Source organism: Trichosurus vulpecula, chromosome 6, assembly GCF_011100635.1.
Source record: "Trichosurus vulpecula isolate mTriVul1 chromosome 6, mTriVul1.pri, whole genome shotgun sequence".
Classification (NCBI taxonomy): Eukaryota; Metazoa; Chordata; class Mammalia; order Diprotodontia; family Phalangeridae; genus Trichosurus; species Trichosurus vulpecula.
The window spans coordinates 132,890,911-133,099,269 of NC_050578.1; the positions used below are offsets into that span (position 1 = coordinate 132,890,911).

Below are 208,359 nucleotides of genomic sequence, written 5' to 3' on the forward strand. Positions count from 1 at the left end.
TGTTATAAACAACTGTGTGCATTGTTTTCTCGCCTCTGCCACCTTCATTCTACATCAGTTCATGTAGATCTTTCCATGCTCTGTATGTGCCAAGTTCATCATTTCTTATTGCACAGTAACATTCCATTACACTCATGTACTACTACTACTACTACAACTTGTTTAGCTATTCTCCAATTGGTGGGCATCCACTTAGTTTCCAGTTCTTTGTTCACAAAAAGTATTGCTCTAAATATTTTGGCGTATATGGAGACTTTCTTCTTATTGTGAGAAACATGGTTTTGGGGATCACTGGACTTCCTAGTCAGGGCCAAAGCCCTGAGGAAGAACCCTATGAACCCTTAGGGAAGGCTGTACAGACCACAGGACTCCCAGAGGAAGACCAAGTGGTAGCCATCCCTTAATCTGTGGGGATCACAGGACACCCCAAGACAAGATCCAGGAGTAAGCCCAGCGAGCTTCCACTGCCTGTTGCTTCCCTTCACTTGACCATAGGAAAATCCATGTGATTTGCCCATTCTCACCCAAGAGAACTCAAGACCAGAGTGGGCAGAGGAAAGCATTTTATTATGCTCCTCAAGAGAGCAGGTGTAGTGTTCAAGGGAACACTCACACTCATACAGCTTCAGGAGCAGGGGTAACCATTCCCTCCACTCCTGCTAGAGTCATGGTTAGTTTACAGTCTTTGTTTTTTTACATAGTTTTCCTAGGTTATACAGTTTATATAAATAGGATAATAAGGATACAGAAGCAAAAGTGAAGTTAATTAGATTTTCCTTGTCTTAGTTTAGGATTAAACTATAATTCTTTAACTTCCCCTACTTTCCCTCTTTAACATATGAAAATTATGCAAATCAGTAGGCCTGGATTCTTGACCAGGACCAGACCCTAGATAAGCTTGAACAGGTTCAAGTGGGTTTGGCCTCTCTAATTCCCTAGACTGCCTTCTCAAAAAGTATGCACATGTGTACAAGCCTCTGACCTCTCACCTGACCTACGTTGAGGGCCTGGTCTCTGCTAAAGCTGGGGTGGGGGAGGGCGGGGAAGCACACCTTTAGTTCTGTGGAAACAAAACTCCTCCTCCCATTTCTTACATTATCAATGGCCATCTTACAATATAAGTCCAGTAACTGAATCTTGAAAGGGTATGTACATTTTCGTCCCTTCATTTCATTCCAAACTACTTTCCAAAATGGCTGTACCATTTTGCAGCTCCACAAACAATGTATTCGTATGCCTATCATTCCACAACCCCACCAACACTGACTATTGTAATTTTTTTTTATCATTTTTGCCAATTTGGGTATGGGGTAAAACAGTATTGTTGTGTTTTTTATTCCTCTCACTAGTGATTTGGAGCATTCTTTCATGTGGTTGTGAATACTTTGCAATTCTTCATTTGAGAACCATCTGTTCATATTCTTTGACCACTTATTTATTGGGAGCATGAGTGTATATGTGTATTTGTCAATTGTTTATATAGTCTGGGTGCCAAACACTTACAAAAATTTGATGCAAAGATTTTTTTTCCCATTTGACTGCTTCCCTTCTTATCCTAGATGTACTAATATTGTCCGTGCAGAAACTTCAGTTTCAAATAGTCAAAGTTATTTATTTTATCCATTGCAATTGCCTCTATGTGGGAAGCAAGGTGTCATAGTGAATAGAGTACCAGGCCTGGAGTCAGGGAGTCTCTCCTTCCTGAGTTCAAATCTAGCCTCAGTCTAACTGTGTGACCCTGGGAAGTCACTTAACCCTGTTTGCCTCAGTTTCCTTATCTGTAAAACAAACTGGAAAAGGAAATAGCAAGCCACTGCAGTATCTTTGCCAAGAAAACCCCAAATGGGGTCACAAAGAGTTGGACACGACTAAAACAACCGAAGAACAACAAACGTTGCCTCTGTTCCCTCGTTTGGTTAAGAATAAATCTACCAAATTGAATAGTAGGGGTGATAACGGACATCTTGTTTCACCCCTGATCTTACTGGGAATGCATCTAGCTTATCCCCATTACAAATAATGCTTGTTGATGGTTTTAGGTAGATGCTATTTATAATTTTAAGGAAGGTTCCTTTTATTTCTATGCTTTCTAGTGTTTTTAATAGGAATGAGTGTTGTATTTTGTCAAAGGCTTTTTCTGCATCTATTGAGATGATCATATGGTTTCTGCTAGTTTTGTTGTTGATATGGTCAATTATGCTAATAGTTTTCCTAATATTGAACCAGCCTTGCATTCCTGGAATAAATCCTACCTGGTCATAGTGTATTATTCTCGTGATAAGTTGCTGCAATCTTTTTGCTAATATTTTATTTAAAATTTTTGCATCAATATTCATTAGAGAAATTGGTCTATAATTTTCTTTCTCTGTTTTGACTCTACCTGGCTTGGGTATTAGTACTATATTTGTGTCATAAAAAGAATTTGGTAGGACTCCTTCTTCACCTATTTTCCCAAATAGTCTGCAAAGTATTGGAATTCGTTGTTCTTTAAATGTTTGATAGAATTCACATGTAAAACCATCTGGCCCTGGAGATTTTTTCCTAGGGAGTTCATTGATGGCATGCTCAATTTCTTTTTCTGAGATGGGGTTATTTAGAAATTTTACTTCCTTTTCTGTTAACCTGGGCAGTTTATGTTTTTGTAGATATTCATCCATGTCTCTAAGGTTGTCAAATTTATGGGCATACAATTGGGCAAAATAATTCCTAATTATTGTTTTGATTTCCTCTTCATTAGAGGTGAACTCACCCTTTTTATTTTTGACACTGGTAATTTGATTTTCTTCTTTCTTTTTTTTAATCAAATTGACCAAAGGTTTATCAATTTTATTGGTTTTTTCACAAAACCAGCTCTTTGTTTTATTTATTAATTCGATAGTTTTCTTGGTTTCAATTTTATTAATCTCTCCTTTGATTTTCAGTATTTCTAATTTGGTATTTAATTGGGGATTTTCAATTTGCTCTTTTTCTAGTTTTTTCAGCTGTATGCCCAGATCATTGATCTCCTTTTTCCCTAATTTATTCATGTAAGCATTTAGGGATATAAAACTTCCCCTAAGAACTGCTTTTGCTGCATCCCATAAGTTTTGATATGTTGTTTCATTATTGTCATTCTCTTGAATGAAGTTATTAATTGTTTCTCTGATTTGGTACCAGAAATGTTAGCTGTAGCAATAAGAGAAGAAAAAGAAATTGAAGGAATTAGAATAGGAAAAGAAGAAACTAAATTATCACTTTTTGTAGATGATATGATGATTTATTTAGAGAATCCTAGAGAATCAAGTAAAAAGCTACTTGAAATAATAAACAACTTTAGCAAAGTGGCAGGATATAAAATAAACCCACATAAATCCTCAGCATTCCTATACATTACTGACAAAGCCCAACAGCAAGAGATAGAAAGAGAAATTCCATTCAAAGTTACTGTAGACACTATAAAATATTTGGGAGTCTACTTGCCAAGACAAACCCAGGGCCTATATGAACATAACTATGAAACACTTTTCATGCAAATAAAGTCAGATCTAAATAAATGGAAAAATATCAGTTGCTCATGGTTAGGCTGAGCTAATATAATAAAAACGACAATTTTACCTCAATTAATCTATCTATTCAGTGCCATACCAATCGAACTATCAAAAAATTGTTTCACTGAGCTGGACAGAATAATAACAAAATTCATCTGGAAAAACAAGAGGTCTAGAATATCTAGGGTATTAATGAAAAGAAATGCTAGAGAAGGTGGCCTAGCCATACCAGATATTAAACTGTACTACAGAGCAGCAGTCATCAAAACTACCTGGTACTGGCTAAGAAACAGAGGTGTGGATCAGTGGAATAGGATAGGAATACAAGATGGAGAAGTCAACAACTATAGCAATGTACTCTTTGATAAACCCAAAGAGGCCAGCTTCTGGGCTAATAATTCACTATTTCACAAAAACTGTTGGGAAAATTGGAAAATGGTAGGGCAGAAACTGGGCATAGACCAATATCTTACACCATATACCAAAATAAAGTCAAAATGGTTCATGATTTAGGAGTAAAGGCTGATTCTATAAGTAATTTGGGAGAGCAAGGAATAGTTTACTTATCAGATTTATGGAAAAGAAAAGAATTCATGACCCAAAAAGAGATAGAGAGCATTACAAAATGAAAAATGGATAATTTTGATTATGTTAAATTGAAATGTTTTTGTACAAAAAAAGCCAATGCAACAAAAATTAGGAGGGAAGCAGAAAATTGGGAGAAAATCTTTGCAACTAGTATCTCTGATAAAGTCCTCATTTCTGAAATATACAGGGAACTGAGCCAAATATATAGGAATACAAGCCATTCCCCAATTGAGAAATGGTCAAAGGATATGAACAGGCAGTTTTCAGAGGAAGAAATTAAAGCTATCTGTAGGCATATGAAAAAATGCTCTGGATCACTGCTGATTAGAGAAATGCAAATCAAAACAACCCTTATTTACCACATCTCTCCTGTCAGATTGGCTAAAATAACAAAACAGGAGGATGATAAATGCTGGAAAGGATGTGGGAAAACTGGAACATTGTTACATTGCTGGTGGAGTTGTGAGATGATCCAGCCGTTTTGGAGAGTAATTTGGAACTACGCCCAAAGGATCACAGGAATGTTCATACCCTTTGACCCAGCAATACCACTTCTAGGGTTGTATCCCAAAGAAATCACACAAGAGGGAAAGGGACCCATATGTACAAAAATATTTATAGCAGCTCTTTTTGTGGTAGCTAAGAATTGGAAATCAAAGGGACGCCCATCAATTGGGGAATGGCTGAACAAGCTGTGGCATATGAAGGTAATGGAATGCTATTGTGCCATAAGAAATGGGGATGATACGGACTTCGTAACAACCTGGAAAAACCTACACGACATAATGCTGAGTGAGCGGAGCAGAGCCAGGAGAACATTATACACAACCACAGATATATGGATTCCATGAGGCCCAACCCTGACATACTTCGCTCTTCTCAGCAACACAAGGTGCAAGGACAACTCCAAGGGACTCACGATGGAGAATGCTATCTACATCCAGAGAAAGAACCATGAAGTTTGAATGCAGATTGAGGCACACTTCATGTTCGCCTTTTTTTCTTCTCTTTTATTTTTGTTTTTGGGTTTGTTTTTTTTTTGGTTCTGTCTCTTCTTTCTCATGATTCATTCCATTGGTCATAATTCTTTTCCACAACTTGACTAGCGTATAAATTAATTTAATGTGAAGTTATACGTGGTAGTTACATGAGATTCCATGCCGTCTTGGGGAGGGAGGGGGGAGGGAGGGGAGAAAATCTGGAACTCAAAATTATGTAGAACCATGTGTTGTAAACTAAAAATAAAAAAAAAATACTATGGGAAAAAAAAAAGAATAAATCTACCTATGGCTGTAAGAAGTAAACCATCTGATTCTCTTTTAATTTTTTTATATTCACATTTTATATTTTTATGTAATATATTTACCTTTTATGTTAAGGTCACATGTTTATTTAGAAAGTATTGTGGAATACATTCTAAGGTGTTAGTCTAAACCTGATTTCTGTCCAATTGTTTTACAGCTTTCCCCATAGTTTTTGTCAATTAGGGAGATCTTTCCTAAGTAATTTATGTTTTCTATTTCATTGAACTTTGGATTATTGAGCACCATTGTTTCTGGTCCCTTTAGTCCATTTCGCTGTTCTATGTTTTAAACCAGTTCCAGATGGTTTTGATGACTGCTGCTTTACAATATACTTTTAAGATCTGGAAGTACTATTCCTCCTTCATCTCTGCCTCTTTTCATGCTTTCCCTTGATGTTCTAGAGCCCTTGTTTTTCCAAATGAATTTTATTATTATTGTATCAAGGTCTATAAGGAATCTTTCTGATAATTTCATTAGAAAAGCTTTAGAAGTACAAACCAACTTTGGTAGTAGCCATTTTTATTATATTGCTATGGCCCAGTCACAAGCACTGAATATACCTCCAGTTACGTAAATTGTTCTTTAAGGAATGTGTTGTAATTACATCTATACATGTCTTTTATGTGCTTTGGTAGATTGATACTTTATGCATTTTGTAATTACTTGGAATTGATTTCCCTTTCTATTAATCAGTCTATTTATTTACTTATTCATTATGTAGAAATGCAGTTGATTTTTGAAGTCTGCAGTTTTGCTGATGATATTGTCTCAATTAGTATCTTTGCCAATTTCCTAGGATTTTCTAAGGATATACCATCAAATTATCAGCAAACTGGGAAAATTATATCTTATCTTTACCCATCTTTATTCCTTTAATTTCTTTTTCATTTTACTTCCATTGATAACATTTCCCGAATTATATCAAATAACAGTGGGAAGAATGAGCATCCTTGTTCAATTCTATATTTTCCCTTTTGTTATCTTTCTATAAATTTGTCCAAAACTGAGCGAGGAGCACTTTCCTTATGAGGTCAGTCTTTTTTTTTTTTTTTTTTAGACAAAGCTCTTTATTTTTCACATCCCTTAGCAGTCTTTCCAAGACCCGCAGCCTGGGGGCCTCCACCAGTCCTGTCTCACCTCAGCCTTCGGGCCTCATGTTCCCACTCCAGCAGGGTGAGCATGTCCCCCTCCCGCACTGGGCCCTTCACGCTGTGGATGATGGACCGGCTCATGTGGTCCATAAACTCCACACGCATCTGGGTGCACTGGCCCTGAGAACTGGTTCTGCCCAGTATCTTGGTGACCTGAGCCAGCTTGATGGGCTGCATGCAGGCCGGTGTCCATGATGGCAGTGGCGACAGGAGAAATGAGGTCAGTCTTTATGTTTAAATCACATACCCATTTTAAGATTACGTTGGTCTACTTGCCAGACTACTTTCTATTTTTCCCAACGTTATTTGACAAAATAGTGAGTTCTTGCCCTAAGAGCTGGGATCTTTGGGTTTATCCAATATGAGGTTAGCGTGCTTCAATATTATTTCTATATATTGGTATAACAACAAGGCTACTTGCCACTGCTGTGGCTGTGTAAGGCCAATGACACCAGCACACAGGAAGGCTGCTAGCACAGGTTCTTTGATCTGCTTTTCTAAGGAAAGCAACTTTGAAGGGTTCATAATCTTGCTTTAATCAAACAAACATATATCATTCACTTAGTTCAAGGGAAAAAGTCAGCACCCTGAATTTCAGAGCAAACACAAACAGAAATTATATAAACAGAGCAAAATAACACTAACCAACAAACAGGCTTCTAGCTGTCCAAGACATTAGATACATAGTTACCAGAGAGAGAAACACCAACATCTGGGTTTTTCAAGGCCTGGAGGGCTCCTTGATGCTACCCAGGGTCTCATCTGGTCAAATCACAGGATGCTCTTCCAGAGAGTGAGCCACAAGCAAAATCTAACCTGTGAGTATATATACCCTTTTTCAGGGCCCGAGGGCTTCACACCTCTTTGTGACCTAATTAGCGAAAGGGTGTGGGCCTTCCTACAAACAAAGGCAAGACTCAGTCAAAGGCTCTTAATTGCCTCAGTGCTGAGAAGCACTCCAGAAGAAAAGACAGCAAGAGGTTCCACTTTGCCCTTACAACTGGGTGCCTAATTTGTTCCGCTGATCAACTTTTCTATTTTTTATCCTGTATAAAATTGTTTCAATGACTATAGATTTGCAGTATAGCTTGAGATGGGCGCTGCGAGGCCCCTCTCCTTCCCATTTTTTTCATTGATTCCCTGGATAGTTTGACCTTTTGTCCCTCCAGATGAATTGTTATTATTCTTTTGACCTCTATAAAGTAATCCTTTCGCAGTTTGATCCATATGGCACTAAATTAACAAATTAATTTAGATAGTATTGCCACTTTTATTATACTGGTTTGGCCTACCCACAAGCAGTTAATATTTGTCCAGTAATTTAGATCTATCTTTATTTCTACAAAGAGTGGTTCCTGTGTGTGACTTGGTAGACTCTCAGATATTTTATGGTCTCTATAGTTATCTTAAATAGAATTTCTCCTTCCATATCTTCCTGCTAGATTTTGTGGGTCATATACAGAAATGCTGACAATTTTTTGGGGGGGGGGTTTGGCAGGGCAATTGGGGTTAAGTGACTTGCCCAAGGTCACACAGCTAGTAAGTGTGTCAAGTGTCTGAGGCCGGATTTGAACTCAGGTCCTCCTGACTCCAGGGCTGATGCTCTACCCACTGTGCCACCTAGCTGCCCCATGCCGACAATTTCTGCAGGTTCATTTTATGTTCTGAAACTATGCTGAAGTTGTTAGTTGTTTTGATTAGTTTTTTAATTGACTCTCGAGGAGTCTGTGGGTAAACTATTGTATCAGTGGCAAATAGTGGCAGTTTTGTTTGCTCTTTTTCATGTGCTTATTCCTTCAATTTCTTTTCATCTTACTACTTTTACCAAGCATTTCTAGTACAATATTGAATGGCAATGATGGATATTGTTTCATTCCTGATCTTGGAAAAACATCTAGCTTGTTCCCAGTCCAGATAATGTTGACTTTTGGTTTTAGGTACATACTACTTATCGTTTTAAAGAAAGGGCCATTAATTTTTATGCTTTCTAGTATTTTTAATAGAAATAAGTGTTGTATTTTATCAAAAGATTTTTATGCATTGATTGAAATCATATGATTTCTGTTGCTTTTCTTCTTAATATGCTCAATTATGTTCATATTTTTCCAATAGTGAACCAGTCCTGCATTTCTAGTTGAAATCTAGCCAGATCATAGTATGTGATCCTTGTTATTTATTGCTGTAGTCTCCTTGCTATTGTTTTATTTAAAATTCTTGCCTCGGTATTAATTAGGAAAATTGGTCTATGGTTTTCTTCCTCCGTTTTGCCTCCCTCTGGCTTAGCTGAGTCTGCTTGGTAGTACACAGGTAGTACACTTCCCTTTTTAATCACGATATAGTTGGCATGATGGTGGATATCACCATCCCGCAAATAGGACTGTTACTATACTACCTGCTCAGCCGTCCTTGGAGATAACAATTGAACCCATGTTACTTTCTAGCTTTCCAACTTAGGGCAAGGGAACAGAATAATTACATATCACTGTCACTGAATTCTAGCAAAGATAGAAGGCTTCAGGGCAGGGAGATCCCCAAATGGTCATGAATTATGGAGTCAGCCTTCTGTTATGAATCCACAGAGCATAATGCCCTTGATTTGAAATGACTCATTCTTTGGAAACTGCCCTTCACCTCCACTGACACCCACAACTAAGAGAGCTAGGAATGCAGATGACACTGTTTTCATAGATTTGTTGTTTTTTTGCCTTCTGTTCCTCTAGAGGAATTCTGTTATTAATTTTTTTTTTAATTTTTATAGAGTAGTCCTTTGGTAATTTGATATGGCACTGCATAAGTAAGTTAACTTAGGTAGTATTGTCATTTTTATTATACTGGCTCAGCTTACTCATAAGCAAAGAATATTTCTCCTGTAATTGAGATCTGTCTTTATACAAAAAGTGTTTTCTAGTTGTATTCGTGTAGTTCCTGTGTGTGACTTGGCAGGTAGATTCTCACAGGTGGTTTATATACTCTGTACTTATTTTAAATGGAATTTCTCTTTCTATCTCTTCCTTCTGTATTTTTTTGGTCACAGAGGGAGATGCTGATGATTTTTTTTAAATTAATTTTTTAATTTTTAGTTTACAACACTAGGTTCCACATAATTTAGAGTTCCAGATTTTCCTTCCTCCCTCCCCAAGACAGCGTGGAATCCCATATATCTTCCATGTATAACTTTGCATTGAACTAATCTACACACTAGTCCATTGTGGACAGGAACCATGACCAATGGAATGAATCATGAGAAAGAAGAAACAGAACCAAAAAAACCAAACCAACCCAAAAACAAAAAGAGAGGGAAAAAAAAGGGGAGGAAAAAAGGTGAGCATGAAGCGTGCCTCAATCTGCATTCACACTCCATAGTTCTTTCTCTGGATGTGGATAGCGTTCTCCATCGTGAGTCCTTTGGAGTTGTCTTTGTACCTTGTGTTGCTGAGAAGAGCAAAGTATGTCAGGGTTGGGCCTCATGGAATCCATATATCTGTGGTTGTGTATAATGTTCTCCTGGCTCTGCTCCGCTCACTCAGCATTATGTCGTGTAGGTTTTTCCAGGTTGTTATGAAGTCTGTATCATCCCCATTTCTTATGGCACAATAGTATTCTATTACCTTCATATACCACAGCTTGTTCAGCCATTCCCCAATTGATGGGCATCCCTTTGATTTCCAATTCTTAGCTACCACAAAAAGAACCGCTGTAAATATTTTTGTACATATGGGTCCTTTTCCCACTTGTGTGATCTCTTTGGCACACAACCCTAGAAGTGGTATTGCTGGGTCAAAGAGTATGAACATTTTTATAGCCCTTTGGGCATAGTTCCAAATTGCTCTCCAAAATGGCTGGATCATCTCACAACTCCACCAGCAATGTAACAATGTTCCAATTTTCCCACATCCTCTCCAGCATTTATCATTTTCCTGTTTTGTCATGTTAGCCAATCTGACAGGAGAGATGTGATACCTAAGAGTTGTTTTGATTTGCATTTCTCTAATCAGTAGTGATTTATTTTATATCCTACAACTTTCCTGAAGTTGTTCATTGTTTAATTAACTAAATAATTAAACTCACTCTTAGAGGGTTTAAGGGGCACCTTGAATTGACTTGATTAGAAGTTGATTAGATTAGATTAGAAGGCTTCAAGACATAGGTCTTTTGGGGTCTTTCTCTTGACCTCATGCTTCTTCCTCCAGGGTGGGCAGAGAACTTTTTGGCATGACCTCCTCAGTTCTGCTTCTCCTTTTCTGAGTAGTAGAGAGCATAGTAGTTGCTCAGCTCTGGGACAAAGATAGATAGAAGGCTCCTCTTCTGATGGGCAAGGAAACAACCAGAAATCTTTTGATCTTTTTCTTTCACTTTCTATTCTTCCATTTTTGTTGTTGCTCAGAGTTGGGAAGTTTTATATGGCTTTGTGTAAAGACAAAACAAACTGGGCCTTAGAAATATGATAGCCTGCTATATATTGTTTAATCCTCACACCCCTGTGACAGTATGTGTTTGTGTTGTTCAATCATTCCGTTGTGTTCTGCTGTCTTTGACCCAGTGGACCTTAGGATACCAATGCTGTCTATGGGGTTTTCTTGGCAAAGATACGGTGCGGTTTGCCATTTCCCTCTCCGGGGGATTAAGGCAAACAGAGGTTAAATGACTTGCCCAGGATCACATAACTTATAGGTATCTGAGTCTGGATTTGAACCCAGGTCTTCCTGACTCCAGGCCCAGCTCTCTATCCACAGAGCCACCTAGCTGCCTCCATGAGATATGTATTACAGGTATTGTCTGTATTTTACCAATAGGAAAATGCACTCATCTATCAGAGGGCGAAGGGTACGGGGTGAGTCTGCCTCAAAAGAATTCAACCATTCAAGCCTTCTTTCAGTCAAAGTAGTGAGGTTTATTATGACACCAGTAGGGCAGGCAGAATTCTTAGGGAATTTGTTAATTTGATGAGGATGGGACTGATACTTATATACAAAAAAGGGAGAAAGGGTCAGTGAAAAGATCTGGATGGGATTAAGGAATGGTAAGTAGCCTTGGGTGGGGCCGGGGCAAACAATGAAAAGGTCTAGATGAATTAAGGCGTGGTAAATGGCCTGGGGTGGGCCAGGTGTGCAGACAGTGAAAGGAGTTAAGTGGTTGAGAGCCACAGTGACAGGGATGTTATGGGATTATTGAGTATCTAGGTGGGCTGGCCTGGGTTGGGGGAGGGGGACGGGGCCAGGTCCCATCAGCCCATCAGGAGTACAGCATGCATACCAGCAGCTGTCATTGAGATTTCAAAAGCTGTAACTAGATGGGGAAATCTTAGGGTAGAAGAATGGCTCCCATTAGTTTTACATACATTCACATGCGGAACAGAATTTACAATTGTCAACAAGCTCAGGTTGTCCCCCTTGTTGCTTGCCAACACTTCCCTGAGTGAGTAGAACCAGATTAAAATGCAATTGAGAACTGTTAAACAAAACAAATAAAAGACAAATCGTGTTGATTTGTGGTTTTCTAAGGCAGCCGTGCAGCCCAAAGGGATCGTTTCCAAGTTTGACATCATGGTCTACAATTTCACTTTCTGGGTTGAGCCCTCCCAGTACTGGTGAAATCTCCATTTATGACCAGGAACCACCCGTTTCTGAGACCATTTGGCCAGAGCTTCCTTCCCCGCTTCATGTCATGTAACTCAGATGCCTCACTGCACTATTTCCTCCCTCACAGTCTCACATGAAGAGGTGACCCTATTCCTTGCCATGTACACGATCCCATTCCATCCCATCTTCTCCAGCAGACTTCCCTTCTAAATCATCTCCACTTTTTCACTTGGCTTCTGTCTCCCAGTCCCTGGCTACTTTGCTGCCTGTAAGCATGCCCATGTTACTCCCATACGCCTCCTCCACACCTTACTTAATTTGTCCATGCCTGTCATCCTACATCTCCCCTCCCTTTCAGGGCTGAACTCCCTGAGAAGGCCATCTACAATCCTTGAATCTATTTAGCTCTCCCTCTCTTAACTCTGCAGTCTGGCTTCCAGCCTCATCATTCAATAGAAACCACCCTCCAAAATTACCAGTGATCTAACCGCCAAGTCTAAAGACCTTTTCAAACCTTCATCTCTCTGTAGCCTTTGACAGTTTCCTCTTCTCTTTAGTTTTTCATGAGAATGTCTCCTCCTCCAAGGTCATCTGAGCCCAGTCGCAACACATAGGTCAGGACAGCTGGAGATTACCCCAGATGCAGTGACAGACCTTGGCCTTTTTAAGCTAAGGTCCTTCCCGGTCTGTTTGTCTGAGGCAACACCCATTCAGCTAGGTAAGAGATGAGGCAAAAGATGGTCTAGTTTACAGACTCAAAAAAAAAATTTATCAAACTGGGAGGGAAAGACCCTCAGGGTTTCTGGCCAGAACAAAAACAATTGCTATGGACACTCACTCTGAGCCATCAAAATCCAAACAATGACCAAACAAGGTTCGGGCTGGGACCTATCATTGGTCAATCAGTGAGATCCAGAGTGATTTGGGTTTAAGGCATGGTCAAGTAACTCCATTGAATCCCAATGGGCAAGAAATCAAAAATGAAACTACATGGGGAATTATATGCTTACATGTAGCTGCTCTGCCCAAAGGAATATAAATTTTCATCACTGAAACTTTGCTATCTTGAGGTTTGGGGCCTAGATTTTTTTCTCTTCCCTATTCTATCATTTTCTAAAAAACTGGGACATTTAACTCTTGTCCCACGTAGTTTGATTTAGGATTTTGTGAAATAGAGCTCTGAAAAATCAGACTTTGATAAAGCCTATTAGGATTCAATGGAGTTACTTGACCATGCCTTAAACCCAAATCACTCTGGCTCTCACTGATTGGCCAATAATGGGTCCCAGCCCCAACCTCATTTGGTCACTGTTGAGTTTTGATGGCTCTGAGTGAGTGTAAATAGCAATTGTTTCTGTTCAGGCCAGAAACTGAGTCTTTCCCTCCCAGTTTTCCTGGCTCTGGGCCTCCTATGCCATTTCACTTGATCTCATCAGATTCCATGGATTCAACTATCATCTAGATGATTAAGATTCTGATTTGTCAAACCCTAATCTCTCTTCTGACCTCCAGTATTATCTTGAACCACCTATAGGATGCTTAGAACTGTCTTATAAACATCTTCAGCTCAAAATGTCCCAAAACTGAACTTGTTTTTTCCTTTAAACCTTCCCCTTTTCCTCACTTCCCTATTACTGTTGAGGGTACTACCATTCTGCCAAGTCACCGAGGCTCACAATCCTCCCCCTCCCACCACCCCCACAATGGTAATCAACAGCCAAATCCTCTGGTTCTACCATCATATTATCTCTTGTATATGACTCTGCTCTTAGGACTCTGTCACCTATTGGAGAAGGCTTCTGGTTGTGCAAATCTTTCCCCACCACTGCCCATCTTCCAAGCTAACTGATCTTTCTAAAGCACCTCTCTGGCCATCACACTCCCCCACACCCCAATTCAATAAACACCAGTGGCTTGAAATTATACCCAGGATTAAATATGAAATCCTGTTTGGCTCTTTTTATAACTTACTACTTTGCACATAGTCTACACAATTCAATGACGCTGACCTCCCTACTGTTCCATTCTACAACTCCCAAATCACTGGAACCCTCTCCCTCCTCCTGCTTCCTAATTTCCGTCTTTAGCTAATTGCCACCTCCTGCAAGAGGCCTTCCTGATTCCCCTGAATCTTAGTGCCTTCCATGAGATTACCTCCAATTTATCCTGCATCTTCTCTGTACATGATTGCATTCACCTGGGTGCTCTGGAGAGCAGAGGCTGGTTTTTTGTTTTGTGGCCTTTCTTTGCATCCTGAGTGCTTAGCATATAACTGCTTATTGACTTGACTTGTTCAAACTACTCTCCTTACAGTTTAGTTGCTCAAACCTTGACTCAGTGGCTTCCCTCAACTCATCCTACTCCTTTAATAATTAGTTCTAAAAGTTTCCTAAATGTTTTTTTCTTTAAAAGACCAAATTTCTTTTGACTTTAACTCCCTTGAAGAGGGGGAAATCTGTTTATATTTCCAAGTCTCATTGTTTTCTCTGTATACACTGGCACTGTTAAACTTTCTAAACCCTAGCACAGGTATACAGGGGAAAGTTGTTTTTCAGGGGTGGCAGTGGTGATGGTGGTGGTGGTGGGAGGGACTGTAGGGGCACTTCTAGTTTTCCTAGATGGAGTCTCTGATTACTGCCCCCTCTTTACTAAGCGTTCAATGCAACACTTGATTTTAATAAGTAGAACACCACAAAGAAACAAAACCACACTTTTAAAAAGGATTTTATTATACAGTATAAACAGGAAAATCATTATCAATTTGAAAGTTACAGAATTCCATACCCCAAATAAGAAAGCACCACATTTAAAAATTACATGAATAAGAAATAATTGAAAACTGAATACATTAAAATGGTCTATTCACTAGTAGATAATCATGAAATTCCAAAGCCTTTACTAAAGGTCTAAATGTGAATTTCTAGTACTATAATATTTACAAAGATGATCATCATGGCAGACAGGGATAAAATGGCATGGCAGCAGAAAAAGACAAGGTGGGACTTCCTTGCTGAAGTAATACATAAAGGTTAACACTGGTTTCTTTGCATTCATCTGTCTAGTTATAAATATGGGAATATTTTTGTAACTTCAGTTTAACATTTTTTCAAGTAAAAAAAAAATCCCATTAACACCGTTCTAAAAAAGTAATGTCTTTATAACTCCTGGAAAGAACTTTTTTTTTTAGAGATTATTTAATTACATGGAAAATCTGTTCATGTGAGTAATAAAAATACGCACTTTTACTTTTCATGCAAAATCCACTAGCAGAGAAATAAGTGAGCACAGGAAAAAACATTTACGGCTGGAGAATAAATTTTATATCTTAAGTGAATTAAATGAGGAAATGAAGCACAATCATTTTACCAATCATAAAGTATACATTTTTAAAAGCTGTTGAATAAAAATCCTTTAACTCACATTTCACTAAAGCCAATCTTCCAAAAGAACTCAATTACTGAATAACACTACATATGAAAATGAGATACATAATGCTAACCACTGGATAGTAAGTGTCACATTGGCTCCAAAAGATATTTCTGTAGAACACATCTCTGTAGTAGGGTAAACTTCTTCAGTTTTTTTTTCTCTCTAAAAACTGACTGCTAATTAAGCTTTCCAAGTAATTTTGTGGTACTTATTTACTGGCATTTTGCAGAATTCAAAATGAAAATATTTTTAAATTGTAAAGGCACATAGTCCATCAAATATTCTCGCAAGGCTGAGAATTCCTGTTTTAATTTACACTCAGTAGTGCTCTAGGTATATTTCAAAACAAAGACAACCCCTAGGAATTAGTAAGTTTCCTAAATATCCCTGACACTAAGTAATATTTCTTGGAAGCTTCTCTATTCTAGCTTTTTTCTGTTTAAGATAAGTGTAACCACCAAAACTATGCACACCAAGCAGCCATTTCTCCTCCAGCTTAAAAAGTTACTAATTTGATCACACTGATCTGTACAAAACTACACTAAAATTCAAACTCTGAGCTTGACAAATTTCCTAATTTGGCATTTTCTATAAAAGAAGTCATCAAAATAAAACCTCATGGGACCATTAAAAAGTGAAATAACAAAATAAAATCACCATGTTAAAATACAAGTCTTGGCTTAAATTATAGGCATAGAACAAACAGAAATCAAGTACATTTCAGTAATTACATACCATTCGAATTTATGTAAAGTTATTCTTAAATAAAATGTGTTAAAATATTTGGCAACAACTAAAAAATCATTCTCAGGAAAAGAAAATACTGATAACATAACACTTAAGTATAAAATACATATACTGTGCCAAATTTCCTATTATCTTCCTAAGTTTTGGATTAGGGAAAGGTTTAATAATCATCATTATTATCAAGGTGACATCTGGGGAAAAAACACTTGGTTGAGATGCATGTAGACATTATCTGGCCCCCCACCCCCCACTGGCATAAGTTTCTGATTATTAAAGCAGTATTAACTGAATCAGTTTCTTATGGAATCTGAAGATGTTTTTTGACAAATCACAGGTGTAGTTCAAAGTTAACAATCCTAAAAATGAGGTTACTAATTTCAACATGGGGACAAAGGGTGAATCCAAATGTTTTTGAAAATTCATACAATATAAGCAGGAGTATTAAATTGAGAAATTAAATTTCATTGGTTCTTTTTATACCATTATTGGATGTTCTATGAACTAATTCATTTAATTAGAATTAAACTTAAATAAACAGTACAGAAAACTATCTGTATTTGTTAACATTTTAGCAAGTTTCCTGTTAAAAATGATTCAAATATATTAAAAACATGTAGCTGGTTGATCTTCAAAACTGAAATGCTGCCTAAGTTCATAATTTCCAGACACTGTAGTTTCCTTGTTCTTCACACAAGAATACTGGATGAAAATGCCTGGTATAAGAACCTTCAACACGGTAATCATCCTGGTTACACTCAATAAGCATATTTATGGAGAAAACGTTCAAATGCATCATAGATGGCTTGCCTAAAATAAATGTAAAAACAAGCAATCAACACAAAATTAAGCTGTACAGGCACTGTGCTTATAAACAAAAAAGCTCAACTGGTTCCCAAATAAGGCAAGGTTCATCAACCCAGAACTCCCTCCTATACAGTGAGTCACTCCAGAGCCAGGACGAGCGCAGGGGTAGGACCCTGGAAACGAGTCACTGTTGCAAGAAAACTCAAAAAAATAGCATCGCAATAGATTATGTAGCAGCAACACTGTTAAGTCATGCCAGGAGATGAATTAGTTCTGTTATTTTAGCTTGGAACACTCTTCTGAGGCTGTGCCCAAACGACAATCATGATCGTGATGTTGTGTGTCCTCTACAAAGTGATCAAAGTTGATCTCATACATTAAAAAATAGTTAGCTCCCTTGGTTACTAGAAATACAAATTCCTAGCAACCTAAAAGCAAAAGGTCATCTATACTGGGAAATTATTTCAATTCTGTAGAATTCTAGGAAAAACATGTTCAAATTTATTTGTGGTGCATACATAAACGTGTGTGCATGTGTGTCTGTGTGCTACACTCTTAAATGCTGAGAGTCTGAAGATGTGTTTCCTAAGGGGATGCTCAACCAATGGAGAATGGCTCTGAATAAGTTACGGTATCTGAATATGATTAAATACTACTGTGCTACGTGTTAATTCTAAGAAAGATGAAAGGGATAGCTCCAGAGAAACACAGAGAACTTTTATGAACCAGTGCCAAGTAAAATGAGCAGAATCACGAGAACAATTTACACAGTAACGTCAATATTGTAATGATAATCATCTAATACCACACTGATCAACATGATGACCCACAACAATCCCAAAGGACTCACACAACTGAGTCACTCATGGTGCATACAGAAATGCTTTTCCTCTCTCTCTGAACATGGCTAATGTGGAAATTTGTTTTGCATGACTTCATAGTAACGGGTTTTGGATTTCTTGTCTTTTCAATGGGTAACGGAGGGAAAGAATTCGGAACTGACAACAAATGAACAAAAAAGATTTGTTTCCTGATTATATATGTTTGACTACCTGTCTTTGCTGACTTTTTAAGAAAAAAAAAATACAAATATGCTAACCTAATTCCTTTTCCATACCACTCCTTAGCCGGTTCTTTCACCAACACCTTTAGCATGCCATGGCGGCAATGCATTGGCTGTAAGCTCCCTCTACATACCCCTGGGAAAGCAGACTTGTGTCCTTCTTCATTCCAGTCTCTGAGTAAAAGGCAGCTATTCTTTCCAAGGCCAATGTTTTCATGTCCTGCCCTTCTCCAGGGACACTTACTCTAGAACGTAAGCTCCTTAAGGCAGGGGCTGCTCCATTATTCCCCTTCGATGCCCAGTGCCTGCTTTCGCTCTTCTCAACATGTGTCACAAAATCTCCCATTACACTTCAATTATGCATTTGCCATTTAGGGTTTTAGGCCATTCATTCCACTGTGAATATCCTCAAATGGCATTATGAGTTTTTTTAAAAAAAGAGCAAAAAATCCAGTAATGCTTAGGCAAAATCATGAAAATCCATACAATGTACTCAAATCTTTCTAAAGTGGGTCCATACCACCTCGGCATTTTGCTGCCTCCAATTCCCTGTTCTGTTCATGCCAGGTTGCCTGTCTAAATGTCACATAAACATCATTTTTGCCAAATTTACTCCTACAGCAGTTTACAAATGGACAAATCTGCCATCTATTGGTGCAAGGATGGAAATGGAGATTCCAGGCACTGGCAATGGATAAAAAAATAAGAAAGCTGGCATTTTTAGTAGAGAAAGACAACAAAGATGAAGGGAGATGGAGCTAGATTGGGCAGAGAGCCATGCCAGGGCACATGGGCCTGGGGAGGGGGACTCAGCTCCACTCCTTCTTCCATGACTGACTTCTCCCTCTGAAAAAGATTTCTGGCCAAGGCCACCTTTGCCACTCTCAGGGATGCGTCTCTGCTCACAACTCCACTCTCAGGGATCTCTTTGCCACCTGCCTCTGCCCCACAAGCAGGGACCCTTCCCACTCCTGTCCCACCCAGCTGCTTTCCCACTTTCTTTTGTGGACTGTCTTTCCCAGGAGAACATAAGCTCCCTGAAGATGAGGATGATCTTGCACACAGCCTGGCACATCCTAATCTGTCCTGATTCTACCCACTCTGTTACTTTCAGGAACATAGCCCATTAGTCACTGTGCCTTCCCTCTCCTTCCTATCCCCAGGGTTACCTACTGCCTACAAACCAGTCTACCCCCTTCTTAAAAATCCCTTTACTTCCCCCTCTTCCCTTCTGCTTCCCTGCTTCTAGAATGAATTGTCTACACTTGCTACGCACCTTCACTTCCTCACAGTACACTCACTTCTCCATCTGTTACAACCTGGCTTAGACCCTGGTCTTTCCAAGGTTCTGAATGATGCCTTCTCATCTCTTCTTCCTTTCAGGGATCTATGTGGCTTTCATTCTTTAACCCTGCTCCCCAACCCCCCAACAGACAGGATCTCCTCTGGGCTTCCATGACTCCTCTCTTGGCTTTCTGTCTGTCCTTCTGCAGGTGTTTCATCTCCATCAACCATCAACCAACAAACATTTATGAAAAGTATCTACTATGTGCCAGGCAAAGGTACAAAATGAAACATTTTAAATCCTTCTTATACTTGCTATCAACATAACTGTTTAGACCCGGGATAAACTTTTATTTTTAAATACTTTGATAATTTAACTGTATTTTAGTATAACTGATTTCCTTTGAATTCCTAAGCATTTTATTTTAGGTATTCAGACATGATTCTGAGGAGGGGTCTACAAGGTATCACCAGATCTGTCTGTAGGCAGTGGACAAAACACTTAACCCTTATTTGCTTCAGTTCCTCATCTGTGAAATGGGGGACACATGGAAGAAGGAAATGGCAAACCACTGCAGTATATTGGCCAAGAAAACCCCAGGGACAAAAGTCTATGGGGTCACATAAAGTTGGACATGACTGAACAATTTCTGCTTATTTGTGACTTGTGTTCACAGATCCCGGCTCTCTGGAATCACAAAAATACCACACCACCACTTGCAGTATTTAAAATTAAAAATAAAATCTGAGAACTCCAGCACAGCACTGAAGGGCCTTTACAATCAATCTAGCTGCAAACTACCTTTCCAGTGCCATCTATCACTACTCTCCTTCAAAGTCAATATTCTATTCCAGCCAACAGTAAAGCTATTCTCCACTCTTGTCCCAAACTTCCTTGTTCTATGAATTCATACATGTCTTCAGCCCTTTATAAAATATACTCCCTCAACTCTGCCTGCGGAAATTCTCATCCTCCAAGGCCGTTGCTGTCCATCCTTCGTTTCTGAAGAGGACCAACGGCACCACAGGGCATCTTGACTTAACGTGAATGGGATTTAATTGAGGCAGGGCTACACAAGGCGTTGCTCTTTTTCACTCTCTCCCAGAGTCACTGAAGTCCAGTAGCAGGCAAAAGTCAGTACTGGTGATGGAATGGGATGCAGCGGATGACCTTGGCATTTTCTCTCTCTGACCAGCTCTAACAGCTCCACAGCCCGTTTCAGCTGCCTTCACGGTCACTGGAACAAACTGTTCTCACCTGCCCATTTTGCTGGGGGAAATCTTCACAGGTTTGGGGCTGACATCCCCCTACACCGATGGGTTTGAGGCCCATTCGATACCATCTGCTGAGATCGTTTTATTAGGGTGTGGCCACTGCATTACTACAGCTTCTTGGAGCTCCAGGTGAGAGCTGGGTGAAGGTGGCCACCAAAGGTAGATGAGCAGCCCTGAATAAGGCTTGGCAGCCCTCATGCCAGAGGTGCTAGTCCCTCCTTGACACCCCATCCATCCTCCAATGTTAATCTCAGGTGCTAACCCCGCTTCCTCAAGTTTCTCTTGTTCCTCTTCTTTTCCTTCATTATGCTCACAATCATACATTAGATTTATCTGTGCCACATCCCTCTGAGGGGGCTGTAAAGTGCCTGATGGCAGGACTGTGCCGTCTTGTGAAGATTTCCCTTCCCTGGGCCAACAAACCCTCTTTTTTCTTAAATGTTGCCCATGACAATTTCCAGCCCTTTCCTAGTGACTGGCCACTGGATATTCTCTAGTTCAGAGACTTTTTTTTTTCTAGTTCACAGACTCAAACTTTTCTGTGTCCCAGACCCCTACTGCAGCCCAGTGAAGTCTATGAATAATATTCTCAGAATAATACGCAGATTACAAAGGAAACTGATTACATAATAGAGTTGTAAAGAATATTGAAAAAGGAAGTTCATGGATCCCATAGTAAGAATTCTTACTCCTTACAACATAGAGAAAGCGACTTTCCCTATCAGGACCTCAAAATCTTCAACATTAACATGAGGACACTGGGCTAGCTGATCTCAGAGTTGCCTCCTAAGGAAAACTCTATAATTCTTTATTGATTTAGCCTCATTGTAACTACTAAAGGTACTCCTTATAAGACTCACTCACTCGGATGGTAAAAATAGCTTGAGTGATACAGGTAAGAGTGTGCTGTACTGGGAGTCTGAGAATCTGGGTTCAAATCTTGGCTATTTGAACTTGGGCAAATCACTATTTCCCTGGTCTTCACTTTCCATTGCTGTAAAGTGAGGGGACTCTACTTTGATGACCTCAGAGGTCACTGTCGCCTCTAAATCTATGGTCAGACAATTCTAGTCTTGTCTATTGGGTACCTGAAATGTTCCTAATTACCATAGTGTCTTTACGCTGCCTACAATCTGAATTCTGCTTGAGGCTTCTAACTAGCTTCTGTTCAAACCTCTCACTCTTCTCCCTTATTATTACTCTTAAGTAACAATGATGGTGATGTTGATAATAGATGACTTTCAAATAATGCCTGTAACAATGGTTCTTAAACCTTTTGTGTGTGTCATACCTACTGCTGTCTGGTGAAACCTATGTCACACCAATTTATGTCTGATGAAATCTATAGATCCCTTCTTGGAATAATTTTATCAAAAGAACAAAATAAAGTACATAAAGTTACAAAAGTACATTAAAAAAAAGAATTCTTACTCCTGCTGATGCTAGAAGCAAACTGGGAGAGCAAAGATTAGTTTATCTGTTAGATTTATGGAGAATGGAGGAATTTATGACCAAACGAGATAGAGAACATTATGAAATGCAAAATGGATAATTTTGATTACATTAAATTGAAAAGTTTTTGTACAAAGCCAATGCAATCAAGATTAGGAGGGGAGCAGAAAACTGGTTAAGAATTTTTACAACCAATGTCTCTGATAAAGGCCTCATCTCTGAAATGTATAGAGACCTGAGTCAAATTTATAAGAATATAAATCATTCCCTAATTGACAAACGATGAAAGGATATGAACAGGCAGTTTTCTGAGGAAGAAATGAAGATATCTAAGGTCATATGAAAAAATGCTCTAAATCACTACTGATTAGAGAAATACAAATCAAAACAACTATGAGGTACCACATCACACCTATCAGAGGACAAAACAGGAAAATTATAAACACTGGAGATGTAGGAAAATTGGAACACTAATTCATTGTTGGTGGAGTTGTGAGCTGATCCAACCATTCTGGAGAGCAATTTGAACTGTGCCCAAAGGGCTACAAAAATGTGCATACCCTTTGACCCAGAAATATCACTTCTAAGGTTATATCCCAAAGCGATCATACAAATGGGAAAATGACCCACATGTACAAAAATACTTATAGCAGCTCTTTTTGTGGTGGCCAAGAACTGGAAATTGAGGGGGATGCCCATCAATTGTGGAATGGCTGAACAATTTGTGGCATATGAACGCAATGGAATACTATTGTACTATAAGAAATAATGAACAGGCTGAATTCAGAAAAACTTGGACATATATGAACTGATGCTAAGTGAAGTGAGCAGAACCAGGAGAAGACTGTACATTGTAACAGTGTACAATGTCAGACTTTGATAGACTTAGCTCTTCTCAGCAATGCAGGGACCTAAAACAATTCCAAAACACGCATGATGGAAAATGCCATCCACATCTAGAAAAAGAAATATGGAGTCTGAATGCTGATCGAAGCAGACTATTTTCTCTTTTTGTTTTATGTTTTTCTTTCTCATGGTTACTCCCATTCATTCTAATTCTTCTATAGGATTTGACTAATGTGAAAATATTTTCAATAGGAATGTATATGTAGAGCCTATATTGGACTGCATGCTGTCTTGTGGAGAGAGACAAAATTTGAAACTTATGGAAGTGAATGTTGAAAACTAAAAATAAACTTATTGAAAAAAAAAACAGAAAAAGAAATAATGAGCAGTTGAACTTCAGAAAAACCTGGAAAGACTTAAATGGACTGATGCTGAGTGAGGGGAGCAGAAACAGAAGAACACTGTACACAGTTACAGCCACATTGTGCGATGACTAACTTTGAAATACTTGGCTCTTATCAGCAATGCAAGGTTCTAAGAAAATGCCATCCACATTCAGAAAAAGAAACATGGAGTCTGAATGCAGATCGAAGCAAACTATCTATTCTTTTTCTTGTTCTGTTTCTTCTTTCTCATGGCTCATTTCATTGGTTTTAATTCTTCTTTGCAACATGACTAAAGTGAGAATGCTTAATGTGAATGTATATGTGGAGCCTGTATCATCTTGCATGCTGTCTTGGGGAGGGGTGAGGGAAGGAAGAGGGAGAATATTTAAAACTCAAAAGCTTGTAGAACTGAATGTTGCAAACAAAAAATAAATAAATTAAAAAAAATAATTCTTACTCTAGTTTCTTGAAGTTAACTACTGCAATGGAGTGCTGGACCTGATTACATACACCAGGTTGGTCCGACCAGCAAGCACGGAGTATAGATGAGCTGGTACCTCCTTTGTTCTGGACAGCTTACATATCACAATAGACTTTCAATCACCTAAACCCCCTCAGTCTTTTTTATAAAAACTACTATGTAAAATGATAAAACATACTCACACCTTTATAGCTGAATTACTGAATCTAAGTGCAAGGAATTAAAGAAAATCCTAATTATGTGTGATTTCATAATCTTTGACCCAAACTTCTAGCCTGATAATCTTTTGTATTATTATTCATCCTCACTAGCTTCTGTCCTATGCCTCTCCTTTACAGCCCAAATCTGCAGATTTTCTATACTAGGTGCTTCTACTTGCTTTCCTCTCATTGCAATGTGTCTTCTGACCTCCTCATCTCAACTGAAGCTGCTCTTGGCAGAGACACCTTATTCCTTAACTGGCAAATCTGGTTCTTTCTTCTCTATCCTCAATCCTCCAGCTGCCCTCTATAGTTTCTGACACTGCTGATCACTCCCTTCCCCTTTCCAGGTTCCTCTCCTAGCTGTCTGACTGCTCTTCCTACAGGTCACGCCCCACAAATGTGGCTGCCACCCCCAAGGCTCTTTCCTGGGTCCTGCTCTAGGCTCTTTCACTTATCTCTTCATCTCTTCCATGGCCCCTTGTCATGTCTGTGCAAATCATTCTCACATCTACACATACAACTCAAACCTCTCCCCTCAGCCAGAGACAAGGACCACTCGCCTTTTAGACATTTTAAACTGAATGCCTTCTAAATGTCTCAAACTCAATATGTCTAATACAGAATCATTATCTTTATCCCCAACCCTTGCACCTTTCTATTTTTATTACTGTTAAGGGCATCAACCAAGCTTGAACTTTGCACCCCCTGGGCCCCTCCTCCCTTACACTCCTATTTATCCAATCTGTGCTTGAGTCTTGTCATTCCTACTTTCCAGGATCCCTCTTATCCATATATATGCCCCTTCATCATTCTCATTAAGCTGCCCCCTGCTGCTGCAGGCCCCCATCAGCTCCCAATAAGACTCTGCAGTAGCCTTCAGCTGTTCAGCTTGGTCTCCCAAAGTCTTAAAGTGCAGGTCTGACCTTGTCAGCAGTGAATCCCTAGTGCTTCCAAGGCCAAACATAGAAATGCCCTGGACTTGCTGGCCCCTCCCTGGCTCTCCAACCTTTTCTCCCCAGGCTCCTGTGGGTGACTCTGCAAGCGTGGCCACCCCTGCTGGTCCTGCAACATGACAGTCCATCTCTTCCCTCAGGATACAGAGCATCCACAGCTGATGATAGCCACCCTCTTCATCTTGACCTTCTGGTTTCCCTGTCCTCTTTCGACCCCTGGAGCCAAACCCTCTGCCTCCAAGTGGCTTTTTCCAGGCCCTAGTGCAGAGGCCTTCCCTCTGGTCTAGTCTATGTGCCCACAGGCCTTTACAGATCATCTCCCCATTAGAATCTGAGCCATCTGAGGGTAGGGTCTTGTGTTTTTGCTTCTCTTTCAATCTCTAGCACTTAACACAGTGTCTGACACACAGAAATAGGAAGTGCTATTTTTTTCATCCAATGTATCTGTTTCTTCCATTGACATCTGATTTGCATATTTGACAAGTATGCTATTTTATGTCTTCATTTAAATCACTGAAAAACCGTGGGGAAAAAATGAAGTCTGAAGACAAGGTCTCAGAGGTTTGCCACTAGAAACCTCATCTTCCAAAAGTGAAAGGAAAATGAAAGGAAAAGGAGGGACAAAAAGAACAGGAATGAATAGGCCCCACAAAGTCACAATAAAAAAAGAGTGTTTTTATTTCTACTGGTTAAGGAAGGAAAAAAACCTATTTAGCCTAAGAACCTCACCTGAAGAGTCCCTGTTTGAAAAGGTAAGCACTAATATGCCCCCCTTCTAGGTATCGAATTTCACATCCAGGCCAAATTTCTTGAAGGCTTCGGACTCCTGTTCGTGGAATATAGGCATCTTCTTTGGCTTGAACCACTATAATCAGACTTGGATCGACTGGAACTATGTATAGGATAAAAACAATGCAAAAGTATGTTTATTCAAGAGTGTGAACATAAGAATTTAATAAAGACTATGTGAATGGTCTGAAAAATTAAAATACCTTAATGTTGTGAAACTGTTTCAAATTCAAATGATAAAAAGATAATTTTAACTCCATGAAATGGAAAAGCTCCTCAAAAGCCAAATCAATGCAAAGATGGGAAGGGAGACAATCAAACTGGGAAAAAATCTTTCCTTCAAATACCTTTGTTAAGAGTCAGATACACAAGCAACTACCAGAAGTCATTCCCCAACAGAAATGTAGTCAACTGATAAAAAGAAACAGTTCTCAAAAGAAGAATGACAAACTTTTCACGATGGCATGAAAAATTGCTCCATATCACTAACAGGAAGAATGTAAATCAAAAGAAACCCTGAAGTTTCACTGGTGGATTAAGAAAAGAAGACAAAAGTCAACACTCAAAGGGTTGTATAAAGAGAAGGGCACACAAATGCTAGGGGACCTGGATTCTAGGATACGATTTGGAATTATGTGAAGAATGTGACTCAACTGTCCGTCTTGCGACCCTGAAATTCCAGGTGCCCAGGTATGTAGAGGAGTCTAAGGAGCACAGTGGGTCATAGCCTGGACTTGGAGTTTAGAAGACCCAAGTGTGAATCCAGGTTGGCTGTGTGATCCTGGGCAAGTCCCTCCACCTCGCTCAGTCTCAGCTTTTCCGTCTATAAAATGGGGATAACATCTACCTCCCAGAGATGTTGTAAGGAACAAATGAGATACATGCAGTACTTTGTAAACCTTAAAGCCCTATAGACAGCCATTTTCTTCACTGTCATCATCTCCAAGGAGGTATAAGAAAAAAGGCTCTAAATATATACCAAAATATTTAAAGCAGCAACAAGCTGGATCCTGCTTCCTCAGGAAGGCCTTCAAATACTTGGAGAGTTTCATCTTCCCTTGCCAACCCCCCCGTTAAATACCATTTAATGTATTATTACATACATGCTTACCAGATTCTAATATTTTCATAAACAAATATTTCCCAAACTACTTGATCTAAATTACAGAATGTTTGGAGAGTTTTGATGAGTAAAGTATGTTATATAGCCTTTAAAATGCATAGTATACTCGCACACTGGAAAAACCCAGATTTCCTTGAGAAAATGAGTACCTGAGAAATTGGCAACATGAGTACACTCATCCATGACTCCTTTCATAAACATTAAAGATTCCTTCTGTACAGTGCTCCTTCTTTTTTCTTCATTGAACTGCTGGTCTGATCGACTTACAGAGCTCCCATCACTGTTTTTCTTGGTGGACAGTGTTTGACTCAGGGACTGAATCTTAGAGACATCTTCCAACACAAGGCCTTCAGATCCGGCATTGAGAGAGGCTTTACCAGTGTTTTGACACTGAGTAGATTTCATGCATAATGATTCACCAATGTCTAGGTTCAAAGTTCTGGGAGCCAGATCAAAATTGGCCAAGTTGTCCACACTTTTAGGGAAATGTCTCACAAAGTCTCGTCCCATTTTAAAAGAATCTGTCTGAAGAGTTGAAAGGGGGAGAGAAAATAGGAGAAATGAGAACATATCCTTAAGGAAGACAGACACCTTTATTAAAATGTCTTATTTATCAACTGCTTAAAAAAAGTTATGAGGCTGTAAGAGTTAACTAAAATCAAACAACTTCCAAATGATGCCACTGAGAACAAGGATTGATATTTTTAGTCAAAAAAGCTTCATTCACCTATCTTGGGGAGAGGGGAGGGAGGGGGAAAAATTTAGAACTCAAAATCTTATAGAAAGTGAAGGGTGAAAGCTAAAAATAAATTAAAAAAAAAAAAGGAAAAAAGTTGCATTCACTTACACTAGCCTTACTGCTGGAGTTTAAAAAAAAGAGACAGAAACACCTTAATCATCCTCCTAGACCCAAATGCAACCCAGGTTATATGGCTATTTCTGCCACAAATACTTCTATATACATTACTCTTAAGGCACTTTCACAAGTTGAAATACCTTAGGTAGAGTTGACAACAGGTTTTTTTTAAATGAAGTAAGTTTTTCAAGTATGATTAATACTTATGGATCTGGAAATATCAAAGTTTGAAAATATTTGTATTTTCAGCAAGAAAGAGGCAACTAAAATTACAACAATAATGGCTACAGAGACATGGTGAATGGCTCCTCTGTGGTGACCTTTTGAGAGGACTTGAATAAGATATGAACAGAAAAGTTAGACACAGATAAGGCTGCAACCTGCACAGTTAGTGCGAATTTACCAGTCAATAAGATCATAGATCTTTTGAAGTATTTTTAGACTTAAAAATTTTTCCCCATCATAAATTATCAGAAAAATGTTAATAATGACAACGATGAGAATAACAATGAAAGCATTTATGTAGTATCTACTGTGTATCAGGTGCTATGCTAAGCACTTTACAAATAATCTACACAACAACTCTGGGTGGAGGTGATATTACCATCTCCATTTTAAAGCCAGGGAAACTGGGGGCGGAGTCAAGATGGCAGCTGGAAAGCAGGGACTCGGTTAAGCTCCCCCCAGGTCCCTCCAAACACCTGTAAAAAATGGCTCTGAACAAGTTCTAGAGCTGTAGAACCCAAGAAATAGCAAAGGGAAGCAGGGCTCCAGCCCAGGAAAACCTGGGGGGCCACTGGGAAGGGTCTATCACAACCTCCTGGGAGTGGAGCAGAGCCCGGCAGAGCCCAGCGTGGGCGGCACCAGGAACAACCAGACCTGGAGCCGGGTGGAACAGGCCCTAGCATCCTGAATCGGTGAGCTGTGGCAGTTACCAGACTTCTCAACCCACAAACACCAAAGACAACAGAGAAGGTTAGTGGGAAAAGCTGCTGGGACAGAGTGAAAGGAGCTCATGGTGGGCCACCGCCCCAGGGGCCGTGGAGGTGGTGCAGCTCTGAGGCTGCTTACAGACCTACAGCTGCAGTTGCCTCAGGCCCCAGGCCCACCTGGTGGGAGGAATTAAGTGTCAGATTAGAAGGGGAGTGCAAAGCCTGCTTTGCCCTGCCTGGATCTGGGCCCCAATCCTGGTTCTTGGAGGAGAAGGAGCGCTGGTATAGCAGAGCTTGCTGGGTAGAAATAGCTCTGAAAATAGCAGCGCAGCTCCTCAAGCTTGAGACAAAGTACTCTCTACTCTACAAGCAGTCATACCCCAACAAAAAGCTCAAGGGTCAAGTAGTTGGCTGTGAACATGGCCTGGCAGTGAAAATGGACTCAGATTCAGACTTTGGAATCTTTTTTTGGTGACAAAGAAGACCAAAACATACAGCCAGAAGAAGTCAACAAAGTCAAAGACCCTACATCAAAAGCCTCCAAGAAAAACATGAACTGGTCTCAGGCCATGGAAGAGCTCAAAAAGGATTTGGAAAAGCAAGTTAGAGAAGAAGAGGAAAAACTGGGATGAGAAATGAGAGTGATGCGAGAAAACCATGAAAAACAAGTCAATGACTTGCTAAAGGAGACCCAAAAAAAATACTGAAGAAAATAACACCTTAAAAAACAGACTAACTCAAATGGCAAAAGAGATCCAAAAAGCCAATGAGGAGAAGAATGCCTTGAAAGGCAGAATTAGCCAAATGGAAAAGGAGGTCCAAAAGACCACTGAAGAAAATACTACCTTAAAAATTAGGTTGGAGCAAGTGGAAGCTAATGACTTTATGAGAAATCTAGATATTATAAAACAGAACCAAAGGAATGAAAAAATGAAAGACAATGTAAAATAGCTCACTGGAAAAACCACTGACCTGGAAAACAGATCTAGGAGAGAGACTACCTGAAAGCCATGATCAAAAAAAAGAGCCTAGATATCATCTTTCAAGAAATTATCAAGGAGAACTGCCCTGATATTCTAGAGCCAGAGGGTAAAACAGAAATTGAAAGAATACACTGATCACTTCCTGAAAAAGATCCCAAGAAGAAAACTCCTAGGAATATTGCTGCCAAATTCCAGAGCTCCCAGATCAAGGAGAAAATATTGCAAGCAGCCAGAAAGAAACAATTTGAGTATTGTGGAAACACAATCAGGATAACACAAGATGTAGCAGCTTCTACATTAACGGACCGAAGGGCTTGGAATATGATATTCTGGAGATTAATGGAGCTAGGATTAAAACCAAGAATCACCTACCCAGCAAAACTGAGTATCATGCTCCAAGGCAAAATATGGACTTTCAATAAAATAGAGGACTTTCAAGCTTTCTCAGTGAAAAGACCAGAGCTGAATAGAAAATCTGACTTTCAAACACAAGAATCAAGAGAAGCATGAAAAGGTAAACAAGAAAGAGAAATCATAAGGGGCTTACTAAAGTTGAACAGTTTTGTTTACATTCCTACATGGAAAGATGATGTGTGTAATTCACAAGACCTCAGTATTAGGGTAGCTGAAGGGAATATACATATAATATATAGACAGAGGGTATAGGGTGAGTTGAATATGAAGGGATGATATCTAAAAAAAAATAAAATAAAATTAAGGGATGAGAGAGGAATATATTGAGAGAGGGAGAAAGGGAGAGATAGAATGGGGTAAATTATCCCAAATAAAAGTGGCAAGAAAAAGCAGTTCTGTAGGAAGGGAAGAGGGGGCAGGTGAGGGGGAATGAGTGAATCTTGCTCTCATTGGATTTGACTTGAGAAGGGAATAACATACACACTCAATTGGGTATCTTACCCCACAGGAAAGAAGGAGGAAGGAGATAAAGAAGGGGGCATGATAGAAGGGAGGGCAGATAGGGGGAGGAGGTAATCAAAAGTAAACACTTTCAAAAAGGGACAGGGTCAAGGGAGAAAACTGAATAAAGGGGGACAGGACAGGAGGGAGCAAAATATAGTTAGTCTTTCATAACATGACTATTGTGGAAGTGTTGTGCATATTGATACATATGTGGCCTATGTTGAATTGCTTGCCTTCTTAGGGAGGGTGAGTGGGGAGGCAAGAGGGGAGAGAATTTGGAACTCAAAGTTTTAAAAGCAGATGTTCAAAAAAAAAAGTTGCTTTTGCATGCACCTGGGAAATAAGATATACAGGCAATGGGGCATAGAAATCTATCTTGCCCTATAAGAAAGTAAGGGAAAAGGGGATGGGGGCAAATGGGGTGACAGATGGGAGGGCTGACTGGGGAATGGGGCAATCAGAATATATGCCATCTTGGAGTGGGGCGGGGGGAGGGTAGAAATGGGGAGAAAATTTGTAATTCAAAATCTTGTGGAAATCAATGCTGAAAACAAAAAATAATAAATAAATAAATAAAAAGTTGGGGAAACTGAAGCAAACAGAGGTCAAGTGACTGGCCCTGGGTCACATGGTGAGGAAGTGCCTGAGCCCGACTTTGAACTCTGGCCTTCCGGACACCAGGCCCAGCCCTCCATCCGCTGTTTCATAATGGAGTCTTAAAATTCCAAAACTTTTGATGGGTATTCAACTGTTTTTCTAACTAAAAAATAAGCCTCGTACGCCACAGTTGACTTTACAGGCATAACCTCTCTAATACTCCCAAAGAGTTACTCTTACAATACTACCAAGAGTTACATGCAACAGAGGCAGGTCTAAAAAAAGCTGGATACAACTAAATTCCCATTTCAGTTCATCAAAATTCATGGGCTTCCGCTACAAATTCTTTTGAAGCCTATTCAGTTTGAAGACAGGGCCATAGTTTTGGGGTTGAGACACTATAAGGGTTCCATCATATTGCTGTCCTTGCCCCCTGCTCAGGAAGGGCTCTGGGTGTGGTGGAAGAGAAAAGGCATAAGATTTGGAGGCCAAGGATCTGCGCTGCCAATTCCCAGCTAGGTTATTCCCCAACAAGAGGAATTTATGTGTCTCATTTTTTGTTTAATAGACTTCGTCAATGAGAGCATTTAAAATTTTTTTTTTAAAAATACAAGCCTGTCCCTGAGAAATTAGTACCTAATTACTGTTCCTTGCACAAACCACTCCATCTCCTACCATAGGCGTGTCCACCGCCTGTCCCCCAAGCCAAGACCTCTCCTTCTTCATCCTCATCTCCTGTCTTCCTTAACATTTCAGCTAAAATCCCACCTTCTCAAAGAAATCTTTTCCTGATCTCCCTTAAAGCTGGTGTCTTCTCACTGGTGACTATCCTCAATTTATTCTGTATACATATACCTTTTTTGCAAGTTCCCTCCCTCATTAGCCTAATAACTCCTTAAGAGCAGGGAAGGTTTTCTAAGGCACAGTGCCTGGCATATAGCAATGGCTTAATAGATGCTTGGTGATGTGAGTATGTTATGGTAAGTTTACAGGATACTAATTGAAAATAATATTCATTTACAGTAGTGGAAAAGAAGAAATTCTATATTTCAAATTAAAAATGTACACCAAGTTACCATGTCAACCATGTCTGACAGCTATCTTAAGATTGTCTGTAATTTTGAAACTAAATGTATCCCAAGGAATTTATAGTATTTTTTAGAATATACTATTGTGGAAGAAAAACAGAGGATTCTGTGTTTATTCAGCCAATGTCTCTAAAAGAAGTAATTTATTCATTATCTCCAAGCAACTGACCTGAAGAGAGGGAGAAACTAAGGGTGGAGTTTGGCACTTTCTCTAACCCGAGTAATTTCTATTTACAGTCGATTTAGGCGAGAAGGGAGAACGTGGACATGGCAAGTAAGAGCTGCCCTGGCTCCAGTGAGAGCACAGGCATTTGTCTGGCATTTTTTCATAAGACCTTGGTGGGGGCAGTGAGAAGAAGCATAGAAGGATCAAATATAAATTTACTTGTACAACCTAGGCAAGAAAATGTGATACTTCTTGGTGAGTAAAAGATTATTAGAGATTTTTCCAAAAGATCTTTACAAAGATATTAGTTAGGGAGATTAACTTAACCTATCACCCTACAGTCACAAACCAAGATATGTTCTTAATCCAGTTTCTGGGCTCTCGGGTGGCAGCTGCTCTCAGAGAGTACCTTTCCCTATTTCTAAAACCTTGCCTAAAGTCCCACTCTAAGGCCTGTGCCTCTGTCAGCAGAAAACAAGCTGCGGTGGGCCCTGCCAAGTTCAGGATCAGTGATAAAAGTCTATGTCAGCTCTCTATGGCAGGTCAGCTAAAGTCAGAGGAGAGGCTCATCACCAAGTCAGCACCAGGGGGATGAATTTTCCAGCCACAGAAACTTTGGAAGATGATCTGCTAAGTTAGAAGGCTTCAGTCTAATATATAGATGTCATCAAAATTGCAGACTGACAAATAAAACCTGTGACAGTCACAATTTGGAGACCTGAAGATCAATGAAAAATCAGTAATATACATATTTGTTATATATTTATAGACGCAGCTACATGGTACGGTAGACAGAGCACTGGGCTCCAGCCTGAGATGCTGACTAGCTCTGTGACCCTGGGCAAATGACTTACCTTGTTTCCCTCAGTTTCCTCATCTGTAAAATGGGCTGGAGAAGGAAATGGCAAACCCTCTAGTATCTTTGCTAAGAAAACCCCAAATAGACATGACTGAAAATGGCCAAACACCATTATTACACAGCTCAAAGTGCCTAGCACTGTGCTAATATGCACTATATATACACTATGTATCTAAAGCTACCTAAACACTGCATTTTGTTACCAAAGCAGTAAACTTCCAGCTCAAAGACAAAATATACCAAGTAGCCCAAAAGAAAGAATTCAAGTACCGAGGAGCCAAAGTCAGGATCGTACAAGATCTAGCCGTCACCAGGATAAAGGAATAGTTTGGAATGTTATCTTCCAGAAGGCAAAAGATCTAGGTTTACAATACAATAACAAAACTATGCAGTAGGGAAGTAAGGGATCCAAAAAGGAGGTAAAAAAACTTACCCAGAATAAAAAAAAATGTTTAATGCATTTTCAGAGTTCTATGTCTTGTTTTAAAACACCAGCATGCTTCTTAATTTTGAAAAACAGGGAAGACATCAGGAAAAGACAATTTCTTGCTAAAGAGGGCATTTGTCCTTCCTCCCCACCCCCCACTTCACTGCTTGTTTACATATTATCTTTAGGCCGGATCATAGGATTGAGAGAAGGAAGGGACCTTGGTGATTACCTACTTCAAATTCCTCATACAGTTGGTGTGAGGCCCAGAGAGGTCAAGAGACTTGCTTTACCTGTGTGAACTCAAGGTCATATAAGTAGTAACCAAGCCAAAATTCAAACCCAAATTTAGGGTTATTGCTATTACACTGCCCCTCTCCCCTCTGATAACACAGAGAGCTGATGTCTAACCAAAAAATTCTACATAATCTAGATTCCGGTACTAGGCACAGAGCAGATGCCTAATAAATGATCACTGGGTGACTGATTCTATCAGAAGTAAAAATCAACTTGCATTTTCTCATTAAGAACTTCCTAGTTTGACTAGGCCAAAAGTGAAGATAGTTTACTCTCTGAGCAGAGAAAATTAAATGTACTGATTTTTATTAAAGAGATTTAATGGGAGTGTTTTCAAAACAATAATTAAAAAAAAATCCTGACATCTGAATTTGTCCTTAAATACCAAGTATCTAAGGAATATATGTCAATCATTTTCTACTACCTCACCTTTAAAAATTATGATCATAGAATTTAATGTTAGTGGTATTTTTCATATTTCTAGACAGTAAGAACAGTCAACCATCCTACAAAGAAATCTGTATTTAATCTAATAAGCTCCTGTAACAAAGAAATCTGAACACACTTACCCCACAATATTCAAGCATGTGAAAAATCTCTTCTTCATAAACTGTCTGTGTATAGTATTGCTTCTCCAACTCCCTCCAATTGATTGACTTACTTAGCACACCCTAAAAGAACAGCCAACATTAACACTAAAGGCCGCTTCATTCGTTATCATTTCTACATATTTAAAGCTCATTAAATATTAAATGTAGTAACATTACCGTAGTAAAGACTCCAGAAGCAGTTGACCAAGAAAGACAAGGAATTAGTGGCAAAGGTTTAGGCCAGTTGGTTACAGCTAATGAAGCCATCTGTAATAAGAATTACACAGTTATACAATGCTTTAAATAGGAGATCTTGAATTGAAAAAAGAAAAGTACTGTTTCCAAGAAATACTATTCAGTTCATTTTTATAGTTCACTTTTAGTACTATATTCTCCCAAAAAATTTTCAGTGATTATATACTTGGTTCCTTTGTTCGCTGATTCATTTCACATATTTAATGAGCATCTACAAATTGTACATTACTTTGTTATCTGTTGTGGCAAGATGTAAAAATAAAAGGCCAAAAAGATATTGTGACTTTGAGGAAGGGATAAATTACTGACACCAATAATACAAAGTAGGAAGCAGAAAGAAGTACAGAATGTTACTGGATTTCAAAGGACAGAGAGCAAAGGTCCTTCATGAAGGTAGTTCTCAGACTGGGGCTGGAGGGTGACTAAAGTTTTGAGAAGTGAAGGGAGAGCAGGGAAAGCAGAACAGGTAGAAAAGACATTTCAATTAGATGGAACTGTTTGAAAGACAATTCGACTAGAGACCAGCAGGTGTTAAGAGCCAAGAGGACGTAGGTACAAGTGTTGCTACTGACCCATACTGGCTACATGACCCAGGGCAAGTCACTTGGCCTCTCAGTGGTGTAGGCAATGCTCTAAAACTACAAGCTGCAGAGAAGGTTCCAACTTGCATTGGTAAAGGGAGGTTCCCCATCTGGGAGTTCTCTGTCTGTACCAGGACATCCTAGGTGCAGTCCGAATCTCTAGGCATCTATACTTCCAAATGCCTCTTCAAGGTGTGGAGCTGATCCTGGGTTCCTGGAGTCTGTCACAGTACCTGAGAGCCTGGCTCAATACTTTTCATAGATTATATCTTATCTGATCCTCTCAATGAAGTGACAAAGGTAGGTTAGAGGTCAGAGTGAAAAGGCCAAGCTGAAGTGTGAGGGCTTAATTCAGGAGATAACCAAATCACTGAATATTTCTGAGCAAAGAGAAAGGAAAGCAGAGAAAGAGGTCTATTTTAGAAAGCTGTCAAAAGTACATAAACTGGAATGGAAGGAGGGAGGGGGAGACCTATTAGTAGGCCCCTGCAACAGTCTAAGTGATGTGTCATGGCCTCAAAGGACTGATTCCAAATCTCAGCAGAGAGGCAGTGGACTGCAGGTCCCATATTCGCAGATTTGGCCAATATAATGAATCATCTTGCTTGCCTGTAATCATTTGTTACAAGGGAGGGTTTTATTGGGAGAGGCGAGGAATAGTTATTAAGAAGTGACAGTTACGTTTTAAAAGAATCAGTAAAAAAAATTTTAAACTTCTGGTATATCTCACATTTATCAGATTACTTTGACCCAGCAATACCACTGTTAGGTCTGTTTCCCAAGGTGATCAGCTGCTTATAGCAGCTCTCTTTGAGGTAGCAAAGAACTGAAGACATGAGGGGACACCCATCAACTGGGAAACGGCTAAAGAAGCTGTGCTGTGTGATGGAATGCTGCTGTGCTTTAAGAAACAATGAGCAGGTTGATTTTAGAAAACACATGGAAAGACCTGCATGAAATAATGAAGAGTGAAATGAACAGAACCGAGAGAACACCGTATACAGTAACAGGAGAGTTGGCAGAAGAATAACTGCAAATGACTAAGTTATTCTGAGTATTATAAACGCCCAAATCAACTACAGAGGACCTCTGAAGGAAGGTGCTGGTGCTATCCACCTTCAGAGAAAGAAGTGATGAATAGAAGTAGGCATGGTATGGTTTTATACACACACACACACACACACACACACACACACACACACACCCCTGTGTCAAATGGTGGCCTTCTCTAGTTCGGAGCAGGGAGGGAGGGACACAGTTCAGAACTTAAAATCTAACAATAAATAACTTAATTTTTAAAAAAGTCCAGGTGCAGGGTAAGGACGGAATTAAAACCAGGGTATATACACTGACTAAATAAATAGCAAAGCTTACGTAAAACATTATTTCTCTAGCCCTAATAGTATTCTCCTTTCTAATTTCAATATAAGAGTTGTTCTGTTTGCAATCATTCTAAAGCAGAGTTGTCTCACCAGACTGCCAAAGAGGTGGCCCCAAAAAGGCTGGGAACTTCTATTGTGTTTTTTTAAAAATATTTTCCCCCAATTACATGTAAAAACAATTTATAACGTGTGTGTTTTTTTAAGTTCTCAGTTCCAAATTCTATTCCTCCATCCCTCCCTCCCCCTCTCTGAGACAGTATCTGATATAGGCTATATGTGTACAATCATGAAAAACATTCCATATTAGTCATTTTATGCAAGAAGAAAGAAAGAAAAAGAGTATGTTTCAGTCTGCACTTAGACTCTCTGGAGGTGGATAGCATTTTTCACCATGAATTCTTTGGGACTGTCTTGGATCATCATCTTGCTGAGAATGGCTAAGTCATTCACACTTCTTCATCGTGTAATACTACTGTTACTGTGTACAGTAAGAACCTCTGTTCTACAGGGAACATCTCCAACACATTTTTGACCTTACTAGGAAGATACAGAATTTATATTTTAGATAACTGATTTTTAAGGTCACTTTCAGCTTAAGACGTTAAAGTAGAAATACAAATCAATGAAAATAATTTATATAAGGAGAAAAATTCACAGACTATTTATTTAATAAATGGTGTAAGGGAAAAGGTCAAAAAGTTTACAGTCTATTTCAAGATATCTTCGACCACGCTAACAATAAGGCTTACAGATCTCAGGAATGATGAGAAGGTCAATGGACTGAGTATCTACAAGACCTGGCTTTTCCTAGTCCCTGCACTGCCATGGACTGTGTGACTGAAGCCCATCACTCTATTTTCCTCAATCTCAAGTTTCATCTACAAAATGAGTGGCTTAGTTCAGGTGATTTCTAAGGTCCCTGCTAGCTCTAAAATTCTGTGATAAAGGTCAATTTTCTTGTTCCTCTAAGCATAATCATGCCTCAAATTACAGAGATAGAAGTATACAATATTTGACTTTTTCCAAGTCCAGGACTAGAAAGCTGTTGACATTCTACTGTTTCTACACAATAACAAGTATTTTAGCAGAGAATAAAATGATACAATGAGCATGAAAGCAGTATCAGTGTCCAGAGTGGTTCTATCCATCTGCAATTGCAAACATTTGTCTTAGTGGACAAGCAAATATAAGGTAACAAACAACAGAAGTTTTCTTGTCAAAAACCAGAAACACCAAAGGATCAGTGCATACAAAAAATGTCATGGCATGCTCCAAGGACTGTAAAAATTCAGAAAACATTTATCAATGATTTAAGAGATTTATAATAAACTTTCGACTGCTTCTAAGTTAATACTTTCAATACTCATAAATAGCTTTGGTACTAAATGATAAACACTTATTTCGTCTCCATCATGACAGTGAAAAGATACACGGTGAGTTTTCATTTGCTGACATGAGTTATCAACTGGTAAATAAGTATTAGTTAAAAATGAAACTCTTTGACCTTTAACTTTTTTTCAAATGAGCTTACTATTTCAGAGGGGTAGCTACATGGTGCAGTGGATAGAGCAATGGGCCTGGAGTCAAGGAAGACTCACCTTCCTGAGTTCAAATCTGGCCTCAGACACTTACTAGTTGTGTGGCCCTGGGCAAATCACTTAACCCGGTTTGCCTCAGTTTCCTTATCTGTAAAATGAGCTGCATAAGGAAATGACAAACCACTGCAGTATCTTCACCAAGAAAACCCCAAACAGGGTCACAAAGAATCAGACATGACTGAAATGAAACTGAAAACTATTTCAGAGCATCAATGAAACACATTACCTGCCTCTTGACAGAGAGGTAATGGAAACAGGATGCTGAATGAGACAGTTTTTTTTTGGACTTGCCCAACGCAGGAGTTTGTTTTGCTGGACTATGCATACTTGTTATAAGAATCTGTTTTCCTTTTTTGGGAGAAAGTTATATATTCATCCTTCCAGCTATAGAGAGGTTTTCCTTATAATTTCCATATACTGTGTTAATAAATTACCTCGGCACTGCTACAGCTTTGCTCTAACTGCACAATGGCTGGGGAAGGAGTTTTGCTGTATTATTTTTAAGATACTGCATTACTCTCACTACCCGGATTTGCTATTCTAGATTATACTAATTACCACTAAGAAAAAGATCCCCTTCTGCATCAGGGGCCAATTCCAGTCATCCTGACCTATGTCTTGCCACTGGGCTCCCATGACTCTGGAGGAGAGTGAGGCTGATGACTCTACCACACCTAAATCTAATTCGCTTGTAAGTTAAGACATCACCCTACTGATGTCATCAGTCCTCTTAGCGAACGAAGGACAAACATCAACCCTAACTACCACCAGTAAGATGAAAAGATACCTTGATGTGCTAGATGGCACTGTTTCGCCATCCCTCAGACACAATCATCATAAAGGCCAGAATTTATTTAGTGCTTTACATATATCATCTCATTGGATCCCCACAACTCTGTAAATTAGATGCCATTAACTCTATTTTACAGATGAGGAAACAGAAACAAAGGGACTTGGGGCGGATCACACAGCTACAATAGTAAGGATGTCTCTAAGGAGGGATATAAACGGAGGCCTCCCTGATTCCATGTCCACCACAGTAGCCAAGACACCTCTCCCCCTCAGCCTCCTCACCCCCGCTATAAAGGAATGAGGGGAGGAAAGACAATGGATGTAGGTAACTTTTAAGTTGCTTCATTTTGTATCAAATTTAAATGGATACTATATGCTACTTCTAAATTTCTTTGCTTATTTTTTTCAATGTGTGTTCTTGGCAAAATAGTTTCATAAAATGAGAAAATGCTTGGGGTAAATTATTTTGACTCTTCATGGTTGTCTAATGCTTTATTTGTTCAAAGCATTTCTCCATGTATTATCTCATTTGAGTCCTGCAATAGCCCAGTCACACAGGTGCAACAAGTATTACTAAGGAATCCCCTTTTATAGAAGAGGAAATGAAGTAAGGGAAAGAAGCCAAAAGACTGGCTGCTTTCTCAGAGAGTAGGTGGATGTGTTAGTTCGTGGAAGAGCTAGGTTTTCTGATTCCTAGGCCAGGGTTTTATTAACGTACTCTAATATATGCAGTGCCTCTTAGAAAAAAATTGAAGTGTTCGTTCGTTTCCATTTATCTAACTATCTAACTTCACTACTTAAATGTGGCTATTGACTTTAAAGTACATACCCACTTAAATGCTACCATTTAGAGCTCTAAAAAGATTCAATCATGTTTTAAAGACAATTTTTAAAAATTGTAATCTCAAATTTCATCTATGTGGATACTTCCTCTACCCACGCAAATCATAGCTCCCTATAACTTAATAATCTTTGTAGAAACAATCAGCAAATGTATCAAGAATCATTTAAAAAGAGATTGTCTTTATTAAGTTTAGCAATGTAGTTCAAGATCATTTCCTGATGCTAAAACTTACTTCTCTAGGCAAAATTTGAACTCCCAAACTTTAGCATATGAGGTAAATGTCCCCCTAAGGATTTTAACTTACACATACAAGAAATGTCTGTATTGTAAATTAGTATCGATTTTCCTTTGGGGAATAAGAAGAAACATCAATTCAAAGGGACTTCTTAGTGTAAAGATAAGCCTAGCTTTACTTAATCAATTATAATAATAATTGAATAAGGCCATTAAGTTCATAACATAATAAAACAAATGAAAACAACATAAAGGCTTACATGTCCTCCCATGGATATTCCAGTCATCCCCAGAGGTCCATAACCCTCCCTCTCTAGCCAATGCAAGAGAGCTGCAGACTCTAGAACAAGGGCCCCTCCCATCACAAAGAGGTCAGACACATTTTTCAAGCTTGACCTTCTATTCTCAAAAAGAGAGAGAAAGAGAGAAGAATGGGCTTATTTAACAAAATTACACTTCTAAATATAGCATTTAACTAATTAAATGTTCTTAATCAAATGAGATAATATATGTAAAAGGCTCTGCCGGCCTTCAAGTGCTGTATGTTAGCTATTGCTCTTACTATAGCCTGTATAGTGTAGAGACCTAGCCTTGCAGCCAGAAACACCTGGGTTCAGTTCCCGATTCTGACACTAGCTTGTCTTACAGAACAGCTCTGGTCGCATGGACATGTATGAGGGACTGTCAAATTATAAAGGTCTTTTTTTTTTTTGTTTAAATGTTCACCCTTTCCAATAAGAGAAATCAAACTAAAGAGTTGTTCTTAAATTTTTGTGTTATTTAGAACAGGGACAAAACACCATTATACACAAAACAGTTCTGGCTAGAGTGGCCCAAAAGCTTACATTTTAAATGTTCTCTCGCATGTCCTCTTTTGACCTCATTTATTTTAAAAGTCAAACTTGTAAAAGGAGATACACTGGAGCGCTGACAAGTCATCCTTGGTTCTATGACAATAAAAAAGTGTCTTTCTGGCATATCTATAGCCCAAACTTCATGGACTAAGTCTAGGACAGAATCACAATATACTCCCATGCCAAATTCCCACTCTAGCGAATAAGTTTATAGCATGCTAAGATTCCAGCGTACAAAGGTTTCAACTAATTTACCGATCTGCATTTTCACATTGTTTCAAATCTCACATCCTCTACTGTGCTCCACAGAATACGAATTCTTCAACCTCTAGTGTATTCATTTCCTATTCTCTTTTAATAAAGAAGACTTTTAAATCTGCCCAAATCTGCTCTTAAAATTCATCCCTACAAGAATAATTCATTAAATCACACCCCTTCCTATGACTTATCTGTCCAAAACAATGCTTTCTGGCCACTACTATCTACTTATGCTGTTCTCCCTCATGAAAATATAAGTAAGCTACTTGAGTGCTTATATATGTGCTTCTAGCACATAACAGTGCCTGGCACACAGTATCCTCTTAAGAAATGCTTTTTCATTCACTCATTCATTTATAAATTCTTACTACAGATAAAATGAAATCCAAAAAAAGATTTAAACCTTAAATTCACAAAATAATCTTAAGCAAAACACTTTAACAGGACAGGTAGATTACTGCTTTAATTAGTTTTATAAAGTGAAAAGATTTATTGCAATGTCTCTTTGTCGCTCCATTATATGAAGCATAAGGATTTCAAACCACTCTACTGTTCCTCACTAACTGTAATTTGCTAGTATTTTTCATCATGTGACCTTGTAGAAAGATAGACTTTACAACTGATGAAAATAGACAAAAAACAATAAAACCCAATGTTATACTTACACTTGATCTTTGGGTTTCCTACAGCCATTTAAGAATGTGTGTCAAGGAAAAAGCTCACATACAACTTAAATAAACCCAATGCTCTAAAAAATAGGCCTTAAACAAAGTGGCTTATCTACTAACTACCAAGAATCCATTTCAATCTGGGTGTTATCACTCCCTGGTTGCTATCTAGAAGCTCTGAATTTCTTCAACTCAATTTTATTAAAGTTAAGAGTTGGCCAAACTTCAACTAGATAATTTTTAGAATAAATGCTGATGACAAATGCATCAAGATTATGAAATGCCCATTAAGCTTTTTTTTAAAATATTAAGATAAGTACACTAATAAAAACCAGAGGAGTGAGACTTAAGCACCTCTTTTGCAATAACGTAACACTTTCAGAAATGTGGAAGGACTTTTAGGACATAATGGAAAGCTAAGAAAGCAGAACCAGAAAAACTGGGCACAAGATCATGTAAAAAGAAAACTGAATGGCAATGAAACATGGTGGAGACTTAGGCATGATTAAAAAGTTATGATGTTTTACGTGCTGAAATGACATCTCTTCATTTATTTAAAACGTTAACAAGTGTCAAAAACAACTTCAATGTGTTCTGCTGAAAGTTAATATTAAGTTTCTATTGAATCAATAAAGATTTATAAAAGCATACTTTTAGTTTTTCCATTAATCTTAAAAACCTCTTCAGAACTGAAAACTAATCAAACTGTTTACTTGTTTTAAAGGGACAGGTTATTATGTCCTTTCCATCAGAGAAACCTGAAGAAACAAAAGATTCTTGGTTATTGAAAAAGGATATAATAAGGGTTTTCTAACAACAAGGAAGCCATACGTGCTTCTTTGATCATTGGGCGGGCCATTAGTGTTCTTCGTCTCCAGTAATGCTAGAGAAAGAAAACATGATATAAGAACAAAAATATCACATTCATGAGGCAGGGTGAATTATCACATTACTGAGGGCTTATGGTTTTATTGCCTTACGTGATCTCCCGTTCCAGCAAGATGAATACACACTGGTCTGTATTTGTTGCTCCATTCTTTAGGTACGATGAATTGAAACCTATTTCAAAAATAACTTATAATTAAACTCTCAAGATGCTTCCCAGGAGAACAACATTTGAAATATCTTAAAATAAGAATTTGTAAGTGTAAAAGGCCAAACTTTGGATTCTCAGATACTTCACAAAGCGTCAGAGGTCTTCTAAGTCCAACCATACCTGACAAAGAATCCCCTTAGTGATGGCAGCAGGTTACCCTTCAATCTCTATTGGAAAGCACCCAATGAAGAGACAGCCCGTCTCATTCTTGGAAAGCCTTAATGATTAACAAGTTTTCCTTATATCAAGCTCAAATCTGCCTCGCTGCACATGCCACCCATTCAAATGGTTAAGTGAACCTGTTTGACACAACGCGTAAAACTATTAACAACCTGCTAAAAGAGCACTCAGGTACAGCAATAAGAGAACTAAATTTATATCGATTAGACTGGGGTTCAAATCCAGCTCTGCCACTTACTAAATGTGTGGGACCTCGGGATCTACAGAACAAGGGGATTAGACTGGTTCCAAGTTCCTTTCAATCAATGAATCAGCAAACATTTACACCCTTGGCACCAGGGGTGGAAAAACAGAGATGGGATCCAAGCCTGAACAAGGATTCTAGCTTGAGCATTAGGCCCACCCAGTGGCTCTATCACCTGACATGTGAACAACTAGCTTCCCCTAGAAGACTCCCCTGGGGTGGGGGTGGGGGGTTTGGACTGGGGGAGGATGAAGAGAAGTGTAATTTACCAGTGGCTTAGGCCCTTGGGAGAGTTCTCATTGTTAGGATGTTTTCCCTAAATTTGCCTCCTGGCAACAACATTGCCAACGTCTGTTATTATGGCCCTTTATCAGATGCCTCCCCTTGGCTCCCCACCCCTGATTAGTCTCTTTTTTCTTATTTTCCATCAACTGTCACCTCTCCCTTCTCAGTTTATCCTACCCTCTTCTCTGACTTGGCCTCCTTTCTGTCTTTTCTCTTGCTTTATTCATCAACCCTTTTCTTCCTTCCTACTAGCATAAAACATGTAAATATATTTTTCATTAAATATTCATAGGTTGTATCTAACTTATAACATGGTATACTGCAAAGATTTATGCCCACCTAGAGCATTTAAGTGGCGAAGTGTTTAGAGTGCCCTGGAGTCAGGAAAACTCATCTCTGTGAATTCAAATATGGGCTCAGACACTTACTAGCAGTGTGACCCTAGGCAAGTCACTTAACCCTGTTTGCCTCAGTTTCCTCGTCTGTCAAATGAGCTGGAGAAGGAAATGACAAATCACTCCAGTATCTTTGCCAAGAAAACCCTAAATGGGGTCAGGAAGAGTCAGACATGACTGAAAAATGACAGAACAAAAATAATGCAAAGAACATTGACCTCAGAATGAAAAGACCTAGGCTTTAGGTAACTGTCACCCTCAGCTTCCTCACCTACAAAATAAGTTAGAATAGGTAAACTCAATTCTGTGCAGGGCACCCAGGCTTGTGCCCTCACACACTCTTCAGTTCCTCATTTCCCTCACTCCACATATCTCATCAGCGGCCAAGTCTTGCCATTCTGCCTTCCCAACATCTCACATCCATTCTTCTCTCTCTTCCCCTCCTAGTTCACGTCCTCATCATCTCTCACCTGGGCTACTGCAGAGTCTCCCCACTTTAATATATCCTCCACACAGCTTCCCAATTTCCTTAACTGCAGGTCTCATTCTATTGCCACACCATTTCAGCAAATTCCAGTGATTCTCTATTGTCTCTAGAAGCAAACATAAACTGCATTCCAAGCCATTCACAACCCAGACCCAATGTCCCTGTCCAACAGGAGTCACCTGCCCATCTGCTGCAGTACTGCCCAATGGGCCTCCTTGGTGTCCCCCACATAAACACCACATCTCATCTCTGTGCCTTCACTCAGGTTTTCTCCTCTGTCTGGATTGTACCCCTTCTGTACCTCTGCATCTTAGGACCCCTTGTTTCCTTCACATCAGGAAGGCTCTTGTGATCTCTGCAGAGACTCTAGTTTCTTCAAAAGCCAGGGCTGAATATCCACTCCTTGGATAGAGACTATTTCAATTGGTCTGCTGGGCTCAGCAGTGGCTGACACACGGTGTTTACAAATGCTGCCTCCTGCTTTTCCATTCATTATCTTTCACATTTACTTTTGGAGTTAGTATTTTATTCTGCTCCCCCCAACCCCTCAGAAGTTTGCTGGTAATGACCTCTCTGTGCTTTTATTCTCTTACGTAAAGTAATGAAGCTGGATTAGGGAAGAGTTGACAGCAAATCCCAGGCCTAGGGAGCCGGAGCTGGAAGATCATCTGGTCATATCTGACAAGGGGCATGCTGGGGGCGGGCAGGCAGTCCCCTTCACGTTCAGACAGCTCCTTCTTCCTAGCCCTTGGAGACTGAGACCAAACTAGAGACCTCTACCCCTTACAAAGTCCCAGCTCCTTCAACCTCCCCTTCTCTGACATGCCCTCAAGGCCTCTCATATTTTCTGTAATACTGACTGGGTGAACTCACTGTTGTGAAATACAAGGCTCTTAATCTCATTCCCTTACGAGTGATCAAAGGCTCTCCACTACAAACACCAGGGATTATTCCCTGCTTAATTTCAGACTGAAATTAAAATTACGGACCTCCAACTCCAGGGTGGAGCATTGACCCATTCTTCGGCTTCTGGTACTTCACTCTATTGATAGTGGATTGGTGCTTGTCTTTTGAAATTAAAAAGCTTAGTCTTTCTTTTACATTCTTTGGTTTTAAAAGACACTAAGCAGATACGGATAAAAAATATCTATCGAGATGAATTAAATAGAAACACTGTAAATGCGTTACTGCCTGATTTCCCACCTCCCTTTCCCATCCTAACTTAAAAAAGCTATTTACATCCACTGCCTTTTTGCCACCTTCCATTCACTTAACACTTTGCACTCTGGCTTTTAATCTTAGGATTCAAAAGTAGCTGCTCATTCCAGGTACCAATGATCTCCTCAGTACCAAAACTGAAGGCCTTTTGTGCAATCCTCACTGCAGCAACGAACACCGCTGACCACCTTTCTCATGGGTGTTCTATGATGCTGCTCTCGTGGCTCTCCCTGCATCTGGCTGCACCTTCTCAGTCTCTGGCTCCTCATCTCTATTTCTCACCTTAACAGCAGAGTTCTGTCTCAAGCCCATTGCTTTTCTTCAGTCCTGATCTCATCAACCCCTACATGGTCAACTATCATCTCTAGAGCTAAATATCCAGCCCTAGACTCTCTCTTGACCTCTAGCCCTGAATTGCCCCCTGACTAGTACACACCTCCAACTCACTGTGCCCAAACAGAACTCACCCATCCTTCCAAAACCTGCCTTCTTCATTTCTATCAGTTGAAGGCATTACTCTCCTTCTAGTTACTCTGGTCTGTAACCTTAAGTGACCTTCTACTCCTCCTTCTCCCTCACTCTTCGTATCTAACTCTATGCCACTTCGTGTTGATTCTATCCACATACTTTCCCATTTTGTCTCCTCCTTGCCACCACTCCATCTCAGGTCTTCAGCACCTTTGGTACAGACCAGTTAACAGCCTCACTGGTGTCCTTGCCTCATACCATGATCTTAGCCCACACAGATGTAAAAGGGATATTCCCAAAGCACAGGTTTGAGCCAGTCACTTAACTGCACAAAAAGCTCCAGCGGCTTCCTTCTGCCTCTAAGATTAAACAGAGACTCCTGACTAGCTTTGTTAGGCTTATTCCACATATGCAGCCATCTCTGCCTTGGTCCTCAGCTTCCTTCAAAGCTCCGCACATGGGTCATTTCTTCTAGGAAGCCTTCCTGGATCTCTACAGTATTTAGGACTTCTCCCTCCTAAATTATCACGTATAAATTCATCAGTTTGCATGTGACAGCCTAGTAGAATAAGTTCCTTGAATTCAGGGAATGTTTTGTTTTTTAGCTTTGCAAACTTTAAAGCTCTATGTAAGCCTGAGTTAATTAGTATTAAGCAGGAAGAGAAAAGTTGGTGCCATCCACGTCTTCTGTTTTCATACCTTCCCTTTTCTCATAACCCGGAGACAGTATTTCTTCCCAGAACTTCGGGGTACTATCCTCTCCGTATCATAAACAACCAGTGGGGTCGTATGCCTTTTACCTTATAAACATCTCTAGTACTTATTACTTACTATTCTCTATGCCAATCCCTCTCTTGCCATCATTATGACTTCAGTACAATGAACTAGGTAGAGGAGGAAACAAGAAGTCACAGAAGATAAAGCAAGTAAATATTAGTCATTGGCTAGGTCAGACTATAATGACAGTGCTGATAGAAAGTTGTAGTTTGGGAGAGCCACCTAATTTCTGGACAATTTAATTTCTTCCTCTTTATAGTGAGCTATAGATTAAATAAAGCTTCTTAAAAAGGGCATTAAAAAAGTAAAAGTTTATACTAATTGACCATAATTAAATGGATAGAGGCTATGCTATGCACAAATACATGGTTTTGCATTTTGCTACTTCAAGAACATAAGAGTAAAAAAAAAAACAAAAAACAAACATAAGAGTATTTTATTTAGAGCAAGTTGGAGTGTGAAAGACTCCATTCTGCTAATCGTACAAATAAAACACTTTACAAGAAACAGTAATACCAGAATCAAAATACTGTAAAAAGTAACACTTCCAATTTTGTACTTATTAATTTCAAATAACAAGCCCAACTGAATCAAGTTTTTTTTAATGACCCATAACATATAAAATTCTTAAATATATTTTTAATTTGTTAAGTGTTTCCCAAATTACATGCAAAAAATTTTTTTACATTCATTTTTTAAAATTTTGAGTTCCCAAATCTCTCCCTTTCTCCCACCCTCCCACTGAGAAGCAATTTGATATTGGTTACACATGTGTTTAAAATAATGAGTTCTGTTCTACTAACTTATAAGAGAACAAGAAAATGTGCTGAGATATTATTGTACTACAAGCAGAACATCTTAAGTTTGCCTCCACTTCTATCTCACACCACTTCTTTGGCAAATTCTGCACACTCTCCTGGGCTGCTGAGAGCCTGAGGTGGCTTCTATACGTCAAAAGATCCCACAAGGGAGCATGTAGAAGTTACATTACTCCAAGCTGATAATATGTGAATTATCAAATATGTGCCAAATATTCACTACTTGAAAGACAGTGAAAGATACTTCTTTGCATTCTGTAAAGTTCCTGCAATTAAGACCTCAGAGGGACAAAGGGCCAGCTACCCTTCTCAATTTCTAATGGAAAGGGAGGAAAGCTAGGGCTCAGAGAAACCCTAAGTCTCATACGTAGTAGAATGAAAATGATGCAGAATACAGAAAAACCTCAACTTTAATAGTTCAACAGGCACCATCCTCATCAGACACATCCTAGTGCGTGAAGAACTATGGCTTCTGGAACCTTCCATGCTACCACCAGCTTACTTTCTACCCCTTTGCATCCCTGCTTCCAACAATAGCAGAACCTATGAATCAGAAGGAAAAAATGACATCCTCTCTTTCTCTAGCTCCTCATCAGCTTTCCAGCACATCTGTCCCCTGGTACAGCAACAGTGGGGGCAGTTGGGTGATGCAGTAGATGGAACACCAGGCCTGGGGTCAGGAAGACTCATCTTCCTGAGCTCAAATTTGGCCTCAGATACTTACTAGCTGTGTGACCCTAGGCAAGTCACTTAACCCTGTTTGCCTAAGTTTCCCCATCTGTCAAATGAGCTAGAGAAGGAATGGCAAACCACTTCAGCATCTCTGTCAAGAAAACCCCAAACAGGGTCAACAAAGAGTCGGACACAACTGAAATGACTGAACAACAAATAACATGGCAATAGTAGCAGGAATTATAGAAAGGAGAGATGAGATTTTATGGGTTAAAGATCCAACTGACCTTAGGCATAACTAAATTGTTCTCAGTTGATAACTAAAATACAGAACTTTTTAAACTTTAAAACTGCTATAGAAATATAAGTTCTTTTTAAAAAAATTTTTTATACTTAATTTTTTTATTTTTAGTTTACAACACTCAGTTCCACAGGTTTTTGAGTTCCAAATTTTCTTCTCCTCTCCCCTCCCCCACCAAGATGGCATGAAATCAGATATATGTTCCACATATACCTTCTCAAACATATTTACACAATAGCCAAGTCGTAAAGAAGAACCATGATCAATGGAGTGGATCAAGAGAAAGAAACAAAACCAAAAAAAAACCAACAGAGCAGATAGTTTCCTTCAATCTAAATATAAGTTCTTAATGAGATGGGGCAGCTAGGTGGCATAGTGGATAGAATGCTGGGTCTGAAATTAGGAAGACTCATCTTCCTGAGATCAAATCTAGCCTCAGAAACTCACTGTGTCACCCTAGGCAAGTCACTTAACCCTGTTTGCCCAAGTCTCCTCATCGATAAAAGGAGCTAGATAAGGACATGACAAACCACTCCAGTATCTCTGACAAGAAAACCCTAAATGGGGTCACAAAGAATTGGAGTCTACTGAAATGACTAAATAGCAATGAGACAGGAAAACCTCATTAATGTATTTCATTAAGACAGTGATAATTTCTAATTACATTATGTGAAAAACACAACCAAGCAAATTAATGATAAAGAAGTAGAACGGTAGGAGAGATGAGAATGAAATGTTTTAACTTCTGGCCTTTAGAAAAACTCACTTCAATTGTTATGCTAGTTACAAATTACTCATCCATTTGTGAGAGCAGTTCCCTTAAGGACCTCTACCTGAAAACATGTTAGCCTATTCAAAGTTAATGCATGTACTTAAAAGTAAGAAGACTCCTACTATCTCAGACCAGAAGAAAATGAAAATCTTATGTGAACATCATTAGGCTGCTTCTTTAATATTCTATATTCTCTTACCTGGCAATAACAGATTCAATCGGCATGAGATCAGGAACATAATGAGCCATTGGAGAAACAAAATGTCCTTCAAGAATCTTACAGTCAGTCTCTTCTTCAATCTGTCAGAGAAAGAACGAAGTTGAGATGTGCATGCTGACTTTCTACAAGAAAGCAGTGACCAAAAAGCTCAATTCAATGGGAGCTCTCTATGGCTGTGCAAAGGGCTATGGGTACAAAAGAAACATGACGATCAGCTAAGTGCTAGGTTTTATCTCACTAAGAAGTTTAAAAAAAGGAATTGGGTGGTGAATCCTTTTGTAAGATGTCTCTGCATTACAAATATAAATTCTCGTTTATCAGATTTGATGAAAAGTGAGGTATACCACCCATCTCACTAAGTTCTTTCAGGGTTCTAGGGAAAGGAACTTCCTGGCACATTATTTGAAGTATCTCAATTGTTTCATGGCACTAATAAGCACAAGTTACACAGGTGTTCCAGCTACAACCATGTACCAGCCCATGCCCCAAACGGGCACACAGCAGGTTCATACAATCCCGTTGTGGTGTTTATCTTGATTAGTGCCTTAACAGAGGAAGAGGTGTCCATGAGGAGTGACCTAAGCATACCAGATCACCCGCCACACCACAGTAGAGACTGACCAATTCAAACTGCATGCTCCCTATGCCCATCCCAGAAGCAATGGCTCTCTAGGCCAACAGAGGTGAACTGAATTAAACGAGACTAAGGACTTACAATGTGCCAAACACTGGGGAGATAAATACAAAAGCAAAGACAGTCCTTGCCTTCAATGAGCTTACATTCTAACAGGAAACAACACACACAGGGGAGAGGTGGTCAGGGACTTTCAGACCTTTATATCTAGCCCCAGTCTTTCTTTTGAGCTCTAGACCTATATCACCAGCTGCCTAGGCATTTCCCACTGGATTTAGGCATCTAAATTCAGCATGTCCCAAAACAAAACTCATTATCTTTCCCCTGAAACCTACCCCTCTTCTGAATAGGGACCATCCTTCAAGCTACCCAGGTTCACAACCCTGATATCATGGTTGACTCATCCCCTTCACCCAGTGGTCAGTTGCCAAATTTTGTTTCTGCTTCTCCACCATCTCTTGTACCCATCCCCTCCTGTTGACTCACATAGCCAACACCCTCTTGCAGGCCCTTATACTCTTCTCCTGGACTCACAATAGCCTCCTAGTTGACCTCCTCACCTCCACTATCATTACTTTGCTGTAATCTGTCCTATACATGTTTAGCACAGTAATGAGAAAATGATTATTTTCCTATCATATTAATAACCAATTATTGGTGAGATTTTTTTTTCTCTTATTTCCTGATTCAAAGCCTAGCCCTGGTGAAGGAGAGGGCTGACAATGAGACATTCTCCTCAATCTTGGGCTGGACCCCGCTCAACTGGGAAAGCTTATTTCTGATTAAAGGGTAAAGAAAATCTAATCTAGGTGAATTTTGGCCCATTGTTCACCTATTTAAGCATCTGGGTGGAGATGAATCTCTTTGTCCAAGAGTTCAGCCATGATCAGAGTCAGGTCCCCCAGCCCCTCACTGGAATAAGTCCAATTCTCTTTATAATAGTCATCCTCTCATTGTTAAATGATCAGAATTCATTTTCACCCTCAGTGGTATTTACACATTCAGTGGCCTCCATGCTCTGGTCTTTGGTTCCCCAGAGAACCACCGACCTCAATTTATTATCTGCCAGCCTAATTAATAAATTAATTACCCAGAAATCATGTCTCTTGGACTTTTCATTTGTTTCAGTTATTTTCCTAAAGCACAGATCTGGCCAGGTCATTTCTCTTCTTGATAAATTACACTGGCTCCCTCTTGATTCTAGGATCAAATTTAAATTGCATTTAAAGCTCTTCACAACTTGGCCTTAATCCACTTTTTCAGCCTGATCACAAATAGCTCCATTAGACATTCTCCAGCACAGTAGCCTTCTGACTGTTCCTCAAACCATCTATCGACACTTATCAAACACTGACTATATGCCAGCCACTGTGCTCATTAATAAGCACACTACTTCGTCCCAGCACCATGCTGGGAGCTCCCTCCCTCCTTACCTTGACCTCTTAGAATCAGAATCCCCAGTCTCCTCAAGGTTTCAGCTGAAGGAGCCACTTCCTACATGAGTCTTTTCCTGCTTTCCTAGACCTTGCACAAATCGCTTCACTTACCTGGGCCTCAATTTCCTATCTGCAGAATGAGGAAGGTGGACTGGATGGCCTCCAAGGTCCCTTCCAGCTCATACTCTGTGAAGACCTCAAGCATACCCCCTTCTTTCCTAGAATACAACTTCAAGAAAGCTCACCTTACTGCTCTTCACTCACTGCTCTCTGACACACTCCTTTCACAACCTCCTTGCCAAAGGCCTTGCTGCTGGACGCACGCACCCCACCCCTCTCGCCCCCCATTAGGAACCCTGATCAGATCAGCTCTGCCACTGTACCTGGATTGAGTTGTCAGTCTTCTCTGGCCCCATCCACTATCCCCTAACTTTCAGAACCACCTGAAAGTACTCTATATCAATAAAGTACCTATTCTAAACAGTGCTGTCCCAAATTACTCAAGTGTTGCATTAATCTGGAGGAACAAAAGGTTAAGAATCTTAAGAGAATTTTTAAAAGTAGAAAATAAGAAGGCCTAATAGTACCAACTCTCAAAATGTATAATACAAAGCAGTGATCATCAAAACTATTTGTAATTGGTTAAAAAACCAAACAAACAGAAGACTTGATGAGGTGAACAGATTAGGAACGTAAGCTCTAAAAGCAATGAAACATAGGAGCATGGTGTTCAGTATACCCAAAGACTACACCTGTTGGAAGGATTCACTACTAGATAAAAACTGGAAACAGTCTGTCAGAAATTAGATTTAGATAAACATCTCGCACTACAAATCTCAAGAAATTCCAAACTGATGCACAGCCCTAAATTCCATCATAAATAAAAATCAAGAGAATGAGAGGTGCCATCTTTCAAACTGTGGATGGGAGAAGACATCTTGACCAAATCAGTGACTCAGAAGATCACAGGAGAGAATGTGGACAATTACAAAAATTGAGAATCTTTGCATAACCCAAATCAACACAACTAAAGTCAAAAGGGGAAGTTATTAACTAGGAAAAATTGTTTCAGCTAAGTCCTCTAATAAGGATCTAATATCCAAGATTAATAATAATAGCCAATATTTACATAGAACTCACAATGTGCCAGGTGCTGTGCAACAACCCTGAGAGGTAAGGTTAAGTAAGTGCCTTGCCCAGGATCATACAGCTAGTAAGTGTCTGAGGCTGGTCTTCCTGACTCCCTGGGCTCTATCCACTTCACCATCTAACTGCCCCTAAAAAAAGAGAACTGATTCAAATATGTAAGAACAAGAGGGATCCCAAAATAGATAAATGGACAGGAGATGAACAGGCAGTTCTCAAAACAAACAAACAAACAAACAAACAAACAAAAAAAAACCTCTCAATAACCACATGAAAAAATGTTCCAAATCACTCATTAAAAAAGAAATAAAAGAGATGAAAGTTGTTGGGAGCGGAAGATAGGCGCGCGAATGCACTGCTGGTGAAACTCTTGAATTGGTACAGCCCCTCTGGAAAGCAATATACTCAAAAAGTCACTAAACTCAGCATGCCTTTGACCCATTAATTTCAATGGCAGCCATATAATCCAAACAGCTTTTCTAAAAAAAGGGTAAAAATCCACATGTAGAAGAATATTTAATTTCACTTTTTGTTGTAGTGAACAACAACAAACAAAAGAGTGCCCATCAATTGGACAATGGCTATACAAATCATGGTGCATGAACATAATGGACTATTACTGCTTTATAAAAAACGATGAAAAGGATGGGTTTAAAGACTTGTATGAACTGATGCAGAGTGAAGCGAGTAGAACCTGAAGAACACAGTATCTGATGACCACAATATAGCAAAGAAAAAATAAATATAAAAGACTTGAGACAGAATCGAAGTGTAGAATGAGGCAGACATTTTCCAGTGTGTGGATTTGCTTTGCTTGTGTATGGCCTTTCCTGTTTCCTTCATTCCCCCCATGGTTCCTGCCCCAAGCCCTACATCTGCTGACCATTTCCTTAGACATGTTTTGTATATACTTGTAATTATTCATGTTGTCTCCCCCTTTATGTGAGCTCCTTAAGGGCAGCATCTTTTTCCTTTACCTTTGTATCTCCAGATCACAGCACAGTGCCTGGAAATTTAAAAAAAAACTTCCCTCCAATTATAGGTAAAAAACAATTTTTAACACTTTTTTATTCCCTCCCCACTCCCTGAGACAGTAAGCGATATGATATAGGTTATACATATGTGATCTTATAAAACACATTTCTATATTTGTCATTTTGTGGAAGAAAATATAAAAGGAAGGAAGGAAAGAAAGGAGAGAAAGGAAGAAAGAAAAGTATGCTTCAGTGTGTATATAGACACTATCAGTCCTTTTTCTGGAGGTGGATAGCATTTTTCATCATAAGTCCTTTGGGATTGTCTTTGATCATTGTCTTGCTGAGAACAGCTAAGTCACTCACAGGTAATCATCTTATAATGCAATTACTATGTACAATGTTCTCCTGGTTCTGCTCACTTCACTCTGCATCAGTTCAGGTAGGTCTTTCCAGGTTTTTCTGAAATCTTCATGTTCATCATTTCTAACAGCACAGTAATATTCCATTATCATCTATAAGTCATATACCACAACTTGTTCAGCCATCCCCCTCATTAAGGGGCATGCCCTCAATTTCCAATTCTTGGACCAAAAATAGCTCTCATAAATATTTTTGTACAAAAATCTGTACAATTTAAAAAAAATTTCTTTGGGATATAGATCTAATGGTGGCATTGCTCAGTCAAAAGGTATGTACAGTTGGACTACCTTCTGGGCTTAGTTCCAAATTGCTCTCCAGAATGGGTTATCAGTCATGACTCCCCCAAAGTGCACTGGTTTCTCAATTTTCCCGTTTCTCCAACATTTTTCATTTTCCTTTTCTGTCATATTAGCCAATCTGATAGGCCTGAGGTGGAACCTCAGAGTTGTTTTAATTTGAATTTCTTTATTCAAGAGTGATTTAGAGCATGTTTCATATGACTATAGATAGCTTTGATTTCTTTGCCTGAAAACTGCCTGTTCATATTCTTTGACCATTTCTCAAATGGGAAATGACTTGTATTCTTTTTTTGGGGGGGGGGAGCAGAGGAAGGCTTTTATTACACTCCTCGAGAGAACGAGTATAGTGCTCACTGGGAACACTCACACTGATACAGCTGCAGGAGTGAGGGTAACCATCTCCTCCACTCCTGCTTGAGTTATGGTTAGTTTACATTCTTTACTTTTTACAATTTTCCTAGGTTATACAGTTTATATAGGTAGGATAATAAGGATACAGAAGCAGAAGTGGAGTTAATTAGATTTTCCTTGTCTGAGTTTAGGAGTAATCTACATTCTTTATTTCCCCTACCTTCCCTCTTTAACATATGCAAATTATGCAAATCAGTAGGCCTGAACTCTAGACCAAGACCCTTGATAAGCTTGAACTCGTTTAACCGGTTTGGCCTCTCTAGTTCTCCTGACTGCCTCCTCAAATGTCTAGTTTAAGCATGCGTACAAGCCTCTGACCTTTAACCTGAGGCCTGGTTTCTGCTAAAGCTGGGGTGGGGGGAAGTACGCCTTTAGTTCTGTGGAAACAAAACTCCTCCTCCCATTTCTTACAATTTCCCCCCTCTTCTTTTATTCAAATTTTTGTTTCCACATTTTTAATACTCCCTTACTCTCTTTCTCATCTGAATTTTTCTCCTCAACCATCACCCCTAAAAATATGGAACGCTTCATGAATTTGCATGTCATCCTTGTGCAGGGGCCATGCTAATCTTCTCTGTATTGTTCCAATTTAAGTATATGTGCTGCCAAAGCGAGCACATGACTTGTATTCTTATAAATTTGACTCCATTCTTTATATATTTGAGAAATAAAGTCTATCAGACATACTTGTGGTAAAAAATCGCCACCCTTCCCCTGCCCCATTTCTGCTTCCTTCTAATTTTGGTTGTACTGGTTCTGTTTGAGCAAAACACTTTTAATTTAATATAATTAAAATTATCTATTTTACATCTTTTAATGCTGTTTCTTGTTTGATCCTAAATTCTTCCCTTATCCATAGATCTGACAGGTAAACTATTCCACACTCCCCTATTGTGCTTATGGTATCACCCTTTATGTGTTAATCATGTACCTATTTTGACCTTATGTTAGTATGGGGGTGTGAGATGTTAGTCTATACCTAGTTTCTGTCATACTTTCCATCACTCTGTATCTCAGTCAGTACCAGATTTTTTTGATGATTACCCCTTTACAGCACAGTTTGAGATCTAGCATGGTTAGGCCACCTTCCTTCATGTTTTTTCCATCAATTCCCATGATATTCCTGACCCTTACTTGCTGCAGATCAATCTTGCTACTTTTTTCTAGTTCTATAAAATAATTTTTTGGTAGTTTGATTAATATGGCACTAAGTAGCCTAATTTAGGTGGAATGGTCATTTTTATCGTTTCAGCCTACCTACAAGCAATTACCATCTCTCCAATTGTTTAGCGCTGACTTTGTATGAAAAGTGTTTTGTAATTATGTTCATATATTTCCTGGGTTTGTTTTGGCAGGCAAGTATTTTGTACTGTCTACAGTTATTTTAAATGGAATTTCTCTCTCTCTTCTTTATGGACTCTGTTGGTAATATATAGAAATGTTGATGACTTATGAGGGTTTATTTTTTTTGTCTCACAACTTGCTAAAGTTGTTTATTACTTCAACTAGCTTTTTAGTTGATTCTCTAAGGATTACATAATAAATACCTAAAGACTGATCAACAATAAGTTTCATATGCAAATACTATCGCATGTAATAAAAAGCAGTTTATTCATGTTTTAATACTTATTACGTTTTAACATTCAATCTAACCTCGGCATAGGTTTTCATTAAAATTCTGATAACTACATATTTTTATTTTGAATACCTTGTCAATGTACACTGGATAATCTCTTGAAACCATATTCTGGCATTTTTCTCGGTTACCAATTATCTTTCTGAATTCAAACAGTCTATTATGAAAAAAAGAAAAAAGAAATGATTTCAGTTTTTCATCAATGATAAAAATAATCACATTACAAAATAACTGAAACTTGGTCAAGATGCTTGATTACTAAGATTTTTTTTACCTATTCCAAAAAATCCAGTTTATGGTTCTATTAAGTATTCTTAATTTTTAAGTACGAAATGCTTCCTAATAAACATAATTTACAATTTCATAGTAAAATTTAGGAAAGATAAATAAGAAACTTTTTGATTTGAAGGATAATAACTATTAATATACTATTTTAATGATATGTTACTTGAAAGTGTGTGACAGCAGTCAAGTCACTTGAACTTTGTTTGCTTCAGTGTCTTGGACAGTAAAACAGGGATAATAAACAGCACCTCCCTCCTACTATGGTTGTGAGGATCAAATGAGATTACCTACATAAAGTGCTTTTGCAAACCTAACAGTGGTAAGTACCAGCTTTAAAAGCATTCACAAGTGTAGGCGCTCATCCCCACAAAACACGACCCTTTGTCACTTAGGAGATGATCCTAGAGAGAGCTTTCCTGGCCAAACATATCATCTCTGCAGCCAACCTGAAGGGGAAAGAACTAAATGATCTAAATTAAATATTTACATGGACTAACTTCATGCAAAATGACAATCGCAAGTCTAGTCTAAATGTGCATGGCAAAATGCTCACCGCTTCAGATCTTCAGGCCTTCCCCATCCTCTGATGAAAAGCTTTGTGAGGAGGAGCCGTCGGTAAAAAACATCTAACTTGCTCACACCCATTAGGACACCTAAAAAGCAAACACACACATCACACTGCTCTGAATTGATTTTAATATGCCACTCTTGAACAGGAGAACTTTCTAGCAAGTATAACTTTTGAAGCTTAAATTTTTCCCTTGGGAACAAGGTTGGACAAAATGCCATGAGATGAGGAAAAGGAGAAAAGAAGTTGAAATAAAAGAGGAAAAGTGGCAATGGAAGCAAAATTAACAGAGGCCATCTGTTTTTAAAATATTTCCTTGTGGCTTTCATGGACTTCTGAATACTCTTTACCACTGAACTTTCAACCCACAGACAGTTTTTGGTAGTTGTTGGGGGTAATTCAGATTTTAAGTTTATTTCATTCAGTTAAGGGGAATTTAAAACATACAAAAAAAGAATCTAAACTTGCGATTTTTTTTTTTTGCCCGGGGGAAGGCAGGGCAATTGGGGTTAAGTGACTTGCCCAAGGTTACACAGCTAGTAAGTATGTCAAGTGTCTGAGGCCGGGTTTGAACTCAGGTTCTCCTTACTCCAGGGCAGGTGCTCCACTTACTGTGCCACCTAGCTGCCCCTAAACTTGCATTTCTAACAAAGCATTCTAATAATTAGCGCTCCAGGTGGAGTAGTGGATAGCATTGCTCTGGAGTTAGAAAAGACTTGAGTTCAATTCCAGCCTCAGACACTTATGTGCTGCGTGACCCTGGGCAAGTTAGCTAGCTTCCCTCAACTCATCTATAAAAAATGAGCCCTTCCAGGCTGTTGTGGGAATGAAATGAGATGACAATTGTAAAGCACTTTGCAAATCTTAAAGTGCTATAGAAATGGTAGAGTTTTTCCCCCCTTTCAATTTAACAAGGATTTAAGTAACATGTGTAAGACACTGAGAACACTAAGATGAAAAGTCACATGGTCCTCTCTGTCAATCAATCAATCAATAAAAAATTATTAAGCACCTACTGTGTGGTAGGCCTTGGGCTAAGTGCAAACAGGGGCAAAAGAAGTCCTTTCCCTCAGGTTACAATCTAAAGGGGGAGACAACATGCAAACAAATATATACAACGAAAGCTAGAAGCAGGATAAATAGGAAGGAATTAACAGAGGGAAAGCACTAGAGTTAAGAAGGGTTGGTGAGGCTTCCTGTAAAAGAAGGGATTTTATTTGGGGCTTAAAGGAAGCCAGAGAGATCAGTAGGCAGGGTAAGAGAGGGAGAGCATTCCAGGCATGGGGGGTGGGGCCCAATTCAGCCAGAGGGAATGCCTAGAGCCAGAGATGGAGTGTCCTGTTCATGGAACAGCCAGGTCAGTGTCACTGGATCAAGGAGTATGGGTTACAGGGAGATTGGTATAAGAAGACTGGAAAGGCAGGAGGGGCTAGGTTATGAATGGCTTTGAATGCCAGAGTACTTTGTATCTAACCCTGGCAGCAACAAGGAGCCACTAAAGTTAACTGAGCTGGGGGTGACATGATGAGACCTGCAATTTAGGAAAATCACTTTAGTGGCTGAATAGAAGATGAACTGGAGTGGGGAGAGACTTGAGGCCAGCAGACCCACCAGCAGTTATTGCAATTGTCCAGGCAAGAGGTGATGGGGGCCTACACCAGGGTGGGGGCAGTGTCAGAAGACATTGGGGACTATATTCTTGAGATGTTCTAGAAATAGAAATGACAAGCCTTCGCAACAGCTTAGCTATGTGAGGGGACAGATAATAAGGAATCCAGGATGACTCCTAGGCTGTGAGTCTGAGGCACCAGAAGACTGGTATTGCAGTCTAAAGTAAGAGGGAGGGTAGTAGGAGAGAGGGTTTAAAGGGCAAGATTATGAGTTCTGTTTTGGATATTTGGAGTTTTAAGATGTCTGCTGCATATAAAGTTTGAGATGTATGAAAGGCAGTTACAGACAGGAGATAGGAGGTCAGCAGAGAGATTTGAGAATCACCAGCACTGAGATGGTAATTAAATCCATGGGAACTAAGGAGATCACCAAGTGAGATGGTACAGAGGAAGAAAAAAGTCCAAAACAGGTCCCTGGGGGACAAAATAGTTAGGGGGCTGATCTGGAGTAGGATCCAGCAAAAGAGACAGACAGGGAGAAAACCAGGAAGAGAATCAAGTATCAAAGGGGAAGAGAGTGATCAACAGTGTCAAAGGCTGCAGAAAGATCAAGGAGGAAGAGGTTTGAGAAAAGGCCATGGGCCTTGGCAAATAAGAGATCACTGGTAACTTTGGAGAGAGAAGTTCTGGTGGAATGATAAGGTCAGAAGCCAGACTAGAAGAGGTTACAGAGAGTAAAAGGAGATAAAGTAGAGGTATCTATTAGAGACAGCATGCAGTTAGGATTAGAGTCGGTTTTTTTCAGGACAGAGAAGGCATGGGTACCAACAGAGGGAGAGAGACATAGAAAAGAAGTAAAAGAGTGAGGATCATAGAGGAGGCAATGAGGGGGCAGTGGGGGGGGGGGGGGGGAAAGAAAGGACCGGACAGGATGGAACAGGACTGCTTGCCTTGGAAAGGAGTAAAACCATTTCATTGTGTGAGACATGGGTGAAGGAGGAGAAAGTACCATTAGATTTTTTTAAAAGTGGAATTAATCTCAAAATTGTTTGTTAGACTGGTACATAAATACAGTATTAGTTTTTTTTCTTTCTGACAATTATATGCCTTTGTAGTAGTGACTTTAAGAAGGAGACAGATACACAACTAAGAAATGGGAAAGAAGAAGGCATCTGAATTATATTAGCTTGCGTTTAGAGAGAGGAGGGACAAACAGTCACCTACTTTAGTATGGCCCGAGAGCTAAGAATAGTTTTTACATTTTAAAATAAAGTTTTATGTACAAAACCAGGCAGTGGGGCATATTTGGCTTTGGTCCTCACAACCTGCCTGTTAAAGGTAGCTACAGCTATTGTATACATTTTAAAAGTGAAGAAACTGAGACCCAGAGAATTCCAATGACTTGACCTGGTCACAGAAGTAGTTGGACTGAAATACAGGTGACTCTTGACTCCATAACTATGTGTGTGTAACTGATGGAGATGGAAAGAAAGGGCAGGCCCTGCTCAGCTCCTCAAGCAGAGACAAAGCTGTGAGAGAGTGTTTGTTGGATGCTATCTGTTCTCTCCACCTGGCTGCTTCGGCAGTTAAGAAGGACGACAGAAAGAGGACGAGGCAGCCACTTGTCACAAAAACTCAGAAACAGTGTCCACTCCACCAATTCTCAGACTACTAAGAACCTGAAAAGTGGAAGGAACCCGAAAAACCAAATTTAGTTTCATTTTATAGAACCTTCGAGAAGCTAAGGAGCTTGTCCAAGACCACACTATTCACCAGTGGTAGAACCAGAACTGGAGCTTGATTTCCTAACATCCAGGCCAATCTTTCCACTTTAATATAACACACTGATTCCTTTTTACATCTCTCCCCCCACCCCATTCCCAGATGTACATATTCAGCTTTAGTTTCTTTGCTGAGCTCCAATCACATACCACCAATGACCTCTATACACCTCAAAGGAGCTATCTGGTAGCTATTTCAAACTCAACATGTCTAAAGCAGAACTTACTTCTTTCCTCCAAACCCTCTCCTGTTCCTTACTTTTCTATTAGCATGGAGAGTACCATGACATTATCTTCCCATCACCCAGGCTCTTACCCTCAGTGTCATCTACTCACTCTCACTCACTCTACATATTCAGCTCATTTCCAAATCTCATCACTTCGACCTTTACAACATCTCAATTGATAAGCATTTATTAAAAGCCTACTATGTGCCAGGCTGTGAGGTCAACAGAAAGGCCTCAAGGAGCATACAATCTAATGGGAGAGACAACAAGCAAACAAATACATACAAACTGTATACAGGCCAAACAGGAACAATTAACAAAGGAAAGGCACTAGAATTAAGAGGGTTTGACTGGGAAAGGCTTCCAGCAGAAGATGAAATTTCAGTTGGGACACAAAAGAAGTTAGAGATCTTGGGAGGAAGAGATGATGAGGGATTATAATCCAGGCCTGAGGACAGCTGGAGAAAATGCCTGGAGCTGTGAAATGGAGGGTCTTGTTCACAGAACAGCAAGGAGGTCAGTATCATCGGGTCAGAGTACCTGGGGGGAAGGAGGTGGCTCTCTGTGGTATATTCCCTCTTCTCCTAACTCACCCACCTGTCACCCTAATTCTGGCTCTCATCACCCCTCCCCTGGACTACTTCAAAGGCCTTCTCCAATTAGTCTCCTGCTTCATTCATCTCTCTTACCCTCTATTCTGCTACAAAAGTAATTTTCCTAAAATTTCCAAAATCTGACACCCCATGTCCCTATCAACGCCTTCCATTTCTCCCTTTGTTCCTCCCTCTTTTCCCCCTAACCTCTCTCCCACACATTCAATAAATTTAAGTGGCTACTACTTCCTGGCTCAAACCTACAGCTCTCTAGCATTTCAAACTTTTTACAACCTGGTCCCTTCCTACCAGTCTCCTTACACTGTCGACATACCATATGTGTACCTACTTATTTATATATGTTGTTTCCCTCATTAGAATGTGAGCTGCTTGAGGGCAGGGACTTTTAAAAACATTCTTAACTGTTAGGTACAGCCCTCTTATTCTTAATACATGTTAGCTGAGACACTAAGAAAACAAAGACTGTGACCTGGTAAAATTTAAAATCTAATTGGAAGAGGCAAGTCTCATAAATTTAATGTTACTTTGTATTTTTTAGTGCCAAATATATTCTTTATTATTAAAAATGTATTATTCAAATGAACAGACACCTAAATAAACCCAATTCAGGAGGTCTTTCTCTAAGAGAAAAAAGGACACCCCCCCAAAATCCCAGAAATAACTATTTGCCATAATTTTAATATAGTACAACTTAGAATTTAGGAATTGATAAGTAACACTGTGCTGCTGAGCTGAGCTATAAGGTCACTTCTACGATTCCTTCACACGCTCATTCTAGGATTCAATTACTAGAGTTAGAGATACATTAAGCAGATTTGCTCTTCTAGATTATAGGGTACTCACTGATTTTCACATGGGGTGCAACAATAGATGTTTCTTAAAATTTTATTTTCCATATATTTAAATTTTTCGAAGTTATAAACTACCCATATTGGCCTCTATCATCAAAAATTCAGTTTCCTCTGGGCTTGCAGATAATGTTATAAACCATCAGAGATCAAACAAAACAAAATGCAGTTTGCTACCTGTTCTTCCCAGCCTTGCATCCAGAAAGTCACACCAACAGCTGCAGAGGCACAAAGCCAATACCTGCTCCTCTGTGAATCCTAAGGAAGCAAAGAAAGAAGACAGTGAAGGGATGGGAGAAAGGAAGGAAAGGTAGAGTAATCTCAAGACCCAGAGAATAGGGAGAGGGCCCTAAACTGGATCCTTCTTTGTTGCAAGCAAATATTCTGAATGCCCTGATACTGTGCCTTCAGAAGTTTGAGGACCACAGATCCCAGAGGCAGGAATGTTCATTTACTTAAGGGGATAGAGGAACCCTGAAAGGTCATCTCTGGTTTACCCCCAGATTTCAAAATGCTCTACAGCTGAGCATTCTTTTTTTTTTTTAAATTTTTTTAAAATATCTTTATTTATTTTTAGTTTACCACACACGGTTCTACATAGTTTTGAGTTCCAGATTTTCTCCCCTCCCTCCCCAAGACAGCATGGAATCTCATATAACTGTCATGTATAACTTCGCATTGAATTAATTTATGCACTAGTCAAGTCGTGGAGAAGAATTTTGACCAATGGAATGAATCATGAGAAAGAAGAAACAGAACCAAAAAAAAAACAAACCAACCCAAAAAAACAAAAGAGAAGCAAAAAAAGGCGATCATGTAGTGCGCCTCGATCTGTATTCAAACTTCACAGTTCTTTCTCTGGATGAAGATAGCATTCTCCATCGTGAGTCCCCTGGAGTTGTCCTTGCCCCTTAGGTTGCTGAGAAGAGCGCAGTATGTCAGGGTTGGTCCTCACGGAATCCATATATCTGTGGCTGTGCACAATGTTCTCCTGGCTCTGCTCTGCTCACTCATAAGCATTCTTTTTAAAAATCTGTCTGAGAAGACGACAATTCTTCCACTTTAAAAGAAAAAAGAATTTCTCTTCTTTTTACATCAGTTTCATTTCCCAATATATCCCCTACCTATCCTCTCCCTCATAACAAAAGAACATTTTACAAAAAGGCTGGACAAACCACATGCAGTCTCCTGCACCTCTGCAAAGAAGGAAGATGCAATGTCATCTCTTCTTTGGGGCCAAGCTTGGTCATTGCAATTTCACAGCATTTGAGGTTAATTGTTTTTGGTCCTTTTTCTTGTTCTTCCCATTTACACTGTTGTAATTGTGTACATTATTTTTTTGGTTCTGCTTACTTCATCCTCCCTAATTTCATATATACATAAATTCTTCCCATGTTTCTCTGCATTCTTTGCAGTCACTGTTGTACAGTGCAGTAACATTGCTGTTATAGGATACTAGACTGACACGCCACAGACTGTTTAGCCATTTCCCAGCTAATGGGCACCTATTTCTTTACAATTCTTTGCTACTTCAAAAAGTGCTACTATATTGTGATATATATGGGACCTTTCTACTCTGACCTCATTGGCATATAGGCCTACCCTGAGTCAAACAATCTGGACATATCAGTCACTTTCTTGGCATGATTCCAAATTACCTCCCAGAAGGACAGCTGACAGCTCCACCAAGAGCAATGCTACAGTGACTACTTCCATCTTTGTCAACTGAGAGCAACAAATATTGGGAGTCTATTCCCTGCGAAACAGGTGCTAAATACTTAGTGCCTTGTCTCTCAAACCAATGCTTTACTGCACCCTACTTTTCGAGCAAAATACAGTTCACGCCTTGGGTGGAACCTTCTAGAGAGCAAGAAGGCAGCTAAAACTGATGCCAGGAAAGCTGGAAGAACGCAGGCTGAGGAACAATGCTGTCTCTGTCGTTCCATGACACCATCTGCCCTAATAGAATGTGCTGCCTTAGGGGGACAGTACATCTCCTGACACTGAAGGCCATAACACGGAGGCTGGATGATCACCTATCCTGTTGTTATAGAGGACTGTTAGAAGTTTATGCTTCAGGGAAGGGCTCCACTAGATGATGAGTGAGGTTCCTTTCAAATCTTGGGAGGTCTTCAGCCTCAAGGCCACAGGTTCCCCACCCCTGCTCTTGAGAATAAAAACAAGAGCACAACACCATCCTTCCCCTCAGAGAGTCTACCAGGGTGTGATTAAATTTTGTGCTATAAGATTTATTTTTATTTTTATTTTTTGCTTTTTGGCAGGGCAATTGGGGTTAAGTGACTTGCCCAAGGTCACACAGCTAGGACATGTGTCAAGTGTCTGAGGCCGGATTTGAACTCAGGTCCTCCTGACTCCAGGGCCGGTGCTCTACTGACTGTACCACCTAGCTGCCCCAAGATATTTTTTTTAAAGATAGTTCAGAAGAAGAAGACAAGATCTTATTTAGCAGAATTAACGGTGACATACTGAAACAATTTCTGGGCTAAGAATCAGACTATAAATAACTTACCTTTGTGGCCCACCAACCACTACACAGTTATAATGTGCCAAGACCAATAACAGTCTTAATCTTTATAGAGACAAAGTGATCTTGGGCATGTCATTTGCAAGAACAAACCCCAAATCTGAAATAGTTTTAGAAAGAAATTTATTAGATTGTTTAGTAGTACAGAGTGAGCTGGAAAGTAGGTTTACATCCAGGCTCCAGGAAGTTTACATGTTTGGGTTTTAGACAAATGTGCCTGCACATGAACCTCAGTTAAGCAATTTTTCCAAGAGGGAAACTTGAAAGCAAGGTAGATTGACATGGAGATTGAATAAAATTTGAATGAAGCCCAAACACATGGCAACTCAACACAAGCTTGGATGGTTCCAAAACAAGAATGCTCTGGATGGATCCAGGACCTGAGGGAACCCAAAAATACCCTGTAGTCATCTCCAACATTCCTAGAGAGTTACTGGGGTCAGGAGACATTCTGGGTGCTGACAGGCTTTAATCACACAGGTTTGCATTTAAACAGTATAATAATTTTTGTAAGCAGTATAATAAATCATTTCTCCTACAGGCACAGTTTCTCGTGGACCCCATCAGACCTCTTCTTGAATGTTACTGTGCTCACTTCTGGGCACCATGATTTTAAGGAGGGCAATGATAAGTTGAGAGACTGTCTAGAGTAGGATGGTGGAGACCACTGCACGTCATATGAGAAATTGAAGGAACTATCATATTTGGACATGAGAGCTACATCCATGTATCTGAAGAGCTGTCAGATTGAAGGATTAGATTAATTCTGTTTGGCCAGAGAGGGCAGAACCAGGAGCAATAGGAAGGACGTTGTGAAGAGGAAAATTTGGGCTTGAAGTGAAGAATAACTTCCAACAGTTAGAGCTATCCCAGAGTAGACTGGGGCAACCTTAAAATGCAATGGTATCCCTCTCCTCAGAGGTCTTCAATCAAAAAGCAAAAAGAAAGACTTCCTGTGGGGTATGTTACTTATAGTAGGGACCTCTCTTAAGATATGGAATCTGAACTGGTCCCTTCCAACCATCAAATTCTGTGCATCTTCCTATTTCATCAGAACAAATATATTTTCATCCTATAAACTAGTAGCTCTGGGAATTGTGGACCTTATTTAATACAAACAGTATGTCTTTGGGGGAACAGGAAGAAAAGAGGAAAGAGATACAGCCCAACCCTATAAATTCACGAACACTAAGTCAGAGTGAGCCACAGAACCCATCTATCCTACTCAAAGGAGAAATGAGGTAGTCACGGTAACTTTGAATACATAATTATGTACAAGTAAACAGCTAGATAATTAATTTAGCTAGAAAGTTTCTTCCTGAAGTTTAAGCATTCAATTCAGGCCTTAATCACTAATTTGTTGGGCAACTAGTAAATTTATATGTACATTTATAAATTATCTTAGACCAATGGTGTCAAACTCAAAATTCCTGTGGGTTGTATATTGACTTAGAAAACCACACATTAGTATTACCTACATTTTATTTTTATTTATTTTGTTAAATATTTCCCAATTACATTTTTCATGGTTTTCTCGCATCCTTCTCATTTCTCTTCCCAATTTTTCCTCTACTTCTCTAAATTGCTTTTCCAAATCCTCTTTGAGCTCTTCCATGGCCTGGGACCAGTTCATGTTTTTCTTGGAGGCTTTTGGTGTAGGCTCTTGCACTTTGTTGACTTCTTTAGGCCGCATGTTTTGGTCTTCTTTGTCACCAAAGAAAGAATCCAAAGTCTGAGACTGAATCTGGGTGTGTTTTTGCTGCCTGGCCATGTTCCCAACCAGCTAACTTGACCCTTGAGTTTTTCAGCAAGGTATGACTGCTTGTAGACTAAAGAGTTCTATGTTCCATGCTTTGGTGGGATGCGCCAGCTCTGCCACACCAGCACTCCTCCTTCCCCAAGAACCCCCAACCTGGACTGGGCTTAGATCTTCAGCAGGCTGTGCACTCCTGCTCTGATCTGCCACTTAATTCCTCCCACCAGGTGGGCCTGGGGCCAGAAGCAACAGCAGCTGTAGCTGCCCCACCTCCAACTCCTTCCACTCCCACAGCTTTTCCCACTAACCTTCTCTGCTGTCTTTGGTGTTTGTGGGTTGAGAAGTCTGGTAACTGTTGCAGCTCACTGATTCAGGGTGCTAGGGCCCGCTCCGCCCAGCTCCTGGTCTGGTTGGTCCGAGCAGCTCATGGTGGGCTCTGCTCTGCTCCCAGCTCCGTGTGGGACAGACCTCACCCAGAGACCATCCAGGCTGTCCTGGGCTGGAGCTCTGCTTCCCTCTGCTGATTTGTGGGTTCTGCAGTTCTAGAACTGGTTCAGAGCCATTTTTTATAGGTTTTTGGAGGGACTCGGCGGGGAGCTCACTGCTTTCCAGCCGCCATCTTGGCTCCGCCCCGGGAAGTCCTCCCAATTACATTTTAATCTCGTTTCAGTGGCACTACAGGTGTTATAGGTCCCTGCAACAGCAAGCAAAGTGGGACTTTTTGCTGCTTTTTCTTTTGGAGTTGAGTGTCTGTATTACAATAAGTACTTAATGTAAGGTTAATTTAATTAAGTGCTGACCTCCAAGCTTCTCAGCACTAGGGCAATGAAGTGCCTCTGATTGAATAGACTGGCAAAAGTATACATTGCATTGCTTGGAGAGGGGGAGGGGGGGGGGAGAGGGAGAGAGGGAGAGGGAGAGGGAGAGGGAGGGGGAGAGGGAGGGGGAGAGGGAGAGGGGGAGAGGGAGAGAGAGAGAGAGAGAGAGAGAGAGAGAGAGAGGTGTATGTGTGAGCAGTTAGGGGAACTTGCTTGTGGGAAGGCCTAACAGAATGCTTGCAATACCAGTACTCTGTCTGTTGGTGTATGTTAATTTCTCAGACAGAAGTCCTGTCTGTTAGTCTGTGTTAATTATGGTGCTGGTAATGAGTATAAATACTGTTGTAGCTCTGTTAAGCTTTGCTTTCCCAGAAGCAGAAACTTCAGACAGGAGCAGGAAGAACTTGAAGTGGAGCAGTCCCCATGAGCTGAGACAAGGAACAGGAGCAGAAACCTGCTCGTGTGTGAATCTAGGCATGAGCTAGGAGTGGTCAGCCCTGGGAGAAGGAACCATGGGGATTGGAAGCCAGTCTCGAATCAAGATATAAGAGGACTTTACTTGGACACTCTGTATTGACCGAGGAGATTGTAACTTACTGTAACCTAGAGGTGGATGGTGTTTGTATTTTCTGCTACCCCTTAAGGATGATATGTTGTGTTAGGGAAGACCCTGGCCTGGGACCCTCGGCTTGTGTAAACAAGTATTTTGGGGAATGCTACTGAATGATGTTTTGCTATGAATGTTTTGATTTAGTTCATTGAACAATGTTTAGTTCTGAATGGAGAATTCATTATACTATGCTATTAAGACCCTTAAAGTTATCCTCAGCAGAAGTCCTCAGGTGAGTTGCCGTGATTGACTTTACAGTCCCATGCCCAGGTGTTTCTGACATCTTGGTCTTAGACTAAATCAGTGACATATAAATAAACAGAAGCCACTTCTACCCCTCAACTCCCCTGCCTCAGCTCCCACTTCTCAATCTGGCTTCTAATCCCACTACTCTAGTAAAACTGGTTTTTTCCTAAGGTGAGCATGTCTTTTTTAAAAAAAAATTTAGTTTTCCCCCAATTACATTAAAACCAGTTTTTGAACTTTTTAAGTTTTGAGTTCCAAATTCTTTCTCCTTTCCTCCCCCCCTCCCTGAGATGGTAAGCAATCTGAGATAATTTATACATGTGCAATCATGTAAAACATTTCATATTAGACATTTTGTACAAGACTTGAAAAGAAAGAAAAGAGAAAAACTGGGCATGCATCAGGCTGTATTCAGACAGTATTGGTTCTTGCAATCATTTCTTAGTTGCTAACTCCTAAGGCCTTTTCTTCTATTCTCTTTCTTCTCAACTTCCCAGCTGTTTCTGACACTATTCATGAACTCCCTTTCCAAATACTTCCTCTTTCCTTAACATCCATGCAACTTCTTTCTTTTTTTGGTTTTTGGAGGGGGGAAGGCAAGGCAATTGGGGTTAAGTGACTTGCCCAAAGTCACACAGCTAGTAAGTGTGTCAAGTGTCTGAGGCCACATTTGAACTCAGGTCCTCCTGACTCCAGGGCAGGTGTTCTACTCACTGTGCCACCTAGCTTCGTCCCATGTGACTTTATCTTGTGGGACCATTCTTTCTCAGTCACCATTCATGCATGCCCTATCCCCAAGTGTAGGTGTCCCACACAGTTTCTGTCCTGTACCTTTTTCTTACTTCTTATAACCAGTAACACTCCATTACCATAATTTAACCAACCCCCAATTGACCTGTTACCTTCCAGTTCTTCCCTACAACAAAAAGTGCTGCTATCCATAGCTTTGTACGTTAGGGTCCTTTCCTTGTCTTTGATCTCTTTGGGGCATATACTATATACCTAGTATTGGTATCACTGAAGAACAGGAAGAATCTGGAAAAATCAAGAGGAGAATGCAAGACTCTTCCTTGAACAACTATAACTAGGGGAAGAATTCCTCACTAAATGAGATAGTGATAAAGATATAATATATGTATATACATGTAAATACACACACAATATATAATTGATAGAAATATGAGCAAGAACCATTTCCCAAAAACGAATAGAAAATTTTCCCCAAAGATCCATGCTACAAACAACCACATGAAATAAGCTCCAAAACACTAAGAAAAAAATACAACTTAAAACTGAGGTTTTACCTCATGCTCATCAAATTGGCAAAGCTTAAAATGCTAAGTTTTACGTGGGCTATGGGAACCCAGGCACATTAATAAATTGCTTGTAGAGCTATGAAATGGTCCTACTATTCTGGAAAATGAGTTAGAGTTATTAAAAAAAGGTCAACCAATTGTATATACCCTATGACTGCCTGGTTACCTGATACAACCACTAGGCACATACTCGGGGGGGGGGGGGGGGGGGGGGGGGCGGGCTAGGGAATCTCATATACAATAATACTTATAGCAGCACTTTTTGTGGTAGCCCAAAACTGGAAGGAAACAGTACTCACTGACTGCAGAATGGTCGAATAAGTTATGGTGCATGAATACAATGGAATATTGCCATATAATAAGAAATGAATATGAAGAATTCAGAGAACTTGGGAAGTCTGTGCCATGTATCAACTGCCACCAACATGATGAAGGAAAACAACCCAGAAAGACTTCAGATTTCTTAAGTCTAACAGTGATGACCAATCGTATAACTTCAAAGGACGTTAAGTGTGAACTATCTCTCCCATTCTTCACTGAAGCATAAATTTTCTTCCATCAGGAATCCTCTGATATCCTCTACAAGGCTATAATCATCAGAAGACTGTTTGAATTCTGTCAGGATACAAAACAATAGGGCTCAGGAATCGAATTAAGGAAATCTGCCTCTATAGGCTACAAAGCAAAGTGCCCAGCTTAAAGTCAATACCAGAAAGGTTAGCTCCATCAAAAAAAAAAAGTGCTTCACTGCCAAGGAATGAGCTCTTTTTCCTAGAACTGCATTTCATTAAGCTGAGCTGTGTTACTAAAGTGAAGCAAGTGTCTGCCCATCGAATACAACGATCATGTATCACTGCTCTCTAGACATTTAAGTGTCATGACCTGTGATTTTGTTGCTTTGTACCGATATCCTTCACTCATACGTTTATCCTCAAAAGCAATTACTTAAATTATTTTAAATTTGCAGGGTATAGCCGAGCTATGTTTCTATGTGGCTTTTTGAGACCTCATTTTTAATCCTGTAACTTCATTTTTATTCACTTTTCATTTTTCCTCACTAGGCATAGTCAAAGAGTTTGGGGTTGGCGTCCAAAGTCCTTAATTCTAAGTTGCCCCTAGGACCAAGGGAAGGAGGCCACTAAACCTTTCAGCAGTCTCAACTTCCTCACATGTAAAAATATGGATGGTAATAGACCACCTACCTATTAGATGGGGCGGTTGTAAAAAGAGCACTATGTAAATCTTTTTTGAATGAATGAAAAGGTATTTTATTGAACAATAACGATGTGCAAAGCACTGTACTGAGGATACAAACGGAAAAGCAAAACAAAACCTGCTCTTAAGAAGCTCACATTTGGACAGGAAGATAACACATTGGTGGTTTCAGCTGCAAGACAGCCATGCGGTCCCAGGAGTGCACTACGTAAATCTTAAAAAGTGTTACTGAAATTTGAGTTGTTTTCTTACAGGAAGCTGCAAAAGGGGTAGAGACCCCACCCCCACCCCCCAACAAATCAGAACTTTAAAGTGACTTTTTAAAACCGGGAAGGGCAATCACAAACTCCTTCCGATGCTTCCCTTTACGGAGGGAACTCTTCCCATCAGCTGCGCCTAGGACTCCACAGGGATAAACTCATCACCTGATATTCGACAGCTCGGTTGCCTCTCCCCTCTGATTGGGGGGCCGGAGGGTGGAGCAGTGACCTCCCCTTTAGGGAGGGCTCTGCCTCTACATTTTCCAGCAGCTGCTTGGCCAGGTTTCTTCTCCAGGAACATCATTCTCTCCCTGGTCAGGTCTTTTTTGAGCAGTCTTCCCTAGAGAGCTCTTTTTTGCATTTGTATCCCCCGAGTTTAGCCGCAGAGTTGTTCAGCTGCGGGTTTTTTTATGTTTGTTTTCTTTTGTCCAGTGCATTTTACAGATGAGGAAAATGAGGCAAACAAGCTTGCTCAGTCACAGACGAGCAGGCCAAAGCCAAAGAGGAGCCTGGGTTTTCAGCAAAGTCAGGGTACAGGTTTGTGGCCTCAATATTTAACAGAACCCTTTCTTTTATGCTCTCCTGATTTCCATCGGACATCACAAAAAGTGAAAAAGCATTTACAATCCTTAAACTTTCTAGTCAAATAGCTGAGGGACGGATTAGTTTCAATTTTTTTTTTTGAACCAGACCTATGAGTTCACTCATTCGGAGAACTGGGAAAACTATCAACCCGGCTGGGCAGCAGCAACCTTCGGGTCTCAAGGAGGAGCCTCCGCCGGAGGAAGGCGGCTGCACCTGGCGTATCCTTGAACCCTTGTGGGCAAATTAAAAAAAGGATGCTCCCAAAGCTAAGCCGGAAAATAAAAAGGCACCTTCTAGTCCTAGTCGCTGTGCAAGTGCTAGACTGAACGGCCCAGTTCAGGAGGGCTTCCTGCGGGAACCAGCTCCAGGGGGACTCTGGGCTCCTCACGGAGAAAACCCCAACACTGGCGAGGCCCTCACCCGGCGGGGGTCCCACGCACACGCACACACGCGGAGCCGGAGGCCCTGGATGCAGGGCGGAAGAGGGGCCCGGCCGGAGCTCGGGGAGCGCGGAGCGGCCGCAGGATAGCTCGGGGTGCACGGCCCAGGGGCCCCGTCCAGTTCACGAAGCCGCTGGGACTCGCTAGTGCCCGCGGTCTCTCCCGGCTACAGGCCCGGGGCTCCCTCTCCCCTCCCCTCGTACAGGTGGGGCTCCCGGTAGCGCCCCGCTGGGGGGACCGAGCACAAACGGCGGTGGGGGGAGGGGAAGAGTCCTCAAGGGCGGGCTACGCGGGGGGGGGGTTGAGGAGCTACCCCCCCAAGTAATAAAATAAAGAGGCACCCCAAGAGTAACAGGCGGGAAAAGGTCCGCGACCCCAGCCCGGGATCCGAGCCTCTCCCCCCTCCTTACACAGGAGGAAACTGAGGCCCAGAGAGAAGCGACTTACCCAAGGTCACCTGAGCGGCAGGAAGTGGAGCGCATCGAAGCCCGGGGCCCAGGGGGGACGCCGCGGGGTGCACCAAAAGCCCCTTCCTCTTGCCCGCGGGGGGTTAGTTTCCAGCCTGGTCGGAGGCCTGCGCGCGCCGTCCTGCACGTACCCTCTGCCCTCCAGCCTCGGGCGCGCGCGCGCCTGGAGTGGGGGGAGGGGCAGGGAGAGCGCTCCGCCCCCACCCTCACCCCAGCCTCGCGCCACTCACCCAAGGCCGCCACCCCGGGACCCCCAAACAACTCTTCCGCAGCCCAGGCCCTCCCCGTTCCCAGTCTGAGGCTCCTCCTCTCAGGCCCACCTGCCGCACCCCTCCCCGCGGGGGGAGGAGACTGCGGTCGCGGCCGGGGGAGGGGCGAGCGTCCGTTTGGACCCCGTCGGTCCTCCATCTCCTGTTAGGTGGCGCCGCCATCTGGCGGGCTGCCAGGGAAGGGTCACGGGGCGCGGGGAGGGGGAGGGGCGGGGATGCCTGCGATCTCCAGCCAGTCCCGCCCTCCTACGCACGCGCCCTACGCCCCAGGCCGGGCAAGCGCCGCAGGCTGCTTGCTTCCCTCTCTTGCGCACGCGCTCCGGCGCCGCAGATTAAAAAGCGAAGAGCGCCGGTGCGGCCCGGGGTTGGCGAAGGGCCACAGAGTGTCGCGGAGTCGGTCCCGGCCCCTGCGCGTGCACCGCCTCCTCCCCAGCCTCAGAGTAGGGTCCGAGCGCCGAGGCTGCGGCGGTAGGCTTGTCATGGCCACCCCCGGAACCGCCGAGGAACAGCAGCCTCTGCTGGGAGAGCAGGGCCCAGGGAGCAGGTGAGCTGGGGGCCCGAGGATCCGGGGCCATGGAGGCTTGCGTCCGGAGCTCTGCCCCTTTGACTACGGGGACACAGAGGCAGGGGCTGAAGGGCGGCAGGGCTGGGGGTAAGGTCAAGCCGCTGCCTCCCGTGTTGATAGTTATGTTTTCTCCTCTCACTGCGAGCATGCGCGCTCCGGCAGAGCCGGCCCCCTCCGCCCCGTGGTGGTGTTGGAGCGAGGACGGAGCGCTCAGCACCCGCCGACCACCACGTCCAAGAGGTCAGAGCACGGGCAACTGCCTCCCGATCCTTATCGGTGAAATGGGGGTGCAATAACCATCACAGCCTCTTCCGGGACAGCACAGGAGAGATTGGTCCAGCGCTTTCCAGACCTTAGAGCGCGATGGGGGTGTGTCACATAGATCGCGTATATAGCACGTATGCAGTTTTGTGTATCATATGTACGATAACGTAAACGTGCTGTCCATTACATGACAACGCAGCATGTGCTATGTGCACATACATTAATATCAGTGCTGCGCCTTGGTCGTTGCGTAGACCAGGATTTTTGTCTTTACGATCACGTGTAAGTTGTTCTCCTGGTTCCGTCGGCTCCGCCCCCCCCCCATTTCGTAATCATGCGCCAATGACAGCTCTGCCCCTGGATGGGACCCCTCCCCTCCCTCCCCAGGTCTTTGCCCCCACCCGGAGAGGGGCAGTAAATACTTAGAAACTGCCTCCTTGCTCTCGTTTGCCCGCTCTGACCCCGAAAGCGCAGCTGCCCCGCCCCCAGCGCAGTCCCGGCGGGTTCCAGGGGAAAAGGGGCCGCGTTAAAAGATCCAAACCCACGGTCGCACCTCTCCGCGTTTGGTTCTTCGGAGCCTCAGAGCATTTCAGCGCAGAGGAGAGCTGTCCCCGCTCTGCCCCCGCCCTGCCCCCGCCGGTCAGGGAGCGCACTGTTTTTTCAGTCTTGGCCATCAGATCCCAATTAGCGCATTTAAAACGGCCCAATATATTGACATATATTGATATTGACATAGCAATGCCCCCTTTTGCTCTTTGCTGAATCTCTGGAGGGAGGCCATCTCCCTGGCATTAGTGATTCAGTAGAGATCGGTTTGTAGTTCTGCGTATCACGTTACACCGCTTACTGTTTTCATGTGAGAATGATTTTTTTCCCCTTGGGTTACAGTTATTCCACTTTGAATCCTGTCACACTTAAACTGGTATTCTGTACTTAAAAAATACTGGTCAGTCAACATAATCATGTCCTCTTTGTATATGAAACAAATACAGTGAAGTAACTAAATTGAATTGAAACTTGACCGGCCCCAGAATATCGGACAATCCTATTCCAGATATGGGTGGCACGGTGGATAGAGTGCTAGGCCTGTAAGTCAGGAAGACCTAAAGTTCAAATCCAGCCTCGGGCACTTACTGTTTGTGTGACCCTGGGCAAGTGACTTAACCCTGTTTGACTCAGTTTGCTCATCTGTAAAATGAGCTGGAGAAGGAAATGACAAACCAAGAAATCTCCAAAAGGGGGTCAGGAAGAGCCACACAACTGAAAACCAACTGAACAGTTCTAGATAAGAGTTTCCTGGATAGGTGAAGGCTTCCCTTTGAAGCACTGTATTTTCATTTTTAAAACCATTTTGCCTTAAAATATTTCTAATGCATTCTATACTGCACTGCCTTTTTAAATAGAAGATCCTAACCATTTCACCCTTTCCCCTAATGGCCCTTCCCATCCTTGGTCTTTGCACTCTGCTCTATGTAACGAAATTGTGCCTTCAGGGCTTATTAAGACATTTGCTCTTCAACAAAATAGCTTCAGATTCCTGTAGCATTTGGGTTGAATCTGGTTGTTTTGTTTTGGGGTTGTTGTTTTTTTCTGGTTTCCATCCTTTTCAGCTCTCACCACTGCCCCTGTGTTTGACCAAAGGAACTTTTCACACCTTCCTGATTTTCTTTTTAAATTTTGCCAAGGATGGGAAGACTGAGCCTCACTTCAGATGTTTCCCAGGGTCATTTGAGTTTGTGTTACCACATACACAGGAATGTGCAGCTGGATGTAGTCCGTTGGGCAGTGGGTGTCTCGGGCACCTGCAGTGAGTGACTGTGAACTAGTCAGAGCTGCACAGGGAAGACATAGCAGGCTGGGTTACACTGGAGGATTCCCAGGCTGTCCTCCAAACAGAAACTCATCTTCCTAAGGTCAGTGTTTTCCCACTTCTGCTGTGATTCATTTGCTGGCACCGTTTGGGTTCTTCACAGATTGTCTTGTTAAACGAGGGCAGTGGGAGCCAGGTGTTGGGCACAGATAGGACTTGCATGTGAGAAGTGGAGCAGAGGAAATTGTCAAGGAGATTTGTGGGTCAGGAAAGAAAATGGGCCCCTCATTTAGTGAGAAAGGAAGGCAGGTGGAAAGCACAGGTGTGTCAGTGATACCCACCCTTAGGTTGGGGGTGGGGTGATGTTCTCTGTCCCCCTCCCCTAATGTAGCTCTTCTTTCTAGGAGCTTTCATTCTAATAGAGAAGTGAAACACTTGGGGGGTGGGGGCGGAGAAGAGGGTTCAGGGAGGTGAGGATGAAGACCATTGGTGGGCATCAATAAGCCTGTTCACCAGAAGTGGGCCAGAAGAAGTAAGAAGAGCTGCCATGATTGAGCAGTGCCATAGGTCAACCCTCCCACAGACCAGGCCTTAAGTGGTTTAAAGAACTTGCCCAAGGTCATGTAGGTAATACGTTATGGTTAATACTCATCCTCCAGTCAACAAGCATTTAATAAGCACCTGCTGAGTGCAGAGTAAAATCAAAGAGCCCCAGGCTCAAGGTGCTCATACACGCAAAATATTCACCAAGTAAACTGAATGATCAGAAAAGGCATTGACTACACCAGGTAGCACTTAGGCTGAGCTCAGCTCCGAGGGAAATTAGGCATTCTCCAGGATGGAGATGAGGAGGCCACTCCCTCCAGGCACTGGGCAGAGCCCGTGCTTTGCACAGAATCGGTGATGGGAGTGCACAGGTGAGGAACCTGAAGAAGGCCAATTTGGCTGCACTGCCCAGAGCCTGAAGGGGAGCTTGCAGATGGGGTCAAAGACTTTAAAAGCCGAGCACGAGTTTGGACTTGATCCCAGAGGTAGTTGAGAGCCCCTTGATTTATTGGGAGAGAGAATGTCACAGTCAGAAATTCACTGGCTGTCTATGGGGAGGCCAGATTAGAGGGGAGACACCAGGCCTGGACCCAGCGAGAACATTAGGAAGCTGCTACAGTGGTCCACCTGAGAGGTCAGGAGGTCCTCCATTGTTGTGGTGGGACAGATGGAAGACATAGCGTCCAGGAGGCTCGGCTGCTAGTGTATTGTATTTGTCTCTTTCTCACCTGCTATTTACTTGAAGCTGCTTGATATTAGACCAGAGGTCACCTGTTGAGATCTGGCTTTTCTAATATCCTCACGTTACAGAAAGAGTAACCTTGATTACGGTGAGCCAGATGGGGAGAGGTGAGCCCTGATTCAAACCCAGGTCTTCTGACTCCGGATCTAGGGCTCCTTCAGACTCTGCTGAACGTCAGGACCTCAGAGATCACCTAGTCTATCACATATCTGAGAAGAAATGCTGCAGTGTACCTCCCCTAAAAGTTATCTAGTGTTTATTTTGTATGTGCTTATTTTTAATAAATTGTTTCCCTTAACAGAATCTAAACTATTGTTTCATTTATTTCTTTGTATCTCTAGTGCTTAGTTTAGGGCCCGACACATAGTAGTCATCTAATAAATGGGCTGATTTTTGTAGTGTTGGTCCTTTGCTTCAGACTCCATCCTCTGGCTCCAAACAAATTCCCCTTCTTCCTCCCTCCTCTCATTTTCTCCTCAGGTTTTCTGATTTGTTTGACCATGCCTCCTGCCACAGTTCTGAAACCCCTCACCAGCTCTACTCTGGATGACGACTTCCATTGTGGTGTAGTAGAAGCAGTTAGGAGACTTGGCTTTGAATCTCAGCTCAGATTTGCTCGCAAGTCAGATTTTTCTAGAGGATGCTTTGCCTGGCCTCGGAGACTCTTCAGTTATAGAACAATGATTTGATCTCAATCAATTGGTGGAAGGAGTTTCCTCACTAGAAACCGGACCCCTTCCCCCCTTCCCCCCCTCCCCCCCAACACGCCAGAAGAATAAACTCTCTACTTGCCATCTGGCTTGTTAGGAGAAAAGGCTTTGTAAACTTGATCCCACCCTATAAATAGGAAACTAATTATCCTAAAATGTGGCACCTTAAACTCCAGTATCCTATTCAGGTGTGGTCTAACCAGAGCATAAATTTAGTGTGGCTCTTAAATTCCCTTGTCTTCGATAATGAACACTGGTTGTTGTCAGCCTTGAAACTTCAAAGAGAGGCCTTCAAATTCTGCTGCTGACACATTCTGGCTGTGACCCAGGCCCCTAGGTATCACCATGGGACCATACATTGTTACCTGAGATTTGCTGATCTGCATGGATCTCTCTCTGCAGAACTAATTTTTACATCAGCAGTTGCCTACATTGATGAAATCCTGGGTCCCCTGAAAAGCTTGGTTTTGCTTTGCTGCTTGAAGTGCCACACTCCTGCTTCCCCTCGAGCTCACTGTTCCCTAAGAGGTGTCCCCTAGTTCTTGTATTTGTGCCTTAGAATTTTTGTTCACGTGGTTACATAGAGGACATCACATTTTTCCATATTTAACTTTATCTTACTAGATTTCACTGATAGTTCTATCTTGTCAAAATCTTTTAGAGATATTTCTGAGCTGGGCCCCAGTTTGGTAATGACTTTATGATCTCCCAGTTTTGTGTTTGATAAGCATGCCATCTGTGGGTTCTTCCAAGTCATCAATAAGAGTATGGAACAGCTGTGGCCCCAAAGGAGGAGAGAGATTCACTTTTAAGCAGTACTACAAATAGATGTGTATAAAAGATGCGCAAACAGGATGCTGCGAGCACTACTGTGGTATCCTAAAAAGTATAGAAAACATATCCTTAGCAGCCTTTTAAGTTTGGGTCTGATTTCATGGTTCCTGATGTGGACATTCCTCCCATCAGTTCCTTCTAACTACCATGTTCCAGGAAAGAATTGTGTCTATGGCATTAACTTTGGAATAAGAGCAGATATTTTTCACGTTATATTTGCTGTGCTCTGAAATTACCCCTGGGAACAAGATCAGACTTCCCCTGGAAGCTTCTTATGGTGCCTCTGGCATATAGCCTCAGTGACTCCCAATCGTCCACAGGTTTCAGAGCCCAAACTATTAATTTTCTGCCACCTACCGATTTATGATTTAATCACTTTTATAATATTTAGCTCTTTCTGTTTGACAAAGAATCTTGGTATGTTAATAGTTACAAAACCTTTTCACCTTGAAGAAAGGCAAATTTCTTTAGTTTATGTGAAGACACCAATAGCAAGTTCTATTAGTTATACTTGATATACAGATAAATGTCAGCATTTTTTTGTAACAGTTACTGTGGTAAAATATTAGTGCTTTTCCAAATGTTTCCCGTTAGCAAGACAAATATATACTGCTGTTGTTAATCTGAATTTCAAAAAGTAAGGTTTATTCCTAGAAGGACTTCTAGGATACATCTAAATCAGTGATTTCCTTCTCTCCCTGTGGAGTTAGAATGCTTTTCCTGGGCTCATAGACTTCAGGCCTGCAGGCTATCAGGAACATTTAATCTGCTCCCCGTGGTTGAGAGACACATATTTCCCCATTGTTTCTACTATGTTTAAGTCCCCCTTACATACTGATCTATACTGGCTACTTTATATAAATACTATTTTCTCATTTTTCTACAAATCTAGCCAGTGGGATATCGTAGAAACTGAAGAGCATTATAGGAGCCGGTGGCGTTCCATTCGCATCCTGTATCTCACTATGTTTCTCAGTAGTGTGGGTGAGTATTGGGGGATGGGAAGGAAGGAAAGAAATCAAGACCTGTGACCTTTCTCCGCTATGTCTTGGGTGGTGATTGAATTTTTTTCTCTTACCAAAATATCAATTAGGAGTAATGGCTGTATATAATCATAAGATTAAACATTGTGCATGAAAATGGAAAGGCAGTATCAGGACTGACCACTTTTAAAGGAATGAGGTTTTTTAACCCCATTGTAACCTCTTTGAGTTGACATGTTTAATTCTGATGCCTTCATTTGGGACTGGCTTAGAGAATCAATTGACAAAGCATTTGTTAATCAAATGAGATAACATAAAAAATGCTCTGTAAACCTTAAAATGCTGTATAAGTGCCAGCTGTGATTGTTAAGCCCTTTCTATGTGCTAAGGTCTGGGCTACAAAGACAGAAAGGAAATGGTCTGTGACTTCAAGGAGCTCACTTTTAATGAGGGTGATAATTTATACATACCTAAGTATAGCAGTAATAGACAGAATGAGTGCCTGGCCCTTTTGGCAGAAAAGCCTTAGGGCGGGTGAGACAGAGTCTGGAAAGGCAGCTTCCTGCCAAAGGCAGCACTTGAGTCATGGAGAAAACTGGGGTTCCCCAGAGGCAGCAGTGAGGTGGGAAGGAAGAGCTTCTCAGGGCTGGGGAACCACCAGTGTAAGCTCAATGCTGCCTATTTTTCTGTTCAGGAACAATGAATCCCTTCTTCTGTCTCATTATTCTGTTCTGTGTGTCAAACAGTAATGTGTGAAAATCAGATATCAAATAAAACTAAAAGTGAAGAGAATGCCCAATAATCTAACAAACTTATTTTTACGTTCATTTTGATTGTTTCGTATTTGTTTTTATACTGCCTGAGGGCTTTTCTATTTCTGATAGTTTGTAACTCAAACCCTTTTTAAAGATATTTGACACAGAGTTGTTGGTTTTTTCCAGTTAAGGGCTTCCCTTCTTATCCTAGATGAGTTAATTTTGTCTAGAAGCTTTCCAAATTCATATTATCAAAATGATCTCTTTTATCTTTTGTAACTATTTCTATCCCCTATTTGATTAAGCATTCATCCCCCATCCCATAGCTGTGGAAGACTTTTATGATCAACTTCTCTTCTAATTTTTTAATGCTATGATCTTTAATAATTAAGTCACCTAGCCTTTTTGAATTTGTTGTAAAATATAATTTAAGATGTTGGTTTAAGTCTAACTTCTGTTAGATGTGGTCCAGAAAAATCACCAGCATTTCCATCAGTACATTACACTTGAGTTTTTAAGATCTACATACCAGTGGAGGTATTTCACTCCATTGTTTAGCAGCAGGAGCCAGTGGGGACACCTTTTTTCCCCTTTGTTTCTTTTAAGTCATCTTGCTTGCCATGGGCACAGCTTTTGCGAACCCCTGTTGTTCCCCTCGATGCCCCGATCAGACTTAAGAACAGAAGTTGAATGGAGAAGATTCATGATAATATTTCAAGTCTGTAGTACTGCGTATTGTGTTTGAAGGAAAGTGTTGAAACTAGAACTCTAAAATGACATGGCTTTTGTTCACCTTTCACAGGATTTTCGATTGTAATTATGTCAATATGGCCATACCTCCAGAAGGTTTGTAAGTCTTAACTCTCTTCCTGTTGTTCCATGGATCGTTAGAATGAGCATATCAGTGACTGGAAGAAATTGCTTTTTGTATCCCCAGTGCCTTCCTTGTTCAATGCCTTGCACACAGTTGGCACTTAATAAAGGTGTTGAATTATTCAGTGTTTGTGAAATTGTATAATCACTTATGTAAGGGAAATTCAGTGATCTCATTCCTTAAATTGTTCTATTGATTAACATCCCCTAAGACTCAGGAAGGTCATCCTAATTATGTGACCTGTGCCCCTAAGTTTCTGTTAATTCTTCTGGTTTTGTATAGAACCCCTTCGTATAATGTACTGTGTTGTTGAAGATCACCATTGATTTAAACCCTCAGTCTCTCCTAATCTTCTATCAATACTGTGCTTTTCTTCTCTTACCTTATCAAACTATCCACAGACCCAGACTGTATATGTATGATCTGTAGTAAGGCTTGTAGAGTGAGAAGTTTCTGTATTCCTTAAGTAGCTCACTATAAAGCCTACCTTTTAATCATATAAATTTCTGATAACTGCTTCACTGAAATGACGGCAGTTGCATCAATTCATCCAGAATTCCCTGGTCTTTTTCATTACATGTCTCTCTTATTTAGCTGCTTATGTTGTTTGACGTTATTCTGTGTATCCTAAAAGATAAGGCTTCCCTTCCATTGTTTTTTGGTGCACAGTAAGATGTTGAACAGTGGATCTGATTTTACTCCTGTGGATTTTAGAGCTCCCTGAAGTGAGCATCCTGTTGTTACACAGTGGCCTTTCATTTTTTAAAAATGATTTCATGATCAGAAAATAATAATAGTAATCAACATTTACATAGCACTTTAAGGTTTATAAAGCATTTGTGAACATCATCCCCTTTGCTTTCCACCACCCTGTGAGGTAAGTATGATGGGGATATTGTCCTCATTTGATAGATGGGACGCTCAGCCAGAGAGGGATTAAGTGATTTTCTTAGGGCCATTCATCGAGTCGAGACTTGGACCCAGGCCTTCCTGACTCCTAAGTCCAGTTCGCTCACTACCCTGACACGGTTTAGGTTTTAGACTTGAGTTACAAAAATAATAACTTCTTAATGGGTTGTATTTCTGTTTGCAGATTGATCCCACAGCCGATGCCAGTTTTTTGGGTTGGATTATTGCTTCTTACAGTCTTGGCCAAATGGTAGCTTCACCTATATTTGGCATATGGTCTAATTTTAGGCCAAGGAAAGAACCTCTTGTGATCTCAATCTTCATTTCAGTGGCAGCCAACTGCCTCTACGCCTATGTCCACCTCCCTCTCTCCCACAATAAATACTACATGTTGGCTGCTCGTGGGCTTGTGGGATTTGGAGCAGGTAATGGGCCTGGGCCTATGTCTGTCTTTCTATTTGTCCAGTCTAGACTTACTTTGACTTTCAAGACCCTCCATAATTTGTTTCTGTCTAACCCATCAGACCTTAACTGCTGTGAGTCTTCAGCGCAGAACTTCTCATCCAGCCAAGGCAGTTACCTCCCTGTTTCCCCAACACCACACCCCACTTTCCCCCACCGTTTTTTTTGTTTCAAAATTTATTTTAAACTTAAATACAAAATAAGGAAAAAATTGCCATGTACACAGCAGAACATAAGAGAGGATTCACTATAAAACAGTAAATTTCAATTTCAAGAAAACCTGCGTACTAGATACTACACGTTGTGTTCAGAGCTGCCCAGCTTTTCTTTGCTTCCTTGTGGGTTTCCTTTTGTTCTCTGCTGTGCACTTTTTACTTTATTCCCCGGCCCCTCCCAGAAGGCTACAGTTAAGTTCAGATATGTATAGATATACACGTATGTACAGATACATTTACACATATACATGTATACAGAGATAGACATAGATATCTGTGAGCATGTGCATATATACCCCTATCCACTCACATGTATGTGTAAGGCCATACTATTCTGCTTTCCTCCTGTCATCCGTTTCTCTGGAGGTGGAGAGCACCAAGTCTTTAAATCAACCAGCTCATCACTTCCTATGCCACAGCACTATCCCAACCCAGTCACGTTCTATTGAGAGATTGTCTATGAAAGTTTTTTCCCCAGTTTTCTGCAATCCTTCTATTCTTTCCCTGTTCCCTTAATAGAGGATGGGCCCATGCTGTTCTTTTCTTGGAATTTTCTCTCCACTTTTTCTTCATCTTCCAAGACCCGGCTTCTCAGCCCTTCTCCCACTGCTTTCTGTAGTGCCTGCTGTTTTATATGCAGATCTTTTCTTCCAACTAGCTTATAAGCTTCCTGGGGTTAGAGATTCGGTCTTGTGCTAATTTTGTTTCCCTCACTAGCCCAGTGTTGACGCTTATGGCACACACCCAATCGATGCTCATTGGAATTGTGTTTGTCTTCCTGTTTCTCAGCTTAAAGCTTCTAGAGACAGGATGTGTAGTAGTGACTTGGGTTTGTATATTTGTGTCAGGTTTATGTACTTGGGCATTTGTTGTAAAATTGGTTCTAGGAACTAGTACCTTGCCATTCATACTTTGCTATGCTCAGTAAATATCAGATGAGCAGAATAAGGATTGTTTGGTGTTGGTATAATGGCTTTCAAAAAAAATTTCGTATTAAAATTTTACATCTACGTTACTGAAAGGGAATACAGGGAAGCTCTGAGAATAATAATGTTTTAAAATCTTAACCCGGTTGCTGGGGTAGCCCCTCAGTATGTGCATCGTAAGCAGTTTTTGTGGTCATAAGTAGATAACGTCAGTTATGCCCTTTACCATAACTTCCCTTTGTATAGAACGCTCAGTTAAAATGGATTTTATCAAGTGGAAAATACTTTGTTTTCATTTGGATTCCTTTTTTCTTTTTTAAAGGAAATGTAGCAGTAGTTAGATCTTACATTGCTGGTGCTACTTCCCTTCAAGAAAGAACCGGCGCCATGGCCAACACCAGCGCTGCTCAGGCCTTGGGCTTTATCCTGGGTCCAGGTAGGCATGTGTTCTGTATTAGGAGGGAGGAGAAGAAACAAAGTCTTTGTCTGCCATTAACTTAGGATGACCTCAGTGTCTGTTAGTGGCTTACTGACAAGAAGTTAGATTTGTTCTATGTACCATCTAAAGAAAACAACCATTCAGCATCCCAGCCTTTCACGTTTTCTATTATTTTTATACACTCATTAGAACTTTAATGCCTTGATTATATATAACTAGCCCTTGACTGCTTTCCTTTTGGACCCTGCTTTCTTACCACTTTAGGAAGTGTCTCTAGTCTTCCTTTCTGCTATTCATCTTAATTGATTGAGTAAAATCAGAATACAGAAATAGGCTTGTCCATTTTGATCCTGTCCCTTTTCACGTTACCAGTCTAGCATGCATGAATCATCCATTAGCATCTTTTTTACTGTGCTAAGTTTTTCAGACATGTTTTGCTCTGATTGGAGAGAAGGGCGTGACGTGGCAAGCCATTGATCTCCAGCTGAACATGTACACAGCCCCGGTTCTACTCGGCGCCCTTTTGGGAGTCCTCAATATTGTCTTGATCTTTGCTCTATTAAGGTAATTAAACGGAGATACAGTTTTTCTGGGGATTGTGGTATTGATGCGCTTTGCTGATGGGGCCTGTTCTCAGGTGGCTTTCAACTCCCCCTTGGCCACGGTTCCTTTCTTCTCTTGTGTCTGGCACACGTGCCACTTGCGGCAGCTTCCGTGTATTGGGCACTTTACACGCATTGTCTCATTTGCTTCTTCTTAGGACAGTGCTGTGAGGTTAAGTCGGGTAGTGTTTGTTATGGTAGAAAATGAACTCAGCTTGGAATTGAGACTAGTGCTGCTTCAGGCATGTATTAGTTGTGTGGCTGGGAGCAGGGCACTTTAGTTCTCAGCCTCAGTTTCCTAACCCATATAACTCCTATCTGCCTCATAGAGTCATTGTAAGGCAAGCGTACCCGTGCTACTGTAGAAATGTGAGTGTAATAGCTGCAAGTCTATACATGGGGACCACAGGTTCTGAGAGCTCCTGTGACCCGCCCTCAGTCACACAGCTAGCACGACTGCAGAGTTGGTGTTGCTGATTCTGCACCGGGCCGGGGGTTACCAGGGAGGCGGCTCACACTTAGACCTCACAGCTTCTCTTGGAGCAGTGCAGTCACCAGATTGGAGGGGACCCCAGAGGCCCTGGGTTCCAGCCTGTGAGACACCAAAAGACCCAACATCTTTCTCTGCCTCTTCTACTCATTGTCTGGCTCTGCCTCTGGGGCCGAGCAGCGCGCATTTAGTCTTTTTTCTACATCACATACCTGAAGATGGCTGTCACGTTCCCCCTTCATCTTCTCTTCTCCAAACTTAAGTGTCTGAGGTTCCTAAATCTCATCCACAAGTTACAAGAGATTGAAATGCTTCACTGTCCTGGTCATCCTCCCTGGAATAGTTTCCTGCTTCTCTGTATTTGTCCTAAAATATGGCACCCAGAGCCGACACAGTGTACTGTGTCCGACTACAGCAGAGAATGGCATGGTTCTTCCCTAGCTATTCTTGGACTCTGTGGCTTTCTCAAGGCTTCATCAGATCACATGACCTTTTAGCTAGCATTGCTTGCAATGCACTGAGACCTCCAGGTCATTTTCAGATGAAGTGCTCCTCTATCCTGGAGTTGGAAGGATTTAAATTTTTTTATTTGCAGCATAAAAAAGCAGTATTTCCACGTATACAAGAGAACACTCACAAAAAGAGTTGTACACGAAACCACGAATCTATCTCATACTGCTTGCCTTTTTTTTTTTTTTAAAGTATCTAGATAAATTCCACACATTAATTTCATAACCATCCTACTTATCTGTATTTCTCTCTGTACTTTTTTCTGTGCATTTTTACAAAGTGGACATTTTTTTTATCCCTACTTTAAAACTGTGTTTTTCCCCCATCAAATTTCATTCTTTTAGATTTGATCCAGCCTTCTAGCCTTTCAGGATCTTCTTGGCTCCTGATGCTGATGTCCAGTATGTTTTGTCGTCTGCAAGTATGCCATTAGCTAATTTGTTGATTAAAAAAATGGTAGCCAGCCAAAGCCAAGGACAGAGCCCTTCAGCGCTGGGCTAGAGTTAATGATTCATCCTTGAGTCGCCAGTTCCCAGGACACATAAATCACCAAACTCACATGTCTACATTTAAGATTGCGTGAGAAATTTGTTGGGTGATTTCTTAAACTTGGGTAGAGTGCCTCCACAGCATCCTTGTGGTCGGTCAGTAAGCGGCCTGATGCTCCTGTACTAAAGCCCTACTGACCTACTGTACTTTGGTTGTGTGTGGAATTTTGCCAAGAATCAGCATGAAGCCCCTGGCTCATAGTGTTTGCACTTTTCCTGCTTTGAAATTTGAGACTTTGTTTTCCCTTTGGTTCTGAAGTAGCTCTGCCATAGTAATAATTCTGTTATCTTTTGAAGATTCCTCACGTCCACAGTCACGTCAGCTCCGTTCTGGGCCTGGCAAGTTCAGTTCTTTAAAGGGAACCCAGTTCTCTCGTTATCTCCTTACTTATCTTTTATTTCAGTCCTGCGTTTGCTATTTTTGTTCTCTATGGTCCAGTGATCATTATCTGTAGCAGGGATTACAGAGAGAATAAGAGTCGAATGATTCTGCTTTCTCTCCATCGTTCTGTATCATCGCCCCGTCCAACCTAAGCATTATTCCTATCTCTTGTTTGGTTTTCCCCCAATATAGATGCCTCCAGGACAGCTAGGTGGCACCCTGGGCCTGAGGTCAGGAAGGCTCTTCTTGAGTTCAAATTCAGCCTCAGTTACTAGCTGTGTCATGCTGGGCAAGTCACTTAACCCTCATCTGTAAAATGAGCTGGAAAAGGAAGTGGCAAACCGCTCCCATATCTTTGCCAAGAAAACCCCAAATGGGGTCACGAAGAGTCAGTCACAACTGAAATGAATGAACGACAACGAATAGGATGCTCAAAATGACAACTCTTAGCACTTGGCCCAAAGTAACAGTCTCAGAACTCACCGGCCTCAGTTTATTCTGAATTTTTGCAGACCTGACGTCACTCTTACAGGACAATGACACATTTTTATATTTGACTTCTTATTTCTACTTTCTTCGACATTCTCTATTGACCTTGTAAAAATCTAAATTGGTCAGTGAGGATTCTCTGCATAACATGTAAAATATCTGTATTTTGTATTTATTCATGAATTCTAAAATCATTTAGAGCCTACTTTAAAAGACACCAAAAAAAAAAAAAACTCAGAAGATAATGCTGTTATGTGAATTGAATGTGCTAGGGCTCTTAACCTGGGATCCATGAACTTTGTTTCTTAGCTACATTTCAATATACTTGGTTTCCTTTATAATCATTTAGTATTTTATTCAACACGTTTTGAAAGATTATTTTCACACGAGGTTTATGGGCTTGCCTGGCTGCTAAAGGGATCTATGAGACAAAAAAAGGTTAAGGACCCCTGCAACGTGCTTTATTTTATCATGGGGAAAAATGTGATGTTGAGGGAAAATCAGATTTGTAAGTTATTAGTAATGAAACTTTCATTGACTAGATCTAACCGGTAGTGGTTTACAAACAATTCTATTCACTATCTCTGCAAGCCTACCAGGACGTTGGGCCATTTCCCAACTAAAGTGTTCATGTTGTCATGGTATTCTTTAGAAAATAAATTGTATTTTTTTGTATTACTTATATTTCCTTTACTGATGAAATCATAGGTTAGGATTGTAAAGAAATTTATGTGAGCCACAGCAAGAAACGAATGTAAGTTGATTGTGCTGTACATTCAAATGCTTCATTTTTTTATTTTTAAGGGAACATCGTGTGGATGATTCAGGAAGACAGTGTAAAAGCGTTAATTTTGATGAAGGTATTACTGAATTACAATTGCTAAAATGTTGCTGATGACTCTTGGCTGCCTGGAACTCATTCAGATTTTGCTTCTATTTAAAACACACTGGATCCCTGGGGAAGAACCTTTGGGACGGTGACATGGAATAGTTGTGGTTGATGGTCTCCCATGGCATGTTACCTCGTAGTTGTTTCCAAGTGAAAAGGGCCTTGCAGTCAGGCTGGCCCCCTTCCTCAAGTCCCGAGTCCCTTTAAAGCTCTGGGCCGGCACCACCTTCTACAGGAGACCTTCCTGGTGCTCCTCTGTCAGCTCCTACTGTCATTCCTGACATTTCTTCATGTTCTGTGTGCCTTTTCTATTTTCTCATTTACGTGAATGTTGTTTCCCTTGATCTCCCTGTTAGCTTCTTGCAACAGGAACTGTTTCATTTTGTTTTTGTTAGATTCGTTTGCCCAAATCCACTAGGCCTGTTTTCACAGAGTGAGTTACCCTGATTGGCATTGAAAACTGTTCAGGATGGCTTCATTAGTATATATTTTTTTTTTAAACCAGGCTCACGTCACCATGCTTCAGGCATTTGCTTTCTTAATCACAAGATCAGCTTCTCCTTTTCTTTGCATTCCAACCGTCTATTGTACACTAGGTCCCTTGGTGCATATAAAAGTATAAGTTATAAACTCTGTCCTCAGTGGAAATGCTGCTGGACGTGGAGCAGGGTACTTGGGTTCAAAGCCCAGCTTTGCCACTTGCTGCCCATGTGTGTGACCTTGAGCTGGTCATTTTCTCTAGGTTTAAGTTTTCCTCATCTCTAAAATGACTTGATGATCTTTAAGATCAAAATCTGTGTGATCTTTAGAATCATAATGTTGAAACAAGACTCGTCGATGCTGAAATAGGAAATGTTACCATTTTGCAAAGTACAAAACTTAATAGAGTTAAGTACCATAGTGGATGATGTAGAGGAGCGCTAGGAGGGGAGAAATTGGTGATTATTAGAGTAGGCTTAATAGAAGGGCTGGCCTGAAAGTAGGCCTTGAACGTAATTAGGATGAGACAAGGAGTGGGAAGGGTCTTGGTGTAGGGTGTGAGTCCAGCTGGTATAGGGGCGGGTAAGGCCTTCATATTTTAGGAAGGTTATTTTGGCCCCTGTGCAAAGCGTGGCTTAGAGAAAGTAGAGAAGCTGAAATTAAGGAAACTTAGGCTGTTAGATGCATGGAGATGAGAGTAATCGAGGTCCAACCTAAGCGGGGGAGGGGGCATATGAGATGAAAAAGGCTTGGGATATGCAGCACAAAGGATTGTAAAAGGTTAGAATAGCTTTTAAGAAAAATATGAAGGAGAATCAGACACAAACTTTCCAGGCAAAATATTTCAGAGGGCTTGGGGATTTGTTTCCTCTGAGTGTGGTTTCATTTGAGACTCACTGAGGAAGTTATAAACTAGGTTTCTTTTCCTTTTATTTTTCATGACAGTAAACCACAGAAGTCTCTGTTTTAGAATATTTTAGTTTTTAAAATCCCAGACATGCAAGCTTGATTCATGAATTTAAAACCATTTAATAAAGTATTTTATTTTAGTGCTAGTTATATCTGTCGTACATAATGATAAAAAAAATCCCCAAAGATCAATGGTTAACCTGCTAAAATGTTGACATATACACCCCACCCCTGATCATTTTCAGGTATAATATCTATATAAAATATCTAAATCATCATTTAGTTTTATTAATTTTTCAAAATTAATGTGAAAAGTAAAGTTTCATTAGTTAGCAAGAATACATTTTTTAAAAATGAAAACTGGATTAAAATATGTCCTGTGGAGTTTTAACTGATTTTGATTCGAATCAGATCTACTCTACCGAGAGGGGAGGGTTTGGTGTGCTATGGAACTTTTCACTTTCAGAATTGATTCAGTTCTTTTTGATTGAAAGTGTCACTTTTAGACCCATATGAAGGGGGAAAAATTCACAAGAGAACAGCTTGGCAATGTCCTGTGATTAAATTGCAGGCTCCATGTAGGCTAAGGACAACATCCTTTATTTTTGATTGCATGACACAGAATTAAGCATTGCTTAATAAATACTAATTGAATTAACATTTTTAAATGTACTGGTACATGAATATTTCTTTTCCATTTTCTTTTGCTCATTCTTAGAAGGGGGGCGGGGCTTGCCTCACTCCCTCCATTGTCTTTGCCCACAGTCTCTTTAATAATGGTGCTGATGATGATGACTGACATTTACATAGCACTTTGTTATTTTGATTATTACTTGCCTGGTACAAAATTATTAGTTATATGGGACAAGGTGTTACTCTCAATTATACATACTACCCAGCTCAGTCACATGAAAGAAATGTTGCCATGACCTCTGTGCCACAAAGTTGCAATGCCCTTTTTACTTAAAAAAAATACCTTTAAGCTTTAAAAAATTATTTTGAAAATGTGAATCTCTCCGTGTTCTGTGATCTCTGTGACTCTGCAGTTTGAAAGACTCTGGTAGAGCCAAAGCTATAAGTGTTCGAGTTGGGTCCCAGTGGTGGCCTGTGTGTGTCAGCGGAGTACCAGCCTGGCCAAGCTGAAGGGCTTCGCGACCAGGCTGGCAGCAAGGGCATGGAATTTTAGGCCACATCGAGTCAAAGACAGGTTGCAGTCTGCATTGATGGAGTCATTACCCACACGTCAAGAATCACAGATCTCTCAAGTATTCATGGCAGTTTGGATATTAGTTTGCAGATATTATTAAATTTTAAAGTAAATTTAGTGAGCTTAATGATAGGGAATTTCCATAATCATTATAGTCTTCTTAAAGTCCTTGCATTCTGATCTTTCTGAGCTTAAGGAGTCCTGTGTGATGATAACATTTCAAAGCGTAACAAAACATGGCTATCAAAGATCTTTTCAAAGATACTTGGGGATGGAATTTGATAGGTATGGATTTTCTATTTCTGGTTTCCAGGATATATGGTGTAGATAAACTTAGAAAATGTGGGAACTGTCGGTCATTGAGTTATTCTTGTATCCATATGCAGCAAGCACAGACGAAGTTCAGGACCCCCAGGAGAGCGTTGACCAGATTGCTGTTGTCGCCACCAACATTCTTTTCTTCATTATCCTGTTCATCTTTGCTCTTTTTGAAACGTGAGTTTTATTGCTTCTATCTCATGTTACCTGAACTATCCCATTTTGTTGATTAGCAAAGCATTATGAATGTGCCTGCGTACCTGTGGAAGACAGGTTTCTCTGATTATGGAACCAAAACAAAAATACAGGCACTGAACAGTGGTATTGAGTAAAAGCATGGTTATTCTCTGGCCGCGTTTAGGAGAGCAGGGGCACCTGCCATGGGATATTCTCTACTCATTCTTCTCTTAGTGTCTAATGCTTTGATACTGAGCATTGAGATTAATGGCCTGTAGTTTAGTGCCACAGCTTGGAGGGCACGGTTGTTAGCTCTAATGTAATTGTATCCGTATAGTCAAAGAATAATTTTCCAGCAGTACCAGGAGCATCTGGGCCTCCATCTGAACTGGGAAAGGCCATTGGAGTCTCCTGGGGTAGCTTCCCCAGAGGCTGCTGTAGGTCTCGTAGTGATTAGATAGAAACATTAAGGTGTTAGGCCCTCTGTCGCCTTCACATTGCTTCCACCAGGAGGGATGTTTCCAGCATGGGCATTTGGTGGCTTGGCAGACTTCAGTAAGCATCGACTCTCCCTGTAGCACGCTGATTTCTCAGCTTCTCAGCCTACTCACCTCCCATGAGCTCCTCCTCCACCCAGCCGCAGCCAGAGATATCCTTGATATTGCTGTCACCCACAGAGGCGTCACCTCCATGTTCAAGAATTCTGGAATCCTCTTCCCGGCCACAATTGCTTGGCTTTTCCGCTCTGGGCCTTGCCTTACCAAACCCTGCTTTTCACCTGTACCATGGTCTGATCTCTTGACCCCCCCCCCCCCAATACTCTTGCAGGTCGTCTCCCCTACAGTAGACATTCTTTTCCTGTTTTGACTCCTTGAAGAACCAATTCAATTCTACTCTGTCCTCTCTTGAATTCTTTGCCCCCTTCTCATATTGCCAGCTGTGCCCAGCCAGGCCTTAGTCTCGACCAGATATGGGGAACTTACAGCCTCGAGGCCACGTGTGGCCCTCTGGGTCCTCAAGTGCGGCCCTTCAACTGAATCCAAACTTCACAGAACAAATCCCCTTAGCAAAAGGATTTGTTCTGTAAAACTTGGACTCAGTCCAAAGACTACACCCAAGGACCTAGAAGGCCACAGGTTCCCCACCCCTGGCCTTGACCATGCATCACTTTCTCTCCTACACATGTGCTACTGAGCAAAGGTGGAGAAAATCGCACAACCATTTTGACTGGGCCCGGTACAGATTTATGTTACCCAACCTCCCCTGGGCTCTCACTGCTTCTAGGCATTCCTACCATGCCTCCCTAATCAGCTCTCCCGTCCTCCACAGAGGCTCCTCACATCTTCAGTGGCCCTCCCTCTTCTCACTCTCTCAGCTGAGAATGTCGCCTCCTACTGTACAGAAAAGCCCGAGGATACTTACCGTGACCTCCCTTTTCTCCCCTGTTTCTCATCTCCTACGCCATTATTGTCGTCTTCATTCCTGTCTCATGTGACGAGGTGTCGTAGTTCTTAACAAGACCGACCCCTCATTCAGGCAACCTGATTCCATCCTGTCTCCTTCCACAGATGGCCCCCTCCGTCATCCTACTTTTTCGCTGATTTTCAGTCTCTCGTCTTTACTGGCTCATTCTCTGTTGCCTGCACATATGCCTATCCTGAGTATACCTTCTAGATCCTTCCGTCTCCTTTAAACATGGTCCTTTATCTCCTGTGGCCTTTGTAGTGAAACTCAAAAAGGCTGTAGGTGCCTCTACTCTCCCTCCTTTCTCTTCCCTCAGTCTGGCTTCTGACCTTGTCATTCCGCCAGAATGGCTCTCCAGAGTTACTAGTGATCTCTCCGTTGCCAGATCCAGTGGCCCTTTCTCAGTCCTCGTTCTCCTTAAGCTCTCTGCATGCCGCCTTTGACGCTATGGATCACTTATTCCTCAGGGATACGCTCTTCTGTCTCCTGGTTTCCTCCTCCCTCTCTGACCTCTCCTGCCTCCTTTGCTGGATCCTTCCCCAGTTCATACCCTCTAAGTGTTGTGTCCCACAGGGTTCTTCCTGGGCCCTCTTCTCTTCTCCCTCCATACTACTTCACTTGGTGATCTCATCAGCGCCTATGATTGAATTACCATCTCTAATGCTGATAATTTCCAGATGTTCTTACACTGCCCCAACCTCTGCTGACCTCCATTGCTCACATCTCCCACTGCCTTTCAGACATTTCTTCCTAGATCTTCAATAGACATCTGAAGCTCAGCATGTCCAAAATGGAACTTTCTCTTTCCCCCTTAAGCCTCACTCCCATCACCTTCCCTATTACTGTGGAGGACACAACCACCCTCGGAGTCCCTCAGACATTCCACCCAGAAGTCGTCCTGGAAGTCACAGTCTCTCGTCCCCCATGTCCAGGCTATTGCCGAGGCCCATCAGGTTGACCTCTGCAGCATCTCCTGAACGTGCCCCCTCTTGTCCTCTGCCCCCGCCCCCAGCCTGGTGCAGGCTCTCACCACCTCCCGCCTGGGGCAGGGTGGGGAAGCCCCAAGCTCTGCTGAGAGGGAGGGAGATGTGTTCTGCTGGCTGTTCTCGGGGGCCAGCTGTGGTCACTTCATGTGACTCTTCTTGGGCTTTTCCGTGTCCTTTCTCTTCACGTTTTCTTAGAGTACAATACTGAAATTCTGTTGCATTCACGTACCACAACTTGTCAGGACACCTATTTGTTTACAGCCTTTACTGCTCCAAAAATTGCTGCTACAAATGTTTGGTGACATTGGGGGCTTTTTTTCCTCTTACCCCATTCCGGTGTGTGCTTGGCAGTAGGATCTCTGGGGATGAATATTTGAGTCATTGTCTTTGGAAAATTCCACAGTTTTTCCCAGAAGGATGGGACCAATCCTTTCACAATCACAGCAAGTGTGTCAGGGAACCTGTTGTTTGAAACCTGCCTCTGTCACATCCTCTTTCCTGTTTCCTCAAGCTCTCTACCTCATCTCCCCCAACCTCCTTTTTATTGCCCACATTGTATCATACTTTGCATTGCTCCACACGTTGGATTCGGCCAGGGGAATAGAAGCTGTGTAAGGGAGAGGCCTGCGGGCTTATTTGTCTTGATGTTCTCTGGTCTGTCCCAGTTCCTTGCACGTGGTAGGATTTTAATAGGGATGGTTCTATTCCCACCTTTGCAATCCAAAATACAATACAAGGTGGCAGTAGAAAGGAGGTAGGGGGAGAGGGCTGCTTGTAAACTGACTGAATTTTTAGGGCTTGCTGAGAGACGAATCTAGGAGGTCTGGCACCACCCCGAATTTTCACATCGAGACAGAAAACTATATTTCTCTGTCCTATTATGTCCAGCTAAAGGAAAAGTAAGAAAGAAAAATGAGAAGAGGAAGAAGGAAGAGGGAAAATGGAAGGGGGAGAGAAGAAGAAACCAAGAATTTCCCTGGGGTCTGAGGCAAGCTGGTTTAATAGCAGTGACATTATTCCAAGTTCTAAAGCACTAAAACTCCTCATTGATGCTGTTGGACACGTAAGGAAATGAGAAAGGGGCCGAGGAGGGCCGGACAGATGCTCGAGGGGGTGCTTGTTGCCACTTTAGAGAGCGGAAATTCTTCAAATGTATACTTCCTAATCCACAGCATCGCACTAATGTTAAGTATCTTAATTATTTTCTCTGCTTGCTATAATTTTGTTGTCTTCGTTTGATCTTGGTAGCATTGCGACTCCACTAACAATGGACATGTATGCTTGGACCAGGGAACAAGCTGTTCTGTATAATGGAATAATTCTTGCTGCTCTTGGAGTGGAAGCAGTCATTGTTTTCATGGGAATTAAAGTCCTTTCCAAAAAGTAAGTCATCATCTTTTTGTGTTTTGTTTCCAGTCTAGCCATTAAAATAAAAATACAGAACGATTGAGTCACTTGGTGACTTGGAGGGAATTGGGGGAATGCAAGTTTATGTGGCTGTTTCTGGGGCCTGGTTCCAGTTATCTTAGATCTAAGGTGGGGAGAGTGCTGTCGGGGGTGGTGTTTGTGTTAGCATCAAGTCTGTGAGTTACTGTCCTGGGAACGGTGGGGTGCTACCCATGTTCCCTCTCTTACATTGGTTATTCCCTCCTCACTTGGGGTCAGGCCAAGGCTACTTGGCATCACTTCTCAGCCATTAATTGTAGAACACTGGCCTATATGACAAAAATGGGCAAAAATCTTAGGTGACCCAAACACTGTTGATAACTCCCTCAAGTCGTTTAACTTTGAATTAATGAGTCTGTTTTTTTTCCCAGAACCGGAGAGCGCGTGCTTCTGCTTGGAGGATTCATAATTGTCTTAATCGGATTCTTTATCTTGTTACCTTGGGGAAATCAGTTTCCAAAAATACAGTGGAAAGGTATTCTCTTGATTATAAAAACTTTTTTTTATGTACTTAAGCTACTTTTGTTTTAAAATAACTGTGCTGTGCTTACTTTTTAGATTTACATAATAACTCCATTCCTCATGAGTCATCTGGACAAAGAGTTCTCTATTTTTGGAAGTTATCAACAGGAAATTCCAGTGAAGCTCCAACTGGCTGCCCAATGGAGCAGTCCTGGTGTCTCTCTACCCCAGTGATTCACCTGGCCCAGTTCCTCGTTGCTGCCATACTAATAGGGATGGGCTATCCAGCCTGCAATGTTATGTCCTATACCTTGTACTCAAAAATTTTGGGGCCAAAACCTCAGGTAAGAGAATTACAGAGAGGCTACAATTAAGGTCTTTTAAAACTGGCAGGTTTTGCTACATTATTTCAAAATGGTCTGATTGACAAATTCTTAGATTATTTGACAGTTTAAATCAAGAAAATAGACTTCTGTAAGAGTTCATCTTATGCCGAGGTTTTCCAAAATGTTCCTAGAAACTCTGAGGTCAAAATCTTGTTTCCCTGGCTAGAATGATAGCAAAGCTCCCCGTCCAAAGGTCATTCTTCAGAGTTGATCAGGAAGGGGCTTTGGGCCCTACAGACCTGTGTGTGCACATGACTGTGGAAATGCAGCAAAGCCTTGAAAGTTTTGAGTAACAGTACTACAGAAGGCCACCAGATGGAAACGCTTCTTCATGAATTGGCCTTTTTTTTTGTAAATTGAGACAGTGTTTTTCATGTAGGAGAGCATGATAGTTATGTGCTTTTCACCTATGAAAAGAAAAGACAGTATATGAAGAATAGGCTAGATTTTGGAATTAAAGACAAAAGTTAAGATACCATTTCATAATGAATTTGGGCAGTAGTTATCCTCTTAAAAAAGAAAAGTCTAGAAGGTTATGTATTTCTTAAAGAGCAACATCAGTACAAACTCTCTGAGGCATTTCACAAACACTCAACCAAGTCTCAGAGACTAGGGTTCCATATCTGTTGTTCTTCATTGGTGTCTGACTCTCAGTAACCCCATTGGGGCTTTTCTTGGCAGACACTAGAATGGTTTGCCATTCCTTCTGGAGCTCATTTGACAGGTGAAGAAACTGAGGCAAACAGGGTTAAGTGACTTGCCCAAGATCACACAGTAAGTGTGAGGCTGGATTTGAACTTGGGAAGATGAGTTTGTTGTCTGTTATTTTTGCATGAATTCAAATAAAATGTGAGTAGTAAATATTATTTATATAAACAGTATTAATGATTCATGAAACTGGAGTAATGTTGCTGAACTAAATATAAAGCTAGTCTTTCATTCCAGTGTATACCTGAGGCATCTCTGTAAACCATGTTAAACTGTGTCAAAGGGTGAAAAAAACAATATAGCAGGGAGGAATTCGTTGACTTAATTGAGAGGATCTGAGGAGGAGGAGGAAGACTTGACTTTTAATTGAGCCTTCTGCTGCTGATAGCTTTTTTTCCCTATTTTGTTAACAAAAACTAAAACCTGTGTTTAACTTCTTTCTTCCCCCCAGGGCATCTATATGGGCTGGCTAACAGCTTCTGGAAGTGGAGCCAGGATTCTCGGACCAGTGTTTGTTAGCCAAACGTATACTTACCTAGGGCCGCGATGGTCATTTAGCTTAGTCTGTGGGATGGTTTTATTAACTATCATGCTTTTGGGAGCAGTTTATAAGAGACTTATTGCTTTTTCTATAAGGCATGGAAGGGTCCAAGAGGAAGCTTAGGAGAGTTGAGGTGAAGAGTTACCTGATTTATGGGACCACCTCACCACAGGCCATTTCAAGGTTGCTGGGAGAGTGAGAGCTTGGTTTCCAGAAAACCAGGTGATTTTCCTGAAGGCTCAGTCAATGTTCTGTGTCTTGTGACATGTATTAAACACAGGCTAAATTCTGCCCCCCTTGCTTTGTACCATAGGGCAAACTAACCGTTTTTAGACTATAACCTTCCTCTGTACAAGGTGAAACAAAGGTTCTCTCTCACCTGAACTAGTGAACAGACAGCAATATGTACATGCTTGGCAACTTTCTCCCATTGTGAGCTGCGCCTGCTTTACTAAATCAGCTTTGAATCAGGCTTACGCTTATGTCGGAGAACAAAAATGCAGAGACGATTACAGTGTGAGTCAGATGGGCTATAGCTCCAATTTTCATACCACAAGAAATTCAGAAATGTGTATGCAACAATTATGTTCTTGTCACGCCCAAGTCTTCTTGACCCTGTTTGGGGTTTTCTTGGCAGAGATACTGGAGTAGTCTGCCATTTCCTTCTCCATTTCATTTAACAGATGAGGAAAATGAGGCAAACAGGGTTAAGTGACTTGCCCGGGGTCACACAGCCAGGAAGTGTTTGAGGCCACATTTGAATTCAGGAAGATGAGTCTTCTGGACTCCAGGTCCAGCTCTCTGTGCACTATGGCACCATCTGGTTGCCTGTATTATACATTATACTGTAGGGCCACTCTTGGGTCAAGACCCCCTTGGTTCAAGTCCCATCTCTGGCGAATCCTGGCTGTGTATCTCTGGGCAGGCCTCTTAACTTCCAGTGCCCCAGACAACTCTCCTTGTTAAGAATGACTACGAATGCAGAATAAGTGCCCATCTGCCTTAGCAGAGGAAGTTTCCTCCTTGGTACTTCCTGACACCAGACACTATCTGTCTGTCCCCCTGCCTCCAATAGTACATGTTGTAAACCATCTTACAGATTTACCTGTGTGTCTTTCATCTACCCAGCCCTTCCTCAAAGTCCCAACAGCATGCAAAGTACTATGTCAGGTGCTAAGGGAGGCACAGTTGGTAGGAGCACCCCAGCCTCGAAGCTCTTTCTTAGTAAGAGAGGTGGCACAGACGACCAGGCCCACATAGAGTAAGTGATAGAGAGAAAGCCAGCAAGAGAGCCTGTAAAGAAGGGCTTGTAGGGCCTGTCACTTCTGGACACAGAGAATCAGGGAAGGCTTCATGTAAGAAATGGCGTTTGGGCTCACTTGGAGAGTGGTCAGATTTCAGCTCCAGAGGCAGAAGTGGGGGCACTTATGGAAGAGCAGGGCCCCAAGTGGGCATCAGGAGAGTGTCGGCATTAAGAATATGAGTTTGCTTTCTGACCAGATTGAGAAGGGAGAGAATTTAGAACTGAAAATAAGACAATTGAATTTTTTCTTTTTTTTTTTTAATATTTTTTTATTTTTAGTTTACCACACATGGTTCTGCGTAATTTTGAGATCCAGATTTTCTCCGCTCCCTCTCCCCTCCCTCCCCAAGACGGCATGGAAGCTCATATAACTACCATGTATAACTTTGCATTGAATTAATTTATACACTAGTCAAGTTGTAGAGAATAATAAGAATACTGTAAGGATTTTTTGGAACCAAGTTGTAGAGGGCTGTGACTGCCAGGCCAAGGAGCCTAGAATTTATTTGGTAAACAGGGACCCAAGGTCCCTTTAAAGGCTTCCTTAATTGAAATCCACTCCCAGGCAAAGACAGAAATACCGTTGGATTTCATTTCTTATGAAGTTATTTGTTTCCTTTCATTACTAATGAACAATTTACTTAGTATAGATACACTTATATCTGCACGTACAGAAAAGAAATTTAAGAGAACAAAGTTGTTGACACGATAAAACTCTGATTGAATGCTCTGAGCCTCTATTTAAACCTGAAGGAAGGTTAGTGTTTTAGCACCTGCATCTCTCAGGAGGGGGCAGAGGGAAGAGAACAGTGATCAGGTTATAATTATCATAATTTGGAGCAGAATAATCTTAGTAGATGAGAGACGTTTGGGAGAAGTGCAAAGTCCTCGTGGTTCAGACTCTTAATTCTATTGGTCTGTCTGTGTTTACCCTGCCTGAGCTACACTACCTAAGTAAACATTTCTACCTCCACAGTAAAGAGCCATTTTCAAAGGATCTGAATAGCATGTGTGGGCTTGAGAAGAACACTAGGTGCTGGAAATGAAGGTTCATTGACAGAGTGCAAAAGAACCTTCAAATGATTTTCCTAAGCCAGTTTTCTCCTATGAGCCCTGAGTGTTTTTACTGCTAGTTGTGATGCTATGATTTGCACTTTAACTGTACCGAGTTCAACTTGATTTCTCGTAGCTAATTCTTTCGTGTGATAAGTGAAGTTGTTAATATTGGCTTAGTTTGCAGATTTCTTTACTCGGGGCTGTTTTCACTACCCATTGTGCTTCCCACATCAGGATCTCCCTTCAGCTAGGTAGATAGACCACATTGGGGCCACTCGATTGGGTTCACTCACCCATGCCATCTGGCATGCTGCAGATGCCATAGGCTTCCCCAGCTTGGGCAGTGACTAATTCTAGAAGAAGAATCCACCCCTTAGTGCTTGAAGTGGCCATGGAGAGAACAAGGGAGCTTGAGGAAGAGCAGTGAGTGTAAATGTAAGGATTATACTAGATCTTAGCTGTGACACAAGCCTGTCCAGTACAGGATTTGGAATTGCCCAGTCCTACCTTGCTCCTGCATTGAAGGGCATCACTTTCTCAGAGGGGCTTATTGGACCAGGTGTTTTCAGTAAGCACTAAATAATCATTTACTGTGTACCCCAAACTATGATGCCGCAAGAAACATAGGCTTTGCTCTCCAAAAATTCACATTCTGTTGAGTATCCTCACCAAGTGATAGTTTGGGGGCTGGGGAATAGCTGATAAAGGGTAAACTGCAATGTTTTTTGGACTAAAACAATTGAAATATCTTGTGTTTCAAACTAAAAGTCACACGTAGGCTCATCAGTTAACCACCAGGGCCTCTCTGGTACGTACCTAGCTTTACGTATTGTTGAGTCATTTTTAGTTGCGTCCAACTCTTCAGTGACCCCATTTGGAGTTTTCTTGGCAAAGTACTGGAGTGGTTTGCAGTCTCCCTGTCCAACTTATTTCACAGATGGGGAAACTGAGGCAAACAGGGTTAAGTGACTTGCCCAAGATCACACAGCTAGTGTCTGAGGCCGGATTTGAATCAAATCTTCCTGACTTCTAGACTGGACCTCTATCCACTGAGCAACCTAGCTCCCCAATACTTACCTTATGGCTTGAGTGTAGATAGAAATCAGTTTTAAGATTAAGGGTGAAGATTGAATTTCTGTTATTTTCATAGTATTTGTAACTAAGGGACAAGTTCTGTGATAACTTTTTAAAAAATCTACTAAAGGGGCAGCTAGGTGGCACAGTGAGTAGAGCACCGGCCCTGGAGTCAGGAGGACCTGAGTTCAAATCCGGCCTCAGACACTTGACACATGTACTAGCTGTGTGACCTTGGGCAAGTCACTTAACCCCAATTGCCCTGCCAAAAAGCAAAAAAAAAAAAAAAAAAAAAATCTTCTAAAGATATTTCCCTTTGGCTTTTCAAGGAACACTAACTTACAGAGTTGAGTTTTTAAATCTTATTTACTGACAGTGTAAAAGGTCCAAACAAAAACAGAGAAAAGGAAATGCCAGTGTCCTTAATATTGTAGAATGTTGTGGAGAATCCCATGGTTTTCTTTGGCCAAGGACGTAGTTGACTACCATGATAAGTCTCAAAGGGGGCAGAATTGAAAAAAGATGGTAGGTCCTTATGGTATGTTAAACTATTTCCAAAAGTAAATTAAACTGTTTGAAAGAAAAGAATACATTCAACTCTGAGTGCTTCTGGTAACTACTGTGGAATATTTTGTGATTATGTCTTTTAAATTATGAATTCTCTCTTTTATGATAAATATCTGGTTTATATGTCTCTGTGTGTGCATATTTATATGTTGTGGCTTTTAAATTCAACAGTGATGCCTCTTAAGTACATGCTTCAAATGCACTTCCTTGTTATGGAGCACATTGAGCAGATGTTCTGTTCGCTGAGTGTGTCCATGAGTACCTCTTGGGATTTTACATTTGATCTGGTGAGCTGCTGAAGATTTCTGAGCATGGTGACGTTTGTGTTGTGACAACAGAATGGACTGGAAATTGGTGCCACAGTGAATAAAAAGCATGTTGGATGGAGAGTCTGGGGAGAATGAGTGAAAGCCGTCAGAGCTCTGGCCAGTGTGTACTTCAGAGGACTGGTGGTGAAGGGAGGAAGCCAGCTCTCAGTGCTGTGTTTGACCTGAGGTTGATTTGTTTTGCTTAACTATGCTGTTCAATAAGGGAGCGTCATCGGGAAGTGACAACAATGTAAAGATATCAATAAAACTTAGTTTTTTTCCTAAGGAGACCGTAGTTTGGATCCTACTTGCTAGCTGTGACAATAGGTCACTTAACCTCTTCTGAACTTCTCTTTCCTCATCTCTAAAATAGAAATAATACTGGCAAAGCCTTGCCCAATAGGAGATAAGGTATTTATCCATCTCAGATTGTGTAGAAATGTGAACAATTAATAGGCATTCATTCTCACCTCTGTCCTTACAACTCTTGTGTGCCTTACACCCTCCTCTCCGTGTCCATGTTCTGGTTTCCTGTCCCATTGTGCCCGCTGGGATCTCTGCTTCATCGTTGAAAAATTCCTTTTACTCATATTTCATCTCACATTTTTTCCATCTTCTGGTGCTCGTGGAAAGGCTGGCCACCTGCAGAAGACGTTGATTCTCTGCCAACCACCTTTTATTAGTCCTCAGTAGTCTTTGTATCACTGGACCAAAAGGAGACAGCGTATTATGTGTTGCCTCTCGGTTCATCAGCTTCCTCAACTCCAGCGACCTGCATCATGACCACCTTCAGCCATTCTGGGGTATGGTCACCTCAGAGGTTTTCACCCTCACGCATAACTGTGCGACGTCCATGATCTTGATAAGAAGTTTTGGAATTCTGCTCTATCATCCTGTCCTCCCATTTCCTCGGGCCTCCTAAACCTAGACCTTGTCCTTGTCTCAGCGTTCAGTCCACATCTTCCTCTTCTCCCACTCTTGCTTCAGCCTCACATCTTTGCCCAATGGTTGACATATTTAAGTATACAATGCCCTCTTTCCCCAATCTCAGCTAAGAACATCGCCTCATTTTAGACTTAAGTTCCCTCCTTTCTCTTCATCTCCTATCGTTCAGGTGCCTTTGACCACTCTCCACCCATTTCTCACACGAGGAAGTGGCCTTACACCTTTCAGATGATCCCATTCGATCCTGGCTCTCCCAATACATCACCTTCTCCACCATCCCTGCTCTCTCTTATTTTCTATCTCTCTGTCTACTGGCTCATTCCCTCCTGGATACAAACATGCTTGTGTCCCCCCAAACTGGAGAAAAAAAAACCCTCTCCACCATCCTCTGTCTTCCCGACTGAGCTAAAAGGCCATCTACAGTAAGTGCTTCCACTTTCCCTCCTTACTACCTTCTCCAACTTTATCATCCCACTGAAATTGCCATCTCTAAAATTACTAATGATCTCTTAACTGCCAAATCTAGCAGTCTTTTCTCAGTCCTCATCCTCCCTGACTTCATTCTCTGAAGTCTTTGACGCTTGATCAGTGATACTCTCTCTCCTGGTTTTCCTCCCACTTCTTGGACGGCTCCTTCCCAGTCTCCTTGCCTGGATCCTCCTCCAGATCATACCCTCTAACCATAGGTGTACCTCAGGGTTCTGTCCCAGGCCCTCTTCTTCCATGATCTCATGAGCTCACAGAGATCCCATTACTGTCTGCTGATTCTCACATCTACCTTTACTCCCTCAATCCCTCTGCCCACCTCCATTCTCTCATTTCCAAATGTCCTTCACACATGTCCAACCGGCTGTCAAGTGGACCCCTTAAACTCAGTGTCCAAAATGGAACTCTTCCTTTCCTCTAAACCCACCTTCCCTCTTACCGTTAAGGCAATGACATCCCAGGCCCTCAGGCTCACAATGTAGGAGTCATCCTGGATTGCTCATCTCTTACCCCCCATATCTAAGCTGTTGCCAAGGCCCACCTAGTTTGCTTCGGCAGCATCTCTCCAACATGCCCCCTTCATTCCTCTAATGCTGCCACTCCCTGATGCACTCATCCCTCACACATGGACCATCGCAGTAACTACTGCTGGGTTTGCCTGCCTCAGCTGGCCTCTCTGAACCATCCACCATTCAGCCATCAAAGTTTCCTAAGTCTTGGTCTCATTGTGTCACTTCCTCACTCAGTGAACTCCAAGTGGCTCCCTATGGCCTCCAGGAGCAAATACAAAATGAGTTCTTCATTCCCTGACCCCTCCTACCTTGCCCATCCTGTTGTTGAGGTCAGATTCGGGAGAGTGGTTCAGGTGTGAAAGAATTCACTTAGACTTCTTTTGGCCCTGAGGAGCTTTATTTACATGAAGCACACGGACCTTTAACTGTAGCCACCGGGCTGAGTAAAAGGCGCTGATATTTGGGAGGACCGGGCTTCTATAGACAGAAAGCTATACAGCCTGCAAATGCTCAGGAGGAGGATGTAATTTAAGGGTTTTCTATGGGGGTTGAAGATAATGAAGAATTATATGATCCTGGTGGAGGGAGATAGTTGACAGGAAAACGACAGGACAAGGGAGACAAAAGCAATTCTTTTGTTATGAGGTAAGGAGAAATTTTATGGTATTTCAAAATAAGGGGGAAAGGCCTTCAGGGCACTCAAGTTACAGAGTGAGCCCTCACCAGGTCTCAGATTACAGGCTGTGACCAATCGAATGAAATAAAACCCCCCTTTCTTGGAGAGAAGCAAGTGACCATAAGAGTAAAATGCTGTGTCCTCTGTCAGAAATGGTCCTGTCTTGGTGGGACTTTTTTTTTTGTGGTGAGAGAAGATTCTAAGGGAGGTATATTTAGAAAAAGGCAGTGCTATAGAAACGGCACCGGAAAAAAATTAAACTTCTCCTAAAGGAGTATTTTTGTCCCTGGGGCCTTTAAAAATATTTTAGGGTAAAGTCTTATGGCCTGGTGTGAGGAAGACTCCTATTCAGTTGAAATCTGGCTTTAGACACTTTCTAGCTGTGTGACCCTGGACAAGTCACTTAACACTATTTGCCTCAGTCTCCTTGTCTGGAAAATAAGCTGGAGAAGGAAATGGCAAACCACTCCTCCAGTATTTTTCCCAAGAAACTCCCAAATGGGGACCCAAAGAGTTAGACATGACTGAAAAATGACTAAACAGCAAAGTGGAATTAGTAAAAACTACTACCAACTCTAGGTAGGATTGTGTATTCTCAGATTTATCTCTGAGATGATTACCAGTTTATTGTCCTGTCAAAAATGGACCAGAAGTGCCCGGTTTTCCAACCAATATTCCTACCAAGATTAAATCCTATTCCTTTTTGGAATGCTATGTTTGCCATTCTCATGATTTTCTTTTTTGTTTCGCAGGTTGCATTATCTGAGCATCTTTTCATGTGGTTGCATCTTTCCCCCAAATTTGTTTTTTGTTCACATGCAGTACTCCAGTTTTTGAAATATAGGAAGTTCTGTAATTGGAAAAGGCCTCATTCAATGTAGAGAATCTCTTATAAGTCCCTGCCAAATGTTCCTCCAACCCCTGTGAGCCTCTCCAGGAAAACACTACCTAATGCAGGCCCCATCCTTGCCCTGGAGTGCGCTGTGTGTGCCCAAAGATGAAGGACGATGAGGAGACTAGAAGGAATAAACTCAAGGAGCTTATCTTCTAGTGGGTGGGTGAAGCTAAGCCAACGAGAAGAGTCATCTCAGGTATGACAGCTGCAGAAAACTTCACAGAGAAATTGGGGCTTGAACTGGACACGAGGCAGGTCCAGAGGGCACCTTGGCAAAGGGATGAGTTGTTTCAGGAAAGTGAGGTGAATGTCAGGCAACCAGGAGTAACTGAGAACAATGTTTCTGTACAACATTCAGAATCCAGAACTTTCCAGATCCTGAAAGCTGGAAGCAACTATCTCATTAAACTCTCTTCTTATTGAGTTCCACAAATGACTGAGATGTCAATGAGTAGAAATCGTTACGCCAAAAGAGAAAGTCCAAAGAACAGCACCCAAAACATCTTTTGTTTTTCTATTTTCATGTTAGTTGCAGTCCATAAAATCCTTTAGTTTAAAAAAGAAAACATATACATATATAAAACCATCATTAAAATACACTGCTTTATAGACATGGATTAAAAAAATATGTACAAATTGCTTCACTTTAAATGCTTACAATAAAATTATAATAACCTAGTTATTTTTTCTGACATGTCAAATGAAATGAATCAGGGCTAGAGCACTCATAACACTGCATTTATTTGCATTTTTTTAAAAACAAAAACACTTTTGTAGGAATGTTTCATTAGAAACTTGGTGCTACAAAAATAAAGCTATAAACAAGTATACAATTTTACGTTAGTTATAACGTATATACAAATTATGTACATGTTTAAAAATCTGAACACCACATTTTCCATGATTCCCAACATGCCTGAGAAAACAGTAAAAGCAAAGACGTGTCCCCCACCCCCACCCCCCACATATAGATTATGCACACTTCCACTTCACAACACATACATAAATACACAGATGTAATAGTAGGGACGGCATCAGGGAATTGCGTAAGAAATGGGTCCTTTACCTTCTGACGGCAGCCTAGTTAAAATACAAGCATTGCAGTCATATTAAAATCCTCTTCTAGAAGGGCCGTCTGGAGTGGCTATACTTAGATGAATAAAATCACTTCCTCTCAAGCCAACAAAGTCATTTAGCTAACATAAATCATCCAAAAGAACTCTTTTATTCAGTGGGGACCCAGAGTCGGATTAGCAAACATCAACAGGATGGAAGACACACACTGTAACTTCTCCTTGATGTAGTCCGGTAATTTTTCATTTTCCCCATACCTAGGTAAGGAAGAAAGGTGAAGAAAAGATGATGTCATCATCTCAATTGGATTATCAGAATTATACCATATACTGAAAGCCATCACATCTTCTTCATAATTCTATTACAAAAAATCACTATAGGAAACATAAAGACTAATTGTATGTAGTGGACCTACTGAGGATAGTACAGATCAGTCATGTTTCTGTTCTGTTTGCTTTTTCTATACACCTGATACATTTAAATATCTCAAGGTTCCATTCTTTTCTCAGTGTGGGTCTGTCTTTCACCAACATAGACCACAACCCTTCCTAAAACACAGTCTGGGAATTGTTGTGACCAATCTGTTGGTGAGTCCCTATAAATGTAGTGAGGCTGGTCCTCAGAAGACATGTTCTTACCACTAAGGCCATGTTCAAAGTCTTTCCAGCTTAAAAGGATCTGTTGAAACCTCGTTTGAGAACATGAGATCACTTCCAAATCATGAGGAGGCACTGCAGTAGGATTTTAGTGCTGTTTACAAAGTAAGGGGAAAAGATCTAAAAGAATTTTTACTGTTTCTGAAACAGACTGAAAATCTGGTTTCCTCTACACAATTCGGTAATTCAAATGAGTCAGAGGCTCTTCTTGGAAAGAAAAAAAATTATCATATGTTCTATTAAAATGTTTTTATGCTAAATCTAAGTTTTCCATACTAGCAGGATTTGTGTATTTCACTAAAATCCACTCAAAGTTTCTCAGAAAGAGAAGCTAAGCACAGCACACATGCACACCGAGTACACTCCACACCTGGCCCATTCCATTCTGGAAATGCATCCTCCCTGTCCCTGAGCCGCAGCTCTTACAAGTATGACTCAGCATAAACAAGATGGAATAGGATCAAGCCAACCTCTCCTCAGTGTCATGACCCACCAGGATTCCAGGGGAAACAGTCACCCTCCCCCGCCCAGAAGAGTTCTGTAAAAGGATCATGGAGCACAACAGCCAATGTGCTTTGACTGACTATCCATGTCAGTGATGGGTTGTGTTTTTCTCACGTTCTCAATTGGGATGAGGGTCGAGAGTAGGGACTGCAGGGTAGGGGATAGAGGGTAAGAAGGTGGATCTTGGCTGATCAATTTTTTAAAAACCTACAAGTTTTAGGCCAAGAATGTGATTATGGTACCAGGTAAACACAAGATGCCACACACCTGCCAGTCATCCAGAAAGGCTCTAAATTTCATAGGCTTATGAGATTACCCCTCTCTAGGGATACCAATATCCCCTATATCTACGTCAGGGCTGTCCCAAAACGCAGCCCACAGGCCACTTATGTGGCCTGCGTACAAGCACAGAAATATACATAAATGCTTTAGTAAATGAAGCTGAGCTACTGCAGAGCTCTCACTAAAATGGCAAATCAAAATATATTGTCTACTGCTTCAATAAAAACCTAAGGTTGGACAGCTCTGATGTATGTAATGCACTAATGAGATATTACTCCAAGTCATCATTCAGTAGAGTCTCCTAAATCTTTTCTAGTAACGGTGACTTACAAAGCAGAAATTTGCTCAAAGTTTTGCTTACCACCAAAATGCAATTTTCTTCTAGTTAACAGAGTCTACGACTTGAAAAAAGGAACAGCTGGTTTTCTGCCATTTCTATATTCTTCTCAAACATACTGGGGAGAAGCCCAACATAAAGATGAAAACTTGCAGGCAGTACTTTGATTCACAAAGTCCTTTTAACCATTTCTCTCTTGGAAAAGAGCACATTTATCTAAATCTTCATGCTTGACTGGAGAATTACAACATCAGAAGGCAATCAAGTCAACTTCTGAATCAGAGTCACTATTCTCAAATTTATTTTCAACCTCTCAAGTATAAAATGTTGAACCTGGTCTGTCAATTCTGGAAAACAGGACAATTGAGAAGAATCTAGAGATGAGCAGTACCTTAGTGACTCACCTGGTTGTCTGGCCATTTGGTGAAGTATAACTGATGGAGGGCACTCCAGCCTGAACCACCAACTGGGATCGATCGTTAAACTGAACGCAAACAGCTCCACTGCTTAACTGGGAACAAGTGTTAAATATTATTCAGTACACAAGACCTTGAGGACTACGCTCACATCCCTGACAATGGCGTTTGGCAGTACAGCTGTATGTGAATATAGTAGGGAAACACAGCCCCAAGAAAACCTACAAAGCTATTTAGGTTACTGCTTTAGAACCTCAAGATAGGGGGACTTTAAATTTTAAAAAAGTCAAGGCCAAACACTAATCTATGTCTAGGATCCTTAGAATTCTGGAAGACCGAAAAAGGGTAGGGAAAAGACCTTTTTCACCCTCCGCTCTTTCATTTACACAATATTCAACATGCTAGGTAAAACAGAAAGGATTTTAGGACTGTAGTAGCGGGAATTTGGTATATGTATGAACCACAAACACACTGAACTTCTTAATACTATTTCTAATTTTTTTTAAAAAAAGTACCATTTCTCAAAGAAAATGTCAGAAGGACTTAATCTTAGGGGAAAAGGGCATTTTTCAGTTAAGTATGTCATTATAATGTGAAGCCAAAAAGAAATTTATAATACTGAGAAAGAAATATTTTAAAAATCATTTTCTTGGTCAAATTTTTTTTTGGAGGGGGCAAGGTAGGGCAATTGGGGTTAGGTGACTTGCCCAAGGTCACACAGCTAGTGTGTCAAGTGTCTGAGGCTGGATTTGAGCTCAGGTCCTCCTGACTCCAGGGCCAGTGCTAGCTGCCCCAAAAATCATTTTCTTATTGGCTAACTGCTCACCTGTGTAGCCCAACCAATATTTTTCACAAAAACAGACTTCAGAAGTTTGGCTGATTTTGGAAGATAATCCTCTGGGCTGGTAGAAGACCCTTCTGTTTCAGGCATAGCTGCTGTTAACCCAGAGCCTTCATATGGAACAATCTAGAAACAAGTAACACACTGCTATTACTAGCTTTATAATATAATATTTTTATAATAATATCATATAAAAATGTACAATCTTTAGCCATTATATAGAACTGGTGAGTCTTTATTAACCTAAAGCCACTGCAGCACAATCTTCTAAGGCTACTGGAAACTCAAAACATCAGACAACGTTGCAACCAGCACGGTGTTAATAAGCATGACCATCCAAAGACACTCAAATACTACATTTTTACTTCAGGAAGTATGAGTTCTTCATATTGGTGGTATGTTTTGACATGTCAGGTACACTATTTTGTTCTAGTTAAGTATTTGGTATCAGGGCAAAGTATCTGAATATTTTCAGCGTTCAAAGAATCTATCAGAAGACCTACATTTACAGAACAGAAATGTACCTGATGCTTAAAAGCATAATTATTTGTACATATAAGGCCTCCAACTAACTGAAAACCAAATAACTGGGAAACTGGTAGTTTTAATGTTAATATTTTCTTTCATTTTATACCTAATTATTCAATAAATGTTTAAACAAAATAATAACAAAGTTAAATACTCTTATCTCCTGTTATAAAATAGAAATCTTTTGTAAAAAAGATCATTGTCATTCCATTTTTTTTCTGGCATGGGGGTAAATGCTTAGCTCTCCAGGAAAAAAAAATGTGCACACAACACACTTTTTTAAATTTAATTTGCATTATTTACATGTCCTGTCACTTTTTAAAATGTAAACAATCGGCAGTACAATAAATCAAGCCCTGGTTTGTGCTGCTGATTTCTTAGGTGTATATGCTCACACTGGAAATTTCCCAATCCAGTTTTCATGAGCCAGAATGAGCTGGTCCCAGCACAGCCCCGGCGGGAGCCAACCACTGATTTTTAAAAAGACAATCAGTCACGTTGACTGCATACTGTCGATAAGTCTGTCACGCTTGTTGTTCTCATATTGTACAGTAGAAGAATACTGACTTACTGAAGGGCTAGTGGTAGGTGCCTGGTTTGAAGATGCCGAGGAGCTCACAACCCCCCTATTTAATGATGCCATATCTTTCACTAAAGAAACTGGATCCACAAAAGATGGAGGAGCCACAGCCTGGGGGGAACTCGGGTTGCCTGGCTTTCTGAAGAGAAAAGAAAAGGTTTCCGAGTAAAACATTTTTCCCCCCAAACTTTGCTTGCCTGAAAAATTAAATTGTCAACTACTTTTCTGAGATACAGACATTTTTTTGCTTAGTTAAGTTAAAAGAACATTTTTAGTAAACAGGGGCTCAGCAAGTTGTAAAACTGCATGTACCTTCCAACAACCAGAGGAAAGGAAAGTCTTCCATTTTTTCTTTCTACTGCTGAAACACAAGACTCCAGCTCGAGGCAAAAACGATGTTCCTGTTTAAAAACAAAGAACTTTTGTCAGTACTCGACCAATGCTAAGAATGGGGTTATAAAAGTGTAAACATACGAGGAGATTTGTACCTCATTTGCATGATCTACGTATACTTTTATTTCTTCTTTCAAGCCATCAATGGCAGTTTCTCCTTTCAAAGTGTATGATTTCCCAGATTTTTCAATCACATTAATTAAGTCTTCTGTTTTGTGTATTTTTGCTCCTAAAAGAATAAACTTTTTAAAGCCACTTTACAAAGCATTATAAGATTATTTTCACTGAAAGATCGCATACAATTTTGCCCCCAGGAAGACATCATTTATTTCCTGCTGGTCAGCTCACCATACTCTCCATTTTTTTCCCCAACAGACACCTCCAGTCATATTTGGATGCCCCATGATAGCGTGCGGGTGAACCTGCCAAGCACCAAGAACCATGCCAGCAGAGTCCAAATTCTGCCCAGTCTTACCAAACAGGGAGCCTTTCAGCACAGGTCCACTGAGTACTGTATGCATGTCATCCAGACAAACATTATCCTAGGGAAGTCTGGAGACAGAGACAGGAACTGAACCTGTGATTTCACTGTTATAGGGAATTCCCAGGCGAGAAAACTCCCTCTACTGATGCAGGCTGGCAACTTCATTTTAAAGAGTTATGGTATCCAACTCAAATAGAAACAGATTCCTGCAGGTGACATATTGACTTTCAAAACCATGAATGGACACTATATTGCATTTTTATTTATTTTGTCAAACATTTCTCAATTACATTTTCCTCTGGCTCCCGCCACACTCAGGAGTTCAGCAGGAGCAGGGCAGCTTTGATACCTCTGGTCTACAGAATACACAGAGTTGAAGCACCTTGCCCAGGGCCATGTGGCCATGAAGTGTGGAGACAGTCATGGCCAAAATGGATGCAGGGAGATCCGATTTTTCAGGCCCAGCACCTCTCCCAAACTGTTGATTAGAGGGGCTGCTATCCGCATCATGGGATAAAGTATCCACCACCCATAAAACTGTCTCTCTTCTAAGCACTGCTGTGTATACACAGCTACCTGTTCCTACTCTGTATAAGACAGGGAACCTAACCCCAAATGATGGACTTGGTCTGAAAAGACCATGAGGAGACTTAAATTGAATGAAATGCATACCAAAAAATTCAGGAAAATTTTAAAATGTATTTTAAAAACATTTTACTATGACCACACAATACTTTTTCAGGATCTGACATATTTGTGTTTACAGTTATCCTTTCTGTATCAAGGCGTTTAGGCACATGGCACACCCATGATCTAGAAAATGCACATAACAATTTTTGGCCCTTCCCTTGTCCCAGAGAAAAAGTCTGAATTTTTTTTTAATGGAGTGTTTGGAGCACCTTATTGTAAAATTTGGGTTGATATGATATAATACTATACATATTTTATGCATTTCTGAGTTCCTAAACTTTTTCTGTGCTGTCTAAAGCTTTTGCAAAACTCCCCCAAAATTCCCATTTAATTTCTTATGCCAACCCTTGATACATCAAAACTATGATGGGGAAAATGGTGATGTGGATGTATTTTTAAATCAAAGTAAAAAACGGCCTTCATTTGCCTCTCATTTCAAGTGTCAATAGATACTACCACACACACGACTTGGCACATGTTTGATGTGCTGTATGTCCAATAACAAATTGCATCACAAACAGGGTTCTGCTGGATTTCATAACATAATAAACAGGGATATTCCCAGAAGGAAACAGTACGATTACTGTTAAGTGAGCGCTTACCATCATAAAACCAAACTTCAAAATCAGCGTGAGGAGCATTCTCCATCAAAATGCATTTAGCGTATTTTGAAAAATAAGTGATTTTGGGTGTTTTAGATCTCACAAGCTGCACAAATCTGGAAGCATATTGATACTTTCTCCAGTATTTTTCTGTAGGGACAACGGGAGAAGAAACACTGATGACTGGAAGACATATCAGCGGAATGAAAACTAGCACCTGCAAGTCTTGCAACTGCACAATAGCTCCTGCTAGTCTTTAAACATCTGAGTTCACGGGTTAGTCCATGTGTCACATCAACACAGATTTTCTGTTAAACAAAACATTCCTAAGTCCACTTCTATGAAACAAGGTGAAATACCACACGGCACAATAAAGTTCCAAAGCAGCTGATGAATTGGCAGTCTTTGGAGTGTCAAAGGTAATACGGAGTCTGTATTATAAAATTCTACTATTTTTAAAGAATACATCCTTAAATCAAATGAGTCTCCTTGAAGCCCTCCAAGGACCAGCACATCTTACTAACAGCAAGGCAACACCCCCCTCCCCAATCTGAGAGAGCTCTAATTATTAGGAAATTCCTCCTCTGGGTTGACACAGCTCCCTGTAACTTCCTCCCCCCCTTAATCTCAGTTCTGCTCTCTGGGGCCAAGGAAAATAGACCTAAGTCCTCATCAAAAGATAGCAAACTCATGTCCTCAAGTCTTTTCTTTTTGAGGCTAAACATTCCCTAGTTGCCACAATGGATCTTTATGTGGCAGCTTCCAGTCTTTTCAATAAATCTATTTCTCAATTTTAAGAAGTCAACCTTTTCTGATAAAATCTGACTCTTGAGCACTGAAAAGGAACATTATTCAAACTCTGAAATTGAGAGCCTATTATTAGCTAATATTTAAGTGATCTTCATATAACAGACAAATATTGAATATCAGAAACATGGCATGAAGCAACTTGACCTGGTTATGATAAAAATTAGCCACAGACACATAGCATGACAATGTGTATGTGTGTATAACCACTGTAAATGTAAAACTCATTTTTAAATATATGTGTGTATATGCACATACCCATTTTAAAAATAAGTTTGGCTGAGAGCTTTTTTTAATGGATGTCATTTTCAGATATACTATATTCCAGTAATGAATCCAACTTTATAGCAAAGAAAAAGTTAAGCATAATCAACCAATCCCATGATCCTGGTTGACAGTGAGTGTATGCGATACTCTTTCCCTTTACCAAGAGAAGGGAGGCAAGTTTCATTAATCAAGGCTAATCGTTACAACTACTAAGAATTCGGACAAGTAAAATTCTTTTCATGGAATGCTATGGCATAGCCTTTAGAATCAGTTTTTAATCAGTGAAAAAAACAATAAAACCCTATTACAAAAACTAACAGCAACAGAAGTGAAATAGACACATTATGTATCCTCAGGTATGACCCAGCCATGTCTATAGTAGAGGAAAGTTTTACACACACTCATGCAGACACACACACACATTATGTATCAGAAAGATTCCTGAACTTCAGTCATGAGAAACCTGAGTTCAAATCCTACAGAGCACAACAGTGAAACCCTGGGGGCTGCTCACTGAACCTCTCTGAGCCTGCTCCTTCATCTGTAAAATGGGGATAATACCACTCACATCTATCTGATAGAACTACTACAATGACCTAATGAGACAATTGGAGGAAAAGTACCTCACAAACCTTAAAGAACTATATAAATGTGCGCAACTATTATAATTATTATTGTTTCTTTTATTAAACTATGTAACCTGCTCTATCTTTCTGGCAAGGGTATTTAAGAAAGAAAATGACGTACCTGGTAAAGAATCAAAGCTATACCTAGTCACATCTTTGGGAAGAGGGAGTGGTTTGTTATCAAGAGGGAAACCTTCTCCATCATTTGGATAATAAATTGTGATCTGTGAAAAGAAAAAGCAGAATTTCACACTGTTAATCTAGAGATTATTTATGTTCTAACTAAAGGCCATGAAACCAACACACCACTAGCTGTCCCTGCTTCTACGACGACATATTACACGGATTCTAGAGGTATTCTTTCTACAATTAAGTGTTTTTATTGACAAACTGATTCAATAAATTATACAAAAATAAACCAACCATCTTTGAATACAGGCATTGTAGCTTAGGAGTGACTGCAGCAGATACTGCGGGCAACCTCCCTCTTAAAAGTAACTCCTGAATAGGTTAGAACCATCACGATCCACTGATTTTGTTTAGAGTTCAGTTGCTGTTTAATGCTAATTTCAAAATACATTAAGACAAACTTAGATTTTATTCCGTTAGATCACACAGGGATTTAAACAAATCCTAGGATAAATGTATTTCCAGAAGCCTCGGCAGCCCAGAGAACAAATCAAACCTGAGAGGAAAAAGTGTTTTTTAAGACACCACCGTAGCTTCCCACTGAAAGGCTTTTCCCTTCAAACTGATTAAATGGTTAAGTAATAAAGACAGGGGGACAGTTTACCGAATTTCCATCGCCAGAAACCTGAAGAACTTCTTTCACATACTCTTGGGAGGCCACCTCCTTCAGCAGCTCCACACACACTTCTTCTGTATCAAGTATGCTCACCTGAAAACAACAATCAAAAGCATTTCTTTGTGGCTTATTGGGAATGCCTGATGTCACATAAAGAGAAATTCAACATCAGGTTTATCTTACCACGGGAGGTGACAACATTAATGCCAAATTCATCTCTCGTGTCGCTGCTTCCTTGTTCCCTGTATTAGCCTGCATGCACTAGGGGGCCAACCTTTTAAAAGAGGCAGCAAGAGTGAGCAGCTGTCCCCAGGTGTGACACAGCCCCTGAGGAAGCAGGTGGCAGGAGAGGTGGGGATGTATATGTAAACAAAGAAGGTAGAACAGAGGAGGAAACAGAGAAAGCAGACGGATCCTGACTGACATTTACTATTAATTAGGAGAAGGCAAAGATGCTTAGAATTTTAGTAGCCAAAATACCATTTTAGTTCATCTAAGATGACTTTTTCATACTTTTAAAAAATAAGCTTTAAAAGTTTACTGTTAAAAATTAGCTTTTCAGTTTATTTTTCTGATGGGAATCAAGTAACCTATAATGTGCAAGTCCCCCAAGAGATAAGTGGTCCAAAGAGATGAATGGTTTTCAAAAGAAGAAATGAAAATTGTTAACCATCTAAGGGGGGGGTGCAAAATCACTAAAATAAAAGAATTCTGAGATTTCACATCACACCAAGCAAACTGGCAAAGATAAAAGACTGGAATGGTCAACACTGAAGAAACCACAGGAGTCTGGCACATTTAACGCACTGCTGGTGGAGCTATGAACTCATCTGGCTCTTCCGGAAATCAATTTGTAATTACTAAAGAGAAGTGACTAAAAGGTTCAAACCTCCAACACAGCCAAAGATGTAGGAAAAGTTTCCATTTCTAACAAAATATTCAGCAAGATACTTGCAGAGTTAGGAAATGAAGTGGAGGCCCATTGGTTGGGAACTGCTTAAGTAACTGTGCTATTATGATGGTGATGGTAACAGCAGCTGGCACAGCTAACATTTATATAACTCCTATGTGCCAGGCACTAGGCTAAGTACTGTACAAAGTACAAAGAGAATCTCATCTGGTTCTCACAACACCCCTGGGAGCTGGGTGCTATTATGATCATCATTCCATAGTCAAGGAAACATGGAATATCATTCAACTGTTATAAAAAAAGACAAGTATGAAAAATTTGGAGAAATGTGGACAGACCTATAAACTGATGCTGAACAAAAGAAAGCAGGACCAACAACATACACAATGACCACTAAGAAGACAGCAGCATTTGCACGAACCTAATGACCAATCTTGATCCCAAAGAACTGATGCTGAAACACTTTCCTTCATAGGAAGGTGGATAGAAGCACAGGACAGTCCTGAAAAGTCATTCATCTAGTGCATCCCCTGTTGGAGGTTCTGTGGTTCTTCAAATGAGGAAACTGAGGCACATGGAGGTAAATGACTTGCCCAAGGTCACACAGCCAATGTCAGTACTAGCTCTGACATTCAGGGCCTTCAGTTACAATCCAATACTCCCCACTGAATGATATTGGAACACTGTGACCATTCATGTGGACTGCAAGTGGAGGATGCCACAGACATGCTCACTGGTCATAGTCCATGGTTTGCTTTAACTCTTTTTCTTGTTGGAAGGGAGGATTCCATGGGGGAGTGAATTGGGATAGTGATATTTAACAAAAGCATCAATTTTGTGACTAATGTGAAATTATGTTTAATATGAATGTATATGTAAAGCCTGTATCAGATTGCACGCTGTCTTGGGGAGGGAGGAGAAAGGTAGAAAATTTAGAACTCAAAATCTTATGGAAGTAAATGTTGAAAACTAAAAACAAATTAATAAAAAAGCATCAATTTTAACTCAAAAGTCTGATATTATAAGATGAAATGGGTTTTTTGATTTCAAAAATAAACTAACACCCAGCACATTATCTCTGGTATTTCAGAAGCTGTTCATTGTAATCATAGTCATCTCTAGTAGTGCCTGGGACAAAGTAGGTGCTTCCTTCACACATGCTTGTGGAACTGAATTTGAACATTTTACACTTCCCATCACCAGCTGACCACCCACGTCTAAACTACCCACAAAGGAGAAGCGCTGTCTCATTAACTATCTCCTTCATCACCACCATCTCTTCATGCGGTGGGCACGAGCAGCAGTGACCATAAGCTACCTGGAGCAAGAGAAAGGTAGCGCTGTCACAGACCAACACTGTTTCCCTATCAGCGACTGTGTTCAATGAGATACTGTGTCAACCTTTGATTATGCTCTTCCGCTTAATGGACAGTCAGAACCTGGAAGACGTACCACGGCTTTTTTCGTTTTCTGCCTGATGGGCTTTAGCCTCCGGGCATTCAAAGGAGAGGTCACGCTCCGAAAGGTTCGCTTCTGGTGACCCGTTTGGGGTTCCATGCTTCTAGACTTGCTTGGCTCAGAGACGGGATGTGAGCCAAACACAGGCACGGGCTGCACAGTTTCAGGTTCACGGTGACATGCAGGCATGTATGTCATGGCATTTGACTGTTTGACACAATGTGCATTGTCCGAAACATCTGTATCCCTGTTACCCATCCTGTCAGTCCATGCATTTCTCCTTGTGTCCTGCAAATCTGGATGACCCTGGACATTTCTGTTCGAGTTAATGCTGATGTGAACAGGGGCCTCTCTTAACTGGGCTTAAAAAAACCACACACAATAAAAGAGTTAATACAAAACTGTTCTAAGTTTATGGAAAAAAACTGTATAGTACTTGCACTGTCAAGGCTTAAAAATGTTGTTGCAATCAATGGAATTTAAAAATAATTTTTATAAAAGGACTTCCTTGTTTTCCTATTATGTAGACCTCAGAGTATTTCTTAAAACAAATGACCAGAACCATCTCCCTCATGGAACACATGGATCAATCTTTCAAAGTGTATTTAAAATCTTCACTGTATTTTTAAAAATATCATACAGCTTGTGCTTTTCTCTTCCCTCTCCTTTTAATGACGGATTACAGTAAACAATGTATCTGTTAATTGCAGCAGCTGTACTAAATAAAATGAATACTCTTCTGTGAGTACTGAATGTTCTTCCATTTCAGATGAAGATGTTGACTGAAAACTGTGTTTTCAAAGGCTAAGAAAGGTGATAGCTACATAAACAATTATGTAAACCTGCATTCCCTTCCCCAACAGCTGTCCGTGAACAAATTAATTCCCTTTTGGGATACTGGAAAAAAAAATGTAAATAATAGGAAAGGATTCAAAATTCATGTTACTTAAACCACTGCTTAAATTACATGCTCATTAGGTTATGACTTCTGTCTAGTAGGTAATATAATACTCAAGCAAGATCTCCTCCTTTCCTTCTGCTTCTTTTTTAATCACTGTGGCCCATTTGATTTCTTCCCATCCCACCCTTCTGGGTATCTGCCCCGTTTTCCAGTTAAAAATGCTCAGCATCCCAACTACCTTTCAATCGTTAAAATAATAACTAAATGGCAGATGCTTAAATATATGCTTAGGTTACAGCAGAATCCGTGGCTAATTAGTGTGCAGTTATACCATCTGGGGATTAAGATGGCCACATCAGCTTCTACTTGAAAAATATAAGTTCACTGGGTACCATATAAGTAGTGGGCTCAATCCCCTTCCATATGCAGGGTGAAAAAAGGGACACTTCTTAACACTCTCCTCTATCCCCATTCTTGCCATTTACACATGGAAATTTTCCCTCTGTGTCCTGCCTTCCTATGCTGCCTTGGTCTCCGCTTCCATTAGGGAGCTACAATTGCCTTTTTCACATAACATCCTGGCTAAAACTCTGAGCCATACTGACTGTCAGTCACGTCCATTTACATGGTTATCTGTCTTTAAATTCCCTTTCTATTGGTTCATTAGACTAAAAACAGAACATTAGAGTTGGAAGAGACCTTTGAAATCTAGTCCAACCCATTTTACAGAAGAAGCTGCCGGGGCTCAGGGAGGACAAATGACTTGTCCTAGGTTGAGAAGCTGCTAAGTAGCAGAGCAGGATGCTAACAGTTTTTGAGGGTCCAAGTATAGGGTCTTTCTAGTACATTCTTGCCTCTAAGCACAAGGCGAGGCAGGCTTAGCAAGACAACATTTCACAGGGAGAGTTTTGGGGCTTTAATGAATTCCAAGTTCAACATGAGTCAACAGTAGGTCACAGAGACCAAAAAAGCTCCTGTAATCTCAGGCTGTAATCTCTCAAGAGAAGCAGAGTGTCCAAAACAGGGAGAAGAGAGTCCTGCTTAGATAACACACCATGCTGGCACACGCTATAACGGCCAGATCTTGGGAAGGACACTGACCAGAATGGTGATGGGGCTAGGGAGGACACCCTATGTGAACTGGCTGAAGGAAATGGAGAGTTTTCATCTGAAGAGGAAAAAAAAACTCAGGGAGAACAACTATTTGAAGGACTATCAGGTGGAAGACAGCAAATACTAGGTAAACCTGTTTAAGCCCTTAGGGGAGAACTAGACCCAATGGGAGTTTCAGCTCCACATAAGGACAAACCTACTACTAATTAGAACTCCTTCCAAGTAGATGGGGAGGTAGTGAGTCATCTTCATGGAACAATACTCCACAAATACTTACCATTTGTTTGCAAGTTTCCAAACCACTGCTGAACTGTTTCGGATTGAGATGTCTGGTCTGAAAATGGAAAAGCAGATCTTCCTGGATGGGGAGAACTAGAGTAGAATAAAACATGATGGTTTCATGATTCAGCAAAAATCAACATGAAGATATTTTCATTTGAAAGAAGAAAATTTGCACAAAAGAAATCATGTTTCTTCATTTCAACAAGCATTTATGATTATTTATTCTATGTGCAATGTCAGGTACTGGGGAGGCAAATTAAGGACGCATGATGACAAAAACCACCTTATAGTCTGCTGGGGAGAACCACAAGCACTAACAAGGGAAGGAATCAGGAAAGGCCTCTTTTAAGGTTAATGTTTCTTTACTAGGTCAGATGCTACTCTAAATGCTTTTTATTGGCAAAATATTAAAGCAATGCTCGCTGTGTTCCCATAGCGAGTTTATCTCTTGATGTTAAAAAATGCTATTCTAGAAACACAAATGGTAAGAACACTCCAAGTTAGCAGAAAAAGAGAAGAAATAAGAAGATGGCTTCGCAGTTTTCCTCTAGTGGCATCTTTTTGTGTAATACTCGAGATTAACTCGTCTTCTGTTCTCTTTCTTGGGCAGAAAAGGCCTCTTTTAGAAATTGATTTGGTTTCTCAATAAAGGACAAAAAAAGGCTAGAAACAATATTCTGCATGTCAATTAAGCTTAACAAAATTAAGAATGCAGAATACGAAGTAAATACTAAGTAATGAGAGGGAGGAGGAAGCACTAGGAATTGGGTCAGAAAGGCCTTGGGTAGGAGGCGCCACTTGAGTTCAGAAACCAAGGTTATCTTGGTGTCTTTTCTATTTATCAGCGTGACACCTAAGGGTGAATGATGGCGAATAAAGGAGCTCATTACCCTAAGGAATGGAAGGGATCGGGCCTATTCCTCTCACCAAGCTCCTCAGCTCCCACCAATGTGAATGCCCCCTGGATCCCACATTCCACACTTCTAAAATGGAACTCGGACCTCCCCACATCTTCCAGTCACTAGGTTCTCAACCTCCAAATCATCTTATTCTTCACTCCCTCTGAATCCCTCCCACACCTAATTAACTGCCATGTCCTATCCGGTCCAACCCCATAAATCTCTTGCGTCCATCCCTTCCTCCTCAATGACAGAGACACTCGATTTGTGGAAACGCTTACCATGCTTATCTCTTTCTAATTGTTCTCTGTAACTGCAGGCTCTCCTTTCATGCTACCAACATGATATTCCTAAAGCACAGACCTCAACATGGGATTGAAGTGTCTGTGGTTTCTTTCTGTCTCTAAGACAAATATGATCTCCTGTTCGGCATTTAAAGCCCTTCACGGCCTGGATCCAATCTGTCTTTCCAGACTGCTCTCATGAGCTCTACCTTCCAGCCAAAATGGCCCCCCATATGACATTCCATCTTTCACTTCAATGCCTTTATATGGGTTTTCCCCTTATACCCAAAATAGATTTTCTCCTCATTTCTGTCTCATGTCAAGCCAACAATTGTATTAAGAGCCTACTATGTGTCAGGTAGCATGCCACAAAAACGGCACCTGTCCTCCAGCAGCTCACTTTTTAATTGGGGGAGACAACATGCAGACCAATTGCATACAAAAAAGATGTAAAAGGATAAATTGGAGATCATCTCAGAGGAAGAACGCTACGGAGGACCAGGAAAGGCTCCTTGTAAATGGCTTCTTATAATCTGGTGGATCCACTCAAGGTCTAGTTCAAGTGCCCCCTACTACACAAGTCCTTTCAGGCCCAATTCTTGGTGTTCGCCATCCCCTGAAATGACTTAGTGTTGATTTCATATGTATTTTACCTCTAATTATCAGAACACATGTTGTATACCTCCCCAATCCTCCAGCAGAATATAAGCTCCTGCAGGGAAGAGGCAGCTGTGATTTTTGTTTTTGTACCTTTGGTGCCTAAAACATAAATAGACTTAATAAATGCTTGTTGAATAGGAATTATTGCATAAGAGAGTTGACAGAATAATCTTACCGTGCTTGGTCTTTATCAGATTTTCCAAAAGAATCAGGAATATTTGAAATATTTTCTTTAAATATGTGAAAAACATTGGCATTGCTGTCAACAGGTGAAAACCGCTCCTCATTTTCAGGCCACCCCCTTCTGTTGGGCTTTGAGAGGACATCTGCTGAGTGACAACGCTCCACAGTGGGTGGTTTGGCTTGAGAATGACCACTAGAAGTACTGGATCGATCAGAGGAGTGGGCTCTGCGGAGGTATCGAGAATGTGGCCTTTCTTCAGCATCTTGAAGCAGTCTTCCCCGGCCCCTATGATCGATCTCTTGTCCTTGAATTCCCCACTGATTATAAAAACTGCTTCCATCACCAGATGAAAAATCACTCACATTCTTATTCTTTGGAAATATAGTCATTTTATTTGGAAGTGGCTGACCAAACAATAGTCTTTTCTTGTCGGGTAAGCAACCACTTATACTGGCACTGGAAGAACCAGTAAGTGCTGTAGAAATGGTAGCATGTCCACTATCTATTGAATCTTCAATAGTTCCTGAACCTTTAATTCTCACTGAAGAACTTTGACACATAAAAGGATGATCCAGCACCGAAGACAGGCTTAAACGTTCTGCTGGATTTCTACGAAGCAACTGATGAATAAGGTCCTTGGCCTCTTGTGACAAAAAAGTTGGCATTTCATAATCTACCAATACCACTTTATTTAATGTGTTTTTGACTGTGTCAGTGTCAAAAGGGGGTCTACCAATAAGCAATGTGTAAAACATACACCCTAGGGACCAAACATCAGACTCAAGCCCATGTGCACTTCTTGTGGCAACTTCTGGTGAAATATAATTAGGAGTTCCACATAACGTATAGTGCTTTTCATTTGGCATTTTCAATTGAGTTGCTAGGCCAAAATCAGCAATCTTGATATTCATATTACGTGTGAGTAAGAGGTTGGAAAGTGTGAGGTCCCGATGTAATATGCCATGAGAATGAAGATACAGCATTCCAGTGATGATCTGGTGCATGAATTGTCGAGCTGTTTGGAGGCCGAAAAAAAAAATCACTGCCAGAAAGATCCCCATTTACACGATAGAATGGCAAAGTGGTACTATAGTTATTCTACTGTAATGGCTTATAGCTTTGCCACTGCTAAAGATATCATATAACTACTACTTCTTTGTCCCAGATGGCAGCAAGAAATAAGAGGGAGTTATGAGATCAAGAGATCAGATTTCCTCTTATAGGGATGCCTTCTCTTGATAGGAGTCATAAAACCTGAATTTTATTACCACCTCTCCTGTGTATTAGTTATGAGACCTTAAACCAGTCACTTACCTAGTGTGAGACTGTTCTTCCATCTATAAAATGAAAAGTAACATCTACTCTACTTTAGTGGGTTGCTGTGAGGTTCAAATGACATATGAATATTCAGTTAGCTTTGAAGAATAGCCAAGTTAAAAAAAAAAAGAATCTGTGATGAGGATTACTTTTACACGAGATAATCAGGGGCATTTTCTATATTTTCCTACCTCTACCTGGATGACTGGTCACCCTGAGGCAGTACTTTAAGCACCAAGCCAGATACAATTGTGGCTTTCACTAGCAAACCAGCAAACACACCACCTCATCTTACCTAACTAGTTTAGAGGTTTTTTTGGTTAATAAGAACATAGTCTAATTAAGGCATTAAGGCCCTCTAAAAAGCCCTTTTACTGACTCAGACTAGAAGCTGAAATTTTTCTATTTTCATGATTTTTGCAAAAATAACAACTCAAGACCAGTTAAAACATACATTAGTCTTTAAGAAAAGGGTGCTTTAACACTTCCCTTCTTTCTATGATTAAACTTTCTAAGGCAATATACTCTGAAAGAGGATTTGTTGGGCGTTAACTATTGTCTTAAAACAAAACATATAGATATTAAGTTTGTCTTATAAGAATACCAAAAATTAACATGTTAAACTATATTCAATTTTTTGAAGAACATACCTTCACTTTCAGAGAAAGGGTTTGTTTTATTCTTCAGATACCTGTTCATTTCTCCATTATGACATATTTCTAATACCAGATACACGTAATTGCTGTCTTCAAAATAGTTATAAAGCTGAAATACAGAAAAAGGAAAGATAAGTTAATAAATGATTCCTGGGACAAATACAGCCTCACTGGGAGTTACTGCTCTCATTTTGGCTTCCTCTCACCTCCAGGATAGAAGGATGTTTCAGCTGACAGTGTATCTCCACTTCATTCTTGACCCTGTGGACCATCCCTGCATTGCGCATGGCCTTTTTATCAATCTAAAAAATTTTTAATATTAATGTTAAATGTAAATTTTGCACTGTCAAACAGAGGGAAAATAACTACTTTTACAATGAAATATTCTATTAGATAGGGGCAACTAGGTGGCACTGCAGTGGATAGAACAGTGGGACTGGAGTCATCATCCCGAGTTCAACTCTGACCTCAGACACTTCCTAGCTGTGTGACCCTGAGCAAGTCACTTCATGCTGTTTGCCTCGGTTTCCTCATCTGTAAAATGAGCTGGAGGACGGAAGGGCAAACTACTGCAGTATCTTTGTCAAGAAAAGCCCAAATGAGATCACAAAGAGTTGGACATGACTGAAAACAAGAAGAACATTATATTAGATACAAACCCAGGAGAGGTAATTTCAGGGAAGTCCGTTTCAAATCTACCTATCAGATAGGAAAAAAAAAAAAAGGAAATAACATTTTAGATTGAACTAATTAACTTGGATTTTTAAAATGGGCTTTTCATTACTTCAGCTTTTTGCCTGTGCCCTGGCCCTACAACCAGCTGTCCTTTCTCATCCCTGACTTTGAACCCTACCGGAGGTATAAAAAGAAAACATTGAAGAAAACCCTCTCTCCCTTCCATTTATAAACAAGATGATTCTGGCTTTGATGTGTACTTCTGGTTCTCTAATGAGGAGGGATGGTGTTATTTTAGACTAATTTTTGGCAGAAGGGTATAGCGGAAAGAGAACCAGATTTGGAATCAGTAAGCAGGGCTGCAATCCCAGCTCTGCAACTTTCTGTCTGCCTCACCATACAGAGGCAAGTCACTCAATTTCTTTGTGCCTCAGTATCCTCATGTGTGTAATGCAGGAGCTGGACTAGATAATCTGTGTGGTTTCTTCCAGCCAAAGTTCTATATTACTCTGAATTAGCAGGTCCAACATAGCCCTATAAAGAAGTGGGGGCTTAAATTACTTCTACAAATGATCTAATGAAAAATGTCAATGAAATATTGAAAAAATACCCAAAACAGCAGAAGGATGTTAGAAGAGGGCATAGGCAGGGAAGAACCGGGAGTGCCATGCTAAATTTAAAATAACAATTATACCTAATAGAGTCACAGTTTCACATGCAATTCTAGTTTTTGTGTTCTTTGGAGATGGAAACGTTCATAATTGTCATATTGTAAACAACAGCTACAAAGAGAAATTAGATTCTTAAAACAGGTACTGGATTTGTCCAATCATAAGAGCTGCCTCTACGGGCATGCAGAACGAAAAACTTCTACAAACCAAGTTCCTATACTTGTTTAAAAACAAGCCTGTTGTTCAGTCTCTTGGTGACCCCACGGGGTTTTCTTAGCAAAGATTCTCCAGGGGTTTGACATCGCCTTCTCCAGGGGGTTAAGGCAAACAGAGGTAAGTGACCTGTCCTGGGTCACAGGGCTAGATCTGAACTCTGGTCCTCCCGACTCCAGGCCCAGGGCTCTCTATGCACTGGGCTGCCTCGCAGCCTCCTCCTATACACCAGACTCCGGGTGGAAATCCTCCTCCACAAACCGCGGCGCTCGGGGCTGTCCCGGGCAGGCTCCGGCCAAGTCAGCACGAGGACCGAGTCCCCGGCACTCACCATCTTGATGGCCACTTCCAGACCCGTGCGTCGGCACTCTGCTCTGTAGACCCCGGCGAACGACCCCTTCCCAAGGAGGTTTCCAACTCTGAAATCCTGAAACACCGGACGCCCAGTTAGAAAGGGGGGAAGAGAACGGAGGTCGCCCCGGTGGAGCTGGGGCGGGGGGGGGCGCAAGGGGCACAGGGGGCGTTCCCAGAGGCCAGCCCGGGTCGTTCCCGGAGTCGCTGAGGGCTCACCTCGATGGCCGAGCCGTCCCGGGGACAGGACATGGTGCTGCTGGCTCGGGGCTGCTGCCACTGCACACTGAGCTCCTTTCACCCCCGGAGGGTGGACCCAGGGGGCCCCCGCTCCCGCCGCAGCTGCCGCCCAGGAAACCGCCGTCCCCAGGGACGGGGGCGGGGGCCCGCGGTCCCGGCGGCAGCTGCGGCGGGAGTCCCGGGAGATCTGGAGCCCCCGCGCCTCTCCCCGAATGGTCTGCTCCACACTCCTCCCCCCCCGCCTCCTCGGAAGTGGTCTGGTCCACACTCTTCCCCCACCCCCCTCCCCCGCCTCCTCGGAAGTGGTCCGGCCCGCGCTCCTCCCGCCTCCTCCGGAGTGGTCTCGCCTGAAGCCGGCCCCGGTCTCACTTAAGTGCTTTTTCCCAAGGGCCCGCCCAGGCCTCGGATCCAGCCTGCCCGGCCCAGCGCTCTCGCCGCGGCCCTTCGAGCCGTCCCCGTCCCCTGCTCTCACCTCTATCTTGTTCCCGATGGAAGCCGCCATGTTTCTGAACTGTCACCGCCGTCCGCTGGACTCGCTCCTTTCCGCAGTCCCTCGGAAGCGGCGCTCCAGGCAGCCGGCCGCTTTCGGCGCCCATCAGGCTCGGCTCTCTAGGCCGCCGCTCCGCGCAGCGGCGGCGGCAGCACGGCCACCTCCGAGATCCCGCCAGGAGCCGGACGGTCCAGCCTCAGAACCATTTTGAAAAATTCCGCCCGTTGCCGTCATAGCGAGGGTGGGCGTGTACGCGCTACGTCACCGCGCGCGGGGGCGTGGCCGGGCACGAGTCCCGGAGCGCGCATGCGTGCGGCGTCTCGCTGCTCGGGTCTGGAACGCTCTCCTGACTCGCAGCGGCTGCGTGGGGTGCGCTATCTTTGCTGCTGTCCTCCACCCAGCAGTAACGCGCTGGCCGTCGGCTGGAACGTTCTCTCTCCTCCACCGTCCTCCGGCTCCAGCCCTGCCCTCTCCAGGGGCGCTTCCCAATCCCTCCACGTCCCACTTCTCTCCCTTTGGGGGCTGGCTCTTCCTGTGTTTTGCCTGGGCCCCTTTGCCGGTCCTCGGCACCAGCGCAGGGCCTGGGCACATAAGAGGCCCCCTAATAGAATGTCACCGACAGTGCCAAACGTGACTTTCCAGAGCGGGGTGGAGCACTGTTTGGGCTTTTAGAGAAGTCGCTGAAAAGGAAGCCGCGGTCCGTGTGGGCCGCGGCCAGGAGCTGACCAGGGCCGCTGCTGAGTCCCAAGGGCGGGTTTGGACGGTCTAAAGGCCGGGCTCTGACCATCTCGCAATGAGCGGGAAGGGACCTGCCATTGAGTGACTGTCCTTCCACCTGCACCGAGAGTGCCTCTGTTCTCCAGACCGTGCCCCCGCATGATTCTTTCCCTCGGGTCTCCTCGAGGGGTTTTGTCCAAGCATGGAGCGTGCTGTCATTTGAATCAAATGATAGGTTTGTTTTCAGAGGGGCAGAACTCGGCTGAAAGCTGCTTTGAACGCAGATTCCTATTCTGTGCTTCGTTTTAAAGAGTGTTTGTGTGTGTGTGTGTGTATGTGTGTGTACACACATATCTTTTTAAGTCTTTCAACAGCGCTTAGTCCAAACTGGGCACATTCTGACAAATCTTTTAGTGCCATAAGCTATTCCGACTATTCTGGCTGTTTGAGAAGGTTTGGGATCCGCTTCATGCTGGAAAGGCAGCTTTAGTAGAAAGTCATTTTGTGAATGGGGTTTATTCATTTCCGTCCTCATTTACTGACTCGTTGGCTCTAATTTTGATGATCACGTTTCACAAAAAAACCGGATATGGCTAAAACTAAACTCTGGAAAATATTCTACTCATATTGTTGCCTTTGATGACTGAAGAATGAGATTTTTGCCTTTTGCTACACCTAATTTGCCTTTTCTCCTGTTAGTAAGAATAAAATCCTTTCTCAGAAAGACATCAGAAAGGAATCCTGATACCCAGCGAAAAAACTTCTGCATGTTGTGTAGGCCTTTTCTTAAAGGTCATTTTTTACGAGACTGAAAAATTAGAAAAAAATTAAAATTTAAAAGCAAAACCAAACCACAAATAGAATATGGTAATAAACTCTTCCATCCCCCCTTTTTTGGTCTAATTGTCCCAAACCCAAGGATTACTTTTTTCCAGATTTGTTAAAACTGCTTTTGAAGGGGAACCCCTCCCCTTTTTTTTTAGTTTATATCATTTTCTTACATTATGCGAGGGTGTGTGAAAGATTCATTCAGGATGAAATGCATTTGGGAAAACAGTACACATCGGGTTGCAGAAATTAGTGTGGTGCATGCCTGGGACACTGAGGAAGCTGTTTTGGAATGTTCATGAGTTGCAGAAATGTGATCTGATGGAATGCATATACTCATCTACAAGTAAAAGCCATAGTAATGTTATCTACAGTCAGAGGGCTTCAGAAGCATGCAGCCAAAACTTGAATGTGGTAGTAACATGACCTTAGTGATACTTCAGGGAGATTAGTTTGGCAGTAACAAAGGAGAAACTCAAGACTGCTACATGAGCCCACTAAAGAGGTTCTAAAAATGAGTAGTAAGGGGAGGTGAAGGATAAGTGGAATGAGTAGTTTTAGTCCAAAGAATTTATTAAGGACCCAGTAATAAAGTTTGCTGTTGAGAAAGCCCAAAATAACAAACAGCAAGGCCACTTTTGGTTGGGGCAGGGAGATACACAAAATGGCTATGTTTGGCTTGGCACATACATTCTGTGGTTACTACCAGTACAAGTGGGGCAGCAATAGAGGTATTCAGAAATAAAGCGTTTCAGCTCAGTTGCACTTTCAAAGCAGATGTGTTTGGGAGTCATCAGCATGAAGGGGGCAAATGAAATTGGGAGAATGAGCTTTCCAGTGCAGGTAAGGTATAGGGAAGGAGGAAGGGCTAAAGCTGGAGCTCTAGAAAGCACCCACACCTTACAGAAGCATCATCCAGTTTTGCTTCTTCTGTTACAGCTGGAGGAGGGGTGTGTGATGCTTTTGAGGAATTTATTAGTGGGCCTTTCCTTTCAACAATACACACCAAGACACTTCACGTTGGTCTCTGCTCTTCCATGTCTTGCTGTGACTGGTCCCTCAATGAAAGGCTATTTCTGGTTACCTAAAATGTGAAGACTTTCCAGCTTGTCAATATCTGCCAGTGCTTGTATTCTAGAACAGTCTTCAAAAATCGAGGGCCATTTCCACATCATGGTAAAACATTAGAACAGAATTTTTAAAAGGGTTAGCTGTCATGCTACCTGATATTAGGAAAACCATACACAAGTATCCAAGGGTCAATGAGTCATGGCTGGCTGGAAGGGCCTTAAAAGAAATGGAATTACTCAAATAGACCACATTTCACTCCTCCTAGGCAGGACTCTAACTAAAATCAATGGACATGTAGACCACTATTAAAAGATAAACCACGAGTTATTTTTCTTCTACAGGAATCTATTTCAAAACCTAACAACCTTTTAAAGGTTTTCACATCTGCCCTACCAGTTTATTTCCATGTTTATAGTGTCTTCACTGAAACTGGAAATAACCAATTACCATTTCGTTTCTTAGGAGCTGCATGACTGCTAAAGGGCTGGACTTAAGGTGATTCAAATATGGGTACCACCCATGTGACTACTGGACAAATTCAGAGAGCCCTCCTACTTTGGAGAGGAGCTAATGTCATTTGAAAGAACGATGAAAAACCTTAACGTTTTTATAAATATAAGTTATAATTACTACAATTTTACATTTGTAATGTGTGTGTGTGCACATGTGTCTGTGTGTCAGAGGGAACCCATCAAGTCAACCATGGTGGTCTTGAAGGCCTCTGGTAAACACTGGCCACTAGAGTGTAATTGAAAGGCAATGCAGCAATTAGTCTTCTGTTAAAAGTCTCAAGCTGACTAGGGCCTCTGGGAAAGAAATTAAACTTCCATCTAGTTTTTTTCAATTAACAGAAAACTATTCACTAGTTTTGATGAACTTGTTATGTTTTGTTGATGAGAAATACATATAAAACTGAGAAAATTATTAAATACTAAAATAAAATTTTACACTTCTAACTTCCTAGTTGAGATAGGAGAAGAAAAAACAGCAGGTAAAGGAAGCACCAAAACAGCAAACTAATGCTGGGGACTGGTCATGAGAGTTCCATGATGAAATGATGAGCACGTCTAAGGAAGATGACAAGTTCCCTACGGGTCCAATAAACCTGGTCCATAGGTTGAAATAAACATCCTGATGATTAGTTTTGGAATGAAGGCTGACCCAGAAACCGAATACTCATCGGCATCAGACAACCCATTAGATGAACTTTTTGCAGTAAATAGTAAACTATCCTTTTGGACTCGGCTGTAAGTTTTAAAAGCCAGATTGGCAGAGAGAAAAGAGAATTTTTATTAATGTGGGGGTGTTCTTATGAATTTATGAAACAAGCTTTTTTAAGATGGAGTGACTAGAAAAGGAGTAGCAGAATAGAGAGCTAAATGTTGAGTTTAAAAAGCTAAAATAATAAAAGTTATTATAATAAATTTTCATGCTTCAAGATACCTGACATTTCATCACTACAGGTATCCCTCCTCTCCTGAGGTTAACCTAGTAGCCAACCTTCTAATGATGGGAGTTTTCTGGACTTAGTAAAGCTGGAGAAGGGGGACAGATGTCATCTATCCCAAGGGCCAAATGGTGAGACTTGACAGTGCTCAATGCTACAATAACTCCCAGAAGGTGTTAAGATACGTATTTTTTACATACTTTGATGAAATGTACTTAAGAAGACAGGGCTCCTGAAGAAAAGTACCGTCTATATCTAGATAAAGAACTGATGGACTCAATGCAGAGTGAAGCATACTTTTTTCACTTTATTCTTTCTCATGGTTTCATTTCCTTTCCATCTATTTCTTTTTTCAAAACTCATACGAAAATGGAAATGTTTTACATGATAGCACATGTGTAAACTGTATCAAACTGCCTAACATTTTCAGAAGAATGGAGGGGAGGAGGGAGAAAAATTTGGAATTCAAAAATCTCGTAAAAATGATGCTAAAACATTTTCTTAATATGGAGAAAAAATAAAATACTAAAGAAAAGTAAAAAAAAAAAAAGAAGATAGGACATTGCTCCAAAGGCCTCCAAAGACAGGCTCAGTGCTGGATTCAGAGTCCTATTCCTGGACAAGCTGCCTTCTCTGGGCCTCACATACTCGTGTTTGCAAAATGCAGGGTTCTGAAGCCAGAGCCCCTTTCAGCTCTAAAGTTATGGCTGCATCAAAGTAAAAATTTTACCTTTCCTGAATTTGGGATTCCACATAAAGGAGTTCCAAGAGGCAAAAAGAAAATGCCGCAGGATTATGAAAAAAAATGGATGGGGAGGTACAGGGAGATATCATGATTTCCAAGGCAAAGAAAAGGTTATTTAAAACAAGAAGGTGACCAGCTCCTTTTCCACCTTCATCAAGGGGCTGTGACAGTTAGTTCTAAGCCAGATTCCCATAGCATTAACCACCTACCAACTCTCAAGAGGAGGTACTCCCACTGAGATGGGGTAAATAGTCATAACCCTGTGGCTTCTCAAAGAGCCATGCCCATTCTTGGCAGGAACAGACCCTAAATGCCACACCCCAGTTTGTTAGTCACATAATTTACTATTTTAAGAAAATTTGATAGAAGTATGTATAAAAAGCACTCCAAAATCATATTTGGTGGTTGTATCCTCGCTAATTCAAACAACAATTTATTGTAAGCACAGCAGTTTGTTAACAAGATGATAATACCAATATGGAGAAATATTTTTCAAATATTATAAATAGCAGCAGCAAGGTTGACATATAACATTGAGAGCACCTCTGTACATTCTGGAGTTCCCTCTATCTCAATCCCAAAGAATATGTATGTTTTCGATGTAGAAAGGAAAACACCTAAAAACACTATTAGAAATTTCAAAATTCATTGGCTTATGATAATCGATCCTGAAGTACAGCCATAATCCTACAGTTTACACAAAAACAAAAACAAGCAGAATTCACAAATGCATCATGAATACTCTAAGAAGAGACAAGAAATAAGACTGGGCAGGTGGAGTATACTATTTACTACACACATCGATGTTTAATAGTTTGCTATCCTATTAGGAAAACTACCCAAAGTTTAAAGATTCATTTCTATGTTAATCCTTTTAGTTTTTAGAAGCACTGGAGTCAAGTTTTATTTTGCCAGTATATTTATTGACAAAATATTAAATAAATAGCCTCATATGGAATGGGGTGCATATACCATCAAAATCTTCCAAACAAATCTGGTACCTGGATTCTGTCAGAAATAAGAGACTGAGTGTATACCTTTCATAGTAGAGTTAATTATAGAAAAATGACATGTCAGGTAGGCAAAATTAATGGTCCACATACTGGTTACTCTCCATCATAATTAATTACACGAGTGCTTAACAGTGTGTACATCCTTACTCTTGTGAGTTACAGACAATAATAAACATCTTGCAAATTTTGACACTGCTATCGGCATCAGGTTACTCAAGTTTTATCACAAACAGTTTTACGTGGGAAGGTTAACACAGGCTCTCCAACAATTCCTGCCAAATACATAGATAGCACCTCAGGAACTTTACCAAGTTGTCATGGTCACAAAACCACTCTCATTCAAGGGCTGTCAAATGAGATGTCTTCTTGCTTCTTACAAAATTCAGGTGAGGCATATCAAATGCTTTCCATATTGACCCTGTTGGATGACTCATATTCGAAAAAGAACCAAGAGCAACACTGACGTCTTCCTTTTCCACAGGGGAAAAAAAAACACATTAGTAGATATTAAACTGCCAAAAAGGAGAGGACAATTGTAATTGCAGTTAACAATGTAAACAACACCCCCCCCCCCAAATGAGTAACTGGTGATGCTTATAAAAAAAAGGACTTTCCTCTTGTGACTAGTCACAAGGAAAAATGATGAATGTCAATTATTTGGAAAAAAAAATGTTTTCCAAGTTCATTTACATCCATCTCTATTTCTAGTAAATTTCTGCCTTCTCTACTCTAGGCTGTAGAGTAGCTCCTGAATCTGAAAGGAAAAAAATTTAACTAATGAGCCCTTCTAGAAGCAAAAACAAGTTTTAAAAATGTAATTTCTTAGGGACTAGGGGAAACAATCAGGATTTATAATATTTATGCAGAAGAAATGCAAAGTAATTTAAGTGACTACTTAAGTTTTGACTTCTACATTTTTTTTTTACATTTTTACTTTTTTTAGTCAAAAAACCTAAAAACCCAAACCTGGGATACTGGTTCTTTCACATAATAGATAAAGAAAATTTATTCCTCTCAGATCAGAGCAACTTTTAAAGCATTTAAAGATCAGACGGTGAAAGAAAAGTCCCTGTATGTCTATTACTTGCCTTAGTACATTTTAGGAATATTATACACCGGGACACAAAGATTATTTTTATAAAGGAGAATATGAGCCAAAAAGCAACAGCAGAAACCTGAGGAAAGGATGAATGGAAAAAGAGTTAGAAAGAAAAATGTGATACTAAGGCTAAGTAAATTATTCACGAAGAGTAACTGGATATTAGCACATTACTTAGTGTCTGGAAAAAAAAAGGGAATTGGAGAGAATAAAAGCGAAAAAAAAAAATACTGATAGACTTCTAAAAAAACATAAGCAAAATTCTTTAAAAATGAAAATCCTAGAGTCTGGAAGGACTAAAAAAAGCTATTTATCGCAAAAGAATAAATATAATAGAACAAATTGATGGTATTTCCATTTCTAAAGAGTACAATTGCGTTTGAGAATCAAAACTACCATGGATTAGGTATAATAGGATCTGTTTGAAGAAGAAGTGGCTTGTGAAAGAATAGAAAAAAGATATTGTACAAATACTCTTATTTTTTCCTGTACAAATACTCTTATTTTTTCCCGGACCGGCCATCTGAGTAGTTGGTATAATAGTGAAGTTGAAATAACCAAAGTCCTTAAGTCCTCAAAGGTTTACTGAAAACTTCATCTTTTACTCCTTGGGCTTTTAAGACAAATTAGTCAAAATCCTTTCAAACTCTGGAAATCCTATTTATATTTAGACTTGTCAAATGTCTACAAATTGCCATTACTGACCCACATGTGTACAGATTCCTTGCAAACTGGTGGCAAAATGTTCTTCCTCCTACCACACTTCATCAAGTTGCCTGCTGCAGCTTTTCTACAAACAATACCTTCAGATGTGCCCATAATTTGAAGCCAGCAATAAGTCATTTCAGAAAGAATATATTTGGTTATTATAAAACCACAGTTTCAGAGGCAGGAAGTTTATTCCTATTCTAAGTATCTAGAGAAAAGCTTTATCTGAACTTATTTTAAGTGAAAATTTGTAGTGAAATAGTTAAGGCAGCTCTTTTGGACTTGTTAACTTGGGGGAGGGGCACGAGCAGTCAGTATTTCCATTTATTTTACTAAGCTATTTTTTTGTGAAAAAGTTTTCTTGGAAATTTATTAGTATGACAGTTATAATTCTGTAGATTAGATTAGAAATAACTTGCAGAATGAATCCTCAACCCAGTTGTTGGCCAGAAAAGAATTTAATTTGGTTTCTGAAATTTACCATTTGTTTTATAAGCAGTTTTCTAAATTATAATTATGACAAAACTGTAATGAGAGAAAGCAAAATGTGTTAGAACAGAAATTCTTTTAAAGGTTTTAAACATCACTTTAAAAAGTGATCACTGATTTAAACTACATCAACTCATCAAAGCTAAGAAACAAAAACATTTTGGAAAGTCCAATGATTAAAAAGTATAAGGGCTTGAGAAGCCCAACACCTATGCATCTATCTAGTTAAACACCACAGAATCAAATTTCGTAAACACTGAATTTTAAACACTACAAATAACTTCAAATATAAAATATTAGCATACTGTTTCTGCTAAAAATATGAGAAGCTTACACCTTTTCCTATTAATTTCATAAAATGTTCAAAATCTATTCTACCACAATATAACATAATGGCTTTAATATTTGTAGACTGAGCAGAATTGTAACTGTATATACCCTGACTATAACTACATGAATGTATGTGTGTACACAAGGAATTCCAAATACATAAAACAACAAGAAAAACAAGCAAAGCCAAAGGTAGAAGAACTTCAGACAGATGTAGAAGGGGACATAAAACAAATTCATTTTTGTTTACTGTCTATTAACATTCATTTGGTTCCACTTTATAAAACGTTATCAGTTTTATGTAAGGATTTATTCCTTACATGCAAGGGAACATGTATAAACACGTTAAGTTTATCATAAAAAATATACAACTATTTGTTAACTACCAATCCTAACAATAAGATACGTTCAGAACAAATTCTAATAAGATAATAGGATGTAGGCCTTTAAAATAATTTAAATTGATTGGGAAAAGCAAACTTACAAATAAGGATGGCCATGTCTAAAAGACATGGAAAGAATAAAAGTTTATACAACGTCTTACTGTCTTTAAATAGGCTGTCTTGAGTGCTTTAGTGCCTTACTTTTATAGTACTGATAACTGGGTCCTTGGGGTTTTCCAATAAAGAACATTTTTCTCCCCTAGAAGTTTGATCCTTCAATAAACATTGTACCCCCAGGGGGTGGTCCCCTTAATCGTCTATGTTAAATTTAACCTAGAATGCCATCACATCTGTATTCCTTTATGGAAAATTAACAGAGCTTCTCAGGATCATGTCAAAGGCCATACAAATTTAGAATTTTAATACAGAATACTGTTTTGTGGAGAAAACAACATCGCATTGCCCTTACAGTTTTCCTTTAAACAAACTAAAGAAAAATCATTATTGTGCCCTTCCCTACAGAAACATCTTATCCTTTGATTTTTTAAAGCTGACTGCTGCTCAGACTGCCCCATTCCCCACGTCCCCCAATTGGGGGTATTCTCAACGCAGGCAATTGCACAGACTCACGGTCATTTCAGATTTGTTTTCATATCTTTTCCTGCTTCATTTTTGCTCCCTGCTCTTCCCACTCCCAACTCCCTAATAACCAGTAGGGGGAACTGGCTACCAGTTGGGATTTTTTTAAAAGTTGAAGTAACTTAAATAACAGTTCTCTCATTAATTCTAGTTTTTAAATTTCCCAGACTGACTGCTTTTTAAGTTTTAACTGAAAATTTTGCTGTGCATCTTTTTTTTTTTACTACACAATTTTTATCTTTAAATAGTAGTTTCATCTTTATTTTGACAGTATTCTCTAGCACAGACTACAGAAATAAAAAAGCATCTTGAATTATTTGTCTTAAACTACATATGGACCTATCTCACTATGTGTTACAAATATCTCTATATTATGGATAATTTAAATAAGAAAGAAATCCAAAAATATCTTACTAAATAGTCTCTAACTGCCAATAAAGTTATAGGAAAAGGGCCCATATAATATACTTTTGGGTTAAAAACAAAAGTACTAGTAACTGGTGGTGTAGTGTTCTATCATCCTCCAGAAAGGCAGGAGAAAGGATTTTATATATAACTTAACACATTCTTAACTAACAAGAGTGACCTCTCTGTCTCAATCTCGACTCGGAGATCCAGAACTCTTCCATATAAAGGTTACAGGCTAGGATGGTAACGATATTGTTATCTATACATGCATGTGTATACACGTATGTGCATGCATGTACACACATATACGTGTTAGCTTGCCCTTCACATGTATAAGGACATGCACATGTATGCACACAGACATGGACATACAACACACCGTAAGCCCAAGAGCAGCTATCTGGTCCCCAGGTTGAGCCCCATGCTCCTACTCTGGCCTGGCAGTTTGGATGATCTTTTGAAGACTAAATTCTCCACGCTCAAACAGCCAAAGTCCTTAAGATAGGACAGCACACAACCCTTCAGTTCAAACCAAAACAAACAAATGGCGAGTACAGGTGATCCTGTTTCAAATACAGTTCTACAGAAGTTATACTTAAATCACGTTAAGAGGATTAAAACGAGAGTTTGAAAGATGAAGTTATTCTGAGATGTCAACACCTCAGTCTGTGTGGACAAAAATGCCCACATAAAATACCATGGCTACTGCACGCACTTCTTTTAGCCCAGACTCAACTGGAGCAATAAAATATCCCTATTCTAGAGAACTAATTTTGAGAAACAACAGAATATCTCCAAAGATGCTGTGCTCAGAACTTCTGATTTGCATAGGTATAGGAACAAATATAAAATTTTAAACACAGGCATATCTACCTAAGACTAGCTCCTATCACATAAGGTCATGTTAACATATGTTCACACTGAATTGGTGGCTTAGGCTTTGGGGTAGTACTGGGCCACTGTGGGGTCAGTCGGATGGTTGAAAGCACAGATGTGTTCACGGAAATACTGTATTGGGAACTTAAGAGGCCTCTTCACAATTCATTTAAATTAGAAGCCTCAAACAGGAGAGCCCAGTCTTGAGTGGATCACATAATGGCACAAATTATCAAGAAAGCTTAGCCTTGCCAGTTTGTATTATGTGACAGTCTACACTACACACAAGTCACAAGACTTTTCAAAGATGGGGGGGGGGGCCCTTTGTGCTCTGAAGTGTGACAGTGTGAACTTACATTAATTATGGGTGGGTGAAGGATGGAGTCAGCTTCTCCCTCACTTGGAAACAGAAACTCGCTAGACATTTTCAAAAACCTAAGTACTGTTTAAACCTAAAGAAAGTTGCCAAGACCAGAGCAGCAAGCCTGAATAAAGCGAGCAATGCTTTTCCTCTTAGCTAGGAAGTGATTTTCTCTGAAAATTCTCTTAAGTCATTAAGCTAACATTTTAGCAGCGGGAGCAGCTTGTCTTCAGCCAAAGCAGGTCATCTCTAGCGCAGGAAAGGTGAAATGGCGAGCAGGAAATCAAAGCGGGCTTTTTGGTAAAGGAAATCTATTGCTGGTGTCACCACAACTCAAAATTGTGTTTTCTTTTTGAAATTCATGTTTTTGTTCATCTGTGTGACAATGACAAGAAAATCTCGAATACATCAATGAGATGGACTAGTTTGTCAGCTAACCTCTTATTCATTTTAATATTTAAATTATAACAATACAATAACTAGAAAAAGGTCAGTGCTTCAATGGCTTTAAACCACTTCAATTCCAATTTTTTTTTCAAAAATAACGATGCAATTAAATCTACACTTCCGCATCAGTAGTGCAATACAGTGTCCTTTCCTGAATAAAGGAGCTGAGGTTTATCCACAAGAGAAGCTTTAAATAAGGTAGATTGTTGCCATCTTTCTATCAATTCTGCAAGTCTGATATAAGATACATCGGGAAAGCTTAAACTGACTTATACAATCTATTCAGCTAAAGCTTCACCTAAGCAGCATTAATCATTGGAAATGAACATCAGAGGTGCACTCAATATAAAACACTTTTCAAAACTACTGCAAAGAACAAATGACAAAAATGGCTAAGAACAACGGAACATCTGTTGGGTGTCCCAGATGCAAAGAAGAATGGGCCCTGCGGTTACTTGCACTGTCTGAACACGCGACGAGACCCCAGCGCCTTAGTCCACTTCCATGTCTCCAGTAGAAGGTTTAGTGTGCGGGGAGCTTTCCTTGGCTGCGTCAGGCTTACTTTCCGGCCCACTCTGTCCATTCATTGGTCCATTGTGTTCACCGTTCGCTTTCGCTTGGTCTTCAGACACCTCTACTTTGGGTTTGGCCTTGTGAATGATGGGGTTGCAAAAATTATCCAGCTCCTAATGGCATTAAATTAAGAGAAATGATTATACTTAATACTGAATATATTGTTAAAATGACCACATTATGTTTGATGCTCTTCTGCTTACATTTGCCTGCTTCCTATTTTTTTTTAATCTCTCCTCTCACTAAGTATGCATTACATGAGATGATGTGAAACCGGCCTGTATAACAAGGTTATATGGTTGTATTTTCATTATGCTCTCTCTTAATCCCAGTGCCTTAAATTATTTAGGGTTGCAATAACATAGTTTATAAGTTCTTGGGCATGGAATAACTTTTGTTATATTACTTTATTCTGAACATAAACACCATATAAAGTGGGAGCTTCCATATACAGGTTAGCATAGAGAAAACAATTAGACACAGAACTGAGGCTCTCCATGATGTGTAGCCTCATCTTTATGTAATAACCTCAACATGGCCCTTTCCTCCTAGTCAGACCCTTCTAGGGCCTTCTTTCTGTTCTTTGGTTAAAAAAATAAAAAGCTTCAACAATCACCTTCTCTACTCTTTATCAGTGACCTGATCCCTTCACCTACACCTTTACCACCTCCCCCCAACTGAAGAAAAAAACAAAACCTTGGGAATTATATGATCTATGTACTTGCAACAAAATCCAGATGATGAAATTTCTAGTCAAGGGGCAGAATGGTACAATTTAAAGAGCCAGAGGACCTGGCTTCAGATACTAGCTTGGATGCTCAAACAAATAACCCAACAGCCCTCAGTCCTCAGTGAATGTGCAGGGTCACTTCTGGAGCTCACTCTTCCCCCACCTTTTCACTCTGTGCTCTGTTCACATAAAGCTCCTGCTTTCTTATCTGTTGTAGGTTATTCTTTCACTCCTCAATCTCCAAATTTCTTAGGTGTTCCTCAGGTGAACACTGTTGATGAGGAACATTTTTCTCTTAATCTACCCATAAAAATGAGCAAACTTTTAAAAATTCCCTCCATGACCCTTCTCCTGGGCAGCAGTCTTTTTCTGGGTCAGCTTTAAAACTTCACAAGCCAAGGAAGGCATGGTACTTTCCCATCTTGAAAAGTGAATGTTTTCACTTGCCCTTCTCCGTCTTCTTCCACAAATATGCCCTCTACTTAGGGAACTAACTCATCTACAAATTAAGATTTTTACTTCTTGAATGAAGTGAAGTGTGTCTTATACTTGATTAAAAATAAGAAAATCCCAATGGGGGAGGAAGCAAGGGAGCTTTCTCAAGGGGCTAATACGGACAGAAGGGGAGCCAATGACCAAATGAGATTTTAAAAGATACCTAAAATCAAGGACAGGTAATGATGGGCCAATTAAAAAGCGTGGCACAGTCCTCTAAGAATGGTACCTGGAGTGCTGAACCTGAAAAATGGCTGAGGCTAGTGAGGAACGCTAAGGACTTTGCTGGGTTCTTGAAACTACACTGAGGAAAACCAGCTGGATCTGAGAGGTCAAAGGACAGCGCTTTGGGTGGATGAGGGACAGAACTAGGATTCTGCTTCTTTGCCAAGGAGCCCCATCTGTGAGCTGGACAGAGCACAGCCAAAATGCTGAGCAGGGGAGGGAAGTGCAGGTTACTAGTGCTCTGGGCCACAGGAAGAAGACAACCAATGGGAAAGGAGCGCCTGGAGGGGCCGTGAGAAGCCGCATCCTGGTAGGATGCTAGCAGGGTTCCGAACCCTCTGACCCAAGATCTTCAACAGGCACTGCCCCCTACCCTGCAGGCAACCTATGGATTCTTTCATGGCCAGGAGATGTGAATGCCAAACCACTGTCTACACCAACATTAATCCGTGTTCCAATCAAGTCAGAGAAGCTCAGGGCCTTACCTTGGACTTGGCGACTATTTCTGCTACTTTCACCACAGGGTCTTGAGTGAGGCTTAATTTGTTCTGTGCATTCATCTTACTGTTCAACCAATTCATGGCTTCATTGATAAATTTCTCCACCTTTTCCATGTCAGCAGCATCCAAGTGATCATATTTTTCATCCTAATTTTAAAAAAAAGTCCATTTAAAGCATGAGGCAATCGTCCTAATGGGCCTTATGAAAGGACACCAAAGTGACAATCTAGGTGAGGGCACACACATTAAAAAAACAAAACCGAACACTTGTACACTGTTTACAAAATAATACACAAATGAGCCTAAGTTAGCAGTGTCGATGTCTGTGGCAATCAGAAAGAAACAAGTGAACGAGATGGGCTGGGGCTAATTAAGAAAGGCTTCTTGAGGGTATGAATTGTTCCAGGTTTCTAAATGGCTGCAGAATGGTGGGATGCATTCTCTTCAAAGGAAATGGCACACGCAAGAAGGCATGAAGATAACGGGGAGAAAGCAACATAGAAGAGCAGGTTTCCCTGGCATGGAGGGCAAGGGAAGAGAAGATCTCAAAGGGCAGGTAGAGGACTTTGGATCTGATAGAAGCCATGAGGAAGAAGACTTCATTATCCTGTGAAGGAGACACCAACAGGGTAAATGTGGCCACAAGTCTCTTAAGGACACCACTGTGGCAGCCAAAATCCATGCTAGGGACATGGCTCTGTAAAAACAGAACAGGGCAGATAGGATGAACACTGTGGGGAAAGAGACTAAGGAGAGCTTTAAAAAAGCATTCTCAACAGCTGAGAAAGTGAGGATGTCCTCTGTTAGTAAAGTACGCTGGATGGGGAGACCTTGGCCAAAGATCAAGATATCCCTTTCTTTGGTTCTCTATGAGGAAAATCATCCTGGTGGGAATGACCTCAAATCAGAGGTCAGGGTCCAGAATCTGCTTTAACACACCATGTAAAGGATCTGCTACTTTCCTCCATGCCCACATCTCTAAACTAGTCTGGTTTCACAATATCTATACACCACCTTGTTGTACACTGGCCCGCTCAGTCCTGGTGCACCAGCCCTATTGTAGTGATGCTCCTAGGATAGCCTGTTCCCATGATCACTAGATAAAGAAACTGGGGACAGCTGCTTATTTGGAGGACAGAATGTGGTGAGCTAAGTTTTCAATTTGTTAACAACATATGGTGTTACAGAAACAGATGAGAAATGAAGTATAGTGAACATACATAAAAATCATTAGAATAATTTTTTGAAACCATGTGAATAAATGTATAAAAATCTGAACTGAGCCTTGGTGGGATACCAATGGCTAGTGGGCCAGAGTATTACAAAGAAACTGTCAAAGACATGAAAATGAACTGAGAAACCAGGTAATCAAGACAGCCAGAATAACAGAAACCAGTCATGACAGTGTTCTCAGAATGCAAAATTGGTCTTGACCTTTTTTTAAAGGCTACACACTTGAAAAACCAGTTAATCATCAGTAAGTTCAGAGACAGGAATGTCACTGGCTTGCTAGGACACATCAGCCCTTCCTGTGATACTCCAGTACAAAGTTTAGATTCTTTAAAAATCTATGTTAGCTTACACATAAGGAAATGGGATCTTCGCTGGCAATTCTGTAACAATTTAGAGCTAATTTTTTTATGTTAGCCTTGAAAATTAACATGCAGGCATACAAACTAATGTGTGATATTCCCCCTTCCCTCTCCCCTTTTCTTCACAAGTGTAGTACCTTGTTCTTAAATGCTTCTACCACTTTCATAAGTAGTTGGATCTTCTTTCCCAAGTCATTTAAAGCTTTTGGTCTTTCTTCATGTTCTATGTACCTAATTTGAATAGGCTGGCCAAATTTCTGTCAAAGAAAGAGAAAGAAAAGAATTAAGTACATTTGAGGCTTTAAAAATACAAATGGCATGGTGTAATTACATAGAGGGTGCGTTAACTTCAAAGATAAACAACAACAAAGCCTCTTGATACATGACAATTATTTCTTCTGGTCTCGATGGTCCCTTGACATTTCCCAGGGCCAAGGAGGAAGACCCTGGGCAAAGACCAAGATATCCCTTTCTTTAGTTCCCTACCAAGAAAATGCTTAGCAACTTTTGTTCCTAAGAAATCATCCCACCCACCTAATCAGAAGCCAGGTCCAAAGTTAACTGCCCAGAGTCTCTGTCTGCAACCATGTACTTTTGAACAGAAGGTTAGAAAACTGTACTCAAAAGAAGCAAAATATGCTATATGCAAACTGCTTTGAAAACAACAGCAAGAATAAAAATCCCAACCTAGAGACCTAAAAATGAATCCATCCCACTGCACTCAAGACATAACTGGACCTTGCTAATTACTGGTTATCCAGTACACTGTACTAGAAAAAACTTCAACGAAAGCTCCAGCTCTATTCTTGGCCAAGAAATAAACAAACAATACAAGACAAAGATTAAAAAACCCCTTAAACATTCCTTTCAGAGTTTTACGCCTCCATATAAGGTCCAAGAAGCAATAACAAGTTTTAGTTCTGTAGCCTAGAATTCTTATTCAAACTTTTTTAGGAGCAGAATGCAAACTTGGAAGTTTCACCAAGATATATCCAAAGAATGGTCTAATGAGATGGCAAAACTGCTCTACATGATGTCACACCAGAGGCAGAAACCCTGAAATCCTGCAGCCTTTCCAAGGTGCTTTGCAGAACCCTTAAATGACAATGATCCCACAAGAAATACAGGGTGGGTACTCAAATCTGCCTACAGCACAGGGCTGATGACGTTCTTCAGGGGCCTCCCTATTATCACCTCTGCCTCACATTTAATGCCCTCCATAAGTGACTTCCAGCCTGCAAAGCGCCTCACAAGCAGCTCCTCACTGCTGCTAGATGCTGTAGTGGACAGAGCACTGGACCCAGAGTCAGGAAGACCTGAGTTCAAAGTCGACATATACTAGTTGTGTGACCCTGGCCATGTCATTTAACCTCTATTTGCCTCAATTTCCTTATCTGTAAAATGGAAACAATGAAAGAACCTATCTCTCAGGGTTACTGTAGAGATAAATGAAAGAATAGTTGCAAAGCACTTAACATAATGCCCGGCACATTGCAAGCATTATATAAACGTTGGTATTGTGTTTATTTTCATACCATATATAAGTCCCTTTTTTAAAAGCAGAGACTGGCCCATTTCGGACAAAAAGTGCTTAATGTTTACTGAATTAAATTTTCTCTGCAGAAAAAAAGGCAACCTGTATATTATTAGTCTTAAAAAGAAAAAGACATCAACCCATCTTTTGCTACTTTTTCAATGTGACTAAAGAAAAATCCCCCCTTTATTCCCACCCACCACCAGTGTTCAAGCTATGTCCCTGCGCAGTGAAGCAGCACATAAAATACACAACCTGTCGCTGCTTACACATCCTAAGCACATTCCCTTTGTGTACACTTGCTTCAGAAGGCAAGTAGGGTGGGCTGAACGGGACAACTGCCCTGCCACTATGAGGATGGAAAAGGCCAATTCAGCAAATATGTATTAAATGCCTAATAGGTGGAAAAACCAACCCCCAAAGCACCTAAAGGTCTGGCCAAATTTTTGTTTTTGGTCTCCGCCCCCACCCCCTCCCCTACGTCACTCTCACCTGCTGGCCTCGCTACCAAGTCTGCCACTTCTCCTAGGCGCTTCCAGAGTTCAGATTTCAACTCAAGGCTTAGCCACAACTTTGACTAAGGAAGTCAGTGTACTGCTCAACACTACCAAAAAACAAAAGACCAACTCCAAACCGCACTGCAGGCAGGGGGCAAAGTGCTGGGCAGTCCTTACGGTGACTCAATCCTCACACTTCTTTAACCGAGTAGGACTCCTGGTGAAAGACTTCTTTCTCTACCAATGCAAGGCAAAGGCTTAGAACATGCTAAGCCTTGAGAAGGGAGGTGACTTGCCCAGGGCCACTCAGCCAAGATGTAACAGAGATGGGACTTGAACCTAGGTCCCCAATCCCAGACCCCCAGGCCAGTGCTCTATCCACTATGTCATGTGCTCATTCTGTCTCTATGCATCGCAATCATTCGTGGCCTAAAAATAGTATTACCTTTAATTCATGAAGTTTATCCACATAAATTTGTTTTGGTTGATCTTCTCCATCTTCATAAAGCCAATTTTCCGTATCTTCCAACACTGAAGACAGTTTACTTGAATCCTAGGACAAAATTGAAGAAAAAATAGATTGAAAATGTTTCCTTAGAAATTCCTTGGCAATCTCACTTCCACCCATAAAATCATACAGAAGGCAAGTTACAATGTCTGTGTTATTTTTAAGGTTTTAAAAATGGTACTTTAGCATCATTAAGAAAGAAAATGGATTGCTAGCCATGGGGGTCAGCAGCAATGGGGCAATTATGATTTGTGTCGTGGTTGTGGATAGATCTTACCTACAGAAACGTTGGGGGAGGAGGAGGGGTCAATGTACCTTATCCAATACAATTTAGTAGACTTCCCCTTAGAGGAAAATGGTGGCTATTCCCACTCTCAGACTCTCAGTTCCGTTTTCAGCCTGGACCCATGACCAAGGATTCAGTTTTGGGATTTCTCCTCATCAAGTTGGCTCTATAGAGTTGGAGTGAGCTAGTGGCTAGCTGGCCTCCAGTTTGCCATTCACTGTCCTCTCTGGGGAAGGCCCACATCTCACACCAACAGCTGGGAGCTTGTCGCCCAGACTCATAAACAGCCTGCCTATCCTCCCCGCACCATCCCTCCGATAATTTGGATTTGGCATCTTAATTAAATAAGAACATAAAGTTTCTTGGCTGAAGTGGCTGGTTTACAAATATATACGTTTTAGAAACTTAAAATAAAAGTTTAAAACAGCCTAAAAAAAGAGGAACTTTTCAGCTGCCCTCTTACTTCTGCAGTGACGAATTTTTCGTAGACATTGCACAGCTTGTCTCTGAAATCATACACATACTCTTCCACGGCATTCTTGGCATCATTCCTTTCTTTCTCTAATTTGTCCTGCATGATCATCTTCCCCTAAGTCAAAAAAAGTTACCAACAAAAGTTCTATTTCTGTACTCATTTAATAAAATACAAATATTCTTTAAAAACATGATGGAAAACTCGTCCAGACTAGTCTCCTTTTCCTCCTATAAATAAAGAAAAGGCCCAGGCAGGCAATATTTTGTGAACACATCATTCCTTTATAAATTATCATTCATTCAATGAGAAGTAACATGATGAAAACAAAAGTGTTGATAAATTATCAAAATCCAATGAAGGAAATGTTATACCATGTAGTTAAGGAAAACTCAAGAGGGTTGGGGCTTTATATTTCAACTAGTTTATTTTTGCTAATGAAATGGTGAAGCACTCCAAATGCATGTAAATTCGGCGCTCTGGGGAAAAGCCCAATCCTAGTTATGTCTTTTGAAAAGTTACTAAGCTATATTCTCCTTTGGTATCATTACCATCAACAATAATAGATATTAGATTGTAAGCTCTTTGAGGACAGGAACGGTCTTTAAAAAATTGAGAGAGTGAGAAAAAAAAGTGAAAATTTATGTCAATCTGCACTCAGAATCCATCCATTCACTCCCTGGAGATGGACAGAAATTGTCACTGTGGGTCCTGCGGAACTGTCTTGGATCACTGCCAAGTCTTAGTTATCATCCTTACAAAATTGATGTTACTGTGTATAATGCTCTCCTGGTTCTGCTCACATCACTTTGTATCAGTTCATATGAAACTTTCCAGGTTTTTCTGAAAGCATCCTGCTGGTCATTTCTTATAGCAACAGTATTGCATCACAATCACATACTACAACTTCAATTTCCAGTTCTCTTGCCACTACAAATAGAGCTGCTATCCAAATTTTTTTACATATAGGTCCTTTTTAGGGTTACAGATGTGGTTGGTAGTGGTATTGTTGGGTCAAGGGCCCAGTTTTACAGCCTTTTGGGCATAGTTCTAAATTGTTCTCCAGAATGGCTGGATCAGCTCACAACTCCACCAACAATGTATGGGTGTCCCTATTTTCCCACAGGGATTGTCTTTCTTTTTATTGACTGTATCCCTAGCGCTTAGCACAGTGTCTGGCACATTTACAGACACTTAACAAATGTTTACTGGATTGGTTCCTCTGTCTTAATCACTGTATTTTTTTGAATTCTTTAAGACTAACTTTCTTGAACGTAGGACAAAATATACACATGATTAAAAAACAAATCTCTCAAAACATATTTATGTAGTCCAGCAAAATAAATTCCTACATTAGCCATATCTGAAGCTCTAGCTCTTTGTATTTTAAGTTCAATACTTCTCTGTCAGAAGTTGGGCAGCATGGCAATGGTTTTGTAGTCAGGAGGCCTGAGTTCAAGTGCTACCTCTAACACATACTGGTTGTATGAACCCAGACAGGTTTCTTAACCTCTGGGTGACCTGGTGACTCCCCCAAATTCTAAACTGCAGACAGGGTGCAAAACTGTAGTACTTGAGGGAATATGATAGAATCATACATAGACTTGTGTTGGACCTTAGAGGTCACTTCGTTTTCCAAAAGGGTAAATAAAGCTCAGACAAAGTTTTAAGTTACCTGCCCAAGGTCACACTAGTAAATAAATAGCAGAAACAGGTCTTCCTGACTCTTAAGTCCAGCCCCTGTATTCTTTTATCTCAATGTTCCCTTTTCCAATGAAATCAAAGGTCCCAGTCCCTATCCCTAAACATCATACAGACCACTCTCAATTTCCAAATGGGTTACACTCCAAAGTTCACGTTAGGAATTCAGAACATGTCTCTTCCACCTATAATGTACCTACAATAGCTTAACATGCTCACGTTCCTATTGAACCGAACCACTCCACAGTAGTGTTTCTGTGAGACAACACATTCCAAGGTCAAACCTAGGACAGCCCACTTGATCAGGGCCTTCTACGGGGGATGCCCCAAGCCCATCCCAACATGAATACACAATCACCCCAGGAGCCAGCTCCACATCTCTCCGATCTCTTCCTCTACCCCAGGTTCCAGAGACTGATGGTTTATTCACTCCCCATCTGTTCCTCTTAACTAGGGGTGATTACCTTCCCTGGCTTGATGGTGTTCTACAGTTATCTTCCCCCACTAGATTATAAGCTCCTTGAGGGCAGGAACTTTTTTCTTCTTCTTCTTCTTTTTTTTTTTTTTGCATTCTAGCACTTATGTAGCACAGTGCCTGGCACACACTAGGCACTTAATAAATGTTGGCTAACCTAGGGATTTCTTGAAAATAAGACAAAATATTTATTGTATATCTTATATAGAGTACATATTATTAGCTAAATTTTTCTTTTAGAAAAAAAAAGGAAATTTAAGTACTCTCTTCAACATTTAGCAGTTATATTAAACATTTTTATATACAGGGCAGTAACCTTAAAGAAACAAAATTCATAAAAAAATTCCGAGTTGAAATTCTATAAACTGCCAACTAAGAGTAATCCCGAGAGTACTTACCTCATTTTCTATATAACTGTTGATGAGATCCTGGCCCAGCTGTCTGTACAGGCTACTCTGGATAGGCAAATCAATGCTCTTGACTTTTCCTTTTTTAATGTTCTGGCTTACTCGCTCTTGCTTGTCTGAAGGTGCTGGCTGTGGAGAGTAATGTCATACGAAAAAAATATCTACTTGAGGTATTCTTGTCTCAGCAAAATCAGAACCTCAGGCAAAGAAAACACACTATGGAAGAGTAGATACATGCTCTTTAAACTGGAAAATATATCACTTAAAGCACTTTCAATAACACTGTGGCATCTGTTTTAAGCCATTTATTTGTTTCTTTGTACAGAGGTCAAACTGAAACATACCAACAAAAAACATTCTTCCCTCTACATCTTTCAGTTAATTTTCTCAGTTCCCAAGTTACAGAGAAGGTAGCAATAATCTCTCTGGTAAAAAAAAAAAAGTTCCTTACTGGGAGCTCCCTATGTCTAGAACATCATAAGAGAGATGGACGGACAGACAGATGCAATTTGGGCTGTGCGGCTCCCCACACCCCCCACAAAAATCCCAACTCTTACTTGAAATAAGCTACACAGTTTACTTGCATAAACTACATAGATTATGTATTATTCAAAAAACAAAAACAAAAACAAAATACACACATAAAATACTTTGGAAAAGTATACCCAGATTTTACATTGCAATGGGGATGTCCACTTTAAAAGTTTTACTTTTAAAATGTCTCGAAAACCAAAAAGAGTACATAATTATAAAATATAATTCTACTTCCTTTTCTTTTATCATCACTGAAGAGCAACACTCTAGAAAAATTTTAATTACATTGTTTCATTATTTTCTCAATATAAAAATAGGTTATTTATTCTTGCTAAAACTGAATTCAGTTTCAACTTAACTGAAGAACATGCAGCTTAAAAAGGAAATTATTGGTTTGTAATTCTAAATGTTCACTGTATTGCAAACAGACAGGAGAATAATACAAACCTTTGTCTTGGCACCCGTGTGATCAATTTCCTCTTCTGGGGTATGCTCAGCATGGCCTTTTTGATGGCCCTCTTCTTGGTCAACCTGCATTTTGTCCTAGGAAGGAGGTATATAAAAATGGACAGTACGTATTGCTGCAAGGGTGACATTCTTTTTTCAAAGCAACATCATTAAGTCTTCATGACAATTCAAAAAATCTTCAACAGAGGATCAGGTAGATGTTATACTTAATTTAATATGTATTTTTGGGAATAACTACAGCTACAGAAAAAGATTAAAGGTGACAGGAGAAGCAAATGACAGAGCCTATCTACACTGCTGCAGTGACCTGATGACCCATTCATTTGAGATCATCTAAGAATGCCTTAAAGAAAAACCAAAAAGCTGCCCAAGAGCCAAATTTCCAAGCCACCACACACCAAGAGTAAAAGACTGGCAGGTACCACCACTATTCAGGTTTTATTTTACACTTGGAAATACGCAATATGGAAAGTAGGTATTTTCAGCAAGTTCCAACATATTCCAAATAGGGATGAAATAGGCCAAAACTCAAACTGGCTTCTCTCCAGAGAGGAAGCCAACATTGACTGATGTGATTCTCCAAGGATGTGGGTACATACTCTACCATTGTCTTTTGGAAAAAGGAACACTAATAGAGGGAAAACTATCAAGATGAAATTAAGGAGAATAATTAAAAATTAACATGAAAAGTGCCATTTATGAAGCTGTTGGCTATGAGTGTATTTGTGGCTATCTCTATACAATTAAGCATGGCTAGAAAAAAAAGACCATGACTGCGGACTTAGAAAACTGCGTCATAATACTATGCCCCTTAACACTGACAATGGTCGTACAAGAATTTCAAGCTCTAAGTGTCTCTAATGAAGCATTTAAGTTTTACTAACAGAAAATTGGCTGTGACAAAAAACTGCTTCCAACATCCTGCATTAGATGAGGCTATTCTGGAGATAATCAGTTCTTCTTAGCTACAAATTTCAGTTGTGTGTGTAGTGTTTTTAAGATGACAACACAGTTATCGAAAAGTCATTGGACTTCGGTTAATATGGTGTAAAAGAAACAAAGAATTGTTCGATTGGGAAGTCAGAGAGCTTAGAATCAAAACTCGGTTCAATCCCTGACCAGCTCTGTGACTTGAGGGGGATGGAACCCGAGAAGGCCTCAGTTTCCTCACCTATGAATTGAGGCAAGTCCTCCACTCACTGTAAATTATATCAATGCTGTAAAAATCCAGTAAAATTCAAATTTCAAGAATTCATGAATCTCACATTAGACCTCCTCTTCTTACATTTATATGGCTAATTTTGGTTCCCAAACGGGTTTCTTTTTGTGTGCACCTATTGTTCCCCTCTAGTCTTGGTACCTACCAGTTGTCACCTACATGCTCTATTATCTCCACCCCAGAACCAATCTCTTCTTTGGGCTTTGTAGTCTGACGGTTGTCCTAAAGCTTTTCTCAGCCTTTAATCTATTTTCAGGCTGCCAGATGCCCCCAGGTTCCCTTCTTCATCCTGGGCTTTGGAGACATCACCTTCTACTATTTCTCTGAGCCCCCTCTCAAACCATACCTGTCTCCTCTGCTGCCAGGCAGTCCTTGCATGTGTTGACCACCTTCTCCGTGGCCTCCTGGTTTGGTCATCTCATTCACTCCTCTAGGCCCTGCTATTTTTCTCAATGGGATTACCATTTTTTATCTCATCTACCCACCATGAGCAACACTGTGGGATTACACTGGACTCTTGCCTTGTCTCTCACTTAACATCTCCTTTGTCACCAAATCCTGTTCATTTTTACTTGCAGTCTCTCTTGTCTATCCCCCATCCTCTGCCAACAACCTGGTCATGGCCACCACTGCCCCTTGCCTTGAGAATATCTTCACAGGCTTTTCCACCTCCACATTCTCTCCTACTAACCCATTTTCCACACTACTGCCAGACTAACTCCCCTTACCTTATTGGACCATGTCATGTAGCTCACCTCTCTAACGGCTCCCCACTGAGGCCACCCTCCTTTGTCTGGTATTTAAAGCATCTCATAACCTGGTACTACCTAACCAGACATATTATTTCTTGACACACACTTACTGCTCCTGTCAAAGTTGACCACCTTCTGCTCAGGCTTAAAGGTACCTTTCTAGCTCTCTTTAGAATTCAAATAGCCTCTAATCTCATAACTTTATGATGTGAGTTATTTACTTTAGTGAAGGAAATTCACCAGCAGGCAACTTGTGTGTCCACTTGGCTTTGGAATTTTATGCCACATACAGTTACTATGACTAAAATACAAATTAATCGCACCCCGCCCTTCCCCCCCCCCAAAACCTGGTGTATGGTAGTACTTCATCTTGAATTTAAATGGATATAACACTCCTTACATTTTTAATGTTTGTATTTCTGTTTGCTCTGGTGTTGCCATGTACTGTATGTAGACACCACTGGGGATGAGTGAAATCGGATGGATGGGTCACTCTAATGCTAGCCTCATGAAGCTCCTTGACTCCAAACCCCTTTCGAATGTACTCTAGACATGTCAATACGAAGACTTATTCAGAATGTTACAGCTGCATTTCTATGTGTGCCAGACACTATGTGAAGTGCTTTACAAGTGTTTTCCTCATCTGATCCTCACAACCACCCCTTCATCTTATAACTGAAGAAACTGAGGCAAACAGAGGTTAAATGACTTGCCTAGTCACTCTGCTAGGAAGTATCTGAGGCCATATTTGAACCTGGGTCTTCTTGACTCCTGGCCCAGGGTGCTCTCCACTGAGTCACCCAGTAGCCTTTGAATCTCCTTAGCATCTATTTTATTTAATATATAAAATTTCATTCATTTGCTCTTATGTTGGGCACTTCCTTCAATCTTTTCCCCGTAGGAGCTGTGAACTAGAGAGGAAAGGTCCTAGAAGGCAGTGCTTTGTACACTCCTTTAGAAGCAATGCCAGTTAAAAATAGGATGCTTTTTGAAGGCCACTGAGGCAGAAACTGCTCTTACTTGCACAGGAAACCAACTCAACACTTGGCCCGACCTAGTCAAATCAAGTCAACAAGCATTTATTAAGCACCAACTATGTCCCAGGCACTGTGCTAAATCTGGGCACACAAAGAAAGGTTAAAAATAGCCCTTGCCCTCAAGGAGCTCAGTGTAATGGGAAGACAACCTGTAAACCATGATGTACAAACAAGATACAGATGGGATCAGTTAAAATGATCAGAGAGAAGGCATTTGGGGAAATGGCAAAGGCTTCCTGCACAAGGTGGGATTTTAACTGGGACTTAACAGGGGAGCCATGAGAGGAGGAGGGAGCATTCCAGGGGGACATCCAGGGAAAATGCTTCAGAGTTTAGAGATGGAGTGTCCTGCACAAGCAGCAGCCAGAAGGCCAGGATCACTGGCTCCAAGGGTAAGTAAGAGGGGCCCAGCCTTCAACATATACTGGTGTGAAAAGGCCACTCATCCAGAAGTCACTTTTAAGCAACCTCAACTACGTGGAACAGACAGGGTGACTGAAGGAAATCCAATGGAGGTAACAAAGTGCAGGCCCCATGGGCACTTCACAACAGGACAATCCTGGAGGTACGCACTTGGCCATTCTCATTTTAGAAGTCATCTGGATGAGACTGGTTATCCCTCAGTTTCTATGGAAGGAGACATCAGGGTAGAAGAGTGGGGGGAGAGGGGGAGGGCGCGGCTGCTGGTGTTCAGGAAGATACTTGAGCATTAATTATTAAAGGCTAAGTTATGCACTATGTCTTCTGCTTAAGAAGCTAAGTGAAAAAATTCTTATGCCCAAGTCTTGAGATATTTAGAAACAAAAAACCTCCAACTGAAAACCCTACAAAATGAGCATCTTTCTTCTCTCCTCTGTACACAGTGCACAATCAAGCCTCTATTATTCACTAAGTTCTGGCAGCCTGATCCTTGGCTCTTCTAAAATGGTCCCCTGACCCATCGCAGTGGCTGGCTGCCTCACCTCTCCCCCTCATCTACCACTTACTCTGGCAACAATAACCAAATCCACTTAAGATTCCTAGAACCTTCTGTCAAATGGCCTTTGACTGCACTCACCATCTCTGTGACTTCCCAGACAGGTGGCCTGGCTGCTACCTTTCTGCCCCACCTGTGTTATCTTTACCTTGGTTATTTCTAAGGTGATGAGACTGTGCTGCTTTCTGCCCTTGTATGTCTCTCTCTAGCACTTAGGACAAGGCCTGGCACATAAGATGAGTTGAATAAATGCTCCAAGACAGTTCTAATTAAGATGTATTTTTCATTAAAATTTAACAGGATTCATTCTGTTAAAATAGTCACGGACAATTTTAATAGTACAAAACTTAAATTTAACATAATTTCCTTTTGTATTGGTAGGTTCCTAGGTATGTTTTTAAAGGATGCCAATCAACTCTAATTTCTCATTTTTCATGTCTATCTCAATTTTAACCCTCAAATTTTAGTCTTTTATAAAGGAAACCAAGGCTATCTCAAGTAGTAAGAAAATAATTTTAAACAAATTAAGAGTATGATAAATGGAGAGAAATGATCATAAGTTTCTGACTAAAAGTAGTTCCTATTAAAAAAATCCAATTTCCAACATTACATAGGATACTCACCAGAATGAAAAGTCATTAAATTTGACAGTGATTCGTGAGTGAAAAGTAAGTTAGCATAACTTGGGAGCTCCATGCAACACTACAGTAACAGCCCACTAAGAGGATGCATCATACAAACAGGTTACCTGAGTAAATCATAGTAAGCTGAGAACTAATGAGCCCTTGAAGAGTGTTGGAGCAGGCCTCAGATACTTTGCTACTCTGCATGGCTTTCACTTCTGAACTTTACTCAGGACCAATGACTAGTTTACTAGCCCAGTGTTATGGTGCAAGCAGGCCACAGCCCTCAGATGAAAGAAATCCTCGACAGTTTAGCCTGCTGAAGTGAGGCCCTAGAAATGCAAGAGATGGCATCCTTCTGCACAACAGATGGCCCTGAAGGGAGGCACTGCTTCTTGGTTTAGGACTTGGATCTCACGTAGATCCTCTGGTGGGTTTGTGGCCGGTGCCTTGTCAAGCACTTAAGAAACATTTGTTGGACTGCCCACTTGTAGAAAGGTTTTATGCTAACAGCGAAATAAACAAAAATGTGATCCTTAAAATGGAAAGCCCCATTCTAAACATTTACATTTAAGATGAAATACAAATGAACATGTCTGAAAAAACTGAACTTTATTCCTAGTAAATTGCACACAGTGAAAAATTCCCAAGCCAATTCCTCCTCACCAAATGCCCTAACAATCCAAATTAGGGATATCAAAGTCATCCCAATTTATTTAGCACCCATCTAGGAAGTATGAACAAATCAAATTTTAGTCTAAATATGTCTACATATGTGCTTCAGCATTAGTCACTTTTAATGAACTACATTTAATAGGCAAGCTAAAACACTAGCCCATGATGAAGTACATTGTTTTAAAAGTTGTTCTTAGGAGGAAAAACCGGCTATGGTCACAATATATGGGATGTGGAGTGAACAATTTAGAACTTTAAAAGAAAAATACATTATCCCCTAAAAAAGTCTTAAAATTTTGAAGAAAAGAGATTTAAATGCACTGCTTCTTTGATACTGTTACCTGGTGATTCTTATAAGCAGAGAAATTCTGCAAATTTTCAGCTCAATACTTCAAAATTCAGACTCTAAATAATGTTATCTCAAATAGATTGCTTTTAAAATACTAAAGTATTATTTATTACTATGATACTAGAAATATTGTCTAATATAGGAGTGTTGAAAGGGCATTTTTACATACCATCTCATCTTTGCCTTCATTCTTAAATGATGACTCTGTTTCCATAGGTATATCACTGTGATCCCCTTCCAAACTTTGCTTCTCAATTACCGATGCACTAGCCACACTGAAGATACCATGGATATTAACACGTACTTTAACCTTCACTTTGGAACTGTCACCATCAGACTGGGGAAAAACATTCTGAATAGTGAAGTTCCCTTCAGGGAAAAGAAGGTTATAAAGTTTTGGTCATAATGTGTTTAAAATTCTAGCATGTCTTAGGATGACTCTGCAATCAACACAACATAGTCTGAGTTATCATTATTCAAAAACAACACCCTGAAGATGGTAAATATCACAATCTTGGTATCCCACAAAGGCTTACAGAATCTAAAACTGCTGATGTAAGAAGTATAAAAAAAATCAAGAGCAGCCATCCCCAAATCTCAACATCTCTACTATTACCAGATGGCTCAGTTTAAATGAATTAATCACTAATCCTACAGAAACAACCTTGTTTTCCATGTTTTAATTCATTCATTTTCCATTCTTCCACTTAAAATTAGAATGGGAGAAGACCATAGTCTAGCTAGCCAAATTACTTAAAAAAAAAATAGGTTTTGGTCTTAAGTCAGGTTCACTGTTCCAAACCCTCCTTTTTAAGGGGAAAAAACATTTCTCATGTTGCTCCCTTAAAACTTTCTACCCAAAGTACTAATAACAACTCAAAGGTTTTTCCATGATATTTTGTGGCATAATTTAAGATAACATTATTTCAAAGCAGCAAGCAATGAGCATGTCTTAGATATCACTTCATCATTGATTCGTAAATATATTAATTCTTCACTGACAACAGGTTTATACTAAATTCTCTCCACTGAAAATCACTATGACAGCATTTGAAATTGATATTTGTTATTTTTACTTTGACTCAACCAAATCTCCTCAACACCAAACAAACCTCCTTAAAACAAAGAACTCCTCACAGTTTATAATTTTACAGAAAGGAGGGTTATTGTGACCTTCACCCATATATTTACAACAGTGACCACAGTATTTGACCAGTTTTGTGTTTTTTTTCACTGACTTTTTTTGCATTGTGTATTTTTCTCTTTCGCTTTCTTCACTCTGGCATCTCCTTTATCACATGGATATAAGTATCCACACAGTTTTCTGAACTCGTTAATCACCATTCTTTGTTTGGTGTAATTGTACTCTATGATATTCATGTATCATGAATTAAGGGCACATTTTGTCTCCACCTCTTTTCCTTAAAATAACAGTGCTATGAAAATGTTTGCACACAAATTTCTTCTTGTATCTGTAACCTCCTGGGGACACAGTCCGGGCATGAAGTGACTTTTGTGGCATGATTCCTAATCGTTTTATAGAATTGTTGAACTAATTCACAGCTCCACCAATAGTGAATTACCATGAACTATCAGCAACCAGGGTAATACATGGACCTGAGGTGATGACTCAGGTTTTTAAAAGTTGCATTTCTCTGTTTATTAGCAACTTAAAACATCTTTTCATCAGATGATTATTGATAAGTTTGTGTATTTTCTTTTGGAAACTTTCTAACTATCCTTTTGTCTGAAGGGGAAATGGCTTAATCATATATTTTGTGTCAATTACTTTTTTTGGATGTCATATTTTATCAGAAATACTAAATTCAAAAAGTTTTTTTTCTCAACCTACATGTTTCCTTCTAATTCTATCTGTATTGATTTTATTTGAGCAGAAACATTTTCAAAAGATAAAATAAAACCTTCAATTTTCCTCCTTATTGTGACTTTTATATTCAGATTATCTATGTGGACATTACCTTGTTATATGCTGTAGGATGCTGTTTTAAAATCTATTTTAAACCCAATTGGAAGTTTACATAATTAAAAAAACCCACCAAGACTATTCCTCTTTTCAAAAACTATCTGTCAAGTCATACTGTTTACCTCCTTACTTTCTAGCCACAAAAAGGGCATAGCTAAAAACCGTGGTTCCAGGCTCTCAAGCTCACTAACATTACCCAGAGGTACTATTTCTATCCTAATCCAACAATACTTACCCCAGTTGTTGCTAATAACAAAGCTGAAGTGGGGGGGGGGGAAGTGTTAAAAATGCCCAAATTATAAGAAAACAAATTCTGCTCTTGGGTAAAACAATAATATATAACTATCTGACTGCAGGACCTCACCTCCTTTTTAGTCGAATGGTTTCTTAAACTGAGGACATTTAAACAGACTCAGACACAAGCAAATTAAAAACTACTCACGAAGAGATTCAGAAGATCTAACCTAACCCGATACATTTTATGTACAGATATCATCTACTCCCTCAAAAAGAGTAAATAAAACAAAAAGCCCACTGGACTCCATCTAAGAAATCCACACCAAGCCACTTTTATTTTGTAAATGGAGACAGTGTGTGGACATACACTGTCAGGCTCCACTGAAGGGTTAAGTTTTATTGAACTGATCTTAATTCTTTGTGGCAGTGGTTGGGTTTGGGCAGTAAGATAAAGGGAGGAATACACTCAGAAAACTGATGTGAAACCAGAAGTTACCATCAATTTTTTTTTTTAAAAAGGACATAAAACCGTCTTACAGGCAGAAAAGTCATAAGCTAAATTTGTTAGAATTTTGCAGCCCTGGACCAGATCAATTTCACCCTATCAGTAATGATGTAAAATTTTCTCTTTTTCATAAACACCATCCTCTTGAATTCTCTCTTACCAATTCGGGGATCAGGATAAGGCACTTCATGTGGATGGGTATAAAATGCTTCAAGTTCAAATGGTTCCTTCTTGTGAAAGGTAATAACTTTTGAGAATGGAGCAGGATGGTTCTTAGAGAACACTTCACATTCCCTAAAGAAAAGAAAATAATGTGTTTTCTTTACATTAAATGACAGATGCCCACAATCATAACTATAGAACCACTTACATTTTAAACTTAAAAAAGGACAGGGCTGCTGCAGTATCTACAGGTATAATGATCAGAAACTGAAAACCAACACTAAAAAACTGATATTGCTCAATGTATATCCAAATGTCAATATCTACAATCACTGGGGGGAGAATCACTACCACTATGTGCAGGACTATAACATTTTTGTGGGAAAGACATTCAACATAACTTAATCCAACATCTTCATTTTAAGATGGGGAAAAGGCAAGTCAAGAAAAAGGGTGTGGCTAAAGGACAGCTGGTTGGCAGCAAGAAGCAAGAAGTCCCACCACCTTCCATACCAGCCAACAACACCTGGAATGGATCCGGAAAATACAGAATCCTGACTGGGAAATCCAAAGTGGGTGGGGAATTGGGGGGCAATCACAGTGAGTCAATATCCCCATCCAAGTTGGCACCAGGAGACAGACAAGTCTGCAGACACTAGGACAAGGTCAGTCCACACTGTGCTGAGGCCATGAGCCAAGGCAAGGAGGAGCCCCAGAACTAGCAGAGACTGGATCATATATCCAGGGGAGACCAAGTAGGAATGGGGAATGGGAAGACTCTCTGCATCAGGGTTTATTCTGGGGTGAGGAGCAGTCGACCCAACAGCAGCAGTTTCCAGCCCAGTCTAAAGCCTGTGGAAGAAGTGGAGCAACAATCCCAGACCACAGGGGAACCGGCAGGTCTGTCACTTAGAACCAGCAGAACTTTCCAGATGGAGAAGAGTGGCTGAGGCCAGCAGCATCCACTGGAACTTGGACCTTTGCTCAGACCCAAACGCAGGCCATATACTTGTAGAGCTCAGAAGAGAAGGCAACAATCAGACTCTGCCCTGGATCAGAACACTCTGGGAGCACTGAAGGCTGGCAGGTCCCCAGTCTAAGCTGTCCCTGAGATCCTGGAACAACACAACATATAGTACCCCAGGAAAGCAGTAATAGGACCGGCCCAGACCTTCCCTGAAGAAATCTGGCAGTCCTCTTCTGGGGGGGGGGAGGGGGTGCGGCTGGAAAGCAGGGACTAGCATGAGCTCCCCGCTGAGCCCCTCCAAAAACCTATAAAAAATGGCTCTGAACCAATTCTAAAACTGCAGAACCCACAAAATAGCAGAGGGAAGCAGGGCTCCAGCCCAGGACAGCCTGGATGGTCTCTGGGTAAGGTCTATACTGCACAGAGCTGGGAGCTGAGCGGAGCAGAGCGCAGCATGGACCAACCAGACCAGGAGCCAGGTGGAGCGTGCCCTAGCGCCCTGAATCAGTGAGCTGTAGCAGTTACCAGACTTCTCAACCCACGAACACCAAAGACAACAGAGAAGGTTAATGGGAAAATCTGCGGGGAGTGGAAGGAGTTCATGGTTCGGCTACCAAACCAGGGGCAGCGGAGGTGGGGCAGCTATAGAACTACAGCTGCAGTTGCTTCTGGCCACAGGTCCACCTGGTGGGAGGAATTAAGTGGCGGATCAGAGCAGGACTGTAGAGCCTGCTGCAGATCCAAGTCCAGTCCAGGCTGGGGTTCCTTGGGGAAGGAGGAGTGCTGATGTGGCAGAGCTGGCGCATCCCCCCAAGCTTGGAACACAGTTCTCTTAACTTTACAAGCAGTCATACCCTGCTGAAAAACTCAAGGATCAAGTTAGTTGGCTGGGAACATGGCCAGGCAGCGAAAACACCCAGATTCAGTCTCAGACTTTGGAATCTTTCTTTGGTGACAAAGAAGACCAAAACATATAGCCAGAAGAAGTCAACAAAGTCAAAGAGCCTACAACAAAAGCCTCCAAGAAAAACATGAACTGGTCTCAGGTCATGGAAGAGCTCAAAAAGGAGTTGGAAAAGCAAGTTAGAGAAGTAGAGGAAAAATTGGGAAGAGAAATGAGAAGGATGCGAGAATATCATGGAAAAACAAGTCAATGACTTGCTAAAGGAGACCCAAAAAATACTGAAAAATACACTGAAGAAAATAACACCTTAAAAAATAGACCAACTCAAATGGCAAAAGAGATCCAAAAAGCCAATGAGGAGAAGAATGCCTCGAAAGGCAGAATTAGCCAAATGGAAAAGGAGGTCCAAAAGACCACTGAAGAAAATACTACCTTAAAAATTAGACTGGAGCAAGTGAAAGCTAGTGACTTTATGAGAAATCAAGATATTATAAAACAGAACCAAAGGAATGAAAAAATGGAAGACAATGTAAAATATCTCATTGGAAAAACCACTGACCGGCAAAATAGATCCAGGAGAGAGAATTTAAAAACTATTGGACTACCTGAAAGCCATGATCAAAAAAAGACCCCAGATATCATCTTTCAGGAAATTATCAAGGAGAACTGCCCTGATATTCTAGAGCCAGAGGGCAAAATAGAAATTGAAAGAATCCACCGATCGCCTCCTCAAATAGATCCCCAAAAGAAATCTCCTAGGAATATTGTCACCAAATTCCAGAGCTCCCAGATCAAGGAGAAAATACTGCAAGCAGCCAGAAAGAAACAATTTGAGTATTGTGGAAACACAATCAGAATAACCCAAGATCTAGCAGCTTCTACATTAAGAGATTGAAGGGCTTGGAATACGATATTCCGGAGGTCAATGGAGCTAGGATTAAAACCTAGAATCACCTACCCAGCAAAACTGAGTATCATGCTCCAAGGCAAAATATGGACTTTCAATAAAATAGAGGATTTTCAAGCTTTCTCAGTGAAAAGACCAGAGCTGAATAGAAAATTTGACTTTCAAACACAAGAATCAAGAGAAGCATGAAAAAGTAATCAAGAAAAAGAACAAGAAAAAGAAATTGCAAGGGACTTACTAAAGTTGAACTGTTTTGTTTATATTCCTACATGGAAAGATGATGTGTATGATTCATGAGACCTCAGAATTAGGGTAGCTGAAGGGAATATGCATATATATATATACATATATATACATATATATGTATATGTTTATGTATATATATGTATATGTGAGTGTGTATGTCTGTATATATGTATGTGTGTGTATATACACATATATACATATACATGTATATTTATATATGTACATATACATGTATATTTATACATATACATATATACACACACATATATATATACACACACACACACACACACATATATATATACATATATATATATATATATATATAGAGAGAGAGAGAGAGAGAGAGAGAGAGAGAGAGCGCACGGGCACAGGGTGAGTTGAAGATGAAGGGAAGATATCTAAAAGAAATAAAATAAAATTAAGGGATGAGAGAGGACTATATTGAGAGAGGGAGATAGGGAGAGACAGAATGGGGTAAATTATCTAGCATAAAAGTGGCAAGAAAAAGCAGTTCTGTAGGAAGAGAAGTCAGGTGAGGGGGAATGAGTGAATCTTGCTCTCATCAGATTTGACCTGAGGAGGGAATACCATACATATTCAATTGGGTATCTTACCCCACAGGAAAAAAGGAGGAAGAAGATAAAGAAAGGGGGGATGATAGAAGGGAGGGCAGATGGGGGTGGAGGTAATCAAAAACAAACACTTTCGAAAGGGGACAGGGCCAAAGGAGAAAATTCAATAAAGGGGGATAGGTTAGGAAGGAGCAAAATATAGTGAGTCTTTCACAACATGAGTATTGTGGAAGGGTTATACATAATGATACACATGTGGCCTATGTTGAATTGCTTGACTTCTTAGGGAGGGTGGGTGGGAAGGGAAGAGGGGAGAGAATTTGGAACTCAAAGTTTTAAAAAGAGATGTTCAAAAACAAAAAAAAAAGTTTTTGCATGCAACTGGAAAATAAGATACACAGGCAATGGGGCACAGAAATTTATCTTGCCCTACAAGAAAGGAAGGGAAAAGGGTATGGGAGGGGAGTGGGGTGACAGAAGGGAGGGATGACTGGGGAACAGGGCAACCAGAATATATGCCATCTTGGAGTGGGGGAGAGGGTAGAAATGGTGAGAAAATTTGTAATTCAAACTCTTGTGAAAATCAATGCTGAAAACTAAATATATTAAATAAAAAAAAATCCTCTTAAAAAAAAAAAGAAATCTGGCAGTCCATACATCAAGTTTTTGGTCAGGAAATAGTCTGGAAGCATGAGCAAACAAAAAAAAAACCCAATCTGCCATACAAAACTGTTGTGGTGACAGAGACATTCAAGACACAAACCCAGAAGAAGATAATGATTCCCAAATATCTTCAAGCAAAGTTTCCAAGAATAACATAGCTTAGGCACAAGCTCAATTAGAATTTTTGGAAGAGGCGAAGGAAGAATTTTAAAATGTTTTAAATCAATGAAATGAAAATTGTAGAGGAAAATATTGGAAAAGGAATTAACAGCTTGGTACAAGAAGTACAAAATCTTGCCCAAACAATAAACTCTCTGAAAACTGAAATGGACCAAATAGAAGCCAAAGTGAAAAATAAAAGAAAGAAAATGTAAAGCATTTCATAGGAAAAACAACTGGTCTGGGAAACAAAAGAGAAAGAGTTTAAGAATCTCTGCAAACCTGAAAGGCATGATTTTTTAAAAAAAGAGCCTAAATATGCTATTTCAAGTAATCTTAAAAGAAAACTGCCCAAATCTCTTAGAAGCAGAGAGAAAAGTGAGAAAAGAGAGAAAGGTCATCTTCTGAAAAGAAACCTCCAAAAGAAACCTCTCCAAAATATCACATCCAAAATCCAGAGCTTCCAGGTCAAGGAAAAAAATGCTACAAGCATCCAGAAAGATAAGATTTGAGTTATCAAGGAGACACAGTAAGGCTCACACAAGATATAGCGGCCACCACTATAACGGAGTAAAGAGCTTGGAATGACATTTCAGAAAGTAAAGGATCTAGGTCTACAACCAAAAATAACTTACTCAGCAAAACTGAGCATAATCTTACAGGAGAGTTCCAAGCATTTCTGATGAAGGCCAGAGCAATGGGAAAACTCTGTTCCAAGATCTCTGAAGTGTAAACACAGGTGTCTTCAAGAGGTACAGGGACTAAATAAGAAGAAAGTGCTTATATTCTAATTTGGGGAGAGCATACATGTCATCATCAGGTCCACAGAGGGCATTTAATTAGACAAGGCTTAGGATTAGTTTTGTTATTATCTTAATGGAAAGAGAAGGGAAGAGGAATGGAGGAGGCAGAGGGCAGGAAAGGATGTAAGAGGAATTTGGGGGAAAATTATTTCACATTTTCAGGATGCCCAAGTAGAAGGCTATAAAAAAAACAAGGAGTATGCAGTTCTCATCTGAACTGGTCAAAGGAGGAAAGCATATACAAATGTTTGGTATATAAATACATGTCAATAGGAAAAACAGAAGGGAGAATGAGAGGGATGGTAGATAATTGGGAGATTAGTACTGAACAAAACAAACTCTAAGGATATACCAAAAAAATTAAAGCAATTCTTTTTGATGTGGCAAAGAATTGAACATAGAAGGGGTGCCCATCAAGTGAGAAATGTCTGACTAGGTAACGGGCAACCACTGAAGTTTAGGGGAGAAACGTGGTCAGACCTGAGCTTTAGGAAATTACTGGGCAGCTGGGTGGAGGATGAACTAGAGAATGGAAAGGCTTGAGAAAGGCATACTAAGAGGCTGTTGTAATAATCTAGATGAGAGGTGATGAAAGCCTAAACTAGTTTAATAGCTCTGAGAGCAAAAACAGAAAAAAAGAGATGGAGAGGGAAAACGGCAAGACTTGGCAATGGACTGGTTATGTGGGGTGAGAGAGCATGAAGAATTGAAGACATTTAGGTTGTAAACTTGGGTAATGGGAAGCACGGTGATGCCTTAGATAGTAACAAAGAAGTCTGGAGAAGGAATAAGTGTAAAGATAAAGTTAATGTAATGAAGTCAGAAATATACCTCAGCCTATCCATGCCTGCTGATGACGTGCAACTTAACTTACTCTGTACTACCCGAAACCATTACACTGCTCCAGAGTTCAGAGCCTGACCTCTGAGGGGCATTTTCCATTGCCATGGGGTGATGCTGAGTACAGAAGATGTAGGTATGCTGGGGTAGGGGGCATCTTTCCCAATGGGAGCTGCTGCTTCAGGTGTCTGAGAGGGGGTTGGCCCCAAGGGGCCAACGCTCAGCTAAGAAAGCTTGGACTGGGGAGGGAGTAGACAGAAGGGAGGAGTCTTATGGATATCAGTTGTGTTGAAGACAAATCCCATTTTTTGATTTGTTGATCATATAACCCCGGAAGGTGGTATCAGACCACAGCTTCCACTTTGGAGACCACTGGACTAGATAACCTCTGAGGGCCTATGATCTATGAATCTAAAAAAGAAATCTGATGGGATTTTGCAAGAACTGGGACAGGTATACTCAGGTTGTCTTTTAACAAATGAATTATATTCTAAAAATTCACATAGTATGAAATACAAAAATATTTTCCCTCAGAAACATTATATTAACCAATCAATAACCATTTATTAAGCTATGTACCAGGCACTGGGGGTACTAAAACACAGGTCACTGACTGGGAGTCACATAAAAGCCAAATTTAACTCACAACAGCTGAAAGAGCAAAAATGTTAAATAAAACACTACCCTCTCTAAGACAGTAAAATCTGGTAAGGAAACTCAAAAAAGTTCAGTGTTTTGTTTTGTTCTGTTTTGAAAATACTTACTGAGGAATTATAGGAATGGCTCTTTAGTAGACTGGAGAAAATTTTAAATGTTAAATTTTAACTTGTTTCATTTACCCTATACAGATGTACCTCATTTTGCAAGATAGGAAACTTAATTTTTGTAAACTTTAGTTTAAATGTTAACTTAAATTTAAGTTGGAAAATGTGCTATTTAAAATTTAAATAAACTTGGGAGAAGGCCTACTATAACGAGAATAAACACTTTAAATTCAAATGTCACTTATCAGTGCTATTATTTTCTACATTCTCTTACATTTTGTTTAACCCTTGTTCTGAATGTCCTGATTTCCTGATGTCTTAACTCTTCAATTTAAAAAACTGAGACTCAATTAATTTACTTAACTGATTTACTAGTTTCTAAACATAAGTTTAAAGACAGACTTACCCAGTTCCATCCTCAAAAGATGACTTCCACCTTAATGTTATCGAATAGGGAACAACATCCGTGATGGAAAATTCCCGAACTTTAAAGGCTGGCGAAAGAATTGCGCACTGAAAAATAAAATATCAGTAAGTCTCAAGGAAAAACTACTATTCGTGACATCTTGAAGAAATGCTTTAATAAAGTATGTGTAGTAGCTCAAATCTGAAGTATACTTTCAAGCTACTTCTGATAAAAATTAGTTACTCTGGGAGGACAAGAGGATCAATTTGTCTTCTTTCAAAACCAATACAATAAATGTTGTTTTGAAGTTCCTTAAAAGACAAGGAGGCCCTGGATTTGACTGAATCCTCACTGTTACACTTAGAAACTTAGGAACTGAGGCTCAAGAGAGGTCAGTCGTGGTCATATGTGGTTGTGTAAATAGTGAATTTCACGGGCAGGATTTTGAGCCCTGGTCTTCTTGACTCCACAGCCAGTCCTCTGAACTTCTATCACAAGACTTCTGAAAGCTAGGTGACAGTGGAAACCAAAACACGAAGTCAGACGTCATTCCTGCCGGCTTAAAACATGACGAGACAGTCTAGCAGGCATGAGATTTGAAGGAGTCATTAAGGCTCTTAAATTCCATTTAACTGAGTTAGTGACTCTGGAGTCAGAGGCCCCCATCACTTTACTTGTTAGGTGACCTTGGCCACCCTCCTGATGAGTTCCAGTGGTGGATTTTCTCCGGGATGGCATATCAAATAAAATATCCTGGCACCAAAAGCTCTTCATGAGCTGGCCCTTTCTGACCTTACACCTCACTCCCCTCCATGTTCTCACTTGGTGTGTCTTCTGCAGGAGGCCTTTGCTGGTCCCTGCCCTTTAAGACTACCTTCCATCTGTTCTGTGCAAACTTTCTAGCTGTCATCTCAAACTAACTAGATCCAAACACACTGTACAGCGCTGCGCAGGAGCGGGGGAATGGTCTCACAGAAGGTGCTTGAATCTCTACGTGTGGCAGGCTGGAGAGGACTGGGGACCGAGCTCTATGAATGCCATCTCCCCTGTGAGAATGCCTTTCTTTGTATTCCCAGGGCTGAGCACCACACCTGGCACACACTGACCTCTTCACAAATGCTCGCTGATGGCCTGGAATGTCATCTCCATCTCATGGACTTTTGTTCCCTTATTTGCAAAATGGGAATAATAATTCGTGTGATGCCTCCTGTGTGGGGGCAGCTGCTCTAATAAATCATGGGAGGGAGGAGTACAGATCAGTGATTTAACCATGTAGGGAACCACTGAAAAGTGAAGCAAGACTGGTCAGAGGGGGCTTGAGCTCAGCTCTGCCAGACTCTGGAGCCGGTGTTCAGCGCCCCGACCATGCTGCTTGATTTCTCTGATAACCAAAGATTGGTCATTTCCCTGCAGTGAACGAACACGAACACACACACACACACACACACACACACACACACACCCAATGTGCATCACAATGCCTGATGGCCTCCATAAGGGCTTCTTAATCTGGGATCCAAGAATGTAAACAACAGCAAAAAAATCCACCCCGCAACATTCTGATAAGTCATGTTCCTGAAAAGGGGTCCGCAGGTGTATTAGCAATTTGGATGTGAAGATCTTTCCCACCCATTAAATGTCCAGACCAGAATCTGAACCCTGACTCTTCTCTCTCTGTGTGGCCATGTGACTTGCTTACCTCACAGGCAGCCTAAGTTACATGTGGTGGGAGGAGCTTCCTGACAGGAAAAGGAAGTTATGTCACAGAAAATCAGGGAGAGGGAGGGAGGGAGGGAGGGGGAGAGGGAGAGGGAGAGAGGGAGGGAGGGGGAGGGGGAGAGAGAGAGAGATGTAGGTAGGTTATGGTTGCTAATGGCTGCCCTTGTGATTGTTAGAACTGAACAGGCTGACTTAGCTGTACTGTGAGTTTGTTTGGGAAGACCCCAGCAGGGGATCGGAAAGATTTTGGGATGTTGAGGCTCCATGTTGTGATTTTCTGTATTGAATGTTTCGGGTTCCTTGCTGTTATGATGAAGTGGGCTGACTGGCTGTGGGAGCTGAGCATTTGGTTATGGGATCTGGTTCTCTGGTGTCTGAATAACTGGTTTACTTCTTCTACCTCCTGTGTGGAGAGTCTTGTATACTGTGAGATACAGAACTACATAGGCATTTTGACAATTATCATTTACATTGTTGTTATTGCCTTACCATTTCAACCGGCCAAAGGGGTGACACAAAAAGGGGGACTCAGCCCTGGCCTCAAGAGCCACTGTGCTGCCAACCTGGTGATCAACCAGTGACTCCCCACCTAGCATTGCTCATCCTCAAAACAGACACAGAGCAGAGCAGAACCCCTGTCCACAGGCCCTGGCCTCGGCCTCAGCCCAGCCTCAGCAGCCTGGTACCTGCTGGCAAACCCTGAAGAGAGCCCCGAAGGACTAGGGTGCCCTTTGGCATGCAGTGTCCCAAGAGAGGACCAATGCTAACGAGGCTCATCTCTGGGTTCTTGAGGGTTTACAAAGTATTTCCCTCACAACTCCCTGAAGCGAGTCATGCACATGTGATTCGCCCCATTTCACATATGCAGAAAGTGACTTTGAGATGGGGCAATCTGCCCATGTTGGAACCAGGATGGGAACTTGGGTGTGTGATTTCAAACCGAGCAATGCAAAGAGCCAGACGAGACCAACACCCCTTTTAGCAGGAATGATCTCAGAGGCCCCACTACAGGACAGACGGCCCGTACCTGCAATGCACACCCTCTTGCAACAGCTTCATCAGCGTTTAATGTGGTGCTTATATCTTTCAAAAAGAACTTGGTGATCTGCTCCTTCACCGCAGGGATTCGGGTTGCGCCTCCCACAATTTCTATGCTATTTACATCATCACGGCTCAAGTCTGCAAAAGAAAAGGAAGCTTTTTTGGTTATTGTCTCATCACCTTAAAATATTTTCCGGCACATACAGACAAATACTAAGTGTGTATGCACCTATATATTCACACCAGCTGGCTACAAATTATTCTCAAAAATCTGTTCCTAACTCTGATTCTATAACATACACAAATTAACTGGTAACAAAAGACCAAAGATGAACAAACACATCAAATGTCTAAGCCAGAAATATGGCACCAGACTCTGCTGGGGATTGAAAAAGGATTAGAAGAAACCAGACCCGACTGTAATGAGGAAAAGTCACAATCTGCTATGATAAAAAGTTGGAAAGGTCAGGTCACTTTCACCAAAACCACTCTTCTTGGACAGATTCGTGATGCTAAACACGATCCACAGGCAACCTACTTACATGCTCATGCAGAATAATGCCTCAGAAGACCTGTAACATCACACAACTGAAATGTGAATAGGTTTTAGTCATGAGAATGAGGGGTCCTGTGACTGACAAGCACTGTGAGCAAAGCTTGGCAGCAACACAGAGAGAGAAGAGTCAGGGTTCAGATTCTGGTCTGGACATTTAATGCCTGTGTGACCTCTTTCCTCCGTTAACTGAGAAAGCCAGACCAGAGGGGCCAGGCTACGGGGAGGAGAGACCACTACTTAAAACTCCTTTGTTTTTCACCTAAAAAGAAGTTACGTTTATATATAAACCATTTTGGACACCTGGCACTGAAGGGGGTGATCCTTAATTTTGTCTGAAACAGTTTTTAGAAATGTTTTAAAATAAAGGTAGATGCTTAGTGACCAAAGAAGTTCTATTTTAAAAGTTATTTTCAGACAATAGTTAGAATAAATATTCAAGTTTTAACAAGTAAATATCTGCTTTTGTAATAAAGTTGGTTACCAGAATCATAATTTACTATGAAATAATGCTCTCAGACTTCCAGTCATTTACTTTTATGGATTACAAAAGCGAATCACAGCCCCTGCCTAAACTTTGGCCCCCCCCTTCCCCCCAGGAATAGAAATCGTCTATCAAATTTTTATCACACAGTATTTTTCCCACTTGTACCCAGGCCTTTCCACATTCTAACAAGATAAATCATAATGTGGCCATCAGAGTATTTCCAACTTACTTGCTTGTTCCATTACAGCTTTTAACGGTGGTTCCACTCTGGCCAAGAGAGAAACACAAAGCTGTTCAAACTGACCCCTGCAGGAAAAAAATTCGACTATTAGGCAAAGATAAAAGAATAAGCACAGGGTATTCTGAAGTATTGGAATGAAGAAATCTTAAGTGACCCAAACATCAAATTAATAAACACTTTGGAAATTGAAAAGTACCTGTTCATTTTACTGGAAACATCAAGGTCATTCATGAAACACTCAATGTTCAATGGAAGGTCAGATGCATTAGCACTCATCAATTTCTTTAGTTTTTCACATTCCTGGTATAAGCGCAACAGGGCTCGAGAATTATCTTTCACATTCAGTTTATACTTTGCCTTGAACTCGTCACAGAAGTAATCTACTAAAGCATCATCAAAGTTCCTGCCACCCAGATATGGATCAAAAGTAGTAGCCAAGACCTGGTTAATTTAAAATAGAGAATTAAATGTAAATAGCTTTAACTATATTTGGTAATGTCAAGAGCAGTATTTATCATTTTAAAATACTTTACAAAGGTTCTCAAAGCAGCCATGTAAAATTATTATACTGGTATTAAATATTTGTTGGAGGAAAAAAGAATTAGAAAGCCTCTGTGCTTTGAAAAGATAAATAAAAATAAGCTTATTTAGGACCATTTTCTGGCTTTTTAAAGGTGACACTCAGATCAAGAATGCACCCTGCTCTGGGCAGGTCCCCAGTCACCAGCCTTCCCTCATCCTAGTTCTAGCAACGGAAGATATACTGAGACAAGAAACAGGGGGAATATAAGCATAGGAAAAGAGTAAATAAGACAACCACTTGGTGCAGATGATGGCATGGTTTATAAAGATATGACAATGACTTAATTAAAATACTTAGTATCTACAGTAAAGCAGCAGAATGTAAAACAAATCCACAAAACCCAACAGAAAGAGATAAACAAAGGGCTACCCGAGTAGCTGGGTGGGTGATGCTGCACTATAATAAGAATGTCACTATTCAAGTCCGTCTACTCTCCAATGCCATGTTCCTACTACCAAGGGGTTACATTGTACAATTAGACAATTTAGATAGATAGAATTATATATATGTGTGTAAATGGATAGATATTTTTTCTTCTTTCCCTAAAACAAAAGGTCAAGAATTTCAAGGGAAATACTAGAAAAGGCAGAGAAAAGGCAGGCTGAAGTACCAGTCTCAAACTGTACAGTGCAGTTATAACTATTAGAGCTATTTGACATGGGTTTTCAAAACAGAAAAGTCAATTAGTGGAAAAGATTAAGTATACAGTATTCAAAAACTCTCATTTACTGGGGTTAAGGGCAACAAAAACTTCTGGAAAACTGGCAAGCTGTCTGGCAGAAATGAGGCTTAGATCAACATCTTGCACCACATTCCATAATAAGTTTGGAATGGACATGCAACTTGCATTTTAAAGATCATACTATATAAAAATACTAGTGGAGATTGTATATGCTTCACAACTGTGAGAAAGAGATGAATTCTTAACCACAGAATGAATATGGGTAATTACTAAAGAGAGATAATTCTGAATATGTAAAATTTCTAGCATCAACAAAATTAATGCATCCAAGATAAGGGAAACAGTCCACTGGCAAAAAAATCTTTGTCAAATTTCTCAACTAAGGGTCTGGTATCCAAGATTCACAGACCAAAAGCCATTCCTCAACAGGTAAGTGGTCAAAGGATACGAACCACAACTTCTTTAATGATAAAAAGAAATGCCAATCAAACTGCCCTGATGTTTCACCTCACATTCAGCAAAGATGACAAAAGAGGGAAACAGTCAACGTTGGAGGAGCTGTGGAAAGACAGGTACATTAATGCATGGTTGGTAGAGTTGCAAATTAGCGCATCTATTCTAGAAAGCAATTTGTAATTATGTAAAGAAAGTTGATAAAATGTCCATACCCTTTGATTCAGAGACTCTTTTGATATTCAGTTGTGAATGACTCCTTGTGATCTATTTGGGGATTTCTTGGCAAATATACTTGAGGGGTTTGCCATTTCCTTTTCAAGCTCATTTTACAGATGAGGAAACTGAGATAAACAGGGTTAAGTGGCTTGCCCAGGGTCACACAGCTAGCAAGTATCTCAGGCCAGATTTGAACTAAGAAGATGATGCTTCCTGACTCCAGACCTGGCACTCTATCCACTGTGCCACTTACCTGCCCCCAGAGATTGTACTGCCAGGCATATACCACAAAGAGGTCACTGACCAAAAGAAAGGCTCCAAATATATGCCAAAATATTTATAGCATTACTTTTCGTTGTAGAAAAGAACAGGAAAAAAGTAAATGCCCATAGACTGGGAAGTCAAATTATGGTACATAAATAGAATGGGATATTACTGTGTTGTAGAAAATGATCATGATGATGAATATAGAGAGGGATCAAAACAAAACCACATGCACAATGATTACAATAATGTAACTGCAAAGAACCACAACCACCTGAACTGAATGTTGCAAAATTAGAAAGAATAAACTGGCTCCAAAGACAAGGTATAAGAAGACACTTTCTTGCCCCTCATTCTTTTGCATTAGTGGAGTCCATGAGCGTGGAATATTATAATATTCTTTTTAACGTATTAATCAATCACTCTGAAGATTTTATTTTTCCAAAAACTTTTTTGGCATAGGTTAAAATATAGAAAAATCTATCAGTGGAATAGATTGGGAACAAAACATACAGAGGCAAATTAACATAAGTAGCACAGTGGTCAAATAAAGCTAAAGATTCTATTTAACTAAAGACACACTATTCAACAAAAAACTACAGGAAAATTGAAAAGCAGTTTGGCAGAAAAATTTGGCTTATGCCAAATTCTCATACCATATAAACTCCAAATGAATAAACACTGGATCATAAAAATATTCTAAAGGAAAAAAAATTACTTCTTATAAACCGGCAATAAACAACTGAATCAAGAGAAATGAAAATCAAAACAACTCTGAGCAAAGATAACAAATGAAATAAATTGTTGCAGGGGCTCTGGAAGGACAAGAACATTAATGCAGTATTGGTGCAGCCGTGGGGAAACACCCTGGTACTACACCTCTAATACCTGTGTATTATGAATTGGGCATACCCTTCAACCCTGCAATACCATCCATACGTTTATAATCCAAAGACATCAAAGAGGGAAAAGACCCACCGGCACAAAATATTTACAGCAGCACTTTTTAGTTTTAACAAAGACACAGAAACAAAGGGAGACGCCCATCAAATTGGGGGATGGTTTATGGTATAAAAAATGTGATAAAATATTATTGCACCATTAGAAATAAGAAACACCTGGAAAGATTCCTATAAACGAATCAAAGCAAAAGGGGAACATAACGAGACTACACAACTCTCAAAGGACATTAGAGCTCTGCCGAATGCAGAGGGAAACCCGTACTTGGAAGCTGATTGAAGCAGGCCTCCCCACTTCGGTCAGAGGATGGTCATTTTCAGACATAATTGATGGATGAACTTATTTGTTACATAGCAGGGCTTTCACTTGGAAGAACACCAAGCTGTGTAAGGAAAGTGGGGGTGGGGGAAGAGATACAGAAGGAAGATCCAAAGAGGACACCAACAAGGGCAGGAATGGTGGTGCTGTTCTGTTAAGCTAAATAGAGCCTTTAAAAAAATCTATGAAAGAGATTCACGATTTCCTATGTAAATCTTTCTTTCATCTTTTTATGTATAGAAAAGTTCATGTTGTTTGATATTTGTCAAAGTTCACAATGAAAAAAAAAATTGGGAAGGAAAAAAGAGGGGATGCTATGTCTAAGTACTAGGCTTTTAAGTCTATTTCTTTGATTTGTGAGATTCAAGTAATTGTCACTTTCACTACGTCTTCAACCCACAGAAAGACATTTTTAATTCATTCATAGCTGATTCTAAAGAATTATTCAATATATAATTCTCCCAAGAGTTACAACTTTTTAAGAAATTGCTTTCAAAAATAGCTGTAAGGAATATAAATATTAGAAAAGTTAGACAAATAATTTATCCTAAGTCTTAGAAAAAATAGGTTTCAAAAAGAGTGTCCTTATTCTCAATCATGTCTTTTTCAATTAAATACATAACCTATTAAAACATGACAGGTCAAAGAAACCTTTCAATTTCAAGATAATCTTAATAACTAAGGTTTTACTGTAGTAATCTGGTGTGCAGCCTTAAATTTCTTAGATGAGCTCTGAGGTGGGGGTGGGCATGGGAACAACATAAAAAAATTTAGTGCTAAAGAAGCAATATCATATCCAGCAATAATGAAAACAATGGAGATGTGAGAATTGGGGGGAGGGGATGTTTGAAGCACCAGGGAGAGACAGGTTATGGCTGCCTTTCTGCATCCCCTCTTCTTCGCTCCACCCTGAAAAAAGGTAACCGAAGAGAACAGCAGGAGTTATCACAGGCAAGGCAGCTTTCAAAGTTCTATGTTGTAGTGAAAAACGTGATCCAACTCCAGAGAAAGAACTGGTAGAGTACGAATACAGATCCAGGCATCCTCTTTGGAAGCTTTCTTTTGGTTTTCTTTCCCAACATGACTAGTATGGAAATACTTTGCATGACTGCATATGTAAACTATATGAAACTGCTTGCATTCTCAATGAGAGAGGGAGGGAGAGATTTTGGAACTCAAAAATGTTTTTAAATGAATATTAAAAAAATTTGCTTTACATGTAATTGGAAAAAAAATAAAATATTTGAAAAAAATTACACGTTGAATTTGTAACATACTTAAAAAGAAAAGTATGATCTATATGAGAGTCAGTTTCATGCACAAATTCTCTTATCCTGTTCATGTCTATGAAAATGCTCATTTTATCCAGAATTTGTTAAAACTCAGATAATAATAAAATAGCAAAGTCGACCCCAACAGAAAAGAACATAGAGCCAAGGTTAAAGACAAAGGAGACAGAGTATCCTGGCAACAAAGATAACATAGTAGGAGGGTAAGAGGTGGAGGGAGGCGACTCAGGAACCTGATCTGCATCCCTTCTAGTTGAGAGTTTCTGGGTGAGGCACCAACCTCAGTTTGAGTTTCCTCATCTAAAATGGGGGCAAGAACACTTGGCCTGCCCCCCCTCACCCCCCAAGAGAGACCAGGCCCCAGGACTACTTTCACCTCAGCACTGAGCACAATGCAGGGCCTGAGGGCATAGCTCATTAAGTGCTTAATAAATGTGCCTGGTTGGCCTTGAGGTACTTGTCTGGAATGTGAGAAAGCCTGAGCTTGTAGAGTGTGAGCCTAGTAAAATGGAATAACCTATAACATATAAAATTATAATATAAAGACAGAAAAAAATGATGCCCATCAACTCCTGCTTAAAGCATTCCCAGGAAGAACATTATATACATACATATATATATTTTAAAGCAAAAGTAACTTGGTGTAGTGACTAGATTAAACCATGAAGTTTAAAAACTACCAAAAAACCGAGTTCAATTGCCACTCGGATCCCTCTAGAATCTGTGAGTAGCAGAGAAGATTCTGACTTGGCCCAGGGGAAAGAAGCCTCTTGACTGGGAGGGGGTTCCCTATGCCAATGAAGGCACAGGTCCAGTCTTGAGAGGAGGATGTATAGGGAGTTGGCCTTAGAGACCATGAGAATTCACTTCGGTTCAGGCTCCCAACACCTCCTGATATGGGGAGTCTGGTCAAGTCACTTGAGCCCTCAGTGGACTGGGCCATTTCCCAACACCACAAGTTATAGAAGAAAGGCTGACCTGTACTGGTCAAGGGGTTTCCTCCTCTAGAGATTTCCTACATCAGTTAAGTCAGAAGCCTAGTTCCTAATCCTATTATTATAAAAAGGCTCATTACTATTTTATCCTCTTAAATGATTTTTTATTGATATTGATGCCTGCACCAGAGCCACCCCCCAACTCTGGACTCTGTACCCTGCGGTGCCAGGCTCTGAGGGGTGAGCCCTCTGCCTGCTGCCGTCTGTACATCAGCAACCATATCATGTCCCTCCTCAACCCTCCCCCGGCCTTAGTATCTTCTCATTCCTCTTTCCAGCCTCCCTTTTGGGTTGTGTTCCTATACTTGAACGTAAGCTCCTGGAAGGCAAGCCTGGCTCGCCTGTATCTGCAGCCCCAATGTTTAACAGTATCCAAAAGGAATAAGTGCATAATACATGCTTTGTATACTACCTTTATTAAACCAATTACATGGACTCCTTTTTAGTAAGACAGTAATAGTCAAATGCAGAAAACCTCTCACCTTAAGTTTTCCCTTGTTAAAAGCACAAACTGAGACTTGGTAGGCAGAATGCCCCATATCGATAAATACAACATTTCTTGGTTTCTCCTCTAAAGGTGGAAGATCTTGCTTATAAATTCCATATGCAAGTGCAACTGTAAAAACAAAAAAAAATTTCTAGAATTTCAGCCATTTTGCACATCAAGAACCACTAAATTATTTTAACAGTTTAAAATTTAATGCGACAAGAAAACATTATTATTTGTGAAGGGAGGGAATTTATTTTTGATAATCTACCAACTCATACTTCATTCCATTTCTATACCTTGACCAATAACATTGCCATACCCCTTAACATTAAAAAAAAAAACTAACACCCAACCACTGAGACATCCAAAGATATTCTGCTTAAATTAGCAGTTAACTATTCCCAACCAAAATCCTTATAAAATCAGCACATCAGTGCTAAGTCTTGAGGATAACCAAATTCACTGCATTTACTACAAAAAAAAAAAATCAGCTGCACATTTTTGCTAATGACTTTCCCATCAGTGAGCATTTACCTGCAGTGGTTTCATTCATCAGTCTTAAACAATTTAAGCCGGCGACTTGGGCAGCTGCCATCACGGACCTTCTCTCAGCATCAGTAAAGAAACTAGGAATCTGGCATTTTAGAAACAGAGAGTAAATATGACAGTTCTAATGTAACAGCTTACCTTTAAGGTTTCAATTATACAAAGGGCAAAATAATGGATACATCTCATTATACATATTAAGGCAACATCAAGAATCCACTTAGACTCATTAAATGAGAAAAAAATACCAAATCTTGTTAAAAATCATAAAATGTACATCCTATAAGGATTTGGACAGAACTTAAAAGCAAACTGAAAACAGAACATAAAAGTGATTTAATTTTCAAACAGACATAACACACCAACAAGGTCCAAAAGATCTAAAGAATAAAATCTTATTCCTATCACTAATGATGCTGCTAATGACAACAAGGACGATGGCTATATTTATGAAGCCCTTACACAACAATACCGGGAGGTGGACGCTGTTACTTCTATTTTACAGATGAGAAAACTGAGGCAAATAGGATAAAGTGACTTGCCCAGGGTCATACAGCTAGCAATTGTCTGAGGCCAACTTCGAACTCAGATCCTCCTGACTCCAGGCCTGGGGTTCTATCCATTGTACCACCGAGATGTTAACATTTCAATTCTCTTAAAAGTAAGTGTATAACAGCAATAATATAACAATGATCAACTGTGAAAGTCTTAGTTACTCTTCTCAGTACAACGATCCAAGTCAATTCCAAAGGACCTATGATGTGACATGCCATCCATACCTCCAGAGAGAGAGAGAACTGATGAACTCTGAGTGACAACTTTTTACTTTCTTTATATTTCTTGCTTTTTTGCAACACAGCTAATATGGAAATAGGTTTTGCATAAAAAAGTGTGCAGTTTATCATTCTATTTTATGTTTCTTTTTCTTGTTAGTTATTAATTCTACAATAAAATATTTTAAAATTTAATTAACATACCTGAAAGCCTGCCCTAAACCCCAGAAATCAGAACTCTTTGATCTATCCAATTATCGATGAATTTTGTTCAATAATGAGCACCAGTGAAAAGTCAGACTTAACAAATGACTACATTTTACAATAAAGTAAACAATTTCATTCCAAATTATGTTTTGGAAATCCAGACTTTACTTTTGTATTTACTTAAAGTAAGGTAGGTATAGTTGGGTGAAGATAATTAATTATTTTTTGGGGGGGGTGGTGTTGTTTGGGGTTTTTTTGGCAGGGCAATTGGGGGTAAGTGACTTGCCCAAGGTCACACAGCTAGCACACGTGTCAAGTGTCTGAGGCTGTATTTGAACTCAGGTCCTCCTGACTCCAGGGCCAGTGCTCTACTCACTGCACCACCTAGCTGCCCCAATTAACTATTTTGATGTGAATATATTAATTAATATAAATTAATATGAGGCACATGTCTATGAATTCTCTTACGAAGCTGGAACACTATGATATTAACTATCTAGGGCCTGTTACCAATTTCTTTAGTAAAGACTGGACTTAATCCTAACACATGCTCTCCTGATGGAAGAGAAAGTATTTAAGGATTGCCATGATTTCTGAGCCTTTGTACTCAGTGCTATAGCAGAAGTTTAAGAACAGGGGCACTGATTAAGTGGCAATACATCCTTTCTTTAAAAAGTAAACCTTCTTAGTAAGTCGCCAAACTTGAGAAGGATCTCAATAAGAGCAAAATCATAGGTCCCATCCTGCTAACCTTTTATTTAGGAAAGTTCTGACTTATGTGTCCTAAAGCTAGTGACGACTAAGCTTCTTTGCAAAGAAGCTAGCTACCCTGTGAAAAAATGAAGTAGCCCCTGCACTGATTTCTCTACTGTCCCACTCCTCCTGAGCCCTTTTTGTCTAAAGAAAAGAACAGGCTGAGCAGCCCATTCTCAAGTACAACGAAGGAGGGGCAGAAACATCTTTCAGTGTTAACGGCCTGTCTGGGCCATGGCCTCATCACCCAAACAGATCAACGTGCGCCTCTCATGTTGCGGGACCATCTCCCACAGTTACCACCAGCAGGACCTTGGGCAAGTCAACCAACCTCTCTAGGACTTGGTTCCCTCATCTCTAAACAGGAAAGGGGGCAGACTTTGAGTAAACCAAGCTCCAGGGCAGCACTGGGAAAATACACAAAGGAGGAGCTACTGGCTCTGCCTTCGAGGCTCACATCTTTCTGAGCACGTCCTCAAGAAGAGGATGAGGTGGAGAGGAAAGCTCATCCCCTCTTCCTGGTACTCTCCCCTGCTCCAATTGAGGCCTCACCACCCCTCTATAGGCTTTCTCTCCCTCCCCAAAACATGGGGTGCTGCTGCAAGATTGGCACTGGCTCCCAGCACCCCCAAACTGCACACATCTCCAAATCAGAAAATGGGAAATCATGGAAGAATGGCAGAAACATGAAGATGTCTTCCATAACCACCTACTGTGTCAATATGGTACTGTAGTCTTCAAACTGGGCAGTGACGACATATGGAAGGAATAACTCTCCCCTGCCCCATTCTCAAAGGACTCATCAGAGGATCACAGATTTAGAAAGAGAAGGGACCTTGGAGGTCATCTCATTATTTTATTTTATAGTGGAACCAACTGAGGCCCCCAAAAGTTAAGTGACTTCCTCAGGCCAAGATTTGAACCCAAGTCCCTGACTAAATCCAGCCCTCTTTTCACTGCATAAGAATCATGCATATCATGATTCTCCCAGTCAGCTCTTTTCAGGAAAGAAGTCAAGTACTTAATAGAAAAGAACAATTTTATGCCACTAGTGTAGCATCCAATAAATCACTGCTTCACTGCCTCAAATAGCACTCTGTGTTCTAAAGCATAAACAAAGCTGTCTCACATCCCAGGCTTGCTTTAGGGAATACAGAATATGCTAGGAGGCATGCCCCATTGATTAGGAAGGCCTATAAATTAAATAGCAATCTACCTTCTAGAGCACAGGCTTTACATGCAGAATTATGGTTTGAATGTGTTATATCCTATGAAAATCCCAGTTTCTCTTGGAAACCATCCCCCACTTAAAAAAAAAAGAGAGAGAAAAAAGGATCCATTGTCGCTGATAATTTGGGGGGAGGGTGAGGCAGGGACAAACCTGTGGTGCAGAGGTCTCAGAGAAGGGGCTAGGTTATACTGGAGGTATTCTTGGGGATTCAGCCACTGAAGGCACCAAGATCTATTGGCTAAACATGACTGACATGTTGAAAAACTTCAAGCTGTACAAAAATGAATTTTTTTCTTCCTTTTCTTAACACTGGAAGGATCAGACACAAAACCCGATAGAAAAAAATTTTATCATCATTTTACTTTGAAATAAAAAGTTTCATCATCTCTCTATTTTATTTGCCTTATGGATAAAAAAAAAATAAAGAAATGCTCTCCATCAATGGACACTGCTTGGTCCCTCAAGATATTCTTACATGTTGAAAAAGGAAGCTAACTGGATCTAATGGTCATTTACTGGGTGAAGACACTAATCCAACAAAAAAAATCTTATTAAGACTAACACTTTACATAAGTCACCTCATTTGAACCTCCCAAAAACCCAGTGGGGAAGGTGTTAATCAGAATATCTGATCAAAGTATATGGTACAACTTACTGAAATCACACAATCTGCCACAGGCTTCTTCAAAGCATTTTCTGAAGTCTCCTTAAGCTTGGCCAATAGCATTCCAGTGACCTGCTCGATTGCAAAAGGCCTTTCTTCTTCTAGGTACCGTACCTGAAAGAAAGGAAAATATCAGTGAGCAAAACAAATAAATATTTAATGAACCTATCAAGTTACATCCAGAAAATTTAAAAATAAATGGATAAACTAATAAGAACTTGAAATACAATCTTTAAAAGATTCATTTCAGCATAAATGGTTTTTTAAAGCCTTATTTCTCCTCCATTTTCACAAAGATGATATTTGTTGCTTTTATTTTTCAATAACAAAGGCAAGAAAAATATACAACAAAGCCATAAATTCTGTGCTAAGTGAGTCTTAACTAGAATTTTCTATATCTGCAGGCCTTTGGAGTACTTTCCCTCATAAAATATATGTTCAAAACTTTTGTAGAAAAGAGACTAAAACATGAATTTCAATAATAAAAAACAAATAATTAAAAAATAAAAAATAAAGCTGAATATTGGTAAGTTAAGAGGAGCTAAGAGAAGGTATTTTAGTCTCAAGGCTATATCATGATAAAGTAAATAGAGCTCCATGCACAACAGCTTTAAACATAATGTTCCTTTTTTGCAAAGTAAACACTGATATCTGCTTTAAAAAATCTTAATTCAGAACAGCTTAAATGCTATTCAAAAATGCTTTCCTTTATTTAATACCTTTAACACATCTCAAGATGTTTCTGCAATAATTACCACAAAATTTTCAAAGGCAATCCACAAACCAGCTTGGTCCTTTCCATAATTAGCTATAGCTCTAATTCTCCCTAACCCCCTGCAATTACTCCAAAGTCTGCTTTATTATTAAATTAAACAAAATAATAATCACTCAGAAATAATCTTTGCCTTCTCAAAAACCTTATTCAAAAAGAGGTCTATGTACTTTTAACCATTTAAATAGAAAGGAACTGAAATTTAGGTGAAACAATTTTAGCTGTCAAGAAAATGTGACTAAATAGAATGACTTGCTCATAGTTAGATCTTTTCAGTGATCAAGGTTATCACGTTGCTGCACTGGGAGGTACCTTAACTCCTGTACTTCCATTTGGCATTTTCTGAAGCTCATAGGGAAGCTTGACCCTTTCAGTTTGTACAATGGGATCGTCAAAGGACCGGCCATGAAGTTTTTTGAAGCCATGTAATGTATTTCTTACATTTGTAACAATCTGTTAAAAAACATAGTTTTATTAATCAAAGTATACTACCAGAGCTTTGCCCTTTACAAGTAAAAAGTAAAACTCCCATTTTCTGCATATCTAGTTTTAAGATAAAACAAATTTGACTTACTTATGTGCATTAAGAATAAGTTAAAACGATGAATTATACAACAATGGTACAAATATTTTATTACCCCACAGCTCTTTAAAATTTTTATTAATTATTGGTTTGATAAAATACAGAAAAAGTTGAAAATAAATGTATTATTCAAAAGGAAAAGTTTGTCAATGTTAGGGTTTCTTTCATAATCATCTATATGTCGCCATCTCTTGCCAGTTATTTTTCATCTTTTCCTCTCCTTTTATTACTTATAAAAAGAAAAACAACGTGGGAGAGTGGATAGAGTACTGAACCTGGAACCAGGAACACCTAGGAAACTCAGATCCTGTTCCTGACGCTGACTTACTGGCTCCATGACCAGTAGTAGCTAAGTAACAATCTCAATGACGTTGGGACAACTCTTAAGTTTCACCACAGTAACAAAGCCACAGGTTGTTTCTAGCTGTTATTGCCACCAGCACTCCCCTTCCAATCTCAGCCAAATTCTCCCGGCCCTCAAAGTAAGATTCATGTTCAGCACATTGTTCCCAACATGAAAGGTCTCATCAAGTCCTAAATCTATGATCCCATGAGACTTTCAGGAAAGCAGGATTCTTTTAACTAGGTATATGCCCTATAAGGAACACACAACTTTAAAAAATTCAGTGAATAACAAATCAAAATACAAATTGCCATAATTTTCGATCAAAGAGAGCAGCCACAACTTTCAAATCTAAAAAGGAAACCAGAGGTAACACAGTACTACATTTACCATCATAAGACTGGAATACTGCTATCTTGCCTAAGACCATCAAGTCAGCCCGCTGTTCCCTCAGAAAGTGTAAGAATGAATTCTGAGATGTATCAGAAATTCAGCCAAACTATCATGTCCATATGCATCAGGCTTGGGTGAGCTCAAAGCCCAATTTTAGAGTGGAACTGACAGCTTAATTTTCATCCAAATTGAAGAAATACTTATGGGAAAGCAACCTTAAATATTTGTTGAAATTACAAAAAAAAAAAAAGGTTAGATACAAAGAAAGATAGGGAAAGAAAGAAAAAACATCCCCAGTTCATTTATATAACTTAAATAGAAATTCCACATACAAATATAAGGGGACCTTCAGGATAATAAATAGTTAATTAAGTCTGTATATTGGTAGTAGGGAAGGGGGGAAGTAAGGAAATTCTCAGGAAAATCAATGCTATTTTACTTTTTCTTTTTAATAAGAGAAAGGAAAAGATTCAGGTTCACATTAAAATTCAAGAGAACTCAAGAGATTTTAAAACTGAAGAAAATAAGGCTGAAAGGAAAATTAGCTATATTAAAGTATAAAATAAGGTTTTTTAAACTGATGAATAGACACCACAATCCAAAAATGTTTAAAAATATCCTCTATATAAATTAGCGGTAGCTTCAATTATTCCCATCTATTATGAAGTTCTCTTAATTGACTATTTCACTTATTCCTAATATCCTTCCCTTAGGTGGAGCTTGTCAGGAAACCCTTCAGGCATGCAGATGTGGCCTTAGTACCACAGCATAAAATATATAAATCTTAACATCTACTAACAATGTTTTAACACACATTAGCAGCATCAACCCCCTAAATTCCCAATTATTTTGAAAAAATAATTGTGAATTATTCTGACCAATATAATCAAATACACTATACTGATCATACTATAGAGCAAAGAAAAGTAACTGGAAAAATTTCTAGGTTAACACTAGTTTCAGGCTATGTTTATGCTTCATTCAGGCTTGATTTTGCGGGGGGGGGGGGGCGGTGTAAAAAATACAGTAATTAAGAATTAAAACACTATAGTCAAAAACCAAATATAACACAAATTTTAATTATAGGTTTTGTTTTCTTTATTCTCCCTTTTCTATTTATACAATTAATAAGGATCCCCCTACTTACCCTAAATAAGATTTCCCCACAATTCATGTAATGCCCTATTTAATTCAAAGGAATATGTGACTTTAAGCAACCACTAAAATTAAATTAATTTACCTGGCTTTTGGCTGCATTCCCAATTGTTCGAGTTTTGGATCCTAAAGATATACAAGCCCTAAAAAGGAAGAAATAGTCAGATTTTACTAAAAGTTAATAACAACTCTGGAGGGAAAGCAGGTAACTGGTTAAAGAAAAACAAAATCAATCTTCTTCTAGTACTTTTGTAATTTATTGTTATGCACTTGACTATAAAAATCAACTTTTCAAGGACTGATACAATTATGTAATTAATGAAACTAATAAACTATCCAAACATTTAAAAATGGCAAATCCATTCTTTTATTTGTATCTAACAAACTTCCTCCATAAGCCATGAAGCCCAAAACACAGAATAAAGACAATTTATAAGAGAGTATAAAAAAAGACAAAAGACCAAATCAATTATGTAATTTCCTCTTCAATCTAAACTGCGGAACAATCACAATATTTGTGGTCCAAATCTTTATTGTCAAGTTTATTGCTACTATGTATAATTTTAGCTATGAAAAGCAGATTCAATGTCTTGTATTTCACAAACAAGAACTTCCATATGACCCCAGAAAGTTTACAGTATCACGGTTCTGAACAGATTCAACAATTATACACCCTGAAAACCTGCAATCTACTAGCACTCAACGCCCATCCGACCGGACACAAGGCTGTACTAGATGAGGCTCTTGCTTTCAAGGAGCTGTGATCTGTCTCAAAGGGGAGGGAGGACACAGGTATATACGAATTAAGTAGGAAGCAGCCTAGAGGAATACAGAATAAAAAGGGGACAACAATCGGCTGGGCTGCGGACAGCAGGCCTTAAAAATATCACCAACCAAAGGATCATAAAGAAAAGTCCATAAAACCTTAACATTTAACACAGCAATGATGACAGTAGCTGATCCTCACAACAACCCAGGTGGTGTTATCATCTCCATTTTACAGATGAGGAAACTGAGGCAAACAGCGGTCGAGTGATTTGCCCAGATTCACACAGCTAGTAACAAAGTAGAATAAAAATGACTTAACTGACCAAAAAAACCCCTCAACCCCTTAACCCACCAGGACTCTGTGGGCTCTACCTACAGCACTGCTACTTTTCACTTTGTTTTTGTGTGCACATGCAGGTTATTTCCATTTCTGCAGTTTAGCTTTGCTTAATGTAACACATCTTTCCATGATTCAGTGTATGTTCAATATTCACCTTTTTATGACATCCTAATATAACAACAACTCATCTTCCGGAGTCCAGATCCAGCCTCACATACTAGCTGTATGACCCTGGGCAAGTCACTTAACCCTGTTTGCCTCAGTTTTCTTGTTTGTAAAATGAGCTAGAATATGTAAGTTTCTTGAAGTTATTAATAAAAAGTCTAAGTTTTCTACTGTTGAGATAGCTCAAAAGAAAAGTAACAACATGTATGACTGGTTTCCTTTGTAATCCCAAGTATTTTATTTTATACATTAAAAAACATTCTGAAGAGGGGTCCATGGGTCTCACCAAACTCTCAAAGGGGTCCCTGACATAAAAACCATTAGAAGCCGCTGCTTTATAGAATCTCCTAATTAGATAGCTTAAGACACAAAGCAGAAGTGAATCTTGCTCAGAAAATTAACTTGTTGGAGATACACGATCAAGAAGAATTTGACTAACACTTCTAAAAATTCAACTGGCTGGAGGATATTAACGCATCATTTCTAGCTTTTCTAAATGCCATCAATGGCAAGAGCCCTAATTATCTGATGAAATGTTAAAAATAAAAGTTTACTGCTGGCATGTCAAAATTGTAAACATCTGCTGAGAACTAAAATAATAAATTCTTATGCCTTGCAACATTGTAACAAAACAAATTTAACATTTTCATTTTACAGATTGGGAAAATGAGACCCAGAGAGGTTTTTAACTGACTGCCCAAGGTCCTGCACCTTGAAAGTAATAAAACTAGCACCAAAGCACAGGTCCTGACTTCAAATCCAGGTAATTTTCAGAATAGGAAAAATAAAACTTATTAACTTATCACAGTATAATCCATTCAATGAGAATCAGTTCATCTTAAAAAGTTTTATTCTGAACTTCAATACCCCTAGCTCCTCCCCACAAAAACCACTTCTGGGCGGCCATGAACCTCCATCTCATGCTGCTTGGGATTGCAAAACACAGACTATATTCTACAAGTTACTGTAAAAACTGTCCTCCTTGTCCATGCTTCCTTTGGTTCTTTTCTGTGCATTTTCCCCCATTCAATTTTACGTTTAATTCCAGACTCCCTCCCTCCACCTACCTCACCCCCTTCCCCACCCATTAAGAGTACAAAATCCATTACCAATATGAAGTCAGGCAAATTAAATTTTCACAATCACCATGTTATGAAAGAAAGAGAAAAAATAAGAAAAAAATGCTTTCACTGGCACTCAGAATCCACCTCTGCTCTCTCTGGAGGGGGGCAGGGTGTTTCCTCACGAGTCCTTTGGAATTGTGGTAGGTCACTCTATTGATCAGTTACTAAGTTTCTAAGCCTTGATTATCTTTACAATATTGCTATTACTGTGTGAACTGTTCTCCCAGTTCTCTCACTTCACATCAGTTCATAAAAATCTTCCCAAGTTTCTCTGAAACAATTCCCCTGCATCATTTCTCATAGCACAGTAGTATTCCATCACAATCATATGCCTTGACTTATCCAGCCACATCCCAATTGTTGAGTATTACCTCAGTTTCTAATTCTTTGCCACCACAAAAAGAGCTGCTATATTTCTATACATATGGATCCTTTTCCATTGGGAAACTTTGTCTTCAGGGGACATAAAATGAAGGATGTTACCCACTGTAAAAGATGTTTCAACGGCCCTCCTTCTTTTGGCATCACTATAGCTAACCACCCTTTGCCCTGACCCTGCCTCCCCCAATAACAGAGAAAAGGTAGGGTGTGGGGAGGAGAAACCCTTGTAACATATAACCAGTCAAGCTAAGCAAATCTACAGTGGTTGCATCCAAAACTGTCTCTCTGCACCTTGCCTCCAGTACCTCTCTGTGAAGAGATGGGCAACATCCTTCATTTTATGTCCCCTGAAGACAGGTTGGTCAGTGCACCGGCCAGTTTTTCAATCTTTCAAAGTTGTCTGTTACAATGTTACTATCCATGAATAAACTGTTATCTTGGTTCTGATCACTTCACTCTACATCTGTTCATACTCTCCATTATTCTCTGAAATTATCTTTCACCACTTCTTCCTGAGCAATGATATTCCATTATTCCTACACCACCATTTATTTGTCCAGCCATTCCCGAATTGTATAAAGCAATCTAAGGTACTCTTCCCTTATGTTCTAGTTGTTTGCTTTTTTTTTTCTCCTTTTACTTCCTTAAGAGTCAGGATGAGAAAGTTTATTTTCCTTAGTTATCCCATCCTTAGTATCATTGTCCCTTGTAACCTGCCCCTGGTTTTCCCCCCCATGTTGAGTTTGATGCATTTCCACAGCAAAGCTGTTTCAGTTTACAGCAAGGTTCATCTAGTGTTCATTTCCCCACTGCTTCCCTTCATGTCTGTATGTTCTTCTCAAACTCTCCCCCCCCCATTTATGAGAAATAGCAACCACCCCCCTCCACACACACACTAGTGCAATTCTTCCTTTTACCCTCCATTCTTTCCTCTCTTAAGCTCAGAAAAGAAGCACTCTACCCCTCAGGATGTTTTCCTTCTTTAAATCTTTTGATATTATTGATTTTATTCCCTCCATTTAAATCTCTTTGAAGACATTAAGGTTTTGAAAGGATACTGGTTTCTTCTCCAATTAGAATGTCATCACTACATCATCACACAGTTTCTTTCTAACTGCTCAAAAAACTTTATCTAAGTTTCTCTGGACTCTTGGGTTTGTATTTCAAAGCTCCTACACAGGTCTGGTCTCATTACAAATGTTTGAAAGTCCTCTTTTCTATTAATGGCACATTTTTTCTCCTATAAGAGATAAAGTTTTACAGGATAAGTTATTTGTGGTTATAAACCTCTCTCATAGTACCAGTTTCCAGGTCTTGCGTGATTCTATGGTCTCAATGTGTTAACTGCTTCATTTTCTCTGATGTGGGCTCTGAATTTTTTCTCTAACATTCCTGGGACTTCTCCTTTCAGGAATTCCATCTTCATTTTGCCTTCTGCTCCTAATCATCAATTTGGGCAGTTTTCATTTTTAGACCTCCTAAAATGTAGTTTCCAGGCTTTTTAATTGATTTAATTGAGTCTAATCATTCTCAAATACTCTCTTCTTGATCTGCTTTCTAGGTCCAGTTGTTCTCAAAATCTGACCTTTTATTAATCCCTCCCTGCCCCCATTTTGATTTTGTTCTAATTTTTTATTGCAGTCTCGTGTTTAGTCTATCCTCATTTCCAGTTAGTCTATCACTTGAGTAAGGTTTACTAAATTCTGCGCTAAGCTAAAAGTTCTTCCAAATTCTTTCCTCCAGAATTTTTATTTCATTTTTAGTTTATTTCTTTTTTCTAGTTATTTTACAAGGTTCTTTCTGAACATTCATCCTTCCCCTACCCCCCAACTAAGTCTCCCCCAGTAGTCTAGTAAGCTCTTCCCTTTCAGGAATCTTTAGATTTGCAAATACTTGTAGACCCTGGATGATGTTTTCATTAACTTGGGGCTTTGTTTTTGTGTAGTAGGGGTGGGGGGGGGTCCCCACCCCCCCATACCTTCACCTCTTAGGTCAGACTTCCTTGAATCTTGGGATTCGAGCACTGGATCTTTAGGGTGGTTCTGGGCTGTGGCACTTCCATTTGTCCTGTTCTGCTCTTGCTGCCCCTGGACACAGAGCCTTGCAGGTTACAAGTGTATCAAGGACTGTCTCTCTCGATGAGCTGGCTGGAGGCCCCCAGGCTGCTTACCTTCTGGGCAGTGCTCTAGTTTCTCATAGTACTTCTTGATCGTTATTTGATCTCATGCCAGCTTCAGGATTTTGCTGGAGTATTAAGTGCAAGCAGGTCCATCTAACTTGTGAACCAATTTTTAGTGCTATCATGGACGGAAGAAGGACACTTTTCTCCACTTACTTCACAAGAGGCCTCTATGTTTTGATTAGATATCAGGCCAGGTCAGGCTTTGCCTAAACAAAGGATTCTAGGTCATGACTCTTATGAAATATTCTAAATGTAGGATTAGTGTAGCCTAAATATAGGAAATCTTCTCCTCTCTTCCAGTCTGTTTATGTACATTTATACTCTATGTATGTGTATATGCCCCTCACTTTTAGGTTCCTAAAAATGTATAAAATACTTTTAAAGAAGTAGATGTGTAGGCTACTGCTAATTTTTAAAGTATTTTAAAGCATATATTGCTAATTTTAACTACCTTCTTTATCCAAAAATTAGGCCTTAAACAGTACTTTTCAAGTTGTAAGTGTCAAAGGCATTTTTTTTTTAAGATAAGGGTTCTTAACGTTCTTTGTGTCATGGACTTTTTGGGCAGTCTTTATGAGCTTCTCTTCTCAGAATGATGTTTAAATGCATAATATATAGGATTACAAAGGGCAACAGATTATATTCAAAGTTATAAAAATAATTTTAAAACAAATTCCTAAAGAATCTCACATTAAGAATTCCTGGTTGTGGCTGCTGTTTTTTTTTTAAAGTACATTACAGATAACACTAAGGCAAATGAGGAAAAATTTAAACTTTAATACCATGAACCTTATTTTAAAACCCACTGAGAATCTTATCATAACCTTCTCAATACTTACAGTAAACGAGCCAGGAGAGGTCTCTAAAAACATGGTTCATAAAGGATGTTAGAACTGTCACTTTTATTACTCAGAAACAGGAAGCTAGGGGCATAGCGATTATAGTGATGGCCTTCAGAAGACCTGAGTTCAAATACTACCTGAGACACTTCCTAGGCTTTGTGACCCTAACCTTTTTCACTGTTTCCTCATCTCTAAAATACGGAGGGTAACAGCAGCTAGCTGCCTTACAGGATTGTCAGAGGATGAGCTAAATAACATATGCAAAGTGCTCTACAAGCTTAAAGTGCTTTATAAATGCTAGCTATTAGCATGATTATTGAGAGTTGGATGTGGAACAACATTAACTGGGCAACAGTTTTTATTTATTAATACTTTCATCAGGTGATCTATAACACTTCTGAGGATAAGAGGTAAGGAAAAGTAAAGGAGACACATTAAACCTCATATACTTGAATTTAATGGAGGCAGAAGACCCGGCCTCAAGCCATCTCACTGGTGTCTCCCTAGCTCCAGAGCCTGGAACTCCTTCCCATTTCCTCCAAGGAGGAAGGAATGCAAAGTGTGCAGACCTGGTGCTCTGCTCCTCTGCCTGGCACCTGATGCCAGTCCCCAGCTGGCTGGAGCCTGTCTTTCCACAGAGCACTTCCTCCTCTCAAGACTCTCAGTTTCAGCCCATCTGGCCTGTTGTTCCCTGCATACAACATTCTATCTCCAGTCTCTGTGGCTTAGCTGTTCACATGATGCCTTCTCACTTCCACCCAGGGACCCCTTGGCCCTTCAAGGGCCACCCAATTCTAGAAGCAACTCCTGATTCCTCCAGGGGTTAGTGCCCCTGGCACCATTTCTCCTTTTTATATCATTCTTATTCACTCATCAGTGAACATTCGGTATCTCCCTCCTCCCAGTAGTGACATCCTAGAGGACTGGGACCATTTCACTTTGGAAGATGCTTTAGAGTGGTGTGCCCAAAAGCAAACCCCTTAACCCTTCAGTGCCCCCCAGCAACTAAGACTCAATTAAAGAAGAGTTCCAGATCTGCTTGGGAAGGAGATTTCTAGGCCAGACTTCCTTGGGACCAAAATTAAAAAGATGCACAGTTGGGCAGCTAGGTGGTGCAGTGAGTAGAGCACCGGCTCTGGAGTCAGGAGCACCTGAGTTCAAATCCGGCCTCAGACATTTGACACATTTACTAGCTGTGTGACCTTAGGCAAGTCACTTAACCCCAACTGCCCTGCCTTCTCCCCTGCAAAAAAAAAATGCACAGTCTTAGGGCAAGTATATACTTCATCTGGGGATTTAAAAACAGGCATTCTCTAACATCAGAACAGGAAGGGTTCAAATATTGCTTTTCCTGATTCAATAAATATTTATGAAATGCTCACAACCTGGAGGTCACCAGTGATTCGAAGTCAAAAAAGAAACAGTTCTGGTCCCCAGGAGATTAATTCTGCTCCACCCTCAACAAATATCAATGACACCAGTGGCTCTGGTTATCTACCTCTTAGAGGGCTAAATAAGAATTCCAGGAGGGCAGAGGGGGCTTCAGGGATTTTTCATCTGTGGATTCCCAGGGCCTAGTAGAATTTGCTTAATAAATACAAGTTGGAATTTTTAAAATGACAAAGACAGGACACTTAAACTTAACATCATTATAAACACGATGCATTAACATCTGTGAAGAAAAGAGGTAATGAAAATAAGGCAGGAAGCTGACTCCCCCATTCTGTCCCTCTCCCCACCAACTTTTGAGGGTAAAGTAATCCTCCACCTTGACCACGACCATCATTCCATTGATGATCCCCCTTTCTACTTGCTCAAAGCCCACTAGGATCATTTCCTTTAATCCTCACTACCAGCCTAGGATGCAGGTGCTATTTTTACCCCCACACTTTACCGATGAGGAAACTGAGCCAGCCTGAATTTGTGAAGTCCCTGACTCAGGGTCACAATGCTGTCAGGTGACTTAAGTCTTCCTGACTCTAGGCCACTGTACCCCTTAGGCACCTCTGTAAATATAAATATAAACATTCTCCCTGAGCAGCCAGGGCCACCCCCATCCACAGTTCTGAAGAAGCCTCAGGCTGCTTTCTACCTCTATGTCTTTCAGCCCACCACAAGGCACCCTTAACTGGAACAAAAACTGCCCCTCCCTTTCTCCGAAATCCAGTTACTAGTGACCTCTCCTACGTCCCCTTAAACTCCAGGGCCACCAAAACATTTCCACGCACCCAGATAACTTTCTACCTTGAATTACACTACGGTGGTATGATTTCACATTCTTTGAGGATATTTTTCTCCTGTAATATTCCCAGCACAGGGCTTCACATGGAAGACCCTCAATCAATGTTTGTGGCTGAAATGAATTAGGGAGGCTATAAAACTCTGATAACTGAGGCTTCACCTCCTGAGCCAAGGAAGTTGTCGTTAGTCATTTCAGTCGTGTCTGACACTTTGTGACCCCATTTGGGGTTTTCTTGGCAAAGATACTGCAGTGGTTTGCCATTTCCTTCTCCACCTCATTTTACAGATGAGGAAACTGAGGCAAACAGGGTTAAGTGACTTGCTCAGGGTCACACAGCTTTAAGGTCTGAGGCCAGATATGCTGCACTCTAGGCACTATGGCGCCACCTAGCTGCCCCCAAACAAGCAATGTTTAAGAGCAAAAGGTAATTTTCCATTTAGTAAGAGCAATGCTTACCGACACCCAGGCATAGACCTCCAGGACACAATACTTAGAGAGGGCTCAGTTTCAAAGGATGTAGACTATGTGCAAGGCACTGGGTACCTGACAAAAAACAAAACAGTCCTGGCCCTCAAGAAGATGGGAGAGGGGGAAGCACTTTATTGAAAGGCTAAGAAACAGTTTCAATTAACTTCTCCATGTTTCCACAGTAGTATGTCTAGCTAAAACCTAAGCACTCAGATGACAAGTGGTGTCACTTTATTTCATGAGAATGGTCTACACAAAACAGATGCATGTGAGTTAGGGAAGATGTAACAGACTAAAGAACAATGGACAGAATGCTAGGCTTGGAGGTAGAATGCGCGGCTTCAATGCTGCCTCTAATGCATATTAGCCATTTATATACCTCAGCTCTGGGAGGGTGCAAGCTTTTTCTTTGCACTCCTGAGCTTTGCACAGCTCCTAGCACCTAAGCATTTAATAAATGTTTGTTGATTGACTTGTAGATTGCAACATAGTAGACTCAAGTCTCTAAAGGTTTCTTTCTTAAACATCATTTCCATCTTGAAAAACTGAAATATCACTAGACACAGATAATCAGTACATGCTTTTCTTTTTTGACAAACTGATTAATGTTTTTCTTCGAGGAGAGTTAATCCAAAGTCTGCTGTGAAACACCAGGATGTTTTAGGTGATAATGGGCCCCTATCAAAATTTGCCTTTCAGACAGTAAGCATTCAAGAGATGTTTGTGGAAAGAATGAGTGTCCAAGAATACAAAGATGGATAGACAGGCAGTTACTGTGGAGAAGGCTGCACAGCCCTGGGGTCTCCAAACTTACTGCTTCCTTTGTTGTTAGGGTGCAGGGACAGAGTTCTGAATACTGCCCAGGCACTTGCATGCCCAGCAGAGCCTACTTTGCGCCTGCCTTACAGGTACTTCTATCAGATGAGATTATGTACATAAGGTGCTTTATAATTTCAAGCGCTATATAAATTTATCAGCTCATATTTTAGTCTCGATTTTCTTTACTATGTTTGCTAACTTTCTCACAAAACCCTCGTTTGGTTCACAGAGGCCTCCAATCAAAGAGGACGTGGAGCTGAGTTTAGCTGACTTGCCCAAGGACACTCAAGCAGGACTTCAATCAGAAAGCATTTATCAAGTGCTCACAGTGTGCCAGGCACTGTGCTGGGAATAAAGAAAAAAAAAGAGGCAAAAGCCAATCCCTGCCCTCCAGGAGCTCCCAGTCTAAGGGATGTGGTGCAAAGCCTGAGTTCCTCCTCAGTACCCCTTGCCTCATGGCTACAGAGAGACTAAATGCAGTAATCTCAGCCTGTTTCAGGTCAAGTCTCTAGGAGACTGGTATGTTCTAAAAAGCCTCACTCGCTCTTCCAGAAGTATTTTTTGAGTGTGAGGGTATTTGGACTTCTTTGTCGCTTCAGCCTCTGCTCTGTGAAGGTGCTCCCTCACTCCCACCCCCACCACCCCCAATTTCACCATTTGCTACTTGGGGCCTGGAGCCTACAGATAGAAGGGCTGTCAAACTTTCTAGCCCCACCCCAGCTTCCAGGACTGAAGACGATAAACGCTGAAAGCCTCATTCACTCCTGAGGAGGCCTGCACAAAATCCAGCCAGCCTGCAGCCAATGACCAGCAAGGGAAGCAGTCAGAGAAAACAGAAGTCACCGCAGCTTCAAAAAAAGAAAAGACTCTTCAGGCAGGCCGATAGGTCAATAGACAAGTCAATAGACATGTAGACAAGTGTGTGCGCTTTCTAAAAAAAGTCTGACTGAAACCAAGGGAAAAAACCTCACACTAAGTAAATCACTGTGCTTCAAACTCAAAACTTTAAGACTAAACTGACCTGAAAGTATCATGACCTGAATGAAATTAATGCCTGTGGGGAGGGAGCAGTTTCTCTGGGATAAATGGCTATGTGTAAACTGCTATAGAATACACATTTTAAATGAATGCATTAGGTATCAATCTGTGGTTTTCCTTTGGGAATTAAATGAGATCATAATTTTTAAAACTGCACAGTATTCTTTAATAATTAATACGCAATCTACTCCTTTATGACACATCTTCCCTCACCCACATATTCTCTTTGCCAACAAACTTCTCAGACAAACAAACAGTGAAACTTGTGGAAACCCTTTCAAAATCTTTATTTATGGAGTCACTGCCCAAGCATGAATATCCAACAAGATGCTTCCCCTCTCCACTATCCTGACTCCCATCAGATCTTAGATGATCTATACAAAAAGCCTTACACACTTCCAAGTGTTGAAAAAGTTACTCCTGTCTCAGCTGCCCCCTTAAAATTCGGGCCATCACTTGCATTCTCAAGGTCACAGCAGATCAAACACAACCCCCCCCCCCACCCCAGCACACTTCCCTTCTGGCCTAGGTTTGGGGTTGGGTCAGTTGTATACCGAGAATGGTCCCTTCTAGGAGGAGGTGTCCTGCCCCAAGGGAAAAGGCAGAAGAGGTGCCAGTGAAGGGCACGGTGGTGGACGCCCTTAGACCGCTAGAACGGATACCAGCCGTTCTCCTTCTCGCTCCCCCCAGCACCACCTTTCTTCACTGACCCTCCCGCCCTTGTCTCCAGGTCACTTTGCAGTTTGGTGTCTGTCCTGTATAGACTTAGCCATGAACCCTATGCCCTGGGGAGACTGTATGCTGCCAGAGATTAGGGCTGGACTCCTTTTTGTCCGTGTATCCCCCGCATCTGGGCACACAGGAAATGCCCGGGCACGCTTACGGAGGGCATGATGCAGACGGCAGCAGGAGGGCCAGAGACCAACATCCCCTAATGACACGACCCGGGAAAAGACGCCCCGACTCTGAGCCTCCCTCCCCCACCCCCACTCCCCACCCCCGCCCCGCCTGTGGAGCAGGAGGGTGGGCAGGGGGCTTGTGCCCACGGCATGGGGACCACCGGCAAGGGGCCAGTGTGGGCGGAGGGAGTGGGGGGCGCCTTCCTTTAGTGCAGCAGAGAAGGGAGCAGCGCCCCCCAAACCTGCCGGGCAGAGACGTATGGGGGGGGTTACCAGCTGATGGGCCACGGGCATCCCTGGAGGGTGAGGGCAGGATGAGACCGGGCCAGTACCCCGGGGGACGCGAGGACCACATCCCAGTCCAGGGAGCCGTGTGCTCGGGGGACCGGGAGGTGGGAGATGTTCGGTAGCACTGGGGGAGGCAGCAGATCAGCCTGGAGGAGAGGCGGCAGTGCGGGGTGGGGTGTTGGAGAGCCCCGCGGGGGAAGGCCTCGAGGGGGCACGGTTGGGCGAGCTGTGGGAGGGCAGGCAGCACGGGGGGGTCCATCAGGGAGCCCTGGTGGGTTCATGGCAGCACGGAGGGGAGGCAGGTCTGGGGGGGGGGGTCCGTCGGGGTGCCCCGGGGGGCATGCAGCAACTGGGGGTCCGTCGGGGAGCCCCGGGGGGGCCGGCAGCACTGTGGGGTGTCCATCGGGGAGCCTGGGGGGGGGTCATAGCAGCACCGAGGGGGGCAGGCCTGGAGGAGCACGGGGGGGGGTCGGCGCGGCACTCACGGGGTGCACCGGTCGCTGTACTCGTTGGCGATGGTCTCGATGCCGCCGCTCCGCGCCACGGCGATGTAGCAGTTGAGGAAGCCGAGGTCGATGCCGACCACAGACATGCTGCCGCCGAGCTGGGAGGGGCGCCTGCTGTGGGCTCGCCGTCGGGGCTGCGAGGGGCGAGGAGGGGCCGGTGAGCCGGGGCCGGGGCGGGAGCCGGGGGCCGGAGCCGGGGCCAAACCGGGAGGGAGCAGGGGCCGGGCCTGGGTCGCCGCCGCTTGCCTCGGAGCGTCTCTCCCCCACTGCGGTTCAGCAGCCACCAACCGGCAGTTACTGGGCTCTGCGCCTGCGCGCTCGCTCGCCCGGGAGGTGCGCGCGCCGCCGCTGCGAGCCCCCGCTCCCTCCCCGCCCCTCCCGGCAGCCACCCGCCTAGGCTTCGGCTTTTTCCGTCGGCGCTCGGACAACGGCGGAGACTGGGTTCGAGAAAGATCTCGAAGACGTGGGCGGCCCGGCCGAAGCGGGGCGGGGCGGGGCGAGGTGCGGGGCGGTGCTTGCGCGGGGGCGGAGCCGGACCCACCGGGCTCACTAGCTCTCCGCCACCCGAGGCGCCGGTAGTCGGAGCTGCGTGGAGGCAGCGGCTGGGGTGGCTGTGGTGGCGCGGGCCCGGAGCGGCGACCCCGGCGCTCCGCACCCCCAGCTCCCCTGGACCTCGGTCTACCCATCCCTCTCCCCAGTCAGTGGGCCCCCCGCCCCTCCCCCCACGGTCTAGCGCACCCACCAGCCAGAGCGGGGCCCTCGCGTCCCCATGCACCCCCTGAGGCTGCGGCTCTGCCCGGGAGGAGGGGGCTCAGCGGGTGCCGGCCATGGCGCTTTGTCCTCGGTCTCATCCCGCTCCTCTGCCCCAGGCTCGTGGCCAACAGAGACGCGCGTGGTCAGGGCCTCGTCACGGGGGTCTGTGACATCATCGCTCCCCCTCCCTGGCCGGAGGGCCGTTGCCCGGTCGGGGGTCAGCCCGGCTGGACCTGAGGAGGAGGAATGGTCCGGGGGCTACTAAGAGCCTCCCGGCAAGTTCTGCGTCTGGCCTTGTCCACCCCCCCAAAACCTGCCCCCCCCCCCCCAGAACGGGGATTTAAATGCGAACTGAGGCACGTAGATCCGGATAACTACCGAAATAAAGACACCTAAATTACTAATAATTAGAGAAATACAAATGGAAACGATTCCGAGTCCATCTCACATCCACTGGGTTGGCAAAGATGACAAAATGGGAAAAAGACAGTTGGAGGGGATATGAAAGGACAGGCATACTGGGACACTGGTAGACATGAAGAAATGGGGGGGTGGTGGAGAAAAGATCAGAAGCATTTTACTAATGTGCTGAATTTAGCACATATGTATGATTCGTGGTTTCATATACAATGCTCTTTTTCTGCAAGTCTATGGAAGTATTCATATTTGTCAAGTTTAAAATAACGCAGAATCTTTTTTTATTATTTTGTTTATTTTTAGTTTTCAACATTCACTCCCATAGATTTTAAATTTCCTCCCCTTCCCTCCCACCTCCCTGCTCAAGATGGCCTACAATCAGATATAGGCTCTACATATACATTCCTACTAAACATTTTCATATTAGTCACGTCCTATAGAAGATTTATAACAAATGGGAGAAACCATAAGAAAGAAAAACAAAACAAAAAAAGAAAATAGTCTGCTTTTCTCTGCATTCAGACTCCATAGTTCTTTCTCTGGATGTGGATGGCATTTTCTATCATGAGTCCTTTTGAATTGTTTTAGGTCCTTGAATTGCTGAGAAGTCTATCAAAATCAGTTATCACACACTGTGGCTGTTGATGGGGTGCTTGTGCTTGGCCCCTAATTCTAACATCACATGTCTCCTTAGCCTCTGCTTGGATGCCTGTGCCTGGACCCCAGTTCTAAAATCACATCTCTCCCTAGCTTCAAAGCATTGGCCCTAGCAGTCTCTCTCCAGTTCAAGGGCAGCATGCCTTAAAGCAAATCACTTATTTCTCCTCCTGATACTGCAGCTAGCTGTGCCTACCTGTAGAATTTATTAGTTTAGACTCCCTATGTATTGCTAATTGGCTGTGCATTGGGACATAACAATATTTACTACTTACTGACCTTCCTGATATGTATCCTAGACATAGTCAAATGTATACTCCCTTACATTCATCTTGTCTAACAAGACATTTGATGGAAGCCACCTGGATATTCCCAGTCAGCTCTGACCAATAGTTGACTTAGTGACATTTCACAGTCAAAACCACACCCCCAGGTAGGCCACCCCCTTAGGCTATTTCCCAGTGAACTCTGGGTAAAATACCTGCACAGTAGATAGAAAAAGTGCATGTTCCTTTAAGAACTGACCACGCCTTAACGGCTCCCTAATCCCACCCCAAAACACCTAATTGACATGTTTCACCCCTAAATCTCCTATTTAAACTTTCCCTGGTAGCCCTGTAAGGTTGCAGGTTCCCTAAGAATTGTTGCCCACTGTAAAGCATAATAAATCTTTGCCACCTTGACTTAAAGAATGTTTGAGATTGTGAATTCATTCCAGACACCCCAACCCTCTCCAGTACTCGAGTCTTTGAGGGGCACTCCCTCTCAATGACCCCGTCTGGGAACTCCAGTCTTGGGGTTCCTGGACCTCGTCTCCCTCATCGCTCACAAGCTGTTCCTGTGTACAATGTTCTCCTGGTTCTGCTCACTTCACTCAACATCAATTCATATCAAATCTTTCCAGGTTTTTCTGAAGTCAGTCTGTTCATTATAATGCAGAATGTTTTTTGTTTTTTTTTAAGTAAGAGACCTAGCATCTGTCCCTTATTGGTCACCTCTCTACTTGTTACCAATGTCAAAAGAATCAATAACAATCAGTAATCAATAAACATTAAGTGCCTTCTATATGCCAGTCACTGTGCTAAGCAAAAGAAAACCTAAGAGACAATTTTGGGGTTCAGTCCCCAAACAGCAGAAAAAAAACCCAAGAACTGCAACCACCCAGAGTGGGAGTACTATGCCTTGTATGAGCTGTAACTATGCCTAAGATGTTCCATCCCCATCCCATCCCCCCACTCTTCTGCCTCCTGGTTTCCTTTAAGATTCAGTTCAAATGCCACTTTCTTCAGGAAGCCTTCCCAGGTCCCCCAGCTATTAGTACCTTCCCCTCTCAGTTTTGTCTTCCATCTACCCTGCATATATCTCATATGTCCCTAGTTATTTATGTTATCTCCCTAGTTAGAATGTGAGCTCCTCAATACCACTACAGGGTCTGTATCCTAAAGAGATCATAAAAAAGGGAAAAGGAACTACATGTTCAAAAATATTTTAGCAGCTTTTTTTTTTGTGGTGGCAAAGAATTGGAAATTGAGGGGATGCCCTTCAATTGGGGAAATGGCTGAACCTTGACAAACTGTGGCAGATGAATATGGAATACTATTGTTCTATAAGAAATGATGAGCAGGATGCTCTCAGAAAAACTTGGAAAGACTTACATGAACTGACGCAAAGTGAAACGTGCAGAACCAGAAGAACAATGTACACAGTAACAGCAACATTGTGCAATGTTCAACTATGAATGACTTAGCTCTTCTCAGAAGTTCAATGATCCAATGACAATTCTTGTCATTCAAGAATTTATCTTAAATCCCTGTCACTGATACATATGTGGTCCCCATCACCTCTTGGGGATAAGGAACTAACTCCATAAACCTGTTCCCTATTTTATGAAAAAAAAAGGCTTGTTTTTGTTTGTTTGTTTGTTTTTTGGGTCATTTGTTGTTGTTGTTCCTAATCAGAACCTTTTTGAGTTTCCAGGGAGGTCACTGTTCTGCTAGTTTCACAGTCCATCCCTCCTTCTCCTAGGAGCATAAGCTTTTTCCAGGACAATCCAAATAGGTTTCCTGGGTAAAGCCTAGTTCTTAGAGCCAAGCATGTAAGAGCACAGAAGCTTCTCAGGTAACAGACCTCAGCATTAAGTCAAGGCCCAGAGAACCAAAACTCATTCATGTGTTCCTGAATCCCAGCCCTGAAGGACAGTTATCAGCACACTTTTCCCATGATTCTGTATCCACCATGTTTATGGTGAGGATGTTTTGTAATAACTGTCTTTGCCATGCCATCTGAGTAAAAATGCCTTTGTTAAAAGCTAAGGAAGAAAAAAAAAAAGAATGTGACCTTGAAGATAGGAGTTCCAGCGTCGCATCTGTTGCCCAGCCTGGTTTCAACTCCATGGAACAAGATTCCCCGGGTGTAGGGTAAGCTCCTTGAGGGCAGGGACTGTCTTTCTTTTTGTTAATTGTATTCCCATTGATAAGCACAGTGCCTGTCACACCGTAGGCACTTAATAATAAATATTTATTGGATTGGTTTAGAGTGGTTTAGATTGGATTGGATAGGGACTGGCTTTGCCTTTCTTTGAATCTCTAGCATTTAGCACAGTTGCTGGCACATAGGAAGTACTTAATAAATGAATGACTGACAGGTATGCAATGGAAAGAGGTATCACTGGACATGGAGTTAGGGGGACTTTGGCTTCAAATACTGACTTCAGCCATCAATGTAACTTTGGGTGAGTTCTGCTGTCTCTGGGCCTCATCTTTAAAATAAAGGGGTTAGATGAGATGGCTTCTTAGAACTCTTCCCTGTCTGAATCCATGACACTATAATCAAGAGAAAGCAATCTTACCCTGCAAAATTTTGAATGGTTTTCACAAATCAAGGGGCACATTTTGTTTATATCGAGGTATATGAGACAGGTAGGTGGCACAGTGGGTAGAGTCCTGAGCCTGGAGGCAGGAAGGCCTGAGTTCAAGTTTTTGACTTCAGGGACCTCCTAGCTGTGTAACCTTTGGGCAAGTCATTTCATGACTGTCCGCCTTAGTTTCTTTAACTGTAAAATGGGAGTAATAATGGCATTTACCTCACGGGGTTGCTGTGAGGATCAAATGAGAGAGTGTTTGTAAAAAGCCGTTGGCACAGTGCCTGGTACACAGTAGGCACTATATTAATGCTTCTTTCCTTCCTTTCCCCTCTTACATCAAACTGATAGGGTTTAGTGGTTCTTCTGGTGTTCTGTCCACTCTCAGTTCTTTCTGCTTCTGGCCTCAAGTCACATGGGCCTGTAGGAGCAGATGGTGGATCCTGAAAAGAAGTCAGGCTTGCCAAGGCATCGCAGTTGGTGTCCTCACTACCGGCATCTGTGGCTGCAGAGGCTGACTGTAATCATACTGCTATGTCAGAGAAGGACACTGAGCCATGTATGTCTCTGCACCACCTTTAAGCCCCTTCCACATTCTGAGCCCCTCTCCTGGGCTGCTTCTCTAGCTCCCAGAGACATTAGGGTAGGGTCTTCCCATGACACCTTCACCCAGCAGGCAGTAGATTGGATTCACCGATTTATGTCAGTCATTGTGTCTCCCAAAGAACAAGCAAGGACAGCCCCCTTGTATCCCCAGATTTCTGCTCCCTCTGTTCTGGTGCCTACGATTCAGCCGGTAACTACCATCAACCCACTTGGTCTCTCATGTGGCCACCCAGCAAAGAACTTCTGGGTCCTCCAGCATTAACGATCTAACAGTAGCAACAGCAACAACAATCGCAAACAATTAATAATAATAACAGCTGATGAAACAGGCTTCTCTCCTCTAGCTGGAGAAGCAGGGGACTGTGGGTGTGGAATGTTGCCACTGTCCAGTGTAGCCGCTGATCCTCCCCCAAGTGCTTTCCCATTTCCCCTTTACTTCCCCCCTCCCAAATTATATTGTATATGTTTTGTACTCATTTATCTGTATACAGATTAGTTTCTCCCTAGTAGAATCTAAGTGCCTGGGAATGGTTTGGGGTTTTTGTCTTTCTGTCCTCAGCACCTACCACATAGTAGGGCATGTAGGAGGTCTTTCTAAATGCTGGTTGAGTTGAAAAGGAGATGCTTTAACTTCATCTAACTGAAGCTCCCATATTTTTCTTGCCATTTTCTCCAACCCTGAAAGTTTTATTCACATTTGAATCCCAAACTTGAGAAAATGAGTCATAAAGTCAAGGAAAACATTTCAGCAACTCATATTCATGTCTTCCTGAGCAAAAAAAAAAAAAAAATTCCTTCCTCTCTGCTGAACCCTTGAGCTTAAGTAATTACCTTCTTCCTCACTTTCCTCCTTCACCAACAGGCTTGTCCAAAGAGCAGCCTACCGTCATTGCCGGCCACTCACTCTTTAATATCATGCAATCTGGCTGCTACCCCTGCCATTTTGGCAGGGCTACTTTCTCGAAGGTCACCCATCATCCTCCAGTCATCACCTTTATTAAGTCCTCATTCTATTGACTTTTCTGAAGCCTTTGGAGCTTTTGATCAGCCAGCTGAAACTCTATTCCTTTGGCTTCCACAATACTACATGATCATGGTTCCCCCGGACCTCTCAGACCTCTCCTTGGTCTATTTGGACAGCTTCTCTTGCTCCTCCTGACCTTAGATGTCCGTGTTTCCTAGGATACTGTCTTTGGTCCTCTTCTGTTCTTTTTCTCTCCTTTGGTGTTTTCACCCAGTTTGATGAAGTAGATGACTCCCAAATCTCCATCTTCAATTCTGACCCTTCTCCCCAGGTGTAGTCCTGCTTTCCTAGATGCCTGGTATGCTTCCTGACATGGGTCCCAAGTCACCAAATGCATATCTTCCTCTTCTAATGATCCATTTCTCCTGGGTCTCACTGATCTTCTGGTGAAGTTGTAAGTATAAACCCTAGATGAGGGGTCATCTGGCTCAAACTCCTCATTTACACGGATGAAACTGAGCCTGAGAGGAGCGTGACTTGTGTCCCACAGCTCGTTGTTTGCAGAGGTGGGGCCTGAACCCAAGCTTGTTCCCACGTCATCAGCTCACCCTGTCCTATTGATTCCATTTCTGAAATCATTCTTTTCTCTCTTTCCTCCTTTCCATCCGCACTCCTGCAGTCTCCCATCCTTGGGAGTAGGGCTGTCTGATTGCTCCATTTGTATCTCTAGTGCTCACACATAGTAGGCGCCTAATAATTGCATCATTCATTTATTCACTCACTTACTGGTCCCTCCACCCCGTCCTCCACACTGTGCCAAATTCATCTTCCTATAACACTGTTTCCATCCTGTTGCTTTCCTGCTCAAAACCCCTCAGCACCTCCCAACTTTAGCTTGGCATTCCAGGACATTCCATGCCCTGGCCCAAATCTACATATGCTCTAGTCCCTTACAAACACCCTGTGCTCCAGCGTAATTGGACCCTTGCTGTTCCCTTCTCTGAAAGTCTATTTATCAGGCTCCCTTTCATCTTTTTTTTGGGGGGGGGGCAAGGCAATTGAGGTTAATTGACTTGCCCAAGGTCACACAGCTAGTACATGTGTCAAGTGTCTGAGGTCAGATTTGAACTCAGGTCCTCCTGACTCCAGGGCCGGAGCTCTACTCATGGCGCCACCTAGCCGCCCCTCCCTTTCATCTTTGACTAGACTTACGCTGCCTCCTGTACCTGCAATGAACTCTCTAACCCCTCTCTTAGAGGCAGCCACGTGGCACAGTGAATAGAATGATGGGCCTGGAGTCGAGAAGACTTGAATTCAAATTCAGCCTCAAACTGATACGTGACCCTGGACCAGTAGCTGAACTGCTTCCTGACTCACTTTCCTCATCTGTAAAATGGGGGTAATCATACTGGCACTCAGGGCAGCTAGGTTGTGCAGTGGATAGAGCGCTAGCCCTGGAATCAGGAGGACCTGAATTCAAATCCGGCCTCAGACACTTACTAGCAGTGTGACCCTGGGCAAGTCACTTACCCCCATTTGCCTCATCTGTAAAATGAGCTGGAGAAAGAAATGGCAAACCACTCCAGTATCTTTGCCAAGAAAAACCCCAAAACAGGGTCATGAAGAGTCGGACACGAATGAAATAACTCAGCAACAATAATAGCCCTCAGGTTTGCTGTGAGCACCAAACGAGAGCACCTCTGTAAAGCGCCTGGCTTCCCTTCCCCTTCCCGTCTCTTGTGAACATCCTCTCTACGTAAGCCTGTCCTCTCCCTTCCTCCCTGCTTCATTCCGCCATGCTTTCTAAGCAGAAGTCATCTTTCCCTCCTTCCACTCTCACTGACTGCTCAGTTCCTCGTCATCTGGCTTCCATTTTAACGCCTCTGCTAAACTGTTCCTGCGGCTGCTGCTGATCTTGTAGCCCAAAGGCCTCTTTTCACTCCTCTCCCTTTGCCTCTCTTGAATCTGCGAGGCCCATTTTCCTGGAAACTCTCTTGTTCTTGGGCTTTCCTGATACTCCCAGTGGTCTGATCGTTCCTTCCTAGTGTCCTCTGCTGAATCCCCACGCCCGTCCTGCCCGTTTTGTGTAGATCTCCACAGAGCTCTGCCATGGGCCCTCGTCTATGTCTTTACTATTTCTATAGGTGATATAACTAGCTCCTATGGGGTCAATTATTATCTCTATACAGATGACACCTAAATCTCTATGACCAGCTTTCATTTCTCCCCCAAATCCCCAGGCCTGCATTACCAACTGCTTGTTGGACATCTTTACCTCGGTGTCCCACAGTCATCTCAAACTCAAAATGTCATTCAACAAGGATTTAGTGACTGCTTACAGTATGCCATGAACCATGATAAGCTCTGGGGATGCAAAGACAGGCAAAAATCATCCTTTCCCTGTCCTCCTTAATCTCAGTGCCTTCTCTCTGAACCCATCCCCAGTTTATCCTACATTGTCTTGATTCTACATAGTTTTTTATGTATTGTCTCCTGTTAGATTGTTAAGCTCCTTGAGAATAGGACCTGTCTTTTCCCCTTCTTTTCTTTGTGTCCCTTGAACTTAGAACAGTGCTTATTATAAATGCTTATTGACTGGCTGATTACTAGTCCCTGCCTTCAAGGAAATTACATTCTAATGGGGGAGATAACACGTAAGTAAACAGGTAAATGTAACATATGTGGGTAAAATTGGCACCATAAAACTCTAAAACCAAAACCATGACCCAAACCCAATAGTATAAATTTAGGAACCAATGAGGATTTATTGAGTTTGCCAGCCAACTAGGCAGAACAAAAGGCCAAAGTTTATATAGGTTTCTATTTATGCGGGTGAATTGAGTATGAGGCACCTGAGGATTGGACAAGATTGTTGCTGGTGGACTCCTAGGGTAGGAAGAGGGGAAGTGGTATCCTTTGAATGGACAGGCCTTTCACTGGGCCAGGAAAAACTCTGCTCCAGGTTAGCTCTCTCTTGTAATCTGCTCTGATAGGCCTGGCCCTACCATTCCAGCAGTAAGAAAGGTCACAGATGGGGTGAAGGTTATAATACAAACAGGGTCAGGGACAAGACAGAGAGACTGCAGACAAAATGTAACTGCTCTAGCTTTCTCAGCTGCCCACATATACATACAGGAGAGATGAAAGGGGGAGGTAAGGGGAACAGGGGAACAGGAACAGGAAAAGTCCTCCTTCCAGAAATAGCTTTTCAGCTGAGTCTTGAAGGAAATCAGGGATTCCAAGAGGCAGAAGTGAGGAGGGAGAGCATGTGAGGCCTTGGGCACAGCTCATGAAAATGCTTTCAGTTGGGAGATTGGGCACGAAGGCCAGTGTCACTGGATCACAGAGTATGTGGAGGGCTGTAAGGTGTAGAAAGATAGCAAAGGTGGGTAATGGTGGGTTTAAGAAGGGCTTTGAAGTCCAGACAGAGGATTTCATATTTGACCCTGAAGGTGATAGGAAGCCACTGGAGTTTATTGAGTAGGGGAGTGACAGGGTCAGACCTATGTTTGGAGAAGATCAGACAGCTGAATGGAGGAGGGCCTGCAGGGTGGAGAGACTTCTGGCCAGGAAACCAACCAGTAGGCTATAGAGACAGTCTAGGTTTGAGATGAGGGGTTGTACCAGGGTGGTGGCAGTGTTCGAATAGAGAAGGGAGTACATGAGAGAGACGTTCCAAAGGTAAATTGACAGGTCTTGGATATGGGGAATGAGAGTGAGAAGCTGAGGGTGACTCCTAGGTTGCAAGCCTAGATGGCTGTAATATTAATTAAGTTGGGACTTTTGTACTGTTTTAGAATGCTAAATTAATCAAGTGTCTTTGATTGAGTCTTGCTAGGTGCAAAGCCCCAGGCTGGTTAGCAAACTAGTTCTCTAGTTTGAGAGAGGCAGGAAGCCCCCAGGGCCCTAAGGGGAGTTGCTAAGACCACAGCCAATAGTAGGCGCCTAAGTTCTGGTCACTCAGATGACATTTGATGATGTCTAAAGACTATATAAAAAGAGAGAACAGAGCTGTTTGCTTGAGGCTCTCACTCCTGGAGGAGTGTTGGCATGGGACTCTGGGCAGCCGCTCTAAGAGCCTCCCTGCTTGTCAACCCAGATGTTGATGGTTTCTTGGTAACTATGAATTATGATCTGGTCTGTTTATATTGTGTATGTTTGTAACTTGTTTGTATTTGCTCTGAAGTTCAGGTTGCTGGCTTTTCCTCCTGAACTAAGTGAGTTTATATGTATAAGTTGGATTAAAGTAAAATTGTTAACACCTTAATGTTATTTTCCTTAGTAAAGCAGATCAAAAGAACCTATGCTGGCAGCGTTCTTGTTGTTGGGCTTGTGTTGGTCTTTCACCCCCACAGCAGCTGCTAGCCAAATTGTTGCTAAAGTGACTGGGAAGATGATGGTACCCTCATCTGTAACAAGGAATTAAGGAAGAAGGGAGTGTTTGGGAGGCAAGAAAATGAATTCCGTTTTGGACATGTCGAGTGTAAGATATCAGTTCAAGATGTCTAAGAGGTAGTTGGAGATGCAAGAGTGAAGGTTGGGGCTGGATAAGTATATTTGAATCATTGGCTTAGTGATGATAATCGAATCCATAGGAGTTGATGAGATCACCAAGTGAAACAGTATAAAGAGAGAAGAGAAGAGGCCCCAAGACAGAACCTGGTGGGATCCCTGCCTTTCATAGATATAACTTGGAAAGATCCAGCAATGGAGACTACAGGACAGTCAGAGAGAGGAGTGTCCTGAAAACCTAGAGAGAAGAGACTCTCCAAGAGAAGAGGCGATAGTCACAAAGGCTGCAGAGAGATCTAGACGGGGGACAACAGAGAAAGTCCCATTGGATTTGGCAGCTCAGAGAACAACAGTAACTTTGGAGAGGGGAGTTTCAGTGGAATCATGAGGCCAGAAGCCAGACTGAAGAGAGTTAAGAAAAGAGGGCGAGGAAAGGAAGTGAAGGCACCCATTAGAGATGGCCTTCTCCAGAAGCTTAGCAACAAGAGGAAGGAGAGATATGGGGCAAAAGCTGTAGGAGATGCCTGGATCAAGCAAAGGTTTTTATGGATGGTATGGAGGAAAACGATCTGTAGATGGGGAGAGAGAGAAGATCAGGGAGAGAGTAGAGGATGATGGGGGCCTTCTTGCCCCCTCAAGAATTGGAGAAGATGAGATGGAATGGGGTTGCTTGTGCAGGTAGAGGGGTCAGCCACCTCTACATGTGAGACAGAGGTGAAGAAGATAGAGGCCAAAGGCCTTAGAGTGATGTGAGGTGAGAAAGAGGAGAGAAGAGAGAACTTTCAGTAAATGGTCTCATTTTTTCTCTAAAAGAGGAGGCACATTTCTCAGCTTAAAGAGTGAGGGTATGGGGAGACCTGGGAGCCTTGAGGAAGGATGAACAGCACAAAGGCCAGTGTAGCTGAATCAAAGAGTCAAGGATAAGAAGAATGGAAAGATAGATAAATGGCTGGTTGTGAAGAGCTTTCTTTATTTCTTAAAATTTAATGTTATTTCCCCCCAATTACATGTAAAAACAATTTTTAACATTCATTTAAAAAAAACCATTGAGTTCCAAATTCTCTCCCTTCCTTCCTCCCCTCTTCCCTCTCTGAGATGGCAAGCATAGATACAGATATAGATTATACATATGCAGTCATGTAAAACATGTTAGTCATGTTGTAAAAGAAAACAAAGACAAAAAACCCAAGAAAAATAGAGAAAAAGTATGCCTCAGTCTGCGTTCAGATTCCAACAGCTCTTTCTCTAGAGGTGAATAGCATTTTCATCATAAGGCCTTCGGAACTGTCTTGGATCACTGCATTGCTGAGAATAGCTAAGTCGTTCACAGTTGACCATCACACAATATTGCTGTTACTCCACACAGTGTTCCGGTTCTGCTCATTTCTCTTTGCATCCGTTCATGTAAGTTTAGGTTTTTCCAAGAGCATCCTGCTCGCCATATCTTCTAGCACAATAGTATTCCATGTGAAGAGCTTTTAATGCCAAACAAAGGACTTTAGATTAGATTCTGGAGATAATAGGGAACCACTGGAATTTGCTGAGTAGAAAGGTGACACTTTAGAACCTATACTTCAGGAAAATCACTTTGGCAGCTGAGCGGAGGATGGATTGGATTGGGGAAAGATTTGAGGCAGTAAAACCAATTGGAAGGTTACTGAAATAATTGAGGTGAAAGGTGACAAAGGCCTGAATTTGGGTAGTGGCTGTGTGAGAATAGAGAATAGGATATGTATGAGACATGTTGTGAAGGCAGAAAAGAGAGGAGTAGGGGATGGATTGCCTCTGAGGGAGGGGGCAGTATGAATGAGAGTGAGGAGTCAAAAGATGACACTGAGGATGTGAAACAGCAGCTCTCACTGAGGACAGGGAGAGGACCTGGGCTTTATGGAAAAAAATGTATACGTAATGTTGGACCTGAACAAATCCTGCCTCAGAAACTTGCTAGCTGCGTGGCCCTGGACAAGTCACTTAATCTCTCCCAATTTCTTCCTCTAAAATGGGAGTGATAATGAGACTTACCTCAATAAAATAGCGTATGTAAAGCGCTTTGCAACCTTAAATTGCTATATACATCCTTATCCTCCCCCTCCTCCTCATCCTGGTGGCTGTTATCTGTAAGATCCCTATAACAGTCTCCTTCCTTCCCCAATAAAGTCAGTGCCTGTTTCAGTCTTTCTATCCAACCCATTTCCTCCCTGTACTAGGAAATCTTGATATATATATTGATAACCCTTGAGTACCATAACTTCCTAGTTCCTCAGTCTATTTTCATGACCTGTTTACTCCCCCGCCACCTCAACTACATACAGAGGTGGTTACATCCTCAACCTTGCCATCCCTGAGGGTTCCATGATCACGAATTCTGAAATTCCTTTAATCTGATCATACTTTCTTGTTGTGCCATTTTTCTGGCCTTATAACCCCTAATCCTATTCTTCATCCTCATTGGGACTTACATTCTCTTTGTCCCTTGGTTCTTTCTCAGACTATCACCCTGCACTGGAAACACTTTCCTCCCTAACTCGGCTTTACCCCTTGGTGAACCAACTCAGCAACACTATTCTCCAACTTGAATCGCCTTTCCCCTCTGTCTGTTCACCAATCATGCTTAGAAAGTCCTGTGACATTCACACCATCTGCCTCCTTTGCTCATACCACATGCTGCTGAATGTGGCTGGAAAAAATCATGACACTGTACAGGTGTGGGTGTCTGCTACAGATTCATACTAATGTCAACTGGATCCTCACTGCAACACAGCTATCCCCCATAACTGATTTCCTCTCCTTACCACTGTAGAGCCTGTTCCATACTTTCTCTTCTCTTTCCAAGCCTGTCATGCCATCCCCTTCCCCTTCTTGGCTGAGGACCATAACCCACATTTCACTAAAATAATTGGGGCCATTCCCTGAGACCCCCCTTCTTTCTTACTCTTCTCACA

At 41.0% G+C, this 208,359-nt stretch overlaps 5 protein-coding genes and 1 non-coding gene across 10 annotated transcripts; 1 reads left to right on the forward strand and 5 right to left on the reverse strand.

Moving 5' to 3' along the window:
- Positions 1 to 6,552: 6,552 nt before the first annotated feature.
- On the reverse strand, positions 6,553 to 6,747 carry LOC118852812 (40S ribosomal protein S28-like). Its single transcript, XM_036762509.1, has one exon. The coding sequence runs from the start codon at positions 6,745 to 6,747 to the stop codon at positions 6,553 to 6,555; it is 195 nt and encodes a 64-aa protein (XP_036618404.1).
- Positions 6,748 to 14,855: 8,108 nt separating this feature from the next.
- ABHD18 (abhydrolase domain containing 18) lies at positions 14,856 to 73,401 on the reverse strand. Its single transcript, XM_036763179.1, has 14 exons — positions 73,227 to 73,401; positions 63,166 to 63,246; positions 57,894 to 57,993; positions 57,128 to 57,212; positions 50,076 to 50,176; positions 43,144 to 43,222; positions 42,962 to 43,046; positions 42,161 to 42,188; positions 40,644 to 40,782; positions 34,875 to 34,964; positions 34,677 to 34,778; positions 27,134 to 27,509; positions 25,802 to 25,964; positions 14,856 to 17,132 (listed from the first exon to the last, which is right to left on the reverse strand). Exons 3-14 carry the CDS (start codon positions 57,983 to 57,985, stop codon positions 17,081 to 17,083), a joined length of 1,392 nt encoding a protein of 463 aa, XP_036619074.1. The 5' UTR covers positions 57,986 to 57,993; positions 63,166 to 63,246; positions 73,227 to 73,401; the 3' UTR covers positions 14,856 to 17,080.
- LOC118855603 lies at positions 55,931 to 56,037 on the reverse strand. The gene has a single exon (XR_005010773.1). It is a non-coding gene; the product is annotated as a U6 spliceosomal RNA (small nuclear RNA).
- Positions 73,402 to 73,811: 410 nt separating the features above from the next.
- Positions 73,812 to 105,978, forward strand: MFSD8 (major facilitator superfamily domain containing 8). Of its 3 annotated transcripts, none has more exons than XM_036762758.1 (12): positions 73,812 to 74,059; positions 79,879 to 79,970; positions 81,527 to 81,570; positions 82,692 to 82,932; positions 84,433 to 84,546; positions 84,969 to 85,113; positions 88,375 to 88,430; positions 91,442 to 91,550; positions 95,249 to 95,383; positions 95,818 to 95,921; positions 96,005 to 96,252; positions 105,223 to 105,978. In XM_036762758.1, the coding sequence occupies exons 1-12, from the start codon at positions 73,995 to 73,997 to the stop codon at positions 105,349 to 105,351; spliced, it is 1,482 nt and encodes a 493-aa protein (XP_036618653.1). In that variant the 5' UTR covers positions 73,812 to 73,994; the 3' UTR covers positions 105,352 to 105,978. The 3 variants fall into 3 exon arrangements, with proteins under 3 accessions (XP_036618653.1, XP_036618652.1, XP_036618654.1); XM_036762757.1 differs by lacking the exon at positions 105,223 to 105,978 and adding an exon at positions 97,454 to 98,200 and having other exon boundaries at positions 73,813 to 74,059; XM_036762759.1 differs by lacking the exons at positions 81,527 to 81,570; positions 105,223 to 105,978 and adding an exon at positions 97,454 to 100,862 and having other exon boundaries at positions 73,813 to 74,059.
- On the reverse strand, positions 105,887 to 126,795 carry PLK4 (polo like kinase 4). Of its 2 annotated transcripts, none has more exons than XM_036762756.1 (16): positions 126,544 to 126,795; positions 125,812 to 125,907; positions 124,128 to 124,223; positions 123,916 to 124,030; positions 121,940 to 122,963; positions 119,917 to 120,011; positions 117,620 to 117,987; positions 115,246 to 115,350; positions 114,574 to 114,676; positions 112,753 to 112,902; positions 111,072 to 111,205; positions 110,896 to 110,984; positions 110,575 to 110,722; positions 109,461 to 109,601; positions 108,623 to 108,729; positions 105,887 to 106,696 (listed from the first exon to the last, which is right to left on the reverse strand). In XM_036762756.1, exons 1-16 carry the CDS (start codon positions 126,571 to 126,573, stop codon positions 106,594 to 106,596), a joined length of 2,904 nt encoding a protein of 967 aa, XP_036618651.1. In that variant the 5' UTR covers positions 126,574 to 126,795; the 3' UTR covers positions 105,887 to 106,593. The 2 variants fall into 2 exon arrangements, with proteins under 2 accessions (XP_036618651.1, XP_036618650.1); XM_036762755.1 differs by lacking the exon at positions 126,544 to 126,795 and adding an exon at positions 126,051 to 126,307 and having other exon boundaries at positions 106,061 to 106,696.
- A 4,971-nt stretch (positions 126,796 to 131,766) lies between these two features.
- HSPA4L (heat shock protein family A (Hsp70) member 4 like) lies at positions 131,767 to 195,023 on the reverse strand. 2 transcript variants are annotated; one of them, XM_036764895.1, is made up of 19 exons: positions 194,628 to 195,023; positions 182,672 to 182,729; positions 180,425 to 180,565; positions 179,332 to 179,454; positions 175,701 to 175,800; positions 175,159 to 175,292; positions 169,110 to 169,354; positions 168,902 to 168,978; positions 167,619 to 167,770; positions 164,873 to 164,979; positions 157,637 to 157,770; positions 154,920 to 155,119; positions 149,099 to 149,194; positions 148,109 to 148,246; positions 145,526 to 145,651; positions 144,714 to 144,821; positions 142,375 to 142,494; positions 140,631 to 140,792; positions 131,767 to 138,808 (listed from the first exon to the last, which is right to left on the reverse strand). In XM_036764895.1, exons 1-19 carry the CDS (start codon positions 194,732 to 194,734, stop codon positions 138,614 to 138,616), a joined length of 2,523 nt encoding a protein of 840 aa, XP_036620790.1. In that variant the 5' UTR covers positions 194,735 to 195,023; the 3' UTR covers positions 131,767 to 138,613. The 2 variants fall into 2 exon arrangements, with proteins under 2 accessions (XP_036620790.1, XP_036620791.1); XM_036764896.1 differs by lacking the exon at positions 145,526 to 145,651 and having other exon boundaries at positions 194,628 to 194,962.
- Between the last annotated feature and the right edge of the window lie 13,336 nt (positions 195,024 to 208,359).

Coding starts and splice junctions, on each gene's coding strand:
- MFSD8 (XM_036762757.1), top strand. CDS start 73,995: ATGGCCACCCCCGGAACCGCCGAGGAACAGCAGCCTCTGCTGGGAGAG. Junction 91,551..95,248: donor ATCTTTGCTCTTTTTGAAAC/GTGAGTTTTATT, acceptor TGATCTTGGTAG/CATTGCGACTCCACTAACAA. Junction 96,253..97,453: donor TTTTGGGGCCAAAACCTCAG/GTAAGAGAATTA, acceptor TCTTCCCCCCAG/GGCATCTATATGGGCTGGCT.
- HSPA4L (XM_036764895.1), bottom strand. CDS start 194,734: ATGTCTGTGGTCGGCATCGACCTCGGCTTCCTCAACTGCTACATCGCC. Junction 182,730..194,627: donor TACAGCGACCGGTGCACCCC/GTGAGTGCCGCG, acceptor CTTCCTTTTTAG/GGCTTGTATATCTTTAGGAT. Junction 169,355..175,158: donor TTAACAAGGGAAAACTTAAG/GTGAGAGGTTTT, acceptor TAAATTAACCAG/GTCTTGGCTACTACTTTTGA.
- LOC118852812 (XM_036762509.1), bottom strand. CDS start 6,747: ATGCAGCCCATCAAGCTGGCTCAGGTCACCAAGATACTGGGCAGAACC.
- ABHD18 (XM_036763179.1), bottom strand. CDS start 57,985: ATGGGTGTGAGCAAGTTAGATGTTTTTTACCGACGGCTCCTCCTCACA. Junction 34,779..34,874: donor CTTCTGGAGTCTTTACTACG/GTAATGTTACTA, acceptor CTGTTCTTTTAG/GGTGTGCTAAGTAAGTCAAT. Junction 27,510..34,676: donor ACATGCTTGAATATTGTGGG/GTAAGTGTGTTC, acceptor TCAACTCTTCAG/ACAGATTCTTTTAAAATGGG.
- PLK4 (XM_036762755.1), bottom strand. CDS start 126,083: ATGTCCTGTCCCCGGGACGGCTCGGCCATCGAG. Junction 120,012..121,939: donor TCTGATAAAGACCAAGCACG/GTAAGATTATTC, acceptor ATTCTACTCTAG/TTCTCCCCATCCAGGAAGAT. Junction 112,903..114,573: donor TAGCTTTGATTCTTTACCAG/GTACGTCATTTT, acceptor TTGTCCCTACAG/AAAAATACTGGAGAAAGTAT.